At 47.5% G+C, this 288,358-nt stretch overlaps 1 protein-coding gene across 1 annotated transcript; it reads left to right on the top strand.

The window, feature by feature from the left end:
* Window positions 1–94,089: 94,089 nt before the first annotated feature.
* Window positions 94,090–266,193, top strand: ZNRF1 (zinc and ring finger 1). Its single transcript, XM_078670031.1, has 5 exons — window positions 94,090–95,264; window positions 233,570–233,665; window positions 238,589–238,694; window positions 240,858–240,948; window positions 263,894–266,193. The coding sequence occupies exons 1-4, from the start codon at window positions 94,925–94,927 to the stop codon at window positions 240,913–240,915; spliced, it is 600 nt and encodes a 199-aa protein (XP_078526157.1). The 5' UTR covers window positions 94,090–94,924; the 3' UTR covers window positions 240,916–240,948; window positions 263,894–266,193.
* The last annotated feature ends 22,165 nt before the right edge of the window (window positions 266,194–288,358 follow it).

Genomic DNA, 288,358 nt, shown 5'->3' with positions numbered 1-288,358 from the left:
TTTTGTAACATATTTTTTCAAGGCCACTGTCAACAGAGATGCGTGCGAGGTACGTGGTCAGGCTCAGTAATTTGAAGAGTTGATCAATGCTCTAGAAGGATTAGGCCAACATTTATGGTCAGTTAGGCTGAGATAATCCTGCACAAACGGGGAACAAAGGCTCCTAGACTGTATGTTTATTATTTTTTAGAAAGCTGTGAACAACGCTTCCTCTCTGAATATGTTCCACCAGCACAATTACACAAGCAATGTATAGGGACCAGACAATGCCATTAAATAAGACTGAATAGAGAAATGTATTGAAAATTCAGCTCCAATACTTAAAAATACAATATCACCACAGCAGACTTGGGTCCTGTAGAATTAACTGAACCAGGTGGTCACTGGTGTAGATTAGCCCAAGGATGTTGGATTTAAAGACATACTGATGACAAGCTGGTAACATCAATAAACATTGAGGTTAAGGCTGGTCAAGGAGTCGGTTCTACGTAGTTTCATAGAAAAATAATTTCATGGAATACAATCCAATCCAATCCAAAAATTCTTTATTTCGGCCACATAGGCCATAAAAGAAACAGTAAAAATACATACAGATAAAAGACAATATGTACAATAAAAACCGGTTAGACCTGCAGTGTTTTAAAAAATACAAGGTAAAATGGATTAACCAGACATTTTCTTCCTTATTATCCATGCTGCCATTAAGAATTTGGAAACCGCAAACACAAAGTGGCCCAGGGTGTTAGTTTTCATCACCCTGTAGGCCTGTAAATAGTTACTGAAGCCCAGATTCCGGCATAGAGGGGCTAGCCAGCGCCTCCTCGGGCTCCGATAGGCATGGCAACAAAACATTATGTGCAAATCATCTTCATCCTTAACTTTACAGCATGGGCAGAGCTTGTCGCCCCCTGACGACCATTTATAGGTGAAAACTTTAGTAGGGAGCGTACCAAACCTCCATTGCAGGAAGAGTTTCCTCGCCAGAAGAGGATAAATAAAATCCATAAAAGTTTCAAAAAGATAAGAATTTTTGGATACTAAAAAACATCCCGTCAGGGTGCCACTGTCATAAGCATTGTCCATGTCAGCAAGGTTTTTGTTCTTATAGAGCTGTGCCAGGGTTTTGCGCGATATCCTTCTACATCCTTGAGCAGGGTCATCCCATAGGTCTGGTAACTTAAGGTCAGAACATTCCGACCTAATAAATGCCAGCCAGGGGATCTTGTCATTAACATTCAACCTCATGACATGTATAAGGTCCTGCCGATAGTGATGCAGCTCCTCGGTGGTCCATACCCGATGCCAGAACTTCAGTGGTTTCGACCGTAGGTCCTCTGCAATTGACGGAAGGCCCAAGTCGAGTCTTAAGGGGAGGAGTGGTGTGCCTTGCGGAAGAGCAAGTAAGCGCCTAAGGAAGCAATTTTCCACCCCTGCCATGATCTTCCCAGCTTTGTGGCCCCACAGCTCACTACCATACAAGGCAGCTGCCTTCGCCTGGGTCCTGTACATTTCCAGAGCCGGACTAACAGGCTTGAAGGTGGACTTGTTAGACACCCTCAAGAGTGCGCCCGATAGCTGGGAAAGTTTCAACCTGGATCTTGCTACCTGGGAGTCCCATGCCAGATTTTCTTGAAGTGAAACCCCCAGATATGTGAAGGTGGAGACCCTTTCAAGGCTAATTTCCCCCAGTTTTGGATTGGGTCTGGTCTTGGTGGGAGGGTTGAAGATCATGAACTTAGTTTTTTCCGTGTTCACCTCCAACCCATGTTGTTGACAGAAGTGACCAAAACCATCCACAATCCTCTGGATCCCCATAGGTGATTTGGAAAGGAGGAGGGTGTCGTCGGCAAACATTATTGCCGGGACCCTCCTTCCTGCCAGGACCGGGGCGTCATTGTCCCCAACAGCGTCAAGGTGTTGAATGACGCTGTTTATGTACAGACAGAACAGTGTCGGAGCCAGAACACAGCCCTGCCTGACACCTCGGCGGACCGGGAATTTACCCGAGGGCTTCCCATCCCTCCCACACCTCACTACCGCAAAGTTGTTCTCATGCAGCCTAATGATGACTCTAAGGAGGTGGGGGGGAACTCCTAGCTTCTGCAAAACCTCCCATAACTTCCCCCTCGGGACCAGGTCGAAGGCTGACCTCAGGTCCACGAAGACCATGTACAGTCGACCTCCCTCTAACGTGACCGTCTTCCAATACAGGAGAAGGAGGCGAAAAATTTGATCCATGGTCGACGTGTTCTTCCTGAAGCCAGCCTGAAGGGGGCTCATGATGTCATTGGCCTCGGCCCAGTCTAGGAGATGGTCCAAAATTAGGCGTGCAAAAAGCTTTTGAGGCACATCTATAAGGCTTATAGGCCTGTAGTTTGAAGGGAGCAGAGTAGAACCCTTCTTATGGATGGGGACGATCTCTGCCCCCAGCCACGACCCAGGGATCGCCATACCTTCAAGAATGGCATTGAAGAGAATGAGAAGGTATGGGCCCCAGATGTCCGGGTGGTGCCTAAATAGATCCCCGGGTAACCTATCCAGGCCTGGCGCCTTCCCCACTGCTAAACACTTGAGGGCATGCTCCACTTCCCCCAAGGATAGATCCATTCCAAGCTCCTGAGTACCCATGGGCAGTTGCAGCTCTGCGGCCGGGCCGGAACTAGTATCTTGGTAGAGATCCCCAAAGTGGGCCTCCCAGACTGCAGGGGCTATATTTGGCTCTATCGCTTTACTGAGTTCCCCTGTCCCATTATTCACTAGGGCCCAGAATTTCCGGGAGTCCCTAACTTTGAGGGCATCATAAAGATCCTGCCAATGGGTCCAATCCCACTCGGACCTTGCAGCCGCCAGCACTGATTTATAGTACTTCCTGAGGTCACGTACTTTGGCCTTATCCGAGCCCTCTTTTATTGCTGCAATGAGCTCAGATTTTGCCGCCCTACAATCTTGGGTGTCCCAGGAGGGAACCACGGTCCTTTTCTTCCGGGTTGGGACCTCCGGATGGAATACCTCGGCCAGGTCCCTCACTAAATCCTGGTGAATGTTTCCCAGTTTCTCATAGTAATCTGGGGTTCTTGGTTCATTCAGGAGAGCATCCACCTCCATGAAGCTGGGCAGTGCCAGCTCATATAATTTCTTGATGGACTCTTCCGAGCTCACCAGCTTTCCCCACTTTACCCGGCGCCTGTTTGTAGTCAGGGACAGACCCCCCAGATCATCCCCTTTACCAGCTGGGGAAGGGTCCGTCATGGGCAGAGGGCACAGGATGTTTAGGCAAAGGGCATTGTGGTCGCTGTCTGACCTCTTAATTACCCTAAAGTCAAGCACTTTGGGCCAAAGTGAGATGTCCACCATGATGTAGTCAAGCCTCGACTCATGGCCCCTCCTATTGAAAGTGCAGACTGAGGGGGTGTCGGAAGGGGTGCGACCATTACACGCCCTCAGTGCGCAATTCAGGGTAAGGGACATGAGCTGTAGTGCTAGAGGGGACCATGCTTTAGGGTGGGGTGAGGACGAGGGTGGAACCCCCCAATGGTCATCCTCGGCCGTTAGGGCACCATCCAATAAGCCTGCCAGGGGTTCAAAGTGGCAATTGAAGTCTCCTCCAAGCACCACCTTGAGGTCACCCGGAAGTTGGCCCAGGAATAAGGCCAGATCATTTAGGGTAGGTGATTCGTTTGGCGAGGCCACTGGACGCGAGTAAACGTTGACAATGGCCCACGAGGATTTGTCAGGCCAAGTGAGCCGCACACACTGGATGTCCTGCGAACATGTAAATACTTGCTCCGCCTGGCACCCAGTGTGGCTCGCAATCCAGATTGCCAAGCCCCCAGATGGCCTCCCCCTCCCGGCCCATTTGGCAGGAATTTCGTATACTTCAAACCCTCTCCTGGGCTGAGCGGCCCTTGCCCAGGTCTCCTGGAAGAGGAGTATATCACATCCACCTACCAGGCAATCCCATTCAGGAGAGCCTTCCTTATTCGCAATACCTGCCACATTCCAGGAGAGAATCCTCAATCCTGGAACAAGTGACAGGGTGCCCTGGACTCCAACAGGAGGTTGCAGGGTGACCATGGGTGAACCAGCGTCTGGGGAACCAATTCCGCAAACAGCAATGGCAGCAGGGCCTGCCCGCTCCACTGCCTCTGCCTGCAGAGTATGGGCCGATCCGATGTCGAGTGGTGGACCCAGTTGGCACAGGGTATCGTCCGTGTCAGCCCCGCACTCATTAGCGGTGTGCAGCCGGGTTGGTTCCAACATGGGGACCACACCCGAACCCACACAACCTTGCACATCCACCACCATCCTCCCAGGACCAGACAGGTTTGACCTAATTTGTGGTCAATCAACCTGGTCCAGACAGGAAAACCTGTTGTGATGTGTGAAGTTTGCCTGGGCAGTTAGTAGGGGGTGCCTTGATCTATAGCGGGAGCCATCTACAGCAAAGCCCACCCTAGTCCACCCCTTCTCACTCCCTCCCACCATGTTGGTACCACTAGGATAGAAATAAGAGAGGGGTACAAGTTCTATATTGGACTTGTCAGGCCTTACAAGCCAGTTGCAGATGTAGTTTGCAACGTGTGGGCTCCTAAAACTTAGGACGATACAATCCCCTGGCCTGTTCTTAGTAGTAGGGCCAATCCACGGGATCCTCCTTACCATCAGGACCTCGCCCTTCAGGTTTGGAGGCAGCGGTCTATTTATGCTAAGCCAGCTTATAACCTTATTGCGGAGGGAGTCTTGAGACTCCCTAACGCCACCAGTTAGTTCAGGAACTCCCACCATGATTGCCGTAAAAGGAACAGCTTCTGGGGGCAGGTTGACCACCCTACGTCTATCAGGGGGGGGGGCAAGACCATCGCTCGGGGCATTTCTAGAACCCACTGTCGCCCTTGTCTGCGACGCGAATTGCGGCGCAGGGGGTAACTTAGATCTCCTGGGGGCCGGGACAGGCGGCCTAGATGCTGGAGGTAGCAAGGTGCACGTCTGAGGATTAGACGCGCCATTTGCACTAGGCAATACCCTACTGGAAACCTGAGGCAATGTGGAAGAAAGTAAGCTATTCCCAGGTGGTTCCCCGATAGCTATAGGATCATTTGCAGCTATACCAGGACTATTCCTAGTATGGTTATTTTCCCGGGACTGGAGTAGATTTTCTATTGCCTCTAATCTAACTGAGATGGGGGTTAACAGATTCTTAATAACAGCTGTAAGCGCTGTAATTACTAAGTCTGAACTATTGGATGATACCCCACCAGAGATAAATGGGCCCGCCGTCACTGGTGGTAACGCGGAGGCTGGCGAGGCCACATAATCCGACCCAGACCCGGATAGGATAAGCTCTGGGGAGACCGAAATATCTGTACTTTCTTCAAGGGATGAGTCAGATGCAACAGTTCTTGCCCTTTTTACCCTCTTAATTTCATCCTGCCTTTTCCTTTTTAAAGGCTGAACCACCCCACTACCTACGGGGTCTGGTAACAGGACCGCTTGGCCCGCTTCCAGCGTGTTTGGGCCCATATTGTCGAGGACAGCAGAATGATCCGAAATCCCCAGCGACCGTGGGGAAACCTGATCCCTCTGCGAAACAGGGGTTCTTAGCTGTCGAAGCACCGACTCAATAGTCTGGTCAATGCTGTCCAGTAAAGACATGTGAGTAGCGTCCATAGTGATGGGAGTACTAACATCATTTGAGGCGGATTCCCCAAGGTCCATAAACACACTTTCAGGGCCCATCTCAAGGTGGGAATCCATGGATGAGTGACACTTACTAAATTGGGAGCTCGCCTTGGGGAAGAATTTTTCCAGAGTGCTTGCGCCTTGTTGTGCGGACTTACTCCTTAGTGTTCTGGATGCCATACTGGGGTGAGTAGTGGGGCAATTTAACCAGGACGTTAGAGGGGGGGCCCGGTCCGGTCTCTCCCGGCCTCTAACGGCCTAGAACGGCCCGCTCTTTGCCCGGTCTTCGCCCCGGTGACCGCCCCGCGCGCGTCCCGCTGCGCGTGTGAGGAGGTTCTCCTAAATACAACAAGGGGGCGTGTCACTGGGAGGGGGCGCGAGGCGCGGCGGGAAGAGGAACCAGCTGGCGCTGCCAGATGGACTGCTGGTCCTCGCAGTCCCGCTCGCCTCCGCCTCTCACCTCCACTGCGGCCGGACGTTGCTCAAAGAGATTCCCCAGCAGGGCGTAGGCTCCCAACCACTCCTGTGGCGAGCAGAAACAAAAGGCAGAGCAAACTCCTCACTCGAGCGGCTCCCGGGAAGCGGGGGCCGCGAGGAGTTAAGAGCACTCAGGCAGGGGGCGTGGCACTGGGAGGGGGCGCGAGGCGCGGCGGGAAGAGGAACCAGCTGGCGCTGCCAGATGGACTGCTGGTCCTCGCAGTCCCGCTCGCCTCCGCCTCTCACCTCCACTGCGGCCGGACGTTGCTCAAAGAGATTCCCCAGCAGGGCGTAGGCTCCCAACCACTCCTGTGGCGAGCAGAAACAAAAGGCAGAGCAAACTCCTCACTCGAGCGGAATACGATTACTGAGAAACCATTTCATCTAATCTGTTTAATGGACATTTTCAGAATGAATGGCACTTACCTTTTTGTAGAAACCAATTCATAATAGGTCTTTTTGTTTGAAATACACCTTTGAAGGCGTATTTTAATGTAAATGCAATGGTTGCAGGACTTACTTTCAAAACATTTTGTCAGAAATATGTATTCCAGTGCTTTACTTCCAGGGACATTAATTAATATTTATATATTTTACATTGTCAAACAGTTACTTTGGATGTCTTTAATTTTCTGGCCCATCACCACACATGAAAACCATTCATCGCTGACCCCTCCCAACCCCTAAGGACTATCAATCCCTGCACTCTAAAATCTCTCACCACACCTAAAGTACACTCAAGTGTAAAAGCCGTTTTCTACCACAAAAAACATCCATCCCTGAACCATAAAATCACTCACTACCCCTATTTCCTCCCATTTGTGAACCTTAAAAACCCCTACCTATGCCTAAAACCCACCCATCTCATACTCCATTTAACGCCTCCGCACAACTATACTGATCCCATCCCTAAACTGTTTACAACCCTCACCACCCTTAAGCATCAGTCATCCATGACCCATAGGAACTCCAGATCACTCTAAACTACTCATCCCTGCAACCTAAAAAACAATTTCTACATCTAAAGTCCACCCATCCCTGAATCCTTAAAAACCCATCACCACCCTAAACTTTGCCCCATCATGAACCCTAAAAATTCTTCACCACCCCAGCTGTTACCTGTAATTTTAGTTCCCCCTACGTTGGCAGGGTATGCCAGACGTGGGTCTCTTGATCACTTTGCCACTCGATTCAAGCTAGCCTGGGTGATGAGTAGTGTTAGCCTAAAATCGGTCTCAGGATGCTTGTTTCCGGTTCAGGGAAGACCTTTTTGAAATGCAGTGGCTCCTGTGTTGGCTGTACAAATGGCACAGCTCTGCTGTGCAAGAGAGTCAGTGATGGCCTGGCAGTGTAAATTCAGTCCGGATTTTGTAATGCAATGTAAACCAAAATTGTACACATGGTTTGAGTTTGGAGATGTTTGAATGATGGACATTAGCAGATCTTGCATTAATTGGCATGCAGAAAAGATTGTTGCTTATAGTAAATGTAGAAGAAAAGGAGCTGGTGTTGCAATGCATGTGGATGAGATTATTTTGGTGGTTCCTCTTTGTGGATGGATGCTTGTTGCAAGTAGAATGCTGAATGATGGGGATGGAGAATTGTGACTTTTGAAGGAGCATTTTGGTGAATCATTTTTGGTGGTCGCAGGGTGGACTGCCTGCTGGGTGCATGCATCGTCAGATGGGATGGAGGTAGATGCAAGTGGCGCCTTGTGGATGCATCCTGTTTTCTTGATGCTGGCATGACAGGATTTTCATGGTCACTCATAAGAGTTTTGAAGCCCAATGACTACAGAGATCACTAGCCAAACTGCTATTTATAGATCAGAGCTACGATACCAAGGGCAATAATGTATGTGCAGTCCAAGAGCAATAGATGTTTTTCTTGTTCGTCGTCAGCTTGGGGGTTCCTTATAGGACTCTTTTAAGGCCTTTAGGGGTTCGTTTATACTTTTGTGGGCAGTCAGCTATCCTGCAAGGTCTGTGGATGTCCTGACATTTGTTTTCCTGGCATACGACTACCCTGCCATATTTAGAGAGCCCTATCTGGCGACAGTGTATAACGCCAGTGGATTCACCAGCGCAACAGTAGCATTGAAGATAGGGCAGAATCCTAAGCAGATACCATATTTGTATGCCCGCCCTGTGGTAATTCTTTTTCTACACCAACTCCCAAATTATGATTTTCTTTGTGTAAAACAAAATAGCACAAATAAGTATACTAAAAACACGTACCACCTCTATGTAGATAGATTGTTTTTTGGTAATCCATCCACATTGACTGGACTGTTCAAGTGCCATTCCTATTTTGCTTCGTCCACCAGAGCATACAACATGGGAAATGGGTCAGCCTACTTATTCCATCGGTTGTCTTATACTGTGAGTGATGGCATTTTGCCTGCTCAGGCGTGCAAAGCCGCCTAAAAAAGTATGCACTTCAGTGCCAGGGCTGATATGCGTTGGCTGCTTGACCACTCCTTTACCTTTACAGTTTTTTTTGAAAATGCATATATTTGCAAAACATACATTAAAAAAACATTGCTTGCTTGCTAAGGCCATGCTTGATTCTCTTCAACTGAACACCACTCGGCGGAGATCCTGAACCTAAAATGACTGTTTATTTACTGAGATCAATGCTAACACCAAGCCCTGATGAGCCTACAATAGGTTACGTGCATAACAGTGAAATACAGAGCATGGATTGAGTTACCACTGGTGCAGGAAATGCATTGTTTGAAGTTGAATACCTGACTGAGCTTTTGAAGAGTTGCAGTTACACTGCTCTTTGTTTAGTAGGAAATAGGTCAGTTTCTTTTTGTCCTCATATTGGGCCGGGGCGGGTGCAGGTTTGATCCTCCTAATAAAATCATCCTAATTGAAGTGCTAAATGAAACCGTTGGGCAGCAGTTGGTTATTCTGGGAATCTGGCTGTTTGCAACTCTAAAAGGCTTTGTACATCTAGCCGAATTGTATTTATTAATGCAGCGTTGGCGTAGTTGTATACATTTTGCATAGTATTCCATGAAGACCTCATTAATTTCAGTTTGGGAACACACTGTTTTGCCCCTATAGCGCTTAATCTGTGCAATAGGTGAGCCGCTGTGTGCAGGCCTGGTCGGCCACGCTAGCAGACGTCCTGCCTTGCCCTCCTCAGCATGCATTATGGCTATATATTCCCTATAATGAAGGTCTCAGGAATTCTAGGACTGTTGCGTATTTCTTTATCTCAACTAACAATTGACGGTGTATCTGAGGGTCTCTCAACATCAACTGTTACACAGTATGAATGGATTTGTCCCATTTTTAGGGCTCGCCTGGCGTTGCAGCTGCCGCTAGCGAGCCTTATTGTCGCTGTGTTGCCTCCCCAAGTGGTACAGACCGGTGCACGAGCAGACACCGGTCTGTGATCGTGCTTCTAAGATGCGCGAAACAGGCGAAGACTGCAGGCGCCGCCACTGGCACGAGCCGCAGGGAACGCCAACGTGCACGCTCACGGCGTCACGCTCCTGCCCTCCTGCGTCTCTTCTGTTCTGCGCTCCAGGCCGACTTGTTTTGTGTTGTTTCCAAGTATGTCCCGTCTACTTGTGACTTCCGACTTTTTAGCGTGTTTCATTTATTAATTTATGTATTTATGCTGTACAGCGCTGACATTACCGGAAGGTGTTGCAGCGCTTCACATATTGAATTTGTATTATTGAATTGGTTGCGGTATGAGAGTGGTCGTTAACTCGTCTGCATTTTTGTAAATGCCTGTTGCGATAGGATCAAGACAGAGTTGTGTAAAAGGAGGCAGGCCGGGTCGTGCAAGCAGCAGCCCTGCTCGGAGATGTGAGTGTGATTGACTTGATGTGTGATGAGCATGCGGGCAGGTGTGAGAGGGTCATTGCCCCACCGCAGGACGGGTTACATTGAGTGAGGTTTTCTGTCATTCCAGCTGAGGATCAGCCAATAATGCCCCGGAAACTGTAATATTGGCCAGGACCACATGATAATGCCCGGATGAGCCATCAATATTAATACCCCAAATGTATGCGGTTATTAATGATTTCAAATAATCCAGTACTGTTTATTGGGCAGCTTGTATGCCACCAGGACAGTCAGCGCTTGCCCCAGACAGATGTATGAGGGTGGGGGAGGGGATTTTACCTATTTTAGTCACATAGTGGCAGTTACATGTTGTCTTCACTGGTTTACCAGCCTGGACGATCATTATTTTAATCACCCTGTGTGTTTAAAGGAGCTTCCAGGCTTCTATGTGCTAGACTCGAGCAATGCACAGGGACAAGTTGGACATGGTACTTTACCTATCCAATTGCCTGTATGTGTCCTGTGCGGGGGTAACTAGTGCAAGGAGGCTGGCAGAACTGCTGACCCGGCACTATTCTCACCCGCATTATAACAGCCCCACCCCAATATAAACAAGGGGCGTTCCCCTCCTGCGAACAGACACCATTCACAGAAGTCATGTGCGGGGGCGCCGGTGCAGGAGAGTGGCAGGACTGCTGCCCCGGCTCTATCCTAACCCACACTGTAATATCATAGGGTGACCAGGTGTCCCGGATTTACCGGGGCAGTCCTGGTTTTCAAAAGCTATCCCGGCAGATTTCGGCATAATTGGCTCATGTCTCGGTTTTTAGAGAGGTTTCAACTGAAAACAGTGCGAGACACGTTTTGGGTGTTCCAAAGTAGGGCTAATAACAGCAGTTCTAAGTAAACACTTTTAATAAGGGGTATGATGCTTGTTGATAAGGGCTGTTATTGGATGCTTTGCAGAATGTGTTTTCAGTGCTTGGGTGAGTGAGTGTTGGTGTTGTGTGGGAGTCAGGACGAAGCATGGCTTGAGTTACGGGTGATGTTTACACTGAGGAATGTACTTGGGAGCTGTATTGTACAGTTTGTTGATGCCCAGCTGTCTAAAACATACAAAAAATATCTAGGAGTCAAAGGAAAAAGCTCTGAACACAGAGAACCCTTTAGACGCGACAAAAGCCAGGTAGCGTGCACCAAATTACTCGGTAACACCACGTGATGCAGTGAATTACAGTGCACGTGATTGTTCTACTGGGAGACACACAACCAAGGGTAGGTGAAAAGTTTCCCATCAGTTGCCGACCTGTTCCACCATTATCGCATCATTTGGGTTCTCCTTACCCAGGAGTTAGTGTGATCACAGTCACAACAGTGTAGGAAAGCCCTATCGTGTTGTCTGGTGGGTGGTGTCAATGTAATGTGACAACTCAAAAAAGCAGTGCAAATAAAGTGATTAGTGATAGAATAAAATTGGGTGAGACTGAGTAGAAATGAAAAGTTTTACCCTTGGTTGTGTGTCTCCCAGTAGAACAATCACGTGCACTGTAATTCACTGCATCACGTGGTGTTACCGAGTAATTTGGTGCACGCTACCTGGCTTTTGTCGCGTCTAAAGGGTTCTCTGTGTTTAGAGCTTTTTCCTTTGACTCCTAGATATTTTTTGTATGTTTTAGGTCTTAAGTAGGGGCGTGTATCTAGTGGTGAGTCTTTAAACTAGCCCTTGGACCCTCTTCTATGTAGTATGTTTCTGATGCCCAGCTGTCGACAGTACATCATTTTTCGAATCCCTTGGCATCACCCTGGTGCCATTTCCACAGACACAGGAGGTATGCGAACAGGGAAGAAGGACAAGGGTGGTACAATATGTGGGAAATAAGACACATTAAATGGTTAACAAATGTATTGGTTTATAACAATACAATCTGAGTTGTGCTCAACTGCTTACGGCAGCTGTTCATCTACCCACCTTAGTGAGCTCTGGTGGTGTTCTCTTAATGTTGCATTCATTGTGATTGTTTTATCATTTAACTAATGTCCACAGCTATGGTTTTTTTTTTTTGTAACTTTTTATTATTTAAAACAAAAAAAAACAACACATCAAACATACAATCAAGGCAATACAGTAATAATACAGCCATTAGGTCTGCGCTCAAGGAGGACGGGAGATACATGACAGCAGGAGAAAAGATTCTTTGAATACAGATGAGGGGAGGGTGGCAAAGGTAGAATTGCATATGAACAGCACAATATACCACAGCTAGAAGGAATGTAGGTCAGGGCGACTGGGAAGGACTAGGTATAGCAGTGAGTGGGGGCGCACAGATATCTCCACGGTATGAGTGCCAAGGGTTCCAAATCTTCCCCCATTTTTTGGGTCTGCCTCTTGCCATATACACTGTCTTCTCGCTGAACATGCACCAGTCCAGACTCTCTTTCCAAGCAGTCACTGTAGGCGGCCTCGGGGACCCCCACAACTGTGCAATATCCCTCTTCGCAACCATATTGGCCAGAGTCACCCACCGAAGCTGCGACACGTCATAGTCATTCGGACCCCATACATTCAATAAACATTGTCGGGCTTCCGGCATCATCACAATACCCGTTACTTCATCCATCACCTCATGTATACGTTTCCAAAATCGCACCACCTCAGGGCATTCCCATATGATATGGAGATAGGTGCCAAGGAGACCACACCCACGCCTAAACATGCCATCCGTGGAGTAGCCCATATGGATCAGACGGGGACCGGTGACATAGATTCTGTGGAGGATCTTGAGTTGGACCAGACGGAGGCGGGCCGGAATCGCCACCTCCCTGGGAGAGGAGATCGCGGACTGCCAGTCCTCATCATCCAGTTCAATACCATCAGCAATCCAGGCTTCACGGAGGCGATCGAGCAGACTTGATCGATCATTAATCATTTTCTTATAGAACAATGAGATAGTACTGTCTGGCACATAACCGTCTAGTATACGATCTTCGAGGGGGGAGGAATCCGTAATATCACTACCCACTGGCAACACAGAGTTCAGAGCATGGCGTACCTGGACATAACGAAATTTTTCCCTGTCACTCAGCTTATACTCGATTTGCAGATCCGAGAAGGTCTTCACCCCTCCTTTAACCCAGAGATCACGCACTTTACCAATACCGATCGTGTCCCATTTATCAAATCCCTTCGGCTTCCATAGGCCACCCAACTTCGCAGAGGCATAGAGCGGAGTCGCACCAGTTAATCTATCACTCCAGCCCATAGCCGCCGTTGCCCTATGCCATACCCGCACGGCTATAGCGGTAGGTCCCGAGAGTTGTGAACAGGAGGGTCCCGAATAAAGCGCCCTGTAGTAATCACCACCCGGGAGCAGCCACTTATCCATTTCAAATGCTGGATTCAACGCCGGGCCATACATCCCGTGGTTGATGGCAGCAAGGTGGGAAGCCCAATAATACCTACGAATATCCGGGAGCGCTATACCGCCATCATACCAGGGAAGTGTCAATTTCGGAAGAGCGATGCGTGAACGTCCGTCCCATATTAGTTGCCTCTGCAACGATTCTACTTCCCGAAAATATTTCGACGGGATGACATCAAAACTATTCTGAAGTGCGTATAGGAACCGCAATAAGGACATCATTTTAAAAAGGGCCGCACGCCCTAGGGGAGATAACGGTAATTTACACCAACGCGCTACATCGGAGCGCAACCTTTGGAGTGGGGGGGGGAGTAAATTACGTTCATAGCGAACCGCCGGATCAATCGAAATAAACACACCCAAGTACTTAAAGCCAGACTGCGACAAATGGATGGGACAACCCCGTGGCAAACGAGGGACATCACCCGCAAGTACATAAATGTAGGATTTAGACCAATTAATGATAAGGCCCGAGTTCTTCCCGAAGGAGTTAAGTACGTCAAACAATACGTCTTCAAATTCCGGCGTCAAGCGTATACCCTTCATCGAAGGTTCCCACCGTAGCCAAGCGGCGAGTGGCTCCAACGCCAAAGCAAAGAGGAGCGGGGACAACGGACAACCCTGCCGCATGCTCCTCCCGAGAGTAAAAGGCACGGAGACACGGCCATTAACCACCACCTGTGCCAGTGGCGTTTCATACAGGAGTTTGACCCTACCAATAAAACCTGCGCCGAATCCAAATTTGGCGAGTACCGCCCAGAGATAAGACCATTCGATTGTATCAAAGGCCATCGTGGCGTCCAAGGACGCCAAGATGGCCGGTTCACGCAGCGTCGGGGCCCTCGCGAGAACACCATGCAAACGTCGCAAATTTAATGCCGTGTTACGGTGCGGGATAAAACCTGATTGATCCGGATGAATCAGGTCGCCAATAACCGTAAGCAGACGATTAGCAAGCAGTTTGGCAAAGATCTTGGGCTCCGCATTTAAGAGCGAAATGGGTCTATAAGACGAGCAGCGATCTCGTGGTTTACCCTCCCTATGGATCACCACAATGGTCGCAAGACGCTGATCTCTAGGGAGGGAGCCACTGTTTCGCGCAGCCAAAAACATATCACGGAGATAGGGAGCTAGAGTATCAGGGCGTAATTTATACAGTTCAACAGGAAGGCCATTGGGACCCAGAGCCTTGCCGGAACGAATGGAGAGTAGCGCGAGAGCCACCTCATCCACTGAGGGCGTGGCATCCAAACAGTCCCGATCCGATTCCGACAAACATGGAAGTGCTATATCTCGAAGCAACAATTGCGAATCCTCCTCAGGCCTGTCGGACACCGAGGTATAGACCTCTCAAAAATAATCAGCAAAGCATTCAACAATTTCAACAGGGTCCGTTACACTCACACCACCGCATGTCTCAATCACCGGAACCACTCGACTCGCTCTCTCCCTTCTGTCCAGCCAGGCAATCAATTTCCCTGCTTTATCACCTACATCATATAGCCGTCCCTGCTGTTCCCTACTCATCGTCTTTGCCGCATCAGTAACCAAAGTTGTATACTCTAATTGTTTAAGGCGGAGGACATGTAATGCTTCTCGAGACACCTCTCGTTCCAATGCAGTCTCCAGGTCTGTGATTTCAGTCTCGAGCTGAACAATTGCCTCATTATTACATTTCTTGGCACACCCCACCAAAGACAATGCCTGTCCCCTGATCACAGTCTTAAAAGCTTCCCATAACGAGACAGGCGAGGATACAGAACCAGCATTCTCAGTAAAATACAGATCAAATGATTTAATCAATTCAGTGCGAGTCTTAGGGTTAAGAAGATACCAGGGGTTAATCGGAACCACCCTCCCTTTGGCTCCGATGCTAAGATTAAAATGAAACCAAATAGGGGAATGGTCCGATATACCCCGGGCCAAGTGTCTAATCTCTCCAATCGAGGGGGACAGTGCCGCCGGTATCAGGATATAATCCAATCTAGAAAGACTACCATGAGCTCCCGAATGGAAAGTAAACTGTGTTTGCTCTGGATGCATTAGTCTCCAACAGTCTATAAGTCCCAATGTTTCCAGGAAGTCACCCAACCAGGATTGCGCAGCAGGAAGATCTCGGGGCGGATAGCGGTCCATCCTGCCAGAAATGACGGAGTTAAAATCACCACCCAGTATCAAAACACCCTCAGGGAGACCCAGAACCATCCGCCCCAGGTCCGTAAATGTCGTAGATTGTAAGCCCGGGGGGACATACACCGACACCAACGAAATTGGTTTTCCCTCCCACCGCCCAACAAGTGCAACATATCGACCCCTGGCATCTAGGATCACATCATCAACCTCGAGGGGGAGGGAAACCCTAAGCAGAATACCCACTCCTCTAGAACTAGATGTAAATCCAGAATGGGCAGCAAGACGATAACCCCGTCTATTAAGAGCGTGACAAGTGTTTCCTATCAAGTGTGTCTCTTGTAGCAAAACGACATCAGGCGAAAGGCGCCGCAACAGTTGCATAACCACCCCTCTCTTTATGCGATCACCCAACCCATTCACATTCCAGGATAATACCCTCAACCCTCTACCCCCATCCAGATCCACAATGAATTCCCATCGCAAAACGAGCATCACACCAATGTCAAAGATAATGAAAGTACCTTGCCTTGAAAAAGAAAAAACAAACAATCCCAAAACATGTCCCTCCCTCCCTCCAAAGTTCCCAACACAACTCCCCCCCCACCCTGCAACCCTGTACCGACTCAAAAGCCACCCCAATTTGCAGTGTGCCTGTCGCCCTAACAATTACAAACAAAGAACTAATCTACACAAAGAAAACCCCAGAGGAGGAAAGGGTCCCGACGTCCCCGCTACCTCCCAAGATACGAATGGAATGATCAAAGAAGTCAGTGAGCCTCAGCTGGTCACGTTGAATAGTGTTCCGGACACAGGCACCATAATCATTCTTGGTCCATCAGTCCCCCTTCAGCACCACCAGCATGTTCCTGGCCAGCACGCCGAGCCGGCAAAGTGTCCAACCAATCACTCGCTTCCTCAGGCCTGACAAAGAAGAATGTTCGATTGTCATATTCAACACGCAGTCGGGCCGGGAATAACATAGCATATTTAAGTTCCATGTCTCTTAGTCGCCGTTTCACCCCTTGAAATCCCATACGTTGTTTCTGGACCGATTGAGAAAAGTCCGGATAAAAGTTCACAGCAGCGTTCTCAAACTGCGTAGGGCCGCTTGTCCGTGCCGCCTGCAAAATGGCGTCGCAATCTCTAAGGTTGAAGATCCGTGCAATAATCGGACGGGGGGGGGAAACCGGGTTTCGCCTGTCCCCCTGGCACTCTGTGCGCACGTTCGATGGCAAAGAATTTGCTCAGGCCCTTGGGTGCAAGATGATTAAGAATGAGGTCCTCCACTCGAAGATCAGTGGCGAGTGAACTAGAATCTTCCGGGACCCCAATAATACGCACGTTATTGCGCCGTGCACGGCCTTCAAAATCCTCCAAGCGACGAGCAAAAAAGTAATTAGCAGATCTAAGGTTGCGCACTTCTGTTTGCAAGTCGGACACACCCGTGGTAAAGCTGGATGTCTTTATGTCTAATGACTTCACCTTCTCATTCGTCTTGGCCAGATCAGTTCGAATGAGGTTAACATCAATAGCCACCGTGTCCAACTTCAGAGCCAATGCTTCATACTGTTGGCCAATAGAAGACTGAATACCAGCAATGGCGCCCATCACGTCCTGTAGCGTTAAGTCCGCCGATACAGCAGGATCGTCGACAGCCTCCTCCCGGGTCTTAGGTGCGCCACCAGGGGATCCTTTAGAAAGTGTGTAGCGATCCATGACATTCGTCTGGGTTGAACCTCCACGGATAGTGGTCTTGACTTTCCGTTTCTCACCCTCAGGCTTGCCCGTCATGGCGAGTCGGGTGCCCCGGAGGGAGGCTTGTGATCTGGTCCAAATGGCTCCTTAAAATTCACATACAAGAATACAGGAGGCAAAGTTGAGCCAATTTGAGTCCACAGCCAAACAGTCGCTAGCTCGAAGCTCAATGAGCTGGCATCGGAGCTCGTCCAATCAACAGACACACCGCAGATAGGAGACAGTGCGCTGGAGAAACGAAACCGAAAGTGAAGTGAGGCTGTGGTCTGATCCCCTCAAGCCGTTGTTGTTAAATTACGACCTGGGCAATGCTACAACTCAAAGTCCAGGCTGTTCCATGGAGAAGGCCGCAAATTTCAGGACGGCAAAACTCGGGGACCCTGCGTCCGATTCCGACCCAAAAACCTGCTAGTACATCAGCCGGTATGTGTCTTCAATGACCTTCCATCAAATCAGGATAATTTCCAGGATAAATGCGGGAGGCAGCGAGGGTCCTCGGGAGCCCTGTGCTCACGCGGCCATCTCGGATGCGCGCGCGTCCACAGCTATGTTATTGATGTCACCATCTCTGTGACATTACTTCCCATGATATCATCAAGCTTGCTAATTAGCTTTCACGCTTGCAAATTCTGAAAACTTGAGAGCTCTGTACACTGAATCACACTGTGCCATTCTCACATAGAGACACATAAGCGAGGGGGCGTAGTGTCTCATCATTAGGTGCCCTGCAGGTACCAGGGATCAACATGTGAAGCGCTATAACGCCTTGCCATGGGCCACAAACACTATATAAATCCAGTTGAAGTTGCAGTTCTATACAACACAATGTAGAGCAGAAGCAACACAACACGTTTACTTTTTGTTATTTTTATTAACGTCGATGTTTTAGGGGAAGTTCTGGTTTTTGGTTCTCTTAGTTGTGGCTCGGATATCGGGAGGGGCTGGGTGGAGCGGAGGATGTGTAATGAGTTACACTGCACATGCACTAGCCTTTTTTCACATCATGTGATGCTTGTTTGCATGTGATTTTCATGACATTACAGGTTGGCTCTAGTGCAAGAAACAACCTGACACTGCGCTGATGGGAAGAATAAAATACAGATGAATAAAAGGTAGATGTTATAACCATCTCAGCGCTCAGAGAGATGGTAGCTCTGCACTGCAGCTGCTAAACGAGTTCCTGGGAGCCTCATCTGAGTGCCCAAGGACATGCCGGAAGTGCTTCTTGTTGCCCTCTGCACTGCAGGCTCAGACTGCCCTTTGCTGGGTCTTCTGTTGCACATGGCGGGGATGTTGCCAGCCTCACTGTGTTGGCAACAGTGGTACATACTGATGTACATTTTCACAAATTATGCACCCGGTGAGCACAGCTGATGGTCTCTGCCATCCTGGCACACTTTCCTCATCACACAGGGATGCCTTCTCAGTATCTGCCCATCGGTGCATACGTGCACACCAGTCTTTGCTGCCCAGCATGTGAATGGATTTCTGTCCCATCCAGTGCTTTAAACAGGCTACAACATTTCAGCAAACCATCAAGCTCTTCCTGTGATTACAGGAGAACCAACTCTACTCCTGCCTGTGTTTATGGCCTTCATACCCCGTTCTGGCAGAAATGGCAGCCTGCAATAAAACTGCAGATACTTCTCAATGCAGTGCTATGTTAAGGAACAATAGATGTGACAGCACCCAGATTAATGTGATGCATGGCTAAATAGGTTATAACGTCCCAAAGGCGGGACCGATTGCATTGCAAATGCTTGTTGATTTTGCGGTATGAAACTTAATCAGCATGTGATATTTTCTCTATTAGTTCCTTTACACCTTCCCCTGTGGATTCTTGAGATATTAGATGATCTTTTTGTTATCTGCTTCTTCCAAAGCATTGATAAAATCATCAGATGTTTTGATCCATGCAGTCCATCTGGTGCCAATATTCTGCTTTTTGGCGGTATTGAATGAAAGTGGTGGTTTCAGGAAAACGGCGGTGTTATAACCAGTGGTGGAACCTACTGATGTTGAGAGTATGTGCTGTTCAGACAAAGCTTGAGGGGCATCAAATTATGTACCTTCTGGAAGTACTGGCTCAGTATTTGACCTCTGTCATCTGGCCCACTCACCAGACGCCCATCGTTCATGCCTTCTTCCTGCTTTACGGTAAGTACTTGTTTTTTCTCTTGCATGTGTTCACCACTATTTTCAATCTTCTGCATTGTACCTGGTTTCCACTGCCTTTAGCATTTCTCACTTTTTTTTATTGTAACCATTTGGTGCCTTCTGCCTGTCTGGACTACACACCTGGGTGTGTAACAGCTGGCTTCCTGCATTCCCTCTAGACAGCTACACAAAGGAAGGCTAGGTGTGACTGAGTTGCAATCTGCATGCTGATAAGTCATCTTGATCAGTGTGAGAGGGAGGAGCTGACACCTGAAATCGCTGTGTCCTGTTTTCACACAACAGGTTGCATACCCCCTGTGGTCTGTCTGGAGCCAGGGCAGGGAAGAAAGGGACTCTGTACACTTCAAAGGATCTCATTGAAGTCTCCCCCACTTCAAAGGCACCACTGGGTATAGGTACTGGACCTCTGACACTACCAAATCAGAATCTTTTGGAACTGAGGACATACTACCAGGAAGAAGGAGTGCTGTGCTGTCAGAAGGGACTGCCACTTTGCTGAATTTCTTTACTTGTTAGCCTGCTGCCTCTTGCCTGAGAGTGAAAAGGATGGGATCTGCATCTCTACATACCGGAATCTTAGTTTTTCCCAGGGCTTGTTGGTGTGCCTCCTGTTTCTGAAGTCTCAGGGATATCAAAGACTTCACTCTGCAACCAGCACACAGACTCTGTCTGCTGTGAGTCCTGCTCTAACAAGTGGTGCCAATCCAGTCCTGGGCCCTTGGAAGTGAGTTTTCAGTGCTGCAACCCAGATAATCCACGCATCAACGACTTTATACTGATCAGAGCCGGTGCATTTCAGTGACACCGATGCATCGCCTCTGCTGCACGAACCGCAGACATCACATCACTTACCGCATGGCACATCATACCGTCTCTCACAGATCTCTGACTTTGCGAGGCTATGAGCCAATGCCTCGCTTTGTGCTGCATGCATCGCCCACAGCCCAGCAGATCTATGATGATGCATCACCCCGATGTTCTTCGCATCTTGACTCTCAACACATCTTCGACTTTGCGCAGCTCGGAACTGACGCATTGCCCCATATGGGAGATTGACAGTGAGGCATCGCCTCCTTTGTTCCACGGGTCCAGTGTCCTGGACGCAGCCAAGGTACTGTTCAGCGGGCCAAGGCTGGTCCCTGTATCTGACCCGAGCTCCATCACGGTCTGCCTGAACTTTTGGATTTGCCCTGGTCAACCGCGACCAGATAGCCGCAGTTGGCACGATTTGTTTCTAAGCACTACAAAACTGTTTATTCTTTATAAATTCATATCTTGACTTCTACTTATTGGATTTTTGCCGTTTTGATCTTGGTTTACTCACACAAATATTGGTTATTTTTCAAAACTGGTGTGGAGTCCTTTGCGGTGTTTTCACTTTGTTACTGTGTGTTGTGTGCATGAATGCTTTACACATTGCCTTAGTTAAGCCTGATTGTTCTGTGCAAAGGTACCAGAGGTGTGAACACAGGTTAATTTAGAGTATGTTACTGACTTACCCGTACTAGGATTGTGGTGATTGCTTGGACAGGGTGCATACCTCTGCCAATCAGAAACTCAATTTCTAACACCTATGTATTGTATATTGTAGGAGGCTGGTTTGGTATATGGTGCTCACTTATGTAAGTGTAGCACCCTGCACAAATCCAGACAGCCCTCATGATGATTTTAGGTGTCTTAGGCAACCCTAGAGAGCGCTCTACATGGTAGCTGTGGAGAGCAGCCTTCAGGCTTAGTCCAGAAGGTGTGTAATGCAGCTTGTTTTACCAGTACTTAATCTTATAGTGTAGGTTAAGTGAAAGCAAACCACACAGTGTAGTTATAAAAAGGTATTTGGGTGAAAGAGTGGCCAATTGGGAGACTCCACTGGTATCTAATAATAGGAGAAGGCTTAAATGGCCAATGGTGAAAAAATCCCCTGAATTAATGAGTTCCCTTTACCAAGTCGTTCTACGGCCACTTGATGATCTAAGTGGTCTGTTAGAACAGGAGCAGGAAGCATCTCCTAAACAAATTCATACTATTCATACAGGTCTAGTGACCACCATCACACAATTACTGGATTCCCCTATGGGAAAATTAAGGAAAAATAGGAAGGCTAGCTCATGGTTTGATTCCAACTGTAGGGTAGCCAAGGTGGCACTCCTGGCTGCAATCAAAGCCAAGAACAGACCATTAATACAAACAAAGAGGCTCGAGTATAACAAAGTGCAGTCTGAGGCCAAACAGACCTGGGAGAATACCAAATGGACTGCTATTAAAAATGCCCTTGGATGCAGGGATATGAGGGAATTTTGGTCTGTCGTTCGCTCTGGTAGCAAGAATGGTCGAAAAGTTGATGTTTCTAATATCGCACCAGAGAGATGGGTCGAACATTATCAGATGTTGTACGCCCCTCCGGTTGAAGACAGTTCCTCAGTGGATGCTTCTGAACAGATACCTTTATAGGACTCCGAGCCAAACAGCAATTTGGTCCTTTTCCCTATAGTTTCTTCCAACAGTGAATCTATAGAGTCTAAAATTACACTGAAGGATCTTAACCTTGCTATAAATAGGCTCCCAGCTGGCAAGGTGCCTGGTCTTGATAAAATTCCCGGCGATCTTTTTAAATGCCAAATAGGGATCTGGGTCCCTTATCTGTATATCTTGTTCAATTCTATATTACAGGGCTCTACTCTACCTGTTACTTGGGTAGGAGCTGAGAGGTTCTCCACTTCTTCCGGTTAATTCCCGTCCGATCAGTCTGATCGATATAAGCCAAAAAATATTTTCACGTATTATTCTCGATCGGCTTCAGATTAGGATGGAGGAACGTCAGATTCTCAGCCCCTTTCAGGCCGGTTTTAGGGAAAAGACTTCCACGGTCGACCAGTTATTAAGGCTCCAACTTCTTTACTGGAAGACCGTGAGAGTAGAGGGTGGCAGCCTCTACTTAATTTTTGTTGACCTTAAAACGGCCTTTGATTTAGTGCCCCGTAAAATTCTTTGGGCTGTTTTGGAGGATATGGGGGTTCCAGCATATCTGCTTAATATTATTAAGAGACTTCACTTAAATAATTTTGCTCGAATTAGGAGTGGTAAATGGGGTAGTCTTACATCTAAAATCCCAGTCAATAGAGGAGTCAGACAGGGGTGTGTGCTGGCGCCCACCCTATTTTGTCTCTTCATCAATGCCTTGATTGCCCACCTTAAGGGGGTCAAAGACATCGATGCCCCTAAACTGAACAACAAGCAGGTGGTGGCATTGATGTTTGCTGACGACACCCTCCTATTGTCAAAATCACCCATGGGTATTCAACGAGCCCTGGCCAGCTTCGTAAATGTTTGCCACTTAAGGGGGTTGGAGATTAATACCCAAAAAAACAAGTTTATGGTCTGTAATCCAACGAAGACCAGATGCCCCAATCCCTCTTTAAATGGCATAGCTTTAGACAGAGTAACAGTCTTTGAATATCTAGGTATTACTCTCACTGATAAAATGGATTGGGCGCCTCAACTTGCAAAGGCCAAACTCAGATTAGCCCAGATTACGGGTGGTATTCTGAAAATGCACCGAGAATCCACTTTTAAGCCAGTTGCTCCCATCATAGAAGTATACAAAGCACAAGCTAGGGGAGCAATTTTATATGGGGCTGAACTTTGGGGCCATCGCCCGGTGGATGGCATCAGTAAGACTGAAAATCAATTTTTAAGATCACTGCAGTCTCTCCCATCTAGTACCCCCTAGACCCCTATGAGAATGGCCCTAGGCATTACTCCTATACAAGATGCAGTCGCACTACACCCTGTCATTTACTGGCGCAGACTATGGGTAACCCCTGAATTACTACATTTTAGACTCAAACTGGAAGAGGTATTGGGCCTCCCTGGATCTGAGAAACTGTCATGGTTTGCCTTTATAATAAAGGAGAGAAAGAGACTGGACCTACCCGGCCTATGGTCTAATCCTGCTGTGGTCTGCGCTCAGTTGTCGCGCACTGATCTAGTAATATGGATAGTAGGTCCAGAATCTCGGTTATCTATGGTAATCCCTCTCTAGGCCCACTCACCGTCAAGTTTTATAATGTGAAAGATGAATACATAATAGAGCCTTTTCTTGACGAGATTTTACCTATTACAGCGAGGAAATATTATCTACAATTTAGATATGGTACACTCTCGCTTATGATCTTCTCCCATAAATGGTCCACAAACAAACTAATTGAATGTCCGGCGTGTGGGGCCAAAGAAGAGTCTGAGTCCCATGTCCTTTTTTTCTGTCCTACATACAAAAACATACGGCAACGTTGGCTTATCCAACTTTGCAAAAACATGGGGTTCAGATTCCATAAAGAGACCCTTAGAATACTCAAGAGTAATACTTCCACCCCTGTTGTATTCTCAGTCTCACGCTTTATTGATGCTATGTGGCGTAGGAGAAGATGCTTTCTGTAGTAATTGTTTTTAGCTTGCAGAAACTACTTATGAATTCATAAAGTTTATATTTTCAATGCTGTATATTTTTAATGTATTTATATTTTTACGTATATATTTATTGTTATCCGTCTGTGTTTTTTTAGCAATGTTATGAATGGCTATTATGTATCTTTTATGGTCTACGACCGAAATAAAGATTACTTGACTGACTGAAAATGTTATACGGAGTACAGAATAGAAGAAAAGATGAGAAATGGGGGAAAACAGGAAGAAAAAGTATATAAAATACAAAGGTAAGCAATGAAGGAAATACCACAACAAAGCAACAAACAAGTAAAATATAACAATGTAACTGAGTAATACAGGTAAGAGAAAAAGGTACAATCCCTCATAAAGAGTTACCAAACATAATCATTTAGATATGCAGGAGGCTTGTGAACTCTAGTGCCTTTCTCCTTGGCACAAAAACATGCACCAGCACACTGGTTCCTAGAAGCCTCAGGAGATTCATAATTCCCCACGTCCCTCTGGTGGGACAGCCTTCCTTCCTCCTGGTCGTGATTGGGAAGAGCATTGCCAGTGAAATCACAGTCCTTCATCAAGAAGGAACTGTAGGAGAGTAGGGTCTGCAATCCTATGATCACCCAGATTTTTGCTTTTTGCTGCACTGGTTTACGACTTTCCCTGGCTGTGGGCCTGCTAATCAGACCCACAGCCTAGCTGTTCTCTCTATCCAAATTGTACTCAGGTACTGAATTGGCACTGGGCCCTCTCCAAGTCCCTGTACCCAGGGCTGAGGTGCACCCAGAAGTCTCCCAGGGGCTGAAGCATGTATTATGCCACCCCTGGGCTGACTAACTAAACTGACACAACTGGCTGCACGACAGCTGGGGCAAGGTGGTGTACTCACCCTTTGCTTTAGATATAGTATACCTATATCTAACCCTAAAATGGACACACAGATCTCCTATCAGTCACTCCTATGGCAGGCCTTAACAATCCTGAAGGCAGAGTGCTTGGAATCGTGTGAGATGGTGCTCTGGCATGAGCTGAGCCTGTCTGCGGCTTTCGGGGCCTATCCCGTAGCCGTTTCCATGATATCGCATACCATATACTCTTAAGTGCATTATAATCCTCGCGGTTAAATGCCAACTCTGGTATCGCTTTATCAAAACATGTCGAGTAAGGTGTCATACGAATTGGAATACTAACCCCTCGCCAATTCTGGCGACGGGGTTAGCATTCCACCCTTCTAGAGGGACACGACATGCATGTAACCTATAACCCGGTTAAAAGTCAGACAGAGCCTTAGCATCCACAAAATGGATGCTGCCACCGAGACACAAGTCTGCCCTCCTGCTGCTGGGAGTCCTCCCAGAGCAGGAGATAAGGACAAAGGGTTTCCTGCCAGGGGCGGTGCCAGCACCGTCCCAGACAGGGTTTTGTGTATTGTAGGTAGGCAGGGCTTCAGAGGAAGGTGACTGCACGTGGCACCCCGGTGCTCACTGTGCATAGGCTGGCTCAAACCAGTTCCAGGGACACTCCAGACCCTGTGCTGGGGAAAAGCCCGCCAAGGAAGTGGGTGTAACCACCCCCCTCCTGGTCCCACCCATAGGGCAGGACCTAGTCGCGTGCCAGCCCCCTTTTCCAAGATAAAGGTAGAGACTGGCCCCCTTCCAAATCAGATCATCTTTGGAATCAAGATACCACTTTCCACGAAAGGACTTCACGATTTCTTCCTCAAGATTCTCCCTTGTGGCTAAGGAGTAGTCACCCTGCATCCGCAGGCACCATCTAAGAACACTGCGGTCTGCTGCACGTCCTTCCTCCGGAATCCGACTGCCCAGCTCGACGAGACCCGGCTTCCCTGGCACCTCTGACCTCTACCCACTTCTACAGCAAAGCTGAGACCCGTGGGTGCGACGAGACCTCGAGGGACCGGCCATCGCCAAGACTGCACGACTTCTGCACAGCAAGCCCACCGAGTAATTTCCTGGTGAGTGCTTTGGGGTCCGAGAAGCCCCCACCCTGAGCAGCTCCAGCACCGAAGAGCAGCCCCCCAGCATCTCCACGATCGGCGTGGGGCCCTTCTGCTTTTTGCTGCTCACCGCGTTGTTTGGCTACTAGCCCGCTGGCTTGTGGCCTTCCGAACGACGCCCGACGACAACACTGCTGCTGGTCTGGTTGCTCCAGACTGGCCCTTGCTTCCCTCCATCGGAGAAGTACCCTGGACCCTCCTGGTCCGGCTGAGACGCCATTTTAGGTCCACCGCGTGGGCCTTGCATTTGCCAAGACTTGTTGCCCAATCCTGGGTCCAGCGACGTCGACAGCAAGAACCTTCGTGGGACAGCTCGCACCTCCATCCTGGTCGCCGACAACGCCTCCTGGTCCGAGAGACTGCAGAGCCCAGCAGCGCCCACTCACCTGACTGCGGTGACTTCGCCCGGTGCCATCCTGGTGCCCACTTAATCACTGGCTAGTGATTCAAGAACTTGGTCCCCTCTGCTTTCAGGTTTCCTTCTTCCTTGATCCAGGCTTGGATCCATCGAACTTTTCTTCACTGGTCGCCTGCCAGCAACTTCTTCCTTCCAGGCTCCTGGTCCGGCACGAGGATTCCCGACGTCTTTTCAGGCCTATGCAGCTGCAGCCCCTGGGCTAGGTAACTTCGGCACTTCGGTGTCCCAGCATAGCCTCACTATCCAAGGGTCAGGATCCACTGTCATTTTCTCCCTACCAGGTCGGGTTCGCCCGTGAACACTAACTTTGTGAATTCTAGCTCCCATAGACTTTGTCCCGCATCCCGCGTGAGAGTGCACACTCTGCACCCGAGTCCCCTGGGCCTCCTAGTAGTAATCTAACGATTCCCTAGTCAAGTCCTAGCGATTCCAAAGCCTATTAGTACTGTTACTTACCTGCTAGTAATTCGCATTCCACTTTTAGAGTATATGGTTTTTCGTGCCCCTCGGGCATTTGTGTATAACGTGCTAACTTAAGTATTTTCATAAGAGTTTTGTTGTGTGCTTAGCACCCTGTCCTCATAAAGAGTACAGGGTTGTTGTGATTCTAATAAATACATTGTTTATTTTCATAACACTTGTGTGGTGTCCTTTCACTGGGTGTTCAAGAGGTAATGTGATGGTAAAACAGCTGGCTTAACACGCCCTCTAGAGTCTTAGCCTTAGACTGCTCGTATCCATGCTACTAGGATAGCTGGTCTATAAGGTTGACTTACAACCAATCATCAATAAGGGTTGTTTGGACTGATACATAGTGATCACTAGAATAGTGAGCACTGCATATCAGGCCAACTTCTCACATTGGTGAGCAGCGGTTGGGATTTGAGCTTGCTGTTGTTTTACCACACATGCCCTAAGAATATCTTGTGAAAGATCACATAAGTACTAAAGGTACATATAACTTAGCTTAGAATACTCTGAGTTCTACTGAACCAGCTGTTGTAGCTCCTAGGGCCTAGCACACCCTAAACTACAACTCTAGCAAGGGATCAGTAGGCAAACATATAGTGTAGGTAAGTGCACCACTTACACCTCACTAGAAAAGCATGTCTACCCAGGGAGAATCTACTGAGACTCCCCTGGTCAGTGTTGACCCTCCACAGGTCACTTCAAGATATGCAGCTCTCAGTTTCCAGGAGATGAGACAGATCTGTGTCTCCAGGAAACTGAAGCAGGGGTCTAACCCCACCATTCCCTTTCTGATAGGTCTCTTAGAGACATATGATGCCAGAAAGCTTTCTCAGTTACAAGAGAACATGCCAGCCTTAGAGGGAACCTCTGGGGATCCAGACCTCCCCAACACTGCTACTGCAGTTGAGGAGGAGGAGGATCAGGAGGAACTCTCTGGGGATGAGGTAGACAAAGGTCTTGAGGTAGTCAGAAGGCTAACCAGGGCCAACTTAGACTTACTTGGGCTAGGATCTGGGGGACCCCCAGTACTAACCCGAAGTGGGCCTAACCTTGGAGTTAGGAGAGATAGATCTCTTTCTAGGGACTCCAATAGATCTCTGCACTCTAATGCCTCTTCTCAGGGGAGAAGGAATCCTCCACAGAGGAGATTTACTTCCCCTCAGAGAAGGGAGCATGAGGCTAGGATGAGACAAGCTGAACTGAGGATTGAAAGGGAAGAACTTGCCCTGGCCAAAGAGAAGCTTGCCTTTGCTAGAGAGCAGCAGATGAGTGGGCTAGCTCCCACTGGTGGCAGCAATCTCCCAAGAGATAGAGAGAAGGGTTTAGACACTAAACACCTGACTAAAATAGTGCCCCCCTTTAAGCAAGGGGATGATATCCAGAAATGGATGGCTGCTCTGGAGAGGGCCTGCACTGTGCAGTGCATTCCCCAGAGTCAGTGGGCAGCTATACTGTGGCTCTCCTTTGATGGCAAAGGTAGAGATAAGCTCCTCACTACAAGAGTGGAGGATGCTAACAATTACCAGGTCCTGAAGAATACACTGGTTGATGGGTTTGGTTTAACCACTGAGCAGTACAGGTTGCTGTTCAGAGACACCCAGAAAACTCAGTCTCAGGACTGGTCTGACTTTGTGGATTGTGCCACTAAGGCTTTGGAGGGCTGGTTGCTGGGTAGCAAGGTTACAGATTACACAGGATTGTATAATCTAATGATGAGAGAACAAATTTTAAACAATTGTCAGAACCAGTTGCTGCACCAGCACCTTGTTGATTCAGATCTGACCTCTCCCCAAGAATTGGGAAAGAAGGCAGACAAATGGGTCAGGACAAGGATCAAGCAGAACCAGAACCAGGGTGGTCAGAAGAAAGCAGACCAGAAGGGTAATGTCAAGAGTGAACAAAATGACCAGAAGTCTTCACCAGGTCCCCAACAACCCAAAGAGGGCGGGGGTCAGGCTTCCCAGAAGAAGAAGACTCAAGAAGGCCAGTCAAAAAGGTGGTGCCAGTACTGCAAAAGTAAATCTCACTGGTTTAGTGAGTGCACCAAAAGAGGAGGACAAACTCCTGCCACTACAGCCCCTAAGGCACCTGCACCCCCTAGTACAGTCAGTAGTGGTAGTGTACCTCCCAAGGCATTAGTTGGGTTAACCTTGGGTACTGAGGGGTCTGACAACTTAGTTGGCACACTCACTCAGGCTGTCCTTGTCTGTACAGGGGATGTGGATATGTCCCCTGAGATAAGTCCCAATACTTTGGGCAAATACAGGCAGACGCCTTTGATTAATGGCAAAATGGCTCAGGCCTATAGGGACACTTGTGCCAGTGTCACCATGGTGACACCTAACTTTGTGGACCCTGGACAGATCATGCCAGGTACTGATTTCCTGGTGACCAATGCCAGCAATGTCACTACTAGTCATAGTGTGGCAATTGTGGCTTTCTCCTGGGGTGGAGTGAAAGGACAAAAGAAAGTTGTAGTCAGTTCAGACCTCCTAGTTGATTGTTTGTTGGGCAATGATTTGGAGTCATCACAATGGTCAGAAGTGGAGCAGAGGACTCACATGGAGATGTTAGGCTTGCCAGCACATGTGCTTGCTGTGACTAGGTCACAGGCCAGAAGATGCCCCACTGAACAGGTGATGGATCCTGAAAGTATGGACCAGACACCTTCCAAGAAGAAGAGCAGTAAGGGTAAGGCTTTGCCTTCCCCCTTGCCCCAGGTTGAGGATCAAGTCTCTGAGGAGGCTGATCTGGAAGAGCTGAGGGAAACTGAGCCTAAAGAGCTTGAACTTGATCAAGTTGAGTTTCTGGGCTCAGGGGGACCCTCCAGAGCAGACCTGGGAAAGGAACAGTTGAGCTGCCCTTCCCTTGAACCCCTCAGACAGCAGGCTGCTGCTGAGGCTGCAGGGAATGCCACAGGTGCCCACAGGGTATACTGGGAAGATGGACTCCTGTACTCTGAGTCAAGAGACCCCAAGCCTGGTGCAACCAGGAGGCTGGTCATCCCCTTGTCTCTGAGAGGTTTCCTTCTCACCTTGGCCCATGAAATTCCCCTTGCAGGTCATTTAGGTCAGACAAAAACTTGGGACAGGCTTGTCTCACACTTTCACTGGCCCCATATGAATGAGAATACCAAGGAGTTTTGCCGCTCCTGTGTCACTTGCCAAGCCAGTGGTAAGTCAGGTGGCACAACAAAGGCCCCCCTCATACCACTACCTGTGGTGGGGGTTCCCTTTGAAAGAGTGGGGATTGACATTGTTGGTCCAATGGAACCCCAGACAGCATCAGGGCACAAGTTTATACTGGTGGTGGTGGACCATGCCACCAGGTATCCTGAAGCTATTCCCCTGAGGACCACCACAGCTCCTGTGGTGGCAAGAGCCCTAGTTGGAGTGTTCTCCAGAGTGGGTTTTCCAAAGGAGGTCGTTTCTGACAGAGGTACAAACTTCATGTCAGGATATCTGACTGCAATGTGGAAAGAGTGTGGTGTGAACTACAAGTTCACCACACCCTATCATCCACAATGCAATGGGCTTGTTGAGAGATTCAACAGGACCCTCAAAGGAATGATTCATGGACTACCTGAACCTCTTAGGAGAAGATGGGATGTCCTGATCCCCTGCCTCTTGTTTGCTTACAGAGAGGTCCCACAGAAGGGGGTTGGCTACAGCCCTTTTGAGCTTCTGTATGGACATCCTGTAAGAGGACCCCTGTGTTTGGTGAAGGAAGGATGGGAGAGACCTCTCAAAAAGCCTGCAACCAACATAGTGGACTATGTACTTGGTCTCCGCTCCAGGATGGCTGAGTATATGGAAAAGGCATCCAAAAACCTTGAGGCCAGCCAAGAACTTCAAAAAGCTTGGCATGACCAAAAGGCTGTTCTGACTGTGTACCAGCCAGGACAGAAGGTGTGGGTGCTGGAGCCAGTGGCTCCAGCAGCTCTGAAAGACAAATGGTCTGGGCCCCACACCATCATTGAGCAAAAGGGAGAGGTCACCTACTTGGTGGACCTTGGAACTCCCAGGAGCCCTCTCAGAGTGCTCCATGTTAACAGGCTCAAAGCATATGTTGACAGGAAGGACATGAGCTTGCTCATGGCCACAGATGAGGGACAGGAGGAAGAGAGTGACCCTCTCCCAGACCTGCTCACTCAGAATCCTGATGATGGATCAGTTGATGGTGTTGTCTTTTGTGGCAGCCTCACTGAGCATCAGCAACAGGATTGCAGGCAAGTTCTGCAATCCTTCAGACATATGTTCTCTCTGACACCCAGCCAAACTGATTGGTGTACCCATGATGTTGACACTGGAGACAGTCTGCCTGTCAAGAGTAAAATCTACAGGCAGCCTGATCATGTTAGAGACTGCATCAAAACTGAAGTGCAGAAAATGTTGGAGCTGGGAGTCATTGAGCCCTCAGATAGCCCTTGGGCTAGCCCAGTAGTTCTAGTGCCAAAGCCTCACACCCAGGGTGGTAAGAAAGAGATGAGGTTTTGCGTAGACTACAGAGGCCTCAATGCAGTCACTAAGACTGATGCCCACCCAATACCAAGAGCAGATGAACTTATAGATAAATTGGCTTCTGCCAACTTCTTAAGTACATTTGATTTGACAGCTGGGTATTGGCAAATCAGGTTAGCTGAGGAAGCCAAACCCAAGACAGCATTTTCTACACCTGGTGGGCATTATCAATTTGTGGTGATGCCCTTTGGATTGAAAAATGCACCTGCCACCTTCCAAAGGCTGGTGAATCAAGTCCTCACTGGGCTGGATGACTTCTGTGCAGCATATCTTGACGATATTGCTGTCTTTAGCTCCACCTGGGAGGATCACCTGGTCCACCTGAGGAAAGTGTTAGAGGCTCTGCAAAAGGCAGGCCTCACTATCAAGGCCACAAAGTGCCAGATAGGGCAGACACAGGTTGTATACCTGGGCCACCTTGTGGGTGGAGGCCAGGTTCAGCCACTGGAGAGTAAGATACAGGCCATCAAGGACTGGACTCCTCCAACCACCCAGACTCGGGTTCGAGCTTTCTTGGGCCTGACTGGGTATTATAGGAAGTTTGTCAGAAATTATGGGTCCATAGTGACCCCTCTTAATGACCTGACAAGCAAAAAGATGCCAAAGAAAGTTCAGTGGACAGCAAGCTGTCAGAAAGCATTCAATGACCTAAAACAGGCCATGTGCACAGCACCTATCCGCAAGAGTCCAGATTACTCCAAGCCATTCATTGTCCAAACAGATGCTTCTGAGTTGGGTGTGGGAGCTGTTCTGTCTCAACTGAATTTTGATGGTAATGATCAGCCTATTGCTTTCATTAGCAGGAGGTTGACACCCAGAGAGAAAAATTGGTCAGCTATTGAGAGGGAGGCCTTTGCTGTGGTCTGGGCCCTGAAGAAGCTGAGGGCCTACTTGTTTGGCACTCACTTCACCATTCAGACAGACCATAAGCCCCTCTTGTGGCTAAATCAGATGAAGGGTGAAAACCCCAAACTGCTTAGGTGGTCCATTTCCCTACAGGGGATGGATTTTACAGTGGAGCATAGACCTGGTACTGATCACAGCAATGCTGATGGGCTCTCCAGGTATTTCCACTTAGAGCAAGAAGACTCACCTTGTCAAGGTTAGTTTATTGTCCCAAAGTTTGGGGGGGGGGGGTCATGTAGGAGAGTAGGGTCTGCAATCCTATGATCACCCAGATTTTTGCTTTTTGCTGCACTGGTTTACGACTTTCCCTGGCTGTGGGCCTGCTAATCAGACCCACAGCCTAGCTGTTCTCTCTATCCAAATTGTACTCAGGTACTGAATTGGCACTGGGCCCTCTCCAAGTCCCTGTACCCAGGGCTGAGGTGCACCCAGAAGTCTCCCAGGGGCTGAAGCATGTATTATGCCACCCCTGGGCTGACTAACTAAACTGACACAACTGGCTGCACGACAGCTGGGGCAAGGTGGTGTACTCACCCTTTGCTTTAGATATAGTATACCTATATCTAACCCTAAAATGGACACACAGATCTCCTATCAGTCACTCCTATGGCAGGCCTTAACAATCCTGAAGGCAGAGTGCTTGAAATCGTGTGAGATGGTGCTCTGGCATGAGCTGAGCCTGTCTGCGGCTTTCGGGACCTATCCCGTAGCCGTTTCCATGATATCGCATACCATATACTCTTAAGTGCATTATAATCCTCGCGGTTAAATGCCAACTCTGGTATCGCTTTATCAAAACATGTCGAGTAAGGTGTCATACGAATTGGAATACTAACCCCTCGCCAATTCTGGCGACGGGGTTAGCATTCCACCCTTCTAGAGGGACACGACATGCATGTAACCTATAACCCGGTTAAAAGTCAGACAGAGCCTTAGCATCCACAAAATGGATGCTGCCACCGAGACACAAGTCTGCCCTCCTGCTGCTGGGAGTCCTCCCAGAGCAGGAGATAAGGACAAAGGGTTTCCTGCCAGGGGCGGTGCCAGCACCGTCCCAGACAGGGTTTTGTGTATTGTAGGTAGGCAGGGCTTCAGAGGAAGGTGACTGCACGTGGCACCCCGGTGCTCACTGTGCATAGGCTGGCTCAAACCAGTTCCAGGGACACTCCAGACCCTGTGCTGGGGAAAAGCCCGCCAAGGAAGTGGGTGTAACCACCCCCCTCCTGGTCCCACCCATAGGGCAGGACCTAGTCGCGTGCCAGCCCCCTTTTCCAAGATAAAGGTAGAGACTGGCCCCCTTCCAAATCAGATCATCTTTGGAATCAAGATACCACTTTCCACGAAAGGACTTCACGATTTCTTCCTCAAGATTCTCCCTTGTGGCTAAGGAGTAGTCACCCTGCATCCGCAGGCACCATCTAAGAACACTGCGGTCTGCTGCACGTCCTTCCTCCGGAATCCGACTCCCCAGCTCGACGAGACCCGGCTTCCCTGGCACCTCTGACCTCTACCCACTTCTACAGCACAGCTGAGACCCGTGGGTGCGACGAGACCTCGAGGGACCGGCCATCGCCAAGACTGCACGACTTCTGCACAGCAAGCCCACCGAGTAATTTCCTGGTGAGTGCTTTGGGGTCCGAGAAGCCCCCACCCTGAGCAGCTCCAGCACCGAAGAGCAGCCCCCCAGCATCTCCACGATCGGCGTGGGGCCCTTCTGCTTTTTGCTGCTCACCGCGTTGTTTGGCTACTAGCCCGCTGGCTTGTGGCCTTCCGAACGACGCCCGACGACAACACTGCTGCTGGTCTGGTTGCTCCAGACTGGCCCTTGCTTCCCTCCATCGGAGAAGTACCCTGGACCCTCCTGGTCCGGCTGAGACGCCATTTTAGGTCCACCGCGTGGGCCTTGCATTTGCCAAGACTTGTTGCCCAATCCTGGGTCCAGCGACGTCGACAGCAAGAACCTTCGTGGGACAGCTCGCACCTCCATCCTGGTCGCCGACAACGCCTCCTGGTCCGAGAGACTGCAGAGCCCAGCAGCGCCCACTCACCTGACTGCGGTGACTTCGCCCGGTGCCATCCTGGTGCCCACTTAATCACTGGCTAGTGATTCAAGAACTTGGTCCCCTCTGCTTTCAGGTTTCCTTCTTCCTTGATCCAGGCTTGGATCCATCGAACTTTTCTTCACTGGTCGCCTGCCAGCAACTTCTTCCTTCCAGGCTCCTGGTCCGGCACGAGGATTCCCGACGTCTTTTCAGACCTATGCAGCTGCAGCCCCTGGGCTAGGTAACTTCGGCACTTCGGTGTCCCAGCATAGCCTCACTATCCAAGGGTCAGGATCCACTGTCATTTTCTCCCTACCAGGTCGGGTTCGCCCGTGAACACTAACTTTGTGAATTCTAGCTCCCATAGACTTTGTCCCGCATCCCGCGTGAGAGTGCACACTCTGCACCCGAGTCCCCTGGGCCTCCTAGTAGTAATCTAACGATTCCCTAGTCAAGTCCTAGCGATTCCAAAGCCTATTAGTACTGTTACTTACCTGCTAGTAATTCGCATTCCACTTTTAGAGTATATGGTTTTTCGTGCCCCTCGGGCATTTGTGTATAACGTGCTAACTTAAGTATTTTCATAAGAGTTTTGTTGTGTGCTTAGCACCCTGTCCTCATAAAGAGTACAGGGTTGTTGTGATTCTAATAAATACATTGTTTATTTTCATAACACTTGTGTGGTGTCCTTTCACTGGGTGTTCAAGAGGTAATGTGATGGTAAAACAGCTGGCTTAACACGCCCTCTAGAGTCTTAGCCTTAGACTGCTCGTATCCATGCTACTAGGATAGCTGGTCTATAAGGTTGACTTACAACCAATCATCAATAAGGGTTGTTTGGACTGATACATAGTGATCACTAGAATAGTGAGCACTGCATATCAGGCCAACTTCTCACAGGAACCATGAACAGACTCATCAGTAACCTTAGAACAAGCACAACCCTTCTGATATAACTCAACCCTGCGCTTGTTCCAATGATCCCCATTCTCCAATACTACATGATAGTTGAAAAACTGATTAACTTTGAAGGGGCCTCTAAACTTGGTTAGACCCCTCACGACCCTACCAGACTTGGCTTTCAACCAATCACCAGGCCCCAAGTTACTTTTCACCATGGCCTCCTCAAAGAATGAGCATTGAACCACACACTTCTCTTTTAACCAGCCTGGAACTAATTTGTCTCTAGGAACTCGACCCCTCATGACTTCAAAGAGGGACTTACCCAACCCTTCTTGTACAGTGGCGTAATACGCCCAGACCATCTCATCAACCCTTTCCTTCACTTCAATATTAGACACACAAGCCATTTGAATTACCCCCTTGGCCAGTGTTGCTCTCCCTACTATTCCGTTGCCTTGAGGATTATTGTCGGGTTCACGAGAGATTCTAGGCAGAAATCCAATAACCCCGGGAGCGAAGCCAATGTCTCAACTTTTCCCAAAGGTGTCTCTCTCACTGTGTCACTAAGGAACACATCAGGGATGAGAAACAACCTCAGAAAATGAAGAGACCAAGTTCTGCATTCAGTCAGCTGGATGAGGGTTTAAGACAGGATGGGCAAAAAATAGCTGCAGTGGAGAGAGAAACAGAACAGAATACACTATTATTAAATACAGTGTAATTGCTTGTGTAATCTAACCTTTCTTAATTACATATGCTTTTAAGTGTGTGCTATCCCACACTCACCTTTGACCTTACTGAGGAAGGCTTCAATGCAGGGTGTCAAGTGGAGTGTCTTGGTCTCTAGTAAAAAAAAAAGTCTCAAGGTTTCTTCACCAGCAACGGGTTAATTCCAGCTCTAATATAAACCACCATCCAGGCAGTGATTCATAAGTACAGGGTCAGGGTTCAAGAACCGGGGCAAGGTTCGTTGCAAAAATAGAATAATCCGAATCGAGTGCTTGAAAGGACGCCAATCCAAAATAACGCGTTCTCGCGTCTCAATCAGACACGGTAAATGCAGCGTTTCCAACGTGCTGCTCGTTTTCCGCTTCAAAGAGTCCCAAATAAAGTTGCTTCAAGAATAAACAAAAAGAACGCGTCCACCCGTTAATTCACTCTCACGGGGACGCTGAAGAAAAACACCGCAAGGCTACTCTCGCCGTGAAGTGTTCACGTTTTAACAAAAATAAACAATAGCGCGTTAGAAGCGAGGGGCGCTTCACTCATGCAGAGGAACACACCGTACAGTAAAGACAAGTCTCCGTGCCACGGGAAACACAGTAGGCGGGAATGCAGCAAGGGGCGCTTCCCCCACGATTCGTGGCACACGGTGCAGGCAGGCTCAAATTCCAAAGAGAGAACAGGGCTTGACACAGTAAAAGAGAATCCAGAAAGGAAGATGAAGGCAGGGAAGGAAAGCCAAGCGCCGCCATGTTGTCTCTCGAGGCTTAAGAACCTCCCAGCAGTGTCAGCTGATCTGTACCTAGGCAGTATGGGATAGCACACCATTACCTACCCTGGCAATGCATTATAGTTATGGTAGTGCAGACGGGAAACTCCTAGTGCGAGGTCTGACAATTATAAAGGGAACTGCGTTGCTGTTTAACCCCATTGCTGAGTGAGAATTTCTCCATGTCCTTGGAGGTCAGTTGAGTTCCATTGTCTGTCACGAGGACAGAGGGAACACCTTCCTCAAAAAACAATTCTCTCAAAGAACGAATGCTGGCACTAGTGGTAACCTCCCCCATGAACTTCACACGCAACCACTTGAAGGAAGAATCCATACAAACCATAGTAAACTTGAGACCACTCCGAACCTCGGACCAATTGAAATCCAAACAAACGGTGTGCCACGGCATGCCAGGAGTGGAAATGTGTCCATAGGAGGATTGGCTACCCAGCTGTAGATGTCGGTTTTCACTTTCTTTGCATGCACTACGTCTGACCTAACAATCCACCACCTGACCATCCATGCCCGGCCACCAAAACGGGGCTTTAAGACGTTGTTGAGTGAGAGTTTGACCCAGGTGCCCCGCATGTGCCATAGTCATGTGTCCTAGCTAGGAGCCTGTGTCTCAGATCTACGGGGGGCACAAACCTGTCACCCCTCATTCAAATATGGGGACCACAAGTTGTCAGTTCTTCCACAACATTCACAAAAGAGAGGGCAGAACTGGACAAACAACTCTCCCTCCGCTTGCCCGTAACAACAAGAAGCATGACCTCTTTAGGAGTGAGGTCAGCGTCCATGGCCTGACACCACTCCTCTCTCGAAAAGACACCTGCACCTTCCAATACCACATCCCATATTGAAGCAACAGCACCTTTGTAAAGACCTCCACGGCTGGATCATCAACTACCTCCCAACGCAAGGGCAGCGTAAACAGACAGTCTGCCTGGATGTTCCTCCATGTTAGGGATAGGCGAAGAGCAAAGGAAACCTTGCAGTGTACTCAGCTCTGTGCCCCTCCCTTGTATTGAGTACTTTAGGGACGGTCCCTAAAGAGCATAAATGGACGTTCCCTGTGAGAAGTTAGCCTGGCATATGATGTCCACTAGTTCTAGTGGGCACCTAGTACCAGTCTAATCGACCCTTATTGATGGTGGTTGTAAAGTCAACCTTATAGAAAGCTATCCTAGTGGTAGCATGAACCAGCAGTCTTCAGGCTAAGACTTCAGTAGGCGAGTTAAGCAAGTTGTTTTACCATATATAATCCCTTGAAAACCAAATGAAAGGACACCACACAAGGTATATATCAAATATATATGTATTTAATCTAAACACAACCCTTCTGCACTCTTTATGAGGTAAGAGGTAAAAATACAATACAAGTCACACAGTTAATATACGATAAGTTGCACAGTATACGTAATGCCCTAGGTGCCTCACAAACCATATACTAAGAAAGTGGTATAAGGACCACGTGAGAGTTAGAAAGCAGGCCTAGGGCCTGTAGAATCGCTGGGGCTACACTAAACAACCAAAGGTTAGGAAGTAGGAGACCCACAGGAGTCGCGTGCAGTGTCTAAACACAGGCGTGGGTTCCCATTGACTTTCTATGGAGTTCGTAAAAGTTACAAAGTTACAATTTAAGGACACTTCCGGATGGACTAGGATGGAACCCTTTTAAACTAGGACACTTCGAGAGTCAAGACCCACGGGAGCACCGGAGTACTCGTGTTACCTCACCCAGGGAAGCCGGGTGCATAGGTGTCTTTTCGTGAGGGGTTTCGTCGTCGTTTTCTATGGAGAGCTGCAAAGAAGTGCTGCAGGCGACCAGAGGAAAAGTGTCCGGGTGGATCCAAGGGTGGATCGGAGATGTGAAGAACCTGAAAGCAGAGGGGACATAGTCTGGGTCACTAGCCAGTGACCAGGAAGGAACCAGGCGATGTTGGGTGCTTTAAGGTGAAGAAGGTGAGTTTGTCTCTTCAGCCACGAGGTCCAGGAGGCATCGACGATGACCAGGAGCTGGATTCGAGCTGTCCCACGATGGATCTAGATGACTGCAGCGTCGGTATCCAGATTGGACCTAACAAGCCTTGGCAACCGCAACCAACGCAGGATGTCGAGATTGGCTCTGTTGCAGACCAGCAAGGTCTGTGGCACTTCTCCTTTTTAGGGAAGCTGAAGCAAGCCTGGAGCAACCAGGATCGCAAGTTAGATTTACGATGGCGTCTTCAGGGGGCTCACTAGCCAACAGGCAAGGAACCGGGAAGACGCGTCAAGCACAAATGTAAAGGCGGGCCCACGGGACACTCGCGGAGTGTGGGGGCCTGAGCTTCAGTGCAAATGGTGCTCGGGGCTGGGGTTTCTCGTACCCCAATGCACAACTTACTGAGGCTTCAGGAAAGGAGTGCAGGTAGCAAAATGCAGGATGTCCAAGATGTCCGGTCCCACGTCTCTCGTGTCCGCCACTGGTCTCAGCTTTGCTGTGGATGTGGATCTGGGTCAGAGAAGTCTGGAAGTCCAGTTCTTGAGTCGTAGAGTCTTCGGGTTCCAACAGGAGCCTTGAAACTGCAGACCGGCGAAGTTGCTGTTGGTGCCTGTTTGCACAGGGTGGTCACTCCTTGACCACAAGGGAGATGTCGTCCGTCTTCCAGTCAGAATGGAATGTCGAAGGTCCAAGATATGTCTTTCAAAGATTCGTCCAGGATAATCTAAAGTCCTGGGGACACAGCTCCTATACTTATACTAAGGATGGGGGCTGGATTACCTCACTAGGTCCCTCCTATGGGTGGACCTGAGAAGGGGGTGGCCATCCCTTTGTCCAGTTTCGCACCAGAGCTGGGGCTGGGGTGCCCCAGCAACTGGTTTGAACTGGGCTATGCATGGAGCACCTTGTGTGCCCCAGGCAGTGTCTAGATGCATTCACTGAATGCAGCCCTCCCTGCCCCAGTACACAAAACCCCTGTCTGGGGAGGTGCTGGCACCTCCCTGGACAGGAAACCTATTGTCCAGGCCTCCCCTGCCGGAGTTTCGTCCAGCAACAGGAGGTCAGACTCGTGTCTGTGGCAGCAGCATCCATTTTGTGATGCTGAGGCTCTGTTTAACTTTAACCGGGTAAAGCAGTAACTTACATGTCTTTTCCCTCTAGAAGGGTGGAATGCTACCCCAGCCACCAGAATTGGCCGGGGGGGGGGGGGGGGGTAGTATTCCAAAGTGTTTGACACCTTACACGACATGTTTTGATAAAGCCAAACCAAAGTTAGCATTGACCGCAAGGATTATAATGCGAGTATATGGTATGGCCATATCATAGAACAGCTATAAGGAGATGGTTCCGAAAGCTGCAGAGGGGCTCAGCTCATGCTAGGGCACCCTCTCACATAAAACAAAGCACTCTGCCTCCAGGATTGTCGAGGCCTACCATAGGAGTGGCTTATAGGTGTATATGTGTCTATATATAAAGGTAGATATAGGTATACTATATCTAAGTAAGGGGTGATTACACCACCTTACCCAGGCTTTGTGAACAGACCTGTGGTGTCAGTTTGGAAGGCAAACCAGGGGTGGCACAATATATGCTGCAGCCCCTGGTAGGCATAGGATACACCTATGCCCTGGGTACCTATGGTACACTATACAGGGGCTCACAAGAGTGACCCAGAGTAACCAATCTGGTATGTACCTAAATTAAATGGTATCAATTTAGAGAGAGAACAGCTGGGCTGTGGGTCTGATTAGCAGGCCCACAGCCACACTAAAGTCGAAAAACCAGAGAATCACAGCAACAAGTGGGGGTGACCATAGGAAGCAGACCCTACTCTCCTACATTCCCAACGTAAGCCGTTGCTTGGCTTACTGAATCCTGTAGTGACCACGCCCCCATTATTAAGTCGGCATCTTTTCGCTGGGAAGAGTTGTTTGTTCCTTCCCTCGAGTAAGTCGCTGTTCTGCTCCTTGCCTCCCCCTGGAGCCAGACTGCTCTTCTCTCTCCTACCCTCGAGTAAGTCGCTGTTCCGCTCCTTGCCTCCCCCCGGAGCCAGACGGCTCTTCTCTCTCCTACCCTCTAATCAGTCAGTGTTCCGCTCCTTGCCTTCGCCCGGATTTGGACGGCATTTCTCACTCTTCTGTCCTTAGCGAGTTACTGTCTCTCGCTCGCGGGTTGCCTTATGAGACTATTTGTCCGTCTTTTTTTGTGTTTTGAGTGTGTTGCTGTTCCGCTTCAATTTTGCTCGTGAAGCCGGACGGCACACCTCCAGAGTTAGTCTCTGCTCCGCTTCCGTAGTACCTTTCTCGGGAGCCGGCCAGAGCTTCTCTGTGTCCTTCCCTTCGGTTTGCAAGGTAGCCTTTAGTGGCTCTACTTACTCCTTCTGCCCTCTTTCTCACATGCTCCCTTTCTTGTGTTTCTTTGGTATGATTGCAGTATCAGTGTACCCTTCACGGCCCTGCCCGCCTCGTAAGATATTACTTATTCGAGGACTTCGTCCAGTGGTGAATTCTCTCTACTTGGGTCTCCTTTTTCAAGATCCATTGAACTCTACTTTGGAGTAAGTGGAATGCAGGAGCTGGGTATACGTCAATGTTTATTAGAGTTCACATGTAAAGGCATTCTTGTTTATTATATGTATTATCTTGTTTACAGTACCTGTTATACTGCCAGACCATTGCCAGCAGCACGACCACCTACGTATGGGGAGAGTGCTGGACACTCCTTGGAATATTCCCCCATACTTTTAGAGAACAGCCCTCTGTGAGTGCGTTTCAAGTGCATCCTGGGTGCTGTTTTCTGGAAGTTTGGGGTGCTCTCATCTTCTCTCCTGTGGAATCTTGGCACATACCGATTTTGTTTTTGTGCTTTTATGGGTACTGCTGTATCCGAATAAAGTTGAACTGAACTGAACTGGCACATAGCTAGTCACCCGACACTCCATCCCTAAATGTGCTCTATGGTGTAATGAAATTCCTGAAGTCTGGCAGCAAAATTCGCCAACCGGGCTGACCCTTACCCGCACCATCAAGAAAAAGAATTTTTATCAGAGGCTTGTGGTCGGATCTCAAAATACATTGAGTACCCCACAAATATGTCAGAGGTACTCAACGCCCCAAACAGCTGCCAACACCTACTTCTCAATAACCGAATAGTTCCTGTCAATATCGGTAAGAGTGCTGGGTTCAAATGCTGCAGTTATTTCACCTTCCCTGTGCTTTTGAGAAAGAACAGCCCCCAGACCCTAAGCACTTGCATCCACAGTCACCACTGACTAGATTTTAGTATCAAAGGGTACCAAGATACCAGCTTCACAGATTTCCTTCTTAATGTTTGAAAAACACGTTTCTTGAACACTGGACCATTCTAAATAGACGACTTACTTTAGCAAACACCTCAATGACTCAGTCTTGACAGCAAAATTGCAAATAATACTCAGTGAGGCCCATAAAGGACCTACATTGGTCTTTGTCTGAAGGAGAAGGAGCTATATGTATGGCCTCCAACAGGTCTTTCTTGGGACTGATACCATCAGCAGACACTGTGTAACCCAAATACTCAATCTGCTCCTACAAGAAACAGCACTTCTCCTTCCTCAATGTGAGACCCTTATCCACAAACCTTTACAGAGCTAGTTTTAAAATAGCATTGTGTTCTTGAATCGATTTGCAAAAGAATAGTATATCATCTTGGAAGTAGATGACACTCTCCAAACCCTTGAACACATCAGATATCATCCTTTGGAAAAAACTTGCTGCTGATAAACTGGTAGTTGCCTTCCATTGTAATAGAGGCAGAAAGCTCTTTGGAGTCTTGGTGCAGTTTTATTTGGTGGTAGGCACTCTTCAAATCCAACTTGGAGAAATGTTTACCACCCTTAAGTAACAACACTATCTTGTTTATGTTTGGTAGAGATAAGTATCTGCAACAATGTTCTGATTGAGCGACCTCAAATCCATGCAAAATCTGAGCCGCCCATCAGCCTTGCGTGTGATGACTACAGGATACACCCAACTAGATGCCTCGACAGGTTCTATAACACCTTGCTTCAACATATCTTGGACTAAACTCTTCACTTTACCCCTGACCATCATAGAGACCCTCCTAAGCTTGCGTTGGACAGGAATGGCCCCTTGCTTCAAAAGTATCTTGTGTGCATAACCCTTCAACAAGCCACGGTCCTCTCTAAACACTTTCACATTTGCATGCACAATTTCATCCACGGATTCCTGGTCAACAACCATCACCCGTGAAGGCGCCCTAGGACTCACAACGATGTGTAAATCATACTGATGGAGCCAACCCAAGATAGGTGGTCCACTTTCAGCAATATACACTTTACCCGTGGTGCTGTGTCCCTCAAATTCAATTTCAGAGTCTATGAAACCCAAAATGTCAAAATATTCCCCTTGAAACCCAACAGGACTGATATCCTTCGGCTCCAAAGCCCCCAGAGCACATCGACAGACTTGGCTAAGATGGTATACAATTACCCCGTATCCACTATGAGCTCTACTTCATGATCATTTATGGTAAAGAATGCCCTGGGTCCCAGCTTTCGCCAAACATCTTCACTCTCATGCCCCACTTCATATATATCTCCAACCATTAGAATTTTGTCGCCAGATTCACTCTGACACATACTCTCATCTGCAACCAGGGAAACTCTATTGCAATTGCTTGCCCTGTACATCTTAGAAAAGTGGCCCAAACAACCACATTTCTTGCAATCCTTGTTATTTGCAAAACAAAAATTGGACTCTGAAGTATGATGGATGGTACCACAAGGATAGCACACCCTGGTGTTTTGCCTACTAAACACTCCATACCAAGTAGTCTTGCCCTTATACTTCGGCACAACAGAAGTATCACCTTGGTTGGAAACCGCACTTATGAAGAAAGTGTCCGGAAAATGGGTCACTCAGATCACTCACGACCACCTAGATGCCTTCCCAAATAATGATGAGTCGGTAAGACATTGGGGAATACAAACCAATTAGTTTATTACATATACGCTACAGTGGAGCCCAATCTGATCAGTCTCCGGAGAGGACTGCCGAGGGGACTGGTCTTCCTCCTCATGGTCACATCAGTTATACAATTTTACACCTCCAGAGGGCCGCAGTGAACAATGAGAGGCACGTAAGATGGGCTGTGCCACTGTGCAAGGAACATGCTATCTTAGTCTCAAGGTCATGCAGCAGTTCTGTGCCATGTAAAGCTGTGAGAATGAGCACATCTAATGGGATAAAAAAAACGTATAACAATGAACAGTACATTTGTTAGGACAACAAAGCTCTAACCTTGAGGAATACGAGTCAGAGGGGTGGGGTGGCCTTCTCACAGAGGCGAGCATTACAGAAACAGACACTGGATCTTGGCTATGAAGCAACATGTGGCCGATAAAGATGGCGCCATGCATGCCAACTTAAGAAGAACAAGGATTCAAACGTAGAAATAGAGCACTGTAATCACACGTGTTACAGGAATTACATTTCAAATCCAATAGACCCTCCTTTTAGCATGCATGCTAAGGAGCTTTATTAGCGCTGTCAGGTTAGGGTCTTTAGCAATTCTAAGACAGAGAAAAGCGCTTGGTGCTGTTAATTTCCGAAAATCCCTTCATCCACATTTAATAAATCCTGGATACCTTGCAGTATCATTACTCTTGCATTAGATTCTCGCTGTGGGGGCTTGGGGCATCTTTTGAGCGTTGATACACAGTAGGCACAGCAAACAGGAAGACAGTGGATACACAGGCAACATGTCAGTATTACACCAACTATAGCAATGAGGAAAGTAAGGATCTTCTACCCTCAAGTGGCAAACAAACCTTGGAACCATCCTGTGAGTGACCAGTGGCCATTATCTTGGTGTATCTCATGCAGCTTCTGAATGGCAGTGTATACAGTGGGGGCGTGGTCTGGAATGTAAACGCAACAACTACTGCCTATGACGTGACGGGACCCACCCCGATTAGCTACTATAACATCTAAAACCATACGGTTCTGAAGAGCAACAAGTCTCATAGCCTGAACCTCCACATTGATATTGGTCAGTATTCCTGCAGTAGTATTAATTACTCCTTCCACTACCCTTGTCAGTTGTCTAATATTAAGACTGTTGGCAATGGAGCCCTGTGAGGTGGTTCAGGATAACATACCAACCGAGTGGATTCCTTACGGGCCGCATGTTAGTGACGACGAAGACAGTGTCCCAGGCTGTTCGATAACAGAGACTCTTTTCCCCGCCCCACAGCGAGATCAAAGTGACCTGGAAGTAGCTAGTCCCGGAAGCATCGGAACACCAAGCACGGACCAATCAGGAAGCAGCCCAGCAGGTCACGAGAGGCAGAAAAAGCCGGAAGCAGTAACAATCGGCATGCCAGCTGGAAAGAGTAACAAGGAAGACGCCGACAGAGACCAGGACGCCGCGACATGTGAAGAGCTGCCCGAGGAGACTACACCCGAAAGCCCAGAGGAACCCGACGTCTGGACTGAAGATTGGTGGAGCCCGGGGGATACGTACGAGCCGCCACAACTCAGGAGAGTTGTGGCAGACAGCGGTACGTAACGGGTACCTCTGGAACAGTGTGGGAGGGGTGGGAGGAGGTTGTGGAACTAAATGGGCACAGCCATGAGTCCTTTTATTTTTACTTGTCTTCCCGAACCCCTGAAGCCTAATTTGTTTCCTCTGCATGCTTAGGATTTAAACGCCTATAGAGAAGGCTTTACTTGCCTACCCTAAGTGTTTCCTTCAACCTCAAACCACTCTCACCGGCCCTAGTAAGCTCCGCATACAAGCGGAAAACACCCTCACGTTTTTTTTCTTTTTGAGCTAAAACTTCGCACGGTGTGGTGGCGGTATCAGCATAACGAATATAGCAGGATACGGACAGTGACCCCCTGTTTTCTTTTCATTTTGAAACCCCGGGGGAAGCCATATCCACGAGAGGACCAGGCGACATACGGAGCACCTGACAACCCCCGTGAAGGAAGACCATAGGAGAACAACCATCATTCCTACACTCAAGGACTACTTTTGCACATAGACTCGATTCTTTTTATTTTTTTGTTTGAATGTCTTTTATTGGATTTCTTATATGGATTGCATAACATATCAAAGAATTTACAATGTAGACATGTCTCAAAAAATCGCGATCATACTCCTGGAAATATTGGAACCATTTATTGACAAACCCAATTTCACTATCCTTGGTGATTTTAACTTCCATCTGGAAAACTCGAACTCGGTAGACACCAGATCTCTGGTAGACTCGCTGACTTCCTGCGGCCTTTCCCAAAGAGTTGGAAGTTCTACCCACACCGCCGGCCACACATTGGATGGGGTATTTACCAACGATCTTAGGCTGGAAACAGGCCTCCCCCTTCCTCTATCCTGGTCGGATCATATGGCAGTTCCAATTGAGTTCACACCGTGCCCTCTCATCGTGCCCTTAAAGGATAATAATAATTGGGTTTTGAAAAGGAACGATAGGGGCCTGAAGAACGAGTCCCTCAGCCCCATTATTGCTAACCTTAAGTTCCCCCCTAAAATGGATACCGATGTGGCTGCTCTTGATCTTGTTAGCACCATCTCGAATGCCGTTAACACCTTAGCCCCGGCTAAGCCACACTATTCCGCCAGGAAACGTCCTTCTGCCCCCTGGTTCTCAGACTCTCTTAGACTGCTTAGGCAGAAGTGCAGGAAGCATGAAAGGTTCTGGAGATCACACCCTGACCTCAATGAGAGGACTAAACACAAAAGCCTACTTAAAGTTTTGGCAGAAAAACAGTCATATTTCACCAAACTGACAGCCTCCCTTAGTTCTCCCAGTGAACTATTTAAAATTATAGATTCCCTATCCCTTGCTCAACTTCCCGATCCCATTGTTGCATCTCAAGAACTTTGCGATCAGATCTCCACTTTTTTCCACACCAAAATCGTGGATATCTACACTGCCCTGTAAGCCCTTAACCTTAATCAAGAGTCGGGGGCGTGGCTTGCAGGCCATGAGCATGGACGTGCTCTGCTTAGGCTCCTGCGCTGATCGAGGCATAATCCGATGAAAATTACCCCGGGAACTCCCGGAGTACATGCTTGGCACGGGGGATAGCGAGGACTAGACCCGACTGCCCTCTGAACCTGGTGAGGCCGGCGGCGAGGCGGGCGAGAATCCTTCACTGACGGGCCCCCGGAGATGCGACCTACAACGCAGCCGTGCACGCTGCAGCCGGGTCCCACAGTAGGAGGCGCGGCCGCCTGACTCGCGGCTGCGGCTCCCGGAAGTGCCGGTGACTGGAGGTCGGGGGCCCGGAACCCGCGGCCGGAGGACGCGGCCGATGCCTGATCATCCCCGGAGAGCGGCCCTGACTACCGGGACGCACAGGGCAGGCAAGACGATCGCCGGAGGTGCTGCGATGCCTTCCCGGGGGCAGTGGAGTTCGGCGGAGGCGGCAGCGCCTGCGGCCTACATGCGAGTGGAGTGACCCCCCGGGGATCGGCACGGACATAACACTGACAGCGAGGGGACTCTGGTTGGTCCATTATTTCTTCCTCCCCCCCTGGTCCTGAATAGCCTCTCCTCCCCCCCTTCCCCCCGCTGACCCGCTCGAACTCCGGTGACGGATAGGAGGGCGGGACGCCGCCAGACTCTAGAGCGGGGCCGCCCGGCGGGCCCCCAGCTTCGCGGCAATTTTGTTTCTACCCTGGATGGAGGGGTGTTGAGGCGCGACGGGGCCCCGGAGGGATCTGGAGACATTGTGGAAGAGCTGCGGCGCTTGGGCGACTGGAGCCCCCTTTGGGGATACACTACTGGAGGGGCGGTGGACTCCCCACTACCAGGCAAGAGAAGGTACCGTGAAGCGCCGTGGGAGCACCCGCAGCCCTGCTTGCCCCCCCTCCCCCCTGAGAGACACTCGGCGAGCAGTTGCGTATGGGCGGCGGGGGGTTCCACCGGAGTGGGACACGAGCTTCCTTGGGTGCATTGGACAGCAGACTAGTGACGCAGGTGTGGGCTGAGCCACCGTGAGGGCTCCCCATAATCCCTCTCACCCTTCTCCTTGACCAAACTGCCAGACACGGACCACTGGGAGCAGTGCACCTACACTACCGCGCGGACGGCCACGAGAGGGGGTACACGAGGACACTGGAGCTACTCTGCAGCTACGACGCCCTACGGGAGATCGGACGCTAAACCCACGGTTGGAATCCACCGGGCGGGGTGACGCCGGGTGAGGTCCCGCAGCAGGTGCCTGGTGCCAAGAGACCTGCCGGGCCGAGTGCTAAGGACTGAGATCATCGGACATAATGGTCCGCAAAGGTGGAACGGCAGTGGAGAGCTCTGGAGGCCTGACGTCGGTACCTGAGATGTCATCTAACGCTGGAGAGGGGGCACTATCGCTGCCTGTCACGCAACAACAACCAGAATTGGACATCATCCTGCAGGAAGTCAGAGACTCTAGAGCGGTGTTGGAACAACAGATGGGCACCCTGACGACCGCAGTCTCCCTGCTGAAAGCGGATCACGGGAAACTGGCGGACAGAGTGAAGGAGCACGGCCTGATCATCAGCGAGATCAAGCCTACTGTGTTAGAACACTCGACCTCTATCCAACAGCTCCAAACTCAGGTTGCCACCCTTATGAACAGGGTGGAAGACGCGGAAGGCCGTAATCACCGAAATAACATCCGCGTTATAGGCCTTCCGGAACGCTGTGAAGGGACCCAGGCCGCGGACTTTATGGAACAATGGTTCCGGGACCATGTGGCAGACGAGGGCCTCTTACCACATTTCTGCGTGGAGAGGGCACATAGGATCCCGACAGGCAGACCTACTTCTGGAAGACCCCCGCGCCCACTTATTGTGCGAATTTTGAATTACCGGGACAGGGACGTCCTGTTGCAAAAGGCAAGGGAGAAGTCCCTTATTCAATACGACAACCATAAGATCTCCCTTTACCCAGACTACACCAACATGGTCCAAAAACAACGCTCGTCCTACCTAGATGTAAAACGGAGGTTGCAAAAGGCCATCCTCAAGTACGCACTGTTGTTCCCAGCCCACCTAAAAATCGTGCACAATGGGAAAGCCCACTTCTTCGAGAGCCCTGCGGGCGCAGGGGACTGGCTGGAAGTGATGGGCATAGAAGAGAGTCGGGGACCCTCACAGGACCCGACTACCGACGGATCGAGGGCCAGCCAGAACGCGAGGGAGACGGAGCCCCCCCCAAGCCAAGGCGTGGAGGAAGAGGACGTGGACCCTCACAGGCACAACAAAAGGAGAAACAGCTGGACGCTTTGGTGGTGGCAGGTACCTTTCGGGAGGATCCTAAGAAGATCACAACGGACTCAGAAGATAGTACGGTTCACTCAGACTTGGACCATAGTGTACTCATGTTCCCCACTGTAACGCCCCGCTCAGCTGATGAAGTGTTGGACGATTGCGAGAATGAAGACCTAACCGGAAGTAGCTGAAGACCTGACCGGAAGTAGCTGAACTGCATACAAACCATATCGTATTGTCTATAATTTGCTTATATGGTGTTAAATGTTTTCTATTGGGTCCGGGGAGGGAGTTGGACCTGTCATAGGTGGCTGCCACTACTGTTAATGAATACACTCTGCCACTCCCCTTGATTGGGCACGGCTACTGTTTGATACGGGTGGAGGACACAGGCGACTAGGGCTATGTTTTTCCCCCTCTTTTAATTATTGGTAACATTGCCCTAAAGACAGTTTGCCGTAGAGCTGGCAGAGCCGGTGGGGCTGCAAGCAGAGACTGACATGGTGCTTGGCCACCCCCCGATGGCGAACGCACTGGTTTTTCAGTCCTTTTGCGACTTGTTCAATTGTTGGGCCCAGCCTGGTTTTTTGGCTGCGCCATTATGGTTCTGTTTTGTGTAAAGGGTGGGGGGTGGGCGATCTCCTGGCGGTTGATATCTAGGGCTCAGGCTGGAGGACGTTGGTGGTTACAGTGTAGACACACATTTGAGTATGGCTAACACAGCGGGGAAGTATAGAATCACAACATGGAATGTGAGAGGACTGGGGCGGTACAAAAGAGGCACAGAATTCATGCCTTCCTGTTGAGACATCACACACAGATTGCTTTTCTCCAGGAATCCCACCTCACTGCATCGGAAAAATGGAGGGGCACGATCTTATCTACGACATACTCCGCTTACTCTAGAGGGGCGACAATATGGGTTCGGCATGGTACACCGTTCTTGGAAGTGGAAAGGAGGGTAGACGACCAGGGACGTTACATATTTGTGAGGGGTACGTTGGATGGTGCGCCAGTGGTACTGGGCTGTGTCTATGCTCCGAACTTTGACCAAGACAAATTCCTACAGAGGGTGGGAGTGGCGATAGCGGATTGGTCCACTACCCCCTGGATACTAGGGGGGGACTGGAACATGATCATGGATCTGGACCGAGACAGGTCACATCCTCCCCTACAGATGGCGGGCGTTTCCCGGCTGACGGAGATATTTTGCACATGGGCGGCGGGTTGGGGCCTGCAGGATGCTTGGCGCTCCCTTTATCCTGAGAGCAGGGAATACTCTCATTACTCACACATTCACAGGCTCCACACTAGAATCGACCGGTTCCTTTGTTCCGCACCTCTGATTTCCAGGGTTGAAAATCCGGAATACTTAGCAAAGACCTTCTCAGATCACATGCCCCTTACATTCAGCCTCCTCTGGGGCAGGGTTCCTACCCCGGTCCTCACGTGGCGCCTAGACCCACTCCTACTGGAAGATGGCCCCTTCCGGGCGTCCCTGTCCGAGACATTGGGCAAATATTTTGTGGAGAACTGGGATACAGCCTCCACGAACTTAGTGGTTTGAGATGCCATGAAGGTGGTGGTGCGAGGAGCGCCGATTGGACAACTGGTGGGCGCCCGACAGGAAATTCACCGAAAACTAATAGGCATAGAAGACAGGCTCAAACAGTTAGAGCGAGAGGTAGCGGTTGATCCCACTAAGCGTGAAGAGCTACAGTTAGAGAACATAGACCACGCAGATACCCTTGAAACATTACGGATCATTGACCACAAAGACTATATCCGTCGACAACACACAGAGGCAGTAATTCCTATGGTTTAGATGAGGGTGGAGGCAGAGCAGAAACAGCGTAATTAGAGGTGATTAGTGTGTTTAACTAAATGTTGGCTTAAGTGTTTGGGCAAGTTGGTGGGTGGGGAGTTGGGGAGAAAAAGAAAAGCAGGAGTATTCTGAAGTAGTTGGTTGAATTTGCTGCAAAGGTATGCGTTGAAAGAGTATGCCACATTCAAATTGATGCCGCCCGTCCTCCGGGTTGTGGGCTGAATGGCTGTGTAACTATATTTACGGAGGCTTCTCCCTGGAGCGAATTTATGGCAGCAATGTTGACTACTTTGAGGGTGTATTATTCTAACCTGCAATAAAAAGATATTTAAAAAAAAAAACACACAGAGGCAGATAGGTCGGGAGCATTGCTGGCCCGCCTAGTTCGGGAACACCCGGACATCCCGGTGATAACCAGGATTCGGACGCGAGACGGACACCTGGTGGATACGCAAACTGAGATCAACAGGGCATTCCATGACCACTTGACTACATTATATGCCCAGCCTGCAGGCGTTGATCCGGGTCAAATTATTGCCTTTTTGTCTGACCTCCCATTCCCAGTCCTGGATGCCGGAGCCCAAGCAGACCTCGAGGGCCCCATTACACAACATGAGATCAGGGTGGCCATCAAGTCTCTGAACCGTAAAAAGACGCCGGGCATGGACGGACTCCCAGTGGAGTTTTATGCGACCTACTCAGATACCTTGGTACCAATCCTGGAGAAAGTATACCGAACGGCATTGGTGGAAGGCCGTTTGCCTGACTCCACGATGCAGGCATTGGTTGTTTCGCTCCCTAAACCCGGGAGGGATAGTCTAGACATGGTAAATTATAGGCCGTTGTCAATGCTCTCCACGGAATATAAAATACTCAGTAAAGCGATAGCTCTGAGATTGCAGGCACACCTCCCTGCCCTGATCCATAGAGACCAATGTGGATTTCTCCCCGGTAGAAGCACCTCCATGAACACACGACGCTTACATGCGCTCATGGCGTCCATTCCACCGACCCTCCCTAGAGCGGGTCGTATAGCCTTGGATCTCAGACAGGCTTTCGACTCCCTGGCCTGGTCGTATATGTTCCAGAGTCTGGAGAAGTTTAACCTCCCTGCCTCCCTATTAACATGGATCAGGTTACTTTATACTGCACCAACGGCACGGGCACGCACGGGACGACATATCTCTGGCGCATACGAGGTCCATCGTGGCACTAGACAGGGATGACCCCTGTCCCTACTGCTTTTCGTGCTGGCCCTGGAACCCCTGGCCATAGCCCTGAGGACCAGGATGGCACGGAGTGGCATTCCTGACGGTGCTGACCTACACCTGATATCGATCTACGGGGACGATATACTGCTGTTTTTCCGTGACCTTGAGACCGACCACGCCGCCATATATGAGACCTTCGAGAGGTTCTCTGCAATCTCGGGACTGGCCATAAATCCGGAGAAGTCAAGCGGCTTCTACTTCCGGGACACTCCGAACCCTGGTTCCATACCCTTTGGGGCCACCTCATCCCGGTAGCTCCCACCACATTTAAATACTTGGAGATCCAGGTTTACAGACAGCAGGAGGACCAGATAGAGGGGAATGTTAAAAAAGCTATAGCACGTCTCCGTGCCTCGGTGGGGTTCTGGACGACGTTACCATTATCGGTCATGGGCAGAATCGCGATCTCTAAAATGGTAATGCTCCCTCGTATGCTTTACTTCTTTGTTAACCTCCCGGTCCTTTTGCCACAGTCTATCTTTGACACTCTTAATTCGCTCCTAACCACTCTGATTTGGGGGGTGGGGAGACGACGGATAGGGCTTCGTAAACTACAGCTGGGGACCAGAGCCGGTGGAATGGGGGCCCCGGACTTCAGGAGCTATTACTACGCCAGCCAACTTCAATGGCTCTCCTACTGGACGGCGGGACGGACCCTACACGAAATAGGCTACACGACTGACAGACTGGGACGGGGAGAACTACATGTTCTGTTGCTCCCGAAGAGCCGCATACCTGCGGATTGCCATCCTCTCCTCCGTATAGCTTTAACATGCTGGCGGAAAGCTCTGATATATGCGTCCTCGGTTAAGGCGTACGCGGCTCACACTCCCCTGTTAGGTATCCCGACGCCGCAGGGCAGGCTCACGGACAGAGCGCTTCGACCTTGGAGGGAGGCGGGTGTGGAGAGTGTAGGAGACTTTTTCGGTGATGACCACCTTCTTAATCACGAGGCCTTCTTACAAGCCACTGGTGCCCCCCCTAGATTGTACCTCCTGCATGCCGCAGTCACACACTACATACACCACCGATGGGCACCTCAACGCCTACAACCCCCGCAGCATGAACTAGTACACCTACTGTATCTCATGGGATCGGGAGGACACCTGGTCAGATGGCTGTATACAGGGGTCAGGGCACACGCTGCAGTCTCACTCACCTCGCTTATGCACACTTGGGTGCAGGACACAGGCCAGGAGCTGTCGGACAAGGACTGGGCCACGATATTGGAACACCCTAGGCGGGTTTCACATAATGTCCGGTTCAGATTTATTCAGGGGATGGTTCTACACAGGGCATACCTGACCCCTATGCGAATACATAAAATGTTTCCGGACTCTCCCCACGATTGCCCGCGATGCAGTGAGGAGCAAGCTGGGTTCCTTCATATGCTGTGGTTATGCCCGCAACTTCGAGAGTATTGGGTTGGGGTATGCCGAATACTGCGAATGGTCACGACCCTGCCAGTGCCGGAGGAGGCACTGTACTGTTTGCTGGGGCTGCACAGACGACCTAAGACACTGAAAGCCCAAGTGAAACTCCTAGACCTGGCATTGTTGTTGGCCCTCAGGACGATAACAATGAGATGGAAGTCCCCTAGGCCACCCAGGATACACGCATGGCAGGCAGAAGTGCTCAGGTGGGGGAGGGCGGAGGGGACAACACTTAGGAGGGAGGAAACGCATGGTCTCCGAAGAGTCCCGATATCCCTAGAATGGGAGACTATGCTCATCACACTGGAGAGCAAGGACCTAACCCAGGCAGCTGGTACCGGACCAGGAGACTAGTCAGGAGAGACCACAAGCATGGCAGAGAGAGACGAGGCACCCCAGACATTACCACGACATAACCGATATCCCCCCAAGATGTAGCACACGCTGACGCCTACAATAGCCGGAATAGCCCAATTCACATCTAGATAGTTGGAATGATTGAACCGCCAGGGGAGGGTAAGTTCAAGACAGCAAGTGGGTGGGAGGTGGAGGGTGGGTTACGGAAAGTTTGGACAATTTCATGTATGTTCTCACGATGCTGATGCTTCGGGGCCTAGTAGAACGAATTGTGCTAATATTACTGTTATCGTCCCTCAAAAGTCTCACTGTAACAAGATAAGGGGATATGCACGGGGTGAAAATACAAAACACCAGCTGGTGGATCGACATGGTTAAATGCGATGTACAATTTTGAGTAATACAGCTGTGAATAAAGTTAGAAAAAAATAATAAAAAAACCTTAATCAAGAGTCTGCCCCATCTCCTCCGACCATTGGGCCTCGCGGCAACCTGTCCAACTTTACTCTTCTCAACGCCGAAACCCTTAATGAGCTTCTTGACAAACTTAAATCTGGATCCCCCCTGGACCCATGCCCTTTAAAAATTCTGAAGGATTGCAGAGAGGTCTTGCTCCCCCCTTTTCTGGAGGTAATGAATCTGGCAATCTCCAATGGTGTCTTCCCCGCGCCTTGGAAAATTGCCACTGTTAAGCCCCTTTTGAAGAAGGCTACCCTATACCCTGGGATCTTAAAAAACTTCCGCCCTATATCCCTACTTCCTGCTCCCGCTAAGATGCTCGAGGTCCACCTTAATCACCATCTGAGCGCCTTCCTGGCTAAATCTAGCCTACTAGACTCCTCTCAGCACGGCTTTCGGAAGGCGCATAGCACGGAGTCAGCCCTTACAGTGGTGGTCAATAACATCCGCGCTAAGGTCGACAGTGGTCAGACTACCCTTCTGATCCTGCTCGACCTTACAGCCGCATTTGACACCCTGTCCCCCACCATTCAGACCACCCGCCTTAGTGAGATGGGAGTGGATGGGCCTGCTCTGAGCCTCCTGACATCTTTCCTCAATCAGCGTGAGCAAAGGGTCAAACTGGGCGATTTCCTCTCCCCCACCAAGCCTGTGCAGTGTGGGGTCCCACAGGGCTCATCTTTGAGCCCTACACTTTTTAACATATATGTGGCCCCACTTGCCAGGCTAGTAAGATCGTTTGGATTGGAAGTACTGTTGTACGCTGACGACACCCAGATCATGGTCTCCCTTTCTCATTCTGTGGAGAACACGGCCTCAAATTTCAGGAACTGCATGGAAGCAGTGGCAGCCTGGATGACCTCAAATTTCCTCAAATTGAATGGGGAAAAGACCGAGGTTCTCATTTTCGGAGGTAAACAGGAGGTCTGGTCAGCTGACTGGTGGCCGCCTGCCCTCGGAATATGTCCCAAGCCCTCCCTTGCCGCCCGTAATCTGGGTGTAATTCTTGACACCACACTTTCCTTTGACAAACAAGTCAATAGGACTGTCTCCACCTGTTGCGGTGTCCTAAGGATTCTGAGAAAACGTACACACTATCTCTCCCCAGAAGCCCGGAAACAAGTCTCGGTGGCTCTCATCTCCCCACGTTTGGACTATTGTAACGCACTCTACTTAGGTATTAGTAAGAGGCTGGTCCATCGTTTACAAGTTGTACAGAATGCGGCAGCAAGGTTTGTTGCAGATGCCCCCAGGCGTACATCAGGCTCCTTGATCAGAAAAAACCTTCAATGGCTTCCTGTGCAGGCCAGGATAAACTTTAAGGTACTATGTCTTACCTACCGTGCTCTTCATGGATCTGGCGCAGAAGACATTAGGTCTCTTGTGTCCTTTATACCCCGGGCAGGGCTCTGCGCTCTGCCAACAAGAACCTCCTGTCTGTTCCCCGAACTACTAAGGCCAGGTGGGGAGGGAAGGCCTTTTTCTCCCTTGCCCCGAGACTCTGGAACACGCTTCCAGTTGAACTTAAGGGTCAGGTGTCCCTCGCTCTTTTCCGCAAAGGTTTAAAGACCTGGCTCTTCACAGAAGCCTACCTGTAATCGACTTCGGGTTCCACTCTTCACTCAGCTGTTCCATCGGATGCGCCTTGACGCCTCAGGGCTAAGTTGCACAATACAAATCCCAAATTAATTAATTCATTCATACAAAGGTGTATGTTGGCAACAACAGTTTGCTGTAATGTCATTACTTGCTGTACATCATTTGCGGATCAGGTGTGTGGCCTAAGGCACATATACCTAAAAACAATTAGCCAAGAAATGGTGTGGTCACATAAAGGTAATAAGGAGAACATCATCCAAAGGAAATCAATGCCACTTCATCAAAGGTGCCGGTAGGCTTCGAGAGCATATGAAACAAGAAAAGTGCGGGGCATACATGGCATTGTGATGTACCTAGTCATGTGCATCAATAGCCGGTGGTTCCGCTGCAAAGGCACGTTCTCCGTCGTGTTCCTCTGGAAAACGTGTCCTTCCACCAGGCCATAGCATCAATACAACTGATCCCACTCGTACAGTCATTGGGGCAGGCCCAACGGAGTGTGCATGCTATTCGATATTCAGAACATTATACTCGTTTTTCAGAACTTTTAACAATAACATGATAAACAATGACATCATGAAATGTAGAAAATCAAAAGCAAAGAAGCAAAAAAGAGACTGGTTGTTTGTGCTGTGCTATCGCTAATGTGGAATATCCAATGCATAATGTGGCTGTCCCGGGAAACAGGGAGGGACACGCAGGTGGCGTGGTCTAAGGGGGAGGAGGGGGGCGAGGCAGGGGGGGGCGGCGGGGAGGCGCAAAGGAGCAACACCCACCTCTACTCTAGTACGGCGGGAGCCATATTTGTCTGATTGTGTTGTGTGGGCGCGTCTAGTATGCTTCGACAGAGTCTTTACCCACGCTGGGGTCCAGATGCAGGATTACAGTGCTGAACCACGTCTGGTGCTAGCGTCATAGCTGAGAGTTGAGTCAGGAGGGGTGCGCCTAAGTTATTCCACACTGAAGACATGCCCGGGGAAAAGCGGCTAAGGTGTCATCCCAGGTCTGGGCTATGGGATATGCACGGAGTCCCGCTGTTTCTTCCCTGTGCAAGGCTATGCTTTCTGCTCTTGCCCAATTGTCAAAGGAGCTGCGCCAATGTGCCGCCTGGGGGGTTTGCCTGGGGGGGTTAACTGTTCTTCCAACGTTTAGTGATGAAAGACTCGATTCTTTTTATCCTGCCACTTTCTCTAAGGGTTGTTTAACATCAATAACAAGCATTTACAATGCAACGGTTTCGCCTTTGGAAAAGTTTGAGCTATTGGCATTGTGAATGACAAACTTTTTATTGTGTTGGTTTTGAAAACAGATAAATAAATGGCATTGTCATTTACAATGGCAATAGCTTAATCTCTCGCAAATGCGATTTGTATTGCAACTATTTCAGTTAGCATTTTGCACTACGATGAAAACTGGCTAAAGATAGATACAAAAAACAAGTCTTAGCTAGGAGGTAATACTCACCAGACAGAGACACCCGGCAAAAATGACTTCACTTAAACTATCATATGTACAGCACTAAACATTGCACATCCTTCGTTGAATAACTGTTTGTTTACTGCACTAAAGATTGAAGATTACTCTAGTGTTATTTCTATAGTGCTCACATGCTTCAGAGCAAAGAGGACTTTAGGAAAAACACTTGTAAACAAATAATCATCGTGGGGGAATTATACTCAGGCATTGTAGAATTACAGTTCGTTTTGGAGCATGTAAATGCTATAGACGGGAAATGGTTAAAGGTGCTGGTTCAGAATTTGTAGCTGTGGTTCTGTGCATTTGCAACGGGTGCATTTAGTCGCAAAGTTTCAAACTAGAAGACATGGAATTCATTCCTAGCCTAATAAACTGATCAAATTGTGTGATCCTGTGTAAATCATGTTTTGCCACTATGCCCTATTTCACTTTCGAGTTTGTGTTGGGCAGGAAAAGACATTATTTTTTTCGAGGGGCCGGGCAAAGCTCCCACTCAGCCTGACCCAGGCTGCATGTCTCTTTCACAATAACTCCTCACTGCTCCAATATAATATCTACAATCTCAGCCTTTCACCGAAAGTGCAGCAGACTCGGGTGAAATGTCGGTCCGATTACAGCTAGACGCGCCCCCGCGTATTCTTCCTGTGGCCTAGTCCGCTGGCACACACTCTTATTATATAGCTCCTCACTAACTCTGTTGTGGGAATTAACAGGTGGGAGTGTAAGGAAGCAGCTGTCGTTCCGGTTAGTGCATGAGCCTGTATGAAAGAACAAAGCCGCAAAACATATCCAAGGGTCATTAACGGCCCTGTGAGAGGTAGAGAGGCTGGAGAGAGGGGGAAATGGAACATATGGAGAGATAAAGGAAGGGGGAGAGGGTGGAGAAAAACAGGAACTACAAGAAGAGAACAGGAGTGAGGAAAATCCAAGAGAAAGAAGAAAAACAAGTGAAAAACGGCGCGATAGACTATGGAAGAGACAGGGTGAAAAAGAGAGGGAGTGAGAACGACGTCCTATAAAGGGGAGACGGGCGGGAGAGGGAGTCGGGAGAGCAATCGATACGCGCATAAGAGGTGGGTATCCCAAACAGAGCAACTTACATTTCTCCTTATCGCACATGTGTCTGTTGCGCCAAGGCGCTCAGATTGAAAATGTCATTCAAAAATAAAGGACCCCACCCCCAAACAAGTAAATAGTGCGTAGTCTCACTGGTAATTCAACATCACTGAAACAGGCTGCCAACGGAGTGTTTCTAGACAAAACTCCATACATCGAACCAAAACAGATCAGTTTGTTACTCGAGATCCAACTGCTAGTTATCAGCCCACCATTTCTTACATTAGTAACAAGAAGCACTGGCACACGGACAGCGGGGGGGGGGGTGAACGGGCACACGGACAGCGGGAGGGGGGGCGGGAAGGCAAGGAAAACAAGCACTCACCTGGACTTCCTCCGGCGGCGGTCGGCCGCGGAATGGCCAAAACAAACATGGACGACAAAAAAAAAGTAAACCCCGCCCAAGGCCGCATGACATTTGTCAAAGGGGCAGGATGAGTAAAAATGGCCGGAACGCCCCCGAATCTGCTCCGCAATTGACGGACAGATCTCTGTTCCAATGGCTAGCCTCCATTTATGGAGCTAGCCAATGGAACAGAGGGGCGGGACATGAGTACACATCTCTAGACATAAGCTTTCGCCTTGCGCAGAAAGTCTGCTGCGCAGCCTTTCGGCGAGGCGAAACCTAAAAACCCTGCAATATTCAACCCCCTACGGCATCCTCGCATCTGTTTCTGACCGTCCCTCCGACATTTGGTGTCAGAAGTGGGATCGGAGGAAATGGAGGCTGTAGTTAAATAAATTGTGGAAGGCCAAGACGGCTTAGAAAAGATTATGGCCAGATTTTTAGAAACCACAGAAAGTGAAGCGTTAACACAAAACCCTCACCGGACAAAGCCAAACCCATGAGTCCACCATAGGCAAACTTGCCGAAGCCTTAGGACAACCCCAAGGGTATCCTAAGCCCCAAGGGTATCCTGGTTTTCTTATTATCTAATTTTGAGAGACTTGCCCGTGCCGCTCTATGGCCTGAAGACAGGTGGGGACAATACTTAGGACCGCTCCTTACTGGTGACCTACAAGCTACCTATCAAGCCGCCAACCCCCTTGGGAATACTCCTTATCCTGACATAAAACGGTGTATACTAGAACGTATGGGTATTAACGATGAGACTTACAGGATGCGGCTTCGCCAAATAAAAGAAGGTCTGCAGGAAAATCCTAGAGCTGAATGTTATCGCATAAAGGATGCGACTGACAGATGGCTAAAACCCTTGACTTCCACCAAAGAGATCATATTGGAAAAGATCTATCTAGAACAATTCCTTAGTTCCTTACATCCCCCCATTCAGAGATGGGTACGTCAACATACCAATTTTTTTCTGGAAAGAGCGGTAGAAGTAGCAGCCACCTATTTTCAAGCCCAAGAACTACAAAAGGGAAAAGAGGATAACAATTGAAGTCCCCTGTCAGTCATTCAGTAAGAAATCCCCGGCCACCTCATGTTCCCCGGTAATCTGAGTCTGTAACAATAGTCCCTAATCCCGTACTTCCTGTACCTAGACCTCCCCCTCCTGTGGGACCCCAATGTTTCCATTGTGGTGCCTTTGGACACATAGCCTGAGTATGTCCCCAAAAAGAGGAGCCTATGGAGATCGGGTATGTGAGAGCTCTGTATAGTCAGACAGGGGTAGACCCATCTCCCTTCCGAAGACAAATCGCAGTCAATGTAGAGCCTGGACAAGCTTACATTGAAACAGGGAGTAGACAAACCCTAATGAGACCCCAAGTCATACCAGGAGGGCCAGCATCCCCCACAGGCGTTGTTAATATCCAATGCATTCATGGAGACTGTAAAACTTATCCCATGACTAATGTAGATATACAACATACCCCCACCAAAGGTCCAGAGAATATGAAAGTAGGTCTTCTTCCCAACCTTCCAGAACCTGTGCTTCTAGGTACAGATTATCCCCACCTTCACCATTTACTACCTAACTGACAGGCAGAACAGGTCGATTGGAGAGAGGAGGCCCCATTCTTCCACGAGACAGACCCTGGGTGGGAACCAGGGAAAGACAGGAAAAGTAAACAACTACGAATAAAATAAAATAAATGGGAAACCCGTCCTTCTAACTCTGTCCTTTATGGAATCACGATCAGAATTTCCATACAGCCCAGAGAGAAGATAAAACCCTACAGGAAGCCTGGAGACAAGCAGCTGAGCAGGAAGACCCACTACAAGTAGGTCCCCAGTTCTTTAAAAAGAGGGGGTTACTATACAGAAAGGGGGGTAAATCCATGCTTGTTCAATTACTTGTACCTCTTCCCTATAGGGAAAAAGTCCTATTCCTAGCCCACAGTCACTTACTTGGGGGTCACTTTGGAGGGGAGAAAACTGAGAAGGCCATTTTGGAAATTCTATTGGCCAGGTATATATCACCAAGTTAAAAAGTATTGTCGTGAATGTGTAGTTTTGCCATTAAACTAGCCATCACCTTCCACCCCGGGTACCTTTGAAACCGCTACCTATTTTTAATTTCAGATTTGTTTTATTGGTTTTAAGGGCAAAAATGATAGGCAAAGCAAAACAGTAGGCATGCAGCAGGCATATATAGCGAGCGAGACAGACAGGCACGTCTTCTCTAAGAGTCATCAAGGAAGCAAGTAAAACATGCCGATACAGAGATGCACTGCCGATATTATGGTGAAAGTGCCGTGTAAGAGAGTCAATTGAACAGAACAAGAAGAAGAACCAAGCCCCCCTCCCTTCACCCAACATCCCCCCCCCTCCCCCCTCCCCGACCAGTATGCCGTTTGTCTGGAACTTCTGGAATGACACGTTCAGAGTGGTGTGCTTCAAGGTGTTCAAACTCATGGGGGATCTCGTGGTGGTCCTGTGAGCCGTAGAATGCGGAGATATTTTGGGCATGTGATTTCGTGAAATTCTCTAGACAAGAGGGACAGAAGCGGCTGCCAGACCTTCTGAAATGAGTCAGCTGTGTGTGTGAGCGGGGCCTGGATACGTTCCATGCCTAATGTGAACCAGAATTTATGTAGCCAGCCAGTATGGGTGGGTGTGGTGGTGGATCCCCAGAGTGATAGGATATGTTGTGACGCAGCTTGCATGGCAATGCCCATCTGTTTGCCGCGAGGAGACCTCAGAGGGAAGGTAAGTGCGTTGGGCAGCCCCAGGATTGTGTACGCCGGAAAGCGCGGGATTTCAGTTTCAAAGGTGGAATCGATATCGTCCAGAACTGCTTTCCAATAGCTCTGCAGTGCGCGGCAGTCCCACAGGAGATGGGTCAAAGTGCCCTTTTCACCACAGCCCCTCCAACACAGCGCGCTTTGAAGTGGGTTGCATTGATTGAGTCTGGCCGGGGTAAGGTGCCAGTATATGGCCAATTTCACTGCCGCTTCCCTGGCACTAGCATTGCGAGTTGTGTGTGCAGCCCTGTAGTATACAAACCCCCATTCCTTGGGTGACAGTGCCCTGCCGAGTTCTGATTCCCAGCGCTTCTGTCCCGCCGTTTTACCTGGGCCGGCCACGGGAGATAGCATCTTGTAAAGGTCTGAAATGTTAATGGGCATTTGTTGAGCGCGCTGTCACCATGAGTTTCCTGGCGCTGATAGGAACACTGAGGCTAAACAGAAGGGGTTTTAGTGGGGATGTGAGAACAACAGAGTTTTTTGGAGCTTCCTAAATGATACAATAGAGTGTGAAGATTTAAGGGAGAGCGGGAGAGAATTCCATAATTTGGGGGCCAGGTGGGAAAAGCTACGGCCACCTAATTTAGTGAGTTTGAACCGGGGAGTGACTAAAAGCTGAAGGTGAGTGGACCTCAGAGTTCGGGAGGGGCAGTAGGGAGTAACCAGGGACTTCAAGAAAGCAGGAGAGGGACCAGTCAAGGCTTTGAAGACCAGGCAGCCGACCTTAAAGGCTATTCTTTCGTTGACAGGTAGCCAGTGTAATTGATGTAGTAACGGTTTGGCCGACTGCCATCTGGGGATTTTAAACGCCAGTCTGGCAGCCTGGTTTTGAATAATCTGTAGCCTAGACAACAAGGATTTGGAGAGACCAAGATACAAAGAATTAGAAAAATCCAGACGAGACAGCACCAGTGCTATTAAGACTTGTAGCAAAGCTTCAGGGGTCAGTAGGTGGGCGACTTTCCGAATCCTGTGTAGTTGGAACATACAGGAAGATGTAACGGCGCTCACCTGGGCCTTAAGAGTGAGCTCAGAGTCAATTATGACGCCGAGACTCTTTACGCAGCCAGCAGGGGGAGGAGAAATAAGGTGCCTATCTGAGTCTTTCGTCACCAGCCACTTTTCGAATGGTGTCATTTGCCGACTAACTAGGGGGGCGCAGTCCGGGCCCATAAGCCAGTGGCGGAGTTGAAAGTATTGTAACATGTGGGGCTTGGTCACTCCGTAGCCCTGTGCAATATCGGCGAGGGGGAGAAAGCCCTTTAAGTCAAAGAGATGGCCGGCAGAACGGCAGTTCGTACCACGCCACTGTGGAAAGGCATGAGGATCAGTGCCCGGCGGGAATTCCGGGTTGTCGAAGAGCGGAGTGAGTGGGGAGGGGAAAGTCGTTAGGTCTCTCTTAACCGCCACCATGTCCCAGGTCTTCATAATGGTGCGCGTGATGGGGGAGCGGAGGAGATATCGTGGTCTGTGTTGGCGGGCAAGGAATGGGATCTTCCACAGTGACGTCCGGGCCATCGCCCTATCCTGAAATAGCCACCTCTTCTCGGACTCAGGTCTGTACCACTCCACCAAGTAGCGGAGTTGCGAGGCTTGAAAATATTGCAGGAGATTAGGGATCCCGAGACCCCCCTCGTCAACACCTCTGTACGCCACTTGTCTATGCAGCCGCGCGCGTTTCTTTTCCCAAATGAACTGATGGAAAGCGGTCTGTAAGTCAGCAAGCGCGCCAGGTGGCGGTAGTACTGGGAGAGTCTGGAAGACATACAAAATCTTAGGTACATTTTAACTGCCGCTACGCGGCCTAGCAAGGAGAGGGGTTGTTTCGACCACCGCGTAAGGTCGGCTCGGATTTGCGAAGCAAGCGTTTTATAGTTAAGGGTTATCGTCGAGTCTGTGAAGGAGGTGAGAGTGATCCCTAAGTATGGGAGCTGCGTAGAAGATTGTAAGTCGCATCCAAAGTCCGGCGATGGGGTGTGAAGGTGGGCGTTGCTACCCAGCGGCAAAATCAAGGATTTCCCCCGGTTGATTTTGAAGCCAGATACCGCTCCAAAGCTCTCCAGTTCCTCCAGGAAGGCAGGTATTGAGTGGGACGGTCGGTCGAGAGCAGCAATGATATCGTCGGCGTAAAGCCCCACTACGTGAGGTTCACGGCCGAAGGTAATGCCGCTGATGCGAGGGTTGTCACGGATTTTCTGCACCAGGGGTTCCACGTACAAGGCGAACAGGAGGGGCGAAAGAGGGCACCCCTGGCGTGTGCCTCGTTGTATCTCGAAAGGGTCCGATTTAAGGCTGCCCAATCGGACCCGGGCCATAGGGTGGTAGTAGCAGCTTGCGATCCAGGCTCGAAAGCGGTCGCCTAGCTGGTAACGCTGCAGGACCTTCTGCAAGTAGGTCCAGTCGACTCGATCGAACGCCTTCTCCGCGTCAATGGCCAATAGCGCCGAGTCCGAGTTTTGGAAGTGAGTCTTATCCACGAGGTGCAGTAGCCGTTTAGTATTATCACTGCATTGGCGGTTTGGGACAAAGCCCGATTGATCCAGTTCGAGGATACCCGGTAGGCAAGGGCCTAAACGGGCCGCTAATACCTCCGTGAACAGTTTCAAATCCAAATTAAGTAAGGAGATGGGGCGGAACGCGGAGCAGTGTGTCGGGGGTTTGCCTGGCTTGGGCAACACTACTATCTCTGCCGCCAGCATATCCGGGGGTATGGAACTCGGGCCCTCGAAGGAGTTAAATAACCTCGTGAGTACCAGAGCTAGTACCTGGCCGAAGAGTTTATAAAAGCCTGATGAAAAGCCATCAGGTCCCGGTGATTTGAGCGGGCGTAGGCGTGAGATGGCGGCCAGGACTTCGTCCAGGCGAATAGGAGCCTCTAAGGCCTCTGCGTTCGCCCGAGACAGTGGCGTGATGTCTGCCAATTGCAAGTACGCGTCGATGGCGGCAGGCGACACTTTATCCTCGCTGTACAGGGAGGCGTAAAAGGAGCGAAAGGCGTCAGCAACCTGTGCCTCTTCGGTAAGGGTCTCACCGGAGTCGTCTAGGAGCGCTGAGTCTTGGCTTTTAGGGCGGCGAATTCCGCTCTGTCAGTATCAAGGCTGGCCAGTTGAGCCCTAGCGGCTTTCAGCTGGCGCCAAATTCTCGGAGCGTAGGTGCGGCTGTGAACCCTTTCGAGTTCAGCTACTTGTGCTGTGAGGTCAGCTCTCTTTTCTTTGCGGATCTTGGCGTCCGCAGCTGAGATGGCGATCAATTCCCCCCTGACTACGGCCTTCAGGGCTCCCCAAAGAGCCGATACCGAGGTTGCGGAGTTGTCATTAGTGGCAAGATAGTCCGAGATGCATTTATGGATTTGTGTAATAACGGCCGGTCTCTGCAAAAGGGGTTCGTTGAGTCGCCATGAACCAGGGGTGCGTGAGGTCTTGGGCATACTGAGTGTCAGCTCCACCGCATCATGGTCAGAGAGGGCCGCTGGGACAATGGAAACGTCCGTGACGTGGGGGACCAATTCCGAGGAGCCCAAGAAATGATCTAATCGCGCGTATGTGTGGTGTACATGGGAATAGAAGGTGAAGCGCGCTATGTTGGGGTGCGCCGTCCTCCAGAGATCCAGCAGACCCCTCTTCTGTAGCCATGACCCGCCCGCTTCAGATAGCGCTCCCGTGTCCCCATAACGGTGCCCAGATCTATCCTTGGTCGTGTCCATGACTAAATTGAGGTCCCCCCCAATGAGCAGCTGAGAGTTAGGTGACTGTAATGTTTCGGAGAGTGCAGTTTTCAGGAATGGTTCTTGGCCTGTGTTTGGAGCATAGATGGAGCCGATCGTCAGTGTCCTATTCCCCACATGGAAGGTGCAGGCTAGGAGGCATCCCTTAATTTCTCCCGCCTTGGCCCCCACCCTGCCCCGAAACGCCGGGATACGAGAATGGCCACCCCAGCCTTCTTAGATTGAAGTGAAGAAATGAATTGCTGAGGAAAGGCCCGGGAGCGCATCCTGTGCCAGTCTTTAGGTAGGAGGTGGGTTTCCTGCAATAAGCAAACGTCAGCCCCTGAGTGTTCTAGATATGAAATGACAGCTCTTCTTTTTATCGGGTTATTGAGGCCCTTTACATTGAGAGACAATATCTTAAGTGTATCAGTCATCATGGGATAGCACGAAGGTGACAGAGCTTAGCAGCGCAGTCCGCTGTTGCGTATAGTAGGCAATAGTTAACACCCGAAATCTGTCGATGTCCCTTGGCATACTGGTCCCCGCCCACGTTCCCCACCCCGTCCCGCCCGCAACACCATCCCCCCTCCCGGTCCCTGTCCACTGGTTCCCGCCTTCGAAGCCCCCCGCAATCCCAAAAACCTCCCCAAACATCCAAAAGGCAAACTGTAGGCACATGTGAAAAACAGTCCGTTTCAATGTTAGTGAGTAACCCCCCCCCACACCCTCGGTCCCCATGCAACACTGCTCTCCATCCCGGTTCCCAACAACACCCCAAATCCCCCTCCCCTTCAACACCCTAACCCCAACTTGAGGTCCCCAACCAAAGGTCATAGTCCCAGGCCTATCCAGAGTCAGTTCAGGCCTGTAGGTTTAGAAGGTAAAGGAGACTTGTGGCAGTGGCGACCCATGTGGCCCCTCGCCCCTCACCTCACCCCCCCCCCCCCCCCCCCCCCCCCACTATGAGAACATGCAGTAGGAGTGGTCCCCCAGTTTGAGCAAGTTCAGGGTTTCATAGTGGTGTCTTTTACCACTGCTTCGATGGCTGCGGTGTGTTCTTTGGCGATCGTGCCCGGGTCCGGGCGGAGGCGAGTCTTAGGTGTGCGACGTCTCCGCACCTGTTGCCAACCGTCTCTAGAGGAGTGCGCCCCGTTAATTTGGGAGGATCCCGGGGAAGGGGACCCCTCTGATGCGTCGTCAGGCAGTTCAAGGCCCAGTAGGGTGCAGGTGTCCTGAAGCGAACGGAGCTGGTGCAGGGTTCCCTCCCATTTGAAGATCAAACGAAACGGGTGGCCCCAGGAGTATGGCACCCCCTTTTCCCTCAAGAATGTGGTGACTGCCCTGAAGTATTTGCGCTTCTGGAGTATTATAGCTGAGAGGTCCTGGAAAAGTTCAACGGGGCAGTCCCGGAAGCGAAGGGGTTGCGCTCTACGTGCTTCCCGTAGTATTCTTTCTTTCAGGGGAAAGTCCGGGAGGAACGCCAAGATGTCCGGGGTGGGTGGCAGGGCAATCCCACTCGGTGTGCCCGGTCTATGCGGATGGGGAAGTCGGCAGGCTCCCCGAGGATCTCGCGGAAGAGGTCCTGGAGATACATCGTGACGCTATTCCCTTCTGCTTTCGATGGTACTCCTCGAACCCGTATGTTGTTCCGCCGGGAGCGGTTTTCGAGGTCCTCCGTATGAGCCTGGAGGTCCACTTGCTGCTCCCGAAGGCGGAGGACCTCCTGTTGAAGGTGCTCAAGCTCGTCACCGCGTGCATGGTTGGAATCTTCCACTGCCACCACTCTTTCCCCCAATCCATCTAGGTCTCGGCGCAGTTCCCTCTGTTCACTCACCAGTTCCTGTTTTAAAGTTTGGAAGTCCTCACGTAGCGTATTGAACAGGCTTTCCAAAAACGACTTTGTGATGGGGGCTTCCTCAGAGGACTTGTTTGGGGTAGCCGCCGATGTCGATGGTGACGTAGGTGTTTGGGACTTCGAGCTTTTTGTGGACGTCTTCATGAGGAGCTCATTAATCGGTCGAACCCCCCTGCGGGTAGCGTTGGACATTGTGCCGTGACCGGTCAATCCAGGCGGTGCGGTCAGTTCAACCCTCCGTTCGCCGCCAGGGAGGACCAGCAGCCGGCCCACCCGTCACCCCCTCTGTCCCGTCGCAGCAAGTGTGTTCGATGACGCCCTGGTAAGTCGCCAAGGAAGCACCAGCGCAAGGTAAAGTATGGTGTCGCCGCGGGGGCCAGCTGCAGGATTTTGTGAGGTGTCCTCGTGGCGCTCCCTGGGCTCCTCCGCCGCCTGTCCAGGCCCCTCAAGCAGTCCCCAGTGGGCGAGGGGGGGGGGGGTCAGTGATGAATGGGTGTCTACTCTCCTCCCACCGGGGGCACGATCACCAGGCCCCCCGAGCTCTCCCCCTCCTCACCTCTGAGTGTGCGGTTGCTGCGCCACAGTTCGTCTGCGTTGTCCAAGCGTTCATTAGGCCTCTCACAGTGGGCCTCGCTCGGCCGGGTCGGGGCTCTGGCTCTCCGGCTCTGCAGGTCAGGTCGGCCCCCAGACCCCCCAGGCGGCGATGTGATGGCGGGCCTATTTCAGCCGGACCGCAGGCCAAAGCCGGGGCCTCAGGTCAGTGCTCCGATGTGGGGCGCCACGTTGCTGCAAATGCCCAGGCGAGAGGAGGGCCAGTGTGGTGTCAAGCGCGCCTGATGCTTACAAGTTCTCACCCCTAGCACTCACTCAGGAGGTCTTCCGTTCGTTGCCGGGTGTTCGTCGGCTGGTCTTCGCCGCAATGCAGGCCCAGGCCGGGGCCCAAAGTAGCGTGCGCCCGGGCCGCAGTCCGCCCTGGGTGCAGACTCTGGTTCCTGTGGCCCCCCTGTGTGTTCGGGGGCAGTGGTGGCTCGGCGTCAGTTGTGGTGCTGCAAGGACCCAACAACGTGGGCCAGTACAGTGTGCGGCCACCTCGGCTTTTTCTGCCGGCTCCGCACTGGGTGCAGGCCCAGACCGGGGGCTGGATTTAAGCTCCGCCCGGGCCGCGGGTCACTCCGGCCGCGGGGTGAAGACCCTCCTCAGGTGGCCTCTCAGTGTCTCGGGGGGCCCCCGGTGCCGAGGGCACGACTCGGAAAGCAGCTGCGACTCCTCCAGGCGGGACGGTCGGCCCCGGCACAGAAGCAGGTCCGACCCTCACCCGGCCTCTATCTCGGCACACTCCGGCTCCGGCTGGCGATGGCGGTGAGCAAGTGCCGCTTCTTCGCGGGTGAGCCGCGCTCCGGGACTGTATGTCCGCGCTGCTTCGGGTGGAGTGCTAGGGGGGCCAAATCAGCGGTTTCGGGGCTATTGTGGGGGGTTACAGGGGATTAGGGCGAGGAGCTCCACAGTTAGACCTCCGTCCCGGTCGCCATCTTGGCCATGCCCCCCCGCTACCTATTTTTGACGTACCATTTTCCAGGGCAGGGATGGACATCATTGGACCCCTCTTACCCTCCCATAGTGGTTATCGCTATGTTTTGGTCCTTGTGGATTATGCCACCAGATTCCCAGAAGCCATTACCCTCCGACAACCCAATACCACACAGATAGCCAAAGCTATGATTAAAATCTTCTGCCGGGTGGGGTTTCCTAAAGAAATAATCACCGATCCTTTCACCTCCAAACTGATGAGGCAAGTGTGCGAACAGTTAAATATTAAACAGATCCGTACTGCTGCCTATCATCCGCAAACAGACGGATTAGTAGAGCGCTACAACGCTACACTAAAAACCACATTACGAAAAATGCTACATTTAGAGGCACGGAAATGGGAGGATATGCTACTATTGGCCTTATTTGGCATCTTTTTTTAACTCTTTATTTGTGACTGTAGAATTTAATTTACATCTTATCATTGCCTTTGTCTACAAAATACAGTCTATTTTCATTTTCCGCCCCCAACATATCCCAACAGGCCCAATGATGGTGACTGAACAAGTACAGTTTCTTAAGAAGTAGAAAAACCGAAACTTAAATGCATCCGTATACTATATGTAGGAAGGCATCAATTTGTTTATCATCATTATGCAACGCATCATAGTATGCACAAGTCATTCAGGACTGACCATAGTAACTCAAGCCCTTAAACCGTCCCTCCCCCCTCAACCTTCCCTCCCCACCCCACACGTCTCCTGGTATATCCAATCTAGGGGGTAACATCCCATAACTTAATTTTCAAGTGGCTCAGCAAAGAACATGCAGAGTCTATGTAGTTCAACCCTGCGTGGCTCTGGGATCCTAAGCGTTTGCATCGCATTCGCTGTACCCATTACTAAGTCAGCCATTTACGGCCCAACTACTTGTGATGGTCCTAATTCCATCTCTTCTAGTTCTAGTAGCATACGTTCCCAATCTTGTTCAATTGGATGTTTTTGCTGCCCTCTTTGCTCCTCTCTACGCAAGGCTGCTCCTTCTGCCCTACCCCACATTTCAGCAAGTCAGAGTGCCACACTGTTGGTTCGGGGGGTCTGGGAGATTTCCATCTCATTGTTAAAGCTCTGATTGCTATCAGTAGAGCCAGATCTAAGAATCTCAGTTGGGCCTTATGGTGCTTAGGACGTTTACGGTGCCCCACTAAACAATATAGCGCATTCTCCAACACCGGCAAGGCAGTGACTGTTCGCAGTGTGTTGCAGACTTCCCCCCCAATATCCGCGCAATCGCGGGTATGCCCAGAGCATATGAAGAAGGCCATCCTCGTCCATCTTACAACGAGGGCAATGATGGGGAGAGTCCGGGAACATTCCATGTAGCCTATGGGGGGTAAGGTACATCCTATGCAACACCATAACCTGGATAAATTTACATTTAACATTCCTGGACACTTTCCTGGGGTGCTCAAGGATAACTTTCTAGTCCCTATCCGATAAAAACTCCCCCGTGTCGAGTGACCAGGCCTCTCGAAGTGTGTCGCGCGAGATGGCTACACGTTCCCTGATCCCAGTGTAAAGCCATCTCACCAAGTAGCCCCTGTCCCCATATAATAAAGTAGGTGAACCAGTTCATGTTGTACAGGTTCAATCCGCTGTGGGGCCCATGTGCGTCTTATGTAGTGTGACACAGTGGCATGCAGAAGGAATAACCCTTGGGGAGCCCCAGTGATTTGCAGAAAGGAGTCGTGGTCTAGTAAAGTGTTGTCCCCAAAAAAGGCCCCTACATCTTCCACCCCAGCTTCCGTCCAGGGCAGTAGCCTATGTTGGTTAAGCCGTCCGTGCGGCGTTGGAATGCCTAACAAGGGAACATTTGTTGCAAAGGGCAAGGTCGTAGAGGTGTATGCCAAAGCCTTCCTCCAGCACAACAAAGCTGTGCGCAGGAGAGGGTGACAATCCTGAGGAATCCTGGTCTTAGGCAGTAACAGATAGTGTAACTCCCCGCTTGCTAATCTGTCTATTGTAAAGTTAATCTCGTGCAGATTTCTGCCGGCCACCCATCGTGACAGCCATTGGAGCTGACTGGCATAGTAGTATCCACGTAGGTCCGGCACTCCAAAACCACCCGATCTAGTGCTTAGTTGAAGTTTCCGGAGGCTGATACGTCTCCGTCCAGACCCCCAGACAAGAGTTATTAGAATTGTATTCAACGTGTTAAATATCTGTTGCGGAAGGATGACCGGTAGGTTAACAAAATAGTATAGCATGCGAGGGAGCATGACCATCTTTGAGACGGCAATCCTACCCATGACGGACAGGGGCAGAGACGTCCAGAACCCTATACTGCTGCGGAGGCTATTAATGGCCCTTCTAATGTTGCCCTCAATCTGGTCTTCAGGCGTTCTATAGACTTGAATGCCCAAATATTTGAACGTGGTCTGGGCCACTGGGATCTGGTACCTTCCAAATTGAATGAGAGGGGGGTGTTGTAAGTCCCTGAAGTAAAAGCCGGTAGACTTTTCGGGGTGAATAGCTAAGCCGGATATGATCTCAAATCGTGTAAAGATGTCGGCTATGTCCGAGTGATCTTCTTCCAGATCACGGAAATACAGTAAGATGTCATATGCATATATTGATATTAGATTATGCGTCCCACCAATGGTAATACCCATCCTGTCTTCACGAGCCCGAAGGGCTATTGCCAGGGGTTCCAGCGTTAGGACAAATAGGATGGGCGATAGAGGGCAACCCTGCCGGGTTCCTCTGTATAGCAGATAGCTGTCCGAAATATACCGACCAGTGCGTGCCCGGGCCGAAGGGTCCGTGTATAACAAACGCACCCATTTTAATAGAGACTCCCGGAAGCCGAAGCGTCGCAATACCTCAAACATGAACGACCATGACAGAGAGTCGAACGCCTGCCTGAGGTCCAGCGCTATACAGCCAGCCTGGGGAAGATCCTGCGGTGTGGCAGCCATGAGGGCGTGGAGTCTCCACGTATTCTGGGACGTACTCCTGCCCGGGAGAAAGCCACATTGGTCTGGGTGTATCAGGGCGGCGAGATGGGGCTGTACCCTTAGATTTATGACCTTACTGAGTATCTTGTATTCCGTAGACAGCATCGAGAGGAGCCTATAGTTAGACAGTTTGAGCGTATCTCTACCAGGTTTGGGTATGGATGTGACCAGAGCTTGCATCGTCGATACGGGTAGATGACCTTCCTCAAATGACGTCCTATATACCTTTTTGAGGATGGGCACCAGTGTTTCTGAATATGTCTGGTAAAACTCTACTGGGAGCCCGTCCTTGCCCGGCGTTTTATAACGGTTGAGGGATCGGATAACCGTTCTAATTTCCTGGTGCGTGATGGGGCCGTCAACTTCCTGCTGCACTTCCCAAGACAGGGCTGGGAAGGGCAAGTCCTGCAGGAATTCCACGATTGCACCTGGACCCTCTGTGGGGAAGGGAGCGTATAATGCCTGCAGATGGTCATGGAATGCATTATTAATCTCAGACTGCGTGGACAGTACGCCACCCGACCTGTTACGGATCTGTGTGATTACCGGGGGGTCAGTACTATCTCGGACAAGGCGGGCCAACAGGGCGCCCGACCTATCCGCTTCGGCTTGTTGACGGCGTAAGTATTCTTTATGGTCTATGGTCCTCAGCGGTTCTAACAGTTCGGCGTGTTCTATGTACCCCGCTTGTAATTCCCCTTTCCGTCCCGGGACTAAGCTTGTCACCCCCTCGAATACCTTCAGGCGGCTTTCTACCTCGCAGAGATTCTTATGGATTTCCTGTCGGGCTCCCACCAACTGTCCAATAGCAGCACCCCGTATGACAACCTTCATGGCATCCCACACTATCAAATTGGACGTCGCGGTGTCCCAGTTCTCTCTAAAATAAGTATCTAAAGTACCAGAAAGGGATGCGCGAAAGGGGGCATCTTCCAGCAGCATCGGATTAAGTCTCCAGGTGGGCACCGGAGTCGGCACCCTACCCCAGAGAAGGTCAAGTGTTAGTGGTCTGTGGTCAGAGAAAGTTTTAGCCAGGTATTCTGATGTACCGGTCTTAGACAGTAGAGAACTAGAGCACATAAATCTGTCAATGGCCGTGTGTAAGTCGTGTACTGGGGAGTAATAAGAGTACTCTTGATGGGTCGGATTTAGTGCACACCAGGTGTCCACTAGCCCCCACCCCGCAGCCCATGTCTGAAACGTCTCGGCCAGTTTAGTTATCCCAGCCATCTGGAGAGATGGGTGCGACCTATCCAGGCCTACGACTAACACCATGTTCCAGTCTCCCCCAGAACCCAGGGGTTATACACCCAGTCTGACAATGCCCGCCCCACCTTAGTAAGGAATTCACCCTGATCGAAGTTCGGGGCGTAAATACTGCCAAGAACCAGTAGCGTGCCATCCAGTGTGCCTTTCACCAAGAAATATCTCCCCTGCTCGTCAACCTTCCTTTCTATTTCTACAAAGGGTGTACCGTGACGCACCCAAATGGTCGCCCCCCTGGAAAAGGCGGAGTAAGAAGTAGAGTAAATAGTGCCCCTCCATCTCTTTCTCAGCGTGTGTATTTCAGATACTGTTAAGTGTGATTCCTGCAGGAATGTGATCTGTGTATGGTGCCGCAGTAAAAATGCATGGACCCTGTGTCTCTTTTGTATGGCCCCAAGCCCACGCACATTCCAGGTAGCCAACTTATATTTCCCTATCGTGTCAGCCATAGCCGTTTCCAGAGTGTGTTCTGAGTGTTACTGTTCCCTTCCTAACGCATAATGTTAAAAACAACCAGGAGACGCATCCATTCCCACCCAAGAACAAAACTAACTTGGCGCAGCCTAAGAACATCACTGAGCCTAACAAGAAAATTCTAAACAAAACAAACCAAGTATTAGTGCATACGCCATTGGGGCGGTGGCCAAGCACTGTCTTATTCATTGAAGCTGTCTATTCGAACGCAGCTGGCTCAACGGTATGCCAGCCCAGGGGTGACATTATCAGGAGATTATTCACAGTTATCTTCTGGAGGACTACAAAAAAAGGATGAGAGTGCACACCGGTTATCAAATTTTATCCAAAGTTCTTTAGTGTTCCATTTGTAAGCGTGCTGGCCCGGTATCGTGGACTGCCCATTAGCCACGTGTTAGAAATACATCACTAAGAATGTGGGGCGTGGTATCACCCCACTCCAGACGCACAGCTTTCCTTTGCGCATAACAGATATGCTTGAAATTCTTCCAATTAAACCAACATTGTTTACTTGTATTTCATCAACGCTTTATTCCATGTTTTCCATAATCGTCCTGTCACATGCAAGACTCTCTATGTTTCCCTTCATTCCTTAATGCTGTAGATATTCCTGCTGGCCTTGTTCTAGAGCATGGTGTGGTACATAGGTATTTCTCGAACGACAATCAATTTTCATCACCCAATGCATTTCGGGCCCATTGTTGGCCCTTCGTCAGGGGTACTCTGCAATTTTAAAACATTACTATTAGACTGCGCCATAAACACTCTCGTTAAGTACACAAACATATAATAATAACTTCAGTTAAACACGTTGGTAACGTTTTGCCCTCTGAATTCAAACATGGATAAATGCCCAGTCTTCCATATTCTGAAAGTTTTCACCCTCCACCCCTTAAGTTCTAATCACTCGGAGCTCACACAACTATTTTGACAATCGCTTTCGGTGAAAATATCCCTCTGAATGCAATTTATCTAGCGAGCACATACCTTAATCATGCGGATAGCGGTTTTATCTTGTGTTCAAAACACCTACTCATTTCGCGTTCGAAAACCTTTCTATTCCTTTCTCTCTCTTTCTCGATTATATTCACCTGCAACATGTCCCCTCCCATAGGTGCTCAACCAATACAAACGGGCTGTTCCATTAAACTACGAAACCCATAGTCCACTGCAGCTGGAAATGAAAATACCAGCTACGCATTCTCAGAACTAAATAACAACCTGTTTTACTCATGATATCCTCTCCTATTAATATCACCCACTGTGCATTTACGTATCGAAACATTTAAATTCACCGCCCACCCATAGATGTCATTTTTCAACGTTACTATAAACGCGTCTTTGTTGATATGTCATTCTCTTGATGGTCTATGCATACATCGTTAACGTTAGTTGAATTTGCCATAAAACCGGCAAGAGCCAATCCATCATTCTGTCCCAAAATAGCAGTTTCAATTTTTCTTTCGGAAAAAGCTGTTGAATAGTCCAGCATGTGACCATGTCCTTTTATTTGATTTGTTTAAACTGTGATCCGTGGGTGCAACTCGTCGAATAGGCAGTACTGTATCAAATTACAAAAAAAGGATGAGAGTGCACACCGGTTATCAAATTTTATCCAAAGTTCTTTAGTGTTCCATTTGTAAGCGTGCTGGCCCGGTATCGTGGACTGCCCATTAGCCACGTGTTAGAAATACATCACTAAGAATGTGGGGCGTGGTATCACCCCACTCCAGACGCACAGCTTTCCTTTGCACAAATAGTTGTGTGAACTCCAAGTGATTAGAACTTAAGGGGTGGAGGGTGAAAACTTTCAGAATATGGAAGACTGGGCATTTATCCATGTTTGAATTCAGAGGGCAAAACGTTACCAACGTGTTTAACTGAAGTTATCATTATATGTTTGTGTACTTAACGAGAGTGTTTATGGCGCAGTCTAATAGTAATGTTTTAAAATTGCAGAGTACCCCTGACGAAGGGCCAACAATGGGCCCGAAATGCATTGGGTGATGAAAATTGATTGTCGTTCGAGAAATACCTATGTACCACACCATGCTCTAGAACAAGGCCAGCAGGCATATCTACAGCATTAAGGAATGAAGGGAAACATAGAGAGTCTTGCATGTGACAGGACGTATTTCTCGAACGACAATCAATTTTCATCACCCAATGCATTTCGGGCCCATTGTTGGCCATATTCTGAAAGTTTTCACCCTCCACCCCTTAAGTTCTAATCACTTGGAGCTCACACAACTATTTGTGCAAAGGAAAGCTGTGCGTCTGGAGTGGGGTGATACCACGCCCCACATTCTTAGTGATGTATTTCTAACACGTGGCTAATGGGCAGTCCACGATACCGGGCCAGCACGCTTACAAATGGAACACTAAAGAACTTTGGATAAAATTTGATAACCGGTGTGCACTCTCATCCTTTTTTTGTAATTTGATACAGTACTGCCTATTCGACGAGTTGCACCCACGGATCACAGTTTAAACAAATCAAATAAAAGGACATGGTCACATGCTGGACTATTCAACAGCTTTTTCCGAAAGAAAAATTGAAACTGCTATTTTGGGACAGAATGATGGATTGGCTCTTGCCGGTTTTATGGCAAATTCAACTAACGTTAACGATGTATGCATAGACCATCAAGAGAATGACATATCAACAAAGACGCGTTTATAGTAACGTTGAAAAATGACATCTATGGGTGGGCGGTGAATTTAAATGTTTCGATACGTAAATGCACAGTGGGTGATATTAATAGGAGAGGATATCATGAGTAAAACAGGTTGTTAATTAGTTCTGAGAATGCGTAGCTGGTATTTTCATTTCCAGCTGCAGTGGACTATGGGTTTCGTAGTTTAATGGAACAGCCCGTTTGTATTGGTTGAGCACCTATGGGAGGGGACATGTTGCAGGTGAATATAATCGAGAAAGAGAGAGAAAGGAATAGAAAGGTTTTCGAACGCGAAATGAGTAGGTGTTTTGAACACAAGATAAAACCGCTATCCGCATGATTAAGGTATGTGCTCGCTAGATAAATTGCATTCAGAGGGATATTTTCACCGAAAGCGATTGTCAAAATAGTTGTGTGAGCTCCGAGTGATTAGAACTTAAGGGGTGGAGGGTGAAAACTTTCAGAATATGGAAGACTGGGCATTTATCCATGTTTGAATTCAGAGGGCAAAACGTTACCAACGTGTTTAACTGAAGTTATCATTATATGTTTGTGTACTTAACGAGAGTGTTTATGGCGCAGTCTAATAGTAATGTTTTAAAATTGCAGAGTACCCCTGACGAAGGGCCAACAATGGGCCCGAAATGCATTGGGTGATGAAAATTGATTGTCGTTCGAGAAATACCTATGTACCACACCATGCTTAAGAACAAGGCCAGCAGGCATATCTACAGCATTAAGGAATGAAGGGAAACATAGAGAGTCTTGCATGTGACAGGACGATTATGGAAAACATGGAATAAAGCGTTGATGAAATACAAGTAAACAATGTTGGTTTAATTGGAATAATTTCAAGCATATCTGTTATGCGCAAAGGAAAGCTGTGCGTCTGGAGTGGGGTGATACCACGCCCCACATTCTTAGTGATCTTCTGGAGGACCCCAACATTGGGACTATAGAGTCTAGCGGGCCCCAGCATTCAGGGCGGACCCACCTTCTGGACCCACTCTTTAGTAAAGCTTGTTTGCCCTGGGGCTTATCATACAGAATCTTAAGTATAAATAGTCCAGCTACCTCCCCAGCACCCACTCATATGCTACAGCCACTATTAGCCACAAGGTGTTACAAAAAGGATATTGAGGGTCCTCAGTGGAGCCATCTAGTTCTCGTAGAGTCTCCTCCCCTTTCAATTGTCCAGCATGTCGTCTGCAGCCCTGGGTGTCACAGTTGGGAATAAAACCACACTGTTCTCCGAGTCCGAGTGGAGCGTGCTGTCGTCCGTGTCCGTGTTAATCTTCTCCCGATCCTCCCTAAAGTTGCCCACTAAAGCGACGGCTCCCAGCTGGTCTTCCTTCTGCTGCTCCCGCGAGGGTCCGCGTCAGCCGGATCTCTTCCCTAGGCCAAGAAAATCTCCGTCAGTGCGCCCCGAGTCGTTCCAGGATCGGCCACCAGGCGTGTCCTGAGTGGCCTCCTGGCTACCTTCAATGCCCATCACCTCAAGCCACTCCTCTACATCAGCGGGACATTCAAAGAAGTGTGTCTTTGTGTCGTACACGACCTTTAGTCGGGGCGGGAACAGAAATGCATAGCGCAGTTTGGCCTTTTGGAGTCTTTTCTTGACCTCTAGGTATGAAGAACGTTGCTTCTGTAGCACATTGGTATAGTCCGGGTACAGAGAGACGCGGCGATTCTCATATTCTACAAGAGACTTCTCCCTTGCCTTTTGAAAAAGGACATCCCTGCCCCGATAGTTAAGTATCCGAACAATCAGGGGGCGCGGCGGGCGACCTGGTCTGGGCCTCCCAGTGGGGATGCGGTGCGCTCTTTCCACACAGAAAAGTGGCGATAGGCCGTCCGTGGTGACGTGGTCGCGGAACCATTGTTCCATGAAGGCCGCCGCGTGGGTCCCCTCGCAGCGCTCTGGAAGGCCAATCACGCGGATGTTATTGCGTCGATTACGACCTTCTGCATCCTCCACGCGGTCCATCAGGGAGGCAACCTGCTGTTGTAGTTTTGTTATGTTATGTTAATATAATTTATACCGAGCGCAGCTGCCCCAGCGAAAGGGCGTCCCGGCGCTAAGGCCACCAACAAGCCAGCTACCAGATGGAAAGAAGGGTAGCAGTGGCAGGTACAGAGCAGAGATTTACAGAGCAAAGATTAGATCAAAGGTGGAAAAAGGTCGTCGATAGCGCGGATATGGACTGGTAAGGAGTTCCAGAGCTTCGCCGCCAGGTAGCGGAAGGGGTGCCCTCCAGCTCTGCAGCGTTTGAAGCGTGGAACCGTAACCAGACCTTGAGCTTTGGACCTCAGGGAGCGTGAGGGGACATAGGGGGTCAGTAGATTCTCCAGGATTTTGGGAGTGTACTGTTTAAGGATTTTAAAGGATAGGCACAATGCCTTGAACTGTATCCTTTGGGCCATTGGGAGCCAGTGCAACTTCCGTATGGTTTCCTTCACTGAGCAAAACCTAGGAAGGCCAACCAAGGCTCTGGCTGCAGCATTCTGTATGCGCTGCATCCGGGTGATTTCTGCCTGATTTGCCTCGAGCAGGAGGGAGCTGGCGTAATCCAGCCGGGACAAAATGGTAGCCTGAATTATGAGTTGCCTGGTAGGTGCATCGAAGAATTTCAAAATTGGTCTGATAGCACGTAGGATGCCAAAACACGTGGCTGCCACTTTTTTAGTGTGGCTAGAGAAGCTGAGGGCGGGGTCTAACCATACCACTAGATTTTTTACCTCTGTCACCGGTATGGGTGTCTTACCCAGGACCGAAGGCCACCACTGATCGCCCCACAGATCGCCGTTCTTACCGACGATCAGGACCTCCGTTTTACTGCCATTCAGCTGGAGACAGTTAGCTGTCATCCAGCCTGCCACTGCAGCCAACCCCTCCCTGAACCTGGAAGCCTCGTAGTCTGAGTCCCTGGAGAGTGCCACCGCCAGCTGCGTATCGTCGGCATATGATATCATAACCATGCCCCACTGCTTGGCGACAGCAGCTAGCGGCTGCACATACAGATTGAATAGCGTAGGGCTCAATGAGGACCCCTGAGGCATTCCCTGCTCGATAGAATGGACTTGGGATTGGAACGGAGGGGTGGCTACCCGGAACGATCTACCAGAAAGGAACGATCTAAAACATTCATGGGCCAAGCCAGTAATCCCTGCCTCTTCCAAGCGATGGAGCAGTACCGTGTGCGAGACCGTGTCAAACGCGGCACTGAGATCGAGGAGAACCAGTGCCGCCGTTTGACCGGAGTCAAGCTCGGAACGCAGATGTTCTGTCATCGCAAGGAGGGCGGTCTCTGTACTATGGCCTGCCCGGAACCCATTCTGGGAGATATCCAGGATGTTGTTAGTCTGGAGGTGTTTAGTAAGTATGTTATTGGCATGTGCTTCGGCCACTTCAGCCGCCCAGGGGAGAAGGGAGATTGGGCGGTAATTCTCAGGCTTGCTAGGATCCAACGTAGGTTTCTTAAGGATCGGGGTGATGGAAGCTTGCTTCCATCTAGTGGGCACTGTACCTGAGGCAAATGAGGCATTGATAAGCTGCCGCAAAGGAGGCAGGCACAGCGCGGCTGAGTCTCTAAACTGTGCAGGCCTGAGCGGATCGGCGGGGGAGCCAGATTTAACCTTGGCCGCTAGTTTGTTAAATTTGACCTCTGACACCTCGGAGAGAATGGTGAGGCCGGGGTTGGTACAGGGACTGGGCGTCGGCCATGCATTTGAGGGACCAGTGCTCGGGAATGAACGGTAGATGTTGCGAACTTTTTCCAAGAAAAAGGTAGCGAGGTCTTCGCAATACGACTCTGACGAGACCTCTGACACTGGGACTCTTTTGGCGGTGAGATCTTTAAGAATTTTAAAAACCAACTTGGTCGGATTAGAGCTGCGTTTGATCTCACTGGAGTAGTATTCCGCACGTACCCTGCAGATGGCTCTATGGTAAGTTTTTACTTTAGCTAGGTATAGTATTTTCTTCTCAGGGTCATAGTTTTTCCGCCAGTCTCTTTCCGCCTTTTTACAGGATTTCTTCAGGAACAACAAGGCATCGTCATACCATGGACTAGGTTCTAGGGTGCGGCATTTGCTCCGGGTGACTGGAATCAAGGAGTCAAGGGCCCGAGTGATCCAGTCACAGAAGAGGTCATAGCCAGACTCGTACACGGATAGCAGGATTTAACAACTACCACTATCCCACCTCCCCTGGTGTTTCGATTACTCATATAGATGGAGTACTCTGGTGGAAGAGCTAAGTTAAGCTCAGCCGTCGCCTCATCATGAAGCCAGGTTTCTGTCATGAAAAAGATATCAGGTGCTTCATCTAGGATGAGGTCATGAATCTCGGCATGGTGTTTGATGAGTGATCTGACGTTAAGTTGTAGGATCTTAAGATACTGTACGGCTGGGGGCTCGAGAGGTGCATTGATAGGGGTGGATTGGCCAAGTGAGAAATCCCCGCAAGGGCATTTGGAGGGGCCGCACAACGGATGGCCGGGGGAGGCAGTCACACAGATGGACTTGCTGGCGCACATTCAGCAGGGCATCTCTAGTATAGATGTGTCCATATAGATTGGTGGGAGCAGCGTTCCTGGCGAGAGGCGATGGACTGGCGCAGAAGGGCTTACCTTTGGCGCACCTTCGGCGCCCCCGCTGCGCCCCTGCCAAACTCCAGTTTAACTAGCCCCGTCTGCTCGGCCAGCTAGAGCGCCAACCTAGTTTCCGGTAAAACCGGAAGTGTGTTTTCTGCCCGGAGCTGCCCCTGATCGCAATCCGTCAGATCTGTCTCTCTCCACGCAACGAGCAAGCCCGCGTTGGAACGAAGAGAAGATCTTGGTAGGTGTCTTAAAGAGGTATTAGATGAATGGTGAAGGAGTAAGTGCAAGTAAATCTGCACGAAATGCTTTCAGGTAGCATTGCAATAAAATAGTAGGTGCAAGTAAGTCTGCACGATGGAGTTAGTATTGGTCGCCACCGTCGGGGTTAGGTCCGTTATCACTACTCCTTGATCCTTGACCTTGTCAGCCAATTTGGAATGATCTGCTTTGATCAAGGAGAGGTTGGTGGTAAGAGCCCCTAGCTGTGACTCCATTGCTGACCTGGAGTCTCTGATCTCTTTTAAAATCAAGTCCAGTTTGTCCACATTTTGCCCCTCCGTGGGGTTCAACTCTGCTGCCCCTGATAAGGCCTCTCCTGCTTCAGTGTCCTGAGTGTGCTGCATCGCAGGTGGGCCATCTCGGCCCTCTAACGCTCTCGCCCCTTTCCGGACCATGGTCAGTTCACTCACAGTCACCCCACACACTGCTCGAGTAGACCATCCAGTTCCGGCCCTATAATTAGGGGTACTCTGTGTGGCCAGCTCTGTCTCAAACCACTCCGCAGTCTCTGCTTGTGCCAATGCGCAGTGCGCCCCGTAGAGACCCTCCACAGCCCTCCTGCGACAGTCTCGCGTGTTCAAGACCACGTAGCCGCTCTCCTCGCTGTCCTCAGGTCTCCTGTGCGCTGTCTTGGCAATATCCAAGTGTGTTCCCGGCTCACAAGCCAGCAGGGCGCCCCGTCAAGGGGTGTGGGGGAAAATGGGGACCAGGAGACCTCGGTGCTTTGCCCGGTTCTTCCGCGACGCCCCGGCTCAGTTCAGGGTCAACATCCCATGTGCTGCGGTCATCCTCCCGCAGCGCCGCTTTAGCAGGGGGGGAAGGGGGAGGGGGGTAGAAGAAAGGGGGGCAGCAGGGGATCTCTCCCACCAAGTGTCACCCACCTCGCCCCCTACCTCCAGGCCCCCCTCCTCAGGGCCGTGCTCCGGGTGTTAGGTCTCCAGGATCCAGCCTCTCTCACAGGCCGGCTGCTCTCGGCCACCTCGGTCCGGCAGGCCCGCCTCCCGATGATGTTCTCCTCCCGCGGGCGGCGTGACCTTAGGGGCGTATCCACAGTCCCCGTCGCATGGGACTCGTGTGCTGGCGCGCCTACGAGCGTCGCGCCATCTCGGGGTCCAGGCTCCGGCACTTCTGGCCTCGTTAGCCCGGAGCAGTCCGGGCTCGCTCCGTACTCCAGTCCCCGGCTGCGCTTGGGAGGAAGGCCGCAACAGGCCCAAGTCCGCTGTCGGCGTCCCGCGGCTCCCCGCGTCACCTAGCCCCCCCAAGAGGCTCCGGAGGTATGGCACTGCAGGGCCCCTTTCACTGGTGTGGTCCGGGGTCCGCCCGAAGCGCTCTGCAAGGTGGCAACCCCCAGGCAGCACCGGAGTCCGGGGGATACGCACGAGCCGCCACAACTCAGGAGAGTTGTGGCAGACAGCGGTACCGCGGGAACAGTGTGGGAGGGATGGGAGGAGGTTGTGGAACTAAATGGGCACAGCCACGAGTCCTTTTATTTTTACTTGTCTTCCCGAACCCCTGAAGCCTAATTTGTTTCCTCTGCATGCTTAGGATTTAAACGCTTATAGAGAAGGCTTTACTTGCCTACCCTAAGTGTTTCCTTCAACCTCAAACCACTCTCACCGGCCCTAGTAAGCTCCGCATACAAGCGGAAAACACCCTCACGTTTTTTCTTTTTGAGCTAAAACTTCGCACTGCGTGGTGGCGGTATCAGCATAACGAATATAGCAGGATACGGACAGTGACCCCCGTTTTCTTTTCATTTTGAGCTAAACCCCCAGGGGCAGCCATATCCACGAGAGGACCAGGCGACATACGGAGGACCTGACAACCCCCTTGAAGGAAGACCATAGGAGAACAACCATCATTCCTACGCTCAAGGACTACTTTTGCACATAGACTCTATTCTTTTTATCCTGCCACTTTCTCAAAGGGTTGTTTAACATCAATAAAACCCTGCAATATTCAACCCCTACGGCCTCTTCGCTTCTGTTTCCGACCGTCCCTCCGACAAGCTCCAAATGGGTACCATTCCTTTCATGGCATCTGTAAACTGCTGTAAGGTGGTGAGTGTCTGATCAATGTCATCAGTATTAATCATTCTCTTGGCCCAAGAAACATGTCCTTCTCTTAGTGGCAGGCGATGATCCTTATGGTAATTAGGAAGAGCTACGTACACCGTGGCAAAAGATAGGAAAGGTAACATCTCCCTGACCACCCTTCTGGAAGCCAAACATAACCATAGTGGCCACAAACAAAATAAACATTACGTGGCGGGATAAGGGGTGGACTTCTCATAACCCTCAAGTTGTAAGCAGTATTACACCTGCTCTCCCCCACCTCTATATCTCCTGTCCCCTGGACACAGAAAGGAGCAATAGCATCCATCGCTGACAGTGGTATGGGTTTGTCTTCTGCGGCATTTCGGGCCTGGAAGGACTGATAGTATTTAGACTAATGAAACTGTAGGATATATCCCTCTCCACCTGAGACCAGTTCCCTCCTTTTACCCCCTTATATACCTGCATGCAAGTACTTAAAAAAAACTACCAAACGGCTCTCGGCCTGTGGGGCATCAGGGAAAACTCTATGCTGGGAACGCACATCATGTGTCAAGGTACGGGAACTATTACTTTTTCGTTCCAATGTAGCAACCTGGGGAACATTTTTGATCATGCTCAATAAGGCAAATCACCCTTCACAGCTATTAACATATGACAAGGGCATGGAGAATAAATGTTCACTTTTATGTGTTACCGAAGGCAATAGACCACACACCCAACACTTTGTCATGTTATAAGCAGCATGCGTCTGGTGCAATGTTTGAATGAAAACATTATCTTTATAAGACTTTCATTGCTCCTCCTTGTGAGGGGCCAAGGTGACAAAGATATGTTTGGGGTGACTAGGAGTAGTGCCCATCCAAACACGTGCAGGGTATTTCTCTACAAGGTAATAGGTCACACCGAGTACCAGTATCAGGGAGATCAAAATGATGAGCACAAACACAACTTTACTTCTAACATACCAGGTGGACCAGACAGGCCCATTTTGCTTGGGACACGGAGCCGCAAAGGGTTGCTCCTCCTCCTGAATGGGGTGCCCAAAAGGATACATAGATCATCTATGTCTACACAGACACAACAGAAAAGTCTTATACTTGGAGCCAAGCTGGAATAAAAAAAGAGAAAAAGGAAAATCAAAGCTATATATTGTCATTTTATCGTTAGCACTTTGAGCACCGCCGTTGGAGCTGTTCGTCCAGCTCTTGTCCAGATCCCACGTAGCAAGGCAGAACACCTTCTCCTCAAATTCTCAGTCATCTCAGCCCTGGTTGATGAATGTTCAAGTACCGCACCAACTATTCAATCCCTAAATTAGCATTTGTACTACAAGTACAGTACACACGCTATTCTTCAGTAATGAGGTCCATCCCTGCTAACCTGACTGACCGCTGGTGCATTGGTCCTTTTGCGGGGACGCAAATTATATCTCAACACTCCAGGCACAGTAGGGTCGGAAAACAAGGGATCACATTCAAGGAGACTAGAAGGCACAGGGGAAGACTTAGGTGAATTAGCAGATGGTGGATGTGTCTCAATCAAACGTGGACCTCCAGGCTGGGACTCCTGGATGGCCTTAATTTCTGTTGGCACTGCTTCAGTCAGCACTGTATCACTTGCCTCATCCGATGTTGCCCACGTGATCCGAGCATCCGAAAAGGGAATAAATTGTGGCACTTGTTCTCCTTCACAGTCCCCTATCCCGTCCGCTACTCACTGATCATTGGGCAGCGGCAGGGGCGCCCATTTGGAGTGGGTGGTATGAATCCAATTTTTCTGACCGTCAACCTTCACGTCAGTTCGGCTATCTAAAAGGACCTGCAGAAGTCCCTTCCAGCGTGGCTCCAAGCTGCTCCTCTGAAAATTATGAATCAGGACCCAGTTCCCGGGGTGAATATCATGACCAAGAGTCTCTCGGTGCTGCTGCAGGGCCTCTGCAACCTGTTGGTAAACAGAACGTAGATTTTTAGTCAACTCATAAAGGTAATCAATCAACAAGGGGTACTCTATGTCTGAAAATTTCCGCGGTCGTGGGTGGCCCCAAAAATTCACTGGCTGGTCAAACACAACATCGTAAGGGGACAATCCTGTTCTAGAGTGTTCTGTGACTCTCGTGAACATCAGGGCTAGGGGCAGAGCATCGGGCCACTTCAATCCTGTACTCTCTTTGATCTTAGCCATTTTAAACATGAGAATGCCGTTATATTTCTCAACCAGTCCTGCTGACTGGGGGTAGTTCACTGCATGAAACTTCTGCCTGATGTACAACCCATCGCACACCAACTGGATGACTTTGGCATTAAAATGGCTGCCGTTATCACTCCAGATCAAACAGGGCATCCCAAAGCGTGGGAAGAACTCTTTCAAGAATACCTTCGCGCACAAACAATCACTAGTACATACTTCGAGTTGTTCACCCTTTCCATCTCGCTGTAGTCCATCTGGAGAACCTCGAAAAGGAAGTAAGGAGGTGCAAAACTGCCAACAGGAGTGGGAGTACACTTTCCAGGATTATGAATCAAACAAACCATGTAATATTTAACCAGGTGTGCTGCAACCGTGGGAATGCTATCATTTTGCCATACAGGGTCTAGAAGTTTGCAAATTCCTTTAACTCTAATGTGTGCCGGTCCATGTGCCATAGTGACCGCAGGGAGGACGTACGCATCTCGGAGCATCCATCACTGCTTCCCAGATTTGTCCGTCCAACACCCATCCTCATCCAATCTAGCTGTGCTTTCTTGCCATATTTCTAACTCCTCAATTGTCGCCTCACTTTGAATCGCACATTTTTAGGGTATCCTCAAACATCTTATTCTCAGGCACCCACCTAGCCGGGCCCACTACAAACATCCTTTTAATTTTAGTCTGAGCTGTCTCCTTTGCTTCTGATCTGCAAACACATTCCCCCTTTCAACATCATCTATTAATGCCTTGTGAGCACTGCACTTCACTATTGCTAGTTTCTGAGGGAGTGTCAAGGCTGACAAGAGCCTGTGTATCAAGGGGCCATGCTGGATCTTCATGCCATGTGATGTCAAGAACTCTCTGCCCAAAGTCGCCTAAAATAAGGGCCACGCCAAATGCGTACTGGCTGGCAGTAGATATATTGACAGCCAGTCCTTCCCTTAACTTACAGGCACGGAAAAGAGCCACAAGCTCAGCAGCTTGTACTGATTGGTAGGTAACCCGGGACGTCTCAACTACAGTGCATAAGGTGGTAAGAGCATAAGCTGCCGTTGTGGTGCCATCTGGTGGCTTGAAAAAAGAGCCATCGACATATAGCTCCCCTTGGGGCTCAGATAGGGGAACATCAGTCAGCTCTACCCGTCCCTTCGTCTCTTCCTCCGTACGGAAGATGCAATCATGCACATCCGCCTCCTCGCTCTCAGAAGGGAGGGGTAGTAACGTGGCTGGGTTCAGAGTAGCACACCTTGTTATGGTGACGTGTGGTGCAAACAGGGTCAGCTCGTAGCCAGTCACACGCGCACTGGTAAGGTGCTGTGTCTTTGTTCTGTTCAAAAGTATGTCCACAGCATGCGGGACCATGACTGTGAGATCAGTATCAAGGACGAGCCCTGCTGATTGCCGAATAGAAATGGTCACTGCTGCGGCTGGTCTCAGACAGCTTGGGAGGGCTCTAGCTACATTATCTAGCAGGGCAGAGAAGTAGGCACACAGCTTTTGCTTACCTCCAAAGGTTGGTGTTAAGACAGAAAGCATGCAGCCAGTCATTTTGTGTAAGTACAGCACGAACTGCTTCCGGTAGTCCAGCGATCAAGGCACAGATGCATAGCATAGCGCTATCTTTAACTGCTCAAAAGCATGCTGACAATCATGCGTCCAGGCCAGGTGTTCATGAACATCTTTAGTCGTTAATTGCAATAAGGGTTTTGTTAGTAACGCAAAATTAGGGATCCAGTGGCAACAATACGAAGTAATACCTATAAAAGCACGTACATCGCGTTGCGTCTTAGGAATAGGCATCTTAGTTATAGCAGCCACACGCTCATGTGTTAGTCTCCTCCCCTCCTTCGACAGTAGGTGACCTAAATAGGTTACCTCCTATCGACAATGCTGTAATTTAGAAAGGGACACTTTATGGCCATGATGTGCCAAATGGTGCAACAATTTAACTGTACTCTGTTTGTATCCTTCTTCCGTGTCGGAGGCAATGAGGAGGTCGTCCACACATATGGGAGCAAGACATTACCCAAGTGAAAGGAGAGAGGATGTAGCCTTACGGCTAGAGCGGTTGGCGTCAAAGCTAGGGAACCAGGTTTGAGTCTCGGCTACGATGCTTAATGGGCAAATCACTTAATCTCCCTGTGCCTAAGAAAAATGTATATGTCCTTGTGTAACGAAACTGGTGCTATGTAAAGCACTCTGATACCCGATTTTTCAGGTCTAGTTTGCGCTATATAAAACTCTGGGGGAAAAAGTGAGGGGATCCAACTGGGCTTTCATGGCTTGGCTATATATACTAGGGCTTTCAGTATAGCCCTGAGGAGCTCGACAGAATCCAAAGCTTCTGCCAGCGAAGGAAAACTAAAAAATATGTCTGCTATCTGGGTGTTTGGGAATACTAAAGAAAGCGTTCTTTAAGTCAATGACGGAGAAATAGGTAGCAGTGGGGGGAATCATTGTCAAGAGGGCAGTGATGTCAGGAACGACAGGGAACTGGGGAACAACTATCTTGTTCACAGCACACGAATCGATCACAAAACAGTAAACATCAGGGTGGTCGACATATGCTTAAGGGCATGCTGCTGCACAAATGGCTTGTAGTCTTTCAATACACTCCACACGTCCTCCACACTGTAAATAGGATTCCGAGCTCACTGAGAGGCCTGATCCGCCACCATCTTTTTCTCTGCATCCCCCACATCAGATCTCATCAACACTCACCCCATCCTTTCTTTGACAGCCTCTTGAGTCTCTGCACTATCACCTTTCAGTGGCGCTCCCACATACTACAAGGGTGGAAACGGGAGGGGTGTGTTCGCTATCGTGGCAGGAACTGGGGACATCAATGCTGGCGGGGGAAGTGTATACGAAAGAGATGGAACAGACTCTGTGGCGACAGAAACAGCAGATTGGGCAGCACTCCGGTTGTCCTGGTCACTGAAGCCGAAGAGGAAGGGTGGGTGTTGGACCTAGATTACCCAAGCCTACATATGGTAGCCTGGCACAGTAGTGGTTACAGCTAAACTCAAGGCGTTGGTTAAGTGCTTACAAGACCCACTCACAGTAACTCAGTGATGAACCACTAAAATAAAAGACACAACACCAAACTTAGGAAAATACCAGTACCTTTTATAAAAATAATATACTTTCTGGTTCTTGTTTTAAATAAAAGCAGTACACAAATAATTTACACTTTTCTCATAACTCTCAAGTGACTTCTAATACTTTTCCTAGTCAGTAAATAAGAATCAAAGGTACATTGCATTTGGAAATTGCTTATAGTTAACTCTACCAGTCTACTCCTTTAATCACTGGTTACAGAAGGGTAAATTCACATTAGAGATTCAGTGTGCCATTTGCAGTGATATTAGCCTGCTTCAGTAGTTATTTTCAATAAGACATTGCATCAGTCTCCAGCATCACCACTCTGCATTCAATTCTGAAAATACCCTGATATATAAAACTAGACCTCAGCCTTAATTGACTTTAAATTCTGTAATATGCTCTTATTCCTCCTTTCCACAGCTGAGATTATTAATCAGAGCAAAGTTACCCCCAGTTCTCAGAACTTCCCAGGGGCCCCTATTCCCTGCTCCTTACTTTAGCGTGGGGACGATGTTGTCCCAGTCCCCACGCGTCACCGCTGCCTTAAGGCTCCCTCTGGTTTCAAGATCTCACTGTCTCTTCCTCCCGCCGAGCCAGCTGCTTGCTCGGGGCTGGGGCGGTGGAATGACGATGATCACAATTCCCCCCTTCCTGCTCGCGTCAGCTTCTTTCCGTGACACTCGAGCGGGGAGGGTAAAGACGAAGCCACGCTTTGGCCTCCTTTCTGCTCCTCACCGGGAAGGATGTCCTCAAGCAACGCCCTCTGCGCGGCGGTCCACTCGACGATCCGGAGACGCTCCCTCGGCGCCTCTCCTCAGGCCAAACACTTCCTCACCGGGCATGCGCGGAAGAGCTCGCTCTTCTCCCGCCTCCTCCGGCGGCCGCTCACAGGAAGGACGCTACTCGCCTGGACCTGCTCGGTTACGCTACCCCTCTTGCCTTCAGGAGCGGACGTGCTCCGGGCATGCGCGGAAGCGCCTCTGCACTCTCCAAGCCTTGGGGTGATATTGACGCGGCCGGTGCCCCCGGGGACCCGCAGACGATCGGAGCAGCGCCGCTGCTCTCCCTCAGTCACTTCCCTCACCGGCTCCAGGGGAAGGATGTTCTCCAGCAGCGCCCTCGCTCCTCAGGAGGTTTATGGCTCCACAGACCCACGACTTCACCAGGGCACGACAAGGAACTCCAGCCACGTCACGGGGCTCACAGCTGTTCCCCCACGCTGGTAGGTGCAGCGCTGGGCATTGGCAATTAGGGAAACCCTCTACTCAGAGCGACCTGTCAGGATTCGTTGGGGCTCAGTCTTAGAAGGGTCTTCCTTCACACGTAGCTTATTCTGATTCTCAACAGTTGATGTTTGGGGAGGGATTGGTCAGAGGTTGAAGGGGGAACGTCTCTCTGTAGTGACTGTCTGCCTCAAAGACAAACTAGTTGCTCCCAGTGCGTCCACCTCCTCTCACCACTGCCTCACTCCTCCACACTTGGATCAGCACAAAATGGCTACTGGTCACTGGCCTTATATAGGGTGGCCTGAGACCTGCAGAAGTCTCTAGTCAATTCTAGAAAGTTCCCTAATGTTATCCTATGGACCTGTTCTCCAGTAGTGTCCGTTATGGCAGTTGGTGGACACCATCTTAGGTTTCTGGAGATCCCTAGATTTTCAAGGGGGCTAACTAGGCCTCACAGGTTATGAGGGAAAAATGGCGTCATCGCCAAGGAACACCTAGCCCCCTGACAGCATTAAAAAATTCCCTGATGGACATATGTAAAAATAAAAATAGAAACTCTGGGAGGCTAAGGGGGACAAAAATAAATCATGATGGTTAGAGTCTTCCCAGAAGCAGACAGGTCTAACAGTGGGAAACAGACATAATAGGGGCAGAGGTACCAGGAAGAGCTGCTGACACGGGTACAACCGTCTGACCATTATGCTCAGTGACTTCAGGGAGAAAACAAAATACTCTTTGACCCTCACTGCCCAATACATTTCGAAGTAATGCTTTTTCCTAGACGGACAGAAGTTTTGGCAATCTAATGCTTCAATATAATTGTCAAACATTATAATTCAGTCTTCCCACAAAATAAGAGTAGAGCCAGGTTGTGATAAAAAATAAGGTGGTGGAGCTACTGAGACATGGGCCATGAGAATAGCAGAAGAAGCTGCACTGAGTGGACTCTCAGAAGCTTCTCTCATGGTTAAGATACCAAAATTTCTGCAGGTGTTTGTGTCACCGTGAAGAAAAAAACAAAAGCACTACTTAATAAGTCAGAAAGTGTGTGTATCACTGAGGAGGACACACAAGCTTGTTGCTGACAAGGTGTGTGTGTCACCTGTGGAACTGACAAGAGAAAGAACATGGTGTGCATGAATAAAGTAACAAACAGAGGGTGTGTGTCCCAGCACAAGATAGCACCTGAATCAAGTGGCGAAACTCCAGCAATAGCACTGGATCGATCGTAGATGCAGGATCGGTCACTGGCACACAGACCTGGGAGGCTGGACCGCTAAACCTTGCTTCTCTGATGTAGGTCCGCCGAACCTGGACAGGTGCAGCCGCTCAGAAAGGGCATGCCCCACCTCTAGAGGCTGCTGGAAGCTGTACCGCTAAACCTTAGTTTGCTGGCGTCGATCTTGGGCAGGATGGTGAGGAAAGACGTGCTCTGCCCCTAGAGGCCCCTGGAAACACACCTCCCAGATGCTGAAGCAGTCACACTTGAAGATAGAGATGCAACTAGCCAGGGTGTGCAGCAGAATGCAGGCCAAGCAGGAACAACAGGATTCACTTGAAAATCGCAGGGAATGCGTGGGTCTACATCAGGTCAATACGCCGACGGTGACTACTGGCCAGATCATTGCCAAATGAAGTAAATACGGTGCATGGTAAGTGGGTAGATAAGTAACGTTTATTCCTTTGCAGGTACAACAGTCGGCAGGATGCGATCCCCAACCAGCCAGCAGTCAACTGCCGAGTTTGGAACGGTCCCTCACACAAATGAACCCGTGGAATCTGACACATGTCAGATTCCACAAGCATAAACAACAAAACTAAGCTAAACCACATCATAACAAACCACCCACAGGTAAGCCCTTAAGTACCCTAAGGAAAGGGTTGGAATGATTCAGGTGACTCTCCCACAGGAGGGCTGGACAGTGGGGAGGATACTCCCATGTCATTTGTCTAGTTTTGTGCCAGAGTTGGAGCCAACGACTCCCTGAACTGATTCAAACTGGACTATGCAAGGGGCACCAAATGTGCCCTTCAAAGCAGTCTAGTGGCACTGGCAAGCGCCCCCACCCTGTCCCAATACACTAAGTCCTGTCTTGGAGGTGGTCACACCTCCCTGTGACAGGAAACCTATTGTCTTGCCTTCCCCTGCTCGAGCTTGGCTCAGCAGCAGGAAGGCAGAATCGTGTCTCTGGTCGACAGCAGCCATAGTTTACTGTCCAGGTCTAGAAAACTGGTACAGGGAGCACTGAGAGCCTCCCGGAGGAACTTTACAGTGCATGGAATAATATTCCAACATGTTTGATACCAAATATGACAATGTTTGTTTCAGACAGCTTATAGTTAGCCATTGCGTAATGATGCATGGCCACTCTATATATCATAATGGCTGATGCACTTACAACCCGGGAGAATGGACTCCATGGATTGTTGGGGTGTCCTGCTCAAGCAGGGGCACCCTCACACATATAACCGAGCACCCTGCCTTCAGGACTGAAAGGCCTGCCTTAGGGGTGACGTATAGGTTTTAAGTGCCGTGACCTCAGTTATAAGGAAGTGTTGCTAGCTGCAGCTTAAACAGGCTGCAATGGCAGGCCTGTAGTCACAATTTGAGTGGTCTCCCATGGGTGGCTCAATACATGCCCATGGGGCACCCCTGATGTACCTATCCCCTGGGTGCCTTAGTACCACATACTAGGGACTTACAAGGGCACACCAGTAGCCAATCTGGGGTGTATCTAAGTACTCACTGTGTCCAATTTAGGGTAGAAGCAGAGAGACTGGGGTCCTGATTAGCAGGATCCCAGTCAGTCTAGTCAGAAAACATAGCAACACCAGGCAAAAAGTGGGGGTAACCATGCAGAAGGACCCTACCCTCCTAAATATATATTTATATATACATGTATAAGAAAAAAAGGGAGTAGCTATGCTGGGGCCTGAGATGACGTGGGGAGTGGCATTGGTCTCACTGTAACTTGTCAAACCATGATTCTAAAAAGAAAAGGGTGGCAGACAACTTTATGATAATGAGCTGTAAAGAACTCCAGTGCATTGAGGTGGATACCACCAACAGGACAGCTCTAGCTTTCTTAGGATGGGTGTCATCTGTAATGTGAACTAACCAACCGCTGACAACTGGATTGCCTGTAAGCTAACACAACCTGTCAAATCAATAACCTTGCCGCATAATTTACTACAAAATAGTCATTGTACTTTGTCACTTTTTAACCTATTTATTCTTAATTGTAATGAATCTATGTCTTTTATTATGTGCTTTTATGGCCCGGTGGCCGAAATAAAGTTATCGATTGATTGATACTACAAATTAGTTGTCAGTGTCATTTATTACGTTGCAGACATGACGTTAAGGGTGTTTTTTCCTCCCTTTGTCCAAGAGCAAGTGGTACCGATGCTATGGCAGGAGGCAACAACAAGCAATATTAGGAGGTCGCCCAAGGGTCATCATCAAGTGGTCACCAAATAGTTTACCATTGCCTGGGCAGTAGGGAGATGTGAGCTGGCAGAGGCAGCTTGGCAAACACCAGATATTCTGCCAATGAGACGATGATGAGAGACAGAGCGATCTTCTCTAGAAGCGCGATAACAAAGACATGCATGCACACTGCCCATGCGATAATCTCTCGCAGCAAACATCAATACATACTATACTATTTTGTAAATACTATAGAGAAGAACGTAGAAAATGGTTAAAACAATATCTGAGACAAGGTGGTTTGCGGCAATACCGACCAGCGTATCTGTTTTTGCAACAATTAAATGATGAATATTGTACAGTGCTCATGACTGGCTTTTTAAAAAGTATTTTAAGGAAAAGAAATGTATTAAATAGTGTAAATAGTGTTAAATTATGTATATATATTTCTGCATTTTTTGTATCTGCGGAATCCGGCTTAGGAAACATGTATGTATGTATTAGCTCATTTGGATTTTTAAAAATTGTGGCTTTTATATTTTTACAAAATCGAATAAAGCATAATTTGAATTTGAATTTGACATGCAGGTCGTAAACGAGAAATGTGAGAGATGGGCCATTCTGGGCATACCTGTCCTAGCGCGGAGTAACCATAGAGCAAGCGTCAACAAGCGCTATATAAATACAAACCTTTGTCCTCCTCTATCCTTCTGCTATCATTCCAAATAACTGACTAACCTATCCAGCACTTAAAATGTACTTGCATGTTTCACTATACTAATTCAACACCAATTCTCTATGGGTCCCGGAGTAGCGTGCTACTCGCCGAAAAAGCGCTTCGTCAGAGGTAGTAAGCGCTATATAAATGCAATTACAATACAATATACAACCCTCGCACCCGGACGACCTAGGGAAGGGAAATGGAGATACGCTTGTCGTCCAGGCACTTGACTTCAGAGAGAGAAGGAACGAGGGGAAGAAATAGATAGCAGGCAGTGGGCACCCGGGATCATGCCTGGCTGGCAGCCCGGCCCCCACCATAACAGAGGCTGGCTAGAGGGCCGCATCCTGCCGTCTGCCAGAGAGGCGTTGAGAGGGCGGCGGGGGAAGGCCCTGCACTCTGGGCTCCCAGCCCCAAGGCAGCGAGAGCTGCTGAGAGAGAGGGAGTCGGCGTTAGAGAGATCTGAACTCCAGCCATCCGAGATGATACTGACAGGCAGAAACATGCCCGACGAGTCAGCCGTCTAACGGAGGGAGTGGAGAGCGGGCGGCCAGAGACAGGCTTAGCAACCAGCTTTCCGAGAGATAGCAGCTGAGCAAACCACAGACCGCCAGCAACAACCTAATGCCCCGTCATGTGAGAAGAGAAAGAGCAACTGGGATGTGGAGAGGGGGCTACAAGCCGCAACTGTTGAGAGACAGCACTCAGGGCAGACAGAGGCGGCTCTGACACCAATTCATTCGAGACAGCAGCTGAGACGCCAGCCAGTGAGGTCTGGCAGGACGCCAGGGAGCCCGGCTGTTACCAGGGCAAACACAGAGGGGATCCACGGAGCGCGAACGTGCCGGGGAAGGAGGGAAGCCGCCGGCCTCGGTCTGAGGAGCAGCCGCCGCCGCGGGGCCGGAGAGAGCGGAGGAGCAGACGAGCCCCGGCGGCCGAGAGCCCCTGCACGCCCGAGGGCCCCGGCGCCCCATGTCCGCGCCGCGGGGGCGCTGGCTGCGGGCAGCCACATGCCCCGAGGGCGGATGACTGGCACCCCCGCGCCCTGGGGGCCCGTGCCGGGGCGGGGCCGCTTTGTGTCTGCCGAGCCGCTGACGGCGGGGATGATCGGATCCGACTCCTAGGCCCTCGCTGGATTGCTCTCATTCCGGGCTCTGCCGCCCGAGGAGGCCGGATCTCCCTGCCGGGGATGGGGGCCAAGCAGAGCTCGGGGGCCCGGCCGCGGGGCCCCTTCGCCGGCGTGTCCTCGGATGATAGCGCCGTGACGCCCGGCCCGGCGCTGGGACAGTACCGGCCGGCGGGGGCCGCCATGGGGCTGCGCAGCCGCTCGGCCAGCTCGGTGGCGGGGCTGGGCGTGGAGCCCGCCGGGCCCTTCGGACTGTACGGCGGCGGCCGGGTGCCCGGGGAGCGGGCGGGGGGCGCCCCCGAGGGGCCCCGCCGGGACGGGCTGCTCTACCTGGGGCCCCGAGCCTCGCTGGCCGACGCGCTGCCCCTGCACATCGTGCCAAGATGGTTCGGCGCCCACAACGGTAAGTGTCGCTGAGAGGCCATGCGGCCGAAGGGGTGGGCTGGGCGGGTACTTGTGTGAGGGTCAGGATCGGAGAATTCGATGATTGTTCCTTTTATTTTACAATAATGTGTCATGGTGTGGGTCAGTCTGCCCTCTTTCTCCTTCAGCCTGACAGGGGAGGCCAACGAAGCGGGGCCTTAAATATTTCCCCCCTCATGGCATGCTCTGGAAGTGATTGTGCCAAGCACACTGCGACCTTGGTGACCTGAGTCGCAGTGAGCAGTGTGAGTTGGGGGTGACCTAGGTAGCTGCCGCCTTCCGTTCGCCACTCGGTGCCCTGATTCTCGGCCTCACCTCTGCATGCCTTTTGTTTGGCAGAGAACATGGCGTGGCACAGTGTGATAATACGGATATTTCACAATTCCCTCCCCCGAAGTGACTATATGAAGAGTCACTAGGCTCACTGACTGGTTAGGATGGCTGGTTAAAGGTTAAGAACAGGGTAACTCCACCCACCCCACTAGTTGGGGGTGGATCGGGTGGACAATGTGACTTTACTCCACCTGTTTGCGAGCTAGATTGTTAATGTGGTGGACCCTGACAGGTCTGGTATTTGGTTTTGTATCGCTGTACACATCGCCCATAGGCTGTTAATGAGTCTGGGCTTCGTGTCTGGCCAGTCCTCGCAGTGCCCTCTATAGCAGGTTGAAGCCTTTTTGCTGATGATGTACCCAAGACAGCCATGGTGCAGAGCATCAGCAGCAACACTTCCCAGATAGGATCAAAACAAAGACAACATCCTTCCAACCACACACCCTGCACTGTGGGACATGTTACCCATGAGGGCAAGCGCTTCAGCGCCCCTCGTAGGAGTAGTAAGAGCTTTATAAATTATGTAATACAATACAGTATATATAGAGTTACAGAAGGGTAACATTGAATTACCGTTTTTTTTAACCGAGGGGCACTGAGTGAAAACAAATAGAGCAAAGCTGGAGTTGTCTATGTCACTTGGAAACCTGAGCTGAAAAACACCCCATAATTCAGTCTTTACTCATCTATAATGTTATTTTATCTGTGGCCCCCAAATCATCCAGCCTTGCTTTCAACTTCTACGCAGAGCCAGAGGAGTAACATATGATGGCCTCTCCTCCCTTTCTCATATTATAAAAAAATATACATGACTGTCTGCCACCCACTCTCTTCGCCACCCTCTCTTCCAGAAGTTGTGCTGCACAGGCTGCCCCAGACCCAGCCCGTCATAGCAGTGAAATACTGAATTTAGAACCCAATCATTCATAATAATTCTATGAAAGGACATATATAATATTACAAATTACTTTGGAAGGTTAGTGTTCTGATTGCTTCTGTCTTCGATTTCAGTACTTGGTTAGGTGGTAATTTATTTTTCTTCACAAATAATAATAAAATGAATGGCACAGCTAAAAGCTTTGTTGTGTAAAACCGCCCCAAGTAAAACAAAAAACGGTTGCACTGGCGAATGTTTTTTAAATGGAAAAATGTTAAATCAAGCATAAAGTGGCCATGTTTAAGTAACACCCTATTTCTCTTTTTCCTTTTTATTTTTGAAGCATATACTTGCAATATATAAAAAAATATAACAATCGCACAACTTGCCATGGCGAGACCTATTGACTTTACCAGTGCTTTTTGTTTATGTCTAGACCACCGATAGCTGTAGCTGTCTGCCAGAGACTTCATGTTTACAATACACATGCATACCACATACAAACAGAAGAGTGGGCTTTCGGTAGGCCCCTTTAATCCACTAGCTGTTATTAATGTTAAACCAAAATAATGGTAGTGGGAGCCCTTACGCCACTATTTTTAATAATAGCAGTAAAGAATTGGTACACATTCTTGACTACCTTATGATTTCTTTTAGACAAAAAATCTTTTTTGAACAAGTATGTAAAGTAAGCTTACATCGGTGAGAACTGTAACTTCCTGTCATGGTGTTGATTGACCGGCCTAGGGTTACTCATTTGAAGCAATTCTGTTTTTTAATTTTCAATTTCGCTTCCATAAAACAGTACAAGGAAGACCTTCAGCAAGCAGTGGTGCATACTGTGGCAGATGAGGCATACATAGTTGATATTTCGCTTTAGATGATACATTTCAGAGAATACTGGGCACACAATACCCCACAGAAAACAGCCACTTTCATATCCCAGGATTGCCTCGTACCTCCACCTAAGGTCAACTGGGACAGACCCCCCGCCAGTGCCCCCCTCCCCGCCCTGCTGTTGCTACCCGTTAACTTGAAGCGATTCCTAAACTATAGAGCGAAAGCATAGCATTACTGTCTGCGCTAATATCTGTGGCGTTACAATCTATGTGAGCAATGTCTCTGCTTTCTAATATGGTGGCTGCTAACATTTGTGCAATCTGAGCTATAGCCCTGCTGTTTCAAGTGCTCTTTGTCCCATCTGTGAGATGTGAGGAATAAACTGGTGTCTGAGGTGCCTTCCTGGAACAGCTGAGGGATAGCTCTTCTCTCTGAGTTCCATGTTTGTAACGTGAAGGACATTGATACTGGCAGAAGTATCTTCCTGTAACATCTGTTTAATAAGTAGGCCTAGTCCAGGTGTCTGAAGTGCATGCCTGTATCTCTAGGTAATGCAAGTGATAGCTCTGCTGCCTGCGGTGCTGGCCTGTACCATCTGTGTAACAAAGGGGAAGGCCTATCCCAGGTGTCTGCAGTGAATTCCTGTAACTCTAGGTAATGCAAGTGATAGCTCTGCTGTCTACAGTGCTGACCTGTAACATCTGTGTAACAAGGAGGGAAGGCCTATCCCAGGTTTTTCACTTGGCTGTTTGAAGAGCACACCTATAACATATGTTTAAACTAGGGGGGTAGGTCTATTGTTTGTGGTGTATGTGTGTAGCATAAGTTATAGCTGTATCGCCTGAAGTGCATGTATGCATGCAACGTTTGTGCATCTCAGGTGATAACTCCGCCTCTGTTTCATGGAGCAGGGTCTAATGTTTGCCGAACTCACCTGCTACATCTTTTGCTGCTGTTTAATTGAATTTTAATACCTCCACAATACATGGGAGCCTGCCATCGCTCCATACAAGCCTGCCTCCAATTTCCTTAATGCAGGCGACTTCTGACGTCCCTAATCTTGTAATAACAAAATAATGTAGCTGCACACCTGTAATAAGTTATTAGTCGAACAGTGACGTCATAATGTCCACTGCTAGTGCCGGCAGCCAAGATTAAAGGCACGCCACAGCATCATTACAGTTGCAGTTTAAACAAAGCAGCGAAAATGAAAACTGGCTTTTAGTTCTTTTGATGTTTTTTCTCAAATGACGACAACGATGAGCAGAAAGGAGATATTTATGGGAACATGTTTATTTTTTGCACACTAAAGGTTAATGCAGGAAAAAAAATAGAATATCTGTATGTACCAACGGCTTGTGAGCCCCATCCACAAACGAATTCTAATATCTTTTTTCTGCGAATTTCTAATTGCTTTTTGATGCGTTTAATTTCACACTAGATTCTGATGTTATTCTTCATGTCTGCCACTTTCATATAAAAGAGCACGACACCAGGCGCACTTTAGGTACCTCTGTAGCGCCGCCTGTCTCTGGAACCCCTTCAAGCACTCTAGCGCTCCTAGTCTCTGGACCCCACACTTCATGCAGCCATCCACCGGCTTCACACTTTATGTCCCATCTGTTGCTGCTAGCCTCGGACCTCAAACTTATTTGAGCACCTCTGTGGCTTTTCTCGCTGCCGGGCTTCACATTTTATGCGCCCATCTAACGCTTTGCATCCTGTGTTTAACATTTTGTGTGCCATCTAGCACTTATGCACCTTCTTGGCACTTCCAGCCGCTGGTTCTCTCACTTTATGTACTAATAGCGATTCCAGCTCCTGCAGCTCTCTGGTGCCCTTCGCTCCTGGGCCTCGTACCATCTGCAAGGTTAGCTGTGGGTTCGTTTGTAAATTAGAACTCACTCAAGAAGGTGGTGCAACACGCTTCTGAACAGCTACGTCCACTTTGACAAGCCAAACTAGCGAGCCTTCCACATAAATGCACCTTTTATCAGTTTTAAACTTCGCATTACTAGAACTCGTGATGTTTCTCGAACTAGACGTGCTATACCGTACTGCGTGAAACATAGGAATTCCGGAAACTCTTGCTTTGCCAACGCTTGTTTTGTGTGATAATATACATTTCCAGTGAACAGGGGGTACATGGAGGCTATGCGCACCCGATGAAGAGACGCAGGAATGAGAGGTGACTATAGGACTGGGAAAAGAGTGAAGGGAGATGAAGAGAAGCAAGGAGGGGGCGATCAAGGGGAATGGGAGAAACGCGCGCCGAGGTGCGGGATTGGAGAGGACAACTGCTGGAGAGAGGATGGAGTGGGAATTACATTGTGAGGGCGGAGGGGTGATGACGAGGTGCTTCCTGTTGCTGACTAAACACTGAAACTGGCCGTTGGGGCGGTGGAGCTGAGATGAGTGTGTCAGAAGTTATTTGTATAGCTCGTTTGCGCCCTGCGGCTGCTTCAAAGCACTGGCACTTACTTTATAATAGTGAGGGAGCCCTATTGTTAAGTAGGGGGCAGTGTGGGTGGCACCCCCCACAACCCCCTGCCATGGTCATCCCGACTGGGAGAACGTACACTCATTCCTTACAACCGAGGTTGTTGGGATAATGTACACATCTAACGTTCTTTGTATGTTAATTGATAAGAACTGTGCATGGAAGCAAGGCTGATAGGGGTGAAACCCAATTCCCGGGTGGCATTGGGAGACAGATGTGTGAGATATCAGTTTTAGGAGATCCCAGTGCAAATGGTACTTTCTGGCCCTAGAGACTTCTCACTGTGGACTCTCAAACTGGGAACTAAGCAACCCGTTCAGCAGTTAGTAAGACCCCTGAGCAGCCCAATGTCCAAAAGTGTCAGTACATAAGTACAGTGGTGTTTCTTTGTTTAAAAAAAAAAAATCTTCTTCATGCAACATTAGGTGATCCCAATACATTCTGTAGTCACTTTGGTCAATCCAGGAACTTGACTGACAATTCCAGACTCATGGTGTGGGGCCATATGTAATTTTAAATGTACATGTGTTTGTATTTATATAGCGCACTTCTACCCAGAGGTCTTGTAGCGCTGTATTCATACCGCTGTGGAACCCATCCTGGCTTTCCTGTGAAATGTCCACTCCTGGTCACCCCCAAGGTGAAGCCAGGCATCCAAGCGCTGCTGGGGTCGTTGTGGAGATTAAGCAAGCTATTGCCCAGAGTCACAGAGTGGGACCCATGATTAGACTAGGCACAGAGGCGAGAATTATCAGGTCCAGGCAAATTGAGTCCAAGAGCCGCCGAGGCGGGAATTGAACCCTGGTCCCGGGCCAGACCTCTGCATCAGGGTCTGCCGCTCTAACCATTGAGCCACGCTTCTCCATAGTTCATCCCATTCATAAAGAGACCTCTAAATCTTATCCGGGTAATGACAGCCTGCTCCTGGAGGACCTACAGCAATGGGTGGAGTCGAAGAACCCCCCCCCCCCCAAAAAAAAAAACTGGGTTCACCGCAAAATCTGGTATGCCTTCTAATCTGTTGGCATTTTCAATGTTACTAGACAATACAATGCCCTCAAATTCTCTGTTGCACTGCTGTTTTGTTGATTTTAGAGCAGCATTTGATTGTGTACCAAAGAGGCCACTTTGGTGCAAACTAATGACCAGGGGGATCTCCCCAAAGCTCTTGATATCAATTATCCAGTTGCACCTAAAACCTGGATCCATATTAAATAAGGCAATGGAGCTTGCTGATCAAGGAGATTATACACAATGCGAGGAGTAGAGCAGGTGTGCGTGTTGGCCCCCCTGCTTTTCAACATATTCATTGCTGACCTGTTTTAATCCCTCAACTCTGTCAGCAGCCCCCCCCCCCCCAAGTTAGGTGGTGAAAGGATCAGCAACCTACTATACGCTGAATCTGGGGACCACGGTTCGATCCCCGGCTCCGGCGGCAGGTTAGTCCAGCACCATGTGACTCTGGGCAATAGCTCGCTTAATCTCCCCGACGGCCCCCCAGCGCCTAGAGACCCTTACGGGTGATTGTGCGCTTTACAAATGTGGACTTTACTTTACTTTACTTTTGATGATCTTGCCTTGTTCAGCTTTACCTGTATTGGGTTACTATGTTTATTAAATCAACTACAAGCCTATACAACTGTTAACACCCTGGAGGTAAAATTGAAGAAGGTAGTAATACTCAGAAGGAAAAAATACAGCTGGTTTTACAACATACAAAAGGGTCACAGTGGATCAATCATAGGAGTACCCGGGGGGGTATTAATAGACGCAAGAGGTTCATTTACACTGCATCAGAAGGGAGTCGAAGCAAAGGCTCTGACACTACAGATGCCCCTATCGAAGCTTTCCAAGACCTTGACGGATCAAACCCGATCCCCATTACTGGAAGTCATGAGAGCTAAAGTCTTAGCCACGCTGTCCTACGGCAGTTAAATATTATTGGGGAAACACAGTAGTGTGCTCCACAACAACATCACAAGAATATACAAAAGAGTTCTTCACCTGCAAAGGTCCGCATCCACCGCCCAGATTGGGCTGAAACTGGGCATCCTTGATCAACGGGCCGCAAGGGCAGGTGCCTATCTCAATCTGTGCCACAAGCTATGTGTAGCCAGGGGGGCTCACCTAGAAGCATTGCTATGGGCTGACATCAAAAACAGAGGCCCAAGTCGAGCACATCATTAGTACCTTGAGGACTGCCAGCAGCTTCTACATGTGAAAGACCTCTGGGGCAGTAATCCAAGTCAACAAGCCTTCGAGCGTGGCATCAAAAAAAGTGTCCGTACCTGGTCATACCATTCTGAGAGGGCTGCCCTTGCTAAACGCAAGCACTCCTGGGCGGTCATTGACACTGAGCGACATATGTCAGTCACCTTAAAGCAAGATTCCTGGCCTGGAGGCTGAGAGAGGGGCCGTTCTTGAAACAGCTTGCCAGAAGGTGGGGACCCAAGGAAGGTATTATCTGTAGGGGTTGCGGGCAATACGAGGAATCCCTTGAACACGTTGCGTGCCTGTGTCCTGCATTGCTGGCAGAACGTAAAACCCAGCTAAAGCATGAATGAAATATTTTGGGAGTCCGCACACTCAGCAAGCCGGAACCGACTCGCTCGACTCCGATAATACTCGTCTAAATATCCAGCTGAAAAAGTTTCTCTTTAGCCCTTGACCGACCATGTCGCTTAGAGATCCCACCGGCAAGTCACAGTACATTAAATACATAGTTGTCAATCCTTGCCCAGGATATTCAAAAGACTGTATCGGTAACATGATTATCCCGCTATTACTCGCAAACGCACCAGCACTTCGCGTATTAACACTTTTGTTACTCTAAAATGTTGGTCCAGTACACTGTAAGGTCCCCACGGGCGAATGCTTCGTGGGTCCGCTCGAAAATTTGAAGAATAGTGAGACGCAAGGTTTTCATTGTGTCTTTTAATATGAGTAGGCAACCCCACTAATTGTACTGGGGCAGATAATGCACCTGATAATTCTGCTAGCACTTTCCTTAGACCAGATGAATGGTGTCCCAGTACTGCCACAAAAAACAAGCATTGCAATAGGTCTCGCATTAGGAAAGTTTGAGCTATTGGTATTGTAAACGACAATTCTTTTATTTATGTGTTGGTTATGAAAATAGCGAAATTATTAGCTTTGTCATTAGCAATGCCAATAGTTATAACTTTCGCAAATGTAAAACCTACAGCATTTGTAATGCAGTATGTGCTGTATTTACGTGACTTAGATGTATTGATATTACAAATACAATGGCTTTTAATTTTTTAAAATATATATATATATATATATATATATATATTTTTTATAACTTTTTATTGAAAAAGCATCAATTAAATCACATTACAGAGGGTCAAATACAGCATCCGGGCATACACCGGGGGGCAGCAGAGCAAACAACGTCCATGATTGTACGGGAACTTCACGGAGAAGAGGGGTCGTCAAAAGTGGCAGACAGGGGTGGTCTGCAAATTTCTCGTCTGTAATTATTCCAAGGCCCCCGATCAATGACCATTTTCGAGGGCATCCCCTCGCAAGATATGTAGTTTTCTCTCTAAACATGCACCAGTCCAAATTATTTTCCCACGCTACCAGGGTAGGAGGTTGGCTAGGTCCCCACAATTGAGCAATATTTCGTTTAGCAATCATGAATCCCAAAGTAGCTCATTTCATCTGTGAGGCATTCAAATCCGTAGGCTCCCTGATATTAAGTAAGCACCTCTTAGCCTCTAGTGAGAGAGGGACCCCAAGTACTTTATGTATGGTATCGTGTATATTGCGCCAATATGTGTTAATGAGTTCACATTCCCAGATGACATGCATAAAGGTACCCACTTGTCCACATTGTCGTTGGCATAGCCCCCTATCTGAGAGCCCCATATGCACCAACCTCGGTCCCGTGATGTAGATCCTATGGAGAATCTTAAGCTGAACTAATCTCAAGCGGGCAGGAATTGCGACCTCCCTAGGGGAGGATATAGCCGCCTGCCAGTCCTCTTCATCCAGCTCTATTCCGTCCTGCTTCCACTTATCTCTCAAGGCCACCAAAGGGTCGGGCTTGTGATTGATCAATTTCTTATAGATCAAAGAGATAGTTTTGTCAGGTAGATGTCCGTCTAGTATCCTGTTCTCCAGGGGTGACGCCTCTGGCGGCTCCGATTCCCCTGGAAGCACAGAGAGAAGGGAGTCGCAAATCTGTCCATATCGGAAATACTCGGATTCCGCAAGTTTATATTCTACCTGCATGTCTTTGAATGATTTGATTCCCCCCTTGCCCCAAATATCTTTAATCGTGGAAATTCCTATGAGTTCCACTTGTTGAACCCTTTTGTCTTCCAAAGTGAGCCCAATTGTTCCGAGTCCCACAGCGTGGTGGCCATAGTCAGTTTATTCTTCCAGCCCAGTGCACTCGTGGCCACGTGCCAAGCCTTGACCGAGAGTTTAGTCGGCACCGTCAATGCCAGATTTTTAGGTCGTGAGCACAGAGCTCAGCTATACCTACCCCCAGGGAGAAGCCATTTATCCATGGCGTAACCAGGGTCGTCAATCCGCCCATATGTACCATGATTGATTGCGGCCATCTGGGACGCCCAGTAATATCTCCTGATATCCGGAAGGGATATGCCACCATCATACCAGGGGAGTGTTAATATGTGCAAAGCAATACGGGTCCGGTCCTCGCACAGCAAATACCGCTGTAGGCTCTCTATCTAACCAAAGTATCTAGAAGGTACCACACCCAGGGTGTTTTGCAGGGCATAAAGAAGACGGGGGAGAGCCATCATTTTAAAGAGGGCTGCCCTACCCAACAGCGAGAGAGGATGCCTCTTCCAATTGGAAACATCGCTTTTAAGTCTTTGGAGGGGAGGAAGAAGGTTTCAAGTATATCTAAGCGAGGAATCTAGTGAAACAAAAATTCCCAAGTATTTGAACCCGTCTTTGCTAATCTGTATAGGACAGTTTCGTTGGGGGGCAGGGGGGTCTCCTTTCAATACATAGGGCAGGGATTTCTCCCGATTGATAGAAAGCCCTCAGTTCCTCCCAAAGGAAGCCAGGACATCAAAGACCACAATAAGAGACTTACGCAGAAAAGTCAGATAAAGCAGTATGTCATCTGCGTACAGTGATATACGGTCCTCCCATCCAGAGGTCCACTGCAGAACTCTGATCGAAGGCTCCCAAGGTATCCAGGCGCTCAAGTGCCAGAGAGAAAACAAGGGGAGACAGCGGACAACCCTGACGGGTGCCCTGTCCCAGCATGAAGGGAGCTGAGACATTATTATTCACTACCACTTGAGCTAAAGGCTCCGAGTACAGCAGACGTACCCATCCAATAAACCCAGGGCCGAACCCAAACTTTGCCAAAACCGGCCACAAGTAAGGCCATTCTATCGTGTCAAATGCCATTGTTGTGTCAGGTGACGCAATTATGGCTGGTTCCTGTAGAGTGTGAGCCCTGGCCAACACCCCGTGCAGTCTGCGCAAGTTTAGGGCAGTGTTGGAATGGGGCAAAAAGCCCGACTGATCAGGATGCACCAGGTCGCTGATGACTTTTACCAGTCTATTTGCCAGGAGCTTGGCTAAAATCTTCGGCTCTGCATTCAGGAGTGAAATGGGCCTGTAGGAAGCACAGCTCGTTTTAATCTTGCCCTCCTTATGGCTCACTACTATTGACGCAATTCCCTGATCTCTGGGGAGAATCCCTGCCTCTCTGGACTCCATGAACATATCCCTCAAATAAGGCGCTAGCCCATCGGGTTTGGGCTTATAAAGTTCAATGGCAGCCCATTGGGGCCCAGTGCCCTACCGGAGTTCAATGATCGGATGGCCAGGGCCACCTCGTCCGCTGTAATCGCGCTGTCCACAAACTGGCTGTAATCAAGGGAAAGACACGGGAGCTGTATATCCCGGAGCAATAAGTGGGAATCAGCTTCCGGGCAGGAAGATGCCGATGTATATACAGCCAGGAAATGCTCAGCGAATGCATTAACTGTCTCCTGCGATTCAGTAAGTCGCGTTCCCTCTTTCGTCAAGAGCTTAGGGACCAATCGGCAGGCCCAGTCTTTCTTATCCAGCCATGCAATAAGCTTCGATGCCTTGTCCCCCAGCTCGTACAGTCTACCTTGTTTCTCCCTACCAAGAGCCTTAGCTCGATCGGTGACCAATGCCCTGTATTATTATTATTATTATTATGCGTTCTTATATAGCGCTCGATTACCCGTAGGCATCTCGGCGCTTGCCTTGGGAACCCGTCCTGGCTTTTCCCTGTGAGATACCCGTACTGGGCATCCCCAAGGTGGAAGCGAGGCATCCCGCCGCGGGGGGCCGTAGTGGAGATTAAGCAAGCTGATGCCCAGAGCTGCAGAGTGTGAACCCGTGATTCGAGTAGGCAGCGAAACGAGAATTATCAAGTCCGTGGATATTTGGGCTCAAGACCCTGCCGCGTCGGGAATTGAACCCTGGTCCCGGGTCTGACCTCTGCTTTAGGATCTACCTCCTCTAACCAGTGAGCCCTTTAGTCATGTTGCTTTAGGTTTAGCTGGTGAAGCTTAGCCCGCGTCACTTCCTGATCCAATTCACCCTCCAGTTTGTTGATATCAGTTTCCAATTCCACTACCTCCCTCTGTTTCTCCTTCTTAGTTCCTGCTATTGCAGACCGGGCGTAGCCCCGGATAACTGTCTCAAAGGACTCCCATAAGGATCCAGGTGAAGACACCGAACCCGCATTAGTGGCAAAATAATCATCTAGTCAACCGAGGAGGTCCTTGCGGGACTTGGGGTTACGCAAATACCATGGATTTATTGGAGGCACCCTCCCTGCCTTACCCCGGGCCATGACAATTTGAATCCAGAGTGGAGAATGATCTGATATGCCTCTGGCTAAATTCGAAACCTCTGCTATGTTTGAAGCTTGTGCAGTGGGGACCAAACAGTAGTCCAGGCGCGAGAGACTATCATGAGCCCCAGAGTAGAATGTGTTCTGTTTTTGATCTGTGTGTAGCAACCTCCTACTATCAACCAGTCCCATTGCGTCTATAAAGTCTGGCAGCCACCGCATCGCCCTCCCCGTGTCTCGTGGGGATACCTGTCCATCATGCCAGAGACGACTGCGTTAAAGTCGCCTCCCAGTAGTAACAGCCCCTCAGGAAGCGAAAGTATGACCGTCCCCAAATCTGCTAGTGTTGTGCCTTGTAACCCCGGCGGAACATAAACAGACAAAAAGGTGATATGCTGACCCTCCCACATGCCCTAGACTCCAACATACCTGCCCCTCCCATCTTCCCATGTGGAGGACACTGCCAGTGGAATTTTTGTTTTAATAATTAATACTTAAATAAAAGTTATTGTAATTTATAATGGCAATAGCTTAAACTTTTGTAAATAACTTTTGTGAAGATTATGTTCAGTGTATTTTATTGTGACGAAAATCCAAGAACAGAAGTGAAATATTAACATCTTTTTGTGACATTTGTAATAAAGCTTGAAACATTGAGAGAACATATTTGAACCAGTTGTTGTTGAATGGTTGCCCAGATTGATGCTGTGGTGGTGGTGAGTGATGATATGGTGGCGATCAGTGATGCTGTGGCGATCAGTGATGCTGTGGTAGAGCATAGTGATGTTGTGGTGCCCCTGAGTGATGCTGTGGTGATGCGATAGAGTGAGGGCGATAGATAGATAGAGAGATAGATAGAGTGAGTGCGATAGATAGATGGTTGTGTGTGGTTGTGTGTGTGGTTGTGTGTGTGATTGTGGTTGTGTGTGTGTTTGTGTTAAATATTGTTCCTTATCTCTGTTACCGATACTAGATTGCAATCAGTGCTTTATTCAAGGGTTTGCATATAGCAATAATGAATCATTAATGCTGAAACCGACGGAGATGGTCTATGGTAAAGACTCTCTAATTCGTAAATTTATGATCCATCGGGAAGAAAATTATACTTCGGAGTCACAGTTTAAAGGCTGTCCAATATGCTGCCTGTCCATCTGAGAGAAAGCATAAGCTTGCATCTTTCCGTAAACTTCTATACACTTGTTCAGATCAGATATGTTCGGAAAAACTGTTATGGCAGTATTATATTCCACTAAGTCCCATCTAGCTCTTTTTCATGGCACAGAGAAACCCCGCGTGCATTTCGTTATATACGTAACAGATTCGCTGGCTTTAAATCACAGGGTCACAGCAACCTGGAAGGATGCCAGGAATCTAAGAGCAACTGGTAGGGTGGTTGTGCAGGGAGAGCAAATTAAATAAACAATTGTAACCTTCTTTTACTTGAGAAAGCTAGACGTTTACCCTGCTGCAACCAAACAACCAATGGTGATGCATTTTACTATTAACTCCAAAGTAAAATCAATCTAACTTTAGCCCAGCAGGTGGCTCTAAACTCTAAAAGCTGCTGAAACACTGTAATCTTCGCTGTTTAAACAGGACAGAGCACCGTATTATCTGAAGCCAATAAAAGCATAGGAGTTTGGCTACAAAAATAATTATCTGAAGCCAATAAAAGCATAGGGGTTTGGCTACAAAAATAAACTCTTAGGAGCTGCAGTCACCGAAATTAATGGAAAAATGCCATCGGCTTTTATCTGAGTGATGAGAACTCTAGTGGGGCCTGCAGCACTGCAAAGCGTCATCTATATCTTACCGAGCCTGTAAACAACAAGTAACAAGCAGGAAGTGGGATAAGGGAGGGTGTGGCAAATAGTGAGCATTTCGCGGCCGCTTTGATGTTCACAGTGGCCACGCGGCTCACTGAGAACATCAAAGCGGCCTAAAAAATGCTCCCAAAGGCTGTAGGCGGACAAATGGTGCGCGCTCCAGGCGCACATGCACTGTGCCCGATCCGCCTGCAGACTTTGGGAGCATTTTTGAAAGCCCCCTTACTATACCCTCGCAAAACAACGCGTGCTCGTTGGTTCTGCGAGACCTAAAAAACAGTCCAGTGTCTGTTCTAGTACAATGGTTTGCACAAGCATTTTATCAAAAAATACATTTTGTTCAGTCATACTTTCAAATTGTGCATTGGACTTTAATTTTTTAGCACATAGTGAGTTTTTAGAACTTGTGATCATTGTTTAAAAAGTGTCAAGATCCTCGGTATGAGACCCATATGGATGGACAGCTCTAGAAGTGCACCTTACGTAGCCATAGCACATTATGCAAACATGCTCGTAATCTAGTTGTCATCATTGATGATTCTCTCAACTTGAACCAGCAAGTTGTGAAGACTTCGGCCACTTGCTTCGCAATATTAAAATGGTTAAAAAAAATCTTCTGGATGCTGCCCGAACATACTAAGAAAACAGTTATCAACGCCTTGATAACCTCTAGGCTTGATTATGGTAACGTGTTGTACTTAGGGGCTAAAAAGGCCACTATCCGCAGACTGCAGACAGTGCAAAATGCAGCAGCGAGACTACTGTGGAAAATCCCCATCTCCACATCAACTTTCAAGTACATCCGGGAGTTGCACTGGCTAAAAATTGAGAATCGGATCAAATTTAAATCCCTATGCTTCATGCATAAGATCTCCACTAATAATGCCCAAAAGTATCTACAAAATCTTATACGTCCCTATCGTCCATCTCGAACCCTTCGATCAGCTACGGCCAACCATTTTGTAATTCCTAAAATTAGGCTGTCACGCATGGATGGCAAATCCTTTTCGTTTCTTGGACCCTCACTCTGGAATACTCTACCACATACATTACGGAATGAGACAAGTTACATGAAATTCAGAAAAGCTTTAAAGACCTGGCTGTTCAACATCTAAAAGACCTGTTTCTAATTATACTACTAGATCATTAGCGCCGGGAAACCCTTTGTTGGGTAGCTGTTGCGCTATATAAATGAACTAAATAAATACATAAATGCAAGTTTTTTAGTTCAGGAAAGTTGGGTTCTTGCACAGATACTTTGTTTTACTTTAATGTCTGCCCTGGGTTCCCTCCTTATTTTCTAGTATCTCTTGAATCAATTGGGCTTTTTGTCAGTTGTAAATCTTTGAATGCAAAGTGCAACTCGTATGTGTGATAGCAGCTTGTAGTTATGGTTAAAAGAGGCTAACACCCTTTCCGCACAGGCACTTTGTTGTTAACTTAAATATCGAATCTGTAATTTGTTACAACAATATGACTGTCCCTTTTTTTTATCTGTGACGTGTATTTTGGAGAAAGCACTGTTTTGATTTGTGATTGTTAACGGTTTGTATGTTTTTAATTAATTGTAATGGCTCTATTTAACACTATACTAATAAAGATGAATAATAACGCACACAACGAATACCACACCCAAAATTATAAATATTTACAAAATGGCAGATTGAAATACAAACTGGGGCCCCTTCAAAATAGGCCTCAGAACTTAAACATGGTGCAAATCGTGTACTCGGAAAAGAAATCACAGTAGGCAACTAATCCCTAAATTAAGACAGTAGCTGTTACCTACGAGGTATTGTAAACAATTTCTGTACTATAGGGGTCAGTCCCTCAAAACAGCAATACTTTTATGTATGTATGCCTACGTGAAAACATACATTTAGAATAACCATTAAAAGTTAGGTCTACCGGCTTCGCCAGAACATTCACAATTGCAAAATCATGCTTATAACCTTACCCAATCCATGTTGAATTATTAAGAGAAACACGTGGGCATGATCGTGTCTAATACAACATTTATCTTTTTCCTTAGCCAAGCCAAACTTAATGGTTTTGACACCTCACTTCACTTATACAACCTTTGGATTGAGCATTTTATACACCAAGCTGCTTAGCAACTACTTACTACATCAACAGAAAGAAATGATTAGAGTATTATTTAGTTTGATATGCCTATGTGAAGGGTGTTTTATCTCATTGTATGTGCGCTTTTATGGTTTTATCTTTTGAAACCGAATAAAGATTATTCTGATTACTCCCATCACCTTCATAAAGGCTAGGTCAATAAATGCTTCAAGCAAGTGCCAGCCTCCTCCTGTGCCTATATGCATTCTCCCTCCGGGGAGATTTAAAGACCTCGCTGCAGCTCCAGACAGCCCTTTAAATTCTTTCCAACTCTTTGCAGGTGCTCAGCTACCCCCTCTGGTATCTGCTGTCTCCCTGTGTTGTATAGCCTTAGCTTCTTGAGAACAAAAACGCCTTCACCAGTAGGGCGGGAAAGGTCTGGAGCAGCCCACTCTGGCAGGGTAAATTTATGTAAGCCTGGGGGTCTCTCAAAGGGACGTGGCCTAAAATCAGTAGGTAAAAATCTGTGTTTAACAGTGTGCGTCCCAACTTGTATTTTGCTGTTTCTGTCATTCCATCCGGTATATGATACAACAAGTAGCATCATACCTACAAGTCAGGACTATTGGCTTTGCCAATGGTTGTTAGTTGAATAAGATAAATAACAACAACAAAGCCTTGTATATAATATTGAAAAAGCTTCCACTTAAGCCCTGGTGACATCACGACAATGTTGCTGCTCCTGAGTTTCAAAAAGAGAAGGGAAATCCAGAGACAAAATGACTCTCTTTAAAGGATTTCCCTTCCCCTACAATGCTCACTTGGCATGATGTAATGCCGTAACTTTCTTCTGTGAATAGTGTGAGCAGGGTACATCGATGTGCCTGCAGTCTCGAAACGGGTTTCTATCGTGCTCTGTTTTGCGCCCTGGCACTTTTTTCTGGACTGCAGTGACAGCCAGCGCACAAAACAGAGCCCGATAGAGACCCGTTTCGAAGCCCCCTTAAAAAAACTGCCGGTACTCAGACCCGGTGAGACCCGGCCCACTTAAAGCCCTGGCTTCCCTCTCCCTAGCAGCAGCTCAGCAATAGGGACATGGGCTTACTTTTTGGTCCAACTTTGGTGTTCTCTGCACCTGGAGTCTTTTTAGGTCGAGCGTAGAGCTGCGCATGCGTAGCATGCGCTTTCTAGCTCAGGACCTATAGCTGTTACTTTCGGGGGAATCTGAGACAGCGTTCGGCCACGAGCCTGTGCTGTCTCAGATTTCTCCCCGTGAGCGCGCCTTTGCTGCTGGCTGCTTGCGCGCTGTTTTGCTTGCTTTCGCGTGCATACAGACAAACAGACAAACGGGCAGACAGACACCCGCCTACACACCACCTCCCCCCCCCCCCCCCAACAACCCCCCCCATCCCCACCACCAACCAGTCATCGTGCTATTTTAACACACACACACACAGGCGCACACATCCCCCTCACACCCCACTCACCAGGTTCTTCTTGCGTGTCCCTCGGCAGCCAGCGGGTCATTCCGGTTAACAGGCGGGGGCCGCGGGGCTCTCCACGAGCAGGGGGCCCCGCTAGCTAACACGGAAATCCTCTGGCGGGCACAGGAGCGCCTGCTTCCTGTTTTTGTCCGGCCCCGCCCCCGTCCCAACAAAGGTTGCCTGGCTTCCTGTTGAAGCCGGGCTGCGGCGGTGAGTTTGCTTGTTTCTTATCGCAAGCATTATATTCAGTAATCTTGAACTTGTTTATATCTGCAGATGCCTTCATTAGAATCTGTGGGTTACTACTGTAAATATAAAATCTAACTTGGTGAAATTCATATATTATGGCTACAGCTACACGGGGCGAGTGTGCACGGAAATGTCCATCCAGATTTCCCTTCAGAACAATATAGCAATGTCCCTGTTTCTGGATCAGCACAGACTGGCCTCCGTGAGACGCTCTTTCGTATGCTGGTTGCCTTTTGTGTCTCCTTCACAGAGGTACACATGTGCTCCTCACAGGTTCCGGTGTCTTGCCCCAGACACACACCCACCAGCCCACCCTTTGACCCTTCAGACGGCGGTGTACGCCGAAGACTCGCTTCCCTGCTTTGTTTACCTGCCTTGTTTGCCACCCCTGTATGTTTCAAAGGCTAAAATCTACGTCTCTGTCTGTCGGAGGAGGGGGGCATGGGGGATACACATGACTTATTTTAAGACCCCGCTTTGTGTCCTTTCAGACAGAAACTTGGCTTCTCTTTCCCCACTGAGAACACGGATTTGGAGGCCCGAGCCAGTAAAGTAAAATGAATGAGCAGACAGTGAGGCCTCTGAAGAGAGAGAACGGATTTCGATTGCAAGCATTTGACACGGGGGTGATTATCTATCCCAATTGCCGATTTGACATTCCCTCTTTGTCATGCAAACAGGAAAAAGTCCGGGGAACCGTTATAGCCCCGGGCGGTTTGTGTATTGGGATCGGCGTGGGCCTTTCAGGCTATCAGAAAGGGATAAGGGCAGCCCAGGGCATTAGCGTAGATTTAGTTAATACACATTTATTGGGGACGAAAGAGCGGGGTTGGACCAGTAGGAGTGGGATCTCGGAATGTTTAAAAATAAGATAAACATTCACGTTTACATACACGTGTTTGTACTTTTCATTAAACTTTACGACCACGCTTCAAAAATTTGCATTGGCAAGAAAAGCGAAAAACGAATCGATACTACCAGCCCATTGTTGTTGTTAAATGCTGGTCGCAATGTATTTGTATGCTCGCTTTTGATGTTTCAAAATTTATGTTTGGAATTTTACTGTATAGAGCTTGCAACCTCGGCTGTTTAACAAACACACATTCCATCAAATCTAGAGCTGCAAGGCCAAGCTGATGGTGCCCCGCTGGGACCACTACAACATGTTTGAATAGTTGTCTCCAACGAGTTTGGACAGTCAACTGCCTGTGCGCTCCCAAACACTAACCGCCTTGGTCGCCAAGATGAAGAGTCATATGTGTGAGTTGCGTACATGACTGGTATGTGGAGCAGAAGCACTGCTATTCGGAAAGCACGTTGTAAGAAATAGCCTTGTATCAGCTTTCTTCACTGTTCTTAAGTCACTGAGGTGACGTAAATGCTCCAAGTCTTCCAGTTTATTTACCCTCTTGCTGGGTCACCCTGGTCGCTCAAACTCGCTGATTTTCCAAACTCACTTTCTCTCTCTTCTCATTCCAAGGCCACTCCGCAAATGTACCCATATGTTCCCCAAGTCACTAACTCTTACTGTAACTTTCTCTCGCACGTCCGCCCGCCCGCCTTCCCGCCTACCCACAACTCAACCACGAACCTACTCAGTCACTCAATTATACACTCGCACGTCCCATCCCTCACTACCTTGTTCTTATTGAGTAGTGACCCTGCACTCATGCTGCGGGTGTCCTTGCGTGTTTTTATTGAGCAGTGACCCTGCACTCATGCTGCGGGTGTCCTTGCGTGTTAACAGCAGACTGCTCTTTCTGCACGAAGCACATGTAAATGCAGACATAAAAGTCGGTGGGGCATATCGATCTGCAGTGTATCACTAGCTTAAAACTACGTTTTACCAGTTCGCTCAATGTCACAATACTCCGTTCCCGGGTTTAGTATGAAATCTAATGAATTCTGGGTGCTGTAGTCCGTCCACTTCAGTTGTTGTACTCGAACCAAGGCACTCGAAAACAACGATTTCTAAACAAACGCTCAGCTGTCCTCTTGATGGCTTGAAATCCTCTGTTAAAATGCATTATGAAATAGGCTGATTGATGATGTAAAATTTAGGGTTTCAACCCTGATCCATTTCAATAGTACACATCGTTTCAAGTCCGTTACTGACCGCTCACAAACTTTTGGCATCCGGTGTCTTAGTTAAATTGGTTCAATGGACACAAGCCCAGAGTAAATCTCCCAGAAAGCATTAGGGCGTCAAAAGCCCACTGTTGGAAATATGATGTCCCTATGGCACGGAGGGAGGTGGCAACCCTGCAGAAGATTGATGCGGGAGATTTCAGTTAAGTTTGTTATATATATTGATATGGAATACCTGAACATATGTTTTGTTGATAGAAGAGAGTGTCTCTTAAATAGCTGTAAGGGTCGCAGGTTCTGTGCAAACACTAGCTGTTTTACCCAGGTCCCAATAAACTCTTTGCCTAATCTGGCAAGTAATGCGTGCTCCATTTGCAGGATCCTTTTGATGTCTTCGGTACTGTAATAGTCCTCCATTTGCTCTTCAGTCTGACAGACGGCTAGACATATTAAAAAGGTTTTGTGTAGAACATGGCAGGCAAGCATGTTTTATCAAATATGTGGTTCAAAGCACGTACAAATGAAGAGAAAGGAAACCAATGATTTTTAGAATAACTTTTATTTAAGTATTAATTATTTTAAAAAAATAAAAGCCATTGTTATTTGTAATATCAATACATCTAAGTCACGTAAATACAACACATATTGCATTACAAATGCTATAGGTGTCACATTTGCGAAAGTTAAAACTATTGGCATTGTAAATGACAAAGCTACTAATTTAGCTATTTTGAAAACCAACACAGAAATACAAAATGTGTCATTTACAATACCAATAGCTCAAACTTTCCTAATGCGAGAGCTATTGCATTGCAAATGCTTGTTTTAAGAAGCTTTCAAGGAACACCACAACAGGCCACTTTCATTGACGGCACTTCACATCCACACAGGCCTTCTACTACATGCAGGGTTTCTTTGTGCCCACTCCTGGGGCACCACAACATGACTATCCCACAGACGTCCAGAATGGCATCGCTTTAGGGGTCTCAAGTAAGTCCACTGTCTACAGACTCAAGTGGGAGCCAGAAAGCTATTGCACCCAGCACTTGAGAAAGTCCACAAAGTCCAGAGTACAAGCTCATCTCCAGACTCCTAACAGGAGTACATCAGGTCAGGCTGTCCTATGATGAGTGACAAAATCGCCCAAACCTGGTGGTGCCACACTATCTCCTCATCCCTTACAGATACAAGCCCACTTCTTGTACCAATCTAGTGCCCTCTTGGAAGGTTTTAGGAAGGCTACTCAGTCCAAAATGTTAGTACATCTCCATCTCTGAGCCATGGTCCAGCCCCCCCCCCCCAGGTTTAGTCTGTACCCTCCCAAACTTCAAATAAATCTTCTATGTTGACTGAAACCAGACTTCTTTCTGCCCTCCCTTTTACCCATGTGGGCACATTCTTCAAGCTAATTTACAGGGAGGTGTAGATAACAGCTTTGAAGATCCCAATCCACACCGCCTTGTTCCATTAGGAGATGTCTTAATCTCCCTGAAGTGGTCCTGTTGTGTTCATTGGTTGTAGCAGAGAAATTCACTCTCTAAACGAGGCAGCTTAAAGCGTGAATTTAATTATTGTTGCCTCAGAGTAATAGGCCAAGTTATTAAATAGGTGAAGGAATCTAGATATGTCTAAACATACCTCATATTTGGATTGCAGTCTCCATAATTGAGATATATATATGCCAGCGACCCTAATCCTTGTATCATAAGACAATCTGGAGATACATTAAAACATAATGTAGACATATAACACCTCATATACAAAGTCCTTTTTGCAAATGCTGCAATTTGCAAAATCACAGTTTTTGTGGTTGTGAAAGGGTTTTTCTTTATGTACAAAATCCCGTTTATGAGTTGGAAGTTTTCTAAAAGTACTTTTGTGATCTTTTCCAAATTTCATATAGAAAGGTTAAAGGGAAAGGAATGTATCACTGGTTTACTATTGTGGTTGCCAACCGTTGAGTTGCTGATCCTTGAGTGTTGGCAACCTCAGAAGGAGATGTTGGTGGCCATCAGGACCACTGTCTACTCCCTGAAGGTTTTCAATATTGATTATTTTTTTAAGCAGCCCTGGTTCCTTTAAGGGACATAGGCTGATTTACAAAAAAAAAACGTTTTTCCGATTTGGAATTGAATTATAGTTTATGATGATCTGTTGTCCCTTGCAGACCATGATGCCTGTGATTGCAGCCAATCACACGGGTCTCAAATGGTGAACTGCCTAATGAATATTAAGTTGGCAAGTCATTCTGTGATTTGGTATTTTGTGAACACACCTATTAGTACATAGGTTGGTTTGCAAAATACTATTCGATTCGCAATAAAATCAGAGCTCAATTTGCCACCACTTTTTGTGAATGGAATTATACTACTTAAGGCCAATAGTTCACAATCAAAAACATTAAATGGTACACTATTTCTGAAAAGGAAAGGCATGGTTTAATCCATTGTTCATTTGCTCACCGCGCTACCCCATTTTGGACCCAGCCTTATGCAAATCAGTCTTGACCATGCTCCTCATGGGAATAATCCACCCCGAACTGGCAGGCCAGGTCCTCCCTGGACCGGAAACGTTCCCAGGATGCTTGTTAGTAGTCATGGGGGACGACCTCAGGTTAGGAACGGCTGGTCTGAAGAGAACAAACACATTCTAACGCAGCACACGTGAGTGGCCTATGAGCTTTCACGAGGAAAACAGGCAACAGGTAAATGTGATGCTAAAGTCGTTTTTTTTTTTGTTGATTTTTGTTACCCCCCCTGGCTTGCAAGTTGCACGTGGTCTTTGCTGGCTTTCCGGTGCCTAGGTGGCCGTCGCTTCTCTTCCCCGCCGCCCCATTGGCTGCCTGCACCCTCGGATCGCTAGTCCTTCCGGGTCCCCTGCCCCCTTGGGGCTCTCATGCCTTCCTTCAGGCACGGCTCCTCCCTAGCGGCGCGTTTGAAGCAGGCAGTCCGTGCACACTGCGGCTCTGAGTACCCACCCACTCTGTCGATATGGCTGTGCCAGTCAGGGTTGTGTCAGACCTCGGGGGCATTGGTCTGACCTAGATTTGTCTGTAAATCTGTGCTGCTTTGGGGTGTGAATGACAGTGGAGAGGTGGCTAGAGGGGGAGGAGGGAAGGTTGATTCTGCTTACAAACGGCTTCAGTGCACAGAAATACGAACCAGGATAGGGGAACCCGAGAACAGCCGGCCTTGCATGCTGTCATTTGTGTTTTGTTTCTTTTACTTTAGCCTACGTATTATATAAGCTATCGATGCAATAGGCGACAAGGATGGAGAAAAAAAACCGAGCAGCAGCACAGGGCAACAACACACAAAACGATGAGGATCAAAACCTCCCTGAACAAAATCATTTGTACGACCCCCTCATACTTCTAGAGGCGACATCCTAAATTGGTGAACAAACATTTAATCTAAAGATGCGCCTATGGAAATCTGTGTTTTAAAGGTGACCCTAGTGAAGGGCCTTACTTTGTTTATGTCAACAATGGTGCAAAGAGGCCTGCCTCCTGAGGTACAACCTACAAGGTCTATAGCGGTCTATCACTCTCTGTCGTGCAAGCACGATTGTCACAGCCAAGATCAGGGCCGGCTTTAGGCATGGGCGAGCTGGGCCTAAGGTGCCTTGCTTCAAATGGGCGCATGGAGCTTACCTACTAAGTTATGTTTAATCACAATTCCAGACTGATAGCACCTGCTCGTTGTCTTCTGACCTCCCTAAAAATCTTTTTGTTCTCTTCCTTTAGTACCGTATTTGCCCTCTGTTTTCCTTTCTCCCCTCTACCTTTTTTTCTTTCTGACCACAGCCCCTCACCTGCAGATGATCAGGAAGGATGCACATTTGCTTTCACCTGCGGTTCTATGTGCGCAAAGACCGCCACCGACCCTGGCCAAGCCTTCCTCTGTACAATGCAAGCATGGCGGTGACAGCAAAGCTTCCTCTCCCAGTGCTCATGCACTAGTCTCACCACCATTCCTCTTTCACCAAGGTGCAAGGATGACTGACAGCTGAGCTTTCCTCAGCAGGGTTCAAGCAGTACTGTGACTGCCGCGCCGCCTACTGCAGCGCTCAAGCATGCCTGTCAATCCTAGCCTTCCTCACCGAAGTGCACTCATGGCTGTCTGCTGAGCCTTGCTCGCCAGCCTCAGACAGCTGGGACTACCACACCAGTGTGCAAACATGATGGTCAGAATGGATCCTCCCTCAGGCACTACTCCTGAGCGCTGCTCGCCAATAGGAATCCATGACTGGCAGCTGGGACTACCACACCAGTGTGCAAACATGATGGTCAGAATGGATCCTCACCAGCGAGCAGTCATTACTTTTTATACCTTTTATACCAAGTGCTGCTGTTGGTGTTTGTCTTACTTCTTTGCCCGGGTTTTTACTGTTCACAAAGTGGCATGATGAAAAATAAGTCTTGGCCACCAAAAATGAATGCCAGTGGGCCACACCTGGTCAAATTAAACACTGGGGCTTGGTGACTGTTGTAAGGCATGTGTTAATGTTCTCTTACTTACCAGTAATCTTCATTACTCCTGGTACCGTTGTCCTCGCCCCTTCATAACATGTGAGATAGTCCCATCTCCTGCACAGAAAAAAGAAAGGAGGAATGCTGGACCTACCCGTCCCCCTCCCTCTGGGAGCACATAAGCGTACAGGTCCCAGCATTCTTCCTGACAATACCAAGCCCAGATGAAGGCCGGCAAGTCAGGGAGGGAGTGAAGCCATGAAGGGGACCAGGACAACGGGACCAGGAGTAATAAAGATTACCGGTGAGTAATAGGACATTACCCCCAGGTCCCTCTAGTCCTCGTCCCCTTCATAACTTTTGAGAATACCCAAGCAGAAGCCGGCCATCACCATCAACAATAAACCACTAAAACCAACCGAAATGCAAAAAGGTCGGATTTATTGAACAGCAAACACAAGAAATTCAGGAGCACACAGCGTTCAGCACACCCAAACCAAAATTAACATCATCCCCCAACAAATTTTGAAGGCGATAATGCCGAATAAAGGTGTTAGAGGACACCCAAGTGGCCGCCCGACAGATCTCAGAAAGAGGGACACCACCAACTTCAGCCCAGGAAGCTGCCATCCCACGGGTAGACCTCCCCTGAACCCCCGAAGGAGGAGGATACCCAGAAAGGGAGTAAGCCAAAGCAATGACCTGCTTCAGCCAGCGACCAATGGAGGCAGAAGAAGCTTTCCCCCCATGAGAGGACCCACCAAAAGAAACAAAAAAGGGACTAAGATTTACGAAAACCCTCAGTGAGGTCCAAGTAGATACGCAGCGCCCTGCAGACATCCAACAAAGACTAAGGAGGATCCCCTGGAGAGTCCAGATTAGACCCCAACGCAGGCAACACCAGCTCCTGAGACCGATGACACTGGGAGGAAACTTTCAGGACAAAAACAGAATCCAAACGGAGAACCACCCCATCCTCAGAAAAGGACAAAAAAGGCTTCCCGAGCCATCAAGGCCCCCAACTCCCCCAGGCGACGGGCAGAAGTAATAGCCACAAGAAAGACCACTTTGAGAGTCACAAACTTAACGTCCACCTCCGACAGAGGCTCAAATGAAGGGGACACCAAAGCCCGAAGAACCAAGGGCAGATCCCACAAAGGAAAAGAAGGACGCACCACCGGACGAGACAGAGAAAAACTCAGAAGGAGATGCGAAACCAAATCCTTAACATCAGACAAATTCCTCCAAGGGGAACGAAAAGCCCGAACAACAGCCCACTGAGCCCTCAAAGTAAAAACTGCCAAACCCTCCCAAAGGAACTGCAGTACCACGTGCAGAGAGCACGCCCAAGGGGACAAATCCAAAGCCACACACCGACAACGAAAATTACCCCAATGACGGTCATAAGATTTGAGGGTAGACGGGCGACGGGAACCCTGAAGAGCCACAGCCAAATGCTCAGGGAAACCCCTCAGACGCCACCCCTTCCTTTCAACTTCCACACCGACAGACGCAATCGTAGAAGAGACAGCGATGGAGCAGACCGCAGGGGGGAAGGAGACAGAGGAAGAAACCAGGGACCCTGCACAGCCAAAAACCGCAGAGTTGGAAACCAAGACCTCCGAGGCCAAAATGTAACCACAACCACCACCATCCGATCCTCCCGACACAGGCGGGCCAAAAACCGGGGCATCTGCGCCAGTGGAGGGAAGGCATAGAGAAGCCTGGATGGCCAGGGAATCGTCAGCGCATCCACCCCCCAGCAACCCTCCTGATGACCCCGAGAGCAGAACCGGGGCAGCTGGGCATTGAGCCGGGAAGCAAAGAGGTCTAGAAAGGGAAGACCAAACCTCCTGCACACAAGACGAAAAGCCACAGAGATAACTCCAGGGAAGTGGGGAAACAACGGCTGAGGGCATCCGCCACCCCGTTGTCCACACCCCGAATATGAACAGCAGACAGAGACAACAGAAAAGAGGAATCACCACCCCGTTCAGGGATGAGAAGCGAACCCCCCCATGACGATTCAGGTAAGCAACTGTCACCTTGTTGTCCGACCTCACTACAACATGGTGACCGAGCAACTGAACCCGAAAACCCATCACAGCCGGAACACAGCCGACACTTACCTCCCATTGGATGAACGACTCTCCGGAAGGGACCAACGACCCTGAAGGGACAGGGAACCCAGGGTCGCACCCCACCCTAAAGAACTGGCATCCGTGGTCAGGACGACCGGTGAAGACGGCTGCAGAGGCAGACCTTGAGACAGATGAGCCGACACAGTCTACCAAAGAAGGGCAGGGAGGACAGGAGGGGCACAGGAAGAACATCCAGCTCGCGAGACACAGGATCCCAACGAGACAGAAGGTACAACCAAAGAGGATGGAGGTGAAAACGAGCCCAAGCCACAGTAAACACCATTGCCGCCATGAGACCCAGGAGGCGCAACCAGAGGCGAACCGGAAATGAACACCCCCCTCAAGAACCGATGAGCCAGAGACACCAATGTCAAGATCCAAGGCATGGGCAGGAACACCCTGCCGAGATCGGTCCGAAACCTGGCCCCAATGAAAACCAAGTCTTGGGAGGGAGACAGCTGACACTTGGGAAGATTCAGAAGGAATCCGTGATCCCGCAACACAGAACACACTACCCCCTGAGCCTCCAACAACAGAGAACAAGACGGAGCATGGATCAACCAGTCGTCTAGGTAAGGATAGACCATGAGCCCCCGAAAATGTAACACCGCCACCACCGGAGCCACAACTTTGGTAAACACTCGCAGAGCAGACCTGAAACTGAAAATGACGCCCCTGAACACAAAACCTCAGGAAGCGGCGTGAGCGGGGACGAATCGGGACATGGTAGTAAGCATCCTGAAGATCGAGGGTGCACATGAAATGGCCCGGAAGCACCAAGGGAATCACCCTCTGAAGAGTCTCCATGCGAAAAGGCTGACGAACCACCCACATGTTCAGGGCCTTCAAATCCAGGACCAGGCGGAACCCCCCTGTCAATTTGGGAACCAGAAAAATCCGAGAGTAATACCCCTGCCCGACTTCTAGGGGAGGGACCATCTGAATCGCACCCTTCCGCAGAAGAGCATTCAACCCCAGAGACAGCTCGGACCTCTTGGACAGGCAGGACGGCCAAGGAGTCGGACGAACCCCTGAGTCCGGAGGAGGACAGGAAAACCCTACCACATGACCCATGCAAATGATGTCCAACACCCAAGCGTCTGAACAGGATTTTACCCAGGCCGGCAGGAAGAACCACAGCCGACCGCCTACCAATGATCCCGGAACCCCAGCCATATAGTCAGGAACGAGGTTTTGGAGGGGGGAGTTAGCCTTCCGATCCCGTCCACGACCAGAAGAAAACCGTCCCCGACCCCCAGAAAACTGCCTACGAGAGGAAGGACGGAAAAAAGACTTGGGTTTAGAGGAAACAGAATGCTTCTTTTCTTTAAGCAATTTATGCAATTTCTCCTCCAATTCCTCCCCAAACATCATTGTCCTCTTGAAAGGCAGATGCAAAGCGCAAGCCTTCTGAGCAGAGTCCGTCTTCCAGTCCCGCAACACAAGATTGCGACGAGCAGCCACACACGCCCCACTGGAAAGGGCAGAGGCCCGCACCACATCAAAGGACACATCAGAGAGGAACTCCACTTGTCGCTCAATATGCTCAAGAAGACTGGAACAGTCAGTAGCATTGTCCATAGACTGGTACAGGGATTTGAGATCTGAAAGCAAGGACTGCGAAACATAAGTCCCATAAATGCCCGCCCTCAATGCCAAATGGGAACCAGAATACACCTTCTTGAGGGATGAATCAACCCTTTTATCCACAGGGTCCTTCAGCACCGCATCCTCCCCAAGGAAGTGCGACCCACCAGACTGGCCACAAAGGAATCAATAGGAATGGAATCCGGCAATTCAGTAGCCATATCCTGCAAAGGGTACAGTTTGGTCATAAAACGGGGCAGCAAGATGCGATCAGGATCCACCCACTCCCGCTACAGCACGTCCCTAATGAAAGGATGAATGGGCACATCAACAGTGGCAGAGCTCTGAAACTGGCGTAACAAGGGACCACCAGACGTACTGGGAGCGTCATCATCCGGAAACCCCATGTTGGACTTAACATGCTTCAGCAGCCCAGCCAACATGTCCTTGTCGACGTACTTGCCCTTGTGCTCAGTCACCCAACCACTCTCGCAATGAGTCTCTCGAATCAGACGTTTCAGCCTGGCATCACCTGACTCCTTGCGATGCCGAGACCTGGCAGGAGAAGGGGAGGAGGAGGACTTTGTTTATGCAGATTGTGCCCTGCCACAGAGCTCAGGTGCTATGGAAGTAAAAACATGAATATGGCACAGAGAATGTTCGTATGGACAGCAGTAACACAGGACATGCCTGTACCCCGCTTCGTCCGATTGCCTAGACCGTTATGCTGCCCATGGTTTCTTACTTCAGGGGCACTATCAATTCAGATCAACTCTGAGCAGTGAACTCTAAAATCCCATTGTAATGCTAAAAATGTAAGCAAGTAAAGTTCAATAGTGTCCATCTTCAGGACAAAAATCTTTTGTAGCTGTGACCCCCTACAAAGACATAATGTACACTATTATCTGAATGCCATCCATTTTTCATAGACCGATATTATCTGTCTATGACAAATGGATGGGTCAAAATTAGGTTTCATCATCCTATAGGCCAGGCAGTCCAATACCCAGTCATTACATCTTGGCTGTCTGAGAAATGTCATTTAGAATATCAAAACCAATCGAGAGATGTTGGTTAATATCTGCACACGGGTGTTATGAAAATGTCTTAAATAAGTTGTTGGGGCATTCAGATAATAGTGTACATTATGTCTTTGTAGGGGGTCACACCTACAAATGATTTTTGTCCTGAAGATGGTCTGCAAGAGTTGTACCATAAAAGACTGAAACGACGACGACTAAGTCCTTTACTTGCTTTTCATTATAGAAGTGATCTTTATTTTAGTGAATTATAGGAATAATTTTGCATTTTCTTGTTCATTTGATTGAGTTATGATTAATTCTCATTGTTTACATGTACCCTATGAATTTTTGCATATAAAATCTATATAAAATACAATATTTTTTATATAAAATTTTCCTGTGTTGCTTTTTTCTCATGTTTTTGTCTACATAGGTAGCTTTATGACATATTGTTTCAGATATCAATTTAGTTTGAACAGACGTGCAGGCATTGAATAAGCAGTCTGTAATCTGTGATTCAATTCCCTTAAGCAAAATCCCTTGCTGGCACCATTCTATAGCTATTTAATCTGCCCAAGCCTGCAAGGGTATATTGGGTTTCCCACCCCCCCTTTCCTTGACAGGCAGCCAATGAAGATCCCTCAATGCTTGAGTGGATGATTAGCCGCGTTGCCTGTTTAGCACCAGCTTTGCTGCTGCAGACTGGATTCTCTGCAGCCCCAGAAAGATGTACTGAGGGCCCCCCAAATACAAGGAATTACAGTAATCCAGTCTGCTCAAAACTGTGCTTCTTACTACTAGGGTACGATTGGAAGTATCTGACGCAGCATACGTATCAGACTGAAACATACGCTGGCAGTCTTGTTTGCCTGCGATTCCATTTGAAGATTCTTATCTATCAGAACCCCCAGATTACGTATCGTGTTAGCAGGGGCCAGCGGGTCCTCCTCGGGGATGAGCCTAAACTCCACCGGTATGTGTGTGAGCATCTTCGCCGAGGAGCAGTACAGCACCTCGGTTTTCCCCCATTGAACTGCAGGGAGTTCTTCCGTAGCCATCCTGCAATCTGTCCATAGTTGACCAAGGCAACCCCAAACGATAATGGGGAACAAAGGCTGTAGATAAGTATTAAAGAGAATGGGGCTAATAGCAGAGCCCTGCGGAACCCCGTAGACCAGTGGTTCCCAAACTTTTGACTCCTGAGGACCCCCATTGAGTCACCACTGGAATCCGGGGACCCCCAAGCAATTTGTATGAGTTAAATTTCAAACATTAAAACAGTAATTCGAAAAGAATACACGTGTGCACACAAAACAAATACTCAAAGTACTAAGGATTTTGGGGCCAGATGTACGACCATTCCATTTAGCGCCTCGCAATTGGCGACACATTGCGAGTGGCAAATTGCGAGTTGCTAAATGAAATGTACAACAGTGTGTTTAACACTGTTTGGGATTCCCAATGGGGTCGCAAATTGCGAAGTTCATTAATGAGCCTCTCGCAATTTGCGAGCCCATTGGGAATGCCAGCCCTCCCAGCGATGGTGGCAGTTTTAAAAAAAAAAATGCAGCCTGTTTACCATGCATTTAAAAAAAAAAAAAGAAAATTCCCCACTACGAAGAATTGTTGAAGGTATTTTCTGTGCTTTTTTCAAAAAGTAAAATATTGGGACCTCTGTCCGACTGGACATGTCATAACCGAATATAGTATCCATTGTGTCTATATTTATTGCTAACTTTAAATTGCTTATGCATGGGACCACTGTTGTTTTCATAAACGAGTTAAATAGGCAGCAAGTGTGGACCACCTCGCCACTAGTGCGCTCACCAAAATGGCGCCCATGAATGGCAAGTCCTCACCCAAAATGGCGCTGGAGCAAAGAAGGTGAAAGTGTGACCCCGCTCAAGCAGCAGGTGAGAGGAGATTAATTTTTACTGTGCGAGTATGCAGATAAAGTGTAACAGAAGATTTTAATAAAAACAAGTTTAAAGACTCAATACTCGAAAATAGCAGTAGCGTGCTACAGGAGCATTTTACCAGCAGCTGACAGCCTAAAACAGCCCCAATGTCCCTTTCCTCAAATCCGACACCAGAAACCAGTCTGTACCTTAATCTTAGTCCAGCAATACCTGCACTGTCTCTCACTTCCAATGGAGATGCAATTGCAGAGGGACGCAGATCCATTTCCCTGGCCCACTACATCCCTAGAACACCACCCAATGGCTATTAACGCCCTGTCCGTTCACCCAATCAGGCACTTCGGCTCGCCTCCTCTCCCCCCCTCCTTTGGACAGCCCCTTTCGACTCCCTCACACTTCTTTTTTCCCCCTTTTTTCCACCCTCCCCTTTCCGGGAGCGCCAGTCGGGGGCAGTGTGAGCCCAGGAGAAGAGAAAAGAGGCAGGCCTGCAGGATTCAGTCTGTAGGGTTTATCGCCACGGATCCCCCCTCAGAACAACTGCACAACTCCATCTTGCTCCCATCACGCCTGAGGAGCTCACTCTGCCCTTCCTGCTCCTTGAAGCGCCCATTGGGAGCTATTTGAGCCCGGTAGAGGAGAAATTAAGCAGGCCCACTGCATTGGATCAGCAGAAGTGTTCAGGGAGTATGTAAAAATAAAGTTTCTGCACTATTTGTGCCTCAAAATGTGTGTGTTTTGGTGTGCGTACCCATATGTTTGCGTGTGTGCAAGTATGTCTGTGTACAACTGCATGTGTACATGTCTCTGTGTGTATGTGTGCGCAAGTGCATATGTTTGTGCTCATGTGAATATATCTGTGTGTTGGTGAGAAGTCTGTGTTTTGCCCATGAAATGCTGGACCTCACAAAGTGGTGATAATAACTAGCAATCAGCCGGCCTAGGCACATTGGTTGTGTTCTTAAACAATATGCTGGCCTTAGGACAAGGATATTAATCCTTGGCAACATGCTGTCTTCGCACAATGGTGGTATTTTCAGGCAATATGCTGGCCATAGCATAATGATAGTAGTCCATAACGCTGAAACACAGCTGGTTATCCGTATCAACATGCGGGACCGCACATGGGTGGTAATCTTTGGCAACATGCAGGCTTTCGCACACTGATGATGATTCCTGGTAAAATGCTGGCCCTGTATAATGGTGGTAGCTCCAGAGCAATGGAGATCATTTCTGGCAACACACTTGTCCTGATGAAAAGTAATTTGTGGCAACATGCAGGCCCTGGCAGAATGGCAGTAGTCCCGAGCAATATTCTCCGAGTGGCAAAATGGTGGCGATCCCTTACATGTTGTAGGCAACCATGGTATGACGTTGCTCGTGCTCAAATGTAGATCATCTCGAATACATTAAAGTTCAGGCAAGCTCAAAGAAGAGAAGAACCAGTGCAAATGAACCTATGTCATGAGTATGCTATGACGCTTGCTTAGCTAACTTCTCCGTATCCCAAGACCAACATCTTGCAATTGCCTGGATTTTAGGGAGAGGGATGGACAAGGCGAAAGCGAATGCATTTGTAAATGCTTGTTAACATTCCAGTGGATTTACAGAAGCAAGCAATATTTCATTACCTCACTGAAATAATGTGAATGGTTTCCACCAGCAAAAGACTGTTTTTAGCCATACGCCAAATAAATATAGAAAAATGTGTGATATCTTTGCATTAGCCCATACATGAATGAAATCTTTGTTATAGCTAATTTGTTCTCGCAGAACACTGGGGCAATACTGCAAGGGAATGTGATAGCAGCGTTAGAGCGTTGCCCTAAGTTTATTTTTATTTTTTTATTTTTTTTGCTTATACAACATGTATAGGAAAATTCCCCCCTTCAATTGGCATCAATAAAAAACACGTGTAGACAGTTCGATGACCTCATGGTGGTACTGGTGGGTACAGGCGTCACTGAGACAAGTTGAGTCCATGAGGAATGACAGAAGCGTGGAATAAACAGAAAAGGAGCGTGAGGAAGCAACTGAGCACAAGACCATCCCACACAATAAGAAAGACCTAACAGTCCCCCTCCCCCTCCCTGTCCCCATCAGACCCTGACCTCTCGGGCGAGCGTTGCCCTAAGTTGAGTGGACTCTAATGGACTACTAAGTAGGCATATAAGATAGAGTCATAGAAAAGCAAAGGCTAAGCTGCCACCTGATGTCAGAAACCAGTTATTCTGATCCTAATATCTGATCAGAGCCAGCATGAAACTCCTGTATGCTTCATGAAATGCAGAATAGTCTGAAATCGATTACACAAGTGAAGAAAAACGCAATGGGCAGGATCCAGGAGTCTGTGTTAAATTAGAAATTTACATTACCTTATTCCGGATGTCTTGCCGGGAACTAAGGTAATGGTGTTCAACATTTATGTTCAGTGCAGTTTCCACCAGCTTTCTGCTGAGAGTAACCTTCATGTTACCTGTGATTTCTTTAGTATTGCCTTACTTCATTATTGTGGTGATAATGCATTATTGTTAATGTGCTGCACGGCTAGTAACCTGATTTCTGCACATTGCAAGGTTGTATTGAGCAAGATGCTGGTGTGAGTTGTATAGTAAAGGGAGAGTGCCAGATATGAGAGTATCACTGCACTGTAAGTTTAGCTGCTCCTTCATCTTGAAAGTCGGTCTATACTCAGATGATTTCCGTGATTAGGTACTGACAAAGTTTGTTGGTCAAATTTGTAACTCTTTGAAGCCCGACCCTCTTCAACGCATACATGATCTGTCTAGCCACCATCATCTGCTCTCAGGGCATCAACGTCTTCTCCTATGTCACCCAGCTCATTCTCTTCTTTAAGTTCAAGATGTCTAAATTCCAGATCAAGTTTAGTGCCTGCAAGACTGAAGTAGCCCTCTGGAGGTTCACCAACTGTCTGAAGCTGAACGCCGACAAGACTGAAATCGGAATCTTCGGGAAGAGCATTTCATTCTGGGACTCCACCTGGCGACCAACAGAGCTAGGACTGACACCTACTCCCACCACCCACGCCAAGAACCTAGGGATCGCCGAGACATCAAACTAAACATGATGGCCCAAGTCAATGCCGTTATTGCCTCGTGCTTCCATACCTTGAAGATGCTGAGGAAGACTTTCAAATGGCTACCAATCTACACTCAAAAAACTGTCATGCATGTCCTTGTCACAATCCAGCTGGACTACCGGAACACCCTCTATGCAGGGATAAAAAAAAAAACAACTAATCAGAATGCTGCAGACTATTCAGAACTCGGCAGCCACAATCACTCTTAACTTTCCATACCACACTCACATCACACCACACATACTTCTCACCCACACTTTCAAGGTACTACATAACATTGGCCCAGGATACCTCAACGATCTCATCTGCTTTTACAAGCCTTCCAGGCACTTCCAGCTCATCGGGTCTCCTACTTGCAAACATCCCACCCATACAGAAAACCAGATCAGCCGGTCAAGCATTCTTCCTAAATTGAACCTGAAGCATGAAACAACCTGCTCCTATACACAAGAGCCGCCTTCTCACTACTTGAATTCTGCAAGAAGATGAAGACCTGGCTTTTCAAGTAGTCCCGCAAAAGACCCTACATTTGGCTAGACTTGCACCTGCTCAGTGATGGGGCGCTCTACAAATCTACATAACATAACATAACATGACATCTTATGTTGGTTCTTGTAATAAGAACAATATCTGTGAGGGTTGACGGTGTCTCCAAAGGGGCATAGTTCATAGAGAAAAACTTAAGGCTGAAGACAATGATAAAATGTAATATTTTGAGTGCATATTTATGCTGCAAGTGAGGCGTTGATTCATTCCATTACCCACGAAAGAGGGATGTTTCTACATTTGGCCAGTGTGACCAGTTGCATGTTTTTTCGCGTGATCTTGTGTTGATTAGATGTCTTGACTTTTGAGTTTGTGGGAGGGCTGCAATGTTACTTGTCAAAATAGTGTAGTAAATTGGGTATGAAATGCAATCTCTAATGCACTTCACTAGAGGTCATGGGGCCGGCATCTTGGCAGACAGCAAAGAGTCATGTGAGAATTGGATACCAGTCATGTGAGCAACACAACATAAAAATAGATCCCACGCTTGCCACATGAGTGACTGCGTCTGTGTGACCTTGCATGTATACATGCGCATAAAAGACCAGAAGGCAGTACTGGACCGAAAATTGATCTGAGGGACGGAAACTGTTGAAAAACGTAATTGTTTGTGCTGATGCTATCCCTCAGATGATGTAACAACGTGTTTGCTTCAAGCAATAACAGAATAGGAGTGTTTCTAAGGACGACCATTCTGTATTGCCCTATGGCATTAAGTGGTGCTTCAAATCTACCCACCACCTTTTAAATACATTGACTACTTTTTAACCTACAGACAGTGCAAGCTGTCTGTTAAAAACAACAGACCTATTGTCAGCTTACAGTGGGCTGGCTCAGAGCCTGCCCCTTCCTTGCCATTGGTTGGCTTTACTGCCACTGGCATTTGCTTGCTTTTTAATTGTCAGTGTGTGTGCTTTACTTCCTCTTAATTTGTCCATCCTCTTTAGTATGGATGTAAGCGCTACTTACACTCCTTGAGAGTGTGTGTGTGTTTGCCAGCTGTCTTCCTGGTGTTCTACTCTTTCCCCCTTTGTCACAATTCGTGTTACTCTCTCCCGTCATTAGACTCCCCCCCCCCCCACACCCCTTAGTGTTGTGCTTTCCCACATATACTTCTCCTCCCACATTGCTTTCTCACCCTTGTGCTTCCCCTCCAACAGCTCCACCTTCCTCTCTGTAGACCTCGTGTTTCTCATTGTTCCTCCCTCTTGCCCTTGTTGCTTTGCCTGCACTCCGTGTTGCTTCTGCCCCCATATTGCATTCCCCACACCGATATTGCTTCATTCCCCATCGTGTTGCTTTCTCCCAGTTGCCCCTAATTGCTTTTGTGCTACCTTTTTATTTTATATTTGCCGATCCAACTCTGATTGGTAAAAAGCGCCTATGTCATTTTGTAGGAGCACGCATGCGTGTTGCACGTGACTGCAAAATGAGTCCAAAAGGCAACAGTGTTCCAAAGGTAATCATTTCGAAACATTCAATACATTTGCAGAGATTATCGCTTTCAAAACCTGCATTGACAACAATTGATTTTGAAGAATTCTTCAATTTAATTGTTCCATACTTTGCATGATAAGGTGACAGTAGCAATACATAGCATGGTGCTACATGTGACAGCGAATTGGAAGTGAAAATAAGTGAAGAATGTGGGAAAAACCATCCAGTGCGCATAACAAAATAGTATCTGAACCAACAGGACATAAGTTTCAGGGTAATACCCTTCAGATAAATAAATAGGTTTAATTGAGTTCTCAAAGTCCGGCAATCAATTCACATTTGGTTAAGATATTAAAGTTGACATTTTAATCTCTAAAGATTATTTGGCAGTGTCTTCCTCAAGACCGAATTATAGCAACCTAGAAGCAGATAGGAATTGTCAGAATGTAATATAGATGGGTAAAAGAAGGACGAATCAGTTGATAGATCCCATTCTACTGCTCACCTGAACCAAAAGGAACGCAAGACAATTTAATGTCGAAAGAAAACCAGACAATTAGTGTCCTATGAAAAGGCATAAATGACCTAAAAAAGAAACTCTGAAGTTACAAATAATGAAAACAACAAAACAATGCTCACCTATAGAGACGAATACTGGTTCAACGCAGACAGGTCCCAAGTACATTCATATTAGCTCAGAGAATGTTTTATGGTTTCTTGGTGGTTCTCAATGCCCGTAAGCAAAGTCCAGGGCCAATATGTCCTCCAGGTTTATGTTTACTGATTCTAAAGGCAATGCAAATATTTTCCTAACCTGTGCATACCCTTATGTTCTTCTTTTGTGGATTAGCATTTTTTAGTACCTTTGGAAGAAAAAAGCAAATTGTCTTGCTTTTTGTGTTTACTTTAGTACCTAAAGTGTCTTTCTTGGTATGTTTTCTCCTGCTCCGTCTTTATTCTTCATTGATCCCCTCCCGTTCTAGATTTGCTGACTTTAGCATGTGCTAGAACGTACTTCATGGTAGAGGATCCATTCTTCTCCTAGCCAATGTGTATTTTTTATCTTATAAAGTATATGGTCTCTCACAATTGTGCTCAACCATCCTTTTGTTTTTAGGCCTAACTACTTTGAATGTACTCTGGAAAAGACAAAAACGCTAGCTTTAATATCATATAGGTTCCAAAATAAACCCCCCTTCCTCCCCTCTTTTTTAGTTCAGTTGTCTGACTACATGATTTTTTTTACCAGATCTTTCTAAGATGAATGACTGAATGAACGAATGAGAGTTTTTCTAAAGCGCAACGTTCACTCCAAGGAGCATCTTGGCGCTAGCGGCAAAAAAATCTAATGACCTGTAGTGGGGAAGAGCTTAGTTAAGACAACAGAAGTAAGTATTAGATGAGAGAACACATTGTGATCAGAGGGGTCGAAAATCCATGTTTTTAGAAGTTTTTTTAACATGATTTCTGTTTGTGTATGTCTCAGTTGGATGGGCAGGGAATTCCAGGCTTGGTCCCCAGGACAACCATTGCCTTACCCCCTCTAGATTTCAAATGGAAAGAGGGGGCTGCTAAAAACTTCTCCGAAGATGACCGCAGGATGCTTTGAGTGGTATATGGTCTAATTCTAGATCTTAGGTATCCTGGTTCGGTTGCCCTTGTGGCCTTGTAGATGATATTTAGCGTTTTGAAGAGAATCCTTTTATGAATAGGCAGCCAGTGAAGAGTTCTAAGTGCTGCTGCTGAGGAAAAGTCTTTAGGCCATTTGAGAACCAGCCTCGCTGCAGCATTCTGGACAACCTGTAATCTTTTCAGGACCGTCTTTTTAGTTCCTGCATAAAGGCTATTACAGTAATCCAGATGTGATAAGATTAAGGCTACCGCAACAGTTTTCTTAGCAGGTACCAACAGAAGATCAAATCATTTTCTGAGGGTTTTTATCGTTTGAAAACATATGCCTGGCACAGCAAGGGCCTGCTTGTGAAAAGATAGTGTGGGATCAAATTTGATTCCTACATTTTTCACAGTGTCTACTGTGTTTTGGGGTGTGGCCGAATTTGAGGGCCACCACTGTTTGGGCACAAAAGAGTTGGATTTTCCAAACAGCATGATTTCTGTTTTTGAGCTGTTACATTCGAGATGTTTGAGTTTCATCCAATCCATCGCTGCCGTTAGACAGTGGTGAAACTTCTCTTTAGCTGCTGTAGAATTTTTATCAAGGGTAAGCTTCAGCTGTGTGTTGTCTGTATATGCAATGGATTTGATGTCAAATTTGGCCATCAAAGTAAGGAGCAGTGTCATGTAAAGATTAAAAAGAGTTGGGCTCAGGGATGAACCCTGGGGGATCCTTAATGACAACCGTTTTTGTTTAGATGGAACCTGGTACACCTTATTAGTCCTGTATCTGCTGCTATTACATCTGGAATGCGTTGACCTTGTTGTATTTGGAGTGGTGTTTCATGTACACCAGTATTTTTGGTGTACAGGTCTTGTCCTGTATGCTGGCCAAGTTTTTTTTGTCTGAATGTGGATGGTAATAATGAGGAGTGATACAATCCAACATGGCCCCTACCATGGAGTTGGGTACACTTCATTAGTTCTTCCTCTATCTCCCTAGTATAAGTGCATCTTAAGTGCGTCCTGTGGGTTGAACCATAGACTAACCACGCAGAGCCTGGATGTAATTGATGCACACCAGTATGACTTTACTTAGTAGGACATTTTATTTTTATATGTTCGTACAGTTCTCTGTGTGATTTTTTTTACTTTGGTCCTGGATTTTGTGTTTTGTAGGGATTTGCATGTCTGTATTGGGGACGCCATCGGTATGTCTTTTCTTCAACCTCCTGACTATACTTTTGGTATTTTCTTACAACCACGGTATTCGATCTTAAGCGTGTGCCATCCTCTGCCTGTTATCGGTACGGGGGTTCAACCTCCTTTGCATTTGTCTGTTGGAATATTTTCAATTTGTCGGTTATGATTTTATTTTGTGACTTGGTCACCTTCGAGCACTACTAAAAGGGTTTGACTTTAAAAGCTGTGTTTTTGTAGACCCGGTACAGTATTACAAGTTTTGATCAGTGACATTCTCTATTTGCGCTCGGCATGGCCTTCTGAACCCTATTCTGCACTTGGCTTCATGGACTACATTCTGGATGTGGGTGAGCATGTTTTAAATGTTTTACCATGGTCATTGTTTGGCAAAATGTCTCTTGTCTGCTTCCCGTTTTGTTTTAACCATTTGGCGCTGCACCTTGGGTTGGACATTTACATACCTGTTTTTGTCGGCCCAGTATTCATCTTTATAGGTGTTGTTTTTCCTAATTTCAGTTTTTCTTTTTTGATCACTTATGCAGTCTTTTCGTAGGACACTAATCGTCTGGCTTTCTTCTTTTTAAGGAAGGTGAGAACAGTGGCGGCTCCTTCACTAAGGCAGAGAGTAGCTTCGCCCCACTGCTTTGCAAGCAGTGTAAAAAGTAAAACGATAACTAACATTATTATTGTTTTCGTTTTCCTTCCTGCGTGGTTGCAGGCGGGCGGGTGGGCCGGGCTAGCCAGTGAAGGGGACAGGGGACAGGGGACGAGGGTAAAGCATTGGCCGCTCCTCGAGGGAGTGCTGCTGGGCAGGGGTACGGTGAGGGGTAGTAGACTCCGGTAGTATGCCGAACCGAGTTAAGTAAATAAATAAATAACTAAACGGAATTACATTGCGCGTGCTGCAATGCAGCGATGCAATGCAGCGCGCGCAATGTAATTCATTTTATTTATTTACTTACCTCTGTTCGGCATGCTACCGGAGTTTACTACCCCCCACCATGCCCCTCCCCCACCCTGCCTCACCACCCCGCAGTACTCCCTCAAGGAGCCGCCACTGCTCTAAAGAGCGCATGACTGTTTGGCTGGCCTAAGAGGGCCGGTCAAACTGTCATGCGAAATTGGCATCTTCCCCACCAGGCTGCATTACACAGCCTGGTGAGGAACATGCAAAGCCTCCAAGCCCCTGTCTGAGCGCCGAATCTGGGCGCTCGGACCAATCACAACGCTGCTTAATAGAGCGTTCTGATTGAACAGTGGCTTCTGGGAGGCTGGGAGCTTCCTGTTGACGTGGAGACGGAGTAGAGGCGACAGCACCCAGCCGCATTCAGGCAAGTGAGTGTATTTTTATTATTCACCCCTTCTCCCCCCACCACCCGTGCTTCGTATTGGTCGCTACCCGGTGAGAAACGTGAATCTCTTCACTTTGTTCAATAAGAGCAAAGTCATCCTTTGCATCAGTCCATGAGAGAAGACATATTGACACTGAACTTTGCGTAGTTTTTGGCAATGAAAAAAATATTTAAACGTCCTGGTCTGAATTTAAGGAGGCATGCTCTTCGAAATCAATATGCAATAAAATGTCAAGTGTTTAACCATGGAACTATCACCAGTAGAAAATAGAAAATTGACTGCAAAATCCGGAGCCTAACAAGAACGTACTGTACATTCTCATTTACCAACATTCCAGGCATAGTGCTGAGAAGTCAAACCTGTACTTCAACATCAAACGTACATTTATGAGCTTGAGAGATCTGGACACTGAACATTTTATAGTGTACGGATATGTTTAACTGCTGTCAATACGTGGATTACAACTGAATGGAATGCAAAGGCCACAGCCACCTTTAATACTTACATTGTCGTGTACAATTTTGCAACACAGGGACACAAAACACTGATGCCATAAACCCTCTTCTTGGAACCTTTACCCATAATTTAACACTATCATATCACTTTTAGCAAATGCCCCAACAGAAGTGAGTGCTGCCAGAGCAGAGGTCATCAGGGAAGTGTGTAGATCAACTTTTCCTTAAAGCAGGTCAAAGCCAACATCATCAAGGATATCCAACAATAGTTTAATTTTGAGTCCAAATCAAGACCTTGGAGATCTACCAGTCTTCCAATCCGTCTTATCCGCTACACGAAATAACCATGTAACATTAGAGCATATTAAGATTTGCATTTGAATCTCAAAAGTAGGAGTCGATTGGTAGGGAGATGTGGATTAGGTGGGCATTGAGAGCAAGCGAACAGAGAGCAAGCACATGACAACTGCCATCTTATATGAGTTGCCTGAACTTCACCCCTGGGGTGTTAGCCTGGGAGAAAGCCACCAAAGATTAAAGAATGAGGCCTGTGCCCTCTGTTGGCGAGAAGCAGAGAAAGTGATAAGGTGATCAACATAACCATGCGGTTGCTTCCTCCCACTTCATGGCGGCCCTCTCCCTGGTCAGAGACCAAGTCCTGTGCCCTCGCACCTGCAGAGGTATGGGATCGTCAGGGGCTTGTTAGAAAGTAAGCACTCAAAGTGCACTTCCACATCTGAATATAAATCGCCAGTCATGAAAAATTACTGCTCTTAACTGCAGTAACACTTAAGGGCTTGATGGTGAAAGCGAGTTGCATGGAAGGTACTTTTGCATTTGGCAGCGGAGCAGTTTAATTGCAACCTCTCCACAGTAATAATATTAACTATGCATTTCCCACCGGGAACCGGCTCTGCCCACCGGTGTTGCTCGGAAGCAGCTTCCAGTGGCATGTAGTATGTAATAAAATCTAGAAGAGACAACTGTATGATCTATGTACGGTGTGTGTTGCTGTGTCTCGAAGGGCTAGTCTTTGACCAGTAGCCTGTAATTCATATGCAAAAGCTGTCCTCCAGAAGCCCTCTGCTATGGTGTTCTTTTAAGAATGTCTGTACGGCATGCACAGAGATGTCGCCCACACAGTCGCTATTAACAGCTGCTTGCACGCATTGAATCTAAGTGGGGGTACTGCATCTGAAACTTCCCAGAGGCTGCTCATTCTTCGCTTTGGCTCATTTTCTCCCCTTTGTTATGTTGGAAGGGGTGATAATGTCTGAGGATGAGTAGGGTAATTATCCCCATAGATAAACCGTTTAGTCCCTGTTGTGATAGACATAGTTATCTTGCGGGAGGAGCCTGTCTGTGAACGTGTAGAGAAGCGGGTCACGTGGTGCATCTTTGGTCTACTGCTCAACAGAGGAAGACATCTAACCAAATTCTGAGGAGCATTAGCTTTTCACCATTATGCTATTTGATGTCAAGACCAAGGCAAACAAATGTCCAGATAATGATATTGACTTGCGCTTTTGTTGGGATGCAAAGTCGCCTACATGGCCTTGCAGAGCTGTTTTGCCCTGTCCTTTGCCTGCTTTCCCGTTGACTCTGTGTTTTTCCCTCATGGAGTTCGACAGGCATGCAAACTCTCTTAGAGTTCTCCTGTTAACTGAACTCAGAATTCTGAGCTTGTCTCCAAGGTCAACAGGGATCCCAAAGTCTACCCCAGGATTAGAGAGGGGCTACTGCTTTCACACCCCTAAGCCATGAGGCTGAGAGTCGTGGCAGCATAACTGAGACAACTTTGTTATCTGTACCCTGCAGGGGGAGATACCAGCTGGCTTTCCCTGTGTAAAAGTTTCAGTCCCTCTCCACTAACTGGGCATCTTTACCTCTGTCGTGTGGGGCATCATAGTGGGTGACCGTGCCTACGTGTGTATAGTTGAGGTTGAATGAGAGCTACATGTGCATGCATCACTGAGTGCTTAGTAGAGTAAAGTCAATCAATCAATCAATCATGACATTTGTAAAGCGCGCTACTCACCCGGAAGGGTCTCAAGCGCTGGGGGGGGGGGGGATACGTTACTGCGCGAACAGCCAGGTCTTGAGTTGCTTCCTGAAGGAAAGGTGGTCCTGGGTCAGCCGAAGGTGGATGAGGTGGGAGTTCCAGGTCTTGGCTGCCAGGTAGGAGAAGGATCTTCCTCCGGCGGTGGCTCTGCGGATGCGTGGAACGGCGGCGAGGGCGAGGCTGGTCGATCGCAGCTGGCGGGTGGGCGTGTAGAAGGTCAGGCGGTCGTTGAGGTACTTGGGGCCCAGGTCGTGGAGAGCCTTGTGTGCGTGGGTGAGGAGTCTGAACGTGATCCTCTTGCTGACGGGAAGCCAGTGCAGGTCTCTCAGGTGGCCGGAGATGTGGCCGTGTCAGGGGATGTCCAGAACGAGTCGTGCGGAGGCGTTCTGGATGCGTTGGAGTCTTTTCTGTAGTTTGGGTGTGGTTCCGGCATAGAGGGTGTTCCCGTAGTCCAGTCGGCTGGTGACGAGTACCTGGGTGACCGTCTTCCTGGTCTCGGTGGGGATCCAGCGGAAGATCTTACGGAGCAAGTAGGTTCTGTGTTTGTGCCTTTCAAAATAGTGGCTGGCCATGTGCTTATGCTGACCGAGTCTGGGCCTTCCTTTCCCCATGCACTCTACTACAGTCCTCCCTGGGGTGGGGGTAGAGGTATGGGCCTTCAGGCAGTATCCACGGTGCTTCTGCCAGAGTCACTCCAGAACGAGTCGTGCGGAGGCGTTCTGGATGCGTTGGAGTCTTTTCTGTAGTTTGGGTGTGGTTCCGGCATAGAGGGTGTTCCCGTAGTCCAGTCGGCTGGTGACGAGTACCTGGGTGACCGTCTTCCTGGTCTCGGTGGGGATCCAGCGGAAGATCTTACGGAGCAAGTAGGTTCTGTGTTTGTGCCTTTCAAAATAGTGGCTGGCCATGTGCTTATGCACTCTACTACAGTCCTCCCTGTGGTGGGGGTAGAGGTATGGGCCTTCAGGCAGTATCCACGGTGCTTCTGCCAGAGTGTTGCCAGCCCCTCCGGTTGGCATATGCATCTTTGAGGAATCTGGCTTCATGTCATGAGCAGCTGCACATTCTAGCTTGACCAGTTTGATTCAGGTCGGGGCCAAGCGATCCCTGTGTGCCTCGATCAGGAGAAAATGACTAACTAGAGAGGTAAATAATAAAATAAGATATAAAATATATAAATAGTTAAGAAAGATATATATATATACACACATATATATTTACACTGTATAATACAATGTGCCTAAGAACGGTACATATAAATGTCAACAATATCAGTCATTTGCTGGAAATGGGACAACAACGAGCTGGCAATCAGCCACATTGCCTCGTATGTAGGGGGTGGAAATCTCACCCCCCAGAAAACAAAGTGAGCAGATAGAAAACAGCACTACCGACTGAACAGTTACGATAAGGCAGCCGAGAGACCATTGAAAAGAAAACAGCAGGGGCGAAAAAACCCTCTAGAATAGAGAATAAAGACCACTATGGAGGACCGTAAAAAGGGTCGAGTTGAACGACCCCAACATGGGGGAGTCATAATCAGAAAGCCAGTCCCCTTATTAAAAGAAAGAATAGCAGATGGAGAAGGGACCCGACTGAAGTAGCAGACAAAAACGGAGAACCTAGTGTGGGAAGACCAACACCACAAGTGAAGTCCAATCAATCAACCACTGTAAAGAACCGAAGTAAGGGGTTACTATAAGGGTTACTATGGTGTCAGAAACATATGGAGGAATACCTGTAAGGCATACAGACGAAGTACCCTGTAGGACAGGAAACAAGGCAACAGTGCATCCTCACAATATCATGAAAACACCTCAATCAGAACTTGGGTTGAGACCAGGTGTCAAACCGTTTCATAATACGTTTTAAGAGAGTGAAAATTAGTGATATCATGCCAGATGACTAAATATGTGCATATAAAGAACACTTGTGTCATAAGTTCTCCTTTACTTGTGCCTGGCTTTTTAAAACTAATGCTTTGCCTTCTACGACACGCAGTTTTGCTCATGCTATTGGAAGTATGAACTTGAAATGCTAGGGTGCAAAGCGACATTGGCTAAAAATCCAGCACTGTTCGCATGTCTCGAGTCTGAGTATGTTTTCCAGTGCAGTTTGATTTTCTAATTATAAATAAAGAATTGCAATCTAAGATTACAAAGAAATACAACAGGCCAAACGAACTTGCATTACCTGCACACTTCGCCATGGCACAGATTGCATAAACCTAGTGAGGAACAAAGAGTATTACACATCAGTGGCCTGCTAGCACATTTTGAGCTTTAGCAGTAGAGGACACAAGATGCAAACCCCATGTTGAATTCCCTTTCCATATTAAAACAACTATTGAGGTTCCTGTGTCCCGCTTTGCTGCCAAAATGCATACTGCTCAATGAGATTCAAAACGTTTTATCCTTCCATCCCAGCCAAATTGGTCCCAGCACTCATCAGGATGAGTCTATATTCACTCCTGATCAGCCATGCAGCATGTGTTTTTTATTGGCAGCCATTCCCGAGCACAAGGGGTCAACACAATAAGACCTCACTGCTGAAGCCAGCAGAGAAAATGGAAGAACGGTAGGTACAACGCTGTAAAACACAACCCCCATGTCTAAACCTCAAGCATCTACACCCTGAACCACTTGAACACTCTGGTGGTTTGAGTTGGTGGAGGATCGGATCAGGGTTATTTATTTTTCATGGAAGTCCTGTGGTTAAGTCTGGGCACTTTTAGTTTGCTCTCATCTGAGTGGGTGAACGTTTTGATGTGGTTAAATTGTTTAGAGAGATTTGTGCGTGGCATTGGAGATTAGTGGAATTGGAGGTCTCCTGTATGGTCTCTCCTGATGGAGTTTTGTTGTTCTTGTGGGTTTAGCCTTTTGTGGTTAAATGTGTGTCTCCCTAATCGTTGGCTTTGCATTTTTTCAGAGTAGTTGCCGGTGTGCTGCCTGTTTTCATTTTTCTAAAATGATTGATTTTAAGCTTTCTCGTGGATTTGGCTCTCTTATTGTTGTAAAGGGTTTGTGAATTAACTTTGTGTTGTTGTAGTTTTAGTTAAGAGTTTTGCATTGGGCGTTAGCCACTAATTCGGATTTATGTTCAAAGATCATGGTTTTGTATGAACAAAAGTTTTTTTGATTTTGCACATTGTCTTTTAAAGTCGGACTTTTTCTCTTCTACTTCAGTTTATATTAGCTATGTTAACTGCAAATTTCTCTTGTTTAATTTCAGTTTGAGTTTATGCAGGGCAAATTGGGAATTGCCTTATACGAATGTTCTCGTGCGGCTGATTTCATAATCTATTTTGCTTGAGTCGTTTTGAACTCGGATGTACAGTTTGAAGTTTCTTCTGCTTTAGTTATTTTTTGTTGCTATGTTTGGCAACTGCTGTGTCTAAGATTAGAGGACTCTGCGTTTGGGGTCTCTGGAGATAGAATTTGTGTTTCTTTTAGTTTTCTATCAGTTTCCTTGTGGTATGCGTTTTTATTTGGTAGTGTTAAACTCTCTTTTGTTGTCTGTTTATGGCAAGCGAGATTCTGTAATCAATGGGGGTTCGTTTCTTGGATTTGGGTGCATTTCCTATTTATATAGTGGGGGTCTGTATAGGTGTTTGTGTTTTCATAGTCATTTGTGTTATTTGATGTGTACATATAAATTCGGTTGACTGTGTTTGGGTTTTCTTAGATGGTGTTTGGATTCTCCTGTTAGGTGATTCCTCATTTCATAGGGTTCACTTATGACTTTTACAGCACCGTTAACATCATGCCTAGGGCCTCATGTGGTTGGGCGTTGTTTCACTCATGCATAGTGTTGTGTTCATTATATTAATTAGAAATGATATTAATAAATAAAAATAAGGATGTTCCCTAGATGCTTGGTTCTTACCTCTGAATTATGGTCTCATTGTTTGTTTCAGTTCTCTACGGTTGGTTTGGACTCTTTCCTGGCTGGCGATGGGGTGGGTACTTGTGGGAGTATTTGCAGGTCTTCCATCATTGAGTTTGCTCTTGCAGACAAGGTTGAAATACTAGATCCGTTCGAGCTCTAGCTTCCTTCAGATATTGTGTCTCTGGGAATTCCATGGCCCTCTGACAGCCACACTCCGTTCCAAAGTTAAAACTCTTGAGCATTGACCTCAGTGAAGTTACAGCTGTGCAGGCTGCCTGTTCTAAAAGCAAGAGATAGCACAGGGAACGAACAACCTTTCCCTGAACCACTGGGCATTGTATGCTTTTTATCACTTGGCTGAACTAATACGTGGACCAGCACGTATGAAGCTCGGCCATAGTGTGCGCAGTGCAAGGGTCCAACCAGCAGCTGAAAATAAAGAGCGGCATTCGTGCAATGTATAACGAGGATGGAGGCATGCAGGCTCTTCCATAGTAAAAGAAATCAGAGATGCATTCTTCGAATATGCTTTTACAACGCAGTCTTTACGACACAACTACCATTACATTGCATGATTTTACTACGCATGCTATTACAAACGCATTTTTAAAACTACCATTACAAAGCATAATACTTTTAGGGCAACAGTAGGGTAAGTGTTGGATAGTATAGGGGTGAAATTAATAGTCCCACTCCGGTGAGTGCAACAGTAGGGAAAGTGTTGGATAGTGTATGGGTAAAAATTACCATTCCCATGTACCCCAAAACCCATACCCACCCTAATCCTAAAAAAATCTCCATTACTTACCTTATAATGCGTTGTAATGGTATGTGTTGTAATGGCATGCGCTGTAGTGGCATGGGTTGTAATGACAAGCATTGTAATGGCATGCGATGTAAAGGCAGTTGCATTGTAATGGTAGGTCGTTGTAATGACTGCGTTGTAATGGGTCTTTACTGCATTCTTCTCTCAAGGCGAGGTGACTTGCTCAAGAGACTGGTTAATCCATAAAATGTATTACTCGAATTCAAGAAATGAATGGGTATCACATGTGTATGTTTGTATATAAACGTCTATTTGCCTATATATCAGGAAAGGGAAATTCTGATTAATTATTGCTCCCCAAAATCCTTGCTGCTCTCAGGTACGTAGCCATAACCCTCTCCAGTCTATGGCTCACGATCTCTACTGAGATGACATCAACAACATGACAACACTTACCACTATCAGAGTTGATGGCTTGGTCCGTGCACTTCCCACATGGAGCTGCCTGGAGCTGTTCCTTGAGCATAGTATGCCCATAGCTTGGCCTGCCACCATCTCAGTATTCACACTGCAGTGACCATGGTGTTAGCCAGACGTTTACGACATAGGTTGTAAAGGGCTGGATTCATGACCGGTTTTCTGGATAATTACTGACTATGTACGTGAGTGTTACATGTATTTTATGTGGCTATTCAGAAAACCCGGCTCGGAGCAGTCTCTTTTGGACCTATAGTGTATATCCTGGTGTAGACCATACCATGTGTGCGGTACACACTGGTCTTAGTCCATGGCAAGTCATGGTCCACCTCATGCTCATTATTTTCATGGAATGTCTTAACAAGCTGAACGGAATTTCACTATTTCAGGAAACTGCATATCCTGGTACAGATAAAAAGTATACATGAAATTTAAAGTTTAATTGAGCCAGTACCAGGTTTGACTTTTCATGGCACATTCTTTTTTGTGCACCTAAGAATAAGCACTGTGGTGCGGCAGGTCGAATTTTGGGTTTACTAATGGGCTTAGCAATTGAGGTTTGCAAGCTTCATGGTTCACAAACGTAGTTTAAGAGTGTATGTCCCGTTGTCTGTGTGTTAGAACGTCTGCCATTCTAATGCAGAATCTGCTGTTTGCATTGTTGATGCTGAGCGAAGTCTTGTTTACAGCATGAACCTCTCTAGATTCATACGGTCTGAATTATTCTGACATCTCAGCTAGCGGCCGGGTCCGGAAATGTTTCTCTGTGGAGGAAGTTTGTACTTTTGGGCGTCAACCTAGCCGGAGTCAAACTCACCATGATATTGACCTTGAGCCTAAAGTGCCCCAAACCTTGACCTCTATTTTAGATTTTTAGTTGACATCTTGTTTCCTGAAGAAGCACTAACTTATCGTTCACTGGGCAGGTGGAAAGCAGTTCAGTTATGAATCTTGCAATATTTCAGGCCACAAAACCTTTCCTTCAGGAATTCTAACTCCTGTTTCTGTGTTCCAAACACAGCAATGTAAGCTAACCAGCCCTTAGAGCTCCTCTGCCACACTTTCAGTATGATCATGCAGACTACAAAACAAAAGGCTGAGCAATGCTTCTTGCCGGTCCACAGAAGTCCTTGCATAATATAGATGTTCTAATCATAAAAGAAAGTCTGGAGATCTATCAAAGACTCAGGGTGAGGATTATGCTTCTCTCAATTTGCTGTGGGCGAGGGAAGCAAAGTTGGACGAATAAGGGCCCACGGGGAACCCCTCACAGCAGCTGGAGCGGGACCAAGGTCGTGAGGCGAAGAGCTCACGAAAATGCCCCGCTGTGATTGGAGCGCATTATTCAAATGAGGTCCGCCCAATAGGTGACATGGGGCGGACAAAGGTAAAAGGTTAAAAGGGGGCAGAGGGCCTCCCCTGAAACACACGGACGAAAAACCACTGACCTCACCAGTGATACCCACCCACACCAGAACATAGCAGTCGCAGACGTAAGGGCAGTGGGGAAGGGCAGAGCCGAGGCAGCAGAGAAAGATACCCACGGAAAAGCGTAACTTTGATAGAAGAGCTGCTCAAACAGTGTCCTTGGGATTACTCACGGCAGTGGAACAGGTGAGCAGGAGACCGCACACACAGACAGCCAGAATAGAAGGGCGGATCAGACAGTGTCTTTGGGATTCCACACGGCAGGGGCGTGGAGGAGTAGGCGAGTGGTCAGCAAAGGTACGGGCCAATCGGAACGGTACTTGCAGCCCGGGCCTGGCTTGACGGCCACCCACGAGGATGATAGCAAGAGAAGCTTAGAACCGTAAATACTGGGGTACCAGCGGGATGGACCACCGCTCAAGACTAGTGCTGCTGTCCGGAAACAAAACAAGTGGGACAATACTAGTAGAGATGTGAATTATGGCAAAAGACATGGGTCGCAAACGACCAATCATAACATTGTGAAATGTATGATCCATGTTTTTTGTGTGTTTTATGAAATAACACTGCTGCTTTTTTACACCATAAGCTTGTGTCCTTCAAAATGTGTGAAGCGAAGGGAGTATAACCCCTCCGCTGCTTCTGACGGCCAACGGCCGTCGTGCGCACTACCTCCGTAGTGCTGCGCACGTTCTTTGGCCATCGCAGCCCCGCCCACTGTGCTAAACCACCGCGGTTAAGCAGGTAAAGAATGGGGCCGTGGAATGGAGAGGGAGAGCGAACTCCCAGGCCTGGGAGGGGTTTACTCCTCATTAGCAGCGAAGGGAACACTTCAGTGTCATTAACCTAACACTGTAGCTTTCACCAACTCTGTAATAATCTCTAACAATATACTATAACCAACAGGAAGAGTCCTTTAGTCCGTGATATCCTTGAAAAAGATTTCCTCTTCTTGTTTTGAACCAAATTCCATCGTCGCTATTATTGTTTATTCTCCCAGTCCCTTACTCTGTCTTCTGGACATCATTAATAGTCTGTGACGGTTTGACCGTGAAAGGATGGACGCTAAGGACTGTGGGACTCTTATAATTGTTTTATTGATAGTTTGTCCGTAATCGGTCAAAACAAGTAGAGAAGCATAAGATCGGAATTAGTCCCGTAATAGGCTTTCCTTCTGATGTGGAGCTTTCTTCTCTTGGGTGTTCTTGGGTTGTCGAACGGGCTTTCCCTCTCGCTCTTCTCTGGTCCGGGTTCGCTCGGAAAGAAAGGAAAACAAACAGCCGCGTTACTGGCTGATACGAGGACAATAATTGTGAGAGGGAAGGGGAGTGAGGGTTCACCAGGGTTCCGCCACCGTCGTGGAGCAGGGTCTTTCCTACAAAGTGAGGCCAGGAACGTGATATAACCTGTGACCACCCTCACGCTAACCTGTACTGCCCCGTGTACCCAACAACCCTTGTATACGCCCTTGTACCTTGTGAAGCCACACTTCTCCCCTGGAAGTGTGGCAGGGCGGCTCGTGGTTCTGTTGGCCTCCTGGCTTGTCGAGTCTTGGCACCGGCAGCCGGGGACGAGGTTCCTCGGTACTTCCGTCGTCTTCAGTGTTGGCGTTTCCGTCTTCTTCGATGTTGGCGTGTTCCTCTCGGTTCAGCTGCTCTCCTGGAGGTTCCGCGCTCGCAGACATACACGGGGTTTCCTTAAACGCCCCAGGTCCCATGACGTCTCACGCTCTGATTGGTCGAATGCAGGGAACGCCATGGAACTCCTCCCTGACGTCACGGAAGGCAGGGCCAGATGCGGCGTCCTCGGTGGTAGCGTAGAGAAACTCCAGGATACGTCCAAGGGTTCCTGCGGACGGGGCGGAAACGGACAACAGTTAGTAGGCACACCCCGTCCGTCCATGACAGGGACCATGTCCTCGTGACACATCCCACCCCCACGATTGACCCGATCGGGGGAAATAGGAAAGCGGGAAAGAAAGTCAACATTCCCTTGTAGAGAACCCTTCCTATGCCGAACGTCAATCTAGAAAGGCTGAAGAGCCAGGAACCAACGCAGGATCCTATCATTGTGTCCCTTGTTACGCTGGAGCCAGGTCAAGGGGGCGTGATCGGTGAACAAGACAAAGGGCCTCCCCTCGAGATAGTACCTCAGCTTTTCCACCCCCCATCAAACAGCCAGGCACTCTTTTTCTATCGTCGAGTAAGCCTGCTCTCTAGGAAACAGCTTGCGGCTGACAAACAGCACAGGCCTCTCAGCACCCTGTTCATCTTCCTGGGAGAGAACCGCCCCGATGCCAACCCCAGAAGCATCAGTCTGCAGGATGAAAGGTTTCGTGAAATCAGGGGAAATGAGAACAGGAGAAGAAGTGAGAGCATCTTTCAAAGCTTGGAAAGCAGAGGTGTGTATGACCGAAGGAGTGGGTAGAGAAGAGGATTTGACAGCTTTGCCCAAGAGATCAGTGAGAGGACCGGCCAGGTTTGCGAACTGGGAAATAAACCGGCGATAATAGCCCACCAATCCCAAGAAAGCCCGGAGTTCTTTCTTTGTGGACGGGTATGGCAACGCCTTAATAGCTTCGAGTTTCTCAGTCTGAGGCATGATCTGACCATCCCCTAGAAGATAACCCAGGTACTTGACCTGTTGAAAAGCTACTCTAGATTTTTTTGCGTTGATATGCAAATTGGCCTCTTTCAAACTTGACAAAATGTTCCCCAGATGTACCAGGTGGTCTTCCCAGGTCTTACTGAATCCGACAATATCGTCTAAATAAGCCGAGGCGTAGGATAAGTGAGGGGCTAATAGGGTATCCATAACCCTCTGAAACGTTGCAGGCGCCCCATGCAACCCAAAAGGCATTACTGTAAAGTGAAAATGTCCGGAAGGGGTGGAGAAGGCTGTTTTTTCTCTGTCTTTAGGGGCAAGGGGAATCTGCCAATAACCCTTGGTGAGGTCAATGGTGGTTATATAACGGGCCTCACCAAGGCGTTCCAGGAGTTCATCAACCCTAGGTAAGGGGTAGGCATCTTGTTTAGACACCCTGTTAACGGCCCTGAAGTCTATACAAAAATGGATGCTCCCATCCGGTTTTGGCACTAAGACCACTGGTGAGCACCAGTTACTGTGGAAGGGTACAATGATCCCTCATTTCAACATGTTTTGTGCCTCCGTCTGGAATGCTAGCCGTCTTGCCTCTGGTATCCGGTAGGGTTTCTGTTTCACCACAGTGTTAGGGGGATTGGGAATGAAATGTTCTGCCAAATGAGTACACCCCGGTTGGTCAGAGAACACTTCAGAATATGACAACATAAGAGACATGACTTCCTCTTGTTGTCCAGGAGAAAGATCCTTGTTTATAGAAGTATCCCTGACTGTATGGGTAGAATCAGTTACTGGAGAGACCACATTGACTGTTTGTGGCGGTTTCCCTAGCCATTTTTTCAGGAGATTAATGTGGTACATTTGGGTTTTGCCTCTTCCTGTTTGTACCAGATATGTAGTACGCCCTATCTTCCGAAGGATTTTGAAGGGCCCTTGCCACTCTTTTTTCATTTTATGCGTCGAGGAGGGTAACAAAATTAGAACCCAATCCCCGACATCAAGCACCCTCCATTTCTTGCCTCTATCATAGAAGGCTTTCTGTTTGGCTTGAGCTATGGCCAAATGATCATGGGCAAGTGTTCTGAGTTTGTGTAGTCTGGTTTGTAGCTGGCGGGTTTAATCCAATAGGGCCTCAGCTTCCTGTGCTCCCTCAGCTTCCCAACTATCCTTTGTTATCTCAAGAAGTGTTCTTGGCACTCTTCCAAACAACAACTCGAATGGGGAGGTTCCTAGGCTAGCCTGTTTCTGACTACGAAGCACAAAGAGGGCCAGAGGGAGCAACTGGTCCCAATTCTTCCCGTCCCCAGACAGAAGTTTCTTTAGCGTTAGTTTCAAGGAGCCGTTATATCGCTCAACCAACCCGTCTGTCTGGGGGTGGTAAACAGATGTTTTAATGTGTTTGATGTTTAATTGTACACATACTTGTTGCATCAAACGGGAAACAAAAGGGGTACCCTGATCGGTAACTATTTCCCTGGGAAAACCCATACGCGAGAAGACCTCTACTAACCTCTGGGCGATGGCTGCTGAAGTAGCTGCTTTTAGAGGAAATGCCTCTGGATATCGTGTAGCATAGTCAACCAATACGAGAGCATACTGATGGCCTCTCGATGACTTAGGCAAGGGGCCGATCAAGTCCATTCCTATGCGATCGAAGGGGACCCCTATAATGGGCATAGGAACCAGAGATACCGGAGGGGAGTGTAGGGATTCCGTTTTTGGCAGATCCTACACTCCTGACAGTATTTTTGGACTTGTGCGTAGATACCTGGCCAAAAAAAATGACGCAATATGGCTTGACCCGTTTTTTCTGCCCCTGAGTGACCAGCCAAGAGATGGGCATGACCAAAAAACAATATCTGGTCACGAAAGTCTTTTGAGACCAACAGTTGAGGCTCTGCGTCTGCTTTCGCGAGCCTATAGAGTAAACCGTTTTTCTCCATAAAAGTAGGGTAATGTCTAGAGGAGGGATCCTGTCCATCTCGTGCAACCTGCCACGCATTTGTGAGACTTGCGTCATTCAGCTGAGCTATGCGAAAATGAGTGTCCCTGGCCCAAGGTTCTGAGGCTAGTAAGGTATCGTGGGGAAGAGACAGGTGTTGTAGGGTGTCTAGCAATAAAGCGTTGAAGGAGGGATTGTCTGTCCCTATGATTATTGCCTCGGGTAGTCTGGACATAACCCCTACTGTTACTTCCATCTCCTTCCCTGAGGGGGCGTGTAATGTGACTCTGGCTACAGGGTATCCTTTCACGTCCCCATGGACACAACGTATGTTGACATATTCCCCTGGGATGAGAGAAGAGGGCTTTACTAGTTCTTCGCGGATGACTGAGTGTTTGCAGCTGGAATCCAACAGTGCCCTTATATAAGTGCCATTAAGAGAAACTCTTACATAAAATGAGGTGCCTGTTTCCTGAGCGTACAATATGGACCTGGGGGCATAGCTCACGTCCATGGGTTCATCTTCTTTATCCTTTTTTTTCCCGACAGTACCGCGCTATGTGCCCCCACTCGCCACAATCATAACACTGAGGTCCCGTGTTTGGTAATTCAGGTCGTTGGAACCGCAGTCAAGGTGGTTCCGGCAAGGGTTTTGTTTTTTTTTTCTCCGGTCTGATGGGAGGAATAGTCTTGATGGGTTTCTCGGGTTCCCTCATATACGGCTTGCCTTGAGCCCGGGCATAACAAGTGGCCATTTCTATGGCGTGATCCAATGTCAGACCCGCATGTTGTTTCAGCCATCTCTGAGTGCCATATGGGAGCGATTCTATGAACTGTTCCAGATATACCTTGTTCATGATGGCATCGATATTGCCTTCCTGAGGTTTTAGCCATAGATCAGCGGCTTCCTTCAACTTAAAGAACAAAGTCTTTGGTAGATCCCCAGGAGTCCCTCTTTCTTGACGGAACCGTAGGTGATAAGTTTCTTCATCAACCCCCAACCTATCGAGGATGTACTGTTTGACTACGGCGTACGCCGTGGTGCCGTCCCGATTCACCGTCTGGTATGCTGCCTGGGCTTCCCCTATCAACAGGGGCGCCAGGTAAAAAGGCCACCTATCCCCAGGCCATGAGCTAGCTCTCGCTGCTCTTTCGAAATTAAAAAAAAAGGCAAGGGGGTCTTCCCCCGGGGTGAATTTCTGCAGCGGCACTACCGTACCTGGGGGTGGGGCTGCAGTCCTTCCTTGACCCAGCACGGTCATCAACTGGGTCTGTCCCTCTGCCAGTTTCAGTATGTTATCCGACTGGCTTTGGATGGCTTGGGTGAACGCAGACCGGTCTGCCTCCATTTGGGATAGTATGTTTTCCATTCTGTATCGGATGGCGTGGTTCCTGCAACTCTCCTATCTGGCTCGCCAATTGTGACGGTTTGACCGTGAAAGGATGGACGCTAAGAACTGTGGGACTCTTATAATTGTTTTATTGATAGTTTGTCCGTAATCGGTCAAAACAAGTAGAGAAGCATAAGATCGGAATTAGTCCCGTAAATAGGCTTTCCTTCTGATGTGGAGCTTCCTTCTCTTGGGTGTTCTTGGGTTGTCGAACGGGCTTTCCCTCTCGCTCTTCTCTGGTCCGGGTTCGCTCGGAAAGAAAGGAAAACAAACAGCCGCGTTACTGGCTGATACGAGGACAATAATTGTGAGGGGGAAGGGGAGTGAGGGTTCACCAGGGTTCCGCCACCGTCGTGGAGCAGGGTCTTTCCTACAAAGGGAGGCCAGGAACGTGATATAACCTGTGACCACCCTCACGCTAACCTGTACCGCCCCGTGTACCCAACAACCCTTGTATACGCCCTCGTACCTTGTGAAGCCACACTTCTCCCCTGGAAGTGTGGCAGGGCGGCTCGTGGTTCTGTTGGCCTCCTGGCTTGTCGAGTCTTGGCACCGGCAGACGGGGACGAGGTTCCTCGGTACTTCCGTCGTCTTCAGTGTTGGCGTTTCCGTCTTCTTCGATGTTGGCGTGTTCCTCTCGGTTCAGCTGCTCTCCTGGAGGTTCCGCGCTCGCAGACATACACGGGGTTTCCTTAAACGCCCCAGTTTCCAATGATTGGCTCAGGTCCCATGACATCTCACGCTCTGATTGGTCGAATGCAGGGAACGCCATGGAACTCCTCCCTGACGTCACGGAAGGCAGGGCCAGAGGCGGCGTCCTCGATGGTAGCGTAGAGAAACTCCAGGATACGTCCAAGGGTTCCTGCGGACGGGGCGGAAACGGACAACAGTTAGTAGGCACACCCCGTCCGTCCATGACAGGGACCATGTCCTTGTGACATAGTCTCCAGGAGGGATCAGAAAAAGGCAATTGCACACGTTCCCAAAAATGACTTGGAATCCTTCAGTGATGCTTATGTGTTACAAAACTACTCTTTCCCAGCATTAACATTCTCTTATTTCTCCCCACTTTTTCTGAAGAGTGGTATCATATTTGCATCCATGTCTTTAACCCCTCCGCTGTGCCGAACGTTCCGCGCTGGTGTGGAACGTTCTATTGCGCGGGCGGGACCGGAACGTTCAGCGGACGTGCGCAGCACTACCGAGGTAGTGCATGCGACGTCCGCTGAACGTGCGCCGCACTGAAGGGATTTAATACAATCCAGGCTTTGTTTTACGTTGTCTAGAAAATCTCTGTTGTAAGTCAAGAGAGGGAGGCTATTTTAAAACTTGCTTAAAACATTTGCAACCACACGCTCAATAAGTTAAAAAATAAAACTCTTTAAATACTGAATTACTTGACCAGTCCGCCACTTATATTATACCTTCTAAACGTGTACTTCCCTGGAATGTCCCTGAAGCAATTGAGCCGCTGACACAATATGCTCTAAACTGTGCATAGCCCACGACAGTCTGCTCCATCATGCATTTGATTTGACCCATCTGGCCAACTTGGGTGAAGGCACTGCATGCATGGTGGGGCGCTTTCAAAGCAATCATCAATTGTCCACCTCCCTTAGGTCTCAAGGTATTTGTTCCTTTAGACATCTTGACACACAATGTTTCTCATTTGCTATGAAACCTTGAAAAGAAATGAACCTGGAAATTTGTACAGAAATTATTAATGTTACCCCATCTGGGGAAATGTCCTATTACATCCAATGTCCTAGCAATAGACACTCCCAACAAGATATTTGGTAGCGCATCATTGCCAGTTTACTTTCTAATGCTTAAAGGAATAGTGGACATTATGGTTCCAAGATAAAAATAGATTGGAAACCTCGGTTCATATCCAAAAGAACAGATGCATACTGGTAAGTAGCATTTTCCATATGTACTTTGGGCGTGGTTATTGGCCTGTCATGAACAGTAGCCTATTCCTTGAGGCCTGTGGCATGAGCATGAATCGGCCGTTGCTGTGTCACGCGCTGTGGATTGATCACGCGAGCAAGACCGGAGCAATGAGGCACCTCCGGGCACGTCCTCACGCCCGGCGTTCAAAAGTCATTTTGGAGTGGTCAGCTAACAACGTTAGCTGCATAGCTCCATGACGTATCTGGCAGCCATTTGAGAGCACAATGCTACGCGTTTCAAGGAGTTAGTGGTTTAGTATTTCAATTCAATTGTGAAGATAGTCAACAACGAGGTAGCGGTACAGCATTGTCTCATTTATGGTGCTAGTTGCCAAATCGGTTTTGGGTAACGAGCACTTTCAAACAATTTGACGCTAGTTACACTCACTATTGGAAACAACACGAGTATTCATCACAGCACAGTTTTTCAGGTCTCGTCTATGCAGCACGCATGTGCTGCATAGGAAAAGACCTATAGAAATTGCTTAGGCTTTTCACCCAAAAACTTGCATGCATTGCATTGCTTTCAATGGCAATGCGTGCACGTTTGGCGATTTCCTTGCGGGAGCAAGCTTGGCAACATATGTTTGCTCGCTTCGGCAAGGGAATCACTGTGTGTTCTCTCTCACTCCCCCCACCCCTCCCACTTGTTAGCCTGGTTCACTTTCTTTTTTTGGGGCCTGCAATTGGTAACAGGTTGCCTCACACTATATATATATATGCCCCTGTGCAACCTGATACCAATTGATTTTGATTACTTCCTAGGTTAAAAAATAACACATTTGTGAAGAAGCAACGAAGGCAAGCATCGTGTTTACCACCATCTGAAAACATCACTTAGCTGTTTAACTCATTTGTCTGGAAAGACGCAACCGTTTCCCAGGAGGAAAGTGCATGAAAACAGTTATATTTGTTTGCACACATGAGAGGAAGAGGTCAGCGTGGCTCTGAAAGATTTCCTTACAAAGGCTGGAGGTGATGTCATACAGTCTTTCTTTCCAGTACAGTACTCTACGTGGCATCAGTGCCTGTGGAACACGTGTCTCCTCCGCCAAGATACAGAATGCTATTAACGCAATCATTACCCCCAAATTATGATGGTATTTCTGCGGCCACTATAAATGCAAAGCCGGAAATAAGGAATGAGGTTATGGCGTAAGGGTCAGAGCTGCGGACTTTGGAACTGGGGAACCAGGTTCGAGCCTCCGCATCGGCTCAATATCCTGTGATTCTGGGCAAATTAAATAATCTCCCCGTGCCTGCAAAAAATGAATGTGCCCTCGAGTACTGTAACTGGTACTCATTTAAAGCGCACCAATACCTTCGGGTCGAGTTCGCGCTATATAAAACTGCAAAAAAAAAATCAATGCGGAGTCCTATAACATGAGTGTTCATTCTTAAGGGAGTCCTTCAACCCTGCCTATTGTAATCTGGAAAATCGTGTTTTTGTAATAAAAATCCCCTGCTGTTCTTTAGTTATAAGTATATAGCTCGTCTTTACACCTGGCTTCTGCCCACTGTACTGGGGTCAGTCACTAATCGTTTACGTCGGCGTGATAACAGGAAGAAAGGCAACACACTCCACGTATAGGACACGATGCACGTTTACATAGACTTCAGTAGCTTTCCGACACCTGTTGATTCCAGGCCCCTTACTGCTCCTGGGGCTATTTTGCAACCCATGGTTTAGGGAGATGTTTTTTGTACCCCTACAAAACGTATTCCCCTCCCAGGAGATAGAAGCGTTCAGCCACATACCACACGCAGAAGCCAGGGAAGAACCTAGAAACCAAAACAAGCCTTGGCAAAAACATTTAAACCGGCCCCACGCTGCAGGAGGCCGCGACCAGACTAGGAGTGCCGAGTTTCCACTGCTGCTCTGAAAGCAGTTACTAGCTTGAAGTCCACCGGAAACTGCAGAGTGGTCAGTCTGGCCCTGGCAGCTCCCTCCATCCTGGCAGAGCTGTGCACTGGGAGAAGCAGGACGTCCACGTGTCATTGCAAAACGGTTCCTCATTTTCAATACTGTGACTTCTCTTCAGGACCTCTTGGTGACACTCGGCTCAACCTTTCCAGTCAAAGAAGCATGGATGCTCTCTCATGCCGCGAGACTCCGTTCCGCCTGTCCAGATGCACCTCCCTCTGTAGGGGCAGCCAAAATAGAACGGGGGTTACTCGCATCTGGGGAAGAATGGAAGGGCCTAGTCTCGGGCATCAGCGCCGCTTAACCCTTTCCCCAGTGCTTCTTCTCACACCTTCACCTGCCACATTCCTGTCACCTCACACAGTTCACTGTGGCCTGTCACACTCCTCTCCATTCAGCGTCGCTCTCATATCCTACTTGTACTTTCGTCTCAATAGCCCTAAGCACTCTCCTGCTCACTGTCCTGTGCCATCACCCACCCTGTGCCATCTCCCACCATGTGCCACCTCCTATCCTATGCCACTTCCCACCCTGTGCCACCTCCCACCTCCTGCCACCCTCCACCTTGTGCCACTTCAACCTGAACTCTTTGTGAACCTCAGAGTCTGCAGCAGCACAATCCTATGCCCAGGCAACTCTCCTTTCAAAAGACAGCCTTTCCCTTTGTGAACTTAAAATCGTGCTTTCCTTCGCCAACGTCATTCTGTTAAACAGTGTCATCAGCCCCTTGCTTTTCATAATGGTGCAGGGGGAGGTGTAGGGTGCACGGGAAGGTAGCGCGCAGCTGGTCCTGAGTAAAGTCTGAGAGGCCTGGCTTATCCACAGCTCAGCCTCAAGCCTCACCTGTGCACCTCTGCATGTTAGTCCGGAGCAGGTTGAGTGCTTTAGTTGTGTTCTAAAGAACACAATTCAGTGGGCTGTAAGAAACAACAGAGATTGGGAGGTGCAGCTCAAGAAAATGGTTTGGGCTTACAGTATATCAGTGTGTGAAGCTACAGGGTATTCTCCTTTTATTTTAATGAGCGTGAGAAACCCCAAGAACAAAGTATAAACCGAGATGGTTGTTCGAATCGAGTATTGTACAATGGTTTGAGGACTCGGCAGTGGTGACCAGCATGGCTCGTGGGTGGCAGGGGCTTGTCACGTTGGGGGAGGGTCACGTGGGGAGTGGTGCGCAAGATAAATAATATAAACAAATAAACGTACCTTGCCGCCGGGTTTGCGTCTCTGCTCCTGTTGTCCTTGTCGAACTCGAGGAACTGGAAGCACAGTCAGGCCCCACTGACCAATCACAACGCTGAAATGGAGCGTTGTGATTGGGAAGCACCCAGGGAATGAGGGCCTGGGTATGTTCTCCATGCATGCTATAATGCAGCCTGCATGGAGAACAGGGAAAGTGCGCATGACTGTTTTCGGTGATCCGAAAGGGCCAGCCAAACTTTCATGTGCACTTAGGAGTGGGCAAACCACTCCTCCCCTGTCCTGGTCGAGAGCAGAGCCCGCAAAGCAGCACAGGCATAAAATGATAATCACTCAAAGTTATTATCATTTTATGTTTCTACTTCGCACTGCTTAAAAGCTATGGGGCGACGCACCTCTGCCATAACGGAGGAGCTGCCACTGTAACTCAGTAAGAGAGAGATCGGAATCAATGCAATCTAAAAGATAGGAGTGGTATGGTAGTAAGAATTCAATTTAACAATGTGAGATTGTTGTAGGACAATGGGTTAGAGTAAAAAAAAAACTGGAAAGGTCCCAAAATAGGAAATTAGGTTTTATAAGCCGTTGAAGATTGTAAAAGTATTGAATAATGCAAAGTGATTCTCTAATGGAAAAGTATGGAAGTTGAAGAGGATTGCTAAAAGTTCCATTCCATCGTCCACGATATATAATTTTGTAGAAAAGGAGTTTGTAATGGATGGTGTATTTGCTGAGAATAGTGCTGACAAAAATGTTCATGAAGATACTATACCTGTACAGGATGGTGCTGATCGATTTGATATACCCATTACTGCAGCTAGAGATGTTACTGTCAGTGAGTTTTCTGCTCAAGAGGGTAGTGACAAGGAACATTCATCTTAAGCATGCACCTCGTTTGAAGGAAAAATATCTAAACGCGGAAAGCAACCCCCGGTGTAGTTGCAAGATTTTATCTCAGACAATTTTCCTTTGCAAGGTGTGTTTTTATTGAAAATGTTCTTCTGCATAGTAATTCAGTGTTCTTTAGTAGCATTATAGTTATAAGTGCATGTTTGATGTTTTCTGGGTGGGGGGTCGTTCTGAAGAAAAAGAGGGATGTCTTAGGTCATATAGAATACTCTATAGTAGAATGGAATGTTGGATGACGTGGAAATTGATTGTAGGGGATGGTTGGGACTGAGCGGCGGAACCTATGTGAGGTTGTACCTGTCTGTACTTGCGTGTTCCTTTAATAAAAATAAGCCTGCGTAAACTACAACCGGTGTGGTCGGATGCTTCTTAACACTTGTCCAAGGCTCTTCCCGGAAGCTTGCGGCCGGTCCTATTAAACATGGGTGCGTTGGATACCGAGGCTGCGTTATCTTGAATCCACCTCATGCCTCATTATTCCATTATTATACACTCCCTGCCCCTTTATTTCACTCCTGCTTTCTCCCTTTGTGATGGGTTGTTTCCGTCTTTCTCTTCCTACTTCTTTTCCCTGAGTTTGTTTTTCCCTCTCTTGCTCTTGGTCAATGTCTAGTGAGGAAAAATGTCATTTGCCCCAAAATGAGTGCTGATGAGTCCCACCGGCTCAAATTAAGCACTGCTTATAGTGTTAGCGCTTGATAGAATGACTGCCACTGGTAACATCCTGCCATTCGCAGAGGTCCCAACCCCCGGGCAAGCGCAGTACTTTTGGGGTAAGTAGGGGTTTCAGGTTTTTTTTTCCACATTATTTATTTGAAGCCGTCAAGGTGTGGAATGCCGAACTCTCCAGCAGAGGAATTTGAAATGACTGATTGATCAAAAGTTCAGAGTGAATGTAAGCGAAGGTGTAAAAAGTCTAACTTAAATACATTTAAGTCCTTCTCTATGTAAGAGAGGGACGAGATCAACTTCTTTTCCACACACTGAAGCCAAAACGATAGCAGAGTGAGACCTGCTGGCCACATGGCCTTCTGGGATGCCGTTTTGGTTAGGTTGAGAGTCTACCGCGCGCAGTTCCACGCAGAGCCGTTTCCGGCCGCATTTCCTGTGGCGCGCACCACGCACGCTCAGTGGCTGCTCCGTCACTACAGCCGGGCCCCGGGTCAGCAGTAGAGCTCGGCTGTCCCAATAGCAGTACAACACGCTCCTGTGTAGTTTCAGTATTCTGTTTTAATTACATCGCGGTATTTTTTGCCAGACCATGAATATGTGTAGCAAAGTTGCAACAGATCTAATGCAAGTAAGCCCGCCCCGTACATTGTTTTTGAGTGAAAGAACAGCTATTATTGTATTGAAGGAGGGGACTGGTGCCACTGCACCTGCTGCACTGTTGCTATCTATGCTCCTGCACAGCTGTGCCAGTCAGACACAGAGCTGATCGCCGTGAATCATTCCAGCGCCCCTGGGCACTAGGTGCAGCGATGCTGCCCAGCTGATCCTATTGGGTCTGCAGTGCGTCGTGACTAGAGGTGGGCGAGCCAACAAATGTACGGGGATAGCAAATCCAGAGCCGAGCCAAGAGCCAGCACTGGCCTCAAGAGCCCACGCACGAGCCTAGTCTTCAAACTCGTTTGCACTTACATCGGGCAAGAAACGAAATGTAAAAAATTTGACCTCTCCTCAAAATTCAAAAACTGTATTTAGCAAGCCAGTCAGTCAGTCAGTCAAAATGCTTTATTGCGATAACTTAATATCATACAAAGACAATGGCAAATATATAAAACAAAAATGCAAACAACACATACATTAAAAACAGTTAAAAACAATTTAAGATTAACAAGTTAAAAAAAGTTAAAGACCATCATACACAATGTTATATTGTTACATCAGCATATCTAGTACAAAGTGCAAAGTGCTAAGGTGCAAAGTGCTAAAGTGCAAAGAAGGCTTAAATAAAGGTTAAAAAATGCTAAGGAAGTCCCCAGCAAAATATTTAGAACTGGCAACTACTAACCCTGTTACAGTGCTTTCTAAGAATGCTGACCCAAGAGGTCACCAGCGAACAGACTAACTAGAGTGTTGGTCTATACTACAAAGGGAGGTAGACACATTTTTAAGTCTGATGTTCCTGCTTCTAATAGCTCTCACCAGGAAGCTAGCCACGTAAAACATAACCCTGGGAGTTTGTAACATTTGTAAATAAATAAGAGCAGGTCTAACTAAAATAAATCCTGCTTCCTTGAGTATAGGTACAAGAAACAATTTCCGAGCTTCATTATAGTGGCTACAAAACATTATAAAGTGCATAGTACTTTGCTCAGAAAAATGGTCGCAGGAACAGGGTGGTGCCTTTTCAGGGGTACTCCAAACGGGATAAAAACCCAAGCTAAAATGTATCAAATTAAATCGAAAACGAGTTAAAATAAACCTGTGGTAAGGATGGGTCACCACATTGAGGTAACTGTCAGCACCATTGGGTATAGCCAGCAAAACGCTGGCCCTGACACAGGGTTTCTTCAGCTCAATTTCTTCCCTCTCAAGGGATAGGAGCTCCTTCATTCCAACTTTGGTGTAAACAATATCTTTAGGTGTTACGGAGTCAATAACAGTGTAAAGTTCAGGCCTCCCCAACCTCAAAAAACTTTCCTTAATGTACATCAACCACCTGATCCTGTGTACATTATCTAAGGTCAAACAGTCCCTCATTATGGTATGATTAAGAGGAATTTCTGTGTTAAGCCACATCCTCAGCCAGGCGACTAAAGGTGCTATTCTAATCAGGTCTGAGATGTAGCCTTCCCCCAGTTCCATGTGGACGGTATAGGACGGGGTTGACTGAGGGACACCCAGAACAGATCTAAAACATTTATTTTCCATTGTCTGTATGGGTTCCACTCCCCTATGTCCCCACAATGAACCACCATATGATGCAACTGAAATGCATTTAGCCTTGTATATTTTACTGACAGCTGCAAACGGCCTACCCCAAGCAGAAGTGTTACACCTTCGAACACCAGAGTATGTTTGCGCTTTGAGAAGAAGTGTAGATTGTTTCAGGGTAGAGTGCTGTGTCGTAGAGTGCAGTATTGCTGGGTAGAGTAAAGTGGAGTGTAGGTGTACAGTGTAGTGGTGCAGAGTGGCTTAGAGTGGATCAATGCAGAGTAGAGTGGCAGGAACTGCAGTGGTGTACAGTAGAGTGGTGCAGAGAAGAGTGGCGGAGAGTACTGTTGCAGAGGAGAGTGGTGTAGAGTGAAGAGGGGAGAGGAGTGGTGTAGGATAGAGTGCAGTGGTGTAGAGAAGAGTGGATTGTCAGAGTGAAGTGGTGCATGGTAGAATACAATGCTCTAGAGTGCAGAGGAGAGGAGAGTGCAGTGACGCAGAGGTGAGTGGACTGCATAGTGTGGAGTGGTACAGAGTAGACTGCAGTGGTGTGGTGTGGTGGACAGTAGAGTGGAGTGGGGTAAAGTCTAGTATGCATATTGTAGTAGCGTACTGCCATTACAGACAACATCTCTTCAATTGAAATTACTATTACATTTATAGTGACAGACAGTTTTAATGAGAAACGTATACAGGGCACAAACGATAATGTGTTAGAACAGTGGTTCCCAAGTTTTTGACTTCTGAGGACCCCCATTGAGTCACCACTGGAAGCCGGGGACCCCCAAGCAATTTGTAAGAGTTAAATTTCAAACATTAAAACAGTAATTCGAAAAAAATACACACGTGTGCACACAAAACAAATACTCAAAGTGCTTAGGATTTTGGGGCCAGATGTATGACCATTTCATTTAGCGCCTCACAATTGGCGACACATTGTGAGTGGCAAATTGCGAGTCGCTAAATGAAATGTACAACAGTTTGTTTAACACTGTTTGGGATTCCCAATGGGGACGCAAATTGCAAGGTTCATTAATATTAATGAGCCTCTCGCAATTTGCGAGCCCATTGGAAATGCCAGCCCTCCCAGCGATGGTGGCCTGCTGGGCTCTGCAGGCCACCATGTCTCGGACTGCTTTTAAATAAAGCAGTTTAAAAAAAAATGCAGCCTGTTTACCATGCATTTAAAAAAAAAAAAAAAAAGAAAATGAAACGTTTTCGTTTAATTTTCTATGGGCAGGCAGAGGTCCCTGGGACCACTGCCTGACCTTAAAAAATAATTTTGCATGCATTTCCCATTTGCGAATGCATTACCATCTACTTGAAGTAGGTGGTAATTGTGACTGTTTTTCGACCGCAAAACATTTGTACATGGTTTTGAGACTCGCTATTTGGAAGGGAATGCCCCTTCCAAATAGCAAGTTGCAAAACCTATTTAGAGAGTCGCAAACAAATTGCGACTCGCGAAATAGGCTATGTACATGGCCCAATAGGTTTTTGCATGTGCAAACGGGTTTGCGAACCTGTTCGCGCATATAAAAACAGATCGTACATCTGGCCCTTAGTATTTTATATTGAAGTAATAGCCCCTCTGTCACATGTATTTCATTTGTTTTGTAGCATCTCTCATACCATTGTAGGATGTCAGAGCATTTTACATCACACACATATAGAGACATTGAATCGTACATGTAAATCAGTGTGTATATACAATGTTTAAAGAGTGCTTGGTCTGGAAAAGCACAAACTCAGGATTCAGAGTATAACACAGTAGCTAGCATTGACTTTAACATTAAAAATGTATTTCCACCCAAATATATCATTTTAGCAGCATCAGGATAATGAATAACTGAGACAAAATATAAGTTACTAACTGGTACCATGCAGTTTGCAAGCAGCTCTTTGATGGTAGTTTATAGGTCCCTCTGCTAGATTACGATTGTCACTTTTGAAGTGCACAGTAATAAAGGAATCTCTGTGACAAAAGCAGTAACCACGAACCTAGGCACATAAAATGCTGCTTTTTAAGATGCATGTTACACGTTCTTTGCAGTAGGCACATTAACCCTCTGTGCTACATTAGTTAAATCAAAGCTGCCACTGAACAAAACTCTCCTCGCTCTCCAGCAGGTACATTAATCACTGGCATTCTCTTGACACTTTTATTGTTGCTGGAAAGCTGCTAATTATACAAGAAATGTTTCAGTGCTTTTAAAACTGTTGCCTACGGACCCCCTGGGAATGTGTCACGGACCCCTGGGGGTCCGCGGACCACAATTTGGGAAACACTGTGTTAGAATGTCATCACCTAGCTTTTTGATTTGGTTTGATTGATATTTGTTTCCACCACTCTTCAGAATTACCCAAAAATGTGCTTAATTTGTGCTTTTCTAATTCTACAATATTCTGAAATATTTGCACAGCTCACGTACAAAAATTTAAATTGCGTTGTGTGCTAATTAACATAATACAGTCTTCCTTAAGCACACCCCCAGCAGCCAGCATGTTTGTCACATAAATTCTCTCACTCTGAAGTTAGAGACAGAAAACTAAACATTAAGCTCCCTGAAAAACTGTCTGACATTTGACCTTTGTCTTTGAATGCACAGCAAATGCAACAAAATAAGAACAAGATTTAAAGATCTTTTTACAGAAATCCAGTACTGGTGAAATAATAAAGTAAATAGGGTTTAGAGCCAGCAAATAGAAAGCAAGCAAACGTGAGTTACAAACCACAAAGCCAATGCTAAGCGATGGGCTGAATGCATTCCCAGGGAAGCTTTCAGAATGTCCCCAAGATGTCGTCAGAAACCAGACAGCTGTGCTGGTTTGCTTACACCTAAAAGGCAGTGGCTGGGCATAGATTTATTAACTGTTAATGTTTTGCGTCGCTGTGTTTTAAGTTTCTTCCCGAGTCACCCTGCGGCTGCTCTGCCATGTTATGCTTAGAGACGGGGTTAAAAGGGGTTCTTTGTCCCCAGTCTGTGTGTCTTTGGTCAGGAGGACCAAAGACCAGAGTTGAAAGACATTCCGATGAAGCCATTCTTGCTAGTAGCTTCTGGGATCTCCTGAACCAGATTTCTCAAATACATTAACCGCATGCGTGCTAAAGGCATTTCTGCTGTGCGCTGGGTTTTTAAAAAAGCAGCGGTGCATGGCGAGCTCAGCTCGTCATGAGCGTACGAGAGGCGTAACTCATGACGAGCTGAGCTCGTCATCCGCCTCGAAGGGGTTAAGAGAGGGTTTTACATTCTCTCTGCCAAACATAATGGCAAGGAATAACACATTGTAAATAACTTGAAAAACACCATAGAAAGGAACTTTACATTGGGAACCCTCTGATAGTTGCAATAGCAAGGGGTTTTACATTTTGAATTATCTGATAAAAGCAATTGCAAGCGATTTCACATTGTAAACCCTCTCAAAAACAATAGCAAGGTGCTTTACTTTGAGGATACCACAAGGAAGAAAGGAAGATTACATTGTGAACACTGGCAAATGCAATAGGATAGAGTTTAGTACAGTGGCCCATTTTTAGGGCTGTCCACAGTCCTTGTTTGGTGTTTTAGAGGGAAATGTCATATTTACTATATGTACAGAGTCTTCAGGACACCAAAGGAAGCATACCCTCCTTGACTCAGTCGAGGACAAGTAACTAATGACTGCCCCGGGACATCCCAAACCAGATTAATCAAATACAATAAGAAAGGGCTTTGGATTCTCAACTCTCTAATACTGTAGGGAGAGGTGTTACTTTGTGAACTCCTTACCAAACAGCATAGAAAGAAGTTTTATTTTGCTGACTGTTACAAATACAATAGAAATAAGTTTTTCATAATTTACTCTAAAAAATGCAATAAGGATGGAGTTGTAAACTCTGGTAAATACAATAGGAATACATACAATTTGAACTTACTGACAACTTCATTAGAAAATAATTTTACTTTTGTTGACTCTGTAGGAAATACAGAGTCAATTGCTTTTACATTGTGAACTCTATCAGACACCATGGGAAGGGGCTTTACATTGTTAATTGAAATTTAACTTGAGCCCCAGCTGTCACTAAGACCATCATCTTCCACCCTGACTCCTTCATAGGTCACAGGCATCCAGTGAACATGCCATGCCCTCCTTTCTTAGAGGTTATCTAGACAGGCTGTCTCATGGAGGCATAAGCATCAGAAAGTGCGGAGAAAGCCTTGCTTCTATCCCAGTGCATTAAATGAGTGGATCCCGCAGGTTCCGGGTTCCAGCAGCTATGCCAGATGTACTGGTGTGTATTAGTAATTAGACAAATAACAAATTAAATGGCACTTACAACATTTGTATTTAATTCTTTTAGATCGCTACTCATCTCAGTGTAGGGTGTTACAGCGCTTTACTTCAAACTCAAAGAGACAATACATCTTACAAATGAGTAAATTAATATACAGAAAATGGTGCAAAAGACAACAACTGTAAAATGGTGCAGGTGTCGCATATCATCCATACTTGTAGACCTTATATGTTAAAAGTGCATGGTCAAGAGAAACACAAAATCCGGATTTAAAACACAACACAGTGGTAGGGGATGTCAGTACTAACAAGACTACTTTATTACTCATAGGAATCCTACTTTGCAAACTTGGAAGAACAACAGATTGAGAAAAAATAAGGATCTAAACCCATGTCTTGCAGTTTTCATGCTGCTGCTTGATGCTGCTGATAGCTCAATGTGCTATATATTAGGATCACAACTGATGGACTGGAAGTAACAAAATAATCTCTCTGTCAAAAACAGTAGCCCACTCACCTGTCTACTTAAGATACAAATCTGTGATCTGCAGGTTACAAGATGTTCTTTGCAGCATGCACGTTAATCCTCTATGCTACTTTATCGGTCAAAGTTGTGATTGAAGAAAACCCAGAATGTTCCTGGAACAGCATTATCCACTAGAGTTATTTTATCATTGATCTAACCCCTTAAAATTGGGCCCACAAAGATCTCTGAAGCAACAGCTCCTTCATCAGATATTTTAAATACAGTCTCTTTGTGATCGATTGAGTCAGCTAGAACATATTTACTGTCACATTTTTTTTATTCGCAATTTCTTTGCGGCAGATTTTTTTTTAAATATGTTGATTGGCAGACTCTGCTTTTCATGCCTACCCCCGTGACTCGACCCCATTTCTTCTGGCACTAATTGCCCCCCTCCCCCAGTTTATGGGTGCCCGGAGTACATCTCGTCCAGCTCCAGTACAGCTCTACCCTCCCTCGGGTAGAAAGGGTGAGTGAGGCATTGCAAAATATTAGGGAGCGGCCCTCCCATGACACAGCACTGGGGGGAGAAAAAGTGGGTGAAGCGTGAAGGAGTCAAGTATTTTGCATACGACATATTGAGCTAATTCAGGGTTCGAGAGGACAGCAGCAGCCTACTGATATCAAACATTGTAACGTTTACGGTGCCCTGAAAGGAATTGGTGAATTCTCGTATATTTTACAGCATGAGATGGCAGCTGGGAGGCATCGTGTTAAGTGAAGTACCGGGGCATGTGGGCCCGACAGTAAAAGTATTTTATTATTTGTCCCTAATGACCGATGTGTGGGCGCTGGGTATCAGGGAAGGATGGCGAGGAGGCCCAAGCCTCCTGGAGATGCCAGCTGTGCGCGCGACGGCACGCTCCGTTCTTAAGGACGTGGTTACCAAGTGACTCGACTTCCTGTCTTCAATGTGTCGCCGTCATTCGTGCCCATGTGGTTCCCTGTGTGACTGGAAACTCTGTGCTCTTCAGGGAATGGCTCCCTTGGCACATGGACGTTCGGTTTTATTTTTAGTCCTGCCTGGGAGGAGGGATTGACTTTTACTGCGCTGAAAGAGCCCGGGCTATTATTATGCAGAGCAGGCCGCGCCAGGGCTGCCGGTACCTGCCGCAGCGCCTTTGTGCGCGCGCCAGCGAGGCGGGGCTAAGGGAGGACCTAGCAGAAACACGACAGAAAGGAAATGTGGTCACCTTCGCCATGTTGTTCAAGGTGTCGGGGGCACGTCCTCAAATAGACTATAAACACAGGCGAAATTCGGTGGTGGTTTAAGTATAATCTTCAGGGCCTTTGAGTTTGCACTTCCGACTGGGTCCAGGCAGGGTCGGACTCGGACAGAAAGTAGGCCAGGGGCACCAAAGTAAAAGTGCCTCCATTAGCGAATAGATTATGTAAAAACTGGAATTTACATTTGCAAAGAAGGGCAGTTTTGAAATTCTAAAGACACACTGTATAGGTGCCTGGCACGGTATGGGAGACATGCATTTGTGCTTGCTGCAGGCTATGTTTGTGGCAAGAGACCTCGACAGTAAAAACCGGTCCACCAGACCACAAAACAGGCCCACAAATAGCCAAAAAATTGACCCACAAACTAGGACCAGCTCTTTTGTCATGGTCCGATTGCCCTGTATGGGCAGTCTGACCCTGTCTGTGTGTCATGCTATATTTCTGACTTTAAGAAAAATGGAGTGATTACACCGCCTCAGATTTAAAAATCAAAGGTTCGTTATGAAAGTGAGACCAGTAAGGTAAAGCCATACCTCTATACCAGCTTCAAGAGGCGTCCAAAGCTGTGACTGGATCCGTCAGGAAGGAAGGAAGTGGGAAACAAGGGAAGGAAAAAAACTTCGCTCCACATTGTAAATCTAAAGGGGAGCCAAGGGTTTGAATAACACGCGATCCAACCAGCAGGAATAAAGAGCTTCCTGGTGGGGAAGCTTCCTGAAGCAATAAGTCCCACTGAGATGCAAGTCCGAGGCAGAGAAGGCCAAGCACAAAGCTGACTCCAAAATATACAGGAAGGTCTCCCAACGACCCAGATGCATTGTTGTAACGGCAGGGAGTCCATCGCCTGCCTGCTTTACAACTGCCTTAACCACGGAGCCAGCTCGTGCAGCAGACTTGGCCCATGGCCATGCGTGTTGCATCACCTTGTAAGTATGAACAGGCTGGAAGCAGTCATGGGCGTCCGCAGAAATTTTTCCAGGGGGGGGCAACATTTTTACTTCATCACCATCCTCCGGCATGATTGAGCACAAGTATTAAATAAACAAATAAAAAATCTAATAAGACAAAGCTTAAATAACAAAAGAAACCCATGGGGTGGGAGAAAAATCATGTGAGGCTCCACAGCAGATGACCTGGCAACCACAATGAAACAGAGGAAAAAACAAACAAGCAATGGCATAGCCAAAAGGTCTCGCCATTGGGACCTTATAACTGTTTAGCCATGCAACACTTAATGTTGTTGCACCAAGGATATTGTACTGGACAACTAAACACTTATAAGGTCCCAAAGGGGGACCTATTGGCTATGTCAATGCTTTTTTTTTTTTAAATGACAAGCAGTGCTATAGGGCTCCGGCTGCCACTTAGTCCACCACATCCCACGTAGATGCTGCAGCCATCTTTGAATGGTTTTAAAGCCAATTCAAAAGTTGTCACCAGTGTATGTTAATCCCTATCTCAACTGTGAGACTGCTCTCCTGCTTCCCAATTCTATTAAATACAAATTATGTAAAAAGAACATCCCTTTCTGAGCTACACAGCTCATTTTACCCACGTTTCATGCGCAAATTTGAAATACTGATGGTTTGGGCTTCCCGGAATTCAACTGGTTGAAAGGTGGACAGGTGTAGAGAGGAAGAGAGAGAGAGGTGTAGAGAGGTAGAGAGAGGTAGAGAGAGAGAGGTAGAGAGAGAGAGGTAGAGAGAGAGTGGTAGAGAGGTAGAGGTAGGTAGAGAGGGGTAGAGGTAGGGAGAGAGAGATAGGTAGAGAGAGGTAGAGGTGTAAAGGTAGAGAGAGAGGTATAGAGAGAGGGAGGGGTAGAGAGAGAGAGAGAGAGGTAGAGGAGGAGAGGTAGAGAGAGAGGTAGAGAGGTAGAGGTAGAGAGAGAGAGAGTGGTAGAGGGAGAGGTAGAGAGGTAGAGAGAGGTAAAGAGGTAGAGAGAGAGAAAAAGAGAGAGGTAGAGAGAGAGGTAGAGAGGGGTAGAGAGAGGTAGAGAGAGAGGTAGAGGTAGGGAGAGAGAGAGGTAGAGAGAGAGAGGTAGAGAGAGAGAGGTAGAGAGAGAGAGGTAGAGTGAGAGAGAGAGGTAGAGAGAGAGAGGGAGCGAGAGAGGTAGAGAGAGAGAGAGAGAGCGGTAGATAGAGAGAGAGAGGTAGAGAGAGAGGTAGGAAAGGTAGAGAAAGAGAGGTAAAGAGAGAGGTAGAGGTAGGGAGAGAGAGGTAGAGGGAGAGAGGTAGAGAGAGAGGTAGAGAGAGGTAGAGGTAGAGAGGTAAAGGTAGAGAGGTAAAGGTAGAGAGAGAGTGGTAGAGGGAGAGGTGGAGAAAGAGGTAAAGAGGTAGAGAGAGAGGTAGAAAGAGAGGTAGAAAGAGGTAGAGAGAGGGGTAGAGAGGGTTAGAGAGAGAGAGAGGTAGAGAGAGAGGTAGAGAGAGGTAGAGGTAGGGAGAGAGAGGTAGAGGGAGAGAGGTAGAGGTAGAGAGATAGTGGTAGAGGGAGAGGTGGAGAGAGAGGTAAAGAGGTAGAGAAAGAGGTAGAGAAAGAGGTAGAGAGAGAGGTAGAGAGAGAGGTAGAGAGAGAGGTAGAGAGAGAGAGGAAGAAAGAGGAAGAGAGAGGTAGAGAGAGAGGTAGAGAGGGGTAGAGAGGGTTAGAGAGAGGGGTAGAGAGGTAGGTAGAGAGATAGGTAGAGAGAGAGGTAGAGGTAGGGAGAGAGAGAGAAAGAGAGGGGTAGAGAGAGAGAGAGGTAGAGAGAGAGAGGTAGAAAGAGAGGAAGAGAGAGAGAGAGAGGTAGAGAGGGGTAGAGAGGGTTAGAGAGAGAGGGGTAGAGAGGTAGGTAGAGAGATAGGTAGAGGTAGGGAGAGAGAGAGAGGTAGAGAGAGAGGTAGAGGGAAAGAGAGGGGTAGAGAGAGAGAGTGGTAGAGAGAGAGAGGTAGAAAGAGAGGAAGAGAGAGAGGTAGAGAGAGAGAGGTAGAGAGGGGTAGAGAGGTAGAGAGAGAGGTAGAGAGAGAAGTAGAGGTAGGGAGAGAGATAGGTAGAGAGAGAGAGGTAGAGAGAGAGGTAGAGAGAGAGGTAGAGGTAGAGAGGTAGAGAGAGAGAGGAAGCGAGAGAGAGAGAGAGAGCGGTAGAGAGAGAGAGAGCGGTAGAGAGAGAGAGGTAGAGAGAGAGAGGTGGAGAGAGAGAGGTGGAGAGAAAGAGTTAGAGAGAGAGAGAGTTAGAGAGAGAGAGAGGTAGTGGTAGGGAGAGAGAGAGGGAGAGAGGTAGAGAGAGAGGTAGAGAGAGGTAGAGGTAGAGGAAGGGAGAGAGAGAGGTAGAGAGAGGTAGAGAGAGAGTGGGGGGTAGAGAGGGAGAGAGGTAGGGGGCAAGAGGTAGAGAGAGAGGTAGAGGGAGAGAGAGCGGTAGAGAGAGAGAGGTAGAGAGAGAGAGGTAGGGAGAAAGAGAGGTAGAGAGGTAGAGAGAGAGAGGTAGAGAGAGAGAGTTAGAGGTAGAGAGGTGTAGAGGTAGAGAGAGAGAGGGAGAGAGAGAGAGGTAGAGAGAGAGGTAGAGAGAGGCAGAGAGAGAGGTAGATAGAGAGAGGTAGAGAGAGGTAGAGAGAGAGAGAGAGGTAGAGAGAGAGGTAGGGAGAGAGAGAGGTAGAGAGGGAGGTAGAGAGAGAGAGGTAGAGAGAGAGAGGTAGAGAGAGAGAGGTGGAGAGAGAGAGAGGTGGAGAGAGAGAGAGAGGTGGAGAGAGAGAGAGAGAGGGAGGTAGAGAGACAGGTAGAGAGAGAGGTAGAGAGAGAGAGGTAGAGAGAGAGAGGTAGAGAGAGAGGGGTAGAGAGAGAGAGAGGTAGCGAGAGGTAGAGAGGTGTAGAGAGAATGGTGTAGAGAGTTAGGTAGAGAGGTAAGGAGAGAGACGTAGAGAGAGAGGTAGAGCCACGTAGAGAGAGAGGTAGAGAGAGGTAGAGAGACGTAGAGAGAGAGGTAGAGAGGTAAGAGAGGTAGAGAGAGAGGTAGAGGTAGAGAGAGAGAGGTAGAGAGAGAGGTAGAGGTAGAGAGAGAGAGGTAGAGAGAGAGGTAGAGAGAGAGAGAGGTAGAGAGAGAGAGGTAGAGAGAGGTAGAGAGACACAGAGAGAGAGGTAAGAGAGGTACAGAGGTAGAGAGAGGTAGAGCGATAGAGAGAGAGGTAGAGCGAGAGAGGTAGAGAAAGAGGTAGAGAGAGGTAGAGAGGTAGATTGGAGATCTTAGCATTTCCAGAGCATTAAAGGCACTACTCATCTGTAACGTCATTCCTTTCACTGCACATCCTGCTTTATCTAAATAACTAGGGCCCTCCAATACAAAAGGATGTAGTGGTCATAAAGCTTACAATTTGCAGCATCCTAGTGGTTGCTACTGATGGTTTTCACCCCTTCCTAGGGCCCCTGCAGCTCCACTCTTCCTTAGCTTAAAAAATGTGCCCTCCCCCCTCCTCCGAAATTTGACTCTAGGTGCGCCTCTGCTTCAAGCTGTGGGAGCAGCCAGGCCCGGACCTTCTCTCTTGCCCATCAGCAGCAGTTTTCCCGCTCATCATGCAGGACAGTCACTGCAAGCGCTTTGTCACGCTTTTAAAATTGACGGCCCTGCAGACAAACACCACTGTCTGTGGGGGCTGTCAATAGTGACGGACCGGTGTTCCAGGGGGGGGCAAGTGCCCCCCCTTGCCCTCCCCTGCGGACGCCCATGGAAGCAGTCAGTGTACAAGCACTGATGACCAGGACTCAATAACCAGCGAAGGAGTAATGTCCTCAACAATCTCTCTTGGCGGTGTATCCCAATACACCCACCAACACCTTATGCTGGACGTGGGGAGCGACACGCTGCTTTGTCCATACCTGCCATCTGTGGTACCAGGAATTCACGCAGCCTTCTTCCTTTCAAGCAAATGCAGTCACAGGACTTCTTGGAACATAGCGCCCAGGCCCGGTTACCACCAAGTGCTCAGAGAGAAACGGGGACTGACAGTATTTGCACAGTCTGGGACAGTTTTGGAATAGGCTTTTTAAAAAATCTTTTTGTATTTTATCATCCAATAACTGTGTAATGTAGAACTTTCAGTAAAACCCAGATTCAGCATCAGGTCAGTGCATAACATTGAATCAGATAAGTTGACATTACTTCTTGTTCTGTGGGAGAGTTTAAGAGCTTAATTCAGTCTACGCGCATCTTTCTATCTTCGTTCCAAGCAGCCCGTTAATACACGTAATCTTCCTTCCTATACCACCCATTCTTCCCATCCCATCGCCAGCTCCTATTACACGTCTCTGCTCATATCCCATCTTCCGATGAAATATCAGCTCAGTTTTTAAATAGTTGTGACATTTGTAAGAACCCATTTGAATATCAGATGATCTCTGACATGGAAGCCTAGAAGCTTTGAGGTTTAGAAGTGTCCTGGATACAGGATGCCTTTGGAAGCACAACACCGACTGTTTTGGTTGTCTTTTGGTTATTGAGACTGATTTTGAAATATCGCCATCAGTCCTGATACCAGGGAAGCCAAAACACGAAGTCATAGAAAAGGTCACATTTGGAGCGTCATGCCAACTGCTGTCCAGTGACTTTCTTCAAACAAATGCACATTGTGTATTCTGAGGAAATGGATGAGCTGGTTACGGAGGTAAGAGCAATCACTCACATTTGAGATAGTGATATAGAGGAGATCTTTGGCGGGAAATGGTGAAGTAAAATCGCCAAGCTATGTGTGTAGTTCCAAATATTTAAATGGCTTAGTTTTTCCACATGGCTGGGTTATGTGGGCATACCGTGATTTTTGGTCTGGTGAAAGGGTAATATAGCGTTCTTCTGACTTGAGCAAAGAATGCAACTCTTGAAGTGGTCAGCAATGAGGTCTTAATCTGTAGCAGTCAGTCTGTCATGAGTCCTACTTTTATCTTGAAAGCAGCTTCTTGGCATGGAGGTAGCCCTAACTAAGATATGACACAGAGAGGTGCTTAACTTATTTAGAGAACAATACTGTTTTTGCATCTTATCCGGAAGAGCATTCCATAGTTCTGCCCTATGCACTGAGAACACTCTCCTCCTCCTTTCTAGATTGAAGCCTTCCAGACAGCGGTCCAGAGACCTAAGAATAATGCAAAAAAAAAAAAGACAGAAGGGGGCAAGGTACAGATACTGTGACCCCTTGGCCTGGTGGTGGGGTCACAGAGGGAGTCCGCATGTGCCCATTTTTTTTTAATGTCGACGCTAATTTGCTGAAGACCTGCAAATCTGTGCAAAAAAAAAAAGCGTGGTCTCCCGCACTTAATTTTAAAATCCCCGGGCATGGGCCAGGGCGTGAGGGGACAACACTCTTTTTTGTTGTTGCAGAGGAGGCATCATCATTGATAACACCACTGCAACATTTGCAGTGAAATTATTGATGAGAAAACTGTGCATGGCGGGGGCACAAACTATAGTCCCCTTAGGGCACGAGTTATAGTTACTTGAGATAACTATAACTGGTGAATTTCAGTGGTTTTTAGAGTTTTATGTTGTTACTGAACATTTCACCTAACTATAATGTTACTTTAACCTTTTTTTCCAGTGTAGATATATAAATAAATCCAAACGCTATGAGTAAAAGTATATACATGCACACTCAGGACTTTGCAAAAGATATATCCATTTAATCTGAACAAAAACACCAGCTCATGCAACACATTTTGTCCCCATGGCCTTCGTCATCCATGCAACCACAATCTTAAGTCAGTGAGAACGTGGTCATGGAAAGAGCACTTTGTGAACAGTACTACACAAATAGTGCAGTATGGTTGCCATCTTAGATGTATCAAACGTCTTTAATTTACAAGATCAACCATGTTATATAAGTACATCAAATGTCATGGAATAAAATAAAAATGTGCTTTCTGTAGTACATTACTGCTCATAAGCTTCAGCAGTGTACACACATGCAATTATGCTGTTGCTAGAATCTGCAATAGTTTCAAAAGGAAGGGACATTTTAGAAGGGTTGTCAGGATAGTGGGAGGGGCATCGATTGTGTACCTGACCAGGATAAAGAGGAAGCAGGAGATGGTCTGGTGCTGTTGTGAAGTTATAAAGGTCCTGTGGAGAAAATAATCAGGTGTGCCTCGTTCTGAGCGAAACATTTAGGGTGTGGTGGTTGATATAATGATAGATTAATGCTCTTGGTAAACCATTGTTAGTAGGAAGTTGTTTGATAAATTGTAGTCTAGTAGAAAAGCGTTAAATGCAAACATGCCCTGGGAGTGACTCAGGTCATAACATCAAAATGAAGGTTTTTGTTTAGTCTGATATTGGATTTAAAAAAAAGAAGGATTTTAAGATAATATGCATGCAAATTATATTAGAACACTGGAATGTTGAGAGCTCCATTGAAGACAATGAAGTGCTCTGGGACTCTAATGATCGGTAGAAGCCCAGAGCATCAACAATCCAAAGTTTGCCTTTGTTCACAGCTGTTACTGTGAACAAAGGCCTCACAGAGCCCGAGGAGATTTCAACTCCCTCGGGTTCCATGAGGCCTTTGTTTTTCTATTTAGAACATTCTGCCTTCCAGGGGTGGAATGTTCTAATAGTCTTATAGCCCTCCGTATTAGGCTATATCAGCCATTAGAACATTGGAATGTTGGGAGCTCCATTGAAAACAATGGAGTGCTCTGGACTTATAATGGCTGGTATAAGCCTGGAGCTCCAACATTCCAATGTTTCTTTGTTCACAGCTCTGGCTGTGAACAAAGGCTTCAGGGAGCCTGAGGGGATTCCAATCCCCTCGCGCTCCCATAAGGCTTTGTTCTTTTTTGTTAGAACATTCTGCCCTCTAGTGGCAGAATGTTCTAATAGCCTTATAGCCCTTCGTAGCTGGGCTATACCGGCTATTAAAGTCCCTCTCCCTTGTTAAAGGCCCTCGCCTTCGGCTCGGGCCTTTAACGCTGGAGAGGGCCTTTAATAGCCAGTATAGCCCTCTACGGCGGGCTATAAGGCTATATTAAAGACTTGCTCCCTTGTTAAAGGCTCTCGCCTTCGGCTTGGGCCTTTAACGTAGGAGCAGGCCTTTAATGGCTATTACATCCCTCTATGACTGGCTATAAGGCTATATTAGAACATTATAATGTTGAGAGCTCCTTTGAAGACAATGGAGTCATTCTGGGCTTATAATGGCTGGTACAAGCCTTCTGCTCCAATATTCCAATGTTTGTCCTTCTGTTTCTCTATTTTTCATTTAGAACATTCTACCCTTAGTGGGTGGAATGTTCTAATAGCCTTGTAGACCTTCTGCCTTGGGCTATACTGGTTTTTAAAGACCTTTAGCAGTGGACATAAGGCTTTATTAATTGCTTTCCAGTACCAAATTGACAAAAGAATATTGCTACTGTGCCAGGAGCCACAGTCCTTTCTACTATTGATTTAACTACTGCATATCACCAAGTTGATTTGGCAGATGACTCTAAACATCTTATTGCATAAAGACAGAAGAAGTTATCTATATAAAAGAATGTCATTTAAGAACACTAGAGCTGCTGCTGTGTTCCAAAGGGTATGTGCTTAGTTCTCCAAACTATATGTGGAGTAAAAGCTTTCCAGTATGACATCCTGTGTTTTGGCAAGGACAAAGCAGATCATGATAGTAATTTACAGATGGTGTTATGAGTGTTTCAGAAGATGTAGTTACATTTTAAGCATCATAAATGGAAATTGGGAAGGCTGAAGTAGTACGCATCGGATAACATTTCAGAGAATGAAGTAGGGCCTAAAATTCACCACATTAATTGTATTTATTTATTTGTTAAGCGCGGCTGCCACCCAAAGGGTATCCTGGCGCTGAGACTGCATCTGTGCTACAGGCAGGACTGCCATTACATTTTTCTTGGGAACAAGAACGTTTTAAGGTCCTTTTTAAAAGAGGGAAAATCCTGTCTGCTCCTCAGCGCCAGCGGGAGTGTGTTCCAAAAAGTAGCAGCCGTGAAACCAAACGCCCGACCGCCCATCCTCACTCTATTGATCCTTGGGACCGTCACTAAAAACAGTAGCTATATCACTTAGAACCTGAGTATAAGAAACAGTCTTTAGCATTTTTATACCTCTGAGAATTTTATAACCGATTAACTGAAAATGATGCCTCTAATGTGGAACCTCTGTCGGTTAATGAAAATGAATGGAAAGAATGTTTAAGAACAAGATAGAGAAAATTTTTCTAGTATGATCCACCAAAGGTTGTTGCCAGACCATGTTTAAAACTCTGTGTAGGAAAGAAATTGGTGGTTACTTTAGATGTGAATTGGTGTGTAGTAGGAGATGTCTTGATGCTGAAGTATGATGCAGATTAATTGGTTGTATTTTACGGCTGTCGCACTTGGTGTTCTGACGAAAAGAATACTTTGTGGTGGAACCGGAGCATTTTGGTTGTATTTGGGTGGCTGAGCAGTTCCACACTTCGCTTTGAAGAACAGGGATTGTCATTAGATGGGTCTATAAACTACTTGTAAACATGACTGCACATGGGGGAGACAATCTTTATTAGCTTGGTTGCCATGGTTATCCTTAAAATTGCAAGCCTTGTGCCACAAAATTGAATATGTTCCTGGAAATTCTAATGGTCCAGTGGATGGGATATTCAGGTTACATTTAAGTGTGAAAAGTTCAATGAATACTTTGCAGAAGTGGAACGTGATGTGGCTGTTGCATAGAGTGTACTGATGGGTGTGAGAAAAATGGGATTGAAAACATTGACCGATGGTAAATGGGTTCCCAATTTGGAAAAGGATAGCGTTTTGTGTGACTTTAAGTTGTATTTAGTTAAGGGGTAGCCAGAGGAGAGATATTCATATGGTAGTTGTTGACTCTATGGTAAAATTGTGTGAACTGATTTTACACAACGGTGTTGTAGTGAAAGAAGAGAAGAAACCCCCTGAGGGATATTTTGGATAGATATTTTAGAATTGCGACAAGAAGGTCATTGTAGAATGTCCAGCACTAAATGGAAAGCCAGAAAGTATTTCTATTGCCCAAGTATGGGTGCCACAGTTAATTGTGGGAGATGTATTGTTAAGCATGTTACAAAAGGGCCAAAGCAGGTAGCGTTCCTGCAACCATATGGAGTTGCCTGAAAGTCCATGGAGGAATTATCGCTAGATATTGTGGTACCTTTTTCGGTGTTGCCTCACTGTGAATCTTTCGCACAAGTATTGGTTGTTTAATTTACTCGGTGATCTGAAGGGCATAATGTTGGAATCATTAATAAGACGTAGTCATACATTTGCAGTAAGATCATTTTTGTTGTGAGTGTATTGTTGAGGAGATTGTGTTTGACAAATGGGTACTGTTCACTTCGTGTATGATGGAGTTTTTGAGGACTACTGGTACCACGCATTCTTGCACTGCTTAGTACCTTCACAAGGCCAATGATTGACAGTGTAATGAAGGAGAAAATCAAGAGGGCCGTAAAGTTGGGAATGGGCTGGAGAAAAGCTTTACAAGTTGGATCGTTGTCATATAGCAATACATTTAATGCTGTCACTGACGAGTCAGCGAAACCAATGACGAAACTTGATCCTTGGTCTTTGATTACAAGCCTGATGGGTTGAATGGCGGGCAGGAAAATGCGCAGCTGAATGCTAGAGTAAGCATTGTCCAAGGAAGAATGAGGGAGCATGTTATCAACCAGAAGTTGTAATGTAAGAACTTGTTGGCCTGTGAAGAGGGTGTGGCAGAAGCTGGGGTTTAACAAAGCAGCGTCCGTTCCTAAGGGGGAAGCATGTTGGACAGATCCTGTTATGGTGGCCTAGGAAGGGAAGGATTTAGTTAAATTCACGTGGGGCGTATCCTGTACTTTTACAAGAGAACAAGGTTACATCTTCTGCAAGCTACCCTGGCCTTTAAATTCAAACTTTTGTTCTCTCAGCACAGTCATGCATGCCTCAGTGTTAATGCAACTCTGCATCCTTGCTTCTTTTCTCGCTAGTCTTGCTTAGTCCATCCTGTCTTGCTCCAAGCTAACAGCAGATATCTGTTTGTTCAGAGCATCAGCCATATTGTGGTCTTGTTACTACCTTTTCTCTACAGTTTCATATATCTAATGAGTTTATTATGAGTATGTCTGGGAATGGGTGTTGCTTACGTATAAATACGTTTATGGTTGCCTAGTCAAAGGGATTTGTTGAAGTCTTTTTTTTCTTTAAAAAATCTGATGCTGTTTATGCAAAACAGGTGTAATGTTTTGTATTTGAGATGAAATACAAGTATTATATATTTTCAAAACGTATTCTCGTACACAGTAGAATTTTAATGACTTTAATCACTACGCTTTTGTTGGGCCGACCATCATTACGAGTGGCCTGGTAATTGCGATTGGGCCATTGATGAGTAACAAGCCAGATCAGAACAGCGCGATCTGCAGGGGCACCGCTGATCCATTCTTTTCACCCACAGATTTCATCTGCTGCAAGTAACTGAAACCGTTCGGTGAAACTTTGGGTAAAGCTGAAGAATTACCTGGAATCTGACTCAAAGTACCAATGCCCCTGGGAATGCCTCATGTCTAGGTGAACCTCAAGATACTATCTGTAAGCCCCTGCAGAACCCGCCCTTGGTGCTACTGGTACCCCAGTTATGGTAACACCAGGGGATGTGGAGTAACCATCGCGAAATCTGGGGTTCTTGTAATGAGGCCCTAACTGTATTCGCTGAGATATTCTGATTATTGTCTGTTCAACAAATACTGTAAACGTAAAAAATGTATATTTGCCTTTATTGCTCAAGCCGTACCTTGTAGTATTGAACGAGGGAGGCAAATGAAATCATCTTCTTGTACTAGTTGTAGCTTGTTTATAGCCAGATCACGAGGTGGAACCCCTTCAATGACGAAAGCCCTGGGACTAAGAAAGGAAATCCGAGGAATGGCGATGAAGTAATCAGCGCATTGATTCCTCAGTCATTGCTCGCCCTAGAAGTGTACTGTATGAGGTCAGTCTGTAGCTTGCTTCTTGCATGCAGTGTTAGCAGGAACTGGTAGTTCTCTACTGCTAGGAATCTAATGCAAGTCATCATTATTGGATCTTTGTCCAGAAGGCTCAGTGGAACCAAACCAAGACTGCTACTCCCTGAACACATTTATACTTGGTTATGAAATGAAAGACCAGAGCTGGAAACTTGGTGTCGTGCCGATGTAGTGTGGGGTAGCTATGCTGTGGCTCCGTTCTTGCATTGCCTGTTGAAAATCAGGACCCTTGTCCAATGATTACAGGCCATGGACTGACTGCCTGTGGCTCCTGTCAGTGCACCCTGGTGCCTGTTCTTGCCTTGTGTGATGACTGGCCCAAGCCTCACCTCTGCCATGGTTGAGTACATGCCAGAGGCATGCGCTGGTCTACAGTGAGCCCCATGGGAGTACAAGTCAGTGCCCGCCAATCCTTCCGTTAGTACAGGGCTTGTCCTATCCTCTTCGCCTGCTGTTAGTTCAGACAAAAGGCCTGCCCATGTCTCCTGATGGTCCGAGGTTCGCTCTTCTCTTCTGAGTAGAGGCATCAGACGCCAGACTGACATGAGCCTGTTTTCAAGGGTTAATCGAGCCAGTTGTAGTTCGAGTGGGAAAGTGTACATGCATGATAGCCACCAAAGTGGTTCTGGTTTCAGAAAACGCCACATTATGCATTAATAAAGGTAAAAAACCAAAATGTCTTTATAAAATGAAATGTCATCTTTGAGGGAGGAGAGTTTATCCTGAACAAGAAGCTACCCCAGCAGTGAAAACTGATCACAGACACCTTAAAGTTTGGTTCCCACAGAAATATCTCGGTGGACCAGATGGCATGTGGGCTACACTTGTTCAGACAGTGGATCTTTAGAGTAGCTGCTTGAATTAGAGAGATATAAACTAAACTGATTTGCTTTTGAGGGCTGTGAAAACTATAGAAATATGCTCTGTTTTCTAACCTTTAGTGCCCACGGTTTGTTTTTTATTAAATGTTTGTGATGATTGTAGTGATCCTTATTCGTGAGCTGTGGAATATATCAGGATAATGTTTAGATTACTCCCAGCTAATCGCATTTCTCCAACCCTACTTTCACATCCCAGTACCAGCCCTGGAGCTGTGTTCACATCATGGAGAAAGGCACACTGCTGGCTACCTAAAAGAAAAGAAAAAGGTTTAACTTTGTCACCTCCTGGTATGCCTTGAATGGACCAGAACACACCTACCCCAAAACCTTCTGAGTTGCCCAGCACAGCACCACTATGAATGCAGGCTGAAGCTGGGCACACAGCGTGGAGACGAGAGGGTCATAAGGACTGGTATGAGAAAGTAGATTCGAAGTAGTGGAGGTACTGGTAAATAACAGAGGAATTAACCCCACATTTGCTCACGCCAGTCCTTAAATCTTTCAAGGCAGGCATGGCCGACATCAATCGCCCACCAAGGTAACCAGCCGGAAAGTGCAAAGCACAGACACAAAGGAAGCAGGACTGAACCCAGTAGGCCAATGAAGCTCCAATCGACAGTGCCAAAGCAAGCAACAAGCAATACAAGCTCCAAAGACAGACGGCACAACCTGTGTTCCCAGAGGAGCAGATGCTCAAAAGAGGAGATGGAGCAATAGTGACTACAAGGAAACCATTAGAAACAACGGTTCCAGTGGCACAATAAATGTAAGACTAAGGTCTTAATAATATCTGTTAATTAATGACAATTAAAGGGTTAAGGAGGATATCAGACAGAGAAACGACTCTACACAGAAGATTACTTATCATCATTCAGTTTTATATTTCTTTGTTAGATTTTTCTCAGCATCATAATCAACTCTGTCCTGAATTACTATGCCACCTCCTTTGTCCGCTGGTTTGAGAATCAAGGAGGAGTCATTCTTAAGATTATTTAATGCTTGGCGTTCAGCAAGGGAAATGTTATATGGTGTCTTGTAGAACCAATTTTTCAAACGTGAGTAGTTCATGTGGCATCATAGCATTGGTAGGATAAAAAGTGGATTGAGGTCTTAAACCAGTAACTGAATCACAAGCGGTAAATTCACGATCTTTAAAGAATATTTTCAACCGGATGTTCCTGAAGAACTGAAATAATTCAGTTTTCAGATTGAAGAAATTGTTTTTTTCAGTTATCACAAAAGATAATCCCTTACTTAGTAGTGATATTTCAGAGGAGGATAACACATGTTTCGATAAATTAAAAATAGGAATAGTATCCATAATATTGTTGTTAGTACTTAGTATGGCTGTTGTCCCCATTGATAATGTTTGTTCCTGGTCTGGCGTTCCCCAGGATACTGGTGCCAGACTTTTCTCTTTGGCCTTGCTCCTCTGCCTAAAAAAGGCTGACCTGGGTTATTTACAGAGTGACTGGGGCCGGCCTGATTGTCCGAGTCGCTGGAGCCCCCTGATGATTCTGAGAAGGTTATAGGTTGATTTCTTTTGAATCTGCCCCACGTGTTCTGCCTATTTTGAGTTGGAAAGGTATTATAGAAATCGTCTTTTAAATAGGGGAAGGCTTTTTCTTTCTCATATGTTTTGATATCTTTTGATACCTTATCTGCCTTTTTCTTCAATTCAAAATAATTAAAGTCCTCTATTGATTTGTTCAGTTTATCCAATAAGGCTTTTGCTTCAGTGACCCCGTCACCCCCCAATAGTTCTTTCTCCAGTTGCCTCCCAATAATATCCAACTTAATATAATAGTTAAATTAGTGTTCTTATACCTTTTTAAAGTTTGTCACCCCCTATTCACAGAGTCCCACATTGTATTGTCCTGACGAGACCCATTACACTTCCTGGGTCGAAACGCCGTCGACGCTCTCAGAAAACGAACCCTATGCACAGTGCCTATGAATTTTGATAGCCACTGTCACAAATTATTGTGTTTATCATCAACTGTGGTCGTTTTTCTTGTACTGTTAATTCTTTTAGAAACCGTATATGTCACTTTTGTTTGTATTGGTTTTGTATAAATGTTGTACCTCCTTGGTTCTCCTTATACACTTTGGGTCACTTTGCACTTAATTTTGTAACACTAAGAAAAATCTAACAAAGAAAAATCTAACAAAGAAATATAAAACTGAATGATGATAAGTAATCTTCTGTGTAGAGTCGTTTCTCTGTCTGATATCCTCCTTAACCCTTTAATTGTCATTAATTAACAGATATTATTAAGACCTTAGTCTTACATTTATTGTGCCACTGGAACCGTTGTTTCTGATATAAAGCACTGACCCTGGTTCCCCTGTGGGTAGGGTTCCCTTGTCCCTTTTGTGACTACAAGGAAACCATTGGCAGCTGTCAGTTTAAGAACCCACAGTCAGCGACGCAGAGAGAGTGCCATAAGCAACCAAAACAGCATGCATACCCTCCGACAGAGATGGGGCACCCAGCCCGTTCACAAATGAAAGTCCAAAGCATAGACTGCTTGGTGAGGCGGGAGTTGCGAGGGAAACAGGCATGCCAAAGGAGAAGGCCCAGATCTGTGATAGGAGATTGAGGCCACAAAATACACCCAACCACAAGGAGTGCAACAAGAAGGCCACAAACCGGCACCACGCCCAAAAAAGATGTCAAGAGCAGACAACAAGCTTTCAGTAGGTACCAGTTTGGATGCTTGAAGTGGAACACGCATGGCAAGGTAAAAACAAAAAACACAAGAAGGCCAGAGGAATCTTCACAAAACAAGCCACATGGGGCAGAGAAACACCATAAAATCTGAACCAAGAAACCATACATTCCCAGCCACACGCATGTTATACCCTGCCCTGCCCTCTCTGTGCCCAATCAGGAGCTTAGACCAGAGTGCCTGACCAAATCTCATGCCAAATAAAGGTAGGGTGAGCCAAAGCCCCAACAAGAAATTACACAACAGTAGCCAAAGCAAGGATAGGCTATTCTCCCACCACAAGGAGTACATGGCTTTGGGTAGTGGTGGTAGTCATCCCAATCAGCCCGCAGGAATCGGAGCAGTAACTAGAAGAAGCATGCCCTGGACGTCCCATGCTCTAGGATCCAACCAACAGCAACAGTAAAATCTTTCCTTGAAATAGAATCTTTAAACAAGAACACCCTTTCTAACATTGGGTACTCCCATACGAACAGAGACAAATCGGTAATTAGCCCAACCACTTTGACTTTGTGTTCTACTCTTATAAATTTAGTTACACCAAAACAAAGTAATTGGGAGCTCAATTTATGAATTTGTTCCTAGGAGTTTGTGTAATACCCAACAGCAGAAAAAATATCTTAAACCAGATGAGAAATTCAATCGCACTGGCTTGGAGGGCAATTTTCCTGAGAGAATCTATCCTTTGGGCGAGATTCCAAACCTGAAACATAACTATAGGTTTCTACCCAGTGAACAGTTCACCCACCGTAAATAACGTTCTTTCTCGACAACCATCTTTATAATCTCATGGTGCTTCACTGACGGTTATTAGAGCTCACATATGTCCTGCTTCTCATTGGTGCAAATGTATGTAAGGCAGACATGTTTTTTCTTTTGAGCAATAAGAATCAAAGAAAGGCAGATGTATGTCTTTCTACATCCTACTAAGCCCTGGATTTAAAAAATGGGATTCATTTGAAATTTACAATTCTCAGTATGTTCTTCAAGATCCTTTTAGCCTATTCTGTAGGAGGATTGGCCACATTTGCAACCCATAAGGCTAAGGGGACACAGTCCAGCCAGTTCTCAATATACATTAACTCAGATTCGCCCACACCTGTCTTTAGGCCGGCCAAAGTACTCTGCTAAAAGTGGCCTACGGATCCATAAGTGCCAAATATACCAGTTGCCTTTTGATCGTTGCATATTTCCCAATGAGATATACATTCAGATGCTGTTACTTTATCTCCCACCCCCCTTGTAAGCCTAACTACATTCGAGAGTATCTTTTTTTAGGTAGGCAGCAGGGCGTCAGGGTACAGCATTTTGACACACCTCATGATGTAAGGACTGTGACAAGATAGGGATGCAGAGGTAATATTTGACATTATTCATTTTTCAAGTTTACTACAGCATACAGGTGATTGTGGTGAAATGCATTTGATGTAAATTTGCATGCAACCTGCAGGTTCAATGCCGGTAGACCCAACTCTTTCTTTCAACCTTTTGAAAATGATAAAATGTGGGCACGTGAGTTTTGTTACAATATCACCTTGTTATTTATATCACTTCGACCCGAAAGGTTGGGTCTGTTAGCCCTAATTAAAATCAATACGTTCTTTTTATGTGTCCCTCTTATTAGTCCAGTGTTCATAGGAGTGCCTGCTCTATTTCCTAGCACCCCACTGCGCGTTTCAGGCCTTTTTGCATTATTTAGCATGTTTACACAGAGGGACTTCTCTAATCCCTGCCCTTTGCAGGAAGAGATGCATTCTCATATCATTCCTGAGCACCCACCACTTCGAGTCCCTCATCCAGCCTCTGTTTGCAGGAGGCACTGTTGCTCTAAAACGTTGCAGCTTCTTGTGCTGTTTTTAATCCCTATATAGATTGACGTGTCTCTTACAACCATCATAGTTCCTTTACTGGAAGGTGCTTTTTTGAAAATTCGGTTTGTGCCCCTTCTATGGCATGATCTGTGCATATGTAGTGGGATCTCCGCGTGTACTCATGTTGGTCAAACCCCCTGTTAGATAAGAATCCCTGCGCCCCTGAATCAGCGAGGTGGAGTAGGAGTGCTCATGGTGCGAGTAGGAGTCGGCTCGGTAGCCTGGGTGGCAAGTGGATTGACTGTGATAATGTAGATAAGGGGCGCAATGTCCATTAATTGTGGCCTCCGAGACATTGTGCATTATTTCACAACTGCAAGTCCCTCTGGTCATATCATGATGTTTTCGTATTTTTTCTATAGGGCCACTCAATATTTTCAACAGCCTCTTGGTGTTGATTGATGTTGATGCTCTAGTGAAGGGTCCGTATAAAAATGCCGGTATTCAGTACACGGGTATCACCAAGGTAATGATAGCTATTGCTTTTTTATTGATTCTTTCCTTATGTTACAGTTCACATGGGTGACTTTTAGTCTCTGACAGAGGTATATGCAGTCTTTGTAGACAACTGTCTTACTCCTGATTCGTACGTTCTAGTCCCTGATTTTCCGTGGAGATAGCGGGTAACGGATATCACGCCCGTTAGTTCCACGTATGAAATCCCGTCCACTCTGCAACACCAAAGGGCCCAATAAGAAGGTGTCCTATTGGGTCATCGGCATCTCATACACCGACTTGTTTGCATTCTATAAATAAGGTGGATTCTCCTGGTGCCCATTCAGTTTCCAACCTCTGCCCTGATTGGATTTGATCTGTGTTGTTGCCGCCTTTCCTAGTAGTTGCATCTGCATGTTGTTGGTTGTGGCCCCTCAAATTATGAAAACTGCAGGCACAGTTGTTTATTGCCAGAGTCAAAAGAGAATGGTTAGAAAACGGATGAGGAGAAGGGAGACCGTTTTGGCAGTACTACCGACAACAATACTTAGTGAACCTCTCACTAGAAAAAGTAACTAAAACGTAAAAAGTGTTGGCCTTGATGAACTTACTAGTCACCAAAGAAAGGAGCTAGACAGCCCACTCACCCCTAGAAAATCGTAAATGTCATCAAAAGCTTGAAAGTCTCTAAGACCCTGAATCCTATTATTAGACTGTATAGCTGGGCCTGATATGGTCTTACGACAAAAATAGTAAATAACTCTTTCTCCACCAGTAAAGTTACTCCCCTGATGTTAGAGGTTAGAATCGCGATCTTACTGAAGCTGGGTAAAGACCCGGAAGACTGTGGCTCCTGGCACTCTCCTAAACACCAATGCCAACATCTAAGGGTTCTGCTGCCCCAACTGGACAAATTGGTGCTACAGTTAATCCACCTTGTTGTGTCGTGATTTATTTCCAAAAAGGCATGGGAGACAATAGAAATAAATGGTGGATATACCTTCTAAAAAATGTAAGAGCGTAATGCTTCTGTCCTTGGATGTGGTAAAAGCATTCAACAGGGTCATACGGATTTTCCTTAGGAAGCTCTGAGGGCAAGAGGCATCCTAGACCACTTGCCATGGCCATGGTGTGATATGAAAGCCCTTATGTCAGGATTCAGATGGATGGAGGCAATTCTTTGAGCGTCATGATAGTGCAGGGCACAAGACAGATCAGTCCTGCTCTTCGCACTGTCCTGCTCTTCGCACTGTATTCAGACTCTTAGGCGCACACTGTTAGGGACACGACAGACGTGTGAGGAGTCCCACTAGGCACGAGCAAATTCAAATTATCCTCGTTCGTGGAAAGCATCCTCATATCTTTGGTGTACCCAGTGCACCCTCCTTGGCCACTACTCGCAGAGCTGCGAAAGCTTTACGAAGCATTGAGCTTCAAACTTTATGTGCATTAATCTGGGGCATTAAGAATTACTGTTTCAAAGAAAGAAGTGGCCTAGTTAATGTCAACTCCCTATTTAAATGTGAGTCGCCCCAGGCTGATATTTAGGGGTACCCCTAACGGCTGACACTTCCACCCTTTATAAAGCTAATTACCCTCCATTGTTGGAGGACTTGCACGGTGAACTCCAGAGGTGGATTCATCATTCCTTGTCATGGTTCGGCCATACAGCGATGATAAAAACCATGGTATTACCTACAGTACTGTTCGTTTTGAGATTTTGGCGAGGAAGCAGCTGGGTGAAAGCACCACATCCAAATTAAGACATAACGTGGTTCTTTCCTTGCCCCCTCTCCCCACTACTTACCTTCACACCATGTGATGCATTTCAACAGTTTCTTATATCCTTGTAAATTGGGATAATTGTTTGGAAGACATTTTTGAATAAAAAAGCAAGCACTATGTACTTTAGTCTACCACACTGTGAAAATGATTGCTAAATTATCAAGAGAAGGCTTCTGCCACTGGGGAAGAAAGTGGTCGAAACCTAGAAAGGTTATCTCACGATGTACTAAAAAAAACTCTCTTAAATGAGCATGGGTACCTCCTCACCTTCCGCTTCCTTGACCAGTTTAGATTCCTCCTGCTGTGTTTACCCCATCTCACGTGTTCTATCCTCATTTGGACACCATTACATGAACAAGAGCCAGGCAGCTAGAAAGATCCCAGCTGACCACATGTTTCCATGAGCCTGAGCGGCTCCAATAACAACAGCAGCTGAGCTTTCACCTCTGATTCTAAGCCAAGTTTCAGAAGAGCAGGACAGGGTCAGGCAGAGCTCTACTGTCCAATATTTCAGTGCATGAACAGTGCAACTCTGGGCATAGCTATGCTGCACGAATTGTGTACCAATACGATTTAAGTTAACTGACCCGATATCTATGCCATCTGCAATGCCAATAGGTCTCGCCTTAGAGCTATTGGCACTGTCAATGCTTTTTGTTCATGCTGTACAGCATCTGGCACGATGACATGGCTGCTGGCGTCAGTGCACATGCTATGCTCCAGTGCAGGGACAAACACAAGATGGACAAGGCAAATCCTTTAAGAAGCGAGCAAATGGGTGTGTCGACAAAGTCAACCAATCGTAAGCAATTGGTGAACTTTAAGCTCACTGTAAGTTCTTGGTAAGCTGCCAACAGGTCTTTTTTTTTACCAGAAAGTTCGCCTGAAAAGTACTTTCAATGCTCCATTTTATCCAAGTTGCCAGAATCAGTTTAGTGAGAGTTGATTCAGTGAGCCAAACTTTCAGTGAATATCAGAAGACATCCGCTCCAGCATTTGCAAAATCTCCTTTTTCAAAGTTTGCATTTTTTTATCCCATATATTTTTCTATATTGCTGTTACTGCTTCCTTTGAGCACATCCCAATACTCTAGATATTTCACTATATGTGGGTCCAGCCATTATTTTACGTTTGCAACCCCATAGCAGATCAGCTGTCCTTGCTGAAGCAGTAGTCTAGAGTTACCCTAACAGTAGACTGACTGTTCGCCTGATTCTAGTGCCATGCTGCAGCCAAGGTGATGAAGCAGTGTGGTTGAGGCTCAAACAAAAACCCACTATCAAAATAAAGTCGAAGAGCCCTCCCGCAGTTCGGTTGGCAAGTTCACAGGAGTCCATAGGAGGACTAGAGCTGGTCTAATGCGCCCACACTCTGAGGTCCCATTCACAAAACATTGGGGGTGTTAAGGTCTTAGGGCACCTTCCAGTGCCAAGAGGTTGCAGAGTTCACTGCAGATGGAAGTTGTAATTCGTCTCAGTGCAACATTTGCATAATACTTCTTGAATGGCATTTGGGAGTGAATTGTGTTCTTCACTGTGCAATGCACCACTGGGATATTGGCTGATCCTCTTTGTCTTCAGGGTCAGGTCTTAAGATATCCCACCAGTGACCTCACACCGGTCACCAGTCCAATAGCTCCCATGCAAAGGAAGTGAGCAAGGTCCATGAGGGTAACAGGAGACAAGCACCATGATGGCAGGGCCCTTCCGTAGATCCAGGCAGTACTGATGACGTCGGTTCTGGTTGGATGGCTTGTTTAAACTTCAATCCACTGCCCCTGTAGTTAGGATTCTCTAGACAAACTCCCTCCCGCAGGGATACCTTCTGCACCCCTCTCTCAGCAGGCCAGACAGACTCCTTCCCAGTGTAGCCCACAGCTAGTCTCCAGCGGTAGTTGCAGACTTCTTCAGATGATGTCACTTCACCTTTAGGAGACTGGCTGTCTGCGACAACATCTCAGATGCTCCAGTGACATTGTGCAGAATGTCACTTACAATGGTCAATTAGAAATACTGGAACTATTTGTATGTTTCAGTTTCCCATTTCTAATTTCCCAAATAGGTATTGCTGATTCCTTGTGCTTTGTTCTGGGACCAATTAAAGGCAGTTCCCTTACTTTGTGTACCCCTTCTCTTCTCAATAGACAGTCTTTACCTTCCATTGATAATTTCGCAGTAGTGGGATGACAGGTATAGTCTCTAAGACCATCCATACCAATAGCACAGCTATCAGCCTTTTGAGAGAAATAGCTGTGAAGTACCAAACAGTGGGGCCTGAGTGGAAAGGTGCTTCCTGTCCTACAGAAAGAAAAGACTGTCGTATTCACCTCCCAAAACCCTTCATCTGAACTAACTAAATAGCCCAAGGAAGAGAAGGAAGGACTCCACCAAATGGTCACTTCTGCACTGCTAGTCTATATGGAACAAATTGTCTGTTCTCCCACACTTAAGAAACTTTCTTCAAAAAAGACTAAGGAAATGGAAGGGTTAAAAGAAACAAAACTGTGTGGTTTGACAAACATTGTGCCGAGACTCTGAAAAGATTAAAAAGTGTACTTAATGTTAAACCTAGAAATAATGAAAGAGTCAGAGAAGAACGTATTAATTATAAATTGGCCCTGACAATCAGGAAAAGGGAGCTACAGGACGAGGCCTGGAATAAACTTGATATGGCCGCTGTTACTAAAAACCATAAACTCTTTTGGGAAACAATAAATGGCCCATTCTTAAAGAATGAAAATACTCCTGAGATCAGTTCCCATGTCAGCTGTCTTGCATGATTGCACATTTCTCAGAGATTTTTAATTCGGATCTTAAATTTGATGGGTCTATTTTATGTTTTAATTGGAAGAAAATGCAGTTGTTTTTAACTTTAAATGAAGTGACGGATGCAATTAAAAATAGTAAGGGGGGTAAAGCACCCGGGCCCGATGGGGTACCTATGGATTTTTATAAACACGAAATAACATTATGGGCCCCAATCCTAACTCGTTACTTTAATGCTGCGGTGGAAGATAATTTACCACTGACATGGGGCCAATCAATTATTATACCCCTTTATAAAAAAGGATCCAGGTCAGAGGCAAGGAATTATCGTCCAATCTCTCTTTTGGACTCGACAGTTAAAATCCTCAGTCGAGTCCTATTAGTGATATTGGAAGCCTGGGCCGAGGAGAATAGCATTCTGTCCCCAGTGCAGTATGGGTTCCGTAGGGGATTAGGAACAATAAAGCAGTGCGTGAACCTGGAACTCATAGTTGGCAAGTATACCAAAGCCAAATCTGGTAATCTTTATCTATGCTTTGCCGACTTGAGTTCCGCGTTCGATCTGGTGGAACACGCACTGCTCTGGCCCATACTACTAACAATGGGCGCCCCCATTGAAATTATCCATCTGCTAGCTCGCTTGTATAGTAATTTATCAAGCAAAGTAAGGTTTGGATCAGATGGAGAGTGTACCCCTTTCTTTGAAGTTAAGAGAGGCATCCGTCAAGGATGCGTACTTGCCCCCTTACTATTTTCACTTTTTATTAACCATGTGGATACATTTCTGAAATCGATTAATGCAGATGCTCCAACTATAAATGGTAATCCCGTCCCTGTCCTCTTATATGCGGACGACGCGGTCCTCCTCTCTAGGACACATAATGGACTGCAACAATTAATTGATCAATTCCATATTTTTATTAAGAACAGGAACTTGAAAATCAATAAAGGAAAGACGGTTACCATGGTTTGTGGTAAGAAACTTAGAAAACCCAAACCTTTTTTTTTAGAAGGAGAGAAACTAGAATCTGTTAATAGTTTTTGTTATTTAGGCATCACCTTTTCGGGAAATGGGAAATGGATTAACGAACAAAATAGTGTCCTTTTCAAAATGGCCCGGAATACAAACTGTATTTTTAGATTTGCTGCTAAACTAGGGGATCGCGGAATTCGTGAAATGCTAACCCTTTTTAATGCTAGATGCATTCCCTCAGCTATATACGGAGCTGGACTATGGGGGTATGATGTACAGTGTACCAAATCTATTCAGGTGAGGGAGAATGTGTTTTTAAAAAGATTAATTAGTGTTCCAGTTATGGCTTCAACGGAGCTAATACATAAGGAATTAGATATGTATTATATCCATGATTTAATTGCCCTTCGTCCTCTATCCTTGTGGCGCTCAATATGGGCAAAGGAGGAAACCAAGTTTACGCAGGACGTAATAACAGATTGTATCAAACTTGATCGCCGATCGAACATTCCCTGGCTGAAGCATATACATCATTGGTATAAAACTTTATATGGACTGGACATTTATAATGAATTAATAATGGACCCCATTTTATCAAAACGGGAGCTGAAGGTCTCGTTTATGAAATTTACAGAAGAGACCAGGATGGAAAAATATACTAAACAGAGTACATTCAATTTTTACCACCAGTATAATATTAATGTAGGCTTCCAATCTTATTTTGTAACAGTTAGTATTCCCTCCCATCGATTTGTTTTAACCCGCCTTCGCCTAGGAATTGTGCATCACCTTGTGGCTTTTCCTGTGCCTTAAAAACCTGGAACCTGTGTATGCCCATGTGATGGCAAATCAAAACAGAGCACATGTCACTTTATGTTGTCTTGTACTTTTTATACTTTTTTAAGGAAATATTACTTGAAACCCATCTTTTAAAAATATAATATGCATCATCTGCAAACAGCAATGACACTAGTGTTTAACCTAGAGTCCCCAGATGTATGCTTTTATGTGGCTACTTATATTTTAAAATGTATCTCTGCAAGAAAATCAATTATTATATGATTTTTTTTTCCAGCTGCTACAGGTACTATGCACTTTAAAATGGATGCTACTGAATTACGTACTTGTATTTTGCACACATATGTTGGTTGGACTAATTGCTGCTACTACATTATATTTTTTGTAGGATTGGCTTATCACTTGCACTTTGTTTCATTTATCATTATTTTTGGTTAATAGTTAGTCTAGGTGCTGCTAATTGCATATGCACTTTAGAATTGCCAATTTGCACATATACTAATCTAGAGACAATATTTAGCACCTTAAATTGCATATTTGTACATAATCAAAGGTCGTAGGATTGTTAAAATCTTAGCTAAATTTGAATGACCCAATGACTATGCACTATTAATATTGCTAAAATGTTTTTATCATGAGTGCTATTATGTAAGATTGTTTTTGTGACAGCCTAATTTAGTATTGTTAAATTTCCTTTATATGTATATTGCTATATGGTTGTATTTTCTTTTACAAACCGAATAAAGCATCTTTGACTAAGGAATGCTAACAATACACAGTGCTAGTCTGGCAGGCTACTTTCTACCTCCTTCATTTGCAGCAATCAGTCAGTGGCAATACAAAATGGATTCCTCTGACAAATGCCCGTACAGTTAATATGCTCCACTCACAGTACCATCCACCTGTTGTATTACATGTGTACCTGTCATACAGACTTTATGTACCAATAGGGCCTGCTACATAACATGGGCAGGACTTTAGTACAGAGGCTAGTAGGCCACTCATCAGCACACAGAACCGGGAGAAAGCCTGTCCTGCACCTGTGATACAAACATATTTCCACTTCTGTCAAGCCATGTCAGCCGACACAAGAACAGCAGTTCGATGTCCGAGGAAGGTAATCTTGGCGTTCCCCCTCCAAACACAAAGCGCAGCTGTGTGTCTTTAGTATCATTTTGTAAACCTGGGTCTCACAGCACATACATGATGGATGTGTGCGCAGACCAGAAAAATGTCAGCTTACCATAGAGACTTGCACCAGGGAAACGCAGTGCAGGGGACATCAAATTTCTATAAATGCTCCATGGACCGCCAGAAATAACACTAATTTATTAAGCATTGGTATAGCCAATAGGTCTCGCCTATACAAAAGCTACCGCCTTTGCCATTATTTTAGCAATGTTGTACACCAGAGTATATGCTGTTCAGCATGACTAAATGGCTACAAGTTAGTGGGGTACAAGAGTGGTGTGGCGTGGAGTGTCGTAAAGTATAGTGATGTGGAGTGACGTACAGTGGAGTTGAGAGGAGAGGAGTCAAGTGGAGTGTCATGGAGTAGCATACAGTGTTATGGAGGGAGTAGAGTGGAAGGGCGTAGAGTGGAGTACAGTGCCAGAGTTGAGTAGCATCGTAGAGTGGAATAAAGTGTTGTGGAGTGGTGTAGAGCAGAGTGGAGTGGCATAGGGGGTGTTGTGTTGAGTGGCATAGACCGTTGTAGAGTAGAGTGGTGTAGAGCGAGTTGAGTGGAGTGGAGTGGAGTAGTGTATCATAATATAGAGCAGCAGCGGTGCCTCCATGAGAGTGGAGGAGCATCGCCCCTCCACTGTAGAGCAGGAAGCACAAATAATAATATGGTAATAAACCAGATTTCTTACCATTTTATTTTTTGTGCTGGCAGCAGCAACGTCTGAGGGTGGGGCAACAGCACAAAGGAATAGTGTGCACTTCAGTTTGAAGTGCGCATGTAATTTTGGCTGGCGGTCCTGAGACGGCCAGCCTGACATGCACACTTAAAACACTACAGCTCGAGCTGTCTTGGACAGCTGAGTGGCGTGAGAATTTACAGGCCCCCAGTGCCTCAAGAAGCGTCAAACCAGCGCACTCCAGCCATTTCCGGTGCTTCCCTTATGCTGCCTGAGCAGCATTAGAGCAGCACCAGGATTGGTAGAGGGGAGTTGAGCGGAGCTATGGGAGTTTGCTCCTGTGCTGGAGGAACCACCGACTGCCGAGCCGAGAGAAAGAGGAGCAGTGGCTAAGTACATTTTTTTTAAATGTTATTCAATTCACCGACCGGCATTGCGAGACACTCACAGTGCTTTCAATCTGAATTCCATATCGCTCATTCATGGCCTGTTATAAACACTGTTTAAAATGGACGATGATTGAAAGCTTTGGCTTTGAGCTTAAGGGCACTGCTGGTTATAATTAGTGCCTGTCAGCGGGTTACATATTTGCCTGTTGCTCTACCTGTTTTGTTTGGTGCTGGCCACCACTGGAATAGAGTGGACTAAAGTGGCATGGAGTGGCATAGAGGGAGTTGCATAGAGAGTCCTTGAGTGCTGTAGAATGGCGGAGTGGAAGGGCATAGTTTGGAGTAGAGTGTCAGTGGACCAGAGTTTATTGGAGTAGAGCATCATGGAGTGAAGTTTCATGGTGTGGAGTGTCATAGAGTGGCCTAGAGGGAAGTGGCATAAACTTAAGTATTGCAGATAGATTGGCGTAGAGTGTATTGGTTTTGAGTAAAGTGGTGTAGGGTACATTGGCGTAGACTGCAGTGGTCTAGAGTACAGTGGCATAGCGTAGTCTACAGAGGTCTAGAGTGGCGCAGTGTACAGTACAGTGGCATAGAGTGTAGTGTTGAAGAGTAGATTGTTTCAGAGTAGAGTAGAGTGGAGTGGTGCAGGGTAGAGTATAGGGGTGCAGGGTAGAGCGCAGTGGCGTGGAGTAGAGTGGCTCCGTGGTGATTGTAGTGGCGTACAGTGGAGTGGCATAGAATGCAGCGGTATAGAGTGCCGTGGCATAGAGGAGATTGTTTCAGAGTAGAGTGGAGCGGTGCAGGGTAGAATGGAGCGGTGCAGAGTGGAGCGGTATAGAATAATAGTGTAGAGTGCAGTGTTACAGAGAGGAGTGGTGTAAAGTGCAGTGGCGTATAGTAGAATGGGGTAGAATGCACTGGCATGGAGTAGAGTGGTGCAGAGAAGAGTATAGAAACACAGAGTGAAGTGGTTAAGAGTACAGTCAGAGTGCAGTGCTGCACAGTAGATTAGAGTGATGTAGATTAGAGTGATGTAGAGTGCATTGCTGTAGCGTTCAGTAGAGCAGTGCCATAGAGTAAAGTGTCACAGAGTAGATTGGAATAGAGTTCAGTTACATAGAGTGCAGTGGTGTAGAGTAGAGTGGAATAGAGTGCATTAGCGTAGAGTGAAATGGTGTAGAGTGCAGTAGAGTATAGTGGAATACAGTGCAGTGTGGATTGGCATTTAGTGCAGAGGCATAGTTTATTGGTTTTGAGTAAAGTGGTGTAGAGAGCATCGGTGTTGAGTGCTGTGTTATACAGTGCAGCGGTATAGAATAGAGTGGCATAGTAGTGAGTGGGACATAGTGGAATAGGGTGCTGTATACTGCCTTGGCATAGTGTAGATTGTTTCAGAGTAGAATTAAGTGGCAAGGAGTGCAGTGGTATAGAGTAGAGTGTTGTAGAGTGCAGTGGTGCATATTAGAGTTGATTGGCTTAGAGAACAGTGGCGTAGACTGCAGTGTTGCAGAGTTAAGTGGCCTAGACTGGAGTGGTGTAGAGTTGAGTGGTGCTTAGTAGAGTGGGGTAGAGTTCAATGGCATAGAGTAGAGTAGTGCAGAGTAGAGTAGAGAGGCGTAGAGTGCTCTGACAGAGTGCAGTGGTGCAGAGTTGAGTGCGCTGGGACAGAGTCGAGTGGCGCAGAGTTCAGTAGCATAGAGTACAGTTCTGCAGAGTAGAGAGTCATACATAGAGTGCAGTGGTGTAGAGTGTAGTGGCATACAGTGGTTCAGTGTAAAGTGACGTAGAGTGAAATGGTGTAGAGTAGCGTAGAGTATAGTGGCGTACAGTGCGGTGGTGCAGAGCAGTGGCTTATAGTAGATTGTTTCAGAGTAGAGTGAAATGGTGTTGAGGGCAGTGGTATTGAGCAGAGTGTCATAGAGTGCAGTGGTGCAGAGTAGATTAGAGTGGCTTGGCGTATAGTGCTGTGGCATAGAGTGAAGCGATGTAGAGTAGACTGACATAGAGTTCAATTGCGCAGAGTGCTATAAAGTAGAATGGTAAAGAGTGCAGTGTTGCAGAGTATACTGTCGTAGAGTGCAGTGGTTTATAATAGACTGGCATGGAGTTCATTGGCGCAGAGTAAACTGGCCTAGTGTGCAGTAACTCTGATACCCCCGGGTCCAGTAGAGCTATATAAAACCTTGGAAATAAAATAAATAAATAAGTACAGTAGAGTGGCGTAGAGTGCAGTGGTGCAGAGTAGATTGCTGTAGAGTGGATTGACTTTGAGTTAAGTGGTGTAGAGTGCATTGGCATAGAGTGCAGAGGGGTAGAGTGGTGCATTGTAGAGTGGAGTGGCACTGAGTGCAGTGGCGTAGAGTAGATTGTTTCAAAGAGTGCAGTGGTGCACCGTAAATTGGAGTGACATAGAGGGGATTGGCATGGAGGGCACTGGCATACAGTGCAGTGATACGGAATAGAGTGCATTGGTGTAGTGTGCAGTGTGGCAGAGTAGGGTTACAGAGTGGAGTGGCACAGAGTGGTGAAGAGTGCCGTGGTGAAGAGTGCAGTGGTGTAGCGTAGTATAGGGTAAAGTGTGCTAGCATAGAGTAAAGTGGAGTGGTGTAGAGTAGAGAGGCATAGAGTGGAGCGGTGAAGAGTAGAGTGCAGTGGGGTGGAGTGGTGTAGAGTACAGTATGCATAGTTTGGTAGCATTGAAATGAACATTACATTTGCACTCAAATACAGTTTTACTGATGAAAAATATACAGTGCACAAACAATGTGTGGAAATGTCATCACCTAGTGTATTGATTTTTAACATCGCAGTTCATTTAGAGACATTCAAATTTGTTTGTGTGCTAGAAAAAAAAATAACATTGTACAGCTTTCGTCAGGCACTTCTCCAGAGACAGCATTATTACATAAATCCTCATACTTTGAAGTCAGAGAAAGAAAAATAAACATTTAGGGCCAGATGTAGGTAATTTTATTTTACCACTTCTTAAATACTGAATCATACCGAATCGGTATTTAAGAAATGATAAAATAGAGGGGGGGGAGATGTAGGTATTTCAGATTCGGTAAATACCGAATCGTTAAGATTCGGTATTTACCGATTCTGTAAATAGCGATTCGGTAATGCCCATTTGATTCCTATGGGCATTGAAGCCCATAGGAATCAATGGGCATTACCGAATCGCTATTTACAGATTCGGTAAATACCGATTTCAGCAAGGGTGCAGGGGGTGTCACTTTGACACCCTCTAGCGACCCAAATACAGGCATGTGTGCCATGTGGCACACAGACATGCCCTAGGGGCCTGTCTGTGTGTCACATGGCACAGGTGTGCATGCACAGATGTGCATGCACACCTGAATTCGGTATTTTACCACCCAATTGGATTGGGTGGTAAAATACCGAATTCTGAAGGCCTGTAGCACTGTAAACAGTGCTACCTACATCTGGGTTTTACCGAATCGGTAAAATTACCGATTCGGTATTTTACAGATTCGATAAATTTACCGTTTCGGTAAATTTACCGAATCTGTAAAATATTGGCCCCTACATCTCGAAAACCAATTACCGGTCGGTAACGGCCGAAATCGGCCGTTACCGACCGGTAATTGGCGACCTACATCTGGCCCTAAGTCCTCTGGAAGGCACAGCCTGACATTTGACCTCTGTTTTTGAACGCACAGCAAATGTGACAAGATAAGAACAAGATTTAAAGGCCTGCTTACAGAAAGAGAGTTTGTGAAAGAAAACAGTAAACAAGGTTTAGGCATGGGGAAGGACGCACTCGAGCTGGACAGCCTACACAAATAAAGTCAGCAAATAGAAAAACAGAAAATGTGAACCACAGACCACAAAGCCAATTGTAAGCAACTGGCCGAATGCATTCCTAGATCAACTTTCTAATGTCCCCAAGATGTTTTAGCTAACCAGACAGCTGCTCTGTTTGGTAGGCTGCAACCTAAATATCACTGAAGTTACTGCCTTTTAGAAAATGTATAGAGCAGTTTACCTACTGCCATCTCATGTTTGATTTACCACCTCCAGGGAAGTTGCTGTAGAGAGTTGTTTTTACTCGCCTTCATAAATGAGGTATTCAAAACAGCCCGCTTCTTTCACATAGGCCATATTCAGATCTAGCTGTGGCACTGAATCTGACCTTACCGGCATGCTGAGAGACCTAAGGTGTACTGCCGATGCTGATCGTGTTAGGGCTTCGATCCAATGAGAATTGGCAGATGGCTTTAACACTATTGACAGTTAAATCAGTCTGCATCATCAATCTTAGATCTGAATCCAGGGTACAGCCTAGATATTGATCAAGTCTTTTCCTGAGGACCAGCATCGTACATAATGGCCTAGAATGGACAACTCTAATCCTGTCACTTCATCTCTAATCCTCTCCGTTCAACATTGAAAGCTCTTTGCTGTATGTCTCTGATCTCTGACAACTCTGATCAGGTCCTTGGTCTGACTTTTTTTGTTAACAAAGAGGTTCATAAACAATAAAGTACCACGCTACACCAGATCACAGGCTATAACGTTTGTAAATGTTCAAGTTCACCTTTATTCAGGGCAGAATGGACACTTTTTTTTAATGTAGTCCTACTACAACAGAGATTCTACTCTTCATAATCATCAGTCTCACAACATTCACTCCTTGTGGGATTTAACCGTGGGTCCCTGACCCAGATTCTTTAAAGTTGCCACATGCATGGTTGCGTACTCTGATTATGAGCTTTCTCTTTATGGAGTATCTACCCTTGTTAAATCGGGCTCTTAACATCTGAAATGCTATGAGCTTTCTCTTTATGGAGTATCTACCCTTGTTAAATCGGGCTCTTAACATCTGAAATGCTTTAAAAAGGTTGACAAGTGTTGGCCACAACCACAGAGTTCAAGTTGTCATATCCTTGGTTCATTCCAGGTGGGGACGTACCCTTTTGCAGCGTTAACCTCCTATAGATTTATGAAATAATGGGGGAATAAGGCACGTCATGTGAATATAGAAAAGTTTCAAAGTGAAATGCACCTCCATGTTAAAAAGTGTTTCATAAAATGCAATTACAAAGAATATGGCAACACATTTACCATTTAAAGTTGGTTTACCTTTGTTTTGGTTAAAAGTTATGGTTTTGTTTTTAAGAGAGTTAGAATAAGTGACTTAATAATAAAATAATTCCCTTTATTGGTAAATGAGTGTATGGATTAGGACAAAAATGTTATCTTGAATGTAATTTAAAAATGATAAAATCATTAAATGTGAATATATTTACCATAGATTATGAGCTGTGTTAGAGTTCACGCTATGTTTATAGTATGGGTACTTTATTTTAACAATACTCAGGTTAATATCACAATAATTGAATATTTATAAAGGATAATGTGATAGTCTTAGGCATTAGTGACAAGCTAAATTTGTTTTAAAAAATATGGTGGGTAGGTCATGGATACCAGATATAAATGAAAAGGTAATGTCAAGAGTGCTAGTGATGTAAACGTGCTCAGGCTGGATTATCTATTGACATATGGAGGCTTGCTCTTGTATGAGCTGGGGTTACCCCTGCTGGTTGAGAATGGAGCTGCCAGGCAACTAATTAAACGTTCTTGTTGTTACAATATTGTCCCCAACAGGCCTTGAAAAATCCTAAAAATGTTACTAGTCCTGCAGGTCTAGTGACTTAAATAATCTACTCAACAAAATTATAATGCTTTTGACCCATAAACTGGTATCAAATTATGTGATTCTTGACAAATATTTTAATTCACTGAGCAGCCATTTTTTTCTATATCACGTATGAGAGCACCTTCAAACATGCTAGTTCAGAATGTCTGCTGTACAAAAAACATGGTTGTTTATTTGACTAATCTTTTTCTCCATATTTTATACAAATCTAGCCGCATATAGGATACACATGACCGCCGACTTGCCTCTTAATTCATTAACAGCATTGTCATCAAAACAGAGTCAGGAATGTTTCTTAAATCATGTTTAAAAACTATCACTTTTAATAAATACATACCTAAAGCATAAAGTGGTAGCAGATTTTCTATTGAAATGGCCACGAAATTTCCCACTGACATGCGGTTTTACTGATAAAACTATTGTAAGAGAGTAGGGTCTGCTTCCTATGGTTACCCCCACTTTTTGCTGTGTTTCACTGGCTTTTCGACTTTAGTATGGCTGTGGCCCTGCTAATCAGGCCCACAGCCTAGCTGTACTCTCTCTAAATTGATTCCATGTACTTTAGGTACATACCAGATTGGTTACTGGGTCACCCATGTGAGCCCCTGTATAGTGTACCCTAGGTACCCAGGGCATAGGTGCACTCTAGGCCTACCAGAGGCTGCAGCATGTATTGTGCCATCCCTGGTTTGCCTTCCAAACTGACACCACAGGTCTTTTAACACAGCCTGGGTAAGGTAGTGTAATCACCCCTTACTTAGATATAGTATATCTATTTCTACCTTATATATAGACACATAGTAACCTATAAGCCACTCCTATGGCAGGCCTTGACAATCCTGGAGGCATAGTGCTGTGTTTTGTGTGAGAGGGTGCCCTAGCATGAGCTGAGCCCCTCTGCAGCTTTCGGAACCATCTCCTTATAGCTGTTCTATGATATAGCCATACCATATACTCTTAAGTGCATTATAATCATCGCGGTTAATGCTAACTTTGGTTTGGCTTTATCAAAACATGTTGTGTAAGGTGTCAAACACTTTGGAATACTACCCACCGCCAGTTCTGGTGGCGGGGGTAGTATTCCACCCTTCTAGAGGGAGAAGACATGTAGTTACTGTTAAACCCGGTTAAAGTTAAACAGAGCCCCGGCATCACAAAATGGATGCTGCTGCCACAGATACGAGTCTGCCCTCCTGCTGCTGGACGAAACTCTGGCAGGGGAGGCCTGGACAATAGGTTTCCTGTCCAGGGAGGTGCTAGCACCTCCCCAGACAGGCTTTAGTGTATTGGGGCAGGGTGGGTTGCATTCAGTGAATGCTTTTCAGACACTGCCTGGGGCACACAAGGTGCTCCATGCATTTCCCAGTTCAAACCGGTTGCTGGGGCACTCAGCCCCAGCTCTGGTGCGAAACTGGACAAAGGGGAAGGGGTGTAACCACCCCCTCCCCTGGTCCTCCCATAGGGGGGACCCTAGAGTTAGTCCATCCCCTAAACTTAGTATAAGTATAGGAACCCAGTCCCTAGGACTTTAGATTACCCTGGACGAAACTCTGATACATAATTCCTGGACTTTCGACATTCCATATCGACTGGAAGACGGAAGAAATCTCCCTTGTGGTCAAGGAGTGACCACCCTGTCCAAACAGGCACCAACAGCATCTTTGCCGGTCTGCATTTTGGAGGCTCGCGCCGGATCCCGAAGAATCTACAACACAGGACACCGACTTCCAGACATCTCTGACGCTGACCTGCGCTCCCAGCAAAGCTGAGACCTGTGGCGGACATGAGAGATGTGGGGCCGGAACTCCTGGACATCGTGCATTTTTCCTACTGCACCTATTTCCCGAGGAATCCCGAAGTTGTGCATTGGGGTATTTGAAGCCCCTGCCCAAGCACCTTTTGCACCGAAGCTCAGAGGCCCACACTCAACGAGTGTCCCGTGGGCCCGCTTTGTGCATTTCAGCTCGACCGTGTCTTCGTGGTTCCTAGTCCGTTGGCTAGTGAGCCCCCACGAAGACCAATCTTCACTTTCTTTAGCTTTCCTGGTTGCTCCAGGCTTGCTCCCACTCCTCTCCAAAGGAGGAGTTCCTCAGACCTTGCTGGTCTGCACCAAAGCCCATCTCGACATCTTGCGTGGATTGCGTTTGCCAAGGCTTGTTGGGTCCAATCTGGATACCGACACCGCTGTCAACTAGATCCTTCGTGGGACAGCTCGAATCCAGCTCCTGGTCGTCGTCGACGCCTCCTGGTCCTCGTGGCTGGATAGACAAGCTTCACCTTCTCACCTGAAATCACCCGGCATCAGCTGGCATCTTCCTCTTGCCATCCTGGTGACTGGCTAGTGACCCAGACTCTGTCTCCTCTGCTTTCAGGTTCTTCACATCTCCGATCCACCCTTGGATCCACCCGGACACTTTTCCTCTGGTCGCCTGCAGAACTTCTTCGCAGCTCTCCATTAGAATCGACGGCGAACCCCGACACCAAAAGACACCTATGCATCCGGCTTCCCTGGGTGAGGGAACACGAGTACTCTGGTGCTCCAGTGGGTCTTGACTCGCAAAGTGTCATAGTCTAAAAGGGTTCCATCGTAGTTCACCTAGAAGTGCCCTTAAATTGTAAATTTGTAACTTGTTCGTTCTCCATGGAAAGTCAATAGTAACCCGCGGCTGTGTTTAGACACTGCACACGTCTCCCGTGGGCCTCCTACATCCTAACCTTTGGTGGTTCTAGGCAGCCCCAGCGATTCCCCAGGCCCTAGGCCTGCTTTCTAACTCTCACATGGTTCTTCTACCAATATTTTAGTATATGGTTTGTGAGGCCCCTAAGGCATAATGTATACTGTGCAACTTATCGTATGCTAATTAAGTTCCTTGTATTGTACATTTACCTCTGACCTCATAAAGAGTCCAGAGGGGTTGTGTTTAGAATACATGCATATGTATTTGATATATACCTTGTATGGTATGCTTTCATTTGGTCATTCAAGAGATTATAATTGGTAAAACAACTTGCTTAACTCGTCTCCAAGTCTTGGACTGAAGGCTGCCCTCCACAGCTACCACTAGGATAGCTTTCTATTAGGTCGACTTTATAACCTACCATCAATAAGGGTCGTTTGGACTGCTGCAAGGTGCCCACTAGAATAGTGGACATCATATACCAGGCCAACTTCTCACAACTATATAATGTAGAATGTTTAGAAATCGAGTTTGTGCATATATTTGCCAGTCACACATCACACTACTGAATTAAAAAATATATATGCTTTCATAATTCCTGATATGTTCTGAAATATTTCTACTATTCCTTTTACAAACTGTTTAAAAGTTCTGTGTTAGAAAAGAAACTAATATTTGTTGATCAGTGCACTCCACAGTTCTGCGATATATCATCAACCTTCAAGTTTCAGGGTGCTGGGGAGTATCACCCATTGATCAAGGGTGTGAAATTAAGCATCAATATATGCATAGTGCCAACCTGGTGCTGTGTCTCCCTCCGCACTCCTTATTTGCCCCAATATGGGTTACAAACTTTCTGTGAATCTTACTTTTCTGAACAAATCGTCCATTAAACCGTTTATGTAGCTATAGTTCACTGTTTATTGAATGTATTTCTTAGTATTCAATCAACTTTCAATTTCTCACTTTTTCATGTGTATCAATTTGCTTCCAACAATGATTGGTTTAAACAAATAAACCTCAATGCATTCCGGACCCCTAGTCCTTCATCAGGTGGCGATTTTTACTATAAGACAAAAGAAAAAAATAGTGTAAACTTTTTATATCCTGTCATACTTAAGAGTGTTTATATCAATAAATGATCATGAGCTAAGTGGATACCTTACCCATGCACTTAGACTATCACAATCCATGCCTCCAAATATATTAACAGTGAAACATAAAGCTTAGTTATGGATAAATTGATGATAATCTGAACTAGGAGATTCATAGGAACGAATAAATGCAGCGTATGTGATCCGTTTCAAAAGGTACAACCAAGATTTCATGCAAATACATATACTCACCTGTATATCGTGAAGCGGATAGCCTGCTCTATGGTGAAATCGAAGTGTTCAGGCCTCTTATTGGATAGCCAATATACAGTCATGGTAAAAATGCAGAACGTGTTAAAGCCGAGTGAAAGACATGTTAATTAGACTAAAAAGAATCATGTGCCTAGTGATAACCAAACGTTCCGGATATATAAACGTCACCATGCAATGATCTGGACTACCGTGAACGATGCACACAAACCAGTCTCGAATCAAGAGACTTCATAGTATTAAAACATGTGCAGAGCTTGGATCCAGGCTTGCTCAAAGATGCTACATGAAGTTAAAAAAACCTATGCTAGTCTCCAACATCAGAAGTTTCAATTGAAAATACGCATGTCCAAAAGTGCTGTTTGAGTTTTGACAGATACCTCTGTTAGTCCCCAATATCCAATGTGTAAATCACTGATATGTGACCATGCAAATTGAAAGAAGTTACCACCCGAGATCATAGGTCCTGTATATTGTTCAAAATCACCCCGTGAGTGTCATACTCCATCATGATTAACAAACCAAATCGTTACAGAACGAAGTTCTGAGAATAACAGTAACAAGCCATGCTTACCTAACGTCCGAAGTTGAATGCCAGACTAGCGTGCTCTTCGTGCGCCAAGTTAGTTCTACACAGTTTAACAACCGTGAAACTTAGTAAAAAAGGAAATAAGACTGAATGATTGCAGGGAAAGATAGACACCTATTGTAATGAAGAGTAAAAGCTTGCGGTTATAAGATGATTTCTATCAGATCGAACTCCGATCTAGAACAGTCAGTGTGGATCCCTTGAGTGTAATCAAGATAATATACTTCAAAGTGTGTAAAATGAAATTCTGAGATTGTTCACGCGACAGCGTATCATAAACTGGCGCAGTCAAAATGCTGTATTATAGTCCTGTGCTGTCCTCTTTTAACAAGCATTGGCATAGCCAATAGGTCTCGCTTTTGGAACCTTATAAGTATATAGTGATGTAGCACAATATGCTTGGTGCAACAACATCAACTGTTGCATGGCTAAACACTTATAAAGTCCCAAAGGCGAGACCTATTGGCTATGCCAATGCTTGTTGCTACATTTTTAGTAACTTTTGGACCGTTTGAGCCAATAATAAAATGTCTTTTTTGTTGAAATCTGTAGATTATGTGGCAGATGATGGATTATGTGGCAAAAGCGGCAAATCGATAATTATGCCAAAATCTGTTCCTCGAATATGAATTTACCTTGAAAAACAAAGACAAATGTTGCTGCTCAGCAGAAGGCTCTTTGCAAAGCGGAACGGTTATTTTTCTATTGCTTATTGATATATTTGGGTGTTAATCTGGTACTAATGAGGTGCAATCAATGCCCAGTTACCAAGTTTAAAAAATGTGGAAATAATAAATACTGTTACAAAATGTGCCGCATTATGCCGCATAATTTGCCTTTTATTGCAGCGTGATTTACTCAATCCTGACACATAATTTGGCCCTCTCCTGCTGCATAATGCCTGTGGCCCTGGGCATACGTAATGGACCACACGTGCTCACGGACAAGGTACACAAATTCAGGATAGTCTGTGAAAAATACGGACAGATGGTCACCCTAGATCATGGGTACTCACAAACTTTCTCTCGGGGGCCAAATTTACAGTGTGGTTTGTGGCCGAGGGCCGCACCGGTGGGGGCGGGGTCAGATGGGGAGTGGGCGGGGCTAAAACAATAAGAAAACTTGTGACCATGAGGTTGCACACAGGTCCCTGCAGCAGATGCCTTCATCCACTGAGCCACCAGACCCAGCATACATACATCTCTCTCTCCCTCCTGCCCTCCCTCCTGCCCTCCCTCTCCCTCTCCCTCCTGCCCTCCCTCCTGCCCCCTCGCTCCCTCCTGCCCTCCCTCTCCCTCCTGCCCTCTCTCTCTCCCTCCTGCCCTCCCTCCTGCCCTCCCTCTCCCTCCTGCCCTCTCCCTCTCCCTCCTGCCCTCCCTCTCCCTCCTTCCCTCTCTCACCCTCCTGCCCTCCCTCCTGCCCTCTCTCTCCCTCCTGCCCTCCCTCTCCCTCCCTCCTGCCCTCTCTCTCCCTCCTGCCCTCCCTCTCTCTCTCCCTCCTGCCCTCTCCCTCCCTCCTGCCCTCCCTCTCCCTCCTGCCCTCCCTCTCCCTCCTGCCCTCCCTCCTGCCCTCTCTCTCCCTCTCCCTCCTGCTCTCCCTCCCTCCTGCCCTCTCTCTCCCTCCTGCTCTCCCTCCTGCCCTCCCTCCTGCCCTCTCTTTCCCTCCCTCTCCCTCCTGCCCTCCCTCTCCCTCCTGCCCTCCCTCTCCCTCCTGCCCTCCCTCTCCCTCCCTCTCCCTCCTGCCCACTCTCTCCCTCCTGCCCTCCCTCCGGCCCTCTCTCTCCCTCCCTCTCCCTCCTGCCCTCCCTCTCCCTCCCCCTTCCTCCTACCCTCTCTCTCCCTCCTGCCCTCCCTCTCTCTCTCCCTCCTGCCCTCCCTCCTGCCCTCTCTCTCTCTCCCTCCCTCTCCCTCCTGCCCTCCCTCTCCCTCTTGCCCTCCCTCTCCCTCCCCCTTCCTCCTGCCCTCTCTCCCTCCTGCCCTCCCTCTCTCCCTCCTGCCCTCCCTCCTGCCCTCTCTCTCCCTCATGCCCTCCCTCTCCCTCCTGCGCCCTCTCTCTCCCTCCTGCCCTCCCTCCTGCCCTCTCTCTCTCCCTCCCTCTCCCTCCTGCCCTCCCTCTCCCTCCTGCCCTCCCTCTCCCTCCTGCCCTCCCTCTCCCTCCTGCCTCCATCTCCCTCCCTCCTGCCCGCTCTCTCCCTCCTGCCCTCCCTCTCTCTCTCTCTCCTGCCCTCCCTCCTGCCCTCTCTCTCCCTCCTGCCCTCCCTCCTGCCCTCTCTCTCCCTCCCTCTCCCTCCTGCCCATTCTCTCCCTCCTGCCCTCCCTCCGGCCCTCTCTCTCCCTCCCTCTCCCTCCTGCCCTCCCTCTCCCTCCTGTCTTCCCTCTCCCTCCCTCCTGCCCTCTCTCTCCCTCCTGCCCTCCCTCTCTCTCCCTCCTGCCCTCTCTCTCCCTCCTGCCCTCCCTCCTGCCCTCTCTCTCCCTCCCTCCCTCCTGCCCTCTCCCTCCCTCTCCCTCTTGCCCTCCCTCTCCCTCTTGCCCTCCCTCTCCTTCCCTCTCCCTCTTGCCCTCCCTCTCCCTCCCTCTCCCTCTTGCCCTCCCTCTCCCTCCCTCTCCCTCTCCCTCCCTCTCCCTCCTGCCCTCTCTCTCCATCCTGCCCTCTCTCTCCCTCCTGCCCTCCCTCCTGCCCTCTCTCTCCCTCCTGCCCTCCCTCCTGCCCTCTCCCTCCTGCCCTCCCTCTCCCTCCCTCCTGCCCTCCCTCCCTCTCCTCCCTTCCCTCTCTCTCCCTCCCTCTCCCTCCTGCCCTCCCTCCTGCCCTCTCTCTCCCTCCTGCCCTCCCTCCTGCCCTCTCTCTCCCTCCTGCCCTCCCTCCTGCCCTCTCTCTCTCTCCCTCCTGCCCTCCCTCCTGCCCTCTCTTCTCCCTCCCTCTCCCTCCTGCCCTCCCTCTCCCTCCCTCCTGCCCTCCCTCCCTCTCCCTCCTGCCCTCTCTCTCCCTCCCTCTCCCTCCTGACCTCCCTCTCCCTCCCTCCTGCCCTCCCTCTCTCCCTCCTGCCCTCCCTCTCCCTCCTGCCCTCCCTCTCCATCTCTCTTTCCATCCAGCCCTCCCTCTCCCTCCCCCTCTGTCATCTCACTGTGTGTGTGTCTGTCTGTGTCAGCCTTCCGCCCGGGCTGATACATCTTCCTCAGCGCGCACACACAGAAAGATCCCTATCTGGCAAGAAGTTTCTCATGACTAAAATGCAGTTTGCGCGCCCCCTTCTGATACTTATAGGAGTGTCCACGCGACTGAGTGAATGGACACCGCATCAGGGTCATTAAAGGGGGGGGGGGCAGAGAGACAGCCGTCCATCAGTCGCACCAAAGTATTTTGCAGGTCTTTAAAAGACCATTTACATATTATTGAGGCTTTGTTGTAGCGCCCCTGCATCTCCACTCTGACAATCATCTCGCCCGGCCCCACAGAGCAGAGGCTTTGTCGTATTTCACCACTTAGCGCCCCGGCATCTCCACTCTGCTCTGTGGGGGCCTGGGGGGGGGGGAGAGAAGTGATTGTCAGAGTGGAGATGCAGGGGCGCTAAGAGGTGAAATACAACGAAGCCTTTGCTCTGTGGGGGCCGGGTAGCGGTGATTATCAAAGTCTCCGAGTCAAGCACTGCTGCGGTGGTGTTTGCCAACACTAATAAATTATTTTTTTAAGCACAGGTACGGTTGTCTCGAAGGTCCGCGGGCCGCCAAGGAAGGCTTGCCGGGCCGCATCTGGCCCGCGGGCCGTACTATGAGTACCTCTGCCATTGATGGTGTGTACATGTCTCCTTAAATTAGTTTGCTGTTTAGAGTACTTAACTTTTCATGTGTTTTCCGAGCTGACCCAATAGATCACTTTCAGGAAGATTAGTTGTTTTTATCAGGACCCGTGAGATCGATGTTGAACAAGGTACTAGTGGTTATTATTCTTGCCAACAAGCAGGCATCTGTTTCTATCTTGCTTATGGAGTGCCTTAACCATGTGATCTGGTGAGGAGTGAATGATGAAACGAAACTGAAACTTTGATATTCATTCAAACACGGCTGCAGGGGAAGCATTTGTTGGAGAGTGGTCTCGAGGCGGATGGCTTAAAGATGTCTGTAGGGTACAATATTCTTTATATTATGTTTTTAAATTTTTTGTATGAAACACTTCAATACTGCACTTCATGCGCGAACACCCGGGAAATGCCGGTTCACCCACATTCCCATTCTAAGGTTGAGGGAAATGCCTCTCATAATGTTTATCAGCGCACAGCTAACTTTCATTCCTACACGGATGTGGCGTGACAGTTTGAGTTGCCGGTTTTGGAGCTGGGGAACACGGTTTGCATCTCGGTGTCTACTCGTTATGTTGTGATTCTGGGTAAATCGCTTAATCATCAAGTAATCTCCCCATGCCTACAAAAAACATGAATCTGTGCTCGTGTAATGTAATTGGGGGTCATGTAAAGCGCTCCAATACCTTCGGGTCGAGTTCGTGTTATAGAAAACTGAAGTGCTGGTGAGGAAAGAGTACGAAGGTTCTCAAAATGGTTATGCAATTGAAGGAGCTTGAAAAGGCGACGTTCGGATAATGTTAGAACGCAGTTAAAGAACAGAGTTTGCCATACAGAGTTGAAAGTAAATGTGGGATGGATAAGGCAAGAGTGATAAAAATAGAAACCCTTCACTAAAGAACTCGCATTGCCTCCAAAAGTAAAGGAACACCGCTCCAAGGGGATAACAAGCATTGGCCGCGTGCATGCGTGTGTGTGTGTGCGCGCGCGCGCAGGGAGTAGGAGAAGGGAGGGGAGGGCTTAGTGAGAGCAGAGAGCAGGGGGTGGAGGAGCATGCAAATGAAAGTGATTTGCGCGCTGGAGAACAAGCTGTAGCCCGGTGACTAACGAGGAGTGAGGGGAAGAAGGGCGGGAGTAGTGAGAGCAGAGAGCACGCGCTGCTGATGAGAGAGGAAAGCCAGATGGCCCCTCTGCTCGAGAGCACGCGCCCGCGCGCAAAACCGTAAGCTCTAGGCCAGGCCATGTTAGCTTTTTTAAAAGTCTCGCCAGAGCACCGCATGCGCTGGCTCAGGCGAGACCTAAAAATGATTGTCAGTGATCAAGTATGACATTTTCTCAGATCTTGCTGCTTATAGGTGTCAATGAAATCAATCTTCTTATCCAGTGTAATTCCCTCTGTAGTAGGGAAAAGGTTATTTTGTAAGTGTTATCTCTAACAGGCACTACTATTGTGATTCGTAGTTGACTGATGTTGAGTCCCAGAGAATTAAAATGGCTGGCTCCAGATGTTTTTCAATCTTCATCATTATGTTACTTTGGTGTTCTGTCATCCTAGTTTTGATTTTTCATTCAGTTTTTCCCACCGCAGGGGCATTTTAACATGTATACAACATTTTTGGTCCCACATGTTGCATTGGCCCTTAACTTGATTTTGTTACCTTTGGATGGATGGTTTATCTCTGATCCCTTTATTACTTGTTGCAATTGTAGCATGGATTGGTACCCCTATTTGTGTTATCCTCTTTTATTTTGTGTCTTGAGTGTAAAAAAAAAATGTGAATCTGTATCTGAAGAATGGAGAACTAAAACGGCAATTCTATCATTCTGGAAGGGAGCCGTAAAGAGTTTCCTGGGCAGGAGGGAGAGGGTCGGCACACACGGGTGGAATTCTGCTGGGCGTCTGAAATCCTGGGCAGCCGCCTGTCTCTCGCTTCCTCCCCCATAGCGGCGCCTCCAGGGACTGCTGCCGCCTGGCAGAATGGGGCCAGCGCTTCCGGGACACCTGCCTCCCTCCATGTGCGAAAGGGAGCGCAGCGGAAGCAGCAGGGGCCCAGCCTGGATCAACTGTACTCGAACAAATCAATACAAACACACCGCGTGTTTAAATAGCACGCTCTCACACAGGCTGCCAAAGACAGTCATATCAGGAGGCTTTTTTAACGGAAAGGAAATTGTACCAACATGTTCATTTAAACATACCGCTGCTTTGGAGGACCCGTTTTTAAGGCAAAAACTCAAAAACATAGGGCAGCCCTCTTTGTATGTGTGTCATTACAGGGGTTGAAGCAGCAAGTGTGCCCAGAATCCTACCCAGGTGTGTTCATTCTCCAACTGCCTCTCTTAAAGAAAAGAGAATTTAATTTAAACCCCTTAGTTTCTATGTATTTTATGTATTTCTTCTTGAGAGCCATTCTGACAAGTATTTGGTGGCATATGTCTTATTGGAGTTGGAGGCTCGGGGAGCAGGTGTAGTTATTAGAGTTTTACAACCCGACCTGTGACGCAGTCACATTAACTAACCCCTTTCGACCGTATTCGAAACGTGATTTGAATGGTAAACTGGCTCTTGCAAGATGGTGCATTAACCCTCTGAGACATCTTTCACTGGCTTAGTTCCCAGGCTACGTATGACCTTCCTCTTCAAATTTGGGACGCAGAATCCGAACTCTCTTTTAGGAAACTATTAAAGACCTTCCTAGTCGAATAAATGGTTTTCTTCCCCCTCACTTTGCGCAGCCCTTTGAAGTCCTTAGTTGATAATCATGCGCGTTCAAGATCCAGTCGAATAGAATATACAGTTTACTGTCAGGGAGACATGTAAATTGCAAATAATGCAAGCTTTCCGAATTTGACAAGTGAACTTCTGACATATGTCACTGGGGTTGTAAAATGCCGCTGGCAGGTTATACACGAGTCTGTATCAGGCACACATTATGTATATATATTTTTCGTTATTTATTTATGCAATTTTATACAAGGCACTCATAGCCTGAGGGCATCCATGCACTTTCCAGTTAAAAAAAGCCGGAGTTGCCAAAAGGGAAGGTAACATTACAGAACATTTTAAGATACAACACAGATTAAACAAAAGCATACTTAAACACAAGAAGAGGAGGGGGTATACATCATTTAATATAAGCCTCTGAAGGGAGCAGGAGCCAGTGAGGCCCGGATGTTGAAATAGCACCAGAGGATTAGAATGCTTTACTATAGATTTGCCATCGTGGGGAGCAGATGTAAGTAAACAATGGAATGGTGCAACACAGAGTATATTAACTGCAGAATGAAAATGCATAGGAGGGCCCCCTCTAGGGGCTTTATACAGATATTTATATGAAATCTGTTAACCTGACCTACTGAAATTGGAACATTTGCCCTTCAGGTTACTTATCTCTGTAGAAGGTAGAGGTTGATTAACTCACCCAGCATTTTTACAAAAATTGAAATCTTTAGGAGGCAGGTAAGGCGCAGATGAAGAAAAGCTAGTGCCTTGGCCTATCTAATTGTTGTTGTAACCTGCAGCATGTGCTTATCTAACTCATACACTACCAGGTTACCATAAACTCTTTTTACAACCCAAGACATGAGCTGCTTTGATTGTATTCAAGGGAATTTAACCACAACCTGATCAGTGTGTAATGAGCACTCTTGAGGTATGAAGATTATAGGACGTCACTTGTGTATCCCATTCTACGCTGTTTGTTGGAGGTGGTATTACTTTACTCAACTGTATTCATGCTATCCACCTTGAAGAATGAACAGCTGAGCGGCCCCTACGGGGTTTAAAACTTTAAACACGCAGGCAGAGCAGATCTTTGCTAACTACATGAACTTTCTTACAGAAGTAGGGCTTTAGCACTGTTGTGCCAAATACATTTCCTGAGTACTGAGTCGGTGTTACTGTACTGATATTCCAGCACACTCTGGAAATCAAAATGGATGCTTTGTGAGAGCGCTGTAGATCCACCAGTACTGATGAGTAACAGGAGGTGAGGGCTTTTAGGATAGAGGTGCATTGTAAGAGTGTTGTGCTTGTCTCCACATTATACCAGTGTACTCAACAACAACAAAAATTTAATTTTTATTTTTTTATATTTACAAGCAACGGAAAAGGGCAACTCCGAGCCCATTAGAGGTAAAAAAAATATCCATTAATACAAAGTGTTTAAAAAAACCTGAAATGTATGTTCCTTCAGCATTTAAATGTTATTTAGATTTTTTTATGTTAAGTTAAAAATATTTATCAAGCGCACGTACACCAAACGGTTTCATGGTGCAATTTTTGGGAATTGATAAAAAATTCCAAGAGTATGACTTGAAACTGACAGTTGCAGTTTTCCACATACTCCAGATTTTTTTGGTCGGATTTCCATGTAAGACAACACGGAGGCATTTCCGTATATGTAAACCTATACCGTGAACATTTCTGTGAGAAAGTACCATCTTTCTTGCATTGGTTTGCCCCCACTTTTTGCTGAACTGCTGATGTGTTTTGACTGAGTGTGCCCTGGGCTCCTGCCAACCAGGTGCCCAGGGCCTGTGTTCCTTCCCTAAAACTGTGTTGAAACCAAAACCCAATTGGCACCTCTGGGCACCTGTCAACCCCTAGTAAATGGTACCCTAGGTACCCAGGGCATGGTGACCAGAGAAGACCCCTAAGGGCTGCACCACTTATTGTGCCACCCCTAGGGCCCCTGTACCCTGACACCCACACACTGCCTTTGCAGGCTGAGTGTCCTGGTGCAGAACTAAACAGAGAGTCGACATGGCACAGACCCCTGTGTGCTATGCCCACAAAATCCACTGCCCTGGCATACCTCAGTCACCCCTCTAGCTGGGTGCCCTATGCTAGCGGTGTGGGCACAGGTGCATGAGCCCTGTGCCCCTACAGTACCCAGGGCCATTCCCGGGCAGTGTAAGTGCAGTGATGCCATTAAGAGTATATGGTACTGGGAGGTCGTCATTACGAACTCCACAGCACCATAATGGCTACACTGAAGACTGACAAGTTTGATCTCAAACTTCTCAGCACATTAAATCCGCACTGATACCAGTGTGGGATTTATTGTAAAATGCACCAGAGGGCATCTTAGAGATGGCCCCTGAAAACCTAACCTACAATCCACGTCTGGACTTAGAGGCTACCTAGGCTGCCACACAGCAGACATGTTGCTGGACCCCTGGGTTGAGAACCCTCGCTCTCTTGGACCTGCCGCAATGCACATCGTGGGTGAGGTGCTAGGTCTCCTCCCCCAGGATGGGCAGGGGGAAGCTTCAAAGGCCTGTCACCTCTGTGAGCTTCTCCAGACCACTTGCTGTACTCAGCAACTGGCCCCCACCAGTTCTGACCCCCACTCTGGTGGGAAGACTGGCGGGAAACCCTACGTCAGGAAGGGGGGTGCCAGCCTGTGCCAACCCCACCCCTCAGGGGGGAGAGGCGAGGTGAAGCACGACCCCGGGCTCCGGCCATCTTGAAGAACGGGAGCCCTGCCCAATCACAGCTAGGCTCCTGCCCCCCTCCCACAGGAGAGGGGCAGACTAGGGGATGTACCCACCCCAGGACAGGGACCTATTGGTCCCAACCGTTGCCCTACCTGTAACCCTCCTAAATTCAGTATTTAGGGGCACCCTGAACCTTCCTTCCTCAGATCCCGATAAGGAAACCAGAGAGAAGATCAAGAAGAAGACCCGCCGTGCAGCTGCTAACACCAAGACGACACCAACTGACTTGACCCCAGCCATACCGGCCTGTCGACCCTGGAACCTGCCCCTGCTAAATCCCAGCGACTCCTGCGGACAGCAGCCATGGAAACCTGGAGGACCTGCCTTCCTTGACCCTCTCAAAGATTGGGACTCCCCTGAGCAGAAGCTCTGCTCCAACAACCATACCCCTGGTGCCAGCCTTGAACCGCGAACCCAGCCCACGCTGCACCCGCCGAGCCCGGCCCATGCCCGAGTGATCCAAGACCACGAGGACGTCCCCCTAGCGACTGGGACCCGAAGTCCAGTGCCCAAAGACCTTCCTCGATGACCCATATGACGCCTGCAGCCTCAGAACCAAGGACCACTCCAACCGCCACCAGCCGAGGGTAAGATTTCCCGACACCCAAAGACACCCCTGCACCCGGCGCCCCACGGCCCCTTGTGCCCTCATTTGGGGTACTTACCTCTTCTCCAAGAACCCAGCTTACCTCTCGAAGTGGTGGTCGCACCTGAAGAATCTCCGTCCCCGAGCCTACAGCCTTTGTTCACTTTGTAACTTTCTCATTGGATAACATTGAGCACCCGACGGCTCAAAAGCACCCTGCACCCAGCCGCCCGAGTGCTGCTGGAAGTGCAACTACTACCCTACTCTACTTCCCCACTTGCCCTGAGTAAGTGACCAGGAGCTCAGCTCCCACAGCCGTGTGGCCTGCCTGCTTGCAGCCACAAACCAAGGGCCCCCGACCCTCCATTGGATTACATTGGGCCTACTCTCTCTGCACCCGGCTGCCCCTGTGCTGCTGAGGGTGTAAACACTGTACCTTTCCGACCCTGGGAGACCCCTGAGTCTATGCCCAGAACCTTAACCTCACCAGTCGAGTACTCACCTGAAAGCCGATCACTCACTTTCCTTCCATAGGCTATCATTGACTGGTTTTCACAGAAATTTCTTCTGAGTGTCGATTTTTGAAACTTTAAAATATTTCTCTAAAATCAGCCGAATAACGATTTCCGAAATACTCACCTGGGATCAGGAGAGAAGCCAGTGCTGTACTTTCTAGTTCAGTGTTGAACCGCAAAAGTAATCTTAACTGTACTTACCAGTTACCTGCATTTTCTTCCATAGGAAGAAGACTGTTTTTCTCTGAAATTTCTTCTAAGTGTCGATTTTTGTAAACTACAAATATCCCTTAAAAATCGTACCAACTGCTGAAACATAAATACTTACCTGTCTTGGGTAGAGGTCCCAGTGCTGGATCTAGGAGTCCAGTACTGGATTACAAAAGTAACAAGAACCTACTTTACCTGTGCCTTGAATTTCCTTCCATAAGTATAACATTGCTAGTTTTTTTCTCTGAAAAGTTTCTAAGTGTCAACTTTGAAAATACATTTATATATATCCTTTAAAAAGTACAACTGTAACCAAAACGCTATTACTTAACTGTTTACAGCTTAGGTCCCGGGACTGAATCCAGCATCCAGTCCTGTGGTTAGCAAAGTAATCCTGAAAGTAATCTATTGCATTTTTATAGAGAAACCCATTGAGCTCAATGTTAAATTGTGTTTAGAATTGTATTTCCTATTGCAACCCAGTAACTATTGTTCTTACTAAATCTATTGCCTTTCTGCAAAGTAATTACCCAAAGTCACTCATATTGAGAAAAGTATATTTTGATACCTGTTGGTTCTAAAATAAAACAACTATATCTTTTGATATAAACAGAACGGAAACAAGAACAAATCCGTCACCTGCTGCCTTAAAAAAAGAAGTGAAAGCGATCCTCTTGGCTCAATTCATGTGATCCTGTCTGTTCTGCTACCTTTCGTTTTATTGTTCCTATCAATGTATTTATCCTCAACTAGCTGACATTTGCTCTGTCAAGATAACTGACTTACATGTTTAAGTTTTGTACCATGTTTGCACCTATCCCTTGTTTTTATTAAATTTTTTTTGTTTCTTCCTTACACTTGTCTGTAAAGCGCTCGGATACTCGTAAGAGTCTTGTTCGCGCTATATAAAACCTTCAAAATAAATAAATAAATTGGCCTAGAGTTCAGTTCTTGAGTGTGTGAAACCTTTTGCAGACTGTGTACAACAAATGCTTTACACTGTCCTCTGATACTGCCTTACTGCTTGACCAAGCTACCACATTAGAGAGTAAGGTCAGATCTGACTTTAACCTCTGTTATACCTCTGGGGATTGGGGACTCTATACACACTGTACCTTACTTTGGTCCAGTATGTATAGAGCCACTTTCTTATAATTTCCACATAGGAAAGTGCCTTACTTGAGTGGAGTTGCACTTTTTAACACTTTTTTCATGGAAAACTATTTTTCCTTGTGGAGAAACCTCTTTGACTAAATCTCTAACACTTTTGAGGGGGGCCCTTGTCTTTCACACCTTGGAAATGGATTTACTCCTCCCAAGCGGGAGTAAGTCTCCAACCTGTTACAGAGTTGAAATAAACATTGGAAAGAACCGCGGAAAGGTGTGTAAATTGTCAAAAAATAAGTATGGTTGTGGCTGTTACCAAGCTTTCCAGGGCATTCCCTTCCTGAAGCACTCACTCTCTGCTCATGGGGGGACATTTACTTACACAAAAAAGTATTTTTGAGTAATTCCTTTCACAAGTGTAAAATCATATTCTGTGAAGCTCAAACATGGCTGTAGGCTCATGAAAAAGACCACTTTTGTTTGTAAGCTTGCATCTGTGAGTAGGTTTTGTGAAGGGCCCTGAATGGCCTACACTTCTACCTTTGGGTTAGAGAAAGTACCAGGATTTGTTTGCTCAACTGGAGTCTGTAAGTCAGTGCCCTGTTGTTAAAGTGTAAAAAGAACTTGAAAACTGTCTTGTATAACAATCCCAGAAATGGTCTTAAAAACAGTATTGCCTACTTTGTGCTGTTGTGGGCCTGCGATCAGTGTGCACTCCGACGTTGCGTCACACGGATGCGGAGATGGATGCACATCGAGGCCAGAGGGAGCTTCACACAAGTGCCCCATAGGCTGCGCTGGCAGCCTGTCTTTGACTGAAGACCGAGGCAGGGCACATGCCTGCAGCACCAGCCCAGCAGCATGGTGACTTTTAAAGACGCATCCTGCGTCAACAACGTGCCCTTGTGCTACCAGTTAGCAGCTTCTGGCCAGGCTACGTTGGGAGGGAGAGGGGGGGCAGGTTATGAAAAAGGCTGGAAGAATTCAAGTTCATGTTCTGTAATTCGAAAATTGTGTTTGGTGGGGGGGGGGGTAATTGAGGGTAAAAATAATAAGAATACAAAAAAAAAAGCTTACCTTTCGCTATGCCGATGGCTGCCTTGGTGCCTCGCTCCTGGCAGTGCACAGGCTCCTTACCCAATCCAGACGCTGTTCTCATGCTACAACAGCAGCGCCAGGATTGGTCTGAGCGGTTTGGTCTGCAGCTCAGACACTGCCTGGGATCCTGTGGCTTTTCTTCAACCCGGCTGCGAGCGAGGATGGATACATAGAAGTGCGCATGTATTGTAGGTCTAGCACAGCTGGCCACACTTACCTGAGCACTTCTAAGTGCCCACCACTCCTGCCTTTTATGGCCCAAACCCGTCCCGCATGCACGTGCCGTCAGCCAGAGCCCGTCACAGAAAAATAAATTATTAATGTTTTAGTGCCATTTTATTTTTCTGTTACTGACCCTAACCAGTGGAACGACGTTCCTCCGCCATTACGGAGGAGTCGCCCCTGCTGTAATTACCGTTTCTAGGTCATATGGGCTTGGTACAGACTTTAAGGGTTTTATATTTCCTTTTAAACTGTCTACGTTGACTGTAAAAACTATTATAGGACTGTTGTAATGGTGCTAAATATGGTATGTTGTTTTTAATTTAAGGCTGTATATCTTATACCTCAGAAAGAGTGTAATAATGTTCCTTTTATCGCTGCGTCTGTACTGTGAAACATTCCTGTTGCATCGCTGATGACGCCTGTGAACATTTTTCCAGAATTAGCAGTGCCAGGGATGGGCACACTTGAGGCAGGGCAGGGACCCAAGCTACACGCTGAGTCAAATGCCCTCTAGGCACCGCCATGATTCACGGTAGGTGCTACATGGGCAGGGTTCGAGCACATGACATGAACTCCGGTTTCATTGACATGGCCGCAGGGTAAGGGACCTGGCCGCTGACCATGAGCCATATTTAGTGACCGTGGAGAACAGCTGTGCCCAAGCAGGCGCTGCAGGAAGAGGTCTTGGATATAAAGCATATTTCAATTTCAGGGGTCAAGGGTGTCCTGTTTACATAGCCAGCCATATCTGTCAAAATTCAGTGCTTTTTAAGTTCTGAATCCTAATTTTAAACTTATTTCAGCCGAATCTTTTCCAGAGAATATACATACCATGGGCAGGCATTGTGTAGCTGGTATTGTTGTACAAACTACAACGGTTCCAAAATCTGTTTTTCACTGGAATCATACCTATGAATTATTTCTTTTCCCAAATTCGTGGACATTTCATAATGTCCTTGAATTACAGATCGCTTCCATTTGTAAGCCTCGCTATTAGTATGCTGTACTCTAATATACAAATGCATTTTTAAGGTACTGCAATCAATACACATTTCTTTCAAAAAAATATAATAGAAGACAATATATCACATTCATATGTCACAGAACCCTAGTGACATGGACAAACCACTCGGTCTCATGGTTTAATGGCGGTATGCTGAGAGGTCCTTGAAGTTCACGATTAAAAGCTTAGCTATCTGGTGATGAAATCCATTGTATAGTTTCTCTAAACTATATACATCATTTATGAAGCTCCTGGAAGGTATTTGCGTTTTGTAAATGTGTAGTTTCCAGCTTTTCAGTTCTCAGTAGTACCGTGTATGTTGTATGAGTTGTCAACCTGCACTCTGACCAGTGGCGCGCAGCTGGAGGCGCGCAGCTGGAGGCACGCGTCAACGTTTCTCACACATCATTGGACGAGGTTTTCAACAATTTGATAAAGCAGTGTGTACTCATCCTGTGTCGCATGAACCAGAATAAGAGGATCTCTGCACACACACGACACACACACACAACATACAACACTCACCATGACACACACACACACACACACACAAACAACATCCATCACATGAAACACACACCACAAAACAAACTGCACACCCAACACATCTTTGCGCTTCACTGCAAAATATGAGCTTTTTGCTATCAAAAGAGCTTAACACTTTGACTTGTCTAAGTACGGTAGTCTGAGCGAACTCCATGTTAGTCCTGTCTAAAAATCTGAGCATATTAAACTTTTTGATTGAACCAGTTCGGCAATCTACCGACAAATTGTCATTATTAAAAATTGCTCTTGCTACTTTTTGGGGGGTGATTATAACTTTCTGGTAATCCATAGAATGCCTAGTTCCCATTGATACAATGATGAGGTTGTATGCATGAGCCTCGCATGCGTTTACCGCGCATGCCAGTTCCACGCAGGCTGAACTATGAAATTCTTCACCACGAATATGCCTTTACCACGCATGCCTTTGCAACAAATCATGCGTTGTTAAGGCACATATGGTAAACCCATATCCGTGGTTAAGAATTAACAAGTAAGTCTTAACCCCCCGGCCTGAGTTCCTAAACTATCCCAGCCCTAGTAACTTTTTCGCCCGCCCTTCCCATATCCCTAAAAGCTACCCCGAAGCCCTAAAAAACGACCCTGCCCCCCCTCAAGTCCTAAGAAGTATTACGATCCCTGCCCTGAGCCCTAAAACAGCCCCCCAGGCTCTGAAAACTACCCAGAATCCTTCCCTCAGCCCTGAAAACTACCTCAAAACCCCCTCAGCCCTTTAAACTATCCCAAACCCCCCCCAGCCCTGCAAACTTTCTTGACCCGCACCCAGCTCAGCAAACTACTCCCAACCCACCCCCAGCCCAGAAAACTACCCCTGACCCACCCATATCCCACAAAACAACCCCGACTCACCCCCCAGCCCCACTTAAAATAGCCAACTGTGTTTTACTAGCCATTGGCTAGTAAAACATGAACCAGTCCGGGAGGTAGGACAAACGAGGTGGAGAAGTTACGGGGTCTCCGGGCCAATATACAGCGTGTTTCTTGCGCTCAACCCTCCTATCATCGAGGGTTTACGGAGATAACTTGACGAGGCAAACTTGCCAAAGCCTTTAGACGGAGTCACGGAAACTGGCAACACACTTACTTAGCTTAGCACGGGACGCAAGGTGTGGCTATTCGAATTCAAAGAACCCTGTATAGATGAATCTGTAACATTTAGAGGTCGCTGTACGAGGCAAGAGGTTGCCCGAAGAAATTTAACAGAATGTGGGTTAAATGGGTTGGGGGTGGTGGGAGGCTGATGCTCTCAGAGCATGCCTGAGGACTGGAATGGGTGCAATTCTGGTTTCTTGCCTTTGCTTTGTCTAACACTTCACTTATGCTGGTATAATGTCCAATCTTATTTGCCTTGCACGTTTCCCTGTGTGTACAGCTGGTATTGTTTTTCTTGTTGATCTTTCATAAACCAATTAAATTGAGTATAAAAAAAATCATTTAGAGGTACAACTTAATAGGATCTCGCCGGTGAAACCCGTCTGGTACCTCATAGCCCTGATTAAGCTTTTTTGAAGGTGAAAACAGGTTGGCTACACTTGCATAAATTGAAACAATAAAGCAAGACTTGACTTAAAGATTGAAGGCCCAAGAACCATTCTTTGTATACTCTGTTCAAATATTGTTGCCTCTCTATTCATGTGTGTATCATTGCTTTGTATGGCCTATAGGCAGCAGACCTTTGAGGCGGGCAACATGGTCTATAATATTTAAGACAACTGTGACTTCACCCGGCGGTGTGACTACAAACCCATTGGCTGTTTCTTAATTTGTGTTTAGTATCTACAGCCATGCATGAATGGAAAAATGCTACTAACCCTGGAAACATCTGTTTGTAGGATGTAGTGCTGTAGGTTCACATGCACTGACCCTCCTCCCCAAACGTGTGTGCCTTTTGCAGATTGTCTCATAATCACTACTACATTGGGCTGCTACATTATACTTGTGGACCACACATATGTCTTCTCACTTGCTGTGCGGAAAATAGTCTAACATGGAGTTGGCCCCAATGTGCAATGTACACCAAGCAGAGGAGTCACATCACATCTAGTGACTTGAACAATATCTTTGAAGAAAGATAAATGAATATTTCCAAGAGTAGTGCTTGTGATGTATTCAGCAATCACCATGTCGCCATAACACGTTTCGGCTGGTCAATGGCCTTGATCACGTGTGTGTGTGTATATATATATATGTGTGTGTGTGTGTGTGTGTGTGTATGTATGTGTAGGTAAATAAAAAAGTATGTGTAGGTATGTGTATGTATTTGTATGTATATATATGTGTATATATATAATTTTTTTTAATTCAAGGATACACCACACTTGATAAATCTTGATTAGTTCTTATTTATTCAGAACACCTCTACTCCACCAACGCGTAATAAGAAAAGGTACCACTAGGTGTGACTGTTAAGAGTATGCTGAGGTGGGGCAGAGGGTAGTGAAGGAAATGGTTCATAGTATCATACGCTGACAACACCCAGTTCATCCTCTCCCTCACAAAGAACCGCAAAGACACTTGAGGGCCTTGAAACCCTCACGGGTGAGTAGCGCGCTTTATAAATCCCTGATTGATTGCTTGCTTGGGACTACGTGACCCTTATGGCTTATCACCTACGAGGATTTTGATAATGCAGAATACAAAAAAGTGATGAATGTAATGCTTGAATTAATCTTGGCTAGACCCAGCCATATGCAAATCAGCCTTGACCCTGCTCCAGCAGCCCTAACTGCCAACCCCTCTGAACCGGAACACGAGCAGCCCACGACCGGTTTCCGCCTACCTGGCCCTCTTTAGCTGGGTATAGCGTGCCTCCATCTATGTCTCTGTACTAGACTAGTGTTCAATGTCACTGTTTGCCTTATAAACTACTTATTCCAACTTAAGTTCACTTCAAAACATTAATAGGATGGAAGAGCCCTGAAGGCTGAGGATAAAGAAGAACGAGAGATCTGGTGATCTAAACAATGGATGACGGCTGATGTGTGTTTTAGGGAAAAGTTGTAAAATAACGTTTTTGTTAACACACACACACACACACACACACACACACACACACACACACACACACACACACACACACACACACACACACACACACACACACACACACACACACACACACACACACACACACACACACACACACACACACACACACACACACACACACACACACACACACACACACACACACACACACACACACACACACACACACACACACACACACACACACACACACACACACACACACACACACACACACACACACACACACACACACACACACACACACACACACACACACACACACACACACACACACACACACACACACACACACACACACACACACACACACACACACACACACACACACACACACACACACACACACACACACACACACACACACACACACACACACACACACACAACACACACACACACACACACACACACACACACACACACACACACACACACACACACACACACACACACACACACACACACACACACACACACACACACACACACACACACACACACACACACACACACACACACACACACACACACACACACACACACACACACACACACACACACACACACACACACACACACACACACACACACACACACACACACACACACACACACACACACACACACACACACACACACACACACACACACACACACACACACACACACACACACACACACACACACACACACACACACACACACACACACACACACACACACACACACACACACACACACACACACACACACACACACACACACACACACACACACACACACACACACACACACACACTTTTCTCTCTTTCTCTCTTTCTCTCTTTCTCTCTTTCTCTCTTTCTCTCTTTCTCTCTTTCTCTCTTTCTCTCTTTCTCTCTTTCTCTCTTTCTCTCTTTCTCTCTTTCTCTCTTTCTCTCTTTCTCTCTTTCTCTCTTTCTCTCTTTCTCTCTTTCTCTCTTTCTCTCTTTCTCTCTTTCTCTCTTTCTCTCTTTCTCTCTTTCTCTCTCTCTTGCCTGCAGTATCTAAAGTGGACAGAGGGCGGCACCAGAATGTTATTAATGTGATGTTATGAAGCTGAAAATCACTGAGACCGATCACGACGAGATAATGCGCTTGAATGGCAGCATTTGTGTAAAAAAAATGGGCCCAGGGACCTGCGCTGTGGGGACGTCATTAAGCATGGCTACAGTCTACAGACACCTAAAGCTCTTTGTATGTAGCTAGACACAAACAAGCCCTAGCAAAGTCAACAGGTCTTGCCTTTTGCTTTCGCCGGTGTTTTGTTTTCAATGTAGTTTAGCATCAGCAAAATAAAAAATTACATTATTTTGCTGTTGTTTAGCAGCATCTGCTAACATCCCCCCCACCCCCAACAGCACCATCGTGTATTTAGGCGCGTGTGTCATCACCCATGCGGGTCATGATGGCGCGGCCATGTTTTTCTGTTTGATTTATTGCTAATCTTGGTCTTGGACCACCCTAATGAGAACAGTGAAGCCTACAGATGAATTATGGCTGCCGGGCCCTTAAAAAACTAGAACATAAACATTACATTTGTGACGAGCAGGGGCAGTGTGTGGTAATGGTGGCGGTATCCAGCCACAAGAGCGATAGCGCTGCCGATGAGGTATTGGGTGCTTAAAAAACCCAGGCCGTGGAGGAGGGATGCAGAAAGCAATGGAGAGTTTGGGATGGGGGCTAGAGAGAAGCAGCACATTGCACGTGACTGTATGTGCTAGATGCTTGCCAGCCGGGCTATGCACAGAACATGAGCGTCTAGGGTGCAAGGGCTTTCAAAGCTCCAGGGTAATTCGCAGTTTGCCATTTGCGCACTCTTCTTACCTTTGCAATAATGCAGCCTGCCTTTCGCTTACAGCAGTTTGAGGCCCCACACTGTGGCCGTTGCATAGAATGGCCTCAGGGCAGCGTTGGCCAGAGTCCAGATAATGCAGATCTGATTGTGACATGTTTTCTTAATTCTAAAACATATGATGGTGCTATAAGTATTCTGTACTGGCAATGCAACGGAAAAATCACAGAATTAAGCTAAGGAAGTGTTGCATTGCATTAAGTATTTGCATGAAATGTCAAATCTCCATCCTTATGATTAGAACCTCCAGTGCCAGTGGTCACTTGCCTGCTACCATCACTTCAGAGGTACAAGTGATTTACTCCACAAAAGTGCATTCCGGTCTCCAGTGTCCAACATAAGGGTTTTTGTCCAATAGTTATCAGTCATACTCCTCCCAAAGGCCGGAAATGGCTTGTCAACGGGACTACAACATTTTTATGAATACCCAAAATGCTACAGCTGTTGGTGTTCTCCTCTTTGTATTCTTTTACCCTGGGTGCTCCTTTCGGAAGCACTCTTCTCAACTATGTCTGCATGCAGTACACATGAAGGTTGACAAGCAAGGATGCGAATAAGAAGCAAGCAAATAAGAGTGACAAGGAAAGCCACCCAATGGTAAGCAATGGGCGGGCTCCCAGCTCGTCTATGTTTGGGTAAAGTCGACAATGTCTCGCAACAGATAGGGCATGCGCTATTGAGCATGCTTGACATAAAAAGGGAGAGTTGAAAAATAAGACGTATTTCCTTAATTTGTACTTTACAGTGACTTGTAGGATTATCATTATATTCCACATTACCCTGAGTTTTGTAGGAGCAGTTACACTGACAATATGAAAATGAAAGAACTGGCTGAAGTTTGTTTCACAATGCAGTGCAGAGCTTGACTTTATCTTGCATGATTAGTGTTTTCAGAGGTAAAGGAAATGTACGCATGAGCTACGCTTTTACTTTGAAAAAAAGTCTCCCGCCTGCTGCTAGATGTATTTAGAAAGGTAATTAATATTAATATGGGTGTGGCTAAGGGGCCAACCCAGGTTCTGCATAAAATTATTTGAAACTTATTTCCTGTGAGGTTTGAAATCTAGAGGGGGACATTTTAAAAAGGGTGGATGAGAGGGAATATAAACATGCAAAACGAAACACGGTCTAATAACGCAGTGTGGCGTGGTGATCCGGTGTCCGGCTGGCAGCCAAGTCTCTTTGACTTCCCAGTAGAGATATTCCAGCCCATGACACACAGACGGTCATTTGAGTACTGAGTAGGCCTCTTCATTACCAATCGTCCTACACTGGACGCACCACCAATGCCCTTTATCATGGCACGATGTTCATAGTGAATTTTTTCGCCCTGAAGAAGCCCATGTTTGGGCGAAACGTGTTGGCTGTCTACACTGATGCAATTTGAGCACACTTGAAATAAAAAATTCAGGACTGCAATCAATGACTTTTTGTTTGTCTACCTATATACCTTATCTCTTTTTTGCATCCAGGGTGACATTTTAGTCCAATTACATTCTCTGTGGTGACTGACTTTGGTAAATTCAACATACATATGTGGTAATGAAGTAGCAAATGATGTAGCAAAGTTGACTTAATTATTTGGCAAGAACTTGCACATTATGCTGCAAAGAAAGGCTAATTATACAGCATATTAAGCAAATGACAGCAAATTGTGCGGTACTTGATGTTTTGACATTATAACGCACAGCTTTAGAAAAGGGACTCGATGCAAAAATTATACATGTTTTTGTGCAGCTCAGTTGACGACCTATTTACTGGGAGCCCTTGCGTGGACACGCCACTGGTGTGCCAGGGGCAAGACCATTTGTGCCCTTCTGCGACCAACCCAGCGTTAGCCTCTATGCCGGGTTGGTTCCAGCTCTGATTTCCTGTCTCAGGTATATGAGGGATGAGCTACTGGCGCTCAATCTGTCCTACAATGGATGTCCAAAGCCACTGGCAGAGGATGTCAGTGGATTAACTTTTTGTGGATCATGTAAACCTGTGCTACCCTTTATTTCCTCCTACCGTGATTCATGTTAATATCAATCGGTTCCCACCCAGCAACACCTCGGGCATGTTGTACATTAATACGCTGAATGATTCAGTTTATAAGCCGGCCTAGTAAATATGCGCCCCCCTATTCAAGTTCACTCGCGCAGGTGCTCTTGGACTCCAATATGGACACCCTATTTGTTTTTTATAAACTTTGTTTTATTAATTTTCACAAGGAACACAACCAAAAAAGCAGTACAATGTACAGAAAATAAGAGAGCTCCCACAACTACCTCAAACGATGTCATAGTGAATAGTATCGTACACAGCAAAGACGCACCAAAAAATATTGCAGCATGGGGAACATTATATTACTAATTCCAAGTAATCGAGCTAGGTTCATAGCATTAAAAACAAGCATTTACAATGCAACGGTCTCGCCTTTGCAAAAGTTAGAGCTATTGGCATTGTTAATGACAACATTTTTATTTATGTGTTGGTTTTGAAAACAGATGAATAAATGACATTGTCATTTACAATGCCAATAGCTTAATCTCTCGTAAATGCGAGACCTATTGCATTTGCACACACAGACACCCACTCACACAGCCACACACACCCACACCCACAGCCACACACACCCACAGACACACACAGCCACACACACACACACACAGCCACACACACAGCCACACACACAGCCACACACACAGCCACACACACAGCCACACACACAGCCACACACACACAGCCACACACACACAGCCACACACACACAGCCACACACACACAGCCCCACACACACACACACACACACACACACACACACACACACACAGCTACACACACAGCTACACACACACAGCCACACACAGCCACACACACAGCCACACACACAGCCACACACACAGCCACACACAGCCACACACACAGCCACACACAGCCACACACACACACAGCCCCACACACACACAGCCCCACACACACACACACAGCCCCACACACACACAGCCCCACACACACAGCCCCACACACACACACAGAGCCACAAACACAGCCCCACACACACACACAGAGCCACACACACACACCTAAAAACAAACCCCAGAGCTTCGGTAGGATGGGGGCCTCGTCTTTGGAGCAGTCTGACTCATCCATGAGTGAGGTCAATGTGTCCCTGGAGATGCCCACAGGACTGAACCCTAAAAGTCCCTGTGGACTCCCATCTGCAGAGGCACAGCTGGAGAATGAACACATCTGCAAAGCTGAAAGTAACAAAATCAGCGCAAGCCCTACACCACTCAAGGCTTCCATGGTTTGAGTGAAAAAAGGCAGCTCACTTCTTTATTACATATACACCCAGAGCTGAAGATTGTGTGTTGACCAAATACACACCCCTTCCCTCTTTGTGATACGAGAGTAGTAACTGGGATGAATTATTGTATGATGCGCTGGCTTGGATCTGCGTATTCGATGAATCACTGTAAGGCACGTAGGATAGTTGAGATGGTATCTAGGCAGTCAGATCAGCCAGTGTTTGTTCCTTGTCTTTGCATTCTGGGACTTGTAGTCCTCTTTAGCCCAATATGCAACAACGACTACAAGTCCCAGAATGCAGAGGAAACCCACAGGGAGAGGTTGGGCTACTCGGCCATGGGTCCATTAAAGCTGCGCCCCTGCATTGGCAGTGCCACGCGCTGCATCACCCCCCCCCCCCCCTTCCCTTTCTGTGGCCCGAGCCGCGTGGAGCACGCGAGCCGGGGTGGGGGCCGCCTCCGCGAGCTGGGGTGGGAGCCGCCTCCACGCCCCCGCTCTCCCTAATCCCAAGCCTTGGAGGGCCGTCTCCGCGCAGCAGATGGAGCGAGGCCTGCAGGCCCGGCGGATTAAGGACCAAGAGTCCACACGGGGAGGGAGAGGGGGTGCCAGTCTGCGGCCCCTTCTGCCCGGGCACTGGAGCCAGCCCCGGGACCCTGGTGCTCCGTGTGGGCGGAGTGCATCTCCAGTGGCTGGGGGTGACTGGGCCCTGGAGCAAGCAATGAAGAGGCGCTCTTCGACTTCTGCTGGGGTGCTAAAACATAGCACTTATCTGGGTTCAGTGGGCCCCGGTGCCACTGCACCAGCTGCACCAACTTTAGCTATGCCCTTGGTTATCTCCACACAGGTATGTGTCTCCTCATCCCCCCACGCGTGGGTTCCAACTTATTACATCTGCCTTACCGGCCAGGTACCCGTGTCTCAGGGGACCCCTGGAGTCAGGTCATTCTGTTCTTTTACCAAGAGGGCTCTACACTAATTCGGCACTTTCTATGCTAAAACAATGTACCCAATTACAGTTACATACCGATTAACATATATAAAAAAAAAAGCGAAACGCGCCCGCCTTCTGTTTGCTAGCGCCCGGAAGTGCCCCTGAGATGCTGCCCAATATCTCTTTCATACCGCGAAAGAAAGGTGCAAACCTCTTTGTCGACACCCACTCGCATGCCACACCCTAAAGACATTGTGAAATGGTTTGCTTTTTGTTAGAGCAAAAAAAGTGAGCCAAACTCTGTAAAGTGATTTCATTTTGTTACCAAAGCTCAGCGCGGCACTATACTGGGGACAGAGAGGGGACAGCCGCACAGGGATGCAGACTGTGCCCAATCACCACAGAGAGTCGACAAGCCTCTTTACAGCACAGCTTCGGTTCCCACACAGATTGGTTATAAAACAAGGAAGCGTAAAGGTGCCTGGAAGTGTTCGGGCGGCGCTGCCCACTGAGCCGCCATTGGGTGCTGCTGCACATTTCATGTCGAGAAAAAGCAAGAGAAGATCGTCACGCTAAACACGTCAGCGCCTGCACAGAGTTCCTAAGGACTGTGCCGTCTTCTTGGCGGCAGCAAAGAAACAGAGACACGCCCTCACGGATCGGTGCAAGAAAAGAGCCAGAGTGACCCTCTTCGAACTCATTGCATGGCAGGTACCTCCAGCCCCGAACTGACAATAACGGTAGTCGTCCACTTCTCTTTCTCCTGTCCTTCACGGTCCGCCATTCCGAATCTCTTTCTGACGCACTTTCGTGTGAAGTTGTTGGTGAGTCTATGGTTGGTTGCCTACACACAGTGACCCCCTGATGGCGCTTAGGTCGTTGTTTGGCTTCATTCAGAACGATGGTAAAAAGTTCAGAGCACTATAAGAAAGCCATGATTATTAGACTGATGGCAGCTCCACACCACCATCTTTCTCCGAGGCGAGGCAGAAATGCCTCGGAGAAACGCAGCCTCATTTTGGGATTCGGGGGCGTGTTTTTCTTTATCTCCTCTTCCCATTGCTGGAAGGTAAAATTCCAGCCAATGGGAAGAGGAGAGAAAGAAAACCGACAAACGAAAAAACACACCCCCGAATGCCAAAAAGACGGGGCTTGAACGAAGTGACGCCCCTCTCCTCCAATGGCTGGCCTCCGTTTAGGAAGCCAGCCAATGGAGAAGAGGGGCGGGTTCAAGCCCCACTCTCTAAAACATCAGTTCTCCCCAGCGAGGCGGAGACCTAAAAATGGTGTCACACTTGGCTGTCATATCAGCTGTACAACAACATACACATTACGGAGAAGTCATAACTCACTGTCTGAACTATCATCCGAACTGGAGGCCCCCTCATCATTGAATTTGTCCATTAGGAGCCCCCACTTAACAATCTCATCTGCAGCCCCGTCATCAGTACGGGAAAGGCACATGCAGGGCCGGACTGGGAACCACAACCGGCCCTGGCAAAGTGCTCCCCCCCCTCCCTCAGGGGGGTTGTGGGTGCTGCCGAGCTGTTTCCTGGGGACGGTTTTCTGGTGATTTTGGTACAGGGCCGATTTTGCAGCTATGCTGCAAAAACGGCCCTGTAACAAAAAAGGCCCCCACCTGTGTGGCGCACCGGGAGATTGCCCGGTGCCCGCTATGGCCAGTCCGGCCCTGGGCACATGTCACTCTCTTCAACGCTACTCCCCATTCAAGCAGGTCCCTCAACCATAAATACATCAGTGGTGTTCTGGTTCCCAGCCACCCAGTGGCTACTCGCCTTTTAGCCAGCTGAACCACAAGTTGGGTGAGTCTGTAAGGAATATTACGCCGTGGTCTTGCCACCGCTCCCAAGAGGCATGCCAGTGGGGTCAGAGGGACTGCTATACCTGAGGCCCCCATAGTTCTAGGGACCACTTCTTTCCAATACCCCTGTACCCCATAACAGTCCCAGGTCAGATGCATAAAGGTGGCACCCAGCTCACCACATTGCACAAATGTTGCCATCCAAAAGGGATCCATCCTATTCAACTGATTAGGGGTCACATAGGTGCTGTGTAGAAAGTTCAAATGTAGCAACTTAAATCTATAATTACAAGACACTGTAGGCACCAGTTCACATGCGTGCGCCCAGTCCGCATCCTCTATGGGCTCCTCCAGCTTCCGTTCCCACGCCAGACGCCTCACATAAGGGTTACTCAACACATCCCTCCGGAGCGCCTTATAGAATATCACGTTTCTCCCTTCCTCCCCGTTGGATGAATCCATCAAGCATCCAAGAAGGTTGTGGCGCAGCTGGAAAACTCGTCCACACATCACTCGCGGTGCGCTCCAGCTTGACATAGTGAAGGAAGTGACCTGGTCCCACACCAAAAGTCTCTTGCCCATCCTGAAAAGATAGGAAAACTTCACTTAGATATAGATCCCTTGCCACCTGACAACCTGCCACCCTCCATTGTTCCATGGACATATCCTCCTGAATCGACCGGAATAGTCAAAAGGAGCCCTACGAAGTACCTTCCCAACTACTGCCTCCCAAAGTGCAGCCTTATGCCTCACCAGGTATGGAACCTGGTAATCCGACACTCCCCCACGCAGCAGCAGGCGCGCCAAAGTGTTGACCCCCTTCATGTCCTTGAATAACTGCTTCTCCCAGTTGTTGGGGTCTGTCAGCCACTGCACAGCATGCTGCAGATGCACTGCATTGTAATAAAATTGCCTATACGGGAGAGCTAGACCTCCATCCTTCGTGCCCCGTTTTAAAACTGATAGCTACCCTGCTGTACCCCCTGGCCCAGACCAACGAAATCATGAACTATTACATTTGGGCACCCTATTTTCAACAGAAACTTGGCTGCATTCAGAGTGGGGACAAGCTATTTGCCAAGACATCCCTTTGGGAATTCTCATATACAGAAGAGATCGGTTAGGTAAAAAAATGGGGGGCAGATAGCGGTTATTGTCTGAAAGGATTTCCATTGCAGCATCTTTCAGCTCACTGATCTTCGAGGGGCTGAAGGTGTGGGTGTCTGCACCTCACTTGCCCCTCAATGCACCTTTTCAAGTGTTTTGGAGTTCCACCCTCGGGAGCCGGAGTCTTGGGATGAGGCGATACAGTGTACAGTGGACCTTAAGTTCTTCAATCTGACCGTGCTTGGCGATTGCAATCGACATATGGATGTGGCCACGGACAGTTCAGAGCAGGCTTTGGTGGGATCCTGTTTCACTCTTAATTTATTTCAATATGACAAGCATGCTACACATCAAAGCTGCCATACGCTTGACCTAATTTCCTCTAACCTTCCCCTGATTCTTGACCCTTGTTTGCCCCTTTTATTGTCAATTTCTCTTCCTCGGGCGCAGGGCCCAGGCAAATTTGTTAGGCCAATCAGGGCCCCACGAGGCGAAGCTTTGGAGCAAGGTTAAGGAGGCCAAGATGTATTCTTGTTTAAAGACCTCTCAACCGACCTTCTCAAGGGGTTTGAATGATGATGGTGGGGTATTTAATAATTGGTTGCAGGAGGCGGGCTCTCTGATTGTCCTCACCAATAAGGTCCCATCTAAAGAAAGAGGTCTGTGCTCACCGGTTCTCGCCGCAATCTTCTATCAATAAACAGTGCAAAGATCTAGAATGGCAGTGGTGTTAAGACTATAGTCCTGCCTGGAAAGATCACTATAAACAGGCTTTAAATTACTATCACATAGCCCTCAAAAATGCTAAACACTCCTTTTATTCTGACCACATCAAAGCAGCTAAGAACTCCTCTAAGGACATTTTTAAAATTGTAACATTTTATTTGAACCCAGCATCATGTAGCTCTCCTATCCATGCCTCAGACCATCTGTGCGAGCAATTATCCTCTTTTTTTGAGGATAAGATCTTAAGGATCTAGGATGGGCTCGACCACACTATCGAGTTTTTGGAAGTAGCAGATCCTGGTTTAAAGCCTACTGTGACTTGCTCTCTGAATCAAGTGGGGCCCATCTCCTTGAGCGAAACACAGCCAGCCCGATCCCATTGCTTATCTGCCTCCCTCCTGGATTCACTCCTTCCAGTCTTACTCAGACTTTTCGCCACTTCTGTTGTTCCAGTTTTAGCCCAGCTTTTGAACCACTATCTGAACTATGCATCTTTCCCAGCATGCTGGAAAAGTGCTAAATCGATTTCCCTTTTTAAAAGGCCCTTGCTGATCCAGCTGTTTTGTCCAACTATCGGCCTATTGCCTTGATATCTGCGGGTTCTAAATTATTAGAGAAAGTTGCTAACATCCAGCTGGCTAAATACTTGGGGAGCAGTAAGCTAGTATGGCTTCCACTCTCCTTCAAGTGACTGAAATCTGCGCCCGATGAAGGGGGAAGTGTTGCTTTAATATTGTTTGATCTATCTGTGGCTTTTTACTCTGTGTCCCCTTCAGTGCTGTTGCAAAGGGTGGCGGTAATACGTATAGGGTGGCTTGATGTACTGGTGGTTCAAATCCAGCCTTGAAGGCAGAGTGTATGAGATTTGTCTGGCCCACATTCGTCTTCCCGGAAGAGGCTTGATTCTGGAGTGCCGCAGGGCTCTTCTTGAGACGAACTCGGTATAATTTTTAAATGGCTTCTCTAGCCGCCCTGATTGATCCTCATGGTTTTGCAACTGTATCCTGAGCCGATGATGCTCAACTGCTTCTTACTTTTGATCACTTTGCCTTGGATAACATCTTGTTTTTTGTCGCCTGCCTGAAGGATGTCCTACACTGCATGCGTAAGAGCTATCTTCAATGCAATACAGAAAATAGTAAGAATCCTCTGTTTGGCAAGGCTGGGGCCCATTGGACTAACTCTAGTTAGCCGAGGGATATGCCTCTTCTCCCATCCCTGCAGCGTTAGTTAAGAATTGGGGAGTAAAACCAGACGATATGCTATGAATACCCAGATGAGGGCAGTACCATGGACTTGTTTTGGTCTGCTTTGATCAATTAGGACATTTCTGGATTCTCAACAGTAGATGTCCGTAGAACAGTAGTCCATGCATTGATAACCGCTAGGCTGGATTACTCTAACTGCCTCTATATTGGGATTCCAGAATACAAGATTAGGAAACTCCAGATAGTACAAAATGCAGTGGCATGTCTTAATCTAGGTTTATTGAGAAGTGATTCTCTGTCCACCTGAGGGAGCTGTTTTGGCTCTCCATTAGGAAGAGAATTTTGTACAAAACTCCGACCATTATCCAACGACCCCGGTACTTGATCAGGAGATCCCTCCACTTCAATCTTACTGGAACTTTTGGCTCTGCCATTGAACCTTGTGTTAAGACTCAAGTTCCGTCCGGTCAGATCTGGAGGAGGGTCTTCTGTACCGCTGAGTAAATCTTGGAGCAGACTGCCACTATCTCACTGCCCTATCCTTGAAGAGGCCCAGTTCAGGAAAGAGTTAAAAACGTATCTCTTGTCCTTGAGCTGATTGACAATGGGGATTGGGCCTTTGGGGACACTCCATGTAGCCGCTGTGCACTTTATAAATTCTCATTCATTAGTAAAAAGAATAACAATAATGATAAAAACGATAATATTTTGTTTTATAAAACATGTGTAATGCTCTTTAACGAGATGTAAGTCCTTTAAATAACAAAAGGTACTGTTATCTAATATAGTGGACTCCGTTTGCTAACCAACGATAGGTGGAAGGCTGATCTACCTTATACAATGTTGTGTATTTAATGCTCCACTGCAATAAATATTTCTATTTAAAACGCTAAACTCTTCTTTGGGGATAGGTTTGCTCTAAAATACATTGATGCATACCGGCGAGCATGGGATGACAACGGAAGCAGAGGTGTTTTGATGAAAAATATTTTTTGTCAAATGAACATTTTAATTTCAAGGTTTATTTTGTTGCCTAAAAGCAGATACGTTTTTGTCAGGACTAATTTTCCCTCCAAATGTGTAAGTGCTGGCTAATCTAGTAAGGAAACATACTTCACGCCTCTTCTGTAGCCGAGACTGAGGACACTTAAGCAAGTTAGGGACGCATTGGCCTCTTCCTTTGGGAGTGGTCCTGCTGTTAGCTCAAGAATTGTCTGGGAGTCTGTTCAAGTACTCTGATACATTGTTCAAGGACTACATCAGTCCCTAAGGAAATCTGGCAGCCTGCTCTGCTCAGGGACTCTGACATGGTGATCAGCTCAGTAACAGTTGGGCAGTCAGCGGAGCTTGGACTTTAGGAAGCACAGTCAGTCCAATGGCAAACTGGCAGACGTTCTGGCAGCCTGGGCAGGGACCTTCTGGTAGCCTGGGCAGGGACCTTCTGGCAGCCTGGGCGGGGACCTTCTGGCAGCCTGGGCGGGGACTTTCTGCCAGCCTGGGCGGGGACCTTCTGGCAGCCTGGGCGGGGACCTTCTGGCCGCCTGGGTTGGGACCTTCTGGCCGCCTGCGGGGGGACCTTCTGGCCGCCTGCGGGGAACCTTCTGGCAACCTGCGGGGGACCTTCTGGCAACCTGCGGGGGACCTTCTGGCAACCTGCGGGGGAACCTCCTGGCAGCCTGTGGGGGAACCTCCTGGCAGCCTGTGGGGGAACCTTCTGGCAGCCTGTGGGGGAACCTTCTGGCAGCCTGGGCGGGGATCTTCTGGCAGCACGGGCGGGGACCTTCTGGCAACCTGCAGGGGACCTTCTGGCAGCCTGCGGGGGAACCTTCTGGCAGCCTGCCGGGGAACCTCCTGGCAGCCTGTGGGGGAGCCTTCTGGCAGCACGGGCGGGGACCTTCTGGCAGCACGGGCCTGGACCTTCTGGCAGCCCGGGCCTGGACCTTCTGGCAGCCCGGGCCGGGACCTTCTGGCAGCCCGGGCCGGGACCTTCTGGCAGCCCGGGCGGGGACCTTCTGGCAGCCCGGGCGGGGACCTTCTGGCAGCCCGGGCGGGGACCTTCTGGCAGCCCGGGCGGGGACCTTCTGGCAGCCTGCCAGGGGACCTTCTGGCAGCCTGCCAGGGGACCGTCTGGCAGGCTGGGCGGGGACCTTCTGGCAACCTGGGCAGGGACCTTCTGGCAGCCTGGGCGGGGCCTTCTGGCAGCCTAGGCGGGGACTTTTTGGCAACCTGGGCGGGGACCTTTTGGTAGCCCGGGGGTGGGACCTTTTGACAGCCCGGGGGTGGGAACTTTTGGCAGCCCGGGGGTGGGACCTTTTGGCAGCCCGGGGGTGGGACCTTTTGGCAGCCTGGGCGGTGACGTTCTGGCAGCCCGGGCGGGGACCTTCTGGCAGCCCGGGCGGAGACCTTCTGGCAGCCCGGGCGGAGACCTTCTGGCAGCCCAGGCAGGGACCTTCTGGCAGCCCGGGCGGGGACCTTCTGGCAGCCTGGGCGGGACCGTCTGGCAGGCTGGGCGGGGACCTTCTGGCAACCTGGGCAGGGACCTTCTGGCAGCCTGGGCGGGGACCTTTTGGCAGCCCGGGCGTAGGACCTTTTGGCAGCCCGGGGGTGGGACCTTTTGGCAGCCCGTGGGTGGGACCTTTTGGCAGCCTGGGCGGTGACGTTCTGGCAGCCCGGGCGGGGACCTACTGGCAGCCCGGGTGGGGACCTATTGGCAGCCCGGGCGGGGACCTTCTGGCAGCCCGGGCGGGGACCTTCTGGCAGCCCGGACGGGGACTTTCCGGCAGTCTGCACGGGGACCTTCTGGCAGCCGGGGGGGGGGACATTTTGGCAGCCTGTGCGGGGACCTTCTGGCAGCCTGGGTGGCTAGCAGTCATGTCATAGACTTTAACCTCCCGTTAGGCTATCTGCCTGCTTAGGGACAGTTAGGATGCTCGCTCACAGACTATTTGGCAGTAGACGCAGGCACTGGTTGGCAGTCTGTGAAACTAACAGTGTGCCCAATTCATGGGGTGCATGGAGGAATGTCTTCAGTGGGCAGTGGCATTTTTCTTTAAATGAGTCCTGGGTAACAACCTCCGTAGTTAGTTGTATTTGTATTTTAACGTTAAATAGCACAAGTTATTGCTTGCTTTGATTGCGTCTAGTGAGTTGTATACCCTTGTCTTACTTCTCGGGATCTTGGTATGTCTAAGGATATGTAATATTGCGATGTGTGAGTACGGTCTTGTCACATATGATCTGCAGCAACATGACATGATCTTCACAGTGTTTCAAAGGGGGTCCTTTGGTTGGGTGCAGTCAGCTCTATGCTATTGAATCATGCAGACTTACTATCTTGGGCAGGTCTAAAGGTAAATTCCAACTTTCAACAATTGGATGCCTCTGAAAGGCAGCATTGCCCACCTCTGCTCGATGCCTCTGCTTGTGTGGACCTGTACATGTCAACATGTGGACTAAGTCTGAATCTCCTCTTTTCTTGCAGGCTTCCGGTGCCCTATTTGTTCCAAATCTGTGGCTTCCGATGAAATGGAAATGCACTTTATCATGTGCCTGAGCAAACCTCGCCTCTCCTACAACGGTAAGCAGGCTCACCTTCTCATTTCTCCTCAGAGTGGGGCGTGCGGCCCACCTGACCCGCTAGCACTGCCTCCAGAGATGGCGTCCGGTCAGGTGTGGGGGTGGAGGGTTCAGGTTACATTGAAATCAAGAACTAGTGGACAACAAACATTCATAAGACAGTGATGAGAGAGGCGCACACAAACCCATCGATCTTGTTCGGAAGCCCCCAGTCTGATGTGATCTCACGCGTACACTTATTTATTGGAAAGCATGTTCTAAAACGGCGTCTTCATTGGCAAAGCTTCTTTCATTAGAACTCCATGTACAGTGCTCACCCTTCATATACAACAATCCAGCCACCTGCTTTCGTTCCGCAGCCAGAAACTCCTCAAGGTTAAACATATTAGTTTGATTATTCCTCAAACCCGACCCCCGGCGCAGAATGGAGGCTGTATTGGAGGTCTCCAGCCAGCCTGCAAAGTATGGCGCCCGATAACGCCCCATTAACCGGGCACAGGGCGCGTTCAGCTCTCCGGACTGCCTCGAGCCCCCAAGTCGATGACGCTTGTTTCGCTGAAGGCCCTTTCGGACGCCTTGCGAGTGGTGGTGGTGGTGGTGGTGGTGGTGCAGATCTGGTCGAAGACAGCCTCTTCCTCCAGGACTGTCTTGTCTGCAAAGATAGTGTGGGGATAATGTGAATATTTGTATGTACTTATTTTGAATTCAATTTCTATATGAATATTTACTTTTCTTATAGTTTATGTGACCGTACGGGAAGAGTTTGTAAAAAAAAATTCAAGAATAAATTGTGGTACAATACAAATGCTGTGTGTTAATTGGGTAATTGTAACATATTGCTTATTCTCCAAAATACATAGGAGTGATGTATCTGTAACTGTTACTGGGCTCCTTAGCTCCTCCGGCTTCGCTTCACCCTCAAAACATTAATTACTGTCAAGGTTGATTATTTACCAGACTTGTTCCTCACCCAGTGTAAGATTCATCTCTTTGAGTGGTCCTCCTCTGATGGGCAGGGTCTGTAATCTGTTTCAAGAGAAAGTCTCGAACACTATGCTTAAAATCTTGGAAGCGTTTCTTGCAGCCACCCACAATTCTTGGGTGTGTAGAGAGTACATCTACTTTTTCCAGTAATTTGCTTCCAGATATCCAATCTGGTATTTGCACTGGTTTTGTGCGACAAATATCTGATCAGCCAGGCATCTTCGTTTACCACCGCTGCTGCCATAACCTGCAATCCAGACTCCCTGAATTCGTATTTTCTAAAACGCTCAGGAGCCTTGCTATTGATTTAGAAACTTGATAGGGATGATTGGCTAATTATGATCCCAGATTAAAGTGGATTGACAATCCACAAGATGGCTGCCAAAAGCTCTGTTTTGCAGATGTAGCCCAAAACGGAGCAAATGTAGCAAGCTGCTCTTCCAAAGTGCACGGCAAGCAATGAGAATGATCGCCAATGCTCTTCCAGTCGTTTTGGCACTCTTAAAATGACATATTTCCTGGTTGGTGATGTAATTTCCTACCTATGCAGTGTTTCCATGCTCTTTTTCTGACCCTTTTTACGAGCTGAAAAAATCTGATGTGGAAAAAATCACCCCTGTAAAATTGGGTGTGATAAATTTTCACTGTGAGACCTGGAAATACTTGTAATTTAGTGATTTCTCTGGTTCAGTGGATAATTTTCACAGCCAGTGACTTTAAAATCAGAGTGATTTTACCACACCAACTTATCGCCCAACTCATAATCAAGGGCCCTAGTAGGAGGATTAACCACTTGTGCCAAAACATCCTTCAGTTCACCTCAGAAGACTTTGTAAAAGAAGGAGGCCTTCTTCTATTCTGACCAACCACAATTACCAAGTCATGTAATGTGGTGCTATAACTAATAGATCTTGGTGATCCTCTTTAACTATTTTAAAAAGAGTGCGTGTTTTGCTGTCAAACAACTTCCACACCTGATCACAGCAGGCATGGGAATTCTAAAGCAAAGAACACTTTTTTTGTTGCTCCAGTTGGCTGCATTCTAACTTTACTACACAAAACAAATGCCACCTTAGCTTGATCATCAGGAAAAGTTATACATTCATACAAAAATTGTAACAGACTGTGGTTTGGGACTAATGCAAACTTATTTGGATCACCAGAGAACCTTTCTGGAGGTGCTAACGGTATGAGTGGAATCACCACCAAACAGAGATGTGAAGAAAACTCTGTATCCTTTAAAGGAGGATGTAACACCCGTGAATCAACGTTCTTGGAGCCAGTGGGCAAAGGCAATTGACTAGCTGTTTCCTACTCTGGCTTTAATATACCATCTGTCGCTTCTTTCACTACAGATACTCCTGAATATAGGGCCTTATTCTCTGACTTTTTTGTTATAAGCTACACAATCGGAGATAGAGTAGTGCCAGAATCCATCATTCAGGTTGGATAATACTGTGGGATAGACAATCTGTCGACCCGCACTAGCCTTGTACTGTACATACAACAGGAGCGCTGCACTCTTCACTCTCCGACCACCTGTCAGTGACCACATATGCAAGAAAATGTAGGCCAGCACTCAACTAGGTGAAATGGTATAAAAGGTAAAAGCGGAACTAGGCTCCACCACTCTTACTCAACAAATCTACTGTGGCCAAAGAGGTCTGCACGATGTAGTGGGTTGTCTAAAGCTAATAAGAAATACCTTATTAACCGGAAATAACCGATTTTCCTTAAATTGTAAAAGTGAATGGAAATACCTTGGTGATATCTCTGTGTAACCAGCTCTAAATACTTTGATGTTGAAATTGTTATTCCTGAACCTAAGGATGCAAGAAAAGAGTATCTTGAATATCAATGCTTCTCTCTGAATAGGATGCTACCTCAAGCTTTGTCAGCATGCACTCTCTGTGACAGATGCGTTATTGCATCTACTCGACTTATGTCCCACTTTAAGTCGGTAGCAAACATTAAATTAATGGCCTATCCTTTCTAACTGGGCAATTCATATGAACTTTATTGTAAATCTGAATACCTTCTCCATAACCAAAAATAAATAGCATACACAGCAGCGTACTGGCATAAGAATTCTTCCTGTTCCACCACAGGATAACCTTAAGTGTTAAGTGACAAAACTACGGTATTCCTAAAAGTTCAAGTGGAATGTTCAAATAGTTCAAAGTTTGTTTTCACATCAACAATCAGCTTTTAAAATGCTCCTCTGTATTTTCAATGTCTTTCAAACAGCACCAAGGGTAGCAACAGTTCTTTGCAAAGGGAATCTAGATCTGTGTAGCAAGGTCCTGCCAGCAGCAATATATCGCAGTTTGGAGGAAAGTTCAATCCAGAAATCCAAGATTGCTATTGCGTCTCCAAACTACGTGAAAGTTCATGGCCTGCTGGGGGTGGTGTTGCACAGGGTGTTCTCCAGGCATGCACTGTGTATCTCCAGGCAGTGCCGGCGCTCTACAAGTGTCAATAGCCTTTCTTTCCCTGAAATGGACTGAGCGAAAGTGGGTTTGGACGATCACTCACCCATGGTCATCAAGTCTTAAGCTGCAAGTCATACCTCGAGCCATGCTGCCAGACACCACCTTCTACAGGTTTGCAGCACGTAACATGCTAACTGTTCACCCCCAACCTGCTCAGCATCGACTGGCTAGTCAGGCAGAGCGACTGAAAAAGTTGTGAGACAAGGGAAGCTGCCATGGACACTAGGCCTGGGCAGTAAATTCTGATCCACTCGTGGAATTTGGGTAATTTCACGTTTAGCGGAGAACGCGGAAGTGCGAAAAATTCTGCGACTTCGCAGAATTTTTTGCTTGTTTGCGCTTTCAAAATGCGTGTCCGCAAGATATTCCCCCCCGAGCACGCAAACAGTGTTCGCAAACAGGAAAAAAGCATCGCGAACAGGCGGAACAAGCAATTCTGCGTGTTCACGGAACTCTGCGCGCTCGCAAAGAATTTTTACCGTTTCGCGGAGCTTTGCGTAGGGCGACTATGCAAATTCCACCCACCCTTAACCCCTTCACTGCGGCGGCTATTCCGCCGCAGTGCTAAGGGGGCGGGGCGGAAGAGCGGCGGCCGCATGCTGGTGACGGAACCGCTCCGTCACCAGCGTCGGTTGCGCTGTGCTTATGACGGAGCGGTTCCGTCATGGCCCGCCCCACTCAATAGAACGCTCAGCGCAGGCGCGGAATCCGCACCGCGCAGGCGTGCCGAGCGGGCCATGACGGAACCGCTCCGTCATCAGCACAGCGCGACCGCGGCTGATGACGGAGCGGTTCCGTCATCAGCAGGGGAGGGGTTAATGGACATGAGGGAGCGCATTCACAAGCACATATTCTGGAACCTTCTAACTACTAATGCACCTTCCTTCTTCTTCCTTCCATCCAAGTCAAAGCATCCAGATTTCATTTTTGAAAAGCGTTCCCCTGATACATGTGCGCCTTAATTCTACTAACCCAGCACAAAAAAACGATGTTCTTTGTTAACTACTCTTTTTAGTTCTAATTTACGTTCTTCTCTGCAAGGGTCTTTTCACATTGATTTTGAGCTGTTTTCTGCAAGCGAACTGACACTGTTTTGGTTAGAGCCATGCTGTGTAAAAACTACTAAATAAATCAAATAAAAATGATAGCGCAATAGACAATTTAAGAAAGCTAAATAGTGAGAGTTGCAGAGCATTACAAGACGTATCTAGAGTAGTAGCGTGAAAGAACAAGCAAAAGAAGAGTATATCAGTAGATGGCGAAATAGTATGAGGTAAAACCGTAAGATACGGTGATAGAGGGAGTTACGGACTGAGCAAAGAATACAGCATTAAAGAGGGGGCGGGGTCAAGGTGAGACAGAGGAAGAGAAGGAAGAATACAGTCGTGGAGACATGCTTGACAATGCAAATGCCATGGCAACTCATTGCTGTGCTCTCTCTCCCACAGATGATGTGCTGACGAAGGATGCAGGCGAGTGCGTCATTTGCCTTGAGGAGCTAATACAGGGGGACACAATAGCTCGGCTGCCCTGTTTGTGCATTTATCACAAAAGGTAGGTCACTTCCTATTGGACGGCCACTGGAGGCTAAGCTGCCTTCATCTGGGTCTGTGGTGTTTAAACAATACCTGCCTTGGCTGCGACCTTGTTAACCAACAACGTTTTCTTCCTTTAATGCGCGTTTTGTCTGGGTTTTGATGGGCGAGGCTGGTGCCTACGCAGAGTAACATGCAGCACAGACACGCGCAACAGTGGGCATCTGCCGTCTAGTGGTCAGGTGCGACCCTAGCCCATTTATTCATGCCCTCGGGCCGAGCCCGACCCCGAGGGGTGCCCGCAGCTACATTGTATGGGAGAGGCCGGGTGGCACTCTACATTGGTGACCGTGAAGTAAAGCTTGAATTCCTAAAAAAAAATAAAAATGCAACGGTGCTCCATGCCTGCCACGAGTTTTTCTGGATATGGCTAAGAAATTACTAATGATATGACCGACGTTACCTTTATAAACCCTTTGGGGTTCAGTTTAGCTTCACTGTACAATTATGATAGTGGCAGCCATATGTGCCCTAGTCTGTCCCTACCCCTGAAAGGATCATTTCAGGCCAAAGTGCCAAGTGTAACAACAGCCCTGAGATGCCTCACCACAAGCAGAGCGGCAGTGTCCGATAACATCAAACGTCCAGGAGATTCTGTTTAAAAATCAGCTGGCACGGTCACCTCCTTATCTAGCCCCTATATACCCTTCCAGGTGAGAGGCGTGCTCCACAAATAGTCATAACCTAAAATTGAAACCAGACCCAGGAGAGTTCCAGGGGCACACGGTGACCAGGCTAACAGACATCAAGGCAGCCAGGATGGTGATCAGACCCAGGGATATCAAGAATCTCATGTTGACTAGACCCCGGGACTGAGAGGCACACAGTAATCAGGACCAGGCACTGGCACCTGGATGGTCAGGGCGAGGTACTTCACTGGGTGCTTAGTGGTCAATGAATTCATATCCCGCAAAGTGACCATGGCTTTCTTCAAATGGAATTCTGAAATATCTTCCTTGGATAAAAGTCCTAGCAATACTGGAGCACCGTACATGATTGCATGCATATAAATGTGTATTCCATGCAATAAACTACTCTACAGGACTCATTCTAATTTGTTCACTAATGCTTCTCTCTTTTGGTCTCACCCTCGTTTCTTCACCATCCTGTCGCTCTCTCATTTTTGCCTCTCTCATGTCTCCCGTCACTCTCTTTGTCATATCCATTCTCCTCATCTTTATTCTCTCCTCTCTTCTGTTTCCTATTTCCCCTTTTGTCCTGTGTTATCTGCACTTCCCCTCATTCGCTCCTCCTTTTGCTTTCTTTCTGTGTGTGTTCTGTTATGTTGTGAGCTTCTCTACCCCACCCCCTTTCTCCTATTCCCTATCCTGTCTACTTGAGCTATATTTTTTTACCTTTCTGCTATACTTCTTTCCCTTCTTCCACGCTTCCCTTCCCCTCCACTATTCTCTTCCTTTTCTCAACACGTCCTTTCCTCCACTCTTCTTTCACCTCCTTCTGCAATACACTGCTGCTCGATCTGCACTTCTCTTTTATTACTTGTATTCTTGTCTTTCTCTCCCTTTGCACTAATCATCGAATCTTTTTGCATTTGTTTTGCAACGCTCTTCATCGCCCACCATCGATGCTTCTTGTGCACTGCACATGTCTTCTCCTTCCTTCACTCTTCTTTCCTCTTGCCTGTGCTGCTTTCCTCCTTCCTCTGCACTGTACTCCTCCCTGTGCACTTCTATGCCCTTTCCTATGCATTCCTATTCCCTTTCCTCGCACTTATCTAATTCTGCCTCCAACTCTTTGTCCTCTACTCTCTGATCCACTCTACCATTCATCCACATTTCTCACCTCCTTCTGCACTCATCTTCCCACCTCTTCACTTCTCTCCCCTCCGTCTTTGTTACTCTTCCCCCTTTCTATATTTATTTTCTTTTTCTGATGCTGTAACTCCTCTTTGTTACTCTACTCCTTCCTCTATGCTGCCCTTCCTCTCTTCCTTCCTCAATGTCCCTTGGTGTGTTCTTGTTATTTTCCCTCGTTTCTTCCCCCTTACATACCTTCCCTCCCTCTTTATACCCATTGCTATGCTCTTCCCCTGGCTGTTATCCCCCCACTTGTTGCCTTCTATTATGATCTCTCTTCTCACCATTCCCTCCCACTTCCACAGCTGTATAGACTCCTGGTTTGAGGTGAACCGATCCTGCCCTGAACACCCTTCGGATTGACCTGTAAGGCATGCTCACCGACTTCTCTCAAAGGTTAGAACACCTGGGAACTTTGTGGGTGAAGGGTGAGGGGGACAGATGATGGTAGGGGCGGGGATAATATATTGGATAAAGCAGAGGCAGTTTCTTGAGCCTTGACGGACCCTCCTCTCTAATTTCATGTACATTTCTTGTGAAAGTCGACTCTTATCTTCATGCTTTCCTTGTCCATTGTAGATACACTTTCTTTTGAGAACTTCCTGCTGCCCCTACTGGTGATGTCCTAACCCATCTTGGGCACTCAGGGTAGGCTGTGCCAGGTTGATTTTCCCTAAATAGCATCTAAATAGCAATGTGATCACAAGTTTACCTACTTTGAGTTTATAAAGTTGGACACAGTGTGAAAAGTTGGGTAAACAGCACCTGCAACTATGAGAAGTGAGCAGGGCTAGAACTTTAGAAAGCACTGATTCGAGGCATATGAGCTGCAGATTGTACACTTAGCATTAAATCGCCACCTGGTGTTGGGCTCGGATGATTGCAGGTTGTTGTCTTCTTGGAAGAAGTCTTTGTTAGTCCCGAGATAGGTGACTCCTCCCTTGGACAATACTGCGCATGGGCATCGGCTCCATCCTTAGATTGTTTTTTTCCGCCACTGGGTTCGGATGAAAGTTTCTCCGCTCCGGCTAGAAAACTACTTTTCTGCAATTTCGAAGCGCAGAACTTCCTCAAACTTCTACAAACTACCTTCGACAACGACCATAAGACTTTTCGACGTAATCGTTTCCATTCCGGTCATCGAAGTGGGCCGTTAGGCCTATCGACGCCGTGCGACCTACACCACATGGAAAGAACTCCGTTCAAAAGATGCACGGTATGTCAAGCAAAGTTACCACATAGCGACCACCACGAGGTCTGCAACCTCTGTCTATCGCCGGAACACGACGAGTTGACCTGCACAGCTTGTGCATCCTTCCTATCTGGGATTGGAGGGCCCGTCGACACGAGATGAAGAGATCAGCTCCAGCACCGGAAGATATCTTCGAAGACGAGGTTCTGCTCGTTCCCGAAGAAGACTCACATGATCTCCAGATCGTATCAGAGGCAGACGACTCAGATGACTCCCTTCCATCGGGTCAGCGCGTGAGTACTACTGCCCCTGCACCACATACACTGCCCAAACAGAAGTCAAAGGTCAGCACTACGCCCAAGGGGCCCAGTCGAGACCGAACACCTACTTCGAAAGCCCTGCCTTCGAGCTCAGCTCTGAAGAAATTAACTACGCCTTCCAGTGCCTCCACACCGAGCAAGCCTCTTCCATCGGCACCGAAAATAAAGATGCCTCGGCACCGAAGCCTAAACACCCTTCGGCTCCGAAGACAAAAATAGTATTGACACTGAAACCGAACGCTGTTCCGGTACCAAAACCAAAAGAAGTACCGGCTCCGAAGCCGTCCACTTCTACACCTTCCGTGCCGAAAACCACAAAACATGATTCCGAGGTGCCCAAATCCTCAAACATGCCTACAAAGCCGAAAACGACACCTTCGGGACCGAAAACTACGCCACGGGACGTTATAACACCTACCAAGGCTAAAGAAACCAAACAACCTCCACCGGCACCTAAAAAATCGACGCCCATAAAGGTTGTACAGGAGGAAGAACTTTTTCGACCAGATCCTCGACAAAACAAGATATACGTAGACCCAAACACAGGTCATGTAGGCGCTACGCCTCGCAAGAAGAGACCAGCAGATACACCACCCACACCTGTGGTTCCTGCCAAGAAAAAGGACTGTGCAACCTCTCCTATGCACCCTCCCTCTCCTATACCTCCCTCTTCTCCTGTTTCTCCTCACATATCACCTCAAATCTCTCCTGTCCATTCTCCATTATCATCACATTCGCCTCAACACAATGATGATGAATATGATTTGGGTGGAGGGGAAGATATAGAAGAACCTGATTCATACCCTGTACAGGAGGGTGTGTGGAACTTTCCAAACACTAAAAATGTGTCTATATGGGACTTTACAAAGACCCAAAACGTGCCTGACATTCATGAGCCACAATCATACCCATCAAAACCTTCCCCTCCAGAGGATACCATTGGTTTTGGTCATCTGTTAAACAGAGCTGCTGTATACCATGGAGTCCCCATGCATTCAGATGACATTAAGGAAGATTTTCTCTTAGATACCTTTGAGCAGTCCCAGCGTTCTGCTCAAATTCTTCCTATGATTAAAGGGGTAATCAAACATGCTCCAGAGGTATTTAAAGACCCTGTACGCACTAGAATATTAAACCCCAGAATTGAGAAAAAATATACCCTCAGATCCAGTCCATATTAAAGGACACCTACCACTAGACTCATTATTTGTGTCCAACGCTAGGAAGAGGGCTAATTCTCAAACTTCTGGCGAAGCACCCCCACCTGACGAGGAATCCAAAGTAATTGATGCGTCAGGTAAAAGAATAGCTGCGCAGGCTTCCAACATATGGCGCATAGCAAATACACAAGCCCTCCTCTCTTGTTACGATAGGGCTCATTATGATCAATTAGAGAAACTACTTGAGCATCTACCAGATCAGTATAAAGATCAAGCTACTGACCTCATACAAGAAGGCAAGTTAATATCGAATGCCTCAACAAAATGCGCACTAGATGTCGCCGACACAGCATCTAGAGGTGTAAATACCAGTGTCATACTTAGGAGACATGCGTGGGTACGCATTTCAGGGTTTAAACAAGAAGTGCAAACCACCATTTTAAACCAGCCATTTAATCAGAACCAATTATTTGGCCCAGAAGTAGACACTACACTAGAAAAAATGAAAAAAGACACGGACACTGCCAAGTCTATGGGGGCTTTACAGTCCGCACAAGCTAGAGGCTCCTTTCGTCGCTCCTTCTACAGAGGAGGGTCCAAACAAACTGGAGCAGACACTACCACATCTTTCAAGTCACAAACATCCTCTAACAAGGGATATTATAGAGGAGGATACAGAGGCAATAATTCCAAAGGAAGAGGTCGCGGTAACAACAACAATCGATCCTCTTCCACCACTAAACAATGACTTCCCTCCGCTCCCCTCACAGCATTCCACTCCTGTAGGGGGCAGACTAACACAGTTCCTGCCTGTCTGACAGACAAGTGGGTAAGACAGATTATCCAACATGGCTACTGCTTAGAACTTACAGCAACCCCTCCACACATACCTCCCAGGCAGCGTCTAATGTCTACAGACCATCTAAAACTGCTCCAACAAGAAGTTCTATCACTTCTACAAAATGACGCTATTCAAATAGTTCCTTTACAAAAACAAGGAACAGGGGTTTATTCGCTGTACTTTCTAATTCCCAAGAAGGACAGGACACTAAGGCCCATTCTCGACCTCTGGCTCCTCAACAATTACATACAATCAGATCATTTTCATATGATCACTCTGCAACAAGTGCTTCCACTGCTGTAACAAGGCGATTCCCTTACAACACTAGATCTAAAGGACGCCTATTTCCATATTACCATACATCCTGCTCACAGAAAGTATCTAAGGTTTGTACTAGAAGGACAACACTATCAGTTCAAAGTCCTTCCATTCGGAGACCTCAGGAGACAACAAATATATGTCTTCCCTTACCTAGACGATTGGCTCATAAAAGCCAAGTCATTCAATCAGTGTGTCTAACACACACATCAGACAATTCAAACGTTGCACGACTTAGGGTTTACGATAAACTACACCAAGTCGCACCTGCAGCCTTCGCATATACACCAGTATCTAGGAGCTACAATAGTCACGTCTACAGCCCTAGCATATCCCAGTCCAGCCAGGATACAGAGCATTCAAGCCTTAGTCACCGCCTTTCAACACCGACCGTCTCTGCAAGCCAGGGTGTTCATGAGGCTAATAGGCATGATGGCATCTTGCATCTTCATAGTACCACACGCAAGATTGCAAATGCGCCCATTACAGGAGTGCTTAGCACAACAGTGGAACCAAGCTCAAGGTCAACTAACAGACCTGGTGTTGGTGGACAGCCGCACACATCGCTCTCTGCACTGGTGGAACACCAAAAACTTGACAAAAGGGCGGCCGTTCCTCGAGCCTGTTCCACAAGTAGTGCTCACAACAGACGCATCCCTCACAGGATGGGGAGCCCATCTCTTACATCACACAACTCAGGGTCAATGGAACAATCAACAAAAACTGTTCCATATCAACCATCTAGAGCTGCTAGCAATATTCTTAGCACTCAAGGCTTTTCAACTTCAAGTACAAAACAAAGCTGTCTTAATCCGGACGGACAATATGACAGCCATGTACTATATACAAAAACAGGGGGGGACACACTCTCTGCAACTGTCCCAGCTCGCACAGAACATTTGGAGATGGGCCATTCCTCAAAACATATATCTGTTAGCGAACACCTTCCAGGGGTTCACAATCAGATAGCAGATCTGTTAAGTCGGCAGTCACAATAGATTCACGAATGGGAACTACATCTACAAGTTCTTCAACCATTCTTCCAAAGGTGGGGTCATCCACACATGGATCTGTTTGCCACCCACGAAAATTCTAAATGCCCAGCCTTCGCCGCCAGGTTTTCACACCCACTGTCCGAAGGCAATGCGATATGGATGAACTGGTCAGGCAGATTTGCGTACGCTTTTCCGCCTCACCCACTGTTTCCATTAGTGGTACGCAAGCTCAGACAACAATCTCTTAAACTGATCCTGGTGGCTCCCACATGGGCACGACAACCATGGTTCACCACACTGTTAGAACTATCTCTAGTTCCACACTAAAAGTTACGACTAACTCCATCCCTGTTAACACAGAACCATGGAGAAATCAGACACCCAGACCCGAACCAACTGAATTTGGCGATCTGGCTCCTGAAGTCTTAGAGTTTGGTTATCTAAACCTACCTCCAGACTGTATGAACATTATTAAAGAGGCTAGGAAACCCACTACCAGAGCGTGTTAAGACGCTAAATGGAAAAGATTCGCAATATATTGCAAAAATAATCAAATTGATCCCCTGGATGCTTCCATCCAAAATATCATTTGTTACCTTTTACATCTACAAAGGTCTAATTTGGCATACTCTTCCATACGCCTGCACCTTGCAGCAATTGCAGCCTATTTACAAAACAGGCAACATCTGTCTCTCTTCAGAGTTCCTGCAATTAAAGCGTTTATGGAAGGATTATAAAGGATAATCCCACCCAGGTTACCACCTTCCCCTGTGTGGAACTTAAATATTGTCCTTACAAGACTCATGGGACCCCCTTTCGAGCCTCTACATAGATGTGAATTGCAGTTCCTAACATGGAAAACTGCTTTCCTCTTTGCCATTACCTCTCTCAGAAGAGTAAGTGAGATACAAGCTTTCACTATACAAGAACCATTTTTTCAAATACATCCTAACAAAGTGGTTCTTAGATCTAATCCAAAATTTCTTCCAAAAGTCATCACTCCTTTTCACCTAAACCAGTCCGTAGAGTTACCGTTTTTTTCCAAAACCCAGACTCTGTAGCGGAAAGAGCTTTACACACATTAGATGTTAAAAGAGCTCTCTTGTACTATATAGATAGAACTAAATCCTTTCGGAAAACAAAACAACTGTTTGTCGCTTCCGCACAAAGGCAACCCCATCTCTAAAGGCGGGATTGCGAGGTGGATTGTAAAGTGTATACAAATATGCTATATAAAAGCTAAATGTACATTAACAGTTCCTCCTAGAGTGCACTCCACTCGCAAACTAGGAGCCTCTATGGCTTTCTTAGGAAACATACCCCTAGAGGACATATGTAAAGCAGCAACATGGTCTACACCACACACCTTCACTAAACACTATTGTGTAGATGTGCAAGCCAAGCAGCAAGCTGCAGTAGGCCAAGCTGTCCTTAAAACTCTATTTCAAACCACTGCAACGGATACAAGCGACCACCACTAGGGGAGACACTGCTGCACAATCGATGCTAAGTGTACAATCTGCAGCTCATATGCCTCAAACGGAAAATGCTACTTACCAGTATGCATCTGTTCTTGGCATTTAGAGCTGCAGAGTTGTACACGCCCTCCCGCCTCCCCGGGACTTGTATCCGTTCCAGTTTTCATCTTACTTAGATGCATACGCATGGACATTCCTTTCTCTTTACTTCTACTGACTCCATCATTTCCCATCATGGCGAAAAACAATCTAAGGATGGAGCCGATGCCCATGCGCAGTATTATCCAAAGGAGGAGTCACCTATCTCGGGACTAACAAAGACTTCTTCCAAGAAGACAACAACCTGCATCATCCGAGCCCAAACCAGGTGGCGATCTAATGCTAAGTGTACAACTCTGCAGCTCTACATGCCAAGAACAGATGCATACTGGTAAGTAGCATTTTCCTTCTTTAGGAAGAACCTATTTCTGAGCTCAAAGCCACCTCCAAGATCACCAGTGCAGGAAACAGAAAAAAAATGTACTGTAGGAACTGGCAAATTGTGGAGGCTGTGAGTGGAGAGACAGATGACCATAAAAAAGGTAGAATCATGGGGACATTTGGGACTGGAATGCCCCCTGCATTGTAAACAGGTGTGTACCCTTGTCATTAGTGCTTGGTAATATGTGAAACTAGTATCCTGGCATTGGTTGGTCCTGTAAACACGCTAATCTACTGTGTGTGCATAGGCCTAGGGTTGTTCATGGTAACGCACGGTCCAGAACCCGATGTGTTATCTGAAGGGGCTCACCAAGCCTTCACTCGTGAATGTCATGTGATTGCTGTTTATGTACTGGAGTAGCCACATTAAAACGTTTGTGGCAGCATGCTTCATTATTTTGAATCATTAGTATGATCAGACCTTTTTTCTGTCTCAGATAACAGATGTCTACTGACCCCTCTGATGTAAAGTTTCTCTTAAATGTGAATCCCAGACCCTTGCACTGGCATTCTGTAGGCTTGTTGCGTGTGTGGGTGCGGGGGGAGTGTGGGTGTGCGTGTGCATGTGCGCATGTGTAGTAGATGTGTAGAACAAGTATGTAGTAAGACCCCGGGTTAGCATGCCAGAAGATGGAGGGTAAATGAAGCTTCCCCAAACAATGAACTTGTATTGACTGCAGACTCCCAAGTGAGGAAGATGGAACTAAGGCTAACTTTAGAAATTCAATGAGGACTTCGTTAACAAAAGGCTGCTGATTATTTCTTCCTTAGCACTGCCATTGAATAAATGGTAGGGGTGAGGGAGTAGGTCAGCAGTTTCTATACTTCAAGGTCAGGAAGTTTCCAGGCAGGGCCTGGCCTTTTGCTAGTCTCTGATTGCAATTTCAGGAATTTTAGAGACCAACAGATGTAATGATCTCACACTTCATTGCACCCATGTTGTGGGTAATCCTGCTAGTAGCCTGCCATGTAGCTATCTGCTGTTAGAGCCATCACTTTGCACAGAGACTGTATTCGAGAAACAGCTAGAAAATGACATTTGAAAGAGAACCAACCCAAACCGAGTCCGAAGCCCTCATCTGGAAAATATTTGTATGTAAGTATGTAGACCACCCGGTTTATGCCAGTCCTTAGATCATCTTGACCAAGGAAGGGAATGCTGCGCAAAGTACTTTAAGAACTGCTATGTAACCAGGTCTAGTGACTGCCTGTCAGCCAGTCTCCGAGAGGTGAGGGGATATCAGGTGATATCTGCACTGTCAGCAAAGGGGCCCTGCCTAAAGTGATAGAAGACTGCCTACCTGCTAAGAGAGGGAAGGAGTGCCTGGCCCTATACTGTGTAGTATTTCCTTTTACTGTGAGATGAAATTACTTTCTTTTACCTAAACAGTAAACACTAGACTGGACAATATTTTATTGTGTTTACTAGTTGACTGTTGAGTTCTGAGCTCTTGTCCTCCACAATACCACCCTGAGAAGCCTTTGACTGCTTGCCATTTCTACCCTTATAGTTAAGCGTGAAAAGGGTTGTTGTACTTGTTCCAGTTTTCAGAGCCATAGTAGGAGAGACACCATTGGCAAATTACCTTAACCAGCACGATTGGGGCCAGTAGCCTCTGTCTGCTTTGTGGCACCCCCACCAAACAAGTGGGTTCTGACAGGTAAATGCTCAAATCCATTGCTATTTGTGGGACTCACTACCAGGCTCTGGGCTGGCAAGGCGTTTTTTTTCTAAGTTCCTGGGACCTTTCAGGGCCCCTTCCAGGCCATTTTAGTACATTCACCTCTCGGGAATGACACACCCTAGTGTCAAGCCTTCCATTGCAGACAAAGCATAAGGCCACTGACGCCCTTCTCACCTGCCACCACCAGGTCCACTCAATTGTTTCTTTTTTTTGGAAAAAACATTTGAATGATTCTCTTATTTCAAACATGAATGATAGAGCTTATGTTGCAATTGGACATTAAAACAGCAGACTATGGCTGTAGTATAGTATATATCACAAGTGTTCCTTTCAGATTTAGATTATAAAGTAATATATTCTCTACTACAGACCAGACCAATGCCACAGGAAATATCAACTCACCATACATATATTTTTGTCCTGTCTGGTCCCCTCCACTCTCAACCTGCACTGTCAAAATGTATGCATTGTTGTGTCTTATTCTATATAGTGTATCCATTAGTGTTATCTCTTGTAGGTTTCCCATGTACCCCATATCTTTTTTTAGGAATCGCAAGCGAAGCGACCGAAAAGCCCTTTTACTAGGGCTTCAAAAATGGACCTTGAAATTCCACATAGCTCGTGCATGTGCATTTCAAGGTCCATTTTGATTGGGCTTTGCATGCGTGCTGTTTTGTATCAGAACACGCAATAGGCCATAGGCGGTGGCGGTCGCGTAGCTCCGCCTATGGCCTATTTGTGTCTGTTACGCGCACCAAAGCCCATATGTCTTCAATTATGGCAGCCAGACTCGGCCGCCATAATTGAAGACATATGCTCGCAGTGGTGCGCGCGCGGCACCATTCACAAGCTTCTTTTTTTTTTTCTGGATCCATTTCACAGCCGAAGCAACTAAACGCTGACATCTTGTTCTCTCTGTGGTGGCACAGGCATGCTGCCCGTAAACTGGTCCCCATATCTTTTTTTTTTTTTATAGTTTGATGAATCCCCTAATTTCATAGACACTCTTCTCTGTGTAAATGCACCAATCCATGTTAGTCTTCGACTTTACCGTAGTTCGGAGTTCCCTACTACCCCATAGTGTGCCAATGTCCCTATGGGTTATCATAAGACCCTATCACTTCATTTTTAGGTCGAGCCTAGCGCAGTGTGCATGCCCTGCTCTCGGAGATGACCTTTTGGATTTAGAATCGGTCTGCACTTTTGAAACACTCGTGCTTGTGCTGGCATCCACCTTGTGGGAGCGCAGGGGCCATCTGTTTCCAATTAGCGTGGCCGTGCGCTTGTTGACATTCCTCTACTCTCGCTCCCCTGCCTGTCTCACCCTCGCCCTCCCTTGTTTTTTAATAAGCACAGCTCTCATGCCGGGTTTCCCTTTCCTATTCCATCTCGTCTCTCAGCTCACAGCAGGAGGCGCGCACAGCATGTTTTCTTTAATAAACACTGCACCTGCCGTGCTTAAAAAAAAAAATAGCCATAGCTCTTAACAGCTTTCCTGCCAGGCCTTCCTTCCCTGTCCATTCTCGTATCTGAGCCCACAGCAAAAGGTGTGCAGTGTGTTTTATTTATTTTACTGTCCATTTCAAACTGACTTTGTTGGTCAAAAAAGGATAAACGTCTGACTCGGCCCGACTGGAATGAGACCCCGGATACTTCTTGTTACATGCAGAAATCTGTAGTGTAGTTAACTTGCTGAGGTGCCTTCACTTCATGGCTGAATAGAAAAAAACCTGTAAGGAGGCAGCAAAAACAACGAGCACAGTGGTAGTCCAGCTTCTGTGTACTCACTGTGCCTGCCCTCTCTGGAGGCACAAAACTGTCAGATAAGACGCTTTGCCTGTGTGCAGGAACTAAGATCTGAACTCTGGTTTTGTGCCTTTGAAGCCAGAAGCGACATATCCGTCTTCTTTCGTTTGGTTACAGTGATTAACATCTGCAAATTAATTTATATTAGTGGCATAACAGGTGCTTGAGGTTATGCATTGAAACGTTGAATCAAAATTAAAATTGCACATAGTTGGAGAGAGCTACGCTTGCAACCAAGATGGCCGCATAGGCTCCCGGCTCCGCCGACCTCGCCGGATAATCCTGCTACAGATCCTGAATTTCCACCCTGTGTGAACTGCTACGTTGTATTTTGGTGCGATCCCGGGATTTTTCCCAGCTTTGTGGACGAAGTTACGTCGTGTTTTAGTTTGGGGCCTACACCAGCTTGTGAGCCGGGGTCTCGAGTACTGGCCCAGCCGGGTTCCAGTTGAATAACATCGGCTGTGGGCGATCATCAGGGTCCGGTCCTTGGACGTGGAAAACTTTTTAAGCCCGATTTTGACGACGGTTGTTGCTCTAGCCTACAATCGATGGAGGGTTGACGAGGCACGATAGTGCGCTGTGGGTCCCTGGCCCGGAGACCCGGTTTGCCTCCACCGGCGTTTGCCGGGTTGGGATCTACGCTTGTAGTACCGGAGCCTGGATCGCGACCTTGGTAAGTCCTCGGTCTCCCTCCGTGACAGTCCGTCCCAAAATTTGCCGTTTCCCCCGGGGTAGGCCGGGCCTCGGGGGGACGCAAACATGGGTGTCTCGGAACAAGATTCGGTGGGACGGACTGAGTCTGAACCGTCGATACGATCTGTATTGGCAGCTATCAGGGCACTACATTCCCATGTGGAGTCCATTGTCCGGAAAATGATTGCGGTTGCACACGGACTTGGACAAGTGGGACCGGACCCTGCACCGTTTCAATATCCTGATCAGCCTATATCACCCACGGCGGTCCCTGTAACGGCAGTGGGCCCTGTGCCACGAGAGTGTCGGAGCTTCATGGCAATGTGATGGCTGATAACCGTCTACTCGACGTGCTCTATGGATTGCCAAGCCCACCATCATCGTCTACTGAGTGTGGTTTAATTGTTGCTCCCCTTCCGGACACTCTTGATGGGAACTATCTATGGAACGATTCAGTGTTTTTCCCCTCTTCGACGCTTTCATTATCATCACAGAGACAAAGACGTTGGGAGCTCATGTCGATGAGGGTCATCGTTGATGCCGATAGAGTTCCCAGGGACTTTACAACTTTGCCTCGCCTCAAACGGAACTTTACTGAACTGTTTTCACATTCCGACTATCCTGCGGAGGCGAAAGTCTGTCTAGAAGGGGCTTGTACGACTGATCGGAAGGGTCAAGGATGAGACTGATTGTTGGGGTTTGGCACCATGGGTTTTCTGAAGCGGGATTCGTTACCATTGTATTTACGGGAGGTAGGGTGGTGGTTACTGTTTCCCCTGTTTCGTTTTTAAATTTGCTTCTCAATGGAGTTGTGTGTTTATTATGGGGATTCTTGGTTCTGGCGGGGGGAGGGGGGACATGGGGCCTGTACTGAGATGTCCTCCTCCAAGGTTTACTATATTTAGTACCTAGTTAGATGGGGCGACAGGCACGCAGCTAGTTGGGGATAGGGCGCAAGCCATATGCTGGGGTGCAGGGTGGGGGGAGGGGTGTTTGTTTAGTTAGTATTTGTAGTTTTTATGTTTGAAATCCTTCAAAATCCTGATATAGGTGGTCTTATTGAGTAGCGGATTTGTGTTATGGGGTAGACGGGTTCTGGTGGAGATATCACTTGCGTGAGTTAGCCAATTGTTGCGTAATTTATCACTGTGTTCGGTATGTGGATGTAACATCGTAACCTTCTTATTGCTGCACCCTTCCCCCTCCCTTCTATTCTGGGCTGTTACTCAATGTTTATCCTGTTTTCCTGGGGAGGTGGGGTGGGTGGTAGGCGTTTGTTTTGACTATCCTGATTGTAGTGCGGCCACTTACCAGATGTAACACGTGAGCAGACTTTATTGATGATTCTCCGTCTATATGCCCTGTATGTATATTATTGATCCTTCATTCCACGATGTAAGCCACCTGTTATTGTTTTTTTCCTTTTCTGGTTTCTTCAATAAAAAGATTTTTTTTTAAAAAAGGGATAGGAAAAAAATCCAGAAAATATTGAGGCCTAGCAGTGAAGGAACAATAGAAGTGGGAGATTTCTGCAAAATTAGCCACCATTTTTACTTTTTGCATGTTTAATAAAAGCACATTTTCTATCTGCTATTTCGATATGCATTATCTATGTTAATTTTACAGCACCTTTCTATATTATTATGAGGTTAAATTTAGAAAGTTTAAACTTCCACTGAGGCATTTTGAAGTAAACTTTCACAGCTGTTTTCTTTAAAAAAAAAAATTTAAAAAAAATTGCACACAGTAAATTCTTTGAATGCGGGATGTTTACTGTCTCCGTTACAAACACTGAACGAGGGATGCTACAATGGATATAAAATCCAGAACAGATGTTTCGCAGTCAGTTACAATCCTCATGAGAAAACACATAAGACTGGAGTGGACATTAAGAGCCTTAAAAGTAAAAAAAAAACAAACACAAACACAACTGCAACCATGTGCATGTCTTTATGCTCCTTATATCTTCCTGTGGACACACAACCTTTGTTGAGGTGAGGAGGCTACTTCAAATCTTAACTGTCCCCTGGTAGTTGAGCACAGTTCGTCCACTCCATAGTCTGTCCTTTCCCTCTTTCTCTTCTCCCTCCATCCTTTCACTCTTTCTCGCTTTACTTCTGATGTTCCTTCCTTCCTTTTTTCATTTCACTCTTCCTGTCTTTTTCACACTATTTACTTCCTTTCCCTCTAACTTTCATTCCTTCTACCCTTCTTTTCACTCCTTTCTCCTACTCCCTTTATGTACATCTATCTAGCCCAGGATGCTTTTTAGGTCTCGCGCCTAACGTTGCAGTGCAAAGCACTGGTCGTGCAGCGCAAGATCTTATGTAGGGGCTTCAGAAAGCTGACTACACGCTTGTGCATGTGTTTTTGTTGTTGTCGGCTGCAATTGGCTTTTGCGTGCTTTAAAAAAAGAAAAGCCAGCACGCAATTGGGCAAAGGTGGGCGCATGTCCCACCTTTGCTCCGCCCATTGCTATTGGTGTCTGTTACGCGCATCAGCGGCACAGACAACAGGCTCCCTCGGCCCCGCTTCTCTGTGGTGCGCGCGCACCACTGGTTTCGATTCCAGTCCCCGCTCCTTTGTGGTGCGCGCGCACCACTGCTTTCATTTCAGCACGGAAGGGGCTGGGGAGGTGCTGCTGGAGCCGTGTGACACCATAATTTTAAATAGGCTTTTTTTCACTGTGCTGCCTAATTTCCCTTTGTTGTAGAAAAGCAATCCGCTGCTTTTTACCGGCTTGGCTGAGGCCTTGATATTCCCGGCTGTGATGCTCCGAAAGCTGAGTGAGCGTTTGACATTTCAGCTGACCTACACTATCTGTGCCCCCAGACTCTCTCCCTCTGGCCCCGGGCATTTGCATTTGAATCGGCCCATAGTCCCAGATGAGAATGTAAAGGCAGCAGGAGGCAGGGGCCCCCTTGAAAGTCTCCTGAAAAACGAAAGTTAGTTTTTAGCCGCTTTTCTTCTCTACCTTCCTGCCCCCCAACCTCCCCCATCCCTACATCTCCCCTCCCCCCCAAGAAAGGCTCGGCTCCCTACAGTAAACAAAAGAAAGGAGTATGTACAGTGCACTGTGTGCTGAACCGTGCATCTGCTTCAGATAGGCGCGAGATGGAATGAGGTGCATATGTCCACCATTTACTGCGTTTTGCACGAGCTATTTCAAAATGGAGCGGATTATTAAGCCTTTAAGTCTTGCTGCTTGCCTGTTTTGCATGACTTTTTTTTTCTTTACCGAGTACGTTCTTTCTGTGTGTGGTGTGGGCGTTTGATTTAGGATATATATATTTTTTTTACCGTTTTTCCCCTCAAGAATATACATTTGTTTTTACGTGGGGCTGTTATTTTTGCATTTTAAGGCATATAAACATAACAAGCGGGAAGCAGAAACAATTTAAGGAGACCCCATTTACTGGAAACTGCAAAGAGCAGCACTTCCTAGTACAACCAGCCGCGTGCACTGCCTGACCCATGGCCCCTCCGACTGTCTGTCACCAATTCGCCCGCCCAAAATCCAGTTCTTCACCTTCAACCCAGATGGATAGAAACATTCCAAAGAAGCGCCCCAGTTAGGGAACGCCGTGCAACCGCGTAATTGGTTTCACTTTCAGACATTCAAGTCACTGATGTTCTATTGATAAAGGTTCCATAGTATGGCGTGGTATGGGTATGTATATAGAGCCTACTACCCCTTATGCAGCACTGAAGTGGTTAGCGGACGGGTAGTATGCCAATCACTCTGCGCACACTGGAAGAGATTAGTCGAGTGAAAGGGAAGTTGTTGGTCACTTTTTTTCTTTAATCTGATGCCATAGAATTTGGTAATATTAGTTTCATACAGATTATTCAAAGGTGCTATTTAGTATAGGGGATTTAAAGCTGTAATATAGCATTTTACTTGTTGGACCCTAAAAACACAATATTTAGGAAGAACCCAGTAGCCCCCCCACCCCCGCATATTTTATAGTACTAGCATATTCAAAGAAAACTTCATTTTTCAGCTGACATGCTGGGGTCATGCAGGCTGTAAAATATGCAAAAATATTTCCCAATTTCTGCTGTAAGACATTTTTAGTGAAATCAGGTAGAAGTGTGCTCTGGGTTGAAAATGGATACCCCTTTGTTTCCTGCTAGTGCCTTCTGTTGCCTAAACAGAGTTAGTTAACATGTTTATGCTATGGACAGTGTTGTCTTTTCCATCTTGTCTGTTTGATACTGGGGAGCTGCCCTTTGGCCGGTATGGATTTGCCTTGTACTGAATAGGATTCTGTGGTTTCTGCCTTAGTCATGATGCAGCAGAGCAATTACTGGTCTATTGTTTCCACTCGGGTGAGGAAAAGACAGATTGTCACTATCCTCCTGATTTCTAGGTGATTACCAATCACTCATATCCTTGCTGTGAGTTCCATAATGTATCTTCTTATACTTCAAAGGATATGCCGCCAATCACTTCGGCGGGTGGGGGTGCTAACACTCCCAGCTAGGGCTGGCCCTAGCACTGGTCGTGCACTGTGCAACAGCCTTTCCTCCTCCCCATTTCTACCTTCATGAATTCCCTCACTATCACTCACCTGCAATGCACCTCATCTATCTATAGCACCTTTCTGACAAAGATTTCATTTTTAGGTCTCGGCCTGGCGAAAGCAGCGCATACGCTGCTCTCATCATACGAGGGCTTCTTGGAACCGATACGATTCCAGAAGTTGTGTCAGTGCTCCGCCTCCAAGTTTCATTGGTGCGCGCCGTTTTGCGTCATGGATGATGCAAAACACAGTGTAATGATTGCACCGGAGGCAATCATTACACTGAGGGTTGGCGCCCTGTCCTCTTTTGGCCCAGCCCACCGGGATTTGATCTTTTACTTGCGGCGGGAGACAGTGTCTCTCAATTAGCCGCTAAGCACTTTTTTTCTTCGTATTACGCGTTTGCCTTCAACAATGGCTGGCACGCTTTTTATGTCTCCGTTCTCGGCTTGGTTTTTGCGAGGATTTTTTTTTCTCCTAGCCCTCTGCCTCTTTTGCTCACTGTCCTTTCGTTGTGGCTACAAATTGGATTTCTCTTTTTTATTTTCTGAACTCTATATGCGCTTTCACTTTCATCTTTTTTCCATTATGGCGGCAGTGGTCTCCGCACACATCAATCATGGGAGGCGATGTGTCTTTTTTCTCTTGCTGTCTTAGCTCTCCACTGCTCTCTGCCCCTATTGCCTACTATGTCTGCCCATCTTTTTTGCTCCTACTCTCTGCGCCTCTTCCTTTCATTGTGGCTATAAATAGGATTTCTCAAAGAAAAATCAGAAGGGTGCCGCTTTGTGGTTCAGCCAAGAAGCACATTTTAAATGAGCAAGATGAATTTGAGCTCGAAAGTAGGTAAATTCATCTATCATTCTCCATTTTATCCTTTTATCTCACACATCTGACACAATATTCTGCTTCGAACTCTCAGGCATACGTGGTACCGCAAGCTTCAAGCTCTCGGGCATACGTGGTACGGCAATACAATTTTTAATATGTACAGGCACAAACATTTGTCACTCTCTCCATTACCCAACTTCTACCTCTACTTATGTAAAAACAAGGCAGTTTTGTGTGTCTGTGTGATAACGTTAATGCCTTTGCAATCTGTTTAGACAATTGTTTCCCACCTCATCCGAGCGCGATTCTGCTTATTCTTGTGATTAGCTTTGGGAGTGGTAATACATTTTGCACTTTGTGGCAACCCCAGCTGAAGTGCTGTCTCCTCGTGTATTTTTTCCTGCTCTGCCTTCTTTGCACTTTCTGTAATCCATCCCCTCCCTCCATCCTGTCACCTCTCACTCCTTTTAAAAACAAAAGGAAGACCACCAGTAACCTATGCACAAATGAATTCTGCCCATCTTGCTATTATCCTGAGGGGCTGTAGTACTTCCTCGCACTCCCAGTCCCCCATTTCCCCTGTTCCAACGGTATCAGTAGTATTATTTATCAGCGTTATATGAATATATGAAGTGGCTTTTTTAGTCAAACCTCCCAATAGAAATCTATTCTTCAATGGTGAGCATTCCTGAATGTCCATGCCCTCAATCCCATGCTCCGCAAGTGCGCACAAGCGTTTCTGTGAGTTTCTTGGGAGGCTATGCAGGCAATTCCCAAAGTGTGTTCCCTGAGCAAACTCTCCTGTCTTTAAACCACTCACCAAGGCACCACCCTGAGGTCCTGCTAATGTTACGAGGGTGACATCTTGTGGCTAACCCTTCAGATCAGGGTATTTACCCCTAGACTGAACACTTGCCTGTCAGTACAGGACTTCCATCAGGGACACAAGGCCCACATGAAGGGTAGTGCACATGCTCTGTGCCTTGTAGGGGCCTGCTTTGTCCAGGTCTCCTTTCACCTGACTCTCTGACAGGGCATGCGGCACCACTAGGACAAAGGTCGCCTCACCAGTGCAATTCTTACGTTCATCTGTCAGAGCAGATAGCTGATGGCCCACTCAGCCTCCCACTGTAGGTGTTATCCGCCTACTACTCTTTAACTTCTCTTTGAGTCTCTGTACCTTAATCGTTGGGTCAATAACATAAGGGACCTTCGGTGGGGTAACCAGGATGCTCTCAGTCATAGGTTCCCATCCCTCCTGTGGTAACTCACTACCTAGGATGCAATCTACTGTCAAGCGTGGACATACAGCTACCTTACTTTTGGAAACTCCCCCCTCACCCACTCCCCCCCCCACTCTTAGGAGACCATGGACATTGTGCACTCATCCTCCCCTGCATGGAAATTGCTCACCCCTCAGATCTCACCATACAGGTATTGTTCTGGGAAGATCAGCCATTCCAGCACCAGGGTCCAGCTAGCACAAGTATACCACACAACAGTGTGGTCCCTGGTTACTGTGGACGTACTTTCTAGAACTCTTAGGGGTCACCAGCTTACCTTTTGGGACTACCTCCCAAATAAGCGACGGTAGGGCAGTTCCACCCTTTCCTCCTGAAAACTGCCCCCTCTGGGGCTACATTAGCTATCCCAGCAAGGTGATTATTCGTGAGTGCCTACCTTGGGCCATGTGGAGTCTCCCCTTTTGTGGCCTGACTGATGATAGTCAAAGTACATGACCTTCTCAGAGGGCTTCTAAACCCTTCGTGGTCCACACCTTCTTGCTTCCTTGAAGTGGAATGGTAATCCGTTTCCTTGCAAGAGGTTTGGAACACTAAGGAGTATTAGTATTCAGCCTTCTGCTGTTGGTCTGAACCACCCTTCTTGTGTCCCCTCCCGTACATTTACGGACAGTCTGGTGCTGAGCAAGAGCGCAGCCTTCTTCCCAAGCTACGTGGTATCAATGAGTTTAGAATCAGATGCTGGCCCCACTTTGTAAAACAATGACCTAAAAGGAGGTCTTGTTTAAAGAAAATATACAGATCATCATAATTTGTCCTTGCTGCCCTTCCCCATCCTTCCATTGACTTCAATAGCCTATCTACAAAATCTTCGCAAGAATGCGTGGATTCCTTGGGTGGGGCGGGGGGTGGTTAATCCCTAAACGTTTTGCAATGGTTTTCAGGAGTGGGATCAAGCCTGTAAAGGAGGGCTGCCTTCATCAGTCTCTGTAACATCTTGATTTAATATGGCATTTCTTCACTGGATGCGTACATGCTTTCAAAAGCTCCACTTCCACTCCAAGACTCTTTATCTATCTTATGCATCCTCAAGGAGGTCTCATAAGTGGCAAACTCCTTATCTATGCCATTCTCTTTTTTATTTCAAACATTTTTATTTGCATTTTGTCATAGCTCAACAATACAATCATGTAATCGGCAGTTCGCACACCCTTAACTCCCACCCACCACCCTCCCCATTCTACATCTCCAACAAGTTCCATGTCGATCCGACCCAAAGTGCAATGGTGCGATTGTCTCTTGTCTCCGGGCCCTGGGGCCTCCGGTGCTTATACATACATGCATGTATCTTGCTACTTATCATATCTCCCTCCAAGCCCCCCATCCAATCCGTGATAGTGTCTCCATTTGCCCCAGACCTTTCGGAACTTCTTCGGGCATCCCCTTGCTTTGTAAGTGACCCTCTCCGCGGCCATGTATTGGTCTAACCCTCTCCTCCATTCATCCAATCCTGGCGGTTCTGGTACTCCCCAATGTTTAGCTATGTCCCTTTTTGCCACTACCAGTGCCAGAACCAGAAAGATCAGTAGGGGACGAGGCAGGTCTACGTCATTTGTCATGCCTAGTAGGGCCAACCTGGGCTCAGGTCAGAGAGGGATCTCCAATACCTCGCCCAGTTCCTCAAATACCTTACTCCAGTAATCCTGGATCTTGCTGCATGTCCATACGATGTGATAGAAGTCCCCTTCCATGTCTCTGCATCTAAGGCACATTGTGTCCTCCGTCCTACCCATTCTATGAAGCCGCACTCTGTCGTAGTACGTTCTATGAATGCTCGTTAAATTGAATGAGTCGCAGCCGGGACTTAATTGCCATTTCCCTGGGATGCATTAACACCAAGTCCCAGTCAATATCCTCCATGTCTCCCACCTCAGTCTCCCACGTCCTCCTAAGCTTGCCCAGGTCACCTAGCATGTTATTGGTTAAGGTTTTATATGTAAGTGATACTGCTTTTTCCTGGATCTGCTCCTGTAGGAGCCGCCCCTCTAGGGGTGCGTAGTCCGGGAGCCCGTCTGACTGGATTTTTTGGGCTCGCCAGGCAAGTCTGAGCTGCGCGTATTTGAGGAACTGCGTGCGATGCAAGCCAAAATCTGACCTCAGAGCCATGAATGATTTCAATTCCCCCTTGGCCACTATGTCCCCCAGGGTGGAAATACCTATATCATCCCATCTCTGAAAGCCTTTCAGTTTGTTCAGCTCTGTCAACCATGCACAGTGCCAGATCGGCGTCTGTCGTGTGGGTTTCGTCCCCCACCCCGTGCGGTTCATCGCCTTCTTCCAAAGTTGTAGGGTAATTCCCGTAGCAGGGAGGAGCTGCCCCCGCCTGGCACCCCCATAGAGGTAGTACATCAACGGCCTGGGTGACATCCTATGTCTCTCAAGGGCATAAGTGGGGTGGTCTGCCTGCGCGTGTAGCCAATCGTTAATCAGGGCTAAATGTTCTGCCCAGTAGTATGCTTCCAGATTAGGGAGTGAAATCCCTCCGCTATACTGATGTCGCTGAAGGGTGTTCAGTGCCACTCTGGGTTGTTTACCCAGCCAGAGAAAGGACCTCAGCTCAGCATGTATCTATGCCATTCTCAAGCACATATCTAGGCACAACAGCTTTCAGAAGGTACCTGAGGGAAGGAACCTTCCTGGATATCTCATTGTTGCTGGCACCATCCTCACTAGACTTAGATGCCCTCGTGAACCTCAACCATCCATACGAAAAGCCTTCATGAATATAATGCAGTTGTTGAGAGAAAATTAAACATGCCTTTTTGTTTCAGACCAGATCAGCACAGACACTTAATAGTAATAAAGCTCTTCCTCGTCGTTCTGAGAAGAAACTTCCCGTTTTACATACAACAACCCAGATGGAGCAAGTATTCCCCATAATAGCAATAAGATGATGTGTGTCTGTCGCCTCAATACCATCCTCGATTTTCACTCACCTATTCACGCTAGGTAGCCAGGCCTCCAGACACATGCCTTTATTATGCAGTAATTAGCAACCTTTACATTTTAATTGGGGTGCCTGCTTCTCAAGGAAGTGCCTCCCTTACATGCATTGCAGCAGGACTGTAAGATGTTACTTGGTAATTGGTCTTTCAAAAGTGTCATGGTTGTGCAGGTAGAATTACTTTTGATCTCAGAGCTAATAATGGCTGATATAAACCTTGTGCTCCGACATTCCAATGTTTGTCTTTCTGTTTCTCCCTTTTTAATTAAGAACATCCTACCCTCAGTGGGTTGAATGTTCTAATAGCCCTATAGCTCTTCTGCCTTGGGCTATACTGGTTGTTAAAGGCCCTCTCTCTCGTGATAGGCCCAGATGCAACTCTGGTTCAGGGTTATGAACAACCGGTATAGCCATTTGCAGCGGGCTATAAGGCTCTATTATATTTCTAATATTTTCCCTATCTGCTCTTGTTCGGGTGACACCTCACAAACAAGGCTATGGAAATTAAAGGCGCCATCTGGTGAATGTCACCTTACAATTCAACTCCAAGCTGACAACATCAAAGAAAAAAACATTCCAAAATGTTTTTTCCCCTCTGCACTGGATGGCCCCTTCAATGTTCTGCATATTTCAAGCTGCAAACGACTAACTAAACGCATGTTTACAGTATCACAGATCCCTTTATGCTTATAAAAATAAGTAACAAATCATCCTACTGATTCGAAATTAATAAAAGCCAGCTGAATAAAAGTTAGTCCCAAACAAGGCTACATCAACATGTCCAAACATGTCCATATGCACGCCCCTTGACTGCTAAGTAACATGATCAACAAAAGTGCAAAAGAAAAAAGAGCTGTCTAACATCTGCAGTGTGAGGATACAATTCAGCCAATCACAACAATGAGAGAACAAATGTTCTTGGGTGGGGTCATCACAAGAATAGGAGGAAAGCACATAATTAAGAGCAGACACCAGAGATAGATGACAAAACCACCCATTAAGGCACAGAGCTGACCCAAAACACACTCTTGGTATACTTTAACTAGATAGAGCTAAAGTTGTCTGCAGGCAAGGCCTAAAACCAACATAAACTTCCACTGACAAAATACTCAAATGGCTCCGTTCGAAAAAAATGGTGTTTGTACACTAATTACCTGCATGTTTGCAAACACACAAATATTGCATGATTACAACATTAATACAAAACTATACATAAATTAAATGACCCTTAGTACTCACATTGTCTTACACTGCAACCACACAATGGCTGTCTGGTGGTATGACCCAAAATGTGAATGATACTTGTGACAAACCAATAGCTGAACGGGGATCGCCCATTGTCCAATCGGTGTCCGCTGTCCCCTGAGTTGATACGAAATGTGAAGAACAAGCCAATCCAACAGTAGTTGACACAGGTTGACCAAGAGACCCCCGTACATATATAATGTATACAAGGTGTATTATATATTTTTTTTATTACATCAAACCAAGACAACTAAAGTTGCGTCTAGCCTAGACCTAAAGCACACACTTCTACATAATAATTATGGCTGTCTCAAGATGCTTGTGCTGGCAGGCACAGTACAGCCTCCTACTGGGAGTCACAGATTATCAATTCCAAGCAGTGACGTAACACTCACATGCAAGTTGCCATAAATGCATGTTGGCCTATAGACCAGCTAGCTCAAAGTGCCAACGTAAGCCCCCCAACCTACTAGTAAGCAAATAGTTTCTGGCAACTACTGAACAGGATAACCCTGACCCCTCAGGGATTGTGGAAACAGTATAGAACCTTTTGCTCAGTTACTCGTGCTCTCTTGTTCTCAGAGAAGTATACAGAGAATACACAGTGGGATGTTTCCAATAATATTTATTGAACCAATGTTATTCTTGCATAAAATATGTGTGCTGCAGTGATTAGTAGACAGAAGCAGATAAACGTGATTACAAGCACCAAAAGTATAAATAGTAGATATAGTTCTTCCACTTTGCTAAAACAATGTATATATGCAGGCATATAAACAAGACAGTAATCTAATGCACTCCTACTATGCGGACCCTACTTTAAGTGTATATAGAGTGTATGTAGGTATCGAGCCAAGAATCCCCCCAAAGGTCGATCCAACCCTATTACTTGATGGGATAGAGTGAAGGACCCCGTCTTGGCCACAAACTGGACACCCTTCATGAGATGTCAGACTGCTGTATGGTGATTTCTCGGCATGCAAGGACACACTTTGTCAGTCAAACTACCTCCTCTACTAATCCAGCGGGATGCTCATCTTTTATAAGAGAAAGCACCCTTGCGATGTGCACACAGATTAGTGATGTTATGGATATATAGAGAGGCCTGTCGCCCCATGGATGAAGATAGTGATGACTTTTGTACATAGTGTGAAACAAGACCTTGTACATGATGTTCAGGGTGTTGTGATAATGTTGTGTGAAGCTAGATGTAAAAACAAGTTTAGTTTCAGAGAAACTAATCCAACATTGTCGTGCACGCAAATACGTGCAAACGTTCACCGCTGAAAATGTTATTTGTGAGGACAATGTAAGAAATAAGCTGTTTCGCGACATGGGCCTAACTCGGGAATATAAGTTTGTTGCAAAACAAGTATAGACAAAATCAAACCAGTTTCAGAGTTGACACTTGCATGTCCTCACCTTTGTAACGGAGATTAAGTGACTTTTATCATCATTATTTTAGCATGTTCTTTTTTCTGTAATGTTTTGACGTACTGCATGTTTTCTTTCTTCCCATACAGGGCATTTTGCTATACCTGCCTACCAACGAACCCTTGCCCTCTGACAAGAGATGTGGAGTGATGTTTCTTTAACGTCTGCCAAAACGTGAATCCACTCCGACCTCAAATGGCATTGAGAGAGTATATGCTTTCTTCATTGAAAGCCTATGAAGGTGATTCTGGATGTCGGAACCAAAAATGATGCCTGCTACCTGTCAGGTCATGACCTCTGCGATTTCTTTGGCAATACATGAAAGTAATAAATGGTTGACCAGGGGCTACATAACCAAGCTGGATTATTTACCACTTCTACAATTGCATTGATGGTGTTCTTTATAAGACATACAGTGAACAGAAAAGGAAGTTTGTCCTCCATCTGACATCGGTCGAACATATGAAGCGAGTTACGCTTTCCATACATTTAAAACAGGATCTGGGATACCTGGAATACAAGAAGATATGTTAGATCCCTATAAGGGAACAAAACTTGTTCTACAACCCCAGAAGCGTCTTGAATTTTGCACTGCTAAAAACATATTTTAATGATTTGTTAGGGGGGCACAGCCCACTCCTTTTCCCTGCAAGGACGCCAAACTGTTTAACAAAAAAATATGTAAAAGAGAAAAAAAAGAAATGACCCCTGGAATAAAAGGGTGGACACATTAGCAGTAGAGGTGAAAGATCCCTAGGATATGTGAATGAGCATCTGAAAAAAAGACTCCTGAAATGGATGATGGGACAGCAGAAAGAAAGGATCCTTGGCCTAAGTGAACTCTTGAAACAAAAGATATTTGGGATAAATGCATGAAATGCTGAAAGGAAAATAAAACACAGACCAATGAGCCATTTAGGGAAAATAAAATTCCCAGGATAGGCACATTCATTACATGTACAAATAAATATCTGTGGGATTGATGGACTGTGGAAACAAAACATTTCTAGGAGAAATGTATGAATTGTGAAATGGATCACTGCGCTAAATTTGTTAAGTGTCAAAAATGGTCTCTGGGCTAAATGTGTAAATTGTGGACACGATCCCTGGGATAAATGTGTGAGTTGTACAAAGGATCCTTGGGTTAACTTTGTGAAATGTGAATAGAGACGATCGCTGGAATAAATGATGAAACTGTCGAAGGTAAAAGACTGCAACTTTGAAAGGCCTTGCCAAGCTGTCGGAAGTGTTTTTACAGTTTTGTGTTGGTGGTGTGTTGTACTGCACTGATGTTTACAAAAGAGAATTCTACAGGGGCCGGATCCAAGGCCTGTTCATTAGCGGCCAAATCAAAAGTACATAAACTCTCATTTGATTTTTGTTTTTCTTTCATACTCGATCTCCTTCTCCCTCTTTAAATCACTTTCTTTCCTTCTCATAACTTATATCAAGCTAATTTCTTTCCTTTCTCTTTCTCCTTCCCTTGCTACTTGTTTCTTTAGATATTTGATCTGTTCTCTTTTTTGCCCTTCAGTAATATCCATTAACTTATTGCTCCGTGATTTCCCATAATTTTCTTTTTTTTGTATTTCACAAACCCACATTCCCCCCACCTCTAAGTTGAATGGTTTTACTATTTTATGTGACGAATTTGCACCATGTCATAACCACTAGTTGCCAAAGCTGTTAAAACTCCACCCACGCAACCAACTTTCTCTCCTTGTGTGATACCCCTAACTCCTGCTTATTTATGCCACACCCCTCTGCACCACACAACACTGCTCCCTCCCACTCCGTAGTTACCCCTGACAAGAGAGACTGGCGCAGGACGGGGCAGATAATCTCCATTTATTTCCCGAATCCATTCTTACTAGTCCTTTAAATCCATCACCCCCAGGGCAGAGTTTCGAAATGTGATTCCAGGGGACAGTGCTTTTATCCTTGAGGAACCGCAGTGGGGCAAGCGTGCTTCATTTATATTTTAAAAGATAACACGGGGAAATTTCGATTTTTCTTTTTCAGAAATACATGAGATAACGCGGGTTTGATCCACGAGTTACAAGGTTTTTGATATGGTAATAAGGAAATGTCAAATATAATATTTACTGCACATGTAGCAATCTTGATTCTTTTTATGTTGCTCTGTATTGATTTGATTAAAAACCAAAACAACCTTCCACTAAAATTGTTCAGTTCACAATACTCGATGAAAAATGCATTTATACTTTTCAGCCAATATAATGCAGTGGCCTACTTCTGTGTGAACCGAATTGATATCCCAGTGAAGACCTATAAGTTTAAAGTAATACATCCTAGGAAGGAAACCCGCCTGCTATCCGTGCAGTCATTAAGCCTCTGAGATTTTGCCAGAGAGGCATTTATTGCAGGCACCTGAAGCACTCATAGAAAAGGCATTTTAACTGTTTTGGATTGGACGAAGATGTAGTACTGAGTATGAACAAAAACATCTTTTTTTAAAGAAAAACACTCTTGTATTGCTTTATTTTTTCCTTTGCGTGGGCCTACCAGCTACGGAGACATTGCTGCTGAACCCTTATTGCCACTTACAGTGCGCTGCCACCTGTGCAGGAACTGCTAGCCGCTCCCGATTTTAAATGGTCTTTAACCCCTTCGCTGCGGCGGCAATTCCGCCGCAGCGCTAGGGGGGTGGGGGGCCGCGCGGCGCTCCCATGCTCGTGACGGAACTGCTCCGTCACGAGCCTTGGGTGCGCTGTGCTGATGACGGAGAGGTTCCGTCACGGCTCCGCCCACTCAACAGAACGTCCAGCAGCGCAGGTGCGCTGAGCGGGCCGTGACGGAACCGCTCCGTCATCAGCACAGCGCGTCCGTGGCTGGTGACGGAGCGGTTCCGTCACCAGCAAGGGAGGGGTTAAAATGATTCCAAAATGGCCACTTATGCAGGTGCTTGCCTGTGCATGGACGGCCATCTTCAAGTGGTTTTTGTTATACTTTATTAAAACATTTCAAGAATGCTGCCAATGCTTGCCTGTATTTTATAACGCAAACCAGTCCAAGATGGGTACCCTTCTGCCCACACAGGCGCTATTGTGAATGTGTTTTGATAAAGTGTTACATAAACCACTGCCACATGGTGAGCGTCTCAGAAGATTTTTTTTAAACTTGTTTTTATTGAAGGCACTACCTCAAAGGAGATCCTTAACATTTGTCATATCTATACTTTAAAAGATGGGCTAGCTGGCAAATTTGCTCAGATCACTTACACAATATCTATACTTTAGCATCATAACAACCCTTTTGTAGTGGTTAATTGATTACATGACTTTACATCACCGTCACTGCACACGAGGTGGATTACTATATACTGCAGTGAGCTTTGAGTTAGAATAGTAACTACAAACATAAGCAAAGGAACGAATAAAATAGTTGAAAAGAAGACAATTGGCAGAAAAACTGGTTTGAAGCTTGTGTGATAGGGCTATTAGACTATTTCTGCGTTAGGTGACAGTGAGTTCTGGGTGGATGGCGTGGTGTGTGTGGTTTCGCTATCGCTTTGTGCTGTTGCAGCAGTCACTTCTGTTAACATTTGTCCCCAGTCTAACAAATCACTCTGCCTTCTCATCCACTTTTACTGCCTTAAGGCGACACTCCTCCGTCACCCCCACTCACGTATGTCATCCTTTCATTTGTCCCACGTGGGACCCAACAACCAGACCCAACATTACAAACTTGTGTCTTATCTGTGTCCCCTTCTTTGGTGTTGGGAGTACGGCAAGTATGCATTGTTTTATGGAGGCTTCGATTCGCACTGCTGTTGCTGTGCGAAGAGATTGCACAACCCGATTCCAATACATTTATAGACGCATGCATCTCCAGGTCATGTCTAGGAATGTAGCGGGGTCCGAGCCGCACTGTGGGCAGGAGGGGGTCAGTCCCGGAGTAAACTGTGCACAGTGCTGTGGGGTCAGATACGTACCATGTAGATAATGGAACTGAGTTAGCTTGAACCTCGCATTACTTGTTGCTTTCGCCACCTGTGCTAGCGCTCGCTTCCACTCGCCATCAATCAACGGGATAGGAAGGTCCTCATCCCACTTCCCCCTAATTGCCAATAGATTGGACCCACGGTCTTCCTTCAATGCTCTAAAAATTACGCGAGATGAGAACCCCCTACTGGAGCCCGGATCTAACCGCGTCATCAGCGTCCATGACTCCCATGGTTCCTCTGGAAACGTAGTCCACATCTTGCGAACCGTACATGATATTTTTGCTTATTGCAAAAAATGCCCAGCCGGTACCTGGAACAGATTCTGTTCCTCGAAGAAGGTCAGAAAGGCTCCGTTGTGGTAGAGATCTCCCGTCGATCTACATCCTCCCTCGTACCATTTCGAAATGTCCATAGTTGCCTGAATATTCTGAAATCCCCATAACCACAGGAGGGGTAGCGCACTAGCATGCAGAAAACCAACACAACTGCCTCTTCCCAGGTCTCAGTCACCTGTCGTATTATGTTAGAAATGGGATTTCTGGTTGGCTAGAGCATGCGCCAAAGCCAGGCAGAAACCACCACTCTAGTCAGGGCAAGATAACCCCTGCTCACCCCCTTGGTAGCTTGGCACGACCAGTCTGGCTTATCCCAGAGGCAATGTGGAAAGCGTTTGCCCAACATATGCACAGCAGCAACACACTAGGCAGACCACAAAAGAAACTCCACAGAAGGTTATATATAAAAATAGCCTTTGTATTATCCAAAACACATTAAAATAGTAATCACACAATATACACTATGCCAACTGGCACAAAGGATACATTTAGAACACAACCAGCAATTACTGGCAAAATACAATACTCAGCATTATATCCTGCAACATAAATCATATTATGCAATCAGCATCACATTAGGCGTAAAGCACATTATGCGCCAACCCCTAAGTATAAATCACATTAGACAATAGGTCCCACCTTCAGGAAATAACAGTGGGCATAAATCACATCACTCAGTAGACTTCCCATTAGGCACAACATTACACATAAATCACACTACGCATAGACCTCATAGCAATATCTGTAGGCATAAAATCTCATAAGCATGAATTATCATAAGCATAAGCGCATGATGCAAGGGGCATCACATTAGGGCTTGACGCCCTACCAACATTATGCCCTCTGTCCAGAAAGTCAAGGCTTACTCCAGGGCTATCCAATTAGCCCTCTGGCTGCCAATGCAGCGAGCAAAGTACGCAGTTGTGCTGGGGCGTGGGGTGCAACTCACCCCTGTCTTATCAGGAAAACAAAATGCCCCCAAACGTTGCAGCTGCCCACTGTCCGGCGGGGCAGCTGTGGAAATGAGCTCTGGCACTGCTGTGCCTCCTGAGCCCCCACTGGGACTCAAAAATAGGATTGCCCCGAAGAGGAAACAAGCACTGGGCAAGTTGGAGCCCCCCTCTGGGGCTCAGGACCACCAGAATGTGCCACACATTGCAGCTGCCAGCGACTGCGGAGCAGCTGAGGAAACTGACTTCACTCTGGCACAAACTGTGCCCAATATGAGGCCCCACTCACCGGGGTCTCCCTCTGGTGCAACAGGCACCAGAAATACTGGCAATGTAGCCCCCACTCACCAGAGTCTGCTGGACAGGGACTCTTCTAACTCTGTACTCCTTCAGACCGGCACCACAATGCCCGTAATGAGCTCCACTCACCGGAGCTCTTGGTTGACTCCTCAGGTCCGGCAGTTAGACCAGCGGGGCCCACACCGGCACAAGGGGGCCCCGTCCTCTTCTGGCTGGCTTCCAGGTAGCCTTCCCCTTTCTTCTGCTACAGGGGAAGGCAAAAATGGAGCCCACGAGGCGCAGATCAGCTCCTCCTGCAGGCCCGCCCATAGTCAGGCGCGGCACCTGACTTCCGCTCTTGCCGGTCTCATCGTTTCTCGGCGGCGGCTCTCTTCTCACCGAAGTACGGGGTAGGCTCTCGCCTCCAGTTTAATCCCTCATGCGGGGTGGGTTCCCGCTTTGGAAACCAAGAATGCGGGGTGGGCTCCCGCTGAAAAAGAGCATGCAGAGGCGGGGTGGGCACCCGCTCTCAAAGTAAACACCAGTGCGCTGTGGGCACCAGCTGATCAAAGATGCCTAAAGCGGGTTAGGCACCCGCTAGATAAGCACGCAAGCAGGGTGGGCACCCACTCTACAATAATCTCGAGTGCAGGGTGGACTCCTGCTCCTTCTCCAAAAACGCTAGTTCCTTGGAAGTCCTTAAAGTTAAAGGGGAGAAAAAAAGGCTGGGCCCAGGCAGGCCAGCACACAGGGCCCTCCAGCCCTCGTAGAGGTAACTCCTGGAGCCCAGCAGCAGCAGCAAGCCCCTAGTCACAAGAACAGCACAACATCCATGGGGTCACAGCCTCTATATTTATGACATCTTGGCTTTGTCTGCCCTGGCACAGGGCTTGGGGGAACCAGCCAAAACTGGTTCAGGGGGAATTGGAGCACTTTGTTTATCAGGCTCCTCTTCCCCTTTGTCAGGTGGGGGCTTGTCATCAGACACACCAGAGGGGGCGGAGACAGCATTGTACAGGCTAGCCACAGACCTATTCAGGGACCAGGGACTTCTCCCACTACTCCAAATGCAGAAGTCCCATTCAGCCTAGTGCTGACTCACCCTGCCCCTCCTGGAGCCACACACACCTCACCAGCCCCTGTCACTCAAAAGCCAGACATGCAATTCACATCAGGCAGCCAGACACATAGCACACAGAAATGCCAACTTCTAAAAGTAAAAGACACACAGTTGATGAATGGAATGCAGAACAAATCAAAACATTCACCCCCTGTCAAGAGATCTGGCTTAAATCAATCATTCTTTTGGACTTGACTGTTCCCATTGGGCACAGGGTCCAGACTGATTTGCATATGGCTGGGTCAAAACTGAATGGCATGGTGAGCAAAAAAACGATGGATTTAGGCCCAGATCTCTGTACTGGGGTGAATGTGTGACATTGTTATGCATTCAGTCCATCAATTGTTCTTTTTGCATTTGTCACCCCGAGTGGGAGTGGTATGCCCAGACGTGGATCCCATTCTCTCCATGCCACTGGAGTCCAGCTATCTTGGCTGATGAGGGCTGAAAGCCCGAAACCATCCTAGGATGCTTGTTTCCAGTTCAGGGAAGACCTGGCCTGGCAGTTCGGGCTGGACTGTTCCCATTGGGTGCAGGGTCAAGACTGATTTGCATATGGCTGCGTCCAAACTGGAATGGCATGGTGAGCAAACAAACGATGGATTTAGGCCCAGATCTCTGTACTGGGGTGAATGTGTGACATTGTTATGCATTCAGTCCATCAATTGTTATTTTTGCAACTTGTAAAAGGGGCATTTCTAAAATAGTTATAATAAATCTGCGCACACCATTGCGCAGCATTTATTACCATTCCAAATATACCAAACTTGACGACCCTGCTCCTCTCATATCAGGAATTCGCACTGAAACACTTATCAGGGAATCCCCAATGCATTCCCATGGGAGGGCAGCCTCATAGTAGTGAGAAACCAAAATGGCTGTTTGTCACTACCAGGACATGTCACACACTTAAAGTACATGTCCTACCTTTTACCTACAATGCACCCTGCCCATAGGGCTAGGTAGGGGCTACTTTAGGGGTGACTGACATGCAGTAAAAGGGGGGGGGGTCACAGACATGGCACACACTTTAGGTGCCACGTCACAGCAGCAGTAACACTGTGCGCACAGGCCCTGCAATGGCAGAGGCCTGAGATAGGTTTGAAAGGCTACTTTGGTGGGTGGCGCAATCAGCGCTGCAAGCCCATAAGTAGCATTTAATTTACCAGCCCTGGGTATATGAGATACCACTTTACAAGGGTCTGACAGGTAAATTAAATAGGCCAAACAGATGTAGACCAATCTTACCATAAGTAACACAGAGAGCACACACACTTTACACTGGACAGCAGTGCTAAAGTGCCCAGAGTCCTAAAACCACCAACACCATGTCAGGAAAAAAAGGCTAGGAGAAAGGCAAAAAGTTTAGGGATGACCCTGAAAAAAGGGCCAAGTCCAACATATTATATAAGGACAATCTTTGGAAACCCTTGAGCCCATCATAAGGAACCGCTGTAATTGCATACCATCATTCCAGCTCCCCAATAAGTCTGTCTACACCATGCGTTCCCCCCCATACACCACTGTGCTGCATACTGCAATAATCCTGCTATATAATATAATCTGAGGTCAGGCAATCCTAGGTCCCCCATGTCCATAGGCAGCTTGAGCGTCTCTAACTTAGCTCTACTCTGTCCCCCACCCACTCTAGTGAGATTAGGAGACCATTTAATATATAAAACGTGGACTTTGGAATTTTACAGAAATAATTATGTAAAACAGAGACAGAGGGGCAGGAGCACCATCTTCAATACTGCCACCCTCCACATAACCGACAGTGGCAACCTGTTCCAAAAAGTTACCGATGCCCGCAATCCTGTGAGGACTTTTCCCATATTGAGTTCAAACTGGCTCTCCGGTCGGTGGGCCACCTGGATGCTGAGGTATCAAAAATGATCGCATTTCCAGTCTAAACTCACCTCGGGAAGACCTTGGGGGGCCGTCTGCGCTAGAGCCGCAAGTTTGAATAATATTGTTTTCTGGCTATTAATTCAGAGCCCAGAGGCCAATCCAAATGAGGTTCATATTCTTCGGGCCGCCGGGATCGCCTCTTCTATAATATAAAGAAGCGAATCATCTGCGTACATGAAGACCATATGCGTACGACCGTCTACCACTATAGCCCATGGCTCCATATGTCTCCGCAGAACCGCCGCCACGGGCTCCATTGCTAGTGCGAAGAGTAGCGGGGATAATGGCCATCCCAGTTGCGTACCCCTCTATATTTGTTTAGTCTCTGACATCTGTCCCCCATTCCACACTCTGGCTCTCGGTTGGTAATAAAGCAGTTTAATCCAAGCAACATATTCCCTTCAAAATCAATTCTTCTCAGCACTTCCCATTGATAGTCCCACCGCAATGTATTAAATGCTTTTTCAATGTCCAGAGCGACAACTGTCCCCCTGAGCTTGCTGTCAGCCACCGAATGCAGGACCTGCGATAATCGCCGTAGGTTCATGTGCGTCCCCCTCCCCGGTATAAACCCACACTGATGCTCGTGTATCAGTGAAGTAACAACTCTTCTTTATCCTATGGCCAAGACTTTGGCCAACAATTTAGCGTCTATACCCAGCATGGACAGGGGTCTATATGCAGCCCGGTCTTCAGGATCCCTACCAGGTTTGGGGAGCATAATATTCTGCGCCTCTCTCATGGACGGCGGCAGACATTCAGCCTTTTTGGCTTCCTGTAAGGTGTCCAATAGGCATGGGAGTAGAACATCTACATATGTCTGATAGAATTCAACAGGAATTCCATCTGGGCCAAGAGTTTTACATCGAGCCATGGCCCGCAGTGCTTCCTGTAGCTCCTCTAATTGGAGTGTTCCCTCCAGTTTGTTACTCTGTTTGTCTGTGAGCCGCAGGAATGGGATAGCCGGAAGATAGTCCTCCCCCACCCATCTCTTCACTCCCCGAGGGCTTGTAGTAAGTACCGGCTGAGTGGGTAATTAGCACTGTGTTGACACCAACTTGCCTGTTGCCCATAGATCCCTCAGGAATATGCAGTGTTAATATCATCGGGGGTGGGCGTTCGCGCTTTAACAAACATGCCAGCAGCTTCCCGATCTATCGTTCTCCTGATGCAGTAAATACCGATATTCCCTGCGGACTAAACAGTCCAGTCTATCCCAGATCTCCCCAACTTTGCGCTGCGCCTGCAGGAGGAGGTCGGGTGGCCGCCCCATCACTCGCTTCTCGCGCTGAAGCTTAGTCAGTGTTTCTTCTGCCTGTCAGCTCCAGCTCCAGTCGCTTTCTGGTGCCCCCCACTCTAGATGACAGTCCCCTCTGGTGACCACCTTCAATGCTTCCCGTTCTGTACTCCTAGTCTCGGTGGTTGAGCAGTCCATTGCAAAGTAGACTACTATAGATTTCCTAAGTTCCTTTCTGAACACTGAGTCACGCAGTGTGGCCAATTGCAATTGCCAGAATGGGGCTCTCAACCTGCTCCTCTTAGAGCCCCATTCTAGCCGTACAGGAGCATGATCCGACAGAAAACTGCCTAGCATCACAGTCCTACCCACTGCACAACACACCTCTTGGGAAAGCTAGAAAAGATCGAGTCTGCCATGTACCTCACGGGCTGGTGTGTAGCAAATGTAGTGTCATTCATCCGGGTGTGTTTCTCGCCAGATGTCTATACGGTGAAGTCTGTTCATCATTTCCCTCAGTGCGGCCAACATGTTCGGTTTAGTGTGGTGTTTCAGTGGGTGCCTGTCTAGAGATCCATCTATCACACAATTAAAATTGCCAGCCCATACTGATGGTATCCCAATGTATGGGATAAGCTAACTCTCCATACCGTTAAAACTCCACCATCGTCTGTGTATGGGGCGTAATATTCCCCAGGCACACCTCTACCCCATCCAGGTCATCATGCACTATCACATATCTGTCTTCCACATCCGCCTCATATTTACGTAGTTTGAACGGGACCTGTGGAGCTATCCATATCACCACCTCTCTAACGTAAGTGGGGAAGGTGGATGCGAACAGCTGCCTTCTCCACTTTTTGTGGAGTTTCTGTGTCTCGGCATCTAGGAGGTGTGTCTCCTGCAGCATGGCCACATGAGCTCACTGTCGTCGCAGATATGTTTGTATTCTATAACGCTTCACAAATTAATTTAACCCTCTCACATTCCATGTTATGATTTTGTATTGTCCCATGTCCACCAGTACTTTCCAGCCCTAACTATTGTTTTTACAGCCCGCTTTTTGCCGCCATTTATACCAGGGAGTCCCATACCCTGAACATTCTGAACACCCCAACCCTCGGGTAGACACAATGTTAAACAATCGTGCATCCCCATGTAATCCCCAAACCCAGTTCCCCCATCCCTCCCCTTAAACAGCATCAACAGATAAGCATTGTATTATCGTGAAAATTACATATCAAAAGCAACAATACACACACGCTTCTCATGCACTCCATACCTCTCATTCTGCCCGCAGTCATCCAATGTGTCTCTTCTGTCGGGCCAGGGGTGGTGCTCCGCCTGGACTCGCAATGTGTCCGTCAAACTGCGCCCACACTAACCCCAGTCGTCACACACTTGCACACATATCACTACCATCCGTATGTACTCATATCATCAAGCCTTCCACAAGTCAGGAGGCACGACCATCCAGACAGGGAATAGAATAATCTGAAAAAGGAAACAAGAGAGAATAGAGTGGGAAACAGGGTATAGAAAGATAAAAAAAGAGAATATGTAGGGGGAAGAGGCACTGTCCCCCCTCTCAGTAGCTGTGTCCATCCGATGTTCTCCCCCCGTCTGCAATGTAGAGGAGGCGGGCCCCACCGTGACATGCAGTATTGTTCAGTAAAGAGGATACAATCTGTGATGTAGACCCTGCAACGCCCTCACTGGGTCCGATCTCTTGCCATTATTACATCCTTATGTGAGCTCACTGGGGGTCTGTCAGCTGTGGTGTGTCCTCTACAATGTCACCTGTGCTCATATCTGAACGAATAGCTGTTACCACCTCCACCAGCGCCCTGGCGGCCTCCTGCTCAGGGGCCGCCAGGGCACTGGTGGTCTACTGGTCTATTCTGGGAGATCTCCTGCCTTAAGTGCTCATGTCCGCTTTCTCCAAATCTAAAGATTTATCTCGCTGTACTACCACCCTCTGTGTTGATACAGTTTTTTGGGGGGGACTTTCCACTACAACTATTACTCTTTCCGCCTCAGGGGTTAGTGGCGGGTCTGCCCTACATAATGTTCTTTCATCTCCATAGACCTCCAACCAGTCCCAGACCACCTCCGGGGTTGTGAAGAAGTGTGTCCGGTGTGCATAGATAACTTTTAGCTTTGCGGGATAACAGAGCATATATTGGAGGTTCATGTCTTGCAGCTTTTGTTTCATCCCAAGTAAAAAGCTCTCTGCTGCTGAACCAGATGGGTGTAATCTGAAAATATACAAATTTTCTGATTCCCAAAGGCAGGATCTCCTTTGCGTCTGGCCGCCTTAAGAATACAGTCCCTATCTCTGAAATGTAATATTTTGGCAATGAGCATCCTGGGCTGTACACCCGGTGGCGGCAGCGCAGTGAGCGCCCAATGTGCCCCTTCTACAATGAAAATCGAGGAGAGTTCGGCTATGGGGAGGACCTCTTTAATCCATTTTTCCAAGAAAAGTCTGGCTCCTTCCCCTCAGGAAATCCCACAAAGCACAGGTTGCATCTGCGGGAGCGCTCCTCTGCATCCTCAGCCCGGCATTCTAGAGTCACGTTTTTTTGTGAAAGTTCACTTAGTGTTGTCTTCAGCGTGAAAACTTCTTGCAATTTGCTAACCGCTTGTTCTGTGGCCAGCAAGCAGTCCGCAACCGTGCGAAGGTCCGCACTCAGCAGCCCGACGTCCAAGGAGACCCCGTCTATTTTCGACGGTACAGTTGCTCTGGAGGCATCGATGTCCGCCAGTATTTAGGCCCCTGTGGGCTCAGGCTGTCCTGCACCACCCCCTGCCGTCACCGTATGTACGGAATCCGATTTCGGAGGTGCCCCCTGTGCCGTGAATTAATCTATCTTTGTCTGCTGAGCTGCTCTCGGAAGGCGAACCTTGTTCATTGCATAGGAGTACACTTGGCCACTAGTAGGTCACCCGTCGACCTCACTCCACAGTCTGTGTGAATAAGCAGAATCGCACCTCGGGACGCAATTGCAAGACAACCCAGGCTTATTAAGTATTACAGTAATTGCTATATTACGTCAGTTGTTGTTGTTTGCAGGCAAGCATGGGCAAGGGTCCTTTGCTCCCAAGACTCTGGCCCGCGAGACACCGCACCGTCTCTCCCCTAAGTTCAGGCAATGAAAGCCCAGGCTGGCTCCTCCGTACAGTTGTGCTCCCGCAGCACAACAGGGCTGCCTCAGTAGAGCACTGCCGCCGGGCCTGCTAGATCCATCGTCTTCCCCCCCCCCACCACAGGTGAGGGGACCGGCATCCACCTCGCAGTGAGGGGTAGGTGCAGCGCCTCAGACTAATAACGTCTCCCCTCCCGAGCGTCCCTCAGGATCCGTCACCCCCCGCCAGCCGGGTCTGCTCGCTGCTCTGCTTGGGCTGCAAGGAAGGGGGGGCAGCACAGACTAGCTTGTTGGTGTGAAAAAGGCCGCTTTATTGGAATCAGGTGCACCTTACAAAAACGCAATCCCTTGGCCTGTGCCGTACAAAACTAATCCTCACTAAATATTGTCTTCCTGCCTTACCCCCACCCCCTCCCCTAAACATGTTCCCCCAGCAACAATTTTGAAACAAACTTGCCATTCCTAACTTCTCTACACCTACCCAAGTTTGTACACTTCTTATGTTCCTTTATAAATTCACACCACCTTATTATAGCTCTGAAAAAACTTAGCAAAAACGCCATTCGAAAGTCGGCCCTGCTGGCTTTCGACCCCCCCATTAGGTATTGTGACTCTTCGGGTACCTGCGCACACTTATCGCCCTGTCCAAAGCCTACTTCAACTGCACTATGTAGAGCTCCATGCCATATCGGGGAAAGATGCACCCCATCCTCCCTAAAGAAATATACCGCAGCATAACGCAACTCCGGGTGCTCCATCCTCCCAAACCCTTCCATATCGCAGAATATTCTCATGTCCCTATTGAGTTTCCTGTGCGCCCTGTCTATAGCTGCTGGCCGCTCGGCCCTTCTCCAAATCCTCCGAGGTACACATTCAGACCATATTATATGGCAGCCTGCCCCATGTCTCAGAATCTCCAACAAATCCTGCTTCATTTGCTTCATCAACGCCAGGCCCTTACATTGCACCAAATTGTTCTCCCCTACGTGGAGGACTAGGACATTAGGACACACCCCCGACCACTTTATTCAATGCCGGAAATAGCTCGTGCCACCTCATGCCCCCTTTCCCCTGCCAATGACAACTGTAAAGCCTAGGGTCCAATTCTAATTTCAGGTTCTTGTGCTTATCCCACTCAGACTGCTCCGCTCGCTTCACAAAGGAGTGCCTTAAGATGAGGATGGACAGTCCTGCAGCCTCCGGCCCCTCCACCGCACCTGAAAAGACACACATGTAAGACCAGGAAAGCAATTCAGGCCTCTTCCTCCATCGCACAACCCCACAACCTGATGTATGTCTTGTAACAGTCCAATTTCCACCACCCCAACCGCATCAGCTCCTCCCTTCCCCACCCTTTCCGTGCTGCATCCGTCGCTGCTCCTATCTGGAAAGAGTGCGACCCAAACTGTCTGGGGCCCTCACCCATTCCTTGCCGGGCGTGCCGAAGGACCCACAGCAACTGTGCTGCCATCACCCGTCTACCGTCGGCCCACCGAAAAACCTCCCCGTCTCTGTACTCGCCCCAGACGCCAACCTCCCCCCCCCCCCCCCCGACCGCTGGGCACACCACTCGCACCAACACTGGACCCATGATCCGTCTTTGAACGCCATAGCAGGACCGCCACCTCCCTGGACCGCAGTTCCACCTTCCTCCATTGCAAGCCTTGCTGACCCCTCGGCCCCACAAGTTCAGACACCTGAAATGCCCTGAAATACATCCACGACATGACTGTAGAAAACATTGTTACCTCTTCCCGATTGCGGCAAATCTGCGGCAAAAAACGGATCACCCCACCCAGCATACCCTCCGTAATGGGGCGGCGCTGTTGCGCCCTAGTGCCCCTCTCCCTCATCCATCCTTCCATGAGACGTGCCCCTAATTCCCCCGCCGACGGTGCGTAGCCCCACCACATCTTCCCCATGAATGCTATGGCCGACAGTTTGCCCGCAATCATCACTTTCAACATTCCCTTGTATATCATTGCGAGAATATACTGCACCACCTGTTCAACCCGCACCCAGTGGCTGTCGTGCCACCCCGCGCCACTGTCCAGAAACTCCTGCCAAGCCTGTCCATACTTATTCCATGTAGAAACAGTCACCGATCCTCTTACCAGCTGTCGGACCCTTTATCTCCTACTGACCACAGCCCCGCCGGCACTGGCGTCTTGTATTCGTCCGCCTCCGTGGCTAACCCATGGAACCTCTGCCACTGTGAACGAGACAAAGCATCCACAATGTCATTGTCCACCCCCGGCACATGACGGGCCTGAAACAAAACGTTGTGTTCCAAACATTGCAGCACAAAGACTCGCAATAACTTAAGCACCTGTGCGTCCCTGGCGGACTGTCTATTGACGAAGCGTACCACTGACATGTTGTCCACCTTGAGTGCCACATTTTTGTGCGCTAGCTCCCGCGCCTACACCGTCACTGCCACCACCAGTGGGAACAATTCCAAGAATGTGATGCTCCTTCCCCCGTTCTGCCAGTGTGGGGGCCAGACCTCCGCGCACCACCTCCCCTGCCAGTACAGACCGAAACCGCCTACCCCCTCCGCGTCCGAGGAGATAGTGACCTCCCATTCCCACTCTTCTGGGGAAGCCATAGATATACCATTGAAACGCTCCAAGAAGGCTCGCCACATGCACAAGTCCTCCTTCGTACCTGCCGACAAGCGCAAATGATTGTGTGGTAGTGTCAATCCGGACAGGGACAACCCTAAACGCCTACAGAAAGTGCGTCCAGCCCACACCACGCGGCACGCAAAGTTCAAATGCCCCAACAACACCTGTACCTCACACACCTTCACCTTCTGTTTCCCCAACATGGCGTCCACAAATAACAGCATATGTCCCTTTTTGTCCCCTGGCAAGCGTGCTTCCATGGCCAGCGAGTCCAGCTCTATTCCCAGAAATGACAGCACTGTGCTGGGACCTTGTGTCTTCTCTGGCGCCAGGGGCACGCCCAGGTAGCCCATGAGCTCCATAAAACTGTCCAGCTGTTGCTGGCAGTCCACCAAACCGGGCAGTCCCACCAGGAAAAAGTCATCCAGGTAGTGCCTCACCGTCTCTTTGCCCGTGTGCCACGAAAAAGCGCACTGTAGGAAGGTACTGAACCGTTCAAACAACGTGCACAAGATGGAACACCCCATGGGCAAAGCCTTGTCGACAAAAATGGACCAGTCGAACTGCATCCCTAGCAGTTGCTGATCCTCTGAGTGCACCGGTAACTGCCGAAAGGCTGACTTGATGTTACCAAACGTCGCGCCACATCCACTGAGGAGTAAGACAACGTTGCCAACTCGGCCGCTATGAAATCATTGACGGATGACCTCTCCGGCCACTACAGATGTTGTATCAATCGATACTGACCGGGGTCCTTTTTCGGCACAACTCCAATGGGAGTGATGATCAGGTTCTGCATCGGTGCCTCCTTGAAGGGGCCCGCCATCCGCCCCTCCCGTACCTCCTTGGCCAGTTTGTCCCGCACCACCGCCTTATGCGTAGTCTCAGATCTTAGATTTTCTGCCCATCTGACAATTCTCGGACCTTCGCTCCCCAGCTGCAAACCCTCCCTAAACCCCCGCCATAGGAGGTCAGCATCTTCGGTCCGTGGGTAAGACGCTAAGAAGGTTTCCATCCTCTCCTGCTTAACTGGCGTATGAGCCTTTTCCCAAAGGCCCCTGTCCTCCCCTGCCGCCACTGCTCCCTGCTTGCTGCCCTGCCGTTGCAGACTGCTGACCTTGACCCCCGCCCTCGTCCCCTAACATTGCACCACCGGGTGGCGTTTCTTCCCCCCCCCCCCGCACCTGGAACATTTGTGCCGGAACTTGCAGTATTGCCTCATACAAGTGCCCTTATAGTCCCAGCATGGCCCCACCGCGGCACTGACAGCGTTCTCACCCTGTCCCACCCCGCCATGGGTAAGGCGAATCAGAAAGGGGCAGGACGCAAGCGGCAAACTGCTGGCCGTGTGAAGTGTTTTCCCGAACTTGCCCCCCCCCCGCCCCATTGTCTGCTGATATAAATCTGAGTCAAGCTCCCCCCACTTAGCCTCAGGGTCCCCGGCCATATGCGCTCTGAACTCCTCGTCGTAATGCGACCATGCGTAACCCCGTAGGTGATCTACGTCCGCCGTATCACGTCCATGTATTTGAAGAGCGCGACCGATCTTTCCGGGTACTTGTCGCAGCACACACTGGCAAAGAACAAGAAACCTGCTGACCAATTTTCGATATTCAAAGGGACCCGAGGTCGCCTGGCCAACTCCTGTTCCTCCTCCTTCGACCCCTATTTAGCCGTGAGCTCCCGGAGCAACTGCTTTAATATGTCCACGTACTCCCCCACCGATATCTTTTCTTTGGTCGCCAATGACAGGTGAGCCCCTAATGGCTTCGCAATGCCCATGTATGGCAGCTTGCGTATTGGAACATCGTGACTCTCCTTCCCCTCCTTGGGGGTCGCCTTCGTACCCGGTTCCTCACTCCCTTCCGGACCCGGGTCTCCCAGCCCCACCTTTGCGTCCTTTACGTACCAGCCGTTATTCAAGCGCCCTTCCGTCGTGGCACCAGAGTTCCCGCTCCCGCCTGCACCTGCTGCCGCCGGCCCCACCCCTGTGTCTTCACGTATGTTCCTATACTCAAACGCACCCCACTCCTCCCCCCCTCACATCCGTGCCAACCGTTCCCCCCCATCCCGCTCCACCCCCGTCTTAGCTCAAATATCTCTCCTTCCTCCCCGCTCTCCTCTCCATAGTCTAGATGAGACGGGCCGCCCTCCTCGGACTCCAGCCCTGCTGTCCCCCTGCGTGCATGCTCAAGGCTGCCCTCACCGGGCTCCAGCCTGCTCAGCCCCGCCCGTTCCCTGCACATGCGCAGCAGCTCCCCCAGATCCACACTCTACCTCCTGTGTCCTGTATAGCACTCCTCTGGGTCCCCATTTGTACTGACGGATCTCTGCCCCCGTCCCCCGGTGGCTGTATCGACCCTTCGGGGTGGGGCTGGCGGGGACCTACCGCCCGCCTCTTGTAGCATGCCCCTGTCAGGTCCCTCGTGGGAGCACGACAGCCCGCATAAGGCAGAGCCGGCCCATCCCCTCGGTGGAGTGGAGTCGCATGCTGCTCTCCTGAGCCCCTCGCCAAGCAGTCCTGTCGAAAGAAAAAAGTCCAACATGCCGGGGTTAAACCCATCCCCCGCTCCGCCTCACCCTTCAGCATCTCCCCATGATCCCACCCCAAACGCCGCCCGCCTCCGACACGTGTCTCCCCCCCCCGCCGCAACAGTGTTGACCTCCTGGCCCCCCTCCCCCGAAGTCCCCCACCCCACCGTGCTCTCCTCCCGGTCGCTCCAAACCAAATCCTCCAATTCCCGGCAGACCGCACCACCCCCTCGCGGCCCCTCCGATGCCCCACAGCCCTCCCAGGGCCCCACGCGCCCACCTGCTCCCCCCATGACCCCCAGCCCAACCAACGCTCCCCCAGCCCACGGCCGCCCTCCCCTGCCACCTCCCCCCGAGGCCTCTCCCACCCTGTGCCCGCCCTCCCTCCCCCCGCGACTCTGGCCAACCCCACCGGCTCCCTGCCCCGCAGCCTTTCCCCCTCCCCGGATCTCCCGCCGGCACCCCAGCCACCCTGCCATCCTCTCCTAGCCCCCCCACTGCCCCCTGCCCACCCTCTGTCCCCTCCCCCTCTCCTTCACTGTCAATGAGAACCGGAGAGAAACCCTCCTCGTTCCCCGGGGGGCGCGTCTCCGCTGCCCAGCCCCTGGCCTGAGTGCTCCACAACCGGTGTCTTGCTCAGCCCCCACTCGTGCGCATCAACCCCTGTGTTGCCTCTGCAGTCTCGGGCTGCGCTGCCTGCACCGGCCCCTCCTCACCTGTCACCTTCGACCTCGCCCGACTTTCTGTTTGCTTTATCGCCCCCCCCCCCCCGCCCCTGCCTTGAACTGCAAATTCTGCCTCTTATTCACGCTCCGCTTCTCTTTACGCAGGTGCTTCCTCGGCACGGCTGTGTTTGCCCTGCGGCGGCACCCCCAGCCTCCACAGGGACGCGCTTCAGTGCCCGCGGCGGCTCACATGTGAGCACTGCCGTCGCGACGCCACTCGCAGCATGTCGCGGCAGCCTCACCTTAATGTCGGGCCGCAAGATGTCAATGGGGCCCACATCCTCCAGTAAACTGATGGCCTCAAGGACGCGGGGGTCATCGAGATGCGCCATTGCCGCCAACCGTACCAGGTAGGCCCACTCTCGCTGCTGCCCACACTTCTTCCACTGCCCAACCACACTGCTGCTACCAAATACACCTCCGCTAGACCGCCGAAAACCCCTGCTCACGAAAGCCAAGCCACGAGGAAGAAGCCCAGTTAAATCACAAAAAGAAGCCCCAGAGAACCTTCAACAACCGGCTGTCGTGTCACGACCACCAAAATGGTGCCTCGTGACACGAAATGGCCGGTTATACATACCATGTCGCCCAAAACCGGCCCAGCCCAACTAGCTCCCCAGGTCCAGCAACCCCCCCCCTCCGGCCCAAAACCCCCAGGGGGGGGCGGGCCTCCTGCTGGTCGGCCGCCCCCCCAAAGCCCTTCGGCAGGCGAGCCCCAGGGCCGGAAAGGGGGGGGGTCCCCAGAAGTGGGAGGCCTGCTTAGTTTGCAGTGGATCTGCGGCCACACCAGCACCCAGGCAGACCGCCATGATGCTTTCAGGTCCTATTTTGCTCGCTCCTGCATCGTCATGACACAGGCCCCAGTAGAGCGCTCCCCCACACGACAATTCTGCCCTTATGCCACCAAAGCCTGTCAATACACAGTTCCCTCCTCCATGTCATTCGGAGGTGTCATTGATGTGACTGGCGGGCTCGGATGGGCAGGATAATTTAGGATGATTCACAGGCCGGCCGCGGAGCTCTCTAAGCAGCGTATTCTCCTGTAGCCAACTTGGCCACGCCCCTCCGAATACATTTTGTTATACTTTATGATTAGTTCCTGTTCTAAGAAGCCCGATGTTTTGCTTTCGTGGAACGGTAAATTGATCATAAGCAACTATAGGAAATGAACAACAAAGCCAATAGCTGTGCAGCAAAAGGCTGGTCCCTACTGGCTTTGTGTAGGCTGGTTTATAGTGAGGACTGTGAGAAAGAGGGTGTCCGCATTATTAATTTAGGGTTTATTTCAACTGCAACAGTGTTTCAATAGCAGTTTTGCTACAAACCAGGTACAAAGAAAATATAATAGAACACATCTTTTGATTTAAAATAATTTTAGAGCCATATGGGCCCGATGTAGGAGCCCTAATACCGGTCGGAAACGGACGAATTCGGCCGTTTCCGACCGGTATTAGGGTTTTCTAATGTAGGAGCATGCTTTACAGAATCGGTATTTTACCGAATCTGTATTTACAGATTCGGTAAAATTACCGAATCGGTAAATACAGACTCAGTAAAAATACTGATTCTGTAAAAGCACATGTAGGTAGCACATCTTTGAGTGCCGCAGGCCTTTCAGATTCGGTATTTTACCACCCAATCCAATTGGGTGTTAAAATACCGAATTCAGGTGTGCATGCACATGTGTGCATGCACACCTAGCCATGTGACAGACAGACATGCCCTTAGGGCATGTCTGTGTGCCACATGGCGCACATGCCTATTTTTGGGGTGTCAGAGGGTGTCAAAGTGACACCCCCTGCACCCTTGCAAAATTCGGTATTTACCGATTCTGTAATTACAGAATCGGTATTGCCCATTGATTCCTATGGGCTTCAAGGCCCATAGGAATCAATGGGCAATACCGATTCGGTATTTACAGAATCTGTAATACCTACATCTCCCCCCTTCATATTTACCGACTCTTAAATACCGAATCGGTAAAATTCGGTATTTAAGAGTCGGTAAATATGAATTACCTACATCTGGCCCATAGTTTCATGCAAAATATAAGTCAAAGTGCATCCATAATCCGCATTTTAGGATGAAATTTGAATGTTCATGCCTTTAACATGAAGAATAAATCTTGCAACAAATCTTCATAGATGCTTCCCCACATACTCACCAATGACATCACTGGTTACAGGGCAATACCAGACTTAGTGCCAAAAGGAAGGGATTGGGGGAGAGCAACATTAGTGATGTGAGGTTCAGTTTTCTAGTGCTATTATTATTATTGTGGAATTTTTAGTCCTTGCAGGCTCTTACGCTATAAACTTGAAGTTAGGGCTTCGTGTTTGCACACTATAGTGGTAATGACTATATTATTCCCCCCCCCTAACAAAAATGTGCAGACTTGCTGTTTTCAGAAGAATGGAGTGGCAACCCACCTTGGATGCGTTTCTTACTTCAAGACATTTCATTAATAATTTGTAGACAACAATTAATACAGGAGTGCTGACTGTAAAAATCGATCCACAAAAAAATGCTGTAAATCAAATAGATTGTCAATTTCTGACGACAGTTAACTAGGTGAACCTTCTGTGCAGAAATAAACAAAATGGCATAAGGGTATAGTGAATGCAAATGCTCAAACACATAGAGGGAGAGGGCATGGATTGTGGGTATACTTCTTGTTGTTCCCCTTGCAAGTTATGAGGCAGGAAGAAAAATCACAGTATTTAGAAGATAAAAGTTTGCAGATGAATTAAACACTGGTGTACAATGCATTTAGTCGCCTTTCGAAAGGATATATATATATATTTTATTTTTTTTACAAATACTTAAGTGTCCATTGGCAGCCATAACCTGATGCAGTCATGACTCCGTGAGAGTGATGAAATTAATTAAGCTTGTTTCCAGTTGGAAAACATTCACTTCATCACTACAGATATTATTATATCAAGAAGAGACTGTTATTTTTATTTGAATTCAAGTTATGTCGGAGTGACTTCCACTGTTCAGCTGTACAACATTTATTATGGCAGACAATTCTTTTCTTCTTAAGAGAGCCTTTTTTGAAAATTGTGTGGAATAGCAAATACCCAGGTAGGTGAATCAGGTAAGATTCTCAATCTTACTATGCTTTTGCCTTGCAAAGTTCTTCATTGTACTTACATGAATAATTAAGCTGTTTCTACATAGTATTCCCTAAATGCGAGTAACAATTTGAAGACATAATCTCCATTTCCTACGATAAGCATCAATCCACAAAGAATTGGAGGAGTACCTTGACATTGTTCCTGCTTTGGTGTATCAGCCTGAACATGCCTGAGAAAAGGGCCAAGTTCATTAGTAAAGATGTTAAACAGGGCAAAGGTCTATTTGTTAAAATCCATTCCTTGTATATTTCGTATTAGAGTTGAGCTTACTTTCATTGTTTTTCTAAAGATAGTTGAGAGTACCGCATTTACTTAATGGCAGTAGAGCTTCAAACCAGGGTTGTTTACCAACCAAACATGTTTACATGTTTTGCAGCAGGAGTCCCACATTTTACAGGCAGCTTCTTGATTCTTTTGCAGGTTTAGTCAGCTTTTGTTGTGTTGTTGTTTCTGTGAGGTGTAAAAAAAAAATGATCTCTTTAGTGCAGCTGAATTCGCAATTGCTTGAAGTGTGCTCAAAGACACTTGCCAAATGTTTCTAGCTCTTGGCCCGACAGGCATCCTTCCATAGTCACAAACAGCGGTTTCATTTAGATTTCATCTGCTGAGCACAGCACCTCAGACAATTTTGCTACTAACTCCTTCCACACTTTAATGTCTTGCACTTCTTTGTCCATATATTCCTGATCATGTTGACTCCAGTTTTGAATAGCACACCCAGATTGTAGTTACAATTCCTTCAATCTTGATTTATTCCCTGCAGTATCTTCTAACAAGGTGTGACAGGACAAACCACAAGAGTACGCAATAGTTGTTTGATCAAAGTAGGTCTCATTAATCGTCCGTGAAGTGTTGTCGGGAATTCCGTTCGGTAAGTTCCTGGTACACGGTCCGTTTCTTTTCCTCCTTTCGTTTCGAGTCTCTCCTCATTTCAGTGGTCGGTATCGTCAGTCCTCGGTCGGGGTCGGATCCCTCCCTCGCGGGGAGGGGGAGAGAAAGGACAGGTAATTAGTGCATGGATCACTCCTAGTACGTATTGGTTCCATCACCAATATCCCCAGGAAGTAGGGTCGTTGGATGGGTAGAAGTTCCCTCATTGTACTGGGTGACATCTTGAGGAAAACATTAAAGCGTAAAGTGCAGACGGGTAGCGTTCCCCTCCTTGGGTCCCAGTTCCACCCCAGGTTCTGTTCACCACACAGGTTCACTCACTTAAGTCAGGTAGATAAAGAAAGGAGAGGCGAGACACCCATGCCAAAACAACAAAAAGGAAATAAAACAAACCGGTTCCGTCTTCAGTACCCCGGAGGTGCCCTTTTACAAGCTGGCAAGGTATGCATAGGTAAAAAACTACCCGCCTATAACCTGTCCGGTCTTTTGGGCCACTTGCCTGAAGCCGTGGCTCAGTGACAGAGCCTCGGCTGCCTCGTCCAGTGCGCCTTTCCCTGAGATAACCGTCAGCGCCGCCTCACTCCGCTTCTCCTGGTCACCAGTCCGGTTCTCGTTCTCTGTACTCGCTTCTGCTCTCTGCTCGTAATGTTCGAGCCTCCGTGCACTCCTTCTTCTCGGGCTCTGGATGGCCCCATCTCTGCACCAGGCGACCCCTTACGTATGTCCTGCGCCGCCTGTGGCTGCGGGTCCTGCCCTTCTACGGACGTTGAGCACACCTTTTGCGGTACCCTCGAGGCACCCGTAGTCCTCCTCTAGGGTTGCCCTGTCACACAAGTCGTTCTATGATGTTCATCCTCTATTTTCCAATAAGTCTTCCCGGGACCTTTCATAAACACTGGTGTGGGAGGGTTTTTCCAAATTAGTGCCATTTGGCTGTGGTATATCCACCATATGTTAGCACTTGCTTGGAGTTTCTTTAGACACACTTTCTTAAACCATTTGGGTGCTTCAAATGTATATAGATAGGCTGATTCCTGACATCTTTAAACATGGATTGGAACGTCAACCCTCCGTTAGAATGGTCTCGGAGGGCTCCTGCAATTATAGAGTTTTTTAAAATGAAAAGACCAACTATATAATAAAAGGTTTGGCAGTTGTAATGTGCCCTTTTCTAATTTTCTTCTCCGTTTTTTTCCAAGGTAACATAATCCCTGTGGGACCCCATGTAAAGCCTGAGACACTACCTTATATTTGCTTTCTGTTGAAGTCTAATGGTGAGTCGCGGCCGGCATGACTCGTGAGTGGGAGGGTAGGTGGGGGGTCACTGGGGTTCGTGTGGGGGGTTGAATTAAAAAAAATTAAAAACGTACCTTCCTAGGTCCCGCGACGGGTCATTTTCTTTATGTAGGTGGCATGCAGCCTACATGAGAAAAGTCAGAGTGCACATGACTGGTTTGGCCGGCCCCAGAGGGTGGACCAAACAGTCAGGGCCCGCAGCATTGGGCAAGCCACTGCTTCCCCCACCTGCCCCCAACCAGGTATACCCTTCTGCTTTCTCGCAGTTCGAGAAGCAGAAACATAAAATGGTATTTAAAATACCATTTTATGTTTCTGCTTCTCGCACTGCGAGAAAGCAGTAGGGCGAAGCTCCTCCACCCTAATGGAGGAGCCACCCCTGCTAATGGTATTTC

The sequence above is a fragment of the Lissotriton helveticus genome, chromosome 12, assembly GCF_964261635.1.
Source record: "Lissotriton helveticus chromosome 12, aLisHel1.1, whole genome shotgun sequence".
NCBI lineage: Eukaryota > Metazoa > Chordata > Amphibia > Caudata > Salamandridae > Lissotriton > Lissotriton helveticus.
This window is presented reverse-complemented; position numbering and strand designations above follow the sequence as displayed.

What these genes read in the sequence shown, in the direction of transcription:
- ZNRF1 (XM_078670031.1), top strand. Translation starts at nt 94,925, where the DNA reads ATGGGGGCCAAGCAGAGCTCGGGGGCCCGGCCGCGGGGCCCCTTCGCC. An exon ending in ATGGTTCGGCGCCCACAACG is followed by an intron (nt 95,265 to 233,569) that starts GTAAGTGTCGCT and finishes CTTTTCTTGCAG; the next exon opens with GCTTCCGGTGCCCTATTTGT. An exon ending in ACCTCGCCTCTCCTACAACG is followed by an intron (nt 233,666 to 238,588) that starts GTAAGCAGGCTC and finishes TCTCTCCCACAG; the next exon opens with ATGATGTGCTGACGAAGGAT.